The sequence below is a fragment of the Rhinolophus ferrumequinum genome, chromosome 6 (assembly GCF_004115265.2).
Source record: "Rhinolophus ferrumequinum isolate MPI-CBG mRhiFer1 chromosome 6, mRhiFer1_v1.p, whole genome shotgun sequence".
NCBI lineage: Eukaryota > Metazoa > Chordata > Mammalia > Chiroptera > Rhinolophidae > Rhinolophus > Rhinolophus ferrumequinum.
Window position 1 is genome coordinate 9,482,501 of NC_046289.1, and position 207,378 is coordinate 9,689,878.

The window sequence follows — 207,378 nt, forward strand, 5'->3', positions numbered from 1 at the left end:
GCTTTCTTTTAGCCTTCATTTTTAAATAAAAACCTTTTAGTAAAAGCGATAAAGCAGAAAAGTTGTTAATTTTAAAAATAGAAGAAATCGACTGCTTAGCCAATGTTTAGGTTTTTATAATTAGGTCATACTATTTATCACTAAAACAACAGGTACACATTGTAATGATAATATCTGCTGCACTTACAACCTGCTTTTATAGAGAACACTTATATGTTAATCAAAATAGGTAACAATTTATAAATGTTTCATTACATGAAAACAACCTTGTTTTACACTTATTCTATGTGTATCAAACATTACTAAGTTCTTAGTTAATGATATTACATTTACAGTTTTACAGTGATGTGAAGAACTGGTTAGTGTCAAGCATGCTTGCTGTTTCAAGTTTACATTTGTTTTTATTTACTCTTACAGTGAAATATGTTACAATGTAAAAAGAATGACTACATGCTTTTTATTTTCTATGTGCCTAATTTACCTCGATTTCCTTTGTCTTCTGTTACCCAATGTCCAGGGGAAAACAGTTAATAATAAAAATAATTTCAGAATAGTTATGTAATAATTCTCAGCAATAAATAATTTAAGATTTAGTGTATTTTTTTAACTTTAAAAGGGATTTAATTTACCTGTTTTGTGTGTGATGTATTTAACTTTGTAGGCTTATACTTTGCAATGGGATAATATCAACATTCCAGTTACCCTTGCCTGCCTACATCTATTATAAATACCAACAGATCTTCCATCAGACTTATATAATTCAATTACTCCTAAAAATACCACCTTTAAATGTTATATTCTTGATAAACCCAGTCACCAAAAATCTGTTTTAATCCTGTAGGATTCTATCCCACTGAAAATGCCTTTAGAATCACAATGGACATGTCAGAAATATTATTTCCCAACTTCAGCCCTAAATTAGCCTACTACCAGCAACCTTTCAAAATTACAAGATGTGGATCTTATAGGAGGGGCATAAAAAAACATTTTGCCATAGAGGAAAAAAGTAGTTATATATCACATATTAATGCTATCCTTTAAATTAAATACAGTGCTCTCATCAAACTTCCTTGGTGGGGGAAATATAGCACATTCTTTTTTTCAAATGTACATTAATGAGTATTTTTCCAAAGTTGGATAGAATTTAACAAACACTAGTCAAATCAACTTTGGAAACTCTACTTTGATATTTTTCCCTTCCTGTATATGTGGGGTTCGCAAATGATAGCAACAACTTCATACATGCAGGGAGGGAAGAATGTCAGCATTGAAACAGTAAAACTTCTCTCATATTGTTTTTAGATTTAATAAGAAGATGAGGTTGAGGAAAAAATGGCTGAAGATGAGGTATCCATGAAACCAGTTTTAAATTACCATTCATGTTTCAATGTAAGGAAATGTTTTCATTTGTGGAAAAACTTAAGAAGGGCTCATGAATAAATGTACAATGCATTGTGATTTTATGATGTTTTGTGAAGTTTATTCAGGAAAAAAAAAACTTATTTCCCCAACCAAACTGTCTAACTTGGGAATGGTAACACCATCTTCCCCATTTGAAATGCTTTCCCAGAGGTCTGTACACCCAACCAAAAAATATATTAAGAATGCCCTGCTCAGAAGAGTTTGACCCAGCAGCCAACTTTTCACCGTTCCTTTTCCCTCCTGAGATCCTCTGTATTAAGCATTTATTTCCAACATCAAGAGAAGTCAAGAAAAGAAGACCTCTGTGGGTGTGGGGAAAGATGAGAAGTGGCCCCGAAGTATTTACAACATAGAAAATCAATATATAAAATAAGTTTTCTGTAAGATTATGAATTCTGACATGTGAGTTGAATTTACACACTAAACAAAATTTACTTTATCGTGCTACGCTCTAAAGCTACTCTGTGGACCTCAAGTCAACAATATGAAGGCCTATGTATTCTTCCCAAATCATGAGTAATTACAATTCAACTAAATTATTGAACTTAAGCTAGCATCCCTTTTTAAAACATATTAAACTTTTTCTAAAGAGTTAGCAGCAAGTAGCTTTCCCCAAACCTAATGATTTTTTAAAAGACGCTATGTCACGAGTCTTATTAGGGAGACCACCTCATGGACAGTGTAGATGCTTGACCACTGCACTGTACACCTGAAACTGAAGCTGAATAATACTGTATGTCAACTATAATTTAATATATATATATATATAGTCATGAGATATGGAGCATAGCATAGGGAATAAAGTCAATGGAACTGTAATAGATACGTACGATGTCAGAGGGGCAATAGATTGGGGAGTGCAGTTATCACTTTGCGAGGGGTGAAATGTCTAATTATTGCATTGTTTTGTACACCTGCAACTAATAATAAATAAATAAATAAATAAATAAATAAATAAATAAATAACTATGTGCTAGCAGATTGAATAGCACCACAAGAGAGATCTGGGGGAAGGAATTCTAAAAGAATGTTGACATAAGAAGACTGGGAACCTTTAAATGTTCTGCCAGATAAAAGGCAAGATCCTTAAAGACCTTAGATGTTTAAAACATGGCCACAGAATGCTTCTAATATAAAATGGACAGACAGCTCTGTAGCAATGAGGGGGGATTAAACTAGATGATCTTCATAGGTGCTTCTAATACTAAAAGCAAATGAAAAAAACGAAACGCTGAAGTTGTGTGTAAACTGTGTGTCTTCCTACACTTAGGTCCCTACAAAATTAAAATGAGTACAATTCAGCACACAGATAAAATTGTACACAGGACCCTAGGTCACTGCTAGATGAAATAAATGCTCTAGAAGGGTTCCTGAAATGGATGAAATTTGAACTCAAGTCAATGCAGTTCAACAAATATTTACTGATCCACTTCTAAGGACCAAACACTGCTTTAGCCTCAAGGGCTAACAAGCTGAGTAACACATAGGACTCACCTTCCACTAACCTAGAGTTTAAGGAAACTCCGTGAACTCTAACATGAGTCTAATTATAAGCTATGTGGACATATGTGGACTATTCAATTGCTGATATAGTCAGTTATGCTAACATGTAATCTCTCCTCTCCCGTAGATTAAATTAGTTGAAGTTCAACAGCTCAGCTAATCTCTGCTTTTGTAAATATGTACAAACTCCATTGAAAGCAGTAAAAGTTACGTGCGTGGATGAATAGAGGACTGTTACTTTAAAAATGCAATTCTGACTCATATGAAGCTGCTGGAACTTCAAGTTGCATATTTTAACCAAAATAATAACAATTTTAACTTCCTTGAGAATACCCAAATAGAAAGACAGAGGGTTACTCTGTGAGAATTCATCTCTAATTCTTGTTTCCTTTCAAGAATCTTAATTCTCCAAGCAAGAAGTGCTTCTGAATGTAAAAATTATATAAAATGCAAAGGGAATCATCTCATTTGTAAGTAGGAAATCTTACTGTCAATAATCTTGGACATCAAACACCTAGACCATCTTATTTGTCTTGAACTTTCTAACGGCATAAATAAAATGAAGAAATATAACTATGATTGCTATGGATGTATACACCAATAGTGAAAGTGATCATAGCTTAGTCCAATATATAGGACAATAGCTCTAAGTTCTGTATTTTCAGTAAACAAAAGAGATGGAAGAGGTTTTTTTTAAAAGCTGAGGTAGGCAAAAAGAAGAAAGCAAATTAGGGTTAGTCCCAGAGTTGAATCTGTAAGAATTAAAGCCCTACCTGTGACATGTTACATTCCTCTGTGTTTTCTCCTTCCTCCCACTTTGTGTGTGTGTGTCCTGTCCACGGTCAACTCAGCTCTGACCTGCTATCCACAATGAACTACTGAGTGAGAGGTAGAGCTAAAACACCTGGGAATTAAAACACTGTCCATATCACCTCAGGTACAGCTCAACTTCCAAAAAGATGATAAGTCTTTGCACTAAGCACTTCCTTTTTTCCCTTACTCTCAAAGAGAGCCAAAACTACTCCATGGATTTGTAATGGATGCCTGCATTCTGAAAGGCCAAACCAAGTTGTTGAAAAAAAAAGTGTCCCTCTCCTACGATAACGAGCAGTACTAACGAGAAGCAGTATAACGTAATTGTTGAGAGCGTGTGCTGTGGATTAGGACCACCAAGGTCAAATCATTGTTCCAACACTTACTACATGTGCACCTCCAAGTAATTTATTTAACCATTCTATATTTTAGCTTCATTATCTGTAAAGTGGGGAAAATAGTACACTTATTTCATAGAATTATTATAAGGGATTAAATGAGATGACACATGTAAAGTGCTTAGAACAGTGCTTGACACATATAATTCCTATTATTATTATGTAATATTACTATGATAATGATAGCTATTGTTAGTATTACCATTAGTAGTAGCTGTTGATTTCTCCTTTTAAAATGGACTCAGCTCAATCGCATAGAAACTTCTTCCACAGCCACTTGAACAAACTACCTTAACACGTTTCACCATTAAAATTGTATCGTCCATGAACACATATTAATGACCCATTGCTCAAGAAAATGGAAACTTCACGTCTTGCAAACATGACGTCAGTAACCTAAATTTCTTAACTTTTTGGCACAATGACTAAGACCTAAGCAGTAAGCTTCAAAGTGCCAACTAGAATATCACAGTTTCTTTGGAAATGGAATTCAGAATTTGCCTCCTACTGAAAAGTGCCTCTTGATTTGATAACTTTCAGAATTTGTGATAAAGGGAAACAAGTGTTTCCCACTGGGAACCCTGACCTCAAAGACAAAAAGAGAATTCAAGAGAACAGAATCAGATGCCTTGGTGAATTAACTTATCTGGTTATTGCTATGAAAACTGAGCTCATTATTTCACTGCAATTTGAAAAGAAGGGAAATATCCTGTAACAAGGTCCTAAACTTACTATGTAAGTATAAAATATATGTATCTGAATTCCTTTAATACAGACCAAGGACACTAAAGAAGGGGTTCAGAATAGGGTTCTAAAGAAGAAAAGATATTCCAAAGAATGAGAAGAACAAAGAGACAGTGGAACTGAAGAAAACTCGGAACTGGCTTGACTGCATGACGCTTCTTTCTGCAAAGCGTGTGGTCTGCACGTGGCACAGCCTCAGACCACTAGGAACTCCAGGCCAGCAGTCATTCCAAATTGGTGTTCTTCCCCTAAAACCTGTCTTAACAAAACTTCGGTTGTTATGTACCTAAAGAAATAGGGGCAGGTCAACTCATGTTTTTCCAAAATCAGATTTGGAGCGAGATCATACTAGTGATGAAAAAGACTAAGCCTTAGAATTTAATGGAAAGTAAAGCGTTCCTCTCCCTTCTTCGATGTTATTTCCCAGACAATTGAGTCTTTTCTTGAAAGGCCCACCTTGGTCTGCTTGTTTTTCCTAATGAGAACTGTGAAGCAAAGCTCCCTCCTGTCTCTACCTTATAGTAGAAGGAGACAGTATTTGTTTTTCTTTCCTGGCCCTCCATAGAATTTCCTTATCAACTGTAAGGTATGCTGAACACTTGAAGTGTTATACAGATTAAAAATAATTGTTATTACCATATAGTATACTTCACGAAATAGTTAATACTATCGATGAACCTAAATGCTACATAATTCTGATTTTCTTTAAGGCCATAAATGCTTCCTATTCTTAATTTTAGCAATATCGGTTCTCCTTGTAATCCCACTCTATGTTACTGCCAGACATATAACTTTTATCACTGTATAAATCTCTTGAAGAGACGTCTAATTGAGGAAAGTAGGCAGTAGCTATGCAACCCATTTTTTTTGTTCACTTAGGCCTGTGATCTGATCAGCTATACACACCCAGAGAACTTGAGTCCAGACTCTTCTGGCAGAGCACTAGAAAACATAAGGACTTCAAAACTTTCAGCTCAATAACAATTTAGGTCCCAATCAATTCAGCAGTACTACCTAATAATTCTTTCAATATAGAGGATATTTTAAAGCTTACCTTAACAAGGTCTGAGAAAAGTATTTCAGGGTGTTTGCAATATCTGTTCCTGACGGTACAGGGTAAATGTTGTGGAGAACCCGGTTATGATATTCCTGTAAGTACCGGATCTTGGAAGCAACTAGATAAAAGCAAAACAAAAAAAAGAAGAATCATCTTGTAATGTGTACTAAGTATACAGTTTTGTTTTTTGTTTTTTTTTTTAATGATCAGATACAGGAATTTAATCAGTATTTTAAGAAAAATGTGTAAATTTTTACCGGAATGTCATGCTAGAAACAATTACAAAAGACCTTTAATTACTTATACTTGCATTCAGCACACAAAATTATTTTCAGTTATCTGATTTAATATCCTATTCACAAATTATCCATTCCTTTTTTTATCACTAAGAAAGGCAGTACTCCAAATCATTTTATAATCACCCCCAAGTTAGCTTATTTCATTAACAAAATAATAATAGATATAAATCTCTGCCATCAGAGAATTATATTTAATATTGCTTAACTGAAACTGAAAGAGAAAACTCAAAGGTCTTTCAACAACACTCTAAAAATCCCAAACTATAGGAGCCCACTGAATAATAGCATCAGTCAAAACCAGATTTTTAACTCCGTAAGTGATTGTAAAAGCATGTTTAATGAATGTCTGAACTGCGAGACTATCAAGAATAGATTAACTTAGTGAGTAACAGATTAAGAATACAATGATTAGGTGGTAGTAAAAATATTTTAAAAATGAATATGACATTTTTCGTCCAAGGAATTTCAGAAATGAGACTTCCTAAGCTTTTTGAGCTTGGCTGCCCAGATCTTCTCAAGATTCAGGAGGGACTAAATAGGCTTATTTACCCTCCTAGACCTACCTGGAGTCACCAGCATTGTCCACATTCCTGACCTGACCTTTGACCTGGCAGCAGTGAATGGCCCAGTTCTAGTCATTCCTCTTTGCAAATCCCAAGGGGCCATGATGATCAACGTCTCTCAGGTCTCCTCTTCCACAGAGCTCTCAACACTGTCCATTTGTCCTTTCAATCTTTAAGGCTACCAAGGGAGCCTTTTGGGTGGAATGGCTCACTGTCAGCAGTTAACAGAAGACACATCAAGTCCTGGAGAAGCAAGGCCATGCTGTTCCCAACAGCCCATGGAATTAGGCTCCTGGATGCATTCTAACTGAAATTATGGCTTAAGCAACTTAAAGAATGTCAAAATGCTTTTGATAGGCGTGGGACACAGAATCACAGAATGAGGAAATATCAGAACTGGAAGGACCTTAGAGACCTTTTCCCGGAACCATTTCATTTTAAAGATGGGGAAAATGAGGTACAAAAGGTCTTCAATGGCAGATCTAGACTAGAATTTGTAAATCCTGACTCTCATCCAGTGCTCTTTCCACTATTATGACATACTCTAGAATAAGATTCTGAAATGCAGTTATTTTGAAGATAGTGGGTGCTTACTGCATGACATCAAAGCAATTTTCAACTGTTATTAGGTTAGTCATTGATTCTAAATCCCACATATCCCATTTATCAGATTTCCCTCTTTCTCTTACTACCTACACATTTCCATGATATGGTTAGCATTTTCCCACAAAAAAATAAGTCTAGATTGCAGATAATAATACCTTGAATGTGTATAGCACATCACCTCTGAAGAAAGCAACAAGTTTATATCCATTGTCTCAATTAACCCCGTAATTGTTTGCTTGTAAATAACTTGTTTCCTGAGATAAGGTAAAAATAAGGGATACTTGAAAATGTTTCAATTACATAATCTACACAAATCCATTTTCATCTCAGCTATTCATCTTTTTCTAAATCACAATACAGGGAACCCCCACATTAATACAAAGCACCAAGTCCCAAATATTTGAGATACGTGTTAGGCCAGCATATGCTTTCTGCTCACCCAGCATCACAGTGATGCTTTGTAACTGTGACTTTTCTCAAGCTTTGATATTCAGCAGGGTTCTGTTGAGTATTTCAGGAAAACTGTTAATCATTCCACCACCTAAAAAAGGTGTGGATAGTACAGGTTGTAGACAATAAGTTCAAATGAGGAGAAAAATCATAGATCCCCCAACTCGATGCTTGCTCATAATTCAAGAGCTACAATATTATCACTATAAAACAACAGCAAGCATTCAGAAAAGTTTGTGAAATGAATGTTCTTTTTATAGTTCCTTTTGTTAAAATGCGGCCATGGCTCCTTTTAATGGGTATCCAAACATGCAAGGGGAAGCAGAGACAAGAGTCACACCGTTCTTTGAGATCTTTTAATAATTTACAAACGTCACATAGCATTGTCTTTGTTTACTTACCTGTTTATTCTTCTATACCAGCTTGTAAATTTCTTGAAGGCAGAAACTAAATCTTACTCATGTCTCTATCCCAAGCCTAACACAGTGCCTGGCACATAGTAGGCCCTCGACATATTTGTGGGATAAATGAACACATGAATTATTAGTTTAATAATAACACATCACTTGGGGGGCTTGTATATATACATATCTGTCTCCCATCCTAGATTGTTGACTCTTTTTATTCCTACTGTCAGACATCTAGTAGGTACTCAATAAATGATGAGTGAAGAGAAGGGAGTGGGGAAGAAAGAAGAACAAAGGTAGTGATGAGTAATCATAAAAGACAATTTATGGAACTGCTTGGAAAACTGTTCCAGCTTATTTTTGCATTGGTGAATGCAACATAATCTTAGCAAGTCATAGGTTTATTTAATGGCATGTTCTCAACTATTTGAGAACGGCCAGAAGGGTCCGTAACATATAGTCATTTGTAATTGTGCTGAGAATATGAATAAAGCTCATTTACATCTCAACTTTGCACAGGAGGCATGTCATTTGACTGGTTAGTAAGCCCATGTGAGCACCAAGCAGACGCATCGCAGCACAGAGTTCTTATTCTTTACTCCAACAATAATATTCCTGAATATTGCTGCAGAAACTCAGATAATTGGGCTGGATGGATATAAATAAAGTATCTCCTACCTCAAGGGACCCTGAGGCAATCATTGTTTCATCCCTCTCCTCCCACACCCATTCTTTTCCTTATACTTTAAGGAAACAGAAGCCACCTTTTATGGCCTGAATTACTATCCGGCCCCTCCCAATTCACATACTGAAGTCCTTATCTTAAAATGTGATTGTATTTAGAGATAAGGCCTTTAAAGAAGTGATTAAATTAAAATGAGGCCCTTAGAGTGGGCTCTACTCCAGTGGGACTGGTGTCCTTAGAAGAAGAGGTGATTAGGACACAGGAGGCATGCCAGGGATGCATGTGCACAGAGAAAAGGCCATGTGAGGACACACGGAGAAGGAGCCATCTGCGAGCCAAGGAGACAGGCCTCACGAGACATCAAACCAGCCCAACACCTTGATCTTGGACTTCTGGCCTCCAGGACAGTGAGAAAATTAATTTCTGTTGTTTACACCACCTACTTGGTGGGACTGTTATGGCAGCCCTAGCAGACTGACTAATACGCCATCCTAGAGAAGAAACCCTGTAAGATTGTAAATCCGAGCTCTGAAATCAAACAGGTCTGGATTAAGATTTTGGCTCTATCTCCACTTAACCCCCAGTTTCCTCATCTGTAAAATGGGTTTAATCATAACAACTTCACGGAGCTATTGTGAATAACACATCACTTACTGTGCCAATCACTTAGCATAGCACCCAGTATACACTCAGCATACGGTAGATATCAAAAGCTACCGCCATCTCCTTCTTTCCATTTTCTATTAAATAGCAATCCCACCACTAGTGCCCTGCATCCATCAGTTGTCTCTCCTACATGACGCATCTGTCCCACCCTGCTGAATTAGTTCCATAAGCATTCAAATAATGTGTGTGAAAGGGAAACAAAAAAACTCTCACTGGACTTGACATTCGCCCCCAGCTATCGGCCTCTCTCTTCAAAGCCACCGTTAGCGTTGTGTACACTCTCATCGCTCCATCACTTCCAGTTCTCTCTTCCACTCACTCCACCTGGCTCCCACCTCTGCCACTGCACTGACCCTGCTTTTTGCATCATCACCTAGAGCCTCCATGTTGCCGAGTCCAACAGGCACTGAGTCATCATTTTGCTAGACTTTTCAGCACATTCCATACAGCCAACCCCTGCCTCCGTGAAACTCCCGTTGTCTTCCCGACACCACATTCTCATCGTCTTCCTTCCACCTCCCTAATGTGTCCCTCTCAACATGCTTTGCCATCTCCCCCATTCCTTGATGTTTAAATGTTGGAATTCCTCAGGGCTCAGACCCAGACTCTCCATTTGTCTCTCACCAAATCCTCTCCACAGGCAATCCCATCCATCCACAAGGCTTTCAGCGCTATCTGTGCCAGTTACCTGAACTGTATACTGGTTCCCCAAAAATAAAACCTAGCCGTGCCATCAGCTCTAATGCACCTTTTGGAACAAAAATTAATATAAGACCTGGCATTATATTATATTGTATTACATTATCATATTATATTACATAATATAAGACTCGGTCTTATATTAAAATAATATATATAAAAACTTATGTTATATGAGACCGGGTCTTATATTAATTTTTGCTTCAAAAGACGCATTAGAGCTGATGGTCCAGCTAGGTCTTATTTTCGGGGAAACACAGTATCTCCATCCCAGATGGTTAGCTCTTCTGAGTAACAGGCCTCATCTATTCAATTTTTCCACTGGGAATCTTATGGAGATCATAAAGTAAACATGTCCAACACTGAACTTTTATCTCTGCCCTCACCCCCAAAAAAGCCTACTCCACCGTCTATGTAATCCAGCAAGTCACCCTGACAAAGTACTCTGAAACTCATGCTTGACTATTCTTGTCCCCTCACCCCCTTAATCAAATCTGTCACTGAGTCCTGTCAATGCCACCACCAAAATATACCTCCAAACTGTCGGCTGTTCTTTATCTTCTCTGTCCTTACTGGGCCCCATCATCTCCCAATCAAGTCCAAAAAGCCTCCACACTCATCTTCCTGGGTGTCTCTTGCCTCTCTCCAGTTCTTTCTCCTCAGAGCAGCCAGAGATCTTTTTGAAATATAAACAGCTTCATGCAAATCCTTCATTGACTGCCCACTGCCCTCGGAATAAAATCCAAAATCCTTAACATAATATACCACATCCCTGCCTACCTTCCGAACTCATGGCATACCACAAGAGCCAGACACACTCGCTCTTGCCCCAGTTGTTTAAACACACAAAGTTATTTGTTGCCGACAACGTTTGTATGTGCTGGTCCCTCTTCCAAATTTCATCTGGCTAACTCCTACTCACACTTCACCCTGGAGGTCTTTGCTGATTTCCCCGTCTAAATTGATTCCTGACCTCCACCCCCATTTTTCTGTGTCACAATATCCTTTTCTTCACAGTAATTAGTACAGTTTTGAATTATATACTTATTTGGGTGATTGCTGACTATCTCTCCCCAATGGACAGTAGAGTCCAAGAACTATGTATCTGCCTAGCAACTAGTGGTTGGGGGTCCTAGTAAGGATGAAAGAAAAAGAAGAAGGGTGGAGGAGAGTGGATTTTGGCAGTGGTTAAACTTTGTTTCTTTATGAAAATAGCCAAAAAAGGCAACTTTTAAAGTTGTGATGAAAAATGAAGAAAACACAAAAGGGGAGGAGGGTTCTGAGAAAGTATGCCTGGATGATTTTTATCCAGGCATACACAAGACTGATTGCTGCTACTTCACTACTCATCCTATCTCTACATCAAACCTTTGCTATGTTTTGAGAGCCACAAAAGCAAAATTCAGTCATTCATTTTAAGCATAGATATAAAAAACTTTAACAAAATTGGGATCATATAATACGTAAGTTTTAAATCATTGTTTCTTCAAATCTTAAGTATTTTGTCACTAAATATTTTAAATAACGGCTCATTCCCACTTTTAAATTTTTAATTATCTATGCTCATTACCATAAAAGTAAAAAATTCAGATAAGCACAATGAGAAAAATAAAAATCACCTAATGGCCCACTATTCAGAGACAACCATAGTCAATATTTTGGTGTATCATCCTTCTAGAAAATTTTCTATGCATAAATATACACTTATAAAAATGGGATTTTACAGTAGATAGTTTTAGAATCTACTTTCCTCACTTTCTATCGTGTTTCTCCGAAAATAAGACCGGCTCTTATATTAATTTTTGCACCAAAAGATGCATTAGGGCATATTTTCAGGGAATGTCTTATTTGTTCATCTACAACAATCTGCATTTATTCAAATACAGTCATATCATCTTCTGAAACATCGTCAAAATGTACTAAACGCGTCCGTCTGGCTGACGATCTTAACTGGGGTTTATTTTTGGGGTAAGTTTTATTTTTGGGGAAACATGGTATATCAGAAATACATTTCTACTGGACCATCATTTTAATAGCTTTATAATTTTCCTTTATGTAAATGAATCATAATTTATTTCACCAATCACCTATTTGTGAAATTTTGGGTTCTGTTTCACTATCCTATTCAGTGCTGCAAAGAATATCCTTTTAAATATGTGTACACATCTTTAGTTATTTCCTCAGAAAAAAATTTTTAATTGTGGTATTGCCAGGTCCAATGGGAAATACTCATTTTAAAGCTTTTGGTAATAACTGAGAATTTGCTTTCAGAATGACGGTATCTTTTACATACCAGTAGTATACATATGAATAATATTTATTGAATGTCCACTACTTTTTGAATGTCCACTATTTACCAGATGCTCTACATACATTATTTTTAATTCTTACAATAATTTTTCAAAGCGGTTATCATTTCCATTTAAAGTTAAATACACCATAGCTCAAAAAGAATAAGTGACTTGCCCAAAAGTACAAAGCTAGTAAATGGTAGAACATGATAGTTTAACTGGCTATAAGCCAGACTTCTCCACCAGGCCCCATTTGTTCTTTAATTATTTTCACTTGCTTAATAATATTTAATTGCATGATATAGCATGAAATATTAATACGTCACTTATTCTATTGTTTGATATTTAGATTATTTCCAATATTTCTAACACTGTAGCGAACAGAAGAAATATCAGACTAAATCTGTTTTAGTTTTTCTTTTTTTTTTAGAAAACACAAAATGAAACTTCTTTACTTCATTAGTCCCACACTTTTTTTCTTGAAAAATCAATTCCCTTTTATCATGTAAGGCCCATCTTAAGAATCATACATTCAGGAAGCCTTTGAATTGACTCCAGACTCCATCACTATCTTCCTTTTCTGACGACTCATTATCTGCCTCAAAACTTTTGTCACTTTATTATATAAATTTATCACTGATAATAAACTGTTCTGTATGATTCTAAAATAGCTTCATGTTGGGGTGGCCGGTTGCTCAGTGGTTAGAGCGTGATGCTGGTAGCACCTAAAGGTTGCCGGTTCGATCCCCGCATAGGTCACTGTGAGCTGCACCCTCCTTAAAAAAAGGAAAGAAAGAAAAGGGAAGGGAAGGGAAGGGAAGGGAAGGGAAGGGAAGGGAAGGGAAGGGAAAGAAAGAATCTAAAATAGTTTCATGTTTGCAAATCTAGTATCCTAACAACACTTAAAGATCTTTGAGGATAGAACTATCTTATTATCATTTGTAACTCCCTTAGCTCTTCTCACAATGCTAGGTACAGAGCAGATGGTCAACCTTAACACAATGGTTGAAATGAATTGAAAATGTAAATGTCAGTTGTCCTATCACCTATCGATGTTCTCTAAAAAAATTGTTTAAAATTCTAATTTCATTTACACAAATAAGTAACTTCCAGATAACATCTGTATGATGTGTGAATAACGCAGAACTCTTTTTCATGATTTATTCTCCTCCCATCTCTCATTCTACTAGAACTCCAAATTATCATTTCACTTGATATATATTCCAAAGGTTTCTATAGGTTCTTCATTATCATTTTCAGTATTTTCTCTCCTTTTTTCTTCAAATAGGCCACTCATTTCACTCTTCATGTCTTGGACCCTAACCATGCTGGGTGACGGTCGTGGAGTTATTGCAATGTCCTGCAGAGAGCTCTGGGATGCAATGTGAGTTCCCACCTAAAGCTATGTGTGACTTCAAGCAAATCTCTGAGCCTCAGGGGTTCTAGTTTGTTTTGTTTTGTTTTGTTCTTTTCTGTTTGCCAAATGAGAAATTAAAATAATACTTCCCTTGCATTTTTTGCAAAAGTTGGTAACTAATATTGTAGATTTGAATGTACATATCCTAATTCCATCTTACTTTTTATTGGTGTCTTCTTTTACATAATGTCCATGGTTGTATGGATTTGCTGTCATTGCCTCTTTATAAAGTGTTCATCTTCTCGTCAGTCTAAACTTTCATTGAGAAATGACAGACATAAATAAAGAGTACCTCAAAAATTTGGACTGCTATAATATATTCATCACATTGGTTAAAGTAAAAATTACTCCTGGTACCTTTTTCATTTCTTCTCTTGATTAGAAGATCAGTAAGGAATCAAACATCCTTCTTACTCACCCTGCATATCTGTCTTAAATCACCACTTTTGTCTCTCAAAATGTCTCTTATATCCAGTAGATTCTATTTCTCAGTCTAATTGGTTCTATCTAGAAATCCTCTCTAAAGTCTACTCTCTTCACCAATATACTTACGAGTATATCACCTTAATTCAAGCCTGCACAGTCTCTTTCATCGATTATTGCTGTAGTATCCAGACTATTCCCTTCTGACCCTTTTTTGACATGACATCCAAAGTGATCTTTCTAAAATGCAAATTTTCCTCATATCCTGCTGGTTGAAATACAAATAATAAATTTAGCATATAGAGTCCAGCATGAACGGATCCCTGCTCATCTGCCAAGTTTCATCTTCTGTCTTTTCCGTATGTACCTACCACACTTCAGCCATACTGACGCAGAAACACCACCTTCCATGGTTTTGCACATAATATTCTCTCTACGGGAATGCAATCTGTACTTCTCTCACTGGCCACCTCCCAAGAATTATTCAGCGGTAGCCACTTCTGCTGTAGATAACTGTCCCTCCCTACCACAAGCTGCTTTAGATACATCTCAGCACTTTCATAGCCCACAGAGCTTCCCTCTCTCATAGCACTTACCACTATAAACTATCATTGTTAACTCACTGTCTCCTCCACTGGGCTATCCGCTCCTTGAGATCAGAAACTGTCTCTCTTATTTTTGTATACCCAGTATTTAATAACTGTCTTGCCTCTTATCCTAAATAAATGTTTGATGAACGAACAGATGATTGAATAAATGAATGAATGCATTCACGTATCCCATGATTCTTGGTACAACAAAGCAGTTTAGAATTTATATTCCTTTCATGGGCTAGTTTTGGATATTGGATATGACACTAAAGTTCCCTCTACCTCTTCTTCCTACTACTTATAGGAAGGACAATTCGTATCACAAGAACTACTGTATCACTTTCTTCCAAAGTCTCCAGTTCCACTACGAGCCATTTTGGGGTGTGGAGTTGGGCTGGCTGAAAGCCAACTGAAGGGCCCAAGATGGATTTGTGTCTGCAAGGATGGAGAAAGAGCAAGGAAGGCCTCTTCCAAGAGTCAGAGGGGAACAGAGAGTCCCACTCTAAGTAACTAACTGCATGAGAAACCAGGCATGGCCTTAGAGTCATAGGTTGATGTGCCCCAGTCTCACCTGACCAGCTCAGAGAACAGTCAGAGCAGAGGAATGAATATCAACAGTCCTCACTCAGTCTCTGAGTCGCTGTCAACTGAGGATTAGAACTGCGTGCCTCTAGGTGAAGGAATGTGAAACACCCTTCAGAGAGGCACACCCCTAGGAAGGACACTGGGGGAAAAATTACTTTAGAAGTAAAAGTAGAAAATACATGTATAGGGCTTAGCACTGCTGAAATTACTTCCATTCCATTCAGAATGAGTTAGGCTCCCTTCCTCTGTTGGATAATGACCACAGAGAAGAACCCCCTGAGGGCAGAAGGTACCCCAGCTACCTGTACCATTTGGGAACACAACTTTTACCCCTCAGACTGTCAAAGAACTCAAGCTGAGGGAACTTTGGCTAGGGATAATGTCATAGAAACAGACCCGAATTTGGAAGCCTGTCTAATATCCACTAAGGCTAAAATTCCAGTTACTTGTATCCTTTTAGCCCACTGCACCTTGGAAGTTCTCATTAGTATAATTGCCTCTTTTCTGTTTATCCTTTATTTTCACATAGAGCTTGGGGGGCCAGGGAGGATTTATTTACTTTCTACTATAGAAATTTTAAACACATACAAGTAGAGAGAAAAGTAAAATGAAGCCCGCATACCCCATATTCAACTTTAGTAGTCACCATCTATTCCCTACCGCAATTTTTTTGATTGAGCATTTACAGCAAATGCTAGTAATCAGATTATTTCACTGACAGATACTTCAGCACAATCTGTAACTAACCTCTGACTATAAGATGTTTATAACATAATCAGAATACCGCTACCACACCCAATAAAATGAACAAATAAATCCCTTCATATCAGGAGACAAACAAGATGTATGAGGGGCTTTTTCCAAATTCCATATGCACCATTCCTCCTTCCCTTCCAGTGTCACAACTCTAATTTACCCTAACCAGACACCTAAGGAAGGCCACAAGAACACAGACCACATGGACCTGTCCCCCCTCTTTATTTCCATTTCTGCCCCTATGTTCCAGCTTCTCCAAGCCTGTCATCACTTATTTCATTATATATCTGTAATTTCCTACAGTTACTACAAGAGTCACCTCAAGTCCCTTCATCACCCCACCCCCAACGATTGGAGCTTTTTACACACACACACCGTTTTACAGGAGGAACCCAGAGTTCAAATCATACAGAAAATTAGAGTCAATTAAAACTAAAACCCAGGTGTCATTGGAATTCAGGCTCTTCTCCTTACCAGATACAAGAACTAGGGTAATGAACTTCTCTGAGCCTCAATTTCCTAACCTATAAAATGGGGATTTTAAACCATTACATGTATAACGTATTTAGCACAAGGATTGGCACATAGTAGATATAAATTGCTACTATAATTAGCAATTACATGTGAGATCCTTCTCCTTCCCCTTTCCTAGTCAAATACTTTGTCCTTTAAAATAGAATAACTTGTGGAATAAGGAAAACACAGCCGTGATCTTTCATCAGCAAAATCAAGCATAACCCCCTGCGCACGCATACACACATGCACACAATCTGCTAGTGCACTTGGTACTGAAATCCAGTTCTATATTTAGAGACTCGTCTTCTTTAGAGAATAAAAAATAAATGTAGCTAATAATAAAGATACTCAGAAATGGAGATGAAGGGAGAACAACACCACAATGCACGGGTTGGGAGTTCCAGGAGGAACCAGGGCTCTTTGCAAATCCTTGATCAAAGAATAATCCTCCTTTCAGGACGGTCATCCTCTTTAACTGAAAGGAAAATCTCATAAAAAAAAAACACAAATGAAGTGTAACAGAAAAGGATACAAATATTCAGAGAGACAAACAGTCAAATCTCCCTCAAAAGCAAAAGGATGTCACAGGTCACAAATTTCATTGTTAATTCTTCCAAATACTCACATACTTACATATATATTCTTCAGTCGGCTTTAGTTCTGGGTGGCACCCTTTACCTGGCACTTTCAACAGACAGGAGAGGTCAGCAACGAACACGCCCATTCTTTGGCAAGGGACGTCACCGCCATCCTCATCATCAATTACATTTGTATAGCCACTTACATTTTTCAAAGCACTTCCACATACATTATGCTGTTACATTTTTGAGCAATTAACTTGTGAAAAACAATATGTCAGGAGTTCTAGGGAATTTTCACATTAAGCAAAAGTTAAACAGCAAAGGTGAAGGGAAAGATATCAGTGCTTTTATTCATTCATCAGCTTTTGATGGAACACTCACTAATGTGCTAGGCACTTTGAGGTATGAATAAATCAACAGTGAAAAAGACATAAGCCTCATCTTCTGGGTCACAGTAATCACAGTAATAATTCTAGATTCTGAATGTTTACGTTGTGCCACTAAATGTAAAAATAATACTTGTGTTATTAGAATATTCCCATATTACCAATGAGAAAACCAAGGCTAAAGTTAGGTAACTTGCCCAAAAGGATCCAGGAGGGAAATAATAAAGCTACTTTCCAACATATCACCTATGAAAAGAAACAATTGAACTAGTTGTAGCCCATCGTACATTTTTAGCGCATTAACAAAAAAACACATAGATACCTAAAATCATCCAATGCTTTCATGCATGAATTAGTGAGACCTAACTAACTGCCAGCTGGAATAAGTTTTACACGGAAGCACTTCAGTTGCCAGAGATGGGGCACTTGCAATAAAGAAAAGGGGAAAAACAATTTATTCAAGTCAAAAGAGGAGATTGCTGTTCCTGTTTCTATTGAACTATTTGGTCAGAAGAGTTTATGCTAGGAACTGTGAAAGTCAGATTCATTTCATAGTGTGATGGAGAAAGTCATAAAAGCAGTAAATTTTCTTCAAATTGAGTGTTTGTTGGATATCAGTAATAATTTGAAATGGAATCTGGAGCTCTATTTTTATTTTCACGCAATCAGGTTAGGTTATAGAAGCTTGCTTTTAAAAGTTTACGGGGCAGCTTCCTCAGATCAAGGTTTTGCAATTGAAAATTAGGTAAAATGTATGAAAACAATTAAATTTACTATATGCAAAAACAAAAAGATTTTGAAATTGAAGAGGCCAAATTTTAAGTACCTCCCATCCCACCCAAAGAGTGATTCACAAGGTTGCACTTTTTTCCTGACGTGACAAGACATCTGAATACTATAGTTGAAACTGCAAGGATCAGGTGGGAAGGGGAATAGAAAAACAAGAGTATTACTGATTTGTTCAAGGAAGTATAAATCCAGACATATGGATTTAGCAGATGAAAATTAGAGAAAGTTTCAATCTTCCATTGCTAACCATACTGAGCTCCCTAAAATCATAGATTTTTGAGGAACTGAGGAGTGATTTGGTGGAAATTAAATAATTTCAGAGATATACAGAGGCTGATGACTCTGAATCATTCTTTAAGTTTCCATGTCTAAGTGAAATACTCAAATCATATTTTAATTATCAACCATCTGTCCAATCAGTGTGACTCCATTTCAAAAGAAAATGATTGCACCAAAAATAAATTATACTCCCAAAAAAGATGCAGATATCCCAGAATTGCCTAAATAAGAAGATGAATTATAAACAGCACTACCCTGAAATTTAAATGTCTGGCTACATAGACAAACTCTGGGAAATAATCTGGGATCCTACTTTCCTGTGAAAGTACAGACAGGACCGAAGTGCAAGTAGAGGTTCATAATAAACCTGGAGTTGAAATTCAGATGTGCTGTGACTGAGAACGTACTACACAATCCTCAAGAAAAATTCACTCCATCATACAAGATTTTCTCTAACTTGATCAAAACTGAATAATGTAATATAAAATTAAAACTCTTTGGAGACTCTTTTCAAGACTCTTGAAAACATAACATTTCTTTAGTATTTACTATGTACCAGGCACTACTATTCTTAACACTTTATGCCATTAACTCTTATAAGCCTAACAACAATCCTATGTAGTGGGGGCTAGTTTATTCCCCTGCCCTTCTTTTTCTATACATGAAAAAACTGAGGGAATTGTTATCAATTTTAAAAATTTGTACAGTCTACACATAAGTTGTTCTTTTACTCATTCAGCAAATATTTATTGAGGAGCAACAATGTGCCAAATACTAGTGATATAACAGTGCGTGAGACAGCTACAGCCCCTAATCTCATGATGTGTATGGTAAAGTGTCAAAGATGAACAAAAAGGACAAAAAAAAAATTTTGTTTTAAAGGTCTATGAAGCACCATACGGGGGGCTAAAATAGAGAATAAAGAAGGAGATAGGAAATACCTTCTTTACATTGGATGGTTTGAGAAGGTCTCTCATCAGAGATCATATTTAAGATATAAAGAATAAGTAGATGCTAGATGTGGAAAAATGGGGAAAAGTTTCTGGGTTAAGGCTACAAAGTGACCACAATCATCTCCATCACACACACCTGAAATGCCACCAAACTACAGTAGAAGGATCTTTTACAGATAAGAAGAAAGGAACAATAGGCAAGAAGACACACAGCAACATAATTCTAGAAGCTTGAAAGCCAACAGACAAGTAGCAATTGCCTTGGCAGACCAGAGAGTTGAAGCCCAGGCCAACAGCAAAGAAAGCTGAATGAACAATGTGCATCTCAGAATTCTCAAAAGGCATGGAATTGGCAACACCAGAAGACTCTGAACTAGAGGTGTGGAGCAGGAATGAGAGAGAGAAAAAAAAAAAATTGACTGAAAGCTGCTCAAAAAGCAATAGGATCCCTAAATTCTCTCACCTACCTCACATCCCTAAGAGAGCACCTCTCCCCAACTCAGTGGATCTGAAGTTTATTATCGAAAGAGAACATATACCAGAGGGTTTATGGAATGGAAGAAACCAAACCCAGCTGAAGACCGGGGTAACCTACCTAAACCAAGGGGATTTGGTGGGTATATGAAGTATGAATACTGAGCACAGAGCCGAGTCAACCTCTGCCTGCCTCACCCTAGCAGCCAGACACTTACCCTTTAGGCTGGAGACTGGAAGCCTCTTTTTTTCTCCTTCTTTCTGTGAACCTAACCAGTCAAAGAGGAAAGATCTGAAGGCAGAGGGTGACATTAGAGGTCTCCCAATAAATGGCCCCCAACATGCTCAGGTCAGCTCCTTAATCCCAACCGTTAAGCATGACTCTGAAAAGGATGACGATAGCAAAGGATGGCCAGCTACCTAAATGAAGCCTCTAACATGGAACGCAGATCAGAAGGAATAGAAAATCAACTTGGAGAAAAATAATAGCTTCTTTACATTGGATGATTTAGGAAGGTCTCTCATCAGAGATCATATTTAAGATATAAAGAATGAGTAGATGCTACACAGAAGAAAACCTTTTAAAAAAATCTGTTACTAATATAAGAAAGATGCGATACTCTATCCAAGAATGAATGTTGAGTTCCTTTTTTTTTTTTAATGCAGAGAACAAACCAAACAGAAAACTCCTTGCAAACTGAAAATATGATCCTAGAATTAAATAACCAATAGAAGGGCTAGAAGATACAATTGAGGAAATTTCCCTGAAAATACAGCAAAAAAAAAAAAAAGAGAGAGAGAGAGAGAGAGAGAGAGAGAGAGAATAAGAAAGAAATGATTAATCCAGAAGGTCCAACATCAGAATAAAAGGATTTCCAGAAATGGCAATAGCAAAACTAAAGGGGTTTAAATCATTAACAAAACTGTTAAGAAATTTTTAGAGTATGGCAAATTAAAAGGCCTATCACAATGAGCATATATAACAAGGCACATCATTTTGAAAGGTCAGAAACTGGTGACAAACAAAAGATTCTCTAAGCTTCTAGAGATTTTTTTAACAATTTACATCACTTAGGAAAGATCAGGAATCAGAATGGCTTTGGACTTCTCAAAAGCAACACTGGAAGCAAGGCAATGAATCCATGCCTTTAAAACCTTGGGGGTGGGGGGCAATTATTCTCAAAGTAGAAATCTATATTCAAGCAAACTACAAATCAAAAATAAAAACATTCATGAAAAATGTATTTCCCATGCATCCTTTCTCCTGGAAAAGACCTAGTACCCGGCTCACACTTCTGCATCCACCAAAATCCACCAAAATCCCCAACTGTGATGAACCCTGCTTTTCTTGAACTCACTCACTGCTGACCTTGCTCTATGACGTCCCCAGAAGGGACTCTCAAGGATACTGAATTCAAACTGTGTCCCTACTTACCTTATCTTCATGATATGAAAGATGGCATAAATTATTAATATATATACAGTTTCAAAAATAATATTAAAGGCACAGTCAAGTACCCACTCCCCAGATAAAAAGATAGAACATTTCCTGTACCTTACCTGTATCGATCTCTACTTTCCTCCCCCTCACTCACCATAAAGGTAAACACTTTTCTAACTTTTCTATGAAGTATTCCCTTGATTTTCTCTATAGTCTCATCCCCTGAGCATGTATATAGCATATAGTAATAACACACTGTATTATTTACTGAAGAGTAAGCCAAAACACAATGGTGTCAGGAAAACACAATTTTGCCACTGATTTGAAAGTTCCCATAGTTACAAGTGTTGGTCGTCTCTTAGCGGCAACAGGAAAAAAGAAAGGACTAAAGAGGCTGCTGTGACTTCATCTTGACACAGACACAGAGAGTGGACGAAGAGTCACAAGTTTAGTTCTATCAACAGCAGCCATTTATTCAGGAAATGGATCTTAAATACCAGAGAACAGGGTTTAAAAGAGAGTCAGGTTAAATATGCTAAAAGGGAAGGGTTCTGGGAAGAGGACAGTGGCAATAGCATAGTTTTTTAATCAACCCAAGCCCCTCGCCTAAAAACAGACAGATTGATGAGGATGGCAACCCCAACACTGGCTGACAATATCTACAACAAAACTAGGTGACAAGGTAGCCCTATAAACCAACTCTCAGAGGATGGTGACAAACTTCTGACAGCTACACGCCCATGTGGTAGCAGCATCCACACCAGGAAGGACATGGGGCCACTGACGGTCCTCGGGACAGGGGAGCTCCCAAATCACCCACAGGTACTCACAGAGAATTATGGCGACCAACATGAAAACAGAAGTCAAAGCGGGAGGGGGTTCCTCAGGTAATAAGATTTATGGTAAGGGAGCACACTCAAATCTGAAAACTAACAAACCAAGGCTACTTTCAGGATAAAGCCCTGTGCTCAGAAGAAACTGCTGGGAATAGAATCTCAATTGAACCCTGTAAGGATATTAGATGCAAAGGAGAAAGTCCAAATAAAAGTGGGGAAGGGAACCAAAGAAAGCCAGTCTCAGAAAGTACAAGAACGTTTTTTTCTTACTTTGTAAAACAAGAACATAGAAGAGGAGCCATAAAGTTATCCTGACCTTCTCCTCCCTCCTAAAATTACAGGAAAACTTACTTTATGTAAAAGATGAGCAACAGAAAATCCCATACAAATTTATCACAAGAGAAAGAGAATAAGAAGCAGAGACATGTGCACTATACAGATGAAAACTGTAACCTCATATTTCAAAACAAGCAAAAAGAGATTAAGAAAAGGATTGAAACTGTGTTATTAAACACACTGAAATTAGGTGACTAGAGAAAAGAGGTTATAAAAAGAAAGGTGACGGGACAACATGGATTAGAGGTTACTATGCTAAGTGAAATAAGTCAGACTGAAAAAGACAAATACCATATGATCTTGCTTATACTTATATGTGGAATTTAAAGAGAAAAAAAAAAGAACCAAACAAAACAGAAACTGACTCATGACACAGAGAACAACCTGACAGTTGCCAGAGGGGTGGGGTTTGGGGAGCTGCGTGAAAACGGTTTAGGGAATAAGAAATACAAGTTGGTAGTTACAAAATAGTCACAGGGTGTAAAGTACAGCATAGAGAATATAGTCAATAATGTAACTACAATGTATAGTGCCAGGTGGGTACTTGATTAATCAGGAGGATCACTGTATAAATTATATTAGGTTAGTGCAAAAGTAATTGCGGTTTAAAAGGTTAAAAATAATTGCAAAAACCACAATTACTTTTGCACCAATCTAATATAAATGTCTAACCACTGTGCTGTACACCTGAAACTAATATAAAATAATATTGACTGTCAACTGTAATTGAAAAAAAATGAAACAATTAAAAAAAAAAGGAAGGTGAAAGAACTCTGGAGAGAATTAGAAATAAAAAAGGAAATATTTTTAAAATGGAGTCTCAACCAGTAGAAACATCGGAATAAATAAACACAATGGATAATGCATAAGAGAAATAAAACATGGAAAGAAGGAATCCTTAAAAATTAAAAAGAAATGAAGAACAGTATGAAAGTTCCTCAAAAAAATTAAGAATAGAGTTACCACATGAGCCAGCATTCCCTCTTCTGGATATCTACCTGAAAAATTTGTAAACATTTATTCACAAAAATATATGTACCCCTATGTTCACTACAGCATTATTCATGGTGGCCAAGACATGGAAACTGCCAAAGTGTCCTTTGATAGATGATTGGATAAAGAAAATGTGGTATATATACAGTGGAATACTACTCAGCCATCAGAAGGATGAAATACCGCCATTTGCAACAACATGCATCCATCTTGAGATTATTATGCTAAGTGAAATAAATCAGATGGAAAAAGTCAAGAACCATATGATTTCACTGATATGTGGGATATAAAACTGAAAGCAACATGGGCTGGCCCTGTGGCTCAGGCGGTTGGAGCTCCGTGCTCCTAACTCTGAAGGCTGCCGGTTCGATTCCCACATGGACCAGTGGGCTCTCAACCAAAACGTTGCCGGTTCAACTCCTCGAGTTCCGCAAGGGATGGTGGGCAGCGCCCCCTGCAACTAAAATTGAACACAGCACCTTGAGCTGAGCTGCAGCTGAGCTCACAGATGGCGTGGTTGGAGCGCGTCCTCTCAACCACAAGGTTGCCGGTTCGACAACCTTCCTCGAGTCCCGCAAGGGATGGTGGGCTGCGCCTCCTGCAACTAGCAATGGCAACTGGACCTGGAGCTGAGCTGCGCCCTCCACAACTAAGACTGAAAGGACAACAACTTGACTTGGAAAAAAGTCCTGGAAGTACACTGTTCCCCAATAAAGTCCTGTTCCCCTTCCGCAATAAAAAATCTTTTTTAAAAAAAGAAAACTGAAAGCAATAAACAAACAAGACAAACAAACAAAAACTCATAGACACAGACAACAGTTTAATGGTTACCAGAGGGTAAGAGGGTTGGGGGGAGGTGGTAGATGAGGGTAAACGGGGTCAAATATATGGTGATAGAAGGAGAATTGACTTCGGGTGGTGAGCACACAATGCAATATACAGACGATGTATTATAGAATGGTACACTTGAAACCTATATAATTATATTAACTAATGTCACCCTTTTCATAAATTTAATAGAATTTATTTTCTTTAAAAACAGAAATAAAGAGGTTTCTGGCTATGATAAAATAAACCTCTACTGACAGGTCCTCCTCCACGTCTCCCACAAAACTACCGCAAGGCCTTGGACATGACGAAAAGGCAGCTGAGTGAGAGCAGAGGAGAATGGACAGGAGCAGAGAGACTCTGAGAGGGAATCCAGCTGCCAAGGAGGAGGGGAGCTCTATGAGGCAGCTCTATGAGGAAATTCCCATCTCTGAGGCATCGAGCGCGAGGCTAAGTGCAGTCCGTGTACCATGCACAGTGGTGAGGGCAGACATAGAAAAACCCACAATCTTTGTGACCTGGGGAACCAACAAAGGAAAGCTTGACAAACAGCAGATGTTGAAGCAAGTGGGGGACTCCCACAGGGGAAGGGGGACAGGCAGATTCTCAATAGCCACCTCCCTGACTGGCTGCGGAACCACACAGGTCAAAAACAGACTCAAAGCAGCCCAGCTAAAGGCAAAAGATCTGAACAAAGGAAGGAGTTACTGCACAAGCAACCGAGTTTGCAGTTCAAGCCCAGCGAAGAAAATGACCTGCTAAAATAAAGGAAACACTAGTCACCGGCGGGAAGTAATAGAACCCAAAGTCTCCACAACTTAACATATATAATGTCCAGGATACAATCCAAAAATTATCCGACATACAAAGATCCAAGAAAATGAAACACATTCTCCGAAGAAAAGAAAATCAGTCTAGTTTGATCATGAAATGAAACAGATGTTGGAACAGACAGGCATATACCACTACTACAACTATCCTCAATGAAGTAAAACAAAACATACTTTCAATACATGAAACTCTCATCAGAGAAATAAGAAGTCCCAACAGAAAAATAAAAATAATAAAAGAAGAACAAGATGGAAATTCTAGAAGTGAAAAATATGAATTTCTGCATTAAAAATTCACTGGATGGGCATGACAGAGGAAAGAGTACATGAACTTGAAAATAGATCAATAGAAGGTACTGAAGGTTGAAAAACATAGGGGAAAAAACGGTTAGGGGGAAAAAAATGTACAGAACCTCAAAGGTCTGTTACATAACATCAAACAGTAAAATTAACGATGTGTAATTGAAATACCAAAAAGAGAGGACTGAAAGAATGGGAGAGAAAATATATTTGAAGAAATAATAGCCAAGGATTTACCAAATTTGATTAAAAAAACAACAAATTTTCATACACGAAATGATAAGCAAACACCAAACAGACTAAACATCTAGCAGCCTATATGATCCTCAAACTGTTGAAAGCCTGAGATAAACAGTATATCTTAAAAGGAGCAAGAGAAAAATATACTACACACATATTACAGACATATTACAACTGATGGCTGAATTCTCCTCTAAAACCATGAAGGTCAGATGGAATAATATCTTTAAAGTACTAAAAGGGAAAAAAAACTGGCAAAGCAGAATTCTATATTCAGCAAAAATATCATTCAAGAATAAGAGCAAAGCAAAGACATTTTCAGACAAAGAAACTGAAAAAATCTGGTCACAAGCAAAGCTGTAGTACAAAAAAACAAAGGCTAAAGAAAATTTGGGGGATGAAGAGAAATTCTACCAGATAGAAACAGAGATCTTCAGAAAAGAAAGAAGAGCATCAGAAATGGCAAATCTCTTTGTAAATATAAAAGATGCTATTTTCTGTTTCTTCTTAATTTCTTTATCAACCACATAACTTTAAAATTAAAATAATAACATTATCTTTTGGGATATACAACATATGTAGATATATTACACTAATGTAACAACTATGCTATTACATAACAACTATGAAATGAAGACGGATATGGACCCATAAAGTCTGCAAGATTTCTATATTTTAATAAAATAGTATTATTAACTGTATGATAACTGTGAAAAATTAATGATGTACATTATAATTTGTAGGTCAATCTTTACTTAAAAATGCAAAAGACAATAATACCTAAGAAGCCAACCGGAAAATTTTAAAGGTTGAAAGAAAATGAATGGAAAATATATGCCACTCAAACAGTACGCAAAAGTATGCTGGAGTAGCATTATTAATATCTGATAACTAGATCTCAAAGCAAAACATATTAACAAGGATAAAGAAGACACTTCATCATGATAAAATAGATGATTCAACAGGAAAATACAACCATCATAAATGATTATGAACCCAGTAACAGCACTTCCACTTCAAAACATATGAAGCAAAAATTGACAGATTTAAAGGGAAAAATAGACAATTCCATAATTATAGTCAAAGACTGCAATATGTTTTTATCAGCAACTGATAGAAAAACTAGACAAAAATCAGCAAAGACATAGAAGATTTGAACACATCACCCAAGAGTTGCAGAATATACTTTCCTTCCAAGTGCACATGGAATGTTTACTAGTATAGACCATGTTTGGAGCCATAAAATAAGTCTCAATTAATGCCAAAAGACTGAAATCTTACAGATTATGTTCTCTGACAAAGATGGAATTGTTAGAAATCAAAGAAAATAAATAACCAAGAAAAATCCCAACTATTTGGAAATTAAACAACATACTTCTGAAGAAACTTTGGGTCAAAGAAAAATATTATAAGATAAATTACAGGATATTTTGAACTAAACAATAATGAAAATATAACCTATCAAAATTTGTGGAATGCAGCTAAAGTAGCTGCATTATGAAGAAATCTATGGCTTTAAGTGTCTATGTTAGAAAAGCAGGAAGGTCTGAAATAAATAAAATAAGGTTTCACTCTAAGAAACTAGAAAAAAAGAGCAAATTACATCCAAAGCAAAACAAAGGCAGGAAATAGTACAAATAAGTGCAGGAATCAATAAAACAGAAAAACAATACAAAAAAATAATCAAAACCAAATGCTGGTTCTTTGAGATCAATAAGATTGGTAAACCTCTAACCACAGAGGTCAAGAAAAAACAGACATAAATTGCCAGTATCAGAATTAAAGGACATAGCAACAGTTTCTACAGATATAGAAAGGATAAAAAGGAATTATTACAAACAACTTTATGTCAATAAATGGACAAATTTATCAAAAGTACAAAATGGGCAAATTCTTTGAAAGACACAAATAACAAAGCTGACCAAGAAGAAATTAAAACAAGAAAAAAATTTGAACAGCTCTATATCAATAAATTGAATTTAAAATTTTAAATCTTCCCCCCACCACACACACAAATAACCACCACCACCAGCTTCAGACCTGGCTTCAGTGCTGAATTTTATCAAAACTTAAGGAAAAACAAGTGTCAATTTTATACAACTTTTTCAGAAAAAATAAAAAAGTGAAACACTCCCAAACTCATTTTATGAGACCAATTTTACTCTGATTCCAAAACTAGACAGAGATATCAAGCAAAAAGAAAACTATAGACTGATAATAATCATGAACATAGATACAAAAATCCTTAACAAATTATTAGCAAATGAAATACAACAATATTTTAAAAGGATATGTATCATGACCAAATGTGGTTTATTTCAAGAATGAAAGGTTGATCTAATATTGTGAAAGGCTCAAAGATTTCTACCCAAAACCAAGAGGCAAGAATGTCCACTCACACGACTTTCATGGACATTGTTCTGGAGGTCTTAGCTAGTGCAATAAGGCAATAAATAGCAACAAAAGGTATAAAGATTGTAAAGATAGGTGTAAAACTTGATTCACAGACAATGTGATAGCATGTGTTGAAAACCTTAAGTAATACCCCCAAAAATCTACTAGACTAATAAGTGAACACTACAGGGGTATAGGATATAGATCGACATACAAAAATCAATTATAGTTCTCTACACTAACACCATTCAATTAGAAAATGAAATTTAGAAAACAGTTCCATTCACAAAAATACTTAGGAATACATTTAATGAGCAATGTGGCAAGATATTACAATAGGAAATTAAACATGACCTAAATAAGCGTGCGTATATATCATTCCAAGGACTGGAAAACTCAATGTTGTTAAAAGAATAGTCCTCCTCAAACTGATCTATAAGCCAAAGCCCAAGTAACCTTCTTTAAAAAAAAAAACAAAAAAGGACACATTGATTTTTAAGTTTACATGGAAAGCAAAGGACCTAAAACAGCTAACACAATTTTGAAAAAGTTGGAGGACTTATAGTACCTGATTTCAAGGCTCCCTATAAACTTACAGTAATAAAGACAGTATGTCACTGGCATAAGCATAGAAATATAAATGAATAAACAGAATGGAGTCTAGAAATACACCCGAACATATACAGTTGGTTGATTTTTAACAAAGGTACCAAGATAATTCAACAGAGTCAAGATCGCTTTTAAAACAAATGGTGCTGGACCAACTGGATATTGTATATGGAAATAATGAACCTCAAACCTTACCTCATACCACATGTAAAGACTGACTCAAAAATGTTCATATACCTAAATGTTAGCAATTAAACTATTGTATTTCTAGAAGAAAATATTGGAGAAAATCTTTGTATCCTTAGGTTAGGCAAAGATTTCTTAAACAGAATACCAAAATCACAAATGATAAAAGAAAAAATGTACTTCCTGATTTAAAAGTCTCGTTTCTCAAAAGTCATAGTTACGGAAACACAAAGGTAAACTTCAGAATGGAAGCAAAATTTTTCAAAACAAAGAGCTTGTATTCAGAATATATAAAAAGCTTTTACAACTCATTAAATAGAAGACCAAAAATTTAATAAAAAATTAATAGATTAGAACAGACATTTCCCAAAAGAAGATATACAAACAGCCAATACGCACATGAAACATGGTCAATATCACTACTTCGCAGAGAAATGCTAATTAAGACCATAATGAGATACCACTACACCCCCACTGGAATGACAAAAGTTGAAAAGACTGTCAATACCAAGTGTTGGTGAGGATGGGGGAAAGTGGAACTCGCTCCCACACTGCTGGTGGAAATGCAAAATGTTGTAGCCACTTTGAAAAACAATATGGTAATATTATTACATGAAATATTCATTTACCATACTGTCAAGCTATTCTACTCCTAAGTATTCACCTTAGAGAATTAAAAACATATGTCCCCTTGAAAACATGTATGCAAATACTTTTAGCAGCATTATTCATATGGCCAAAAACTGGAAACAAACCAAATAATATATACATACCATGGAATACTACAGAGCAATAAAAAGAACAAAATATTAATACATTCAATAACATAAATAAATCTCAAAAACCTTCATGTTAAATGAAAGAAGTCACACAGAAAAGACTACGTACTGAATGATTTCATTTATAGGAAATTCTAGAAAAGGCAATACTATAGTGACATAAAATAGCAGATCAATGTCTGCCGGGGACGGTGGCTAGAGGAAGGGGATCAAGAGCAAAGACGAGGGGGTGGCCAGTTAGCTCAGTTGGTTAGCGCGCTAATGCTAATAACTAACACCAAGGTTGCCGGTTCGATCCCCGCATAGGCCACTGTGAGCTGCACCCTCCTTAAAAAAAAAAAAAAGATCAAAGAGGTACAGGAATCTTTTTAGGGTAAGGGGGCTGTTCTTTATACCAATTAGGGTGGTGGTTACACTACTGTTTATACTTAGCAAAATTCATTCAACTATGCGGTCAAAATGGCTGAATATTATTATATATAACTATCTCCATAATAAACAAAAAACAGAACAAAAATAACATGTATTCCAATACGTAGGTACTTGGGCATATATGCACTAGGAGACATAATGACATAGATGCTTGTACTTACTTAAAATGAGTAAGTTTGGGTTTATGAGAATGATAATATTCAACTGAATAATTTCAATTTTTAACATATTTGACATTTCAATTTAAGAGCTAAACAAATATATTGCTATAATACTTATATACATGCAGAATGATCATGAATAGACTAGTTCACACATAGACTAATAAAAGTATATTGTACAGGTCACTCTTAAAAAACTCAAAAGAAATGAAGGGATTTTAAAAACATTTATTAGAAACTGATCCATCCAGACAAGCAGCAAAAAAGACCCAATATACGTAAGATACGGATTGCAAAGTATGCCAAACAATAGAACAAAATAAATCATAAAACTATAATTCCAGAATACTTTCCTGAAATTTAACAAAAAACTCTAAATTACATATTGAAAGGATACACCACAATCATTTCAGCATGGCCTACACTGAGTCATAACTACTTTAAAAGAAAACAAAAAATCATTCGGGCCACCAGGCAAAAACGCTAAGTCACTAATAAGAGAAGGAAACCAAAATTGTCACCAGACTTTTCAACAATGGTTAATGCTCTGCCCGCCATCCCCCTCCCATCCCCCGCAAAAAAAAAAAAAAGAGAAAAAAAAGTGTAATAAATTTCAGATACTCAAGGAAGGTGAATGTGAGTTCAGCAAGGTATACCTGCCTAAATTGACCTCCAAGTGCAAAGCTGCAAACAAACTATTATATGTAAACTTGCCAAAACTCAGGGTACATTGATCCTGTGTGCTCTTCAAAAAAATCTATTAGAAAGGACATTCAGGAAACCAAAGAGACTAAGAGACAGTACTATAAGAATCAGTGGTAAGCGTTCAATATAAATATACCTGTAGAACAAAGCTAAACCATGGTTATAAAGGAGAGAATATAGTAGATATAGTATAATATGATTATCAAAAATTGGGGTGGGCAAATAAGGAATGCATATGGATATGATCACCTAATAGACATTAACTGGAAATACAAAGATATTATTTTGATCAGATATTGGGATTGAAGGAGCAAGGGAGAAGAAGAGTTTACAAGCTAATATCAATATTGTTCAATGTAAGAAATCAATTAAGTCCTAAAAAATGGATTAATGGTATATAAAAGTATTAGTATAAAGTTAACCAATAAAACAAACAAGCAGATAAAACCCACTGCATAATGAAAAAGCATAGCTATAAAAGACATAAAAATAAAACAATATGATAGAACTGAGGCCAAACATATTAATCATATCAATAGATGTAAATGGGCTTAACTCACCTATTGAAAGAAAAGGATTTTCAGATTGGCTAATAAAGCAAAATCCAACACTATGCAGAATACAAGACACACCTAAAACAAAGAGATTCAAAAGAGTTAAAAATAAAAGGATGGAAAAAGATATATCAGGCAAACACAAAAAGAAAACGGGGTCATAATCTTGATATCTGACAAAGGGGAATTGTGATCAAAAAAGCATTAAAATATATAAAAAAGGACACTTAATAATGTTTAAGGCCACAATTCACAATGAAGATATTACTAATATTTATGTACCCAATAACACAGCAGTAATTTTTATTTAGCAGCAACCTACAGGAAATGCAAGGAGAAATAAGACAGAAACACACTAATAATAGGATAAGTTTAACATACCTCACAATCCAAAATCAAGCATACTAAAAATTAATAAAGGTGAAGACCTAGACAAGATAAATAAGGTAGATCTTATAGATCTAGATCAAACTCCAACCCTAAAAATAGAGATTGCAACTTTTTTTCAAGTACACATTGAACATTCACAAAAACTGACCAAATCTTAGGTCACAAGAAAACATCAGTAAGTTCCAAAGAATAAAGATAATGCAAATATCATCCTCAGATTATAATGTTATAATGTGATAAAAATAAAAATCAATAACAAAATTTAAAAAAAAAAATTTCCTTCCACATGGAAATTTACAAGTATACTTTTAAATAACTCTTGGGTCAATAGCAAAATACAAAATTTAATTGCACAACTTCTTGAAAATAGTAATAAAAGCCTGACATTTTCAAGAATCTGTAGGCTACATCTAAAGGAAGTGTGAAAAATATATTGCATGAAATGACTATATCAAAAATATTAAAATAACTAAATTAACACCCAACTCAAAAAGCTAGAAAAAGAACACCAAAATAAAATAAAGAACTCAGGAAAAGGGGGAATTAATAATAAAAGTAGAAATTAATTTAGAAACCAAAAAAAAACAGTAGAATTAATAAATAAATCCCAAAACTGGTTCCTTAGAAAAGAAATCAACAATAGACAAGTGACTAACTAACTCAATCAAGGAAAAGGAGGCAGGGGACACAAATATACAGCACTAAATACACAACATTAGATATGGCAAGGAGAAAATAAACATCAAAATAATGGAAATGTTTAAATTTCTAAAAGACTATTTTGCATAATTCTATGCAAACAAATTTGAAAATTTAGATGAACTGAGTAACTTTTTAGAGAAATAAAACTTACCAAAATTGACCCCAGTAGAAAGAGAAAGTCTAAATAGAACAAGGGTCATTGAGAAAATAGAGAAAGAAGTTAAAAGAGTTCCACTACAAAAAAGTACCAGGCCAGATGGTTTCACAAGGGACTCTAACAAACTTACAAAGATCAGATCACCTCAATGTTACTTTAATTATTCCAGAGCACAGAAAAAGAAGCAACACTTCCAGACTCATTTTATATAGTGAGTATAACATCGCTGCCAGATCTTGACTAGAATTACTCCCCACCCCATCCCGAAAAACAGACAAACAAAAAACCAATCTAACGTGAATATCAATTCAGAAATTATTAAATAAAATATGACAAAATCCAATCCAGCACACTAATTAAGTTAAGAGAAGTCATATGGTCTCCATAGATAAGGAAATGAACTTGACAAAGTTCAACACCATTTAGGTTTTGTTTTGTTTTTGTCAATAAAATAGGAATTGATGGCTACTTCATTACCCCAGCCCAAAAGAATATCTTTCTTAATAGTGAAATACTAGAAACTTTCCTACAAAATTAAAAACAAGATAAGAATACTCACTGTCTATGCTATATTTAACATTGTGTTGGAGATATCTGCCAATGCAATACGAAAAGACAAAACAATTAAAGATATAAGAATTGGATAGAAAAGAAAGGATAAAACTATTTTCTATTTTCAGATTATATAATCATACATCTTGAAAACCCAAAGAATAGCTGAAAAAACAACTACAAAAAGAAAATAATTTAGTAAAAGTTATAAAATTAACACCAAAAAATCAATAGCCTTTATGCATAAAAATAAAGACCAAAAAGAAAGGACCCCATTATGCGGAGCTACCCATATCTTTTCAGAATACAAGAAATAAATGCATGTGAACTTCCAACAATGATGCTGCAAAATGAAAATCCCCACTTAAAGCCTATTTATTGGTTAAGTAATCAGTATATAAATCTTGAACAGATGTATTATCAAAGGATCCACATCAAACATGAAGAGTCCCTGACTTCAGATGTATTACCTAAGATGTATTTTATCTAAGAAAAACAGTTAGCTGTGTGCTAAAATTGTCTACCAATTAGGAATCATAATTATTATGCTGAACATAATAATAGAAATTTCAACTGATAAGAAAGAACCAAAAACACAACGAATGTTCAGGAAAAGTATAACTTGTTATATACATACTATAAATTTTATTTAGCAAATATGTTTTAAGCACTTTTGACAAGTGTATTTTTATTCTCCTGTAAAAACATTTGAAAAGCACGCATTCTGTTGTACAGAATGCAGAACTTCAAACTGGCAAAAATGTGTAATCCTCACATTAATGAAATCCAAAAACTTAATTATACAATCCTCCTTTATAAAAGACATTTAATTCACCCTCAATCATTTTCACTTATTCAAGAAAAAGTTTTTGTGCAAACACTGCAGTAGACAATGGAGTTTGCACACTGGAGCCACTGAGATGAACAAAATACAGTCTATAGACAAAGTAAATGTGGACACCTAATATTAGAAAACTAATTGTTGCAATACAGTGTGAGCACAGGAGTGGGGCATCGAGGGGAAGACTGACAAGCAGGCAGGGCTACCAAGCTAAATATTGAACAATAAGAAGGAAAAGAGGGCCACAGAGGGAGAGAAAGCATTTCAGGCAAAAAGAACACGATACATTGGAGGACCTTAAAAAAAAAAAAAGAAACAGTGCAATGTAAGGAGTTAGGGCAGTGATTTGGCTGGATGTGCTAGAATCAACAGGGTTTGCTGATCTGTTAAATAGTAATCATAGAGAGTAGAAGTTTAAGAAGACTCCCAACTTTTTGATTTGGGTTCATGGGTAGTGCCATTCATTGAAATGAGTAATACAAAAAGAAGTACAAGTGTGGGACAGAAGACAATGAGTTTGGGTTTGAGATGCCTATAGGATGCCTGGATAGAAACAGAGACTTAGAGAAGTAGTTCAAGAGACATGTTTAAACTAGAAAATTGTATTTGGGTGTCATCCACATAGAGATAACTGTTATCATGAGATTGAATGAGGTTAAGAATCTATAGGAATGAAAAAAAAAAGTGAGAGGACTAATGACAGAACCCTGTTTATAAAGAGCAAGAAGAAAGTAGCCCTAAAAAAATTTGAGGAAGAACAGCCAGAAGAAAAAGAAGGAAAAAAGAGTTTAAAGAAGGAATGCGGCACCTAGTGTCAGTGGTACAGAGAAATCGTGTAAGACGAGAGCTAAAAATCATGTGCTCTTTTTGTTACCACAAATATGATTAGTAGTCATATTGTTAGTATATATGAATAAAACTAGAGTTTCATCTATACGAAGTTAGTGATGTTATGCAAAGATTTGTAAACAACTACAGATTGCAGTGCTGTTCAAAGGAAAAGTACTTTTCTATTGTCGTAATATTATCTTATAATGTGCATAAAATTTTTTTAAAAACATTCTATTAATTTCTCCAAGCATGGTCCTTAAATATGTATGGGAGAGGGGCAAGTTCAACTTCAAATCATATTGCACATTAGCTATACACTTAAAAGTGTTTTTGATGTAATCAAAAAGATTTTTAGTTACTGAGATAAAGATGTTGAGTAGGATAAAACACATTACAAATAGCATACATTCACATTTCTATAATTAGCTGTTTTTGAGTTTATACTCCAATTATCAGCAGGTTAATTTCCAAATTTGAAAAACACTGTGATGGATATTTATGTAACTGATTTACCAGTTGCTACACTGTCATCATAACACAAAAGGTTCATGCCTTAGGCAGTTCATGCCTTAGAAATGTCCTATTTAGGTGATTAGCCAATGCCTTCCGAAGTATACCAAGTCAAGGAACTGCCATGCAGACAGAGATCCCCTCCCACCCAGATTACTGTAGAGGAGACCTGAAGACAAGGAAAGGAGAATAAAAAACAGTCCAATAACGCATCTCCCATTTAAATAATATCATGGTTACTTTTTCTTCTGCTACATTCTGGGAGACTAGATCCAAATTTGTAATTTATAATATAGCAGCAAGCACAAGATTTTATACTTGATGATGATAATAATAGCTAACATTTAATTAACTCCTCATTATCTGTCAGGATTCTGTGCTAAGCGCTTTTTATGCATCATCTCATTTCGTCTTCACAACTACAACTATCCCCATTTTATAGATTAATGCAGTCGAGGCTTAGAGAGGCTGATTTAACTTGTCCAAGGTCACACAGATTATAAGCAGTGTCAGAATTCATACCCAGGCAGGCAGCAGTCTGATTCTAGAACCCCAACTCTGAACTTCTGCTCTCATCAAAAGCAAGCTTCTTTTGGAAAGCACACACACAAAGTACTCCAGATTGATCAATTTTAACTCTTAGAAGGCAGAGAAAGCTGGGGTGTGGGAGGGTACAGGAGAGTTGGACTCCTCTTTAGAATCCCAAATAAAAGAACTATAAATTCTTATTTTTATTATTCCAGATTCTATGTCAGCTACATAAACATTTCATTGTAATGAACTTTGTAAGAAAAAGAAGCATTTGGAGGAAAAAAAAATTAACTCTTCTGCAATCGCCTGAGAAATTGCTAAGAAGCTTTCACCTTCTGTTACGACGTTATGTACATAGCATGGGAAACAGATAGAATGTATAAAAGCAGGCTCCAAACTATATCTTAGCTAAAACTAGCCTCTCTTTCATCATTATTACTTATTTCATAAAAGAAAATACCACTACATAAAAATAAAATCATTTTTCACATATCCGTGATACATTCATTACATTTCGAAGGTAAGTCACGTAATCTGTTTGGGTTGAAATGCAAGTACTTCCTCTTGCTGATTCAACCAAACTATGTCCATTTCCTGTACCAGTGAAACCTTTACCTACATAAAGAGGCCCAGGAAGAAAATAGGAATAATACTTTCACATTATATTAAACCTAATTCTCCCCTTTCGGTCCTTAGGCAAGTGGTACTGTTCACACGCCTGAATGCAGAGGAGAAATGAACTCTCTCGTTCTCTCCCTTCTGGTGGTCTTCACATCCAATAGAAGAGAAAAATCTCATGGTCTTCCCTTCTCTTTCTCTTTCGCCTTAGCCATACTCCTACAGAGTCCAAGGATAAAACACGATCTGCATCTTCTCTTTATTAGAAAGTATTCATCCTTCTTGAACATCAACTCTGCAATCTTTTATGTGTTTACTCTCTATTTTCAGGTATATGATGTCAATCCATTCAAGTTCATGCACGTAAGAGAAAAAGAGATTCTTAACTTCCCTTCACTCTAAATAAAGACCCCTAAAAACACCCAAAGCATCCTTTTCCTCTTTGCAGCCTACTCCCATTTACCTCCTTTGCCCTCCAAAACCCTTAGGACTAAACAAAGATAGCTGCTACCACTATTCCTTATTTGATAGATGGAAACTCTGAGGCACAAAACTATTAATTGCCCAGCATCACACAGTTCATCAGAAGGGCATGCAAAACTCAAATCCACATATTCTAGCTTCAAATATGGTGTCCTTTCCACTATCTACAGATGGAAAAATCTGTTTTACAAACAATTCTAAAATCGCTACTGAACTACACACTATTTGCACTACACAGCCAAGTCCACACGCAGATTTTACTTATCTTGTCTTGGTGTTAACTGTCCTGGAAAAAGACAAGACAAAGTATCCAGTGCATCTCAAAATATAACTAGGAAGAGAAAACACAGGAAGAGGACAGTAATACCCACTGGCTTTAACCTGAAATTTCTTATGTAATATGTAACTATAAAAATCAAATGACAGGTGGTGGTTTTCTTAACAACTGTACTATAGTAAAACCTTCAAGGGTGCGATTTCCTCAGGTGGGAAGATCCACACCGATTCCAAGTATGTGGCCTTACTCAAAACATAATGCGTTCAATTTTCCCAAAAGCCTCTGTAGAAGCATATTTTATCTTTGAGGTTCAGACTTAACTTTTGGAGACAGGCAAAAAAAATTATAAAAGAACTTCCTAACTATTTAGAAGAGATGGACTATTAAGTGGGAAATAACTGTCAGTACTATACTCATCATTTACTGAGTACTGGTTCTGAGCTAGGCTCACTACTCAGCCTCTCACGTGCATTCTCTCTTTTATAATCATAAGCCCATCAGCATTATTACCCCAGGTTTACAGGTGAGGAAATAAAGTTCAGAAAAGTCAATTACCTCATCTAAGGTCAAACAGTAAATGGCAGAACTAGGATTCAAACTCAGGTGTTCCAGATTCCAAAAAACATGGTAAAGAGGTACAAACACTGGATGGTGGCTGGACATAGACAATCTCTAGTAAACCATTAATCTGGAAATTCCATGTGTCTTCAGTTCATTTAACCTATCTGGTGAATAAGTGACAGACTGCTTTTTATCATAGACAAGCTACTGCCCCCAAATAATAAGACTACAGTTTGGAGTGTCTCACAGAATGTCTTTAACAGCCATTCCAAAGAAGAATAACAAAGACTTTTAAGTGTTGACAGCATTATCAATGTAACTATGCATAACTATCTTGTTTGAAGGAAACAAGAATCAATTCGATGAATAAGTTCTGGTGTATTTGTTAAAAAATTCCAATTAGTTGCTTAATAAAAACATCTTTTATTTACAATCAGAAGTTTAAGTTCCTGAATCCCTCACGTGCACTCTGGAAAAGGCTTCACATTAAGCAACCTACCAAGCACATACTGAAGGCCTACTAATGCGCACTGCAATAAGGGACTGTACAGAGCCTACTAGAAACTTCCTCTCTTCAGGAGGATTAGCAGGTTGTTTCCAACCAAACAACCACTCAGCCATTACTGGGACAACTCAAATCCTTGTGCTATTTGTTATAGTTTGTGTGAGCTGCCCTACAAAGGAAATCGCTTTGGAAAAATAATTAGATCCTTTTCCCAGAGCCCCTTTCACTCTCTTGCAAGTCCCAACTCCTGCTTTAACCTATGCTTGAGCTTAGTTTTAGCTTTAGTGTTGGTATTCCTGAGCTGATATTTCTCACACTAGATCCTGAATTCCGCCTGGCTCCCGGGTCCACCCCCACCCTCTTCTCTCCCTGCTTGCCTCTCCAACCCGAGTGGAAACTGCAGACAAACTCCCCTATGGCTCCAGCACAGAGAACTGGGCATGCTCAGAAGGCCAGGCAGGCTTTGCTTGCACTGACAGTTCCCCGCCCCTGATTTGCCGCTGTCCCCCTTCCCCCACTCCAACAAGACATACTGAAATGTTTATCAGAAAGATACGAGGCCTCTTTTTTTCGAGAATGACCCCATTTTAATTTCATTTCGCAGGGTCTTTCAGTTTTGCGAAACCCCACAAGCCCGAGGAAGACCGCATTATTTTTCAGCACCGGGGACAGCGCCGCGTTGCAATTAACGTCCACCCTCCCCCACCTTCTCTTCAACCCCCCACCCCCCACCCGCCCCAACCTCAGCCCCCACCCCCGCACCAGCACGATGCCAAGGTCTCCCGGCAGCCGCAAACGCCGCAACTGCAATAGCTCCCAGCCGGAGGCCGGGCCGGAACGCCGGGCCGGCTGCTACTTACACTGCTCCGCTTTGGTGGACATGGTGCTGTCCAGATGGAAAGGCTTTGCCCCAAAATCTGTGTCGTGTGAGCTCCCTCGCTCCGCCAGCGATGTTGCGAGGAAAAGAACGCATACCCCCCACCCCCCACCCCCTCGCTTTCCCCCTCCCTTAGGCCCGTGTCGCTACCATTCGGACAAAACGCACATCAAATTGCAGAATTCGGTCCCGGAAGGTTAGGAAATCGCCCCCGGAGAAATGGGTGGGATTTAATAGGCGGCCAAAGGCTTCCTGTCCGTCCCCTCCTGGAGCTGCCCGCGTTGATGTGGGCGGGGAGACCGAAAGGAGAGAGCAAGCTGCGGCTCCTGGTGAAATGGGAAAATGGGCTCGACCGGGGGAGGAGTATTTCCATTCATAAGGCGCACGGAGGGGACGGGTGTTTCCCAGAGAAAAGCCTCTTAAAGTGCCGGAGTCCCCGACCATTTGGATCTCCCATTGGCGTTCTCCGGGCCTGTAAATCCTGCTCCGGGAGCAGCCCCCGGTGTCTCAACCGGGTGACCGGAGAGGGACACAGGTGCGTCCCACGCTTCGTCTCAACCTCCGGGAGGAAGCAGGGGGAGGCGGATCCGGGGCGGGCTGGAGAGAGCCGGGGCCGAAGGGCGGTGAGGATGCAGCTGAGGGCCGGGAGGAAGGAAATGCAGAAGTAGCCCTCAGCATGGCTTCCCGGCGTGCTGCGCTCGCTGCCCTCTGCCTCCCCTCTCTCATGGGCTCTCCTGCTGATGATTAGGATGGGAGGTCCCACTGCCAGGGGGCTGTGAGAAGATTTCAGAAGTTGGGGCTGCGGAAGGAGGAGATTTCCATGGATGGTGAAACTGGAAGGGCCACAGAAAAGGAAAATGCAAGATTGGAGACAGCAGGAAGCCAGGTGTGCTCCCTTGTCACCACCCAGGATGGAGACAGGCACGTTAGGAAGCCCCTCTGCTGGGAAACCAAGCAAAGTCAATAGAAAAGGGGGGCGATGGAAAAAGAGCATCCTGAATATTAAAAGGAAGACAAAGAATCATCTACAGAGCGGAGAGACAGTCTGAGCCTGGACTTAAAATCAGGAAGAAGCAGATTCAAGACTCAGTTCCACCATGTACTCATTCTAGGACCAATCTTTTAATCTGTAAAATGGGAACAATAAAACTTGCCCTGTCACCTAAAGAATCATTGGGCAGATCAAATGGTATATTATGGATTTGAAAGTCCTTTTAAAATTAAAATACTGTACGACTGCTAACCATTATGACCATTCTTCATTCAAATATATAATTTAAATACTTTGTGAAAGCTGAGAAACAATGATCAAAGCAGGTTGATCTAGCAAAACCTATAGACGCAGAACTATAAGAGGTGACCTGTTATTTTCAACGTTGACAACTGGCCATGAAATCGATGTTTTTCCACCTCAACCAAAAAAGAATAATCTTTATTTTAGGGAAAAGAATGTTCAATTGTATATGATAAACGTACAATATATTCAAAATAAATCTTTTACAATTAAGAAAAAAATACGTGAACAAATACCACGAAAAGATGTTTCTAAGTAGCCAAAAAAAGTCTACAGACAGCAAGGAAGCTGCCCATTATGACACACACAGTGGCTAAGCTTCCTGGTAGTAGCAGAATGTTAGTAATTTGTCTCTTTAGGATGTATACCCAACCGGACTATGTCACCTCGCTGCTTGACAGGTTGCTCTGGCTAATTGGACAGATCACCCTACCATTTTCATTCCCCAAAATACATCCCAAAGGGAAGTTCCATTCTTCAAAGATTAATGGTGATATGAAGAATGATGCTGAAGAGTTAATTTTTGGCAAAAATAAGTTGGGATCCTTCTGAAAGAAAATATAAATATAATATAAATTTGTGAGATGACACATCTTTTGTGTGATTAAAAGAAAAAATGATTCAGAAATTTCTGGAAGTTTTAAGGCTTTAATAAAAAAAAATAATAATTGAAAAAAAAAATTTTAAATGTGGTATCTTGGATAACCCAGAAACAAAGTAACAAAGTATGTGTTAGAAAACTATTCTCCCTTGGACTGCTTACTAATCCTGCTGTTTGTCATCAAGTAAACCACCCAGTACCCTACTGAGGGAGTATAATGTTGTTAGGGGTACAGACTCAGGAGTTAGACCTTCTGGGATTGAAGTCCAGTTCTGCCTCGGTGTGACCTTGAGCAAGTTACTCTCTGTGTCTCCATTTCTTTACCAGCAGAATACTCTTAATAACATCGCTACCTCAAATGTCATTGTTAGGATTAAATGAGTATACGTAAAGAATCTAGAACAATCCCTGGCACACTTCAAATGACACATGACAATGTAGAATAATCCCTGGCACATATGTGTTTACTGTTGTTAATTTTACTGTTCAAGCCACTCAAATGCACCCATTGCATTAAGGTTAGTTCTGACTATTTCAAAGCCTAAAATCATCCATATACTTGATACCCTAATTATCAATTTAGGCTCTTAGAGCTTCAATCTTCTAAAGAGTCCACTGGGCTAATTTACTAGCCTGGACCATATCCATTACCCATCTTCTCCATTCCAACAGATGGCCTGACTTACTACTTCAAAGAAACAAGTATGAACTTCCTTACCTTTCCTTGTCTTTGTCTCTACTTGTGTCAACCTTTCCCTTTCTTCTATTGCAGAAGTAGTACCTATCCTCACTGCAAGTGAAATGCCCTTTTCTTCTTAATATATGCCTCTAATTATAAATGCTTCCCTTAATTGTCTTCTCTCTTTCCAACATTTTAAGTCTCCATCTTTTCAATGCATTGTTCCGTTCTGCTCAAAAACAAGAACAAATGTTCCATGCTGGAAAAGCTGTACCTGCCATCACACTGAATAAGGAATCTCCATTTCCTCGCCTACTGCCTCCCTTTCCTCAGCATCACACCCATAATCAACTCCTTGCTGCAACAGGTTCTTTCAGTTAGTCACTAACAATTTCCTAATAGTCAATTATAATTATCTTATCTCTTGGTGACTAATTCCAGCATTTCAAATATCTCTCTATTCAGTTTTTAAACTCCCTCTTCCCTTAACTTCTATGCTATAACATTCTGAAAACTCTTCTCCAAACTTTTGGTGCTTCTTTTGTTTAATGAAGTATTTCCAACTAGAAATATAAAAAATAGCATAAACACTAATTTTGCCACTACTCAGTGCCATCAGATCTTAATAGTTTGTCAAATTTGCATTTGGTACTTTACTTTTAAGAAATAAAACATTTTAGATTCACTTGAAGCCCATAAAGCTTATCTAAATGTGTAGCTAATGAAACCCTCATATTTTTGTACTATTCATTTATTCATGCAGCAAATACTTACTGAGTACCTATTATGTGCCAAACACCTCGGCACTGGGAATACAGTTAAAAAAAAAAAAAAAAAGACACAAATCTGTGCCTCCATGGAGCTAATATACTACCATGTTTCCCCGAAAATAAGCCAGACCATCAGCTCCAATGCGTCTTTTGGAGCAAAAATTAATATAAGATCCGGTCTTATTTTACTATAATAAATAGGGTAAAATTGTACTATAATATAAGACCGGGTCTTATATTAATTTTTGCTCCAAAAGACGCATTGGAGCTGATGGTCTGGCTAGGTCTTATTTTTGGGGAAACACGGTAGGGGGGAAGACAAAAAATTAAATAAGTAAAATATATAGTACCTTATCCAATAACTACATAAGCAAAAAAGTACTAAAACCAAGGAAAAGAGAGAAGAAATATTGAAAGAGGTTAGAATGTTGAGTAGGGTAAAATGGTAGATAGGGTAGCTTCCTACACACTATATATATCTGTATCCAAAATGATATGTATTGTTTCACATGTTTTTTTAACTTTATATAATTAATACTCTACTATACGTATCTTTGTGAATCACACTTTTTACTCAAGATCACATTTTGACTTAATCATGTTGATACAAAAAGTACTAATTTATTTATTGTCACTACTATATAGTATTTCATTTTATAAATATCCCACAATTTATTTACCTACTGTCTTGTTGATGAACATTTCAGTTATTTGCAACTCTTTCCTATTACCGAAAAACTGCAATAATCATTCTTATATATGGGTACATGTGCAAAATTTTCTCTAAAATATTCTAAACTACAACTTCTACCAGCGACTGCCAAATTCCGTGCCAAAATGATTGTATCAACTCCCTCCAGGTTCCACTTCCAGTATGGCCAAATAAATGACTGCTGGACCAACCCTCCCAAAGATAACAACCACAAACTCTGGATAAAATTTTTTAAATATAAAAATTAAACTCTGAAGGAACTGGACACTTACCAAAAGGTAGATCCTGGAAAGGTGACAACACTTGGATGAAGTGAATATCACAACAATATGAATTTCCATTTTTTATAGCTTTTGACCTGAGGGATAGGTTCAATTGGTGCCGTCCAGGGTAACTAAAACTCCAAGAGTATACTGACGGCCTTTGTGGTCTGAATTAACAAAGCATATAGTTTAGAACCACCATATCTCCTGGAAAGGGGAGGGAGCTACTAGAAAGAGAGAGGAGCTAGAGAGGAGGAAATGAAAATTATGTGTCTCTGTCTAAATCTCTAGCTGATCCCTGAACCATACACGTGCGCGGCTATGTGCAAACAACAATCCAGCTGGGAATAAAAGAACTAAACTCAGATTTAAGCTGCCACCCAAGAGTTCATTTATAGCTTAAGTTAAATTAAATCAGTTATCTGCTAAAACAAAAAAATCAACAACTTTCAAAGGAAATTAACAAAATTCAGAGTCTTCACAGCACAATATTCACAATGTCCAGAATATAATTAAACTTAATTGACACATACAGAAATGTGACCTATTCTCAAGGAAAAAAGACAATCAACAGAAAAAAAAAACTCTAGATGATCTAGAAGTTGCAATTAGCAGACAAGGATTTTAAAGCCTAATTCTGCTCAGTGAGGTAAAATAAAATATGCTCAAAATGAGTTGAAAAAATATGAATGCCAGCAGAGAAATAGAAAGTATTTTTAAAAAGAACCAAGTGGAAATTTTAGAACATAAAAACGCAGTAATTTAAATTGAAAATGCACCGGATGAGCTTAATGGCAGAAAATAGATGAAATATTCCGTAAACTTGTTGAATATAAATCCACAGAAATTATCCAATCTGAAGAACAGAGGTTAAAACTGAAACAAAATGAAAAGAGCCTTGGGACCCGTAGGTCAGTAGCAGAAGGTCTAACATATGTGTAATATTAGTCACAGTAGGAAAAGATAGAGAGAATAGGCAGGAAAATAATTTTACTAAATAATGGCTGAAAAAATTCCAAATTTGGTGAAATAAAATTTACAGATTCAAAAAGCCCTAAAAACTTCTAAGCAGGAGAAATACATAGAAAATCGTGTCCAAGTGCATCAGATTCCAATTGCCAAAAACTAAGGACAAAAAGGAAATCTTGGAAGCAACCAGAGAAAAATGACAAATTACATACAAGAGAATTTAAATTCTATTTTCCACCGACTTCTAATCAGAAATAATGGAGATGAGAAGATAAATGAATCAAGATCTTTAAAGTGCTAAAAGGAAGAAGAAAGCTGAAAGTGCAGTATTCTATATCTAGCAAAAACATCATTCAGAATGAAGACAAAAACATTTCAGATAGAAGAAAACTAAGAGAATTTCTTCTCATAGGCTATCTTGCTATTTTCTCTTTGTTTATAGTCTTTATTAAACAAAAGTTTTAAAATGTAAATGTAGCCAAATTTTTCAATGTTTTTCTTTATAATTTATGCTTTTTATATTTCAACAAATTATTTTCCAACCCCAAGGTTATAAAGAGATTCCTACATTTCATTCTGAAAGTTTTACATTATACATTTACGTGTTTATTACACATTAATGTTTATGCATAGTGTGAGATAGGGTCTACTTTTTCCCATATAGATAAATATCACCCTAAATCATTAAATTCTTCCCCAACAATTTCTCATCCCTTGCCAACTGTGTCATAAATCAACTTTTTATATATGCATGAAGCTGTTTGCCACTTTTCTCCTTTTCTCTCACCTAACTTTAAATTTTTCTTAATCCTTTTCCCCCCTCTGCTCATTTGAAAGATATAGATTGTTTCTAATCTTTTACTGATTACTCTTACAAATTTTAACGTAAAATGCTTAACTATAAATTTTTCTAACAAACTCAAACTATTCAATATTTCTATCCTACTTGCATAACAGGATTCCCCATTTTGTTGTTGTCTCGAGTTGTGGATTGCCTTTAAAAATAAAATTTAGGGGCCGGCCCGGTGGCTCAGGCGGTTAATGCTCCATGCTCCTAACTCCGAAGGCTGCCGGTTCGATTCCCACATGGGCCAGTGGGCTCTCAACCACAAGGTTGCCGGTTCAATCCCTCCAGTCCCGCAAGGGATGGTGGGCTCCGCCCCCTGCAACTAACATTGAACACAGCACCTTAAGCTGAGCTACCGCTGAGCTCCCCAAAGGCTCAGTTGGTTGGAGCACGTCCTCTCAACCACAAGGTTGCTGGGGTTCAACTCCCACAAGCGATGGTGGGCTGAGCCCCCTGCAACCAGCAATGTCAACTGGACCTGGAGCTGAGCTGCGCCTTCCACAACTAAGATTGAAAGGACAACAACTTGACTTGGAAAAAAGTCCGGGAAGTACACACTGTTCCCCAATAAAGTCCTGTTCCCCTTCCCCAATAAAAAATCTATAAAAAATAAATAAATAAATAAAATTTACTCATTTGATCAAATTAAGTAAATTTACCAGCATATTTTGTCAGTTTCTGTGTTCACAATTATTTCTTATACCATATCTTCCCTCTGGTTTCATTTTCCTTTCTTACTGAAGTACATCCTTTATTATTTCTTTTAGAAAAGGTATGTACGTAGAGAACTCTCATATGCTGAAATGTTTCTCTATGCCCCACACTGTCATGTAGTATTTAGCTGGATAAAAGATTCTAATTCAAAATTATTTTCCCTTCAACATTTGAAGATATTACTGTATTGTTTCCTAGAATCCTTTTTGACGAGATATTTGCTGTCACTCTAATTGTCTTTTATTAAATAATCCATTTTCCCCTCTCTGGTAGCACTGAAAACATTACTTTGATCATGAATATTCTGCAGATCCACTATGGCGTGTCTACATGAAGATTTATTTTATTCTGTTTGGCATTGAGAGTGCACTTTCTACCTGAGAAGTCATGACATTTTAATTCTGGAAAGCTGCTATTTTCTGTTAAATATTTCTTTTCTACCATCTCTTCCCTTTTCTTGTTCTGTAACTTCTATTTGATGTTTCATGACCTCTAATTCTATCCATATCTCTTAACAGTTTATTCATAATTCTTATCTTTTTATCTCTCATGGTGCATTCTGATGAATTCCTCAGAATTATCCTTTAATTCTGATTCTCTATGTGTCCCATTTGGTGTATGTCCCAACTATTAATTTTTTTTATTTCAATGACGTAAATATTTCATTTTCCTATATCTAAATTATATTACTCAGATTCACCTATTCTCATTTCATGTATGCTTGATGTTTGTTGATAATTTTTCTTCTTTATGAATTTTATTCCTTCATTCAATCCTAAACATACTTGCTTTAAGATCTTTGACAGTTTGTTCCATGAAAAATAATTTTATTTATATTGAATTCACATATCATAAATTTTCTTCTGGGTCACGTTTCTTTCCATTAGGTTTGTTTGTGGAATCTTTGGGTGTGCCTTGTATAAGAGGTTTCTGTTATTTTTATTTTTTTCTCTCTCCTTTTCCTTATTGTTTAACTCTCCCTATTTAGTAACTAGTGGTTTATTTGTTTGCTTCTGCCTAACACCCTGGACAGCCAGTCTTGAACCAGATGTTATACTAGCAGATAAGATTGTTAAGTGGAAATATCATAAATCCAGTCACAAATCACTGGGCAGTTTGATTCACTCTAAATCTTAAGACTATATAGATATCTTCCTTAATCTCCAGGTTTACAATGTGCTGTAAGCTGTATGTATCCCAGTCAGGAGCCAACACTTTTCTTCAGACTCTCTTTTTCTTTATTTTAAAGGTTTTTGTTGTTGTTGTTGTTGTTTAACTTTTATTTATCATAAGTGTGTTTTTCCAGGACCCATCAGCTCTAAGTCAAGTAGTTGTTTCAATCTAGTTGTGGAGGGTGCAGCTCACAGTGGCCCATGTGGGGATCGAACCAGCAACCTTGTTATTAAGAGCACTGTGTTCTAGCCAACTGAGCTAACTGGCAGCCCCTTCCGATTGTTTTATTGAGGTGGTGTTAGAGGCTGGGGAAAGTAGGAGACTTCAAGCAATAGGTGTGGTTCTAATTTTTACCTTACAAGGAAAACTTTTACCCCCATTATCCTGCAAGAGTTAAGTCCACAATAACTTTGCCTGCTTTCAGCCTGGAGTGTAGCAGGCTGTGACATCAACCCTACTAATAAATTTGCATTTCTGTTCCATTTCTGGTGTAAATTGATATTGATCTTGTTTTGAACTCAGCCATGTTTTATTTATCATTACTATGAGTTTAGGCCCAATTTATAAACATATTACCATCTTGGGCAGGTAGTATCTGACTACTTCTCCATTTACCCCTCCTTTATCTTCTGCATTGTAATCCCCAAAATGTGAGTCTCAGTCTTGAACTAATCACCTGGGCCTGCTTCTGTGATTAAACTCTATGAATTACTCTATACATCCTTCTATTTCTGCCCGCATTTGAAAGTTTATGTAGAAAACGTGTGTGCCCTTCAAAATTTATGTGCAATATTATAATCCAGGCTCCAACTTTGGCTCTTTCCATAATGCTGCTGCTTCCCCATCCCGGATGCCTTACCTCACATTGCCTTGGCTGATAGTCCTCCAGCTTATACTCAGTCTTGTGCCCAGGAAAACATCCCACCTACTGGCTCATGCTGACCCTGTAGATAGAACCAAACCACAAGATTATTTTGGAGCACACGTAAAAAAATATCGTATGCTGCTATACGACTATATCCACGTCATGTAAAACAGACCAGCTAAGTTCTTAATAGTTACTGGGAAGATATCAGTGAAAAGTGGTAGGAGGGACTTCTGAAAATTCTTCTTCATAAAAGCAAAGAAATAGCTGGCAAAATTTGTCAGAATCAACTTTTTCTGAACTCTGGAAATTAAAGGATTGCATCAATCAGGTAGCATTTACTTTTTAAAAAACTGAATCTCAATAAGAACAGAGAGATTTGTGGCATTCTAACTTGTCCTACTCTCATATCCCCCACTCTCCTGCTCCAAGGCAACCTTGAAAACTTAACAGATTGTATTTGCAATGAAATTTAGCAGCTGGCAGCCACTGATTGGGGCAGAACCAAGTTAGGGCTTTTTCAAAGTCCCATTCCCTAAGAATTGTCATTATTTGATCTGTCCTATGGTTTCCTGGAAGATCGCACTCACAAGGTTGTCTTTATTTGACCTGATTTGGAGCTTGCCCAAGTGTAAATTCAAAAAGACTTTTCCAAAGTCATTTGTCAAAAACAATTGCAGGCAATTGCTTAACTTCACAGCTGCCTGAGGGGGTGGATAACAGTAGGGGCAAACAATAGAATAACCAAAAAGCTTAAAAGGAAAAGATAGAGAATGAGATACTGTATGGGCTTTGAAAGGCTCCAACATAGGGAAGGATTCCAGAAAACCATCTACATACTATAGAGGGCTATGCACATGCTCAGGAGAAATCTGAGAAAGCCCCAAGCTCTCACCTCTGCTTAACCTTGAGACATTGTATAGGAATCGAAGGCTGAAATAAAGTTGTCAACTGCCCATCTGAGAGTTGAAGGCATTCCCCCAACACACGTACACAATGGATCCTCAGCAAAGACTGGGAGACGTATTGATTCTTGGCAGGTAAGGAAATCTCCATCCAATAATTAGCTGTCCACCCTAATAATTAGTGGCCACGCAGACTTTAGTGGCCACACACAACAAAGAATACAGACTTTACATAATTAATTCAGAAACTCACTAAACAAACTGTAACAAAAAATTAAAACAAATGCTAGGGAAGGAGAAAAATCTGATTTCCAGAGTTACTGTGCTATATTATTTTAAATGTCCAGTTTTCAACAAAAAACTATGAGACAGGCTAAGAGACAACAAAGTATGACCCATACACAAGAAAAAAAGCAACCAATAAAAACTGGTCCTGAGAAAGCTCTTTTTGTAATTTGCCTTTAGAGAGTGTTGTGGCTAAAGGAAACCAACACTCAGTCCCTTTGACAGCTATATTTCTCACTATAAATTAATTAATTGACTTTTGGTTTTAAAATAAACACAAAAACAAATGGACTCTGTCTATAGGCAGAGCTTCCTCCCCACCAATCGTTCCCAATCATCGCACACACAGCCCCCAAAGATTTCCCTGCTTTCTCCTTTTCAGCATTCTAACACTCCTCATAAACTTTCTAAAATTCAGACTTTTCCTGTGTGGCAAAGATGTCAGAACTAGGAAAGGCAGAAGGGGAATCCATAAGAAAACAAATGCATAAAATTGGTCAGTCCTTACGTAAAAAAGACAATTTGGGGCTGTGAGACAAGAACCCTGAATTCTTTCTACATTGAATTAAAAATCAATTACATTAGACATTTTTTCTACCCTGCTTCCCTACCCACTCCCTACCATTTCCCTCAACAACTCCAACTCCCACCTCACCCCCTCCTCTCACTTAAGGAAACAGAAACTATATTTCAGATGCAAAGTAGGCGATGGTGAATGCTAGCATTGAAGGAAATTACATTCCATTATAGCTCATTCACCCCTTTATCACAATATAAGCAACCCCTCACTGGTTGAACCTTCAGAATGTGTCTTATGTAATTACTCTTACTCTCCAACTCATCTTTTCTCCAATAATTTCCCTCTTCCCCTTGCACTTGTTCTTTTTAAGCCCTCACACCTCAGTATACCTACCATATCCTCAGGAAACAACTATGTTCACCCAACTCCTTTCTTGAATCTTGCAAAATTCACTGCCTCAGCTGCAGCTGAATGTCAATGGAGTCTCTGTCAAATCAAGCCTCTAGGAATCCCACAAATGGAAAGGGAAAACTCATTATTTGTATATGCTTACATGTGAGTACATGAGAGAAAACTATAGAAAATGAGAGGAAACAAAGTATTAGTGAGAGAGAAAGATCCTGAATTTATACTGTCTCCACTAACAGAGTTGCTGCAGCTAGGATTTATCCAAACGAATCAAAACAAATATACTTAAATGCAGTGTGGTACTCTGGTTTGGATCCTAGACCAGAAAAAAACTCTAGTTAAAAAACTGATGAAATTCGAATAAAATCTGGAGTTCAGTTAATAGTAAAGTACTCATTTTCATTTGTTTTGACAAGTATCCCATGGTTATATAAGGTGCTGAAATTAGGGAAAACTGGTCGAGGCCTTGCACATCTAAAAATTATCTTTATTTTTCCCTCCCACTTGATGCTTCTTTAGCTAGGTATAGTATTCTGATCAGTTAAAAAATCATTTCCCCTATCTTTGAAAGTATTGTTTCATTGCCTTCAAAGATTGTGTTACAATAAGAAATCTGATTTTTTTTCCTGTAGACTTTTTTTCTGTCTGAAAGCTTTCCAGAAATTTCTCTTTATGCTTTGTCTTCTCAGATTTCACCATAACGTATTTAAGTGCAGGCTTTTATAATTTATTCTACTTGTACTTGATGGATTGTTCCAATGTGAAATCTTGTCTTTTTAAGCTCTGGAAAAAATTTCTTCTTTGATTCCTTTATTTCCTCACTTCCATTTTTTTCTATTCTATCTAGGATTCCTATTGGAATTAAACTCCTGAATCTACAACCATATGTCCTTTTTACTCACAATTTCTAATCTCTTGACCTTTTCTCTATGTTCTCAAAGAATTTGTTTGCTCTTGCAGCTAATTTGTGCTTTGACTGTATCACTCTGTCATTTATCCCAGATATTGAAATCATTTTAAGAATATTTTTTAACATCCAAGATCTGTTTCATAGTAAAATATGCAACATTCTTAAATCTATGAGAATGTATTTGTTTCAAAATCTTCTGTTTGCTATATTAGCTCTGATTTCTCAGTAATAGTTCTTGGATTTCTTGAATTTGGTACTTCTTTTTTCATGGTATTGATTTTCCTCAAGTATTAGGTGAAATTTGGTAGTCTGATCACTTTTTTACTTGAAAATTTCTATTCGTTTATTTTCATTGTAACCTCACTCTGATAAAGAGGACACAACATATGTCCCCAGTAGGACCTAATGGTGATTGTAGCTCTGTATCCCTTTTATAAGTAGTTGCCTGGAGAAAATCCCAGCCTCTTTAGTCCAAGTGACCACATTTACAACTTTCATCAAGAACCAATGCCAGGGGCCGGCCCGGTGGCTCAGGTGGTTAGAGCTCCATGCTCCTAACTCCGAAGGCTGCCGGTTCGATTCTGACATGGGCCAGTGGGCTCTCAACCACAAGGTTGCCAGTTCAATTCCTTGAGTCCCGCAAGGGATGGTGGGCTCCGCCCCCTGCAACTAAGATTGAACACGGCACCTTGAGCTGAGCTGCCTCCCGGATGGCTCAGTTGGTTGGAGCGCATCCTCTCAACCACAAGGTTGCCTGTTCAACTCCCACAAGGGATGGTGGGCTGCGCCCCCTGCAATTAGCAACGGCAACTGGACCTGGAGCTGAGCTGCGCCCTCCACAACTAAGACTGAAAGGACAACAACTTGAAGCTGAACGGCACCCTCCACAACTAAGATTGAAAGGACAACAACTTGACTTGGAAAACAGGCCTGGAAGTACACACTGTTCCCCAATAAAGTCCTGTTCCCCTTCCCCAATAAAATCTTAAAAAAAAAAAAAAAAAAAAAAGAACCAATGCCAGTGAATTGTATGATATGTAAATTATATCTCACTAAAGCTTTTTTTTTTTTAAGTCAGTGCCATAAACTGATAAGCAGCTAAGTATAGTTCTCAGACTCAAGATTATCCTAGACCCCTTTCCCATTCTTTGTACATGTTGAAACTGAGCCTGGAATTCCCCACATCCGAAACACCCATCTATTGTGACTACTGAGCAATGTTTTTCTCCAGATTTATTTGGAGGTGGAACATATATGCCAAGTCTACCTTCTTTATTTATTCTCCCCTCACCTACGATAAATCTATTATAGTAAACTCTAAATTACAATATGGATAAATCTCACACGTATAACATTGAGCTAAAGAAACCAGAGGTGTGTGTACGTTCTGTACTATTCCATTTATCTCAAGTTCAAACAGGCCAAAGTAATCTGTGCTGTAAGAAGTTGGGATGGGGGTTATGATTTGAGAGAGGCTAATGACTGGAAGGGGGCATGGATCTTGGTAATAGATCTTCTGGGATCTTGGTAATATTCTGTTTTTTGGTCTCAGTACTGGTTACATGACTGTGTTAACTTTGTGAAATTCATTGAGCCATATAAAAGGTGTGATAAAAAAAATATGGTGAATGTTTAAATAAAAAATGTATTACGGTAAAAAACACATTGCCATTAATCCCCCTCAAAATACTCACTTTGAGCACACTTATCCCATAGTTCTTGCCACTTTCTGAAGCAGTTCTGGAAGTCCTTTTTCGTGTCTTTAGTTACACTGTCGTGGCTGCCTCGATGTCCTGAATCATTTTGACTTTGGGAAAGAGCCAGAAGTCACATGGTGCCAGATTGGCTAAATAAGGTGGATGAGGACATCCCATAATGTTTTTATTTGACAGAAATTGCCGTACTAGAAGCGATGTGTGACAGGGAGCATTGTCATGATGAAGGATGATGACATTCATGAAAGAGGACTTCCAGAACTGCTTCAGAAAGTAGCAAAAATGATGGGATAAGTGTGTTCGAAGCAAGGAGTATTTTGAGGGGGATGAATGGCAATGTGGTTTTTTTTTTTTTTTTTTTTTTAATTTTTTTTTGGCAATGTGGTTTTTACTGTAATATTTTTTTTTTAAATTTAAACATTCACCGTATTTTTCAATCACAACTCATACAATAAACTTTCAAAAATCTCTAACATGGTCTATAAGGCCATCTGTGATTTGATTCTCACCTACACCATCATCAAGGTCTCACAACACTTTCCCTCTTACCCACAACACTAAAGGTTATGTAGCTTTCTTTAGTTCTGTAAAATGTCAAGATCTTGGCCACCTCAGGGTCTCACACATGTTCCTTCTAAAAGTTTAATTTCCTTCCCCCCTTGTTCACCTATTTATCTCTCAGGTCTCAACTTAAATATTCTAGCAAACATCAAAGACTCACCCTCCCCAACTTAAGCTAGATTCCTGATTATTCTTCATATCCTATTTATGATTCTGTATTTAAGATTATATAGTTTGTCAGACTCCCCCTCTAGACTAGGTTAAGACAATGACTTTGACTCCTCAGTATATATCCAGTACCTAGCACAATGGAACAGTAGCATACAGGAGGTACTCAAATACCAAACGAATGCACACAGGAAGAACGGATTTGAGGGGGAAAGATTTCAGGTTTGAGTATTTTTAATCTCAAGTGTCTATGCACTATCCAAGAGGAAATGCTAGGTAGACAGATCTAAGCCAGACAGACTGATTTGGGAGTAATCATGCAGGTGGTAAAAGAAGCCATCCAAAGGGATGAAAGTACAGAGAGAATTTTAAGCAAAAGGGGTAGGGAAACTAAGACTAAGAAAGAACAATCAAACTGATAGGAGATAAACAAGAAGTGTGTAAACAAGTGTGTGATATGACTTGTTACATTTCAGAAACATAGAAGTGTCCCCTTCTCCACAGAGGAAATGTTCTAAGACCTCTACCAGATGCCTGAAACCAGATAGTACTGAACCGTACATGTACTATGTTTTTCACTATATATACATACCTATGATAAAGTTTAATTTATAAATTAGGCACAGTAAGAGATTAACAACAATAAAATAGAACATTATACTGTAATAAAAAATGTGAATGTGGTCTCTCTCAAAATCATCTTATTTTACTGTACACACCCTTCTTCTTCTTGTGATGAGATGACTAAATACCTATGTGAGTTCAGTTACTTGAACACAGGCCCTACGATACCACAACAGTCAATCTAGTAACCAAGACGGTACTAAGTGACTAATGGCGGGTAGCATATACAGCGTCGATACACCAGACAAAGGGATGATTCACATCCTGGGGGGACAGTAGCAGGGCACGAGCTTTCATCACTTAGAACAGCATGCAATTTAAAACTTAAGAATTGTTTATTTCGGGGCGGCCAGATGGCTCAGTTGGTTAGTGTGTGAGCTCTTAACAACGATTGCCGGTTCAAGTCCTGCATGGGATGGTGAGTTGTGCCCCCTGCAACTGAGATTGAAAACAGCAACTAGACTTGGAGCTGAGCTGCGACTTCCATGACTAGATTGAAGGATGACTTGGAGCTGATGGACCCTGGAAAAACGCTGTTCTCCAAACAGTCCCCAACAAAAAATTAAAAAAAATTATTTCTGGAATTATCCATTTAATATTTTCAGACAGCAGAGACCGTGGTAATTGAAACCACACAAAGCAAAACTATGGATAAGTGGGACTACTGTAAATAGTACCAAATACTACAAAGAGGTAAGGACTAAAAACTTCTAGATTTAGTGACAAAGCCCCTTATAACCTTGGATAGCAGTACAGAATAAAAGCAGAGATAAATTTTCAGTTAGTTGAAAATTAAATGGGAGTAGAGAAAGTTGAGAAGACTACCAAAAACTTGGATGCTTATATTAAGAGAAGGTAGAAGGGTTTATTTTTTCATTTTCAAAAGAATGAAAGCTGAGCAGACTTAAATTATGAGATAGAATCAATAAAGAGAAATCAAAGTTAGACAATTGCTAGAGCTTTATTTATATCCCGATAGGAAAAGAAGGATGTAGGACCCAGAGCACAGATTAGCCTTAGAATTCTTTTTCCACTGAGACTGGAGGAAAAATGGGTGAGATTCAGTTACATTGGTAGACAGTGGGGAAATAATTAAGGTATATCTTTAACTTTCTATGTGAAGTAGGAGGTGAGGTAGGCTGCTAAGATTGAGAAGAAGGCTAATAGAGTAAGTAGAGATTTTAAATAGCCACTACCACGAAAAGTAAAGGAAAAGACAAAGGAATTTAAAGAAACATTGCAAGCTTGGGTTTGGAGATGATGAATTTCTAACAGCACTAACAGTGTGATTCTGTAATTCCCTTTGCAAACACTTGTCTGAGCTAAAAATCAAGAGACTAAGATTGATCCAAGGTTTGTATTTTGTAGGGCAGATACAGAAAAATAAAAGGGCAAGGAAGTTAACGGTATTGGCAATAGAACTCTTAAATAAAAAGTGGGGGGAAAAAGTGGGTAAGGTGAAAAGACTGGATAAGTCAGTCTCCTCCATCAGGAGGAGAAAGAAGTAGAAGTCTAAGTTTTGCCAAGTAAAGGTGTAGTGGGAACAATGGAGTAATAAAGCTGAGGAATGAAGCCTGATATGTATATGACATTAGATAAGTGATTTTCCCCATTGATGGGCCTACCCATGTATCATATTGCATGTATATATTTATGCATATACTCGTATGCATAAATTATAAACATCAATTTTAAATAGTACTTGATTTATAAAGTTTAATTCTTACTAATCTTAGGTTACTATTTTAAAAATTCAAAATGTCCTGCGTACATGGTAAGCCATGACATTTTTCAATATGTTGATTTGAATAAAGCAAAAAGTTAAAAATCACTGGTCTAGGTCAACCTGTTCATTTTACAGAAATGGAAAACAGACATCCAGAAATTAAGTGATTTGCCCAAATCCATCAACTTTACATAGCTACAGAACTGTAAAAATAAACGGAACTTTACAAGAAATGTTTTTCCTGTGTTGAAAAATAGCTCACTCATGATCCTTCTGAAGAAAAATATTTCTAATTATCAACTTTCTTACAAAAATCTAAGAATATTTGCCACAAATACTGCATTTATTATGCTTACAAATACTACATTCATGCTTATATATTACATATAATTTCTAAGTCCTTGCCTAAAGACTTGAATTTATAATTCTATAAATTTCTTTGCCAAAAGTTATGAAGGAAAAATTGATACGCTGAGTCAATATAAATGCTACATTTACACTGATTAAAATTATTCCAATTCTTTTACAATTTTCCTCAACACTGCACTGCAGACAGCCACTATTAGAAAAGATGAAAATTGGCAAGTGAGATCAACCCTATTTGTCCCCAGCAGTTTAACCACTCAATTGGTGTATTAAAAAAAAAAAAAAAACAAAAAAAAAAAACATAAATAGCTCAGAATATGTGCCAGGCATTGAGAATGATGACAGACAGGGAAAAAAATGATAGGAACTATCTGTATTGCCATCTACAGAGTATATATAATAGATGTTCACTAAAAATACTCATGTGAAGGAGCTATTTCAGTCTTCTGATCAAAAAGTAAATATTTTGATTTATCTAACATGCTACACCTAAAGATTAAAAAAAAAATTATCATACTTCACCCTTCCTCAAGGAATTTTAAATCTGGCTATGTAGATGAGACAGACAGGCAGTATATTTATATGCTGAGTTAACTGTGTATTAGGTACCCAATTGTATACCCAACTGGATGTTGGCCAATGAAGTACTTATCCGGAAAATGGATAGTGGAAGCTCTAATCTACCATGCTATCACTATCCAAATAGTTTATAATCTCCTCTTTCACAGTTTACGTCAGTCAATTTTATCAAAATCATTAGTTTCTAATCGTCAAATCTCATTTTTAAACTAAGAGGTGGCACTACTTCATTTATTCCACAAACTCACTTTTTAAAACTATTCACAAAACTCCAACCTCGAGGGGCAAAGGTTTCTCCACACTTAGTTCTTCACAAAAGAATATCCCGCAAATTTTTAAAATTTCAAACTAAAATTTCCCCAAATATTCCACAAACAAGAGCAAGACCTCCTAAGAATTATACTTGATGCTCATTATTTGTAGATTCCGTACTTGCAAAATCTCCTACTCACTAGAATTGATTTGCATTCCGAAAATCAACACAATGCTTTCACATCATTCAAAGACATGCATAGGGGCAAAAATTGAACTCACCAAATGGCGAGGTCAAAAAGGTGATGCTCTGCCTTCTTGCTTCAGCAATCATGCTATAAACAAGTGTCTTTTCCTATTTAGCATCACAGTTTACATTTTTGTACTTTTTGTTGGTGATTTCACTCTTTAAAATGGCCCTTACGTGGGGCAGCCGGTTGGCTCAGTTAGAGCGCAGGGCTCATAACAAGGTTGCTGGTTCGATTCCCACGTGGGCCAGTGGGCTACGCCCTTCACAACTAGATTGAAAACGACTTGACTTGGAGCTGAGCTACACCCTCCACAACCAGATTGAAAACAACTTGACTTGGAGCTGATGGGTCATGGAAAAACACACATTTCACCAGTATTCCCCAATTAAAAAAAATTTTTAAATGGCCCTCATGCATAGTGCTGAAGTGCTGTCTAGACTTCTCAAGCACAAGACGACTATGTGTCTTATGCGGAAAAGAATATAGATAAGCTTCACTCAGGCACAAGTTACAGTGCTCTTGGCCATGAGTAAAATGCTTATGAAACATGAATCAATAATATAAATTACATGTCTTTAAACAGAAACCCATATAAAACAAGATTGTGTATTGCTAAGCTGACAAAAATGTGACCAGAGGCTAACAGGAACCTAACCCTGTATTTCCCCTAGGAACAATGGTTCGGTATTCACTAATTCAGTGTTTTGTGACTTTACAGAACTTGACTACTCCAAATAACAAGAATTAACTGTACTTTTTTTTTTAAAAAAAAGATTTTATTGGGGAAGGGGAACAGGACTTTATTGGGGAACAAACAGTGTGTACTTCCAGGACTTTTTTCCAAGTCAAGCTGTTGTCCTTTCAGTCTTAGTTGTGGAGGGCGCAGCTCAGCTCTAGGTCCAGTTGCCGTTGCCAGTTGCAGGGGGCACAGCCCACCATCGCTTGTGGGAGTTGAACCGGCAACCTTGTGGTTTGAGAGGACGCGCTCCAACCGAGCTACCTGGGAGATCAGTGGCAGCTCAGCTCAAAGTGCCGTGTTCAATCTTAGTTGCAGAGGGAAGAGCCCACCATTCCTTGTGGGACTCGAAGAGTTGAACCGGCAACCTTGTGGTTGAGAGCCCACTGGCCATGTGGGAATAGAACTGGCAGCCTTCGGAGTTAGGAGCATGGAGCTCTAACTGCCTGAGCCACCGGGGCCGGCCCTGTACTTTGTTTTTGTGTTTTTGTTGTTGTTGTTGTTGTTGTTAAGGAGGGCACAACTCACAGTGGCCCATGCAGGGATCAAACCGGTAACCTTGATGTTATTAGCACCACACTCTAACCAACTGAGCTAAGCAGCCACCCCCTTCAACTGTACTTTGAATGTGACACCTTTACGCATGTAAAATTAACAACACAGGGCAAGAGTTCATTTACCAAAATGAGCTACCATTTCCCAACACATAGCATTATTCCATGAGAATACTCAATAAGAGTGCCAAATAAGTGATTCAGAAAATTAAGTGCTAAAGTTCTATGGAAGAGACTTCTATAGTTCAGTATCATTCCCCATCCAGGACAAAGGAAGACCAGTCTGTTGTCATTAGTTGGAGCCCAGAGAGGCAGGCATCAGAAGCTTACGCAGTCATCAGTCAAGAGAAAAAAATAAGTTCAAAATCAGCGGCAGGAACAGTCTTGATGAATACAAGAAACCAGAAGGTAAGTGTCAGTGTCCTGATAGGGCAGAGTTCTTTAAAGGGCATAAGAACAGGTTTGCCATCAATGAACACAGAAGGTAGATCTTAACGAATTAGTGATATTTCCATTAGCCACTGTATTTATACCTTTAAATTTTAGGAATATCACAAACCCCTTTCATGGTTTCCTTTCAAAAAATTATTTTATCCAACTGTGAAAACTAATTTTGTGTCAACTTGGATAGGCCATAGTACCCAGATATTTGGCCAAATGCTATTTTAGATGTTTTTGTGAATATTTTATAGGTGAGATTAACATTTAAATCAGTAACTTTGAGTAAAGCAGATTACCCTCCATAATGTGGATAGACCACATCCAATCAGTTGAAGGTCTTAAGAAAAATACTGACTTCCACTGAGAGTTCACGTTCTGTCAGCAGACTGACTTCAGATACAAACTTCAATTCTTTCCTTAGTTCCCATGCTTCTGGCCTACCCTGCAGATTCCGGACTTGCCAGCCTCCAAAATGGAGCCAATTCCTTAAAATCAATCTACCTATCTACCTGTCTATCTACCTACCTACCTCCCTACCGACCTATCTATCTCCTTCTCCCTCTCTCTGTGTGTATAAATACACACACACACACACAAACACTATTGCTTTAGTTTCTCTGGAGAATGCTAATACACCAATAGAAATTTTGAAATGGAAATACAAGAATATTAAAGTAATTAGAATGCAAGTCCTCCAAGCCCTAAAGAGGCAGGGATCTATTGTTGGTTTATCGACCTGGGACAATATACCTGGCACATCACAGGAATGCAGCACCTGCTGAATGAATGAATATTTAGTAAACATATATTCTCTTAACAGTAACTTCTATTTATTATTCTGTTTCAGGAACCATGCTGGGTGGCATTTTATCTTTGTTAAATGTTTTACTCCCCCAGAACATCCCTTCAAGATCAGAATTTTAAGTTCCTATTACAGAAATAAGGAAACCAAGCTCAGAGTTAAAACTATGCTGTCCATAGTCACAACATGATTGAAATAGTGTGGTAAAATTCAATCAAAGTGTATGATTCTTCAAAATGCAAAGACGACTTAGAATAATTTAGGAGCGGTACAAATAAAGTATACAGGTACTTACTAAATCCTGGAATGTAGGAATTTAAAGAGGCAAATTTAAGACAAATTAATAGTTCTCTCTCTCACAGTGTAAAGGGAAATCTGGATCTCATTACTCTAAGGTGCAGTAACAATGGAATATAAAAATAATAGGAAGAATCATTTAGCTAAACTTGTATTACCCTACTGATACACACCTAATCTTTTAACGTTATGCCACTAGATACATGCATTCACTCCCATAAAATAACACTCGATGGCACTATGGTCACTAAGTCTGACTTTGCATTGTATTTTTTACCAGTAAATTGTATCACCTTTCACGATGTTTAGAAAAATATGATCACACATAATACCAAGCATGCATAAATGCTTCCATTTTATTTAACATTTTTAAACGACGACACAACTCAGCTTTATATAATGCACAATATTAAAAAATGTGCAAAATACTTGCTATAAACATGGTTATGAAACTGAAAGCCCACAGTGGTTGTTGCATCAACCCAACTTAGCATTTTTACTCATTTAAAGAAGCCACAGCTTTTCTGAAATCTTGTTGGGCGTTAACAGCTGCTCTACATCGTCTTCCATCTAATCTCTTCTGAACTGGTTCAGATTGCTCAGCATATACCCACACGGGGTTAAGAACGTCATGAAAATCACGACGAGTCCAACAGCCACGTCCTGGAAGAGAAGAAGAGAAGCGCAGTTAATGAATATGGCTTCCTCAACCATCATTCACTGCCTAACAAAACCCGCTTTCGTTTTGAGGATCTGGCCGTCGTCCTAGAAAGCGGGACCTGTCGAATACAAAAAAGCCGAATTTCCATTTCTTGATGACCTAACTTAAATTTTTGAGTAAAAAATCATGTTTCTTCTAACGGTTCGCCAGATCCGACCTTTGAACTCTGGAACCTAGATGCCGCCCAGGTTTCCACCATCTTAGGGGAAATTGGCAATGAAGGTCTTGGCAATGAAGATGGCGTTCGAAGGTGGCACACATCCGGCGGTGCAACAACGGCCGTGCCCTCGGTCTTGGTGCCCATAAAGGGTACACACGAAGTCGGCCGAGCCCTCTCCGAGGCCCCCCCTCCGCGCACGAAAGGTGTCCGCTGCCCGCCCCTCAGGTCTAACGACGGCGCGCTCACCGTGACTGGTCCCCGGACGCCAGCGGCCTCCAACCCTCCACCAATAGCGGCCCGGCCACGGAAGCCCCCACACGAGCCGTGGCCCACGTCTTCCCCTCCTCCCCACCCGTCGGGTCACCCTCAGCCTTGGCCACGCGCTCTCGCCCGCCAAGTCCCGTCCGCACCGCCCTGAGGGCCGGGGCCCAACTCACCACAGACGACGCGAGCTGCGGACTGCGACCGTGCGCCGAGTGGGCCAGGCGGCGGCCGGAGTGGGCCACGCGGCGGCGGCGGCGAAGCAGGCAGAGAACCAGCAGACGGGGCATGACGCGTCCGGTTAGGCGCAGCGAGGCGAGACGGCCGAAACAGCACGCGCGACGTGAGGTGAGGACAGGCGAGGCGGGACTGCGCGAGCTCTCGGGCTGGGCTGGCGGCGGGTTTGCGCAGGCGCCCCGGGCCACAGGGGGCGCTCGCTCCACTCCCCCTCTCAGCCCCTCCTCTTCCGCTCAGTACCCTGCGAGGCTCTGCGCATGCCCCGCCCCTACCGCCCAGCGTCCCCGCCCTCATTCTCTCCCAGCCCTCAACCCATCTCCCTCCCCTTCCTACCGCCAACCCCCTCAAACCTATGCTCCTAGGCTCAGCTTCCTACCCCTTCCAAACTTCCCGTCCAAACCGCCCTTCCCAGCCTCCTAAACCCAAACAGAGCATTTGTTGATTTTCTGCTTGGTAAGGTGAAGAACTCAGGACCCCTACACTTAACTTCTCTTTATATTTCTTCCCTACCTATACCTCTCAATATGCCATTACTTGTCATTGCCAGAGTTTATAACATTTATACTCTGTTTTCTAATGTTAATTAAATCTCCTATACATTGTCTGTAAATTAATTCCCAACACTGAAAACCAAGAGCAAGTATCTGTAGTGTGTGAATGATATCAAAAATATTCATGGCAGGATGAAAGAGTGTTTGGACACAAGAAAGGTTGGTGCCACTAAACTTGTAGCTCTTGAAGGAAAAAAGGAATATATTGTGATTTTTAAATGTAATACTATATCTTTATCCACTCTCTAAGATGATCCAATCTTTTCACACTATTTCTTTTTTAGTCCGATCACACAACTAGCATTCTAGGATTTCCTTTGATTGCCCTGTTTCTGAAACCTGCTATCTTCCCCTGCTATCTTCCTCTTTCTGAGATTCCTATTTCATTTTGCTGTAATACTTCCTTAAGCAATTCTTTCAGGAATGGTTTGTGGGTGATAAATTTCCTCAGTCCTTGGAAGTCAAAACATCCTTATTTTGCTCCCCACTTAAAATGCTAATTTGGCTGGCTATAAAACTCTAGGCTCAACATAACTGCCCCTCAGGAGTTTGAGAGGCAGTATTCCCTTGTGTCCCGGTATTGTCTGTAACTGATAAGTGTGAAGCCAACATAATTCTCATCCTTTGATGTAGGCTCCATTGGTTTCTTTTTGGAATCTTTTAGGAGTTTGTCTTTGGACTTGGGAAGTTTCTTCAAGATATGGCTAGATATGGGTCTTTTTTTATTCATATAGATTCACACTGGGTGAGACCTTTCAATTTGAAGACTTGGATCTTTGTTTAGCTCTGGGAGATTTTATTTATTTATTTATTTTAATTGCTCCAGTCAACCAAAGGGAAACTTTTTTGAAGCCCTAGGGGTAAGGGGTTCAGGCAGGAGTCTGCCCTGCAGGTCAAGGAGGCAGTGGAGAGGCCTTATTTGACTTCTTGGGACATAGGTTGATGGTGTGGCCTCACTGTTTGTGGTAGTTGATAGTTCAGGGATACAGGTGGGCATAACACTTGTGGCAGATCATCTTGTCGCAGTTGTCCTTCTAGGCGAGCTAGCAAAGGGAGTGCTGGATGATGCCACCCCCACAGACGAAGCACCAAGTGCAGTATGAACTCTTTCTAGATATTATAATCTGTGAGAGTGCAACCATCCTCCAGCTGTTTGCCCACAAAAATCAGACACTGCTGGTCAGACGGGATGCCCTACTTGTCCTGGATTTTAGCTTTGCCATTCTCAACAGTGTCACTGGGCTCCACCTTTAGTGTGATGGTCTTAGTGGTCAGAGTCTTCACAAAGATCTGTGTCTCTGCATCTCTGCGTCTGCTGGGGAAGCTGCTCAGCCACCTGGTTGAAAAGAAAGAGCAATCTACTTCTGTTATGTATTTCCTTCTCTCTAATTCCTCTGTCCTCAATCTAAAACTCCTATTAGATGCATGTTGGCCCTTCTTGGTGGGTCATCTATGTGTTTCAACTTTTCCCTTTCTGTCTCCTTGTCCTACATTCTGGAAGATACCCTTGACTTTTCCCTCTAACCCTTCTGTTTGTTGAGTTTTTCATTTTATAATTTCATTTCTAACACTTAGTAATTATTTTGAGTTTTTTCTCAATTTTCTCTGAGAATATCATTTGAACTTTTTTTTTACAGTTCTGTTCACTGAACTGTTTCTGTTTCTTCTAGAGTGATTCTGTTTATTCCTTTGGGCCTTGCTGGTTTTGCTCAACTGTCTTATGACCCTTGGTTGTCTTCTTATGCATATGAATATGAGGAGCCAGGTGAATTACATGGATTCTTTTTTATTACCAATCTGTCTTCAGAATGAAAATGGTGATTGATGACCTATGTGAGGGGGCTGAGTAGGTCAACTGGCAGGCAGGAAGACATCCTTCCTCACCCCCATGCCAAAGTGAGTAAGGGTCTTCTACTCTAGGCTTGCCAACTACTGCCATCCCAGGAAGTAACGTAGACACAGATTTGATGTCTGATAAGAGCTTGCTTCCTGGTTCATAGATGGCTGCCTTCTCATTATATCCTCATGTGACAGAAGAGGCAAGGGAACTCTCTCTGGGGTTACTTTTATAGGGACACTAATCCCATCCATTAGGGCTCCACCCCCATGACCTAGTCACCTCCCAGAGGCCATACTTCCTAATACCATCAACATTGGGAGCTAAAATGTCAATATATGAATTTGGGAGGGACATAAACATTCAGTCCATTGCATTTAGTAAGAAAAAAGAATGCAAAATATCTCAATCGTTTTTATACTGCTTACATATTGAAGTGATATAATTTTTGATATATTTTGTTAAAAATAATCCACAATAAATAGTATTGTACCTGTTTCTTTTTAGTTCTTTTAACATAGTGACAAGAAAGTTTAAAAATATACATATGGTTCACATTATATTTCCCTTGGACAGCTGTGCTCTGGAATCTTACCTTGACCACTCAGGTCCTGCCTGCCCTCACCCCATAACGAATTGCTCTTTTTCCCCTTTTCTGCTTTATTTTCTTCATGGTCCATAAGCCCCATCAGAACTTACACAGTTTGTTTGCTAATTGTGTGTCTCCTTTGCTAGGAGGTGAGCACTGCAAGGTCAGGAATCTTACCTGACTCCATCACCCCTGACCACCCCAAAAGCATCTCATAGTAGGTACCCAACAAATATTTGTTGAATGAATGAATGCTCACACTGCTGTGCTCTCTTTTCCTTTCCCTACTAAAGACACATCTGGAGAGAGCGGAGGATTAAAAACAGAGGGATTATACCCTCTCCTACAAAGCAGAAGCTGACAAAATAGGCAAGATAGGTACTGGATTGTGAAGACAGGGAATGAATGCATGGTGACACATTTCAATATTGGTCATCTCTTTGAGGCCATGAGCTAAACCATGGGACAGCACGACTGGACAAAAGATATTAAGGTATAATTGTTCCAAGACATGTCTCTCTTTCTGTAGATCAAAGAGGACTCCAGTTTTGCCTACTCAGTTTCTTTCTCTCCCTCACCCTCCAAGATGGAGGGAAGATGGGTGTCAGAAATATTCTTTTGAACTCTTGTCATGCAGAATCAAGAGGAAATCGGGAGGCAGAGAAGGACAGGAGGCACTAGGACAGGGGCAATTTTCTGAATAGTTGAAAATAAAGGAGTGCAAAGAATTGCACTGTGTGAGGAAAGTAGAAGGAAAAATGAAGGGGAATTTTAAGAAGACTTGCTATAGTGTATGTATCCCCTTGAGGATATCTGAAAAATTGAAATAAAAAACTTAAAATTGTGAAATGTCTTTTAGGTGACATATTATATGTCTCAATTGACATTTCTGAGCCTGGACCACATGGTTGATGATTGTATATTTAAACCATTTACAGTAAATGTAAGTAATAAAAGGCAGAGGTTATCATATTAGATTTTTTAAAACTTCATCCAAGTATATATTGTCTAAAAGAAACCCACTTTAAAGATGATATAGATAGACTAAAAGGAAAAAGATGGAAAAAGATATGCCATGCAAATACTAATTACAGAGAGCTAGAGTGGAATACTGTCAGACCAAGTAAACATCAGAGCAAGGGATATTAATTAGCACAGATAAAGAGAGACATTTCATAATGATTAAGGGATCTTTCATAAGATGACATAAAATTCCTAAATGTCCATGGATTTAATAACAAAGCTTCAAAATATGTGAAGAAAAAACTGATAGAACCAAAAGGAAAAATAGGTAAATCTAAAATTATAGTTGGAGAATTCAAAATTCCTATTGTAATAATTGATAAAACAAGCAAACAGAAAATCAGTAAGGAGGGGGAGGAGGGTTGTCAAATGTGTGAGGAACATAAATGATAAATGTCTAACTATTACATTGTTTTGTACACCTGAAACTAATAAAAAAATATTTTAAAAAAATCGGTAAGGATATGGAAGACATCACAACACCATTATGTTAAAGTAATTGACATTTATAGAACACTCTATTTTAACAATACCGAAACACACCTTTTTTTAAGTGCACATGCAATATTTACCAAGGTAGAATATATTCTGTGCCATAAAAGAAGTCACAAGAATTAAAAAAGAGTGATCTCTTTCACAGTATATCCTTCAACAAAAAGAATTAAATTAGAAATCAAAATCAGAAAAATATCTTTAAAAATTCCCAAATATTTGGAAATTAAACAACACACCTTTAAGTAACCCGTGGATCAAAGAAGAAATCACAAGGGAAATTAGAAAATATTTTCAATTGAATGAAAGTTAAACCACAACACATCAAACTTTGTGGGATGCAGCTAAAGCAGTACTTAGAGGGAAGTTTTTGGCACTAGATGCATATGTTGGAAAAAGGGAAAGGTGTAACTAAGCCTTTCATCTCTAACTGTGAAATGAAAGACTGTGTTTCTTATTAAAGGCTTTCATTCTTTCCCTCTAGATAGGAGACTAGATGGAATACTGCAAAGATGTTGGACTTCACAATCTGACAAATTTAAGTTCAGTTGCTGGCTTTGTTCTTTTTTAACTGTATTATTTGGGACCACTTGCATCTTCTCTCAGCCTTAGTTTCCTCATTTGTGAAATTGCGTTAATAATACCTACAGTTCTGAAAAGCTGAGAGGATTAAATGTGTCTTTGGCATGTGGGGAAGAGGGGGGTCACACAATAGGTGTCATACTTGCCCAAAAATGAGGGCAAACTGTGGGTTAGGGCACAACAATTAGTCAAAGTAGATCTAAAGAGGAGCCATTTGGAAAAGTTGCTAACTCTGAGACACAGAATCAACTATCATGTTGGTAGAGAAACTTAAGCTGCTGAATGACCTAAATCAAGATCTATAGAGCCCAGTATTGAGATAATTTCTAACCTTGTACTTCTTTTTGTTTAGTATTTGTGTTAACATAGCATCCTAGATACTTTGCTCAATTTTCTCTGGTTATTTTTTGGTTCTAATGATGTGGACATCTGGCATAGTCTGTGAGCCTCTCTTTTTCTGAGAACCATGCCTCCCCCATCTACATGGTGGTAGTTGTTCTTGCTATTATTATTATTTAATCCTTCTAAAGCACCTAGTATTTACCTGGTACTGCTCTAAGCACTTTACAAGTATTAACTCTCTTAATCCTCCTATACCTCTATAAGGTTGGCACTGTTATTATCCCCATTTACAGATGAAAAAACTAAGGCACAGAAAAATTAAGCAAGTTGTCCATTATTAAATTAGTGGTTTACAAACTTTTTTTATCTCAGGACCCCCTTAAACATTATTGATGACTCTAAAGAGCTTTTGTTTACCTAGGTTATAACCATTAATAAAGACTGTATTAGAAATAAAAACTAAGAAATATTTAATGTTTTTATTATAACATGTTTAATATGTTATAACATAGTATAATATGTTTAATATTATGACATATAATATTTTTATGAAATGTAAATATGTATTTTTATAATAGTGAGAAGAGTAGCCTTGTTTTACATTTTAAAATCTCTTTAATGTCAGGCTTAATGAAAGACTAAGCCACCTGGAGTCTCACATCTGTTTTTGTGTTCAATCTGTTGTGATATCTCATGTCACACAGCCTCTGGAAAATTCCACTGTGCACTCTTCAGAGAATGAGTAAAAAAGTCAAATATCTTACTATTACTATGAAAATAATTTTGTTTGTTTTTAATAAAAATAATTTTGACATCGTGGGGCCCATAAAATGGTTTAGGGAACTCCCAAATCCCCAGACATAGTTTGAGCATCTCTGGGTTACGTGAGTCCTGTAAGAACTGCTTTGGTACAGCCTATCCCCATTTCTTGGCCACCATACCATGTTTCCTCGAAAATAAGACCTAGCCAGACCATCAGCTCTAATGCGTCTTTTGGAGCAAAAATTAACATGAGACCTGGTCTTATTTTACTATAATATAAGACCAGGTCTTATCTAACATAATATAAGACGGGTCTTATATTAATTTTTGCTCCAAAAGACGCATTAGAGCTGATGGTCCGGCTAGGTCTTATTTTCGGGAAAACACAGTAGAGTAATTTAAAGTTGGGCTCTTCACTCAAATATTGGGCCAAAGAGCCCTTTGCTACCAATGTTACGCTTGGGACCAGCAGGCTGGAACTCAGACTCTTTTATGCGATGGATGGTCTAACTTGGGAGCCATGTTTTTTTCCTAACTGTGGCGAAAGCCCTTCCACCACGAGTTAGTAATGAAGCCAGCCTATTGAAAGAAGCAGAGATAAATGACAGAGGGAACATCCTGACCATGTTCAAATCTGTGGTTTTCACTGTACCTGAAGCTCGAACACTTTCTTGTCCTTAAGTTCTGGGGTTCTCTTTATTTTCTTTATGATGAATCCCCTTTTGGCTGAAAAGTAATTGGAGCTGGGTTTCTATCACTTTTGGTTAAAAGAGTCTCAACCTAAAACCTATGTAATTTTATTAATCATTGTCACCCCAATAAATTAAAAAAAAAGTCTCAATGAAGACTGTATTGATTGTCTTTTTTCTCAGGCTTTTTCCCCCCCTTCTTAATTAAAAAAAAAAGGGAACAAAAAATGCTGAAGGACACTAAGAAAGAGCTCAATAAGAGACAAGCCTGACTGGACTAATCATAATCTGGAAAAGTTTAGAGTGCAGCTGATGTGTGAATTAAGCATTTCAGGTCTTCCTCTGTGACAAACCCTTAAATTTCTTTTGACAGTGTCAGTAAATCTGACTCCACATTTGGTCACAATACCATTAAGCTCCCTGCCTCCCACCCCTACCCCAGGAGGTGGCACTTTTAACTTCTCAAATTACCAGTACAAACAACCTTCTTCTCCAAGTCACAAAAGACTAGCACTGTTGATTCAAACCTGTACAATTTTCAATAAAGGGCTTAGTGGGCCCTGCATTCAATATATTCTCAGTGACCTACAATGCGGGACCTTCCTGCTGCAGTTACGTAAAAGGACATAATTAGAACTACAGCCTAGAGATCAAGTTTTTTGAGCTCTATGTATACAATGAAAAGGAAAGGCACACTCGCCCACTTACTTCTTTTTAATGTGATTTTTATAAATGTTCATGTTCTAAATACACTGGTGTTAAGGTTCTAGAAAATTATATAATGTATTAGGACTGCATTACCCCAGGCTCAAACATCTTGAATCATCTCCTCTCTAGAAACACACATTTAATTGCTGTTCAAGGACCAAAAGTCTTTGAGGAATGCAGTGCCATTCTGTGGGTCTATTTGTGGCTGTCTTTACAATTACGTGACCTCAAAGATAGAAAACTCAGATAAGCAAGCAGCAAGAGCAGAAGGGTTGCAAATGTGGGAAAAACTTTCAGAGTTATGCAACTGGTAACATCAGTAACACACTTTTGAATTGAAAGCACAGTGGTGATATAAGACCCAACAAAAGCTGCCTTCCATTATTACAAAGAATCCGAAGAAAGAATTGCCCCTATGCAGTTCAAAAGATAATCTTGGTGTTCCAAGTTCACTGTTTTGAACTTGTGCAAAATTTTTTAACTGATATTTTTATCAAAAAAATTACACTTGATTTGAACAAAACCACTACTAAAACTGAAACCCGTTTTAGTTTTCTTGCATCACTTTTTCGTTTTCAAATTTGTCATTCTTCTTCCTCTCCTGAACTACATCCAGAAATTTTTCAGTAGATTTCTGTTATCCTGGAGTGAAAAGAGATTGGCAGTCAGAGCCAAGAGATCAAAGGTCACACCTTAGCACTACCATTTCCTAACTGCAGAGGCTCAGACAAAAAGTAAGTATAACATTCTCTTCGAATACTGATTGGGAGATAAAGTGAAGATATATATATATATATATATATATATATATATATATATATATATATATATATAAAGATTACTTTGGATGCATATTACTGAAAACCTAATGATAAATCAAACTGATTGGCTCACATAATTGGAAAGGCCAGAGGTAGGACTAATTTCAGGTGAAGCTTAATTAAGCACTGATTTAAAAAAATTCTGAGATGTTCTAAATTAAATTACAGTGGCCAGAGAGTGAAAGAAAGAGACAGAACTGTGTAGTCTGTTAGCAGATGCTAACCAACTAACAAAAGACTTCTCACATTCCTGTTTGGCTTGTTGGAATTTGGGAATAATTTCCAGGTGGCTATTTCTGCAGATAATTTTAGCCAGGCACCATCTAACTCCAGGAGCCTCCACTTGTTTACACAAATGGGTTTTCCAGACTGATGTTTGAGCCACTCCACATGAGCCAACATTTCTTTATGCAGACTGTGCTGTCCCACAGCTGGCCAGGCTTCACCTCCCCCCACCCCTTCACCTATGTAAATTCTTTCAAATTACCTCTTTCTTCCCCCTCCCCCTACTTGATGTATAAAAAAACAAAAAACAAAAAATAAAAATGAAAAAAAAAAATGCTTGCAAAACTCCAGGATGAAAAACATGCTGTCTTTTCTATCTAGCCATGTTGCTGGTGGTATATACTCCATGCGCCAAGACCAGTCTTCTTTCTGGCTAGTATTTTTGGCTCAATGAAACTTTATTTATAAAAAGACTTTCAGCTGTGGAAGTTAAAAATGTTGTGTTTAACAGCATCTCTAATGAGGTCTCCAGGGACTTGGTTTTTCTTAGGGTACCAGTTAGCTATACCGTAAGGTAGGTAGCCCTCAGGTAGCAAGATGGTTGCCAAGAGCTCCTGGGCCCACATCCTTTTCAGTCATATTCAATAGAAGAGAAGGAGACTCTTTCAGCATCTTCTATACAAGGATAGATTTTCTTTTCCAGAAGTCCTAGCGAACATTTCACCACATCCTGGCTCTTGATGGGGTTACATATCCTCCCTGAACCAACCCGTAAAAGCATGGGAGTAGCATTTGCTGAAAATCTTAGTCAAATTTGGCAACCAGATATATAAAAACATGGAATCTATCCCACCCAAACCACTTGATTGGAAAAAGTGAGGAATTATGAGAAAGAAGGAAGGTAGGAAATGGATGAAGAACCAAGACAACATGTGAGAATGTGCCTGTAAGTGGGATGATGAGTAAACTGAGGTAAATTCCATCTCTAGGTTTCGTGGAGGATACATATGCTTCCAAGGATTAAGGATTGGCTGGTACGCTTGCCAAATAGATGTCTAGAATGTTCCGTAGCATCTTAAATACTTGAGATTGTATCACCATTACCCATCCTTGCTTTTCTATTGAAGGGCACCAACGTTTTGCCACCTTTAAGCAGACTTTTTGGGATATTGATTTTAAGCTGTTTCTTAAAAAACAAAAGACTCAGAAAGAATCTTTGACCACACACCCTTCCCTGCCCAAGAGTTTCAGACAGAAAAACCTGCTTCAGGAAAGAAATCTTAGGATGTTCCCTTTAGCCTAATCTAGCTTGAGTATGCTAAATAGGAGGGCTTCAGGCAGGGGCCTGTTAGCTACTACATAGCCCCTGTGTCCCATTGTTTCTGGGTTGCCTAGTGAGAATTGGCCTGCCTTGTATGTTCTGCAATCACCTGCAAATTGCCCATTCTCACTTCTGAAATCTAAGGCCCCATTCACCCCCCTTTTCTCCGTTGTCCAAAATGTCATATAAACCCAATGTTGCCTCACTGTCTTTGGAATTTTCATGTCTATGTGCATGTATTAAAATTTGATTGTCTCCTGTTAATCTGTCTCTGTTAATTTGATTATTAGCACAGTTAGAAGAACTTAGAAGGTGGGAAGAAAAGTAGTAATTTTTTTTATTCTCCACATCTAAATTAAAGCCACCTACTGATATTTTCCATTATTTTGCATTTGTCTTCATCAGCTAAATATTGCGTTAACCAAAAGAGCTGTTATATGCAAACTGAAAATTCCATTGTCCATACAACCTCTTGATAATTTATTAAAAGTTAAATAAGATCAGTACCCATTAATTACACTTTCTCATTTATTATTAACTTCCATTGCTTGACTTTGGTTCTGTTTCCTAGACACAATTTTCAAAACAATACCAAAAACGACAGCATTCTAAGTAATTCCAGGGTAACACCATTTTTCTAAAAGCCTTTGATGTGGAAATCTACCAAAGGCTTTTTGAAAAGCCAAATAAGGTCTGCCGGTTCCACTTTGTCCTTTTGTCTATCTGCACATTTGAAGAACTCTAGTAGATAAATTGGATATGATTTGCCTTCATAGAAACCACGAATGAGTGTTCTGTGATTTTTTTCCCCTACCATTTAATTCACCCTGTTTTCTTATTATACCAGTTAGCTGCACTTTTGAGATATTGAATTGGTTCAGTTTACACATCCATCTGAATTAGATTTGTCAATTCAGTTCAACACATATTTTTTAAGGCATTCAATAACATGTGTGAAGCACAGCACTAGATGCTCAGGGTAAAAAAATAAATGATGTACCCGAAACTAATAAACAAAAAATGTTTAAAACAAAAATAAATAAATAAATGAATCTTTGTCCTTGAGGAGCTTAGAATCTAAATAGGAAGACAGATTGAAAAGTAACTTAAAATAATAACAATTTTAAAAGGCTAGTGCTAAGATAGTACAGTTGACCCTTGAACAACGTGGGGGTTAGGGGCACTGACCCCCCCACATAGTCAAAAATCCACGTGTAACTTTTGACTCCCCCAAAACTTAACTGCCTTGGTATGCATTCAGGATTGGTTCCAGGACCACAGCAGATAGCAAAATCCAAGGATGCTCAAGTCCCTGATATAAAATGGTGCAGATCCATGCATACAGACAGCCCTCCACATCTATAGACTTCCAACTGTGGATCAAAAACAGTACAGGTATTTACTGAAAAAAAAATCCGCATATAGGTGGACCCTTTCAGTTCAAACGTGTTGTTCAAGTGTCAACTGTATTCGGTAATGGTGAAGAGTGTGGATTCTAGAGAACCTTTTCTGGAAATTTCAGAAAAGACCAATCCATCCCTGGTCTTTTAGTTTTTATGAGCCAATAAGTTGCCCTATCTCCCTCCTTTTTTAGAAATTTTAAGCTAGTTGGAAGTGAGTAAAATCAGTGAGTTTCTGTCACTTGCAATCCAGAGTCCTAAATTTATGTTCTGTTCTCCCTGCTCCCTCCATCAGTGAATTGTACCCCATCCACCTGGTCACTTAAGCTGAAAACCGGAGTCATTTTCTACATTAAATGTGTATTCCATTTTCTGTTACTCGACTATTCCTTCCTTTTTCTACCATGCATAACCATCCACCAAAGCCCCTACCTGGGCTCATCTTTCTGGAAATACAGTATGGAAGTGGGGTTTTCAAAATCATGAAGAAAAGGAAAATTCTATTCACTCATATGCTTTGCATATAAGATAGTGTTTCCAAGTGTTTTTCTGTATCTCCTAAAGTCTAAAACGTAAAGAGAAATGAAAATGCATGTGTCGTCCCCTATCACCTCTGCTTTTCAACATAGTGTTGGAAGTCCTTGCCAGAGCAATCAAGCAAGAGAAAGAAATAAAAGGCATCCAAATTGGGAATGAAGAAGTTAAATTGTCACTCTTTGCAGATGACATGATGCTATATATAGAAAATCCTAAAGACTCCACTAAAAAGCTATTAGAAACAATCAACGAATACAGTCAAGTTGCCGGCTACAAAATCAGCGTACAAAAGTCCATTGCATTCCTATATACTAACAATGAAATCTCAGAAAAAGAAATACAAAAAACAATTCCTTTTGCAATTGCAGCAAAAAGAATAAAATACCTAGGAATAAACAACCAAGGATGTGAAAGACCTATATGCTGAAAACTACAAGACATTTTTAAAAGAAATTGAAGAAGACACAAAGAAATGGGAGGACATTCCATGCTCATGGATTGGAAGAATCAACATAGTTAAAATGGCCATATTACCCAAAGCAATATACAGATTTAATGCAATCCTCATCAAAATCCCAAAGGCATTTTTTAAAGAAGTAGAACAAAAAATCATCAGATTTGTTTGGAACCACAAAAGACCCCGAATAGCCAAAGCAATCTTAAGAAAAAAGAACAATACTGGAGGTATCACACTCCCTGACTTCAGCTTGTACTACAGGGCTACAATAATCAAAACAGCATGGTATTGGCAGAAAAGCAGACACATAGACCAATGGAATAGAATTGAGAACCCAGAAATAAAACTACATAAATATGGACAGGTAATTTTTGACAAAGAAGCAAAAAACATACAATGGAGAAAAGACAGCCTCTTCAATAAATGGTGCTGGCAGAATTGGATAGCCACGTGCAGAAGAATGAAACTGTACTGCTATCTGTCACCATGTACCAAAATTAATTCAAAATGGATCAAAGACTTAAGCATAAGACCTGAAACAATAAACTGCATAGAAGAAAACATAGGTACTAAACTTATGGACTTTGGGTTCAAAGAGCATTTTATGAATTTGACTCCAAAGGCAAGGGAAGTAAAAGCTAAAATAAATGAATGGGACTATATCAAACTTAAAAGCTTCTGCACAGCAAAAGAAACCATCAACAAAATAAAGAGGCAACCAACTGAATGGGAGAAGATTTTTGCAAACAGTGCCTCTGATAAAGGGCTAATATCCAAAGTAAACAAGGAACTCATGCAACTCAACCACAAAAAAAACAACCCAATTGAAAAATGGGCAGAGGACCTGAAGAGACATTTCTCCAAAGAGGACATACAAATGGCAAATAGACATATGAAAAAATGCTTAACATCTCTAATCATCAGAGAAATGCAAATAAAAACCACGAGATGTCACCTCACCCCAGTCAGAATGGCTACCATCAACAAGACAAATAGTAACAAGTGTTGGAGAGGCTGTGGAGAAAAAGGAACCCTCATTCACTGTTGGTGGGAATGCAGACTGGTGCAGCCGCTATGGAAGGCAGTGTGGAAGTTCCTCAAAAAATTATGAATAGAATTACCATATGACCCAGCAATCCCTCTCCTGGGTATCTAAAATATCTGAAAACATTTATACATAAGGACACGTGTGCTCCAATGTTCATTGCAGCTTTACTTACGGTGGCCAAGACAAGGAAACAACCAAAATGTCCTTCGATAGATGAATGGATAAGGAAGTTGTGGTATATATATACAATGGAATACTATTCGGTGGTAAGAAAAGATGAAATAGGACCATTTGTGACAACATGGATGGAATGGATGGATCTTGAGAGTATAATGCTAAGCGAAATAAGTCAGACAGAAAAAGTAGAGAACCATATGATTTCACTGATATGTGGTATATAAACCAAAAACAACAAAAGAACAAGACAAACAAATGAGAAACAAATAGACACAGACAATAGTTTAGTGATTACCAGAGGGTAAGGGGGGGAGAGAGGTGGCAGATGAGGGTAAGGGGGATCAAATATATGGTGATGGAAGGAGAACTGACTCCGGGGTAGTGAACACACAATGGGATTTATAGATGATGTAATACAGAATTGTACACCTGAAATCTATGTAATTTTACTAACAATTGTCACCCCAATAAACTTGGAAAAAAAAGAAAATGCATGTGTCAAAGTACCCAGGACAGTGATTGGTACCTTGAAAGATATGAAAGATGTCCTCCACATACCTGGAGAAAAGAAACATTCTTATCACCAGAGACGGGAATCAAGGATGAGGGAAACCTATACAAATGAATCTTGTTAAACTAACCCTTATTTTTCTAATCACTTCTTCATGATTAACTGCTCTGGCCCAATGTATTGTCACATTTTTACAATTTACTGCTCTTTGTCCAACTTAGTTTGGCTCTAACTGCTTCTTTGGGTCTTCACTTTCCTAGGGGGCTCTCCCGCACATGTAAAAGTCTGTATAGCTTTCTCTTGTTTGTCTCTGTCAATTTAATTCTCAGTCCCAGCTAGAGACCCGAAGTGGGTAAAGTTTTGCCTCCCCTACACATGGATTCAACTACATTTAAAATATGAACTTCAGTTCATCAAAACACACAATAAGGAGAGTGAAAAGACAAGCCACACAGTGGGAAAAGATATCTGCAATACATAAAAGCAAGAAAAGAGTTTATATCCAGAATACATAAAGAATTCCTACAATTCAAGAAGAAAAAGACAACCAGATAGAAAATGGGAAAAAGAGCTAAGCAAATGAAGAAATTCAAATGAGACAAATTAAAAAGTGCTCAACCATATTAGTATAAAGGAAGTACACATTAGAGCTGCAATAAGATAACACAACTGACTAATCAGATTAGTAAAAATGAAGAAAAAAAAGACAATTGCATTGATATGGATTAACAGGAACTCTCTATACTGCTGGTGTGAGTAAAAATAGGAAGAACCATTTGGAGAAGCAGTTTGGCATGACCTAGAAAAGATGAAAATTGGCTTGTCCTATCACTCTTGGGTATATGTATAGAGAAACTTATGTCCACATGCCCCAGAAGATATGAACAAGAATGTTCACAGCAACATTGTTTATATGAGTCAAAAACTAATAACAACCCAAATATCCATCAATGATAGCATGGATAAAAAAAAATGTGGTATATTCATGCATTAAATGAACTTGAGCTGTACAAAACATGGATGAATCTTATAAACATGATGTTCAGCCAAAGAAGCAAGACACAAAAGTAATCATACAAGACAATTCCACTTATATTTCATCCTTTCTAAGATGCTTTTTTTTTGTTGTTGTTGTTTACATTTTTTAACAATGCTAAAATTTGTTGTCTTAAAATTGATGCTCTCTTATTGCTGGGTTGTGATTTTTTTTTTAAATTAAAGTTTATTGGGGTGACAATTGTTAGTAAAGTTACATAGATTTCAGGTGTACAATTCTATATTACATCATCTATAAATCCCATTGTATGTTCACCTCCTAGAGTCAGTTCTCCTTCCATCACCATATATTTGACCTCTTTACCCTCATCTATTACCCCCCTATTCCCTTTACCCTCTGGTAACCACTAACCTATTGTCTGTGTCGAGTTTGCGTTTCTCATTTGTTTGTCTTTTTCTTTTGTTGTTTTTGGTTTATATGCCACGTATCAGTGAAATCATATGTTTCTCTGCTTTTTCTGAATGACTTATTTCCCTTAGCATTATAATCTCAAGATCCATCCATGTTGTCACAAATGGTTGTGATTTAATTAATGGATTTTTTTTCTTAATGAGATGTCAAATCATGGCATCTTAAATTCCATAAAATACAAAAACAGGCAAAGCTAAACCTTTTAGTTCATAGCTATATAAATCCTCAACTATATAGTGTGGGGGCTAAAAAAAAACTTTTCCTCCCACCTTCTAAATTCTTCTTGCTGGGCTAATAATCAAATTAACAGAGACAGATTAACAGGAGACAATCAAATTTTAATACATGCACATGGGGAATTCACATAAACATGAAAATTACAAAGACAGTGAGGCAACACTGGGTATATATGACATTTTGGACAACGGAGAAAGGGGGTGATGGGGCCTTAGATTTCAGAAGTGAGAATGGGCAATTTGCAGGTGATTGAGGAAGAGCAGAACATACAAGGCAGGCCAATTCTCACTAGGCAACCCAGAAACAATGGGACACAGGGGCTATGTAGTAGCTAACAGGCCCCTGCCTGAAGCCCTCCTATTTAGCATACTCAAGCTTGATTAGGCTAAAGGGAACATCCTAAGAGTTCCTTCCTGAAGCAGGTTTTTCTGTCTGAATCTCTTGGGCAGGAAAGGGTGTGTGGTCAAAGATTCTTTCTGAGTCTTTTGTTTTTTAAGAAACAGCTTAAAATCAATATCCCAAAAAGGCTGCTTAAAGGTGGCAAAACGTTGGTTGCCTTCACAGATAAGATTCATTTAGGCATTTAGGGGAAATATAACAAAGGGGAATAGGAGGTGGGCATTCAGAGCCAATTCTTGCTCCAACTAGATGGGTCAGTTTCGCTTTATTTTCTCACTTTTCCACACACTTCTTGTCTACTGTCTACATCTGTGTACTCAGTTAAAGATAACCTGGCTAGCTAGGGGATCCTTTTTCAGACAAGGGAATACTACAATCTCTCCTTACAACCTCCAAACGTTCAAGGATTGGGGTAGAGGGAAACGCATGGGCTGAAACGGAAAAAACTGAATACAAATTGGAAAGGAACATCTTGTCAAGGAAATAAGGTGATGAATGAGCACAAGCAAGATAAATCGAATCTGAAGAAAGTACAGACAAAAGCAACCATTATAGTCAAAGAGATAAAGTCCTTCCATTGTAGGTTGTCAAAAAAAAAAAAATCTTCCAACCAGATATGAAATGTATAAAACAACAAAGAACCAAGAGATGGTCAAAAATAGTCAAACATTTTGAAATTGCCCTTGTTCTTTGAATCTTAGAGGTGGATTGAGAACAGAGATTAGCTGGGACTTAGAAAACTTGTTTCCCAAGGGTGGGTCGGTATTGAAAATGCAAATACTTTAAAGAGGTTTTTCCATAAATTCCCAGAGGACTAGTACATCTTGTATTGCAAAGGCCTATAGAAGAGCTGTGAACGGTTCTAGTCTTGGTTTGCCTACTTGTTAAGGCTGTGTGTGCCCCTGGGCAAACAACTTGCTACGTTGAAGTCTATCCCCTTAGTTGTAAAATGGCGATAATATCTGCTGCGACTACTTCAAAGAGTAGTTTTTGGGTTCAAATGAAGCCTGTTTTCTTTCTAAAACGGTGTTTTGAGAACTGTAAGGCGCTCCATAAATGTAAGGTGTTTTGTTATTGCATCGCTGAAATTTTTGCAACCTCCCCGACAAGGAGCATCTAGGGAAGAGGGATTTGGCTCTACCACGTTGCAACTGTGGGCTTTCATCAATCCTTGTCCCTCGTTTACGGAGGTATCTTGTTGAGAAAAACTTCTCAAGATTTTTTTAACCTACTATACAACTGGCAAGGTGGTGCCTGTAAAAGTACCACGCAGACAGTGCTTAAGATAAACTGCCAAGAGCCACTGAAACACTAAGAAAGTTAGAAAGGACTTCGCGGAAGCGCGGACTCCTGTTTAAGGTGGTTACACTGTGTGCGATCAGTTAGGATGCCGGCCGACGAATGGAAAAATGAATTGATAGAACCGGTCGTCCATAACAGTTATTACAATTACAATCTAATACATTTAATGATTTGTCATCATCTCCCGTAATAAGCAAGACGCAACAACGAACTTCAATTCCGAGCGCCACGCGCCCCACTCCGCCGCGTGGAGCGGGAATAAGGCGCACTCACTCGGCTCAGGCGGCTCCGGGTCCCGCGAACGGCTCAGCCCGGCGCGCGCGCCCACATGATCCCGAACGCTGTACGTCGGGAGCGGGCGGGGCTCGGGTCGGCTCCGCAGCGCCGCGCAGGCGCCGTAGGGCCGCGCCGAGCCGATGCTCCCTCTAGGAGTCAAAATGGCGGCGAGGGAAACCAGGAGCAGTCCCGGAGCCTGAGCCACTGACAGGAGCGGAGAGGGCAGCAGCGGCGGCGGCAGCGGCAGGAGGAGGAGGATGGCTGGGGGTGCTGGCGCCGGTGCGGACGGCGGTGCTGGTGGTGGCGGCGGCGGGGGCGACGGCCGCGGTCCCAGCGGCGGCAGCAGCAGCAGCAGCAGCGGCGGGAGGAGCCTCCGGGGTGAGTGTTCCTCGGTGTCTCTGAGGCTGTGAGCCGAGGCTGTGCCCCGCGCGGCGCGGGCCGTCCCGGCGATGAAGGGGCTGTGCTTGGGCGGTGAGGGGGCCGCGCTGGTGCTGGGCCGCCGCGGGAGGCGCCGGGCCGCCGGCGGGGAAGGGACAGTTGTCCGTCTGGGGCTGAGGCGACGGCGGCGGCAGCGGACTGGCCGGTCCCCGTGCACTCAGAGGCGGGCTGGGCTGTGCGCCGCCGTCCCGGGGGCAGCAGCGTGAGGTGTGGCGCCCGGGGCGGGAAGAGCGGTCGTAGGTGGCGGCGGTGGCGGCCCGGCGGACTCCGGGCTGTTGGCTCCGGGGGGCGGGACCCGCTGGCTCCCAGGACGCCGGGAAACCGCTTCCGAGACTCCGGCGCGTGTTTACCCGGCTGCGGGGCTGCGAGGCTACGACTGCCCCTGGGTAGACGTGAGAACGGCCGGCCAGAATTGGAGAGGGAGCAGGCCTGTACATGGCTGCTCCTGGGGGGAGAAGTTAGATTGTCCGGGTAAGTTTCTGTTTCGGGATCAAACTGGAATTGCGCTTTGACAGGTTGGAAGGGAGACAATACTGAGTGTTTGATAAAGGAGCCTGTGCTTGGAGTATTTGAATGGCTAACAGCGTGCATTTCTCAGTTTCTTACCATTTGCACAACTGTTTACTAGCTTTATCCCGAGGATGAGAACTTTCTTACGTTTTTTTTTGTTTTGTTTTGTCTTTTGGAGAAGCTCTAAGGAGTGTTGCTTCTGCTTTTAACTATTTACAATAGCACGTCTTCACATACGAGGACAGATAACAAATACTCTGGATTCGGAGTAATTTACAGAAGCAGTCTTGGTTATCTTTACCATCGCACTGTTTCCCCTGCTAAAACATCTTCCTGTAATGAGGACATGGGCATTTTTACAGAATTACTTAGTTTTTTTGTCTCTCTTTTTTTCAGTTTTTTCAACTAACAAGAGTCTTGCCTTTGAGTAGCATCCATTCCTTTTGGATTGCTGAAATAAATTACTTTCTTCCCGAAATGTGGAAGATTTAAAATTGTAAGAATCATGCATGTTAATGGCAGCTGTGGTTAAGCTTGTCCTGGAATTCTGGAGTCAGAAAAACCTTTAGTGACTTTTTTAGAGCCGGGAAATTAGGCCCAGGGAGATAAGTGACTGGCTGTGGGTTCTACAGCTGGTCAGGGATTGGAACAAAGCTAGGATCTACGCCCCATTTAGAAAGCTCTTATTACACTCCTGAACTTATTCATTGATTGCATTCTTCACACCAATACCTATCCGCGTTCAAGTTGGAAGCAGAAATGAGAGAATCTTATTCTGATTCTGACAGCTACCAGCAGTTACCATAACTAACTGATGATATTTTTTTCCTAATCTGAATTTAATAAAAAATGACTTTTCATTTAGAGTTTTCATAGGCCTGTGACTACATTTTTGCCCAATTACAGCATGGCTCATTCTTGCATGCATTCAGTAAAACCCCATAGGTCAATACTCTGTATCATGACCTAAATTACTGTATTATCTGTGCCCCAACACCAGCATTTAAACAACTTTTTTGTATCAGACTCAAATATTAGGATTTAAAACACCTGTGTAGTGTTTGCCAGGTTATGCCACTTAGTTTCTGTGCATCTTGTAGAATCACAGCAATTTTGTTTGTTGTATGCCACAGGTTAACCTTCAGAAATAACAATAATATCACATGATTCTGATTTCATAATCTAGTGAATGAAACTTACACATCCAGCATTGTACCTTGTGTTCAATTACACAGGTGATTATTGAAGATCTGCTTTGGGTTTTGCATTATACTAGGTGCTAGAGGAAAAAAGGAAGTGTAATATATAGGCTTTGCCCTCCAGAAAGATAAGATGTGTACCTCTAGGAGTATAGAAGGCAGTCTAGTACTACCAATACAAAGAATGCTGTAGGTATTCTGGTTAGAGGGAGATGAATGAGGCCTCAGGAGACTGAAGAACTTCCTGGAACACTTGGGACTTGAGCTAACCTGTGAGGGTTTAGATTTACAGAGAGATTGGAGCAGTTAACTTTGTGAGGTAAGAACAAGAGTATAATGTGGAGATTAGTTTTGGGGGAGGGAAATAGAAACAAGGATGAGCTGATGCTGTCGACTGAATTTCTTTGGGGGACCAAAAGGAAAACATTAGACAATTGGAAGGATATCTGTCTACAGAAGAGTTTGAGTACTGGATTGAGGAGATTTAGATTTTTATTCTCTGCAAGATACGCAGCGCCTTTGAAAGTTTGGAGACCAGATATTAATGTGATAAACCAGCAAGATGAACCTGTCAGTGATCTACAGATTAAGTTAGGAGGAGAAGGGAGTGGGATGAACCAGGGACTACAGTAGCTGTTGCCTTTACCTGGGTATGAAGAGATGAGATCTTAAATTAGGATAGAGTCAATAGGAAGGATGCATAGCAGGTGTTATTTTTGTTTTTATTGTGGTAAATATACATACCATAAAATTTGCCGTTTTAACCAATTTCAAGTGTACTGTTCCGTGGCATTAAATACATGCACATTGTTGTGCAACCATCACCACCATCCATCTCCAGAACCTTCTTCATCTTCCCCAACTGAAATTCTGTATGTATGAAACACTAACTCCTTATTTCCCTTCACCCATAGCCCCTGGCAGCCAGCATTCTTTCTGTCTCTGTCAATTTGACTACTCTGGGAACCTCATATAAGTGGAATCATACAGTATTTATCCTTAGGTGACTGGCTTATTTCGCTTAGCATAGTATCTTCAAGGTTCATCCATATTGCAGCATTTGCCAGAATTGCCTTCATTTTTAAAGCCAAATAATACCTCATTGTATGTGTATACCACATTTTGTTCATTCATTTGTCTGTCAATGGATAGTTGGTTTGCTTCCCCACCCCCCCCTTTTTTTTTTTTGCTATTGTGACTAATGTTGCTGTGCCATGCTGTTTGAGTACATGCTTTCGTTTCTTTTTGGTACATACCTAGAAATTTTTACATTCCCACCAGCACTGTATATTTGGGTTCCAATTTCTCCGTATCTTTTTCAGCACTTATTATTTTTGTTATTTTGATAATAGCCATCCTATTGGGTGTGAAGTGGCATTTCATTGTGGTTTTGATGTGCATTTCACTAATGATGGGTGATGTTAACATCTCAGCCTTTTGTATATCTTCTTTGGAGAAATATTTGTTTAACTTACTTGCCCACTTTTAAATGAAGTTGGTTTTTTGTTGTTGTTGGTAGGCGTTCTTTATATGTCCTGGATATCAATCCCTCATCAGATACATGATTTGCAAATATTTTCTGCCATTCTTGGCATTGCCTTTTCACTCTGTTGAGTGTCCTTTGATGCACGAAAGTTTTTAATTTTGATGATGTACAGCTTATCTAGTTTTTCTTTTGGTGCTTATGGTTTTGGTGTCATACCCAAAAAAATCATTGTCAAATCCAATATCTTGAAGTTTTCCCTCTATAAAACTCTTATAAGAAACCTCCTATGCTTTGTTAGGTCTTTGCATATGGATATCCAGTTTTCCCAAAAGCATTTGCTGATAAGACTGTCATTTTTCCATTGAATAGTCTTGTCATTTTGAAAAATCACTTGGTGTGAAGGTTTATTTCTGGACTCTCTTCTATTCCATTGGACTATAAATCTGTTTTTATGCCAATAACACACTGTTTTGATTACAGTAGCTTTATAATATTGAAATCAGGATATGTGAGATGTCCAACATTGTTCTTTTTGAAGATTGTTTTGGTTATTTGGAGTCCCTTGAGATTCCATATGAATTTGAGGATGGATTTTCTATTTCTGCAAGAAAAATGCCATTGGGATTTTTTTTTTTTTTTGATAGGGATTACATTGAACCTATAGATTGTTTGGACTCGTATTGTCATGTTAATATTGAGTCTTCCAGTGCTTGAACACGGGGTGTCTTTTCATTTATTTGTGTCTTTAATTCCTTTCTACAACGCTTTGTTGTTTTCAGTGTAAAAGTCTTTCATCTCCTAGGCTAAATGTATTCCGAAGGATTTTATTCTTCTTTATATTATTGTAAGTGGGATTGATTTTTTAATTTCCTTTTTGAATTGTTCATTGTTAGTATATATAACAACGCATTTTTGTGTGTTGGTTTTGTATCCAGCAACTTTGCTGAATCATTTATTAGTTTTAACAGGTTTTTTTGGTAGAATCTTCAGAGCTTTCTACATATGTTATCTTCAAAAGACAGTTTTACTTCTTTCCACTTTGAATGTCTACTTATTTATTTAGCCTAATTGCTTTAGCCAGGACTATATTGCTCAGGACTAGATTGATTAGAAGTGGTGAGAATGCACGTCCTTGTCTTGTTCCTGAAGACGTGTTGCAGTCTTTGACCATTGGGTATAATGTTAGCTGTAGATTTTCATGCATGACCTTTATTATGTTGAGAGAGTTTCCTTATATTCCTGGTTTGTTGAGTGTTTTAGCAGGTATGCTTTAAGGAAAAAAAAATCAGTTAGGGGTGCTGAGAGAGAAAATTCTTTCTAGCCCGATGAACGAGAAAATTCTGGTACCATTAGCAGAATAATACATTATTGCCAAATTGATGTTTTAGGCATCATTTTGTATATTTACAGTAATGTTTTGGCTGAAGAAAAATTGTACTATATTTATTCAGTGGGGATGACCGACCTTAATCAAATCATCATACAAATAACAGAGGGTGCCAAAAAAATGAATACACATTTTAAGAAAGGAAAACTATTCAAATTTTAATACTCAATATATACCGATAACAAAAAAATGAATAAAGTCACGTTTGACTTCTGCAATTACAAGAGGTGCTCAAAGTGGTTACCCGCAGCGTCCAGACACTTCTGATTACGGCAAGCACCTGCTGAGCAACGTTGACCAAAGTGTCCACTTTGTATACATTTTTTTGGCACCACAGTATATAGTACAATTTTATTCATAGCTGTATTCCCAGCATCTAGCAAAGTGCAAGCACATAGGTGCTCACTAAAGTTAATAATTGAATTAAGAAGCAAGACTAGGATTGAACCCGTAAGCTAAAAAGTATATTGTTTGTAATTTTTTGATGGAATCCAGTGTTTATTTTATTTTAAACTGTCTTCCCTATTAACCCAGTCTTGGTACAGTGGTAATAAAACAAAATCAAACTTCTCCACTCAAAAAAGAAACAGGCAGGTCACTTTTTAAAATATGAGTTATTATTTTAATAATGAAGTAACAATTTTTTCTTTTAAAGTTGATGCTAGTGGAAGTTATCAAAATTTCAAAAAGGCATAATTTATAAGAAACCTTTTAAGTGCCTGCTGACTTCAGATTTATAATGAAAATCAAACATTCAATACCAAGTTTATTTGCAAAACAAGTTCAAAAAATATTTAATCCAAACTGCAGTTGTTTGGGTTTTTTTTAATTAAAATTTTGATAGTCTGTAAATTTGGCATTGCAAATTGAGTCTTTCAAAACATCCTTACTATTTTAAATAACATAAAACTTCAAACATATAATGTACTAATTTTATAATTGACATTAAATCTACATAGTGAACATTATGTTAAGGTTAGAATAAAATAGGCATCATCTTAATCCAATACACAGAACATCCTTTAAATCACAGGGTTCAAAAAATGTCCCCTTTTCTGAGCATTGTTCAGAGTTTTTAAATAATAGTTGTGATGTAGTAGAACACTGGACTGGGAATCCAACCTCCATTCAGATTCTGGTTACTGTTTGTGATCTTAAGCAGCCATTTAACCTGGCTGAGACTTAATTTTCATCATCTGTAAAACAAAAAACATATGTATGTGTATATATATATATATATACACGAGTATATATGTATACATATATATATATGTATATATATAGCAGTGTCTGACATAGCAGCTTTGCCCCCATGTAAGTATTTTTTATTCCATTCTTCTCTTCCCTGTTACCACTTCCTTACTAGTGTGGACTATTTATTGAACAGCCCACCAACCAAGTCTCTGCCATTGGTTCTCCCACTCTGTTTTTCCCTCTGGCTATTTTTTATATTGTTACCACACTTCTGTTTCTAAAAAACGCTATTTCCTACTTTAAAAACCTGTGTTAACTTTCCATTGCTGTAGGATAATGTCCAAATTCACAAGAGTTTGTAGACTGTGTCCAGCTTTAGATTTCCCATCACTTCAGTCATACCAAGCTGTTTATTGTTTCCTGTACTTTTGTTTTTCATGTTTATCTCAGTGCTTGGAGTTCTTATTCTTTGTCATTTAGGAGCCTGAGAAGGTGATTAATTACCCACTCCAGAGTTAGATTTTTATTACTCCAAGCCAATCAGCTCAAGGCATTTCCCTGCAAACTGTTATTTGTCCCAGTCAGATTGAAGGGAAGGAGACATTCTGTTTCTAGGGGAGGGGAGTTTTCCCCTTTTGTATAGGAAGAAGAGAACACAATCCCCTGTCTTAACAAACACGTTTCCCAAATTGCCACTGGGATGATGAAACATTCCCTGAAGATGCCAGAGCAGTGAGGTAGCGTGAATTTGGGTTCGTGATAACATCATTTTAGACACATACTGTACTGGGCCTGGGGCTTTTCCCTACCAGCATTTCTCTTAGGACAGATAAATTCCTTATTATTTAAGCCAATTCTTTGGAGTTATTTGCCATCAAAAAATAGCCTGATGAATACATTGGTCTTTATTCTTCTAGATCCAGTTCAAACATTATCTTTACTGGTAGTTACACACTCACTCCCTTAGTACTTTGGACTTCTCTTCCAGCCTTCATTGCACTGTATTATAATCGCTTGCTTGTATGTCTGACTTTTCCACATAACAGTGTACTTTGAGCCAAAGTCTACAGTATGTAGCACAGTATCTGGTACATTATAGGTACTCAGTGAGTTGTTAGGATGAACTAACACGAAAAAATGCTTTGTAAACAATTTTTTAATAAACATGAGGTATGTTATTGTCCTTAGACTAGACATACAAAGTGTTCTTTGCTTACCCCTAATTATTTTCTAAAAGTGTTCACTTAGATTAAAAGTTTAACAGTCCCTTAAATTTTATGAAAAAATCTTACCTACTAAAGAGGAACCCTGGGAGGAGCAATAAATGAATGTCGTTTCAGTGCAATTTCCTCCCTCCCTCCCTTCCTTCTTTAGAGGGAGACTTGAATGCCAGAACTAACTTAAATAAAATGTCTTTTTTTCCTTATATTTTGAAATTATATTTAGGCCTGTTTTGTCGGGGATTTATTTGTGAATTGTTCTTTGGAGGAAAATCCCATAATTTGCTTCATAAGACCTAATTATTCTTGTCTTCAGACTTTCCCAAAATATTTTTTGCTTGCTTGAGACTAGACATGAGAATTTTCTGGTAAGTAAAAAATCTGTGGCAGAACTAGATGAGTTTGTAGCAAACGTTAGTAATAGCTTGTGATAGAGACATCACATTATAGCCTTAATTACTAGGTCATACCATGTTTCCCTGAAAATAAGACCTAGCTGGACCATCAGCTCTAATGCATCTTTTGGAAGAAAAATTAGTATAAGACTCGGTCTTACATAATACAAAATAACATAATATAATATAATACTGGGTCTTATATAAGACCCGGTATAATATAATATAATATGTAACACCTGGACTTATATTATGTATAAGTCTTTTGCTCCAAAGGACACATTAGAGCTGATGGTCCAGCTAGGTCTTATTTTCGGGGAAGCACGGGAGTTCTGTCACATGTTTCAACAATAAATCTGACAAAGGAGAGAAATTTCCCAACTTGGTATATACTTCACCCTTTGTTGGTTTCAGTCAGATAAATTAAACTTCAACATAGTAATTTGTAATTATTTTTAAAACAAGGAAAAGAGGACTAGAGTATACATTTAGAAATTATAATATCATGAATTGAGATTATGGTGAAAAAGAAATTTGCCACATTTGACTATGAAGAACATCCTTGTTTTGATGTCTAGTTTTTCACCTTCGGACTTTGGACAAGTTAACCTCCTTGTACCTTAGTTTACACATCTGTAAAGAGTCGTATCAGACTCCTCAGAGTTCTTGTTTGATGAGGTAATCTATGAGAACACAATACGGTGTTTAGAACAGATGCTTAGTTAAATGTTTAGAACAGATTCCTCTTTTATCTGTCAACTTTTCAAAATTAAGTAAATGCCTTTAATGCTGTTTGGATTTCAGCTTTTGAATGTTGAAGCCTATCTTTCTCTTCTATCTGTATGTGTTCTTTATGTCCTGTGGGTTTATTTATTCTCGTGTAAGAAAAAGTCAGTTAAAATAATTATACATGTATTTTTTAAAAATTAAACAACAACTTGTCATGGATTACATGGCTTTTCTATTTAGTTTCTGCTGCTTCTCTGGCTCATATCTTACTACTGCCACAACCCCTTCCCACTCTACATATAGAATTACTTTTATTTCCTCAGTGAACGAGGTTTTGTTCTCTTCTTGGACCTTCCCATAGTTTTAGAGCATTATTTTGGCATCCCAATCCCTCCCCCATTATCTTCATCAAGAAAAGGAAAAGTTCACACTTTTTAAGTTGTCAGTCTTACATCTTATCTCAGATATCACTTTCTCAACAACCTCATAAGGTAGACACTTTTATTATTATCAGACAGGCAAGCTTTACAAAACTGCCCAATATTGCACAGTTTATAAATGGCAGAGCAAGATCCAAACCCAGGCAGTTTGGCTCCAGAATTCTTCATTTCTGCTAATCTATGAGGTATGATAAAAAAATATGGTGCATGTTTACATTTTAAAAAATTTATTACGGTAAAAGACACATTGTCATTAATCCCCTTCAAAATACTCCTCCTCGCTTCGAACACACTTATCCCATCGTTCTTGCCACTTTCTGAAGCAGTTCTGAAGTCCTCTTTTATGAGTGTCTTTAATTGCGCTGTCGTGGCTGCCTCCATGTCCTGAATTGATGCAAAACGTTTACCTTTCATGGTCATTTTGACTTTCGGGAAGAACCAGAAGTCACATGGTGCCAGATCTGGTGAATAAGGTGGATGAAGACACACCGTAATGTTTTTATTTGACAGAAATTGCCGTAAAACAGAAGCGATGTGTGACACAGAGCGTTGTCATGATGGAGGATGATTTACAGCACACTTTAAAACAGACCTCACCTTCTCTCCACCATAGCTCACACCTGCTTAACTGCACAGAACAAGTTGAAACTTGTCACACACTGTTAGTAAGATTCGAAGTGCTGCTTCCTGTATTGAAGATCCCCGCCTTTCCGCTGGATGGCTCTCGGCCGCAGCACTCACTGTTTTGATCACACCTTGTATGCTTCCTCTGTATTGGAATTGCCTATTTCCCAGTTTGCCCCTAAGTACCTGAAAAGCAAAAATTGTATCTGTTCATTGTTTTATCCGCATGTGCTAATTATTAGCACATAGTAGGTGCTCAGAAAATGTTTAAATGAATGAAAATTCTCTTAATTGAAAGCAGTGTTTTGATTAATTTCTCTCAGTACCTTTCATGTGTCAATAGTCTTTTCGCGCTTATGATACAAAGCAAAATTTATATGATAAAGCTAATTGTGGTTTTAAAGTATATTGCACTACCCACCAAAGATAGTTATAACCCCATGTTTATAACCACTGTCAACTCAGTTTAGCTTTCTGTAACAATATCACTTTGCAACTTAAAAAACTGGTGCTTTTCAAATATACCGTGGTGGAGGGAGAACTGACTCTGGGTGGTGAACACAAAATGCAATATAGATTTTGTATGATACAAATGTGCACTTGAAACCTGTATAATTTTACTATATAATTTTACTAACCAAAGTCACCCCAATCAATTTAAGAAAGATTAAAAAAGAATGGGTGCTTTGTAGACCTCCTTTTCATATAGTATTGAAACAGGGCTCGTTTGGGGCCCCCACAGTAGAGGTGTTGCTGTCCCAGGCCTCCCCTTTCCTTGACCTACCTATATAGCTTAACAGTCGATCAACTCCCTGCACCTGCCTTCAACTCCGAATGTCTCCTGTCCCACCCAGTTCCCTGTTTCATAAAATTACCCTGACACTTACCGTTAACACCCTTAGGCTTATTGACCACAATCTCTATGGTCTACTATTCTTTCCAGGATACTCCCATCATTGTTCCTGGGTTGCTGACCCCACCAGAGAATCGCCTGGCCAGAGGGAAGGCTCCATTCAGACCGCTGCCCCTCTCCCCCCAACTACCATGTAGCTTCATAGCTTCTGGAGGAATACCCAAATTTTCCCTTAAATACCCGGAGCCGGTCTGAGAATGTTAAGGCAGTTTTTGGAGGTGTTAACCTGCTACCTTCTCAGACCACCGGTGTTTAAATAATAAACGCTTATTCTAAATAGCCCAACTGCTGTGTCAGTCTGTTGGTTGAACGGTGCAGGCAGAATGAGCCCGGGACTCAGTTGGCTTCTGGTTTCAGTATCCCTATGAACTGGTAAACTATAGCTCGTTTGTAACTAGTTTCTAGATGGTACCTAGGAAATTTTATAAAATAAAATTACACTAGTATATGGACTGCCTTATGGTCGGGCAAAGGTATAATGGCCACCGTAATCAGAAGGTATCTTCAGAGTGAAAGAAGCAGACATCCCCATTGAATATAACAATTTATTGTATGGTAGTTTACTTACAGGAAGATTGGGCTGGAGGGGACAGACGCCCCAGCAGTATTGCGCAAATTATTCTCTGTTAAAGACTCCTGTTACTGTACTGTTGTAAAAATATAACTCAGATACTATTGATTGACAAGACAAAGGGATAAAGAATGCAGTGGTGGGAGGGCATACCTCGTGTTAGTGGCTACTGTCACCAGTTTGATAGTTATCTCTGTTGTCATTCTGGCCATTACTAAGGAAAGTATTTATGATTACATTTTAGGGAACACAGGTAATGATTAACTAGAAGACTTTGCTATGCTGATTAAGGACAGTGAGGTTGGTCAAAGGTCACAGCATGAAAGGACCCAAAGATGGAGATGGTTTTTGTTCACATCGACATCTATGCAGTGGACTCTGATCATTTATATCTATTAACCTTTTAATGTGTGTGATTTGTGTCCGTGTATAGAATTTTTTAAAAAGACATAGTCCACATTTTAAACCCTGAGTGTATCTCAAAGGATAAATGGTATAGCTGTATCACACAGGCACAGGGGAGATAATGATTTAAGACATACACATTGTGTTGATGTTTATGGGAGAAGTTGAAATGTTGTCATATTTCAATAGACTTTTCAAATAACGCATAAAGCTGCTTCCAGCATCGTGCTGTAATCAGGGTCACTAGATAGAGAACCAACAGTGTTCCTTCTCCATGAATGTTCTCGCTTTACCTAAGACTTTGTTTCTCGGGCTTCTTGGGGTTAATCTTGCTCTCTTCTGAATCCCTTACACTCTAATACTACAGGGTTCCTCAACGTTGGCGCTGTTGATATTTCAGGCCAGATGATTCTTTTTTGTGGGAGACTGTTCTGTGCATTGGGATGTTTAGCACCATCCTGACGTTTGCCCACTAGATGCCAGCAGTACCCTTCCCCAACCCTAGTTGTGGCAACCAAAATTGTCTCCAGAGGTTGTCAGATGTCCCTAGTGGGGCAAAATCACCCCTGTTGAAAACAGCTTTACTACATCATTCCTATCCACTTACTTATTTTGCTGTAGTATCTCCTCCTTCATCACACACCTTTCCAAACTTCCACATTTCTCTTTACTACTGCCTTACTTCTTGGCACCTCTTTGCAGCCTTTCTTGAAAAAGAGTTATGAAACATCTGCTTTCTCCAAATGTCACTTCCAGTTCAGTTTCCTGTCTTGAATTTTATGAGACTGCAGTCTTCTGGTTTTCCTCTCCCTCTCTGGCTGCTCCATTTTGGTCTCCTTTATCAGCTCTACCTAGTTGGACAGAGGCATAATCTTTACTTCGTTCTTTCTTACTTTTATCAAATCAGTTCCTGCCTTTCTTGCCTCATTTCCTTATATAGTGTCTCTCTTATACCTATTAATTCTTAAGCCATTTTCTCTTTTGAAATGCCCTTAGTACCTACATTTCTCCATGTTTAAATTCTATCATCCTTCAAGAACCAGAGCAGTTGTCATCTTTCCATGAAAGCCTTTCCTGGAAGGAAAGAGGGAACCACCCTCTTTGACTTCCATGCCATGTTCATATTCTTTATCTCTGTATCCACTTGCAGCTTTGTGTTATTTGTTTACTGAAATATGCCTTGCACTAGACAGTAAGCTCACGTAGTTGGTGTTTAGATCGTTGTTGAAGAAACAATGAGGAGGTAGCAGTAGAGGGGAAAGAATTTAGTAAACACAGTGTGACCACCTGTGAGTTTGCCAAAGGTAGGAGAAAAAGAGGAAAAATGAAGAATACTTAACTGATCACAGAATTCTTTACATTCTTTTTGTGGCTTCTGTGATGTGGGCCTTTCCCGATTTCATTCACCATTTTTAAGCACCTTATTTATCCAAGGCTCATTATGAATCAGGCACTCTTCAAGGTACTTGCCCTGTTTCCCCGAAAATAAGACCTAGCCAGACAATCAGCTCTAATGCGTCTTTTGGAGGAAAAACTAATGTGTAAGATATAAGATCCGCTCTTATTTTACTATAAGGGTCTTATATTGAGTTTTGCTCCAGTAGGGCTTATTTTCAGGGGATGTCTTATTTTTTCATGTACAACAATCTACATTTATTCAATTACAGTCATGTCATCTTCTGGAACGTCGCTGTAATGTACTATATGTGTCCGTCTGGCTGAGATCTTAACTGAGGCTTATTTTCGGGGTAGGTCTTATTTATAAGGAAACACGGTAGTTACAAAAAGGACACAGTCCCAGTACTCTAGGAACTTAATGTTTTTGAGGACATGGAAATCTTAACAATTAATTGTCCTTACAGAGTGATAATACTGAAATTGAAATGTATCCAAAACTCTGGTAAGAGGAAAGGGATGGCTTTCCAGTTTGAAGCAAAGCTCATTCAGATGCCACTTCTTACATGCAGTCTATTCTGGGCACTGCCCAGGGCGATTAGTGTTTTCCATGCTTTCCTTTACTCAGTTCTCTCTGAAGTGTCAAATGACCAGCATTTCCTGTGGCTTAGTGCTTAGACTTCCGTTCATTCTTCCATGTCCTTTTCTGTAGAAAATGGATTTAGTTTCAAGGCTTCAGCTAACAACTTTCAATCTGCACTAGCTATAGCAAAACATGTTTTATTGTGAAATAATATACATACAAAGAAGCACGTTAAGTAAATTTAAGTTTAACTTCTTTTTTAACAAATTATTTTAAAGCTGACACCACCCTGGTCATGAACTAGAGCAGTGTAAGCCTTCTAGAAGCCCACCCTCGTGCCTCTTCCCAACCACAGCCACTTTCTTCATCTCTTAAAGGTAGCCACTATTCCAATGTTTATGTTAATTTCCTTGAAGATTTTTTAAAAAATAGCTGTATACCTCAATACTAACTAGGTATTTGTTCCAGAGTAACATAGTTTCATTTTGGGAGGCTGGAGGACAGAGGTAGAGGGAGGCCTTTCACGTGCCCCGTTTTGTAGCTGTGTCGGGATCCCTAAGCCCATCCCAGGTTCACTAGGACTCACAGAATTCAGTCAGACTCGTGGCTATCATTTATTTAGCACAGGATACAAAGAAAAATCAATAAACATTCAAGACTCATGAAGCGAAATCCAAAGGAAACCAGACACAAGCTTTCCAGGATGTTCAGCCAGTGGAGTCACACGGCACACTTAATTCTTCCACCATTGACTTGTGACAGCACATGTGAAATGTTCTCTTCTAGGGAAGCTCATTTGAGACTCAGCACCCAGGAGTTTTGGTAAGGGCTAGTCACATAAGCACCCACTCCTTAGCATGTACCAAACTTCCAGGCTCGCAGAAGGAAAGCAGATATTCCGCATAAACCATATTGTTCGCACGGTTTAGGCACAGTGAACCATCCTTATCCGTAAAGGGACGGTCGGAACATCCAAAATCCAAGTTCTAGAGACCAGCCAGGACCAAGCTTGCAAGCAGATTCTTTTAAAGACAGCAGTCCCACGCCTACCATGTTAACTTTGTTCTGCTTAATATCTTTTGATTTTTTTTCATTCAAAATTTAAATACATTTTAAAAACCAGTTTTCACACTGTTAGTTTCTCTCAAAATGTGCAACCCTTCACTTCATACCTTGATTGCTATCCTACCATGTTTCCCTGAAAATAAGACCAAGTCTTATATTAATTTTTGCTCCATTAGGGCTTATTTTCAGGGGATGTCTTGTTTTTTCATGTACAACAATCTACATTTATTCAAATACAGTCATGTCATCTTCTTCTGGAACATCGTCATAATGTACTAAATGCATCCGCCTGGCTGAGATCTTAACTGGGGTTATTTTCGGGGAAGCACGGTATGTTTGAAAGTGTGTTCCATGGAACACTGTACATGCCCTGTTACTGGTTTTTCTTAGAAAGGTTTCTGTGATTAAGTTTGGAAAGGTTGAGTTAAGCAGACTTAAACAGATTTCTTAGCTTCGGAACTCTGAGTCTTTTGGAGTGATGTGCATGACCAGCTTCTCACTACCTGTCCTGTCTCATTTCACATCACCTCTTCTTTTTCCCTTTTCTCCCCCTTTCTCTGCCTGAGTCATCGTGGCCTCCTTGCTTTTCCAGGGTAAACTGCATACTCTGCCTTAACTCCCCAGCAGCACCACGTAGCTATTACCTCTGTCAGTAAATAGTGACAAGTCTTATTTATGTTGGTGTATTATTTATATTTATGTATTTAAGTCAAGATCTCTTTCCTGTATGCTTTATGTATTCTTAATGTCTTTGGGCTTATTGCTATCAATAAATCAAATTACTCATTCTTTCTCATAGCAGCCCATGCTTTTCATGGCATTTACCCCAGCATATAATTGTATTTCTGTAATTATTTGTTTACGTGTCCATTTTCTCACTTGACTGTAAGCAACACGAGAACCAAGACTATTTTGTTCACAACTATAACACCCAGCACTTAGCATAGGGCATATAGTCAATACTCAAATATTTAAAGGATAATGCTACAGAATTTGGCTATGGTAAGTGGTATTTCCCAGCCTAACCAGGATTTTTTAAAAGGTTCATTTTATTTTATTTTGCAAGACTAGTGTTCTGTAGAATGTACTTTGGGAAGTACTGATACGGATTTGTGACTAGGAGTTTGTACTTATTCTGTATTCTTGATTGAACCACTTCCAAAAAACTGGAAGATGCTTTCAGGGAAAAGAATCTCAATTTGTCCTCTCTATCTGAATGCCTTTAGTTGAAAACACTCTGTGCATCCAGGGTCAAAACTGTAGCTGTCTCTCCCTCATCCCTCTCCTCTGTATCAAACTGGCTCACTAATCCCACTGCAAACAACTAAGACCAAGTCATTAGTTATTACCTCTTCCTGGAATTGTCACAAAATCAAACTTGGTGTCTGCTTCCAGTCTAATTCATCTACCACACCGACCTCAGATTGTTGATGGTAGTGTTGACATTTTAATTCTTGGCTGTTTTGTGTCTACTGTGGGATAAAGTAAATGAACAATTATGTAGGCAGCATTGAGAATAGAGTTTTGGCAGATGAGAGATCAATGAGACAAAATAAAAACCCTATAAATTTGAATGTGAATTGAAGCATTGGTATAAACTCACATATGCATGTGTAAATTGATACGTGTGTACAAACTGTCCTAGCTCTGTGTACTAAAAAGGCAGTGAAAGCCACCAGCACCCAGATTGTCGTTTTTATTTATTTTTTATTTGATTGGATTTGATGTTTTTAAGAAGGGCGCAGCTCACAGTGGCCCATGTGGGGATCTAACCAGCAACCTTGGTGTTATTAGCAACACGCTCTCACCGACTGAGCTAACCGGCCACCCAAGATTGTGGTTTTTAAATACCAGTTCCCATTGAAGTACCATATTTTGCCATGTATAGTATGATGCGCTCACATGTATAATGCGCACCCACGGTTTTGGCCCAAACTTTCAGGGGGGAAAAAATCTTTTGTTTTAATTTTTTAATTCAAGTTTTTATTTGTTTACACATAGGTACTTGTTTTTTGTATTATAAAGGAATTTTAGCATTTATTTTTTTTTTAACATTATGGTACAGGAAATTTTATGTAGCAAATTAACAAAACACAAGAACAGATACAAGATACAAGAAATTTTATGTACTGATAACAAGTTGACAATATTTATGCATCTTAGAAGGACGAGGACTGCGTCATTCCAAGTTCATCGTAAGTTCAACAAAACGGATTATCGTATTCCAGGGTATTATTTTGCATATGGATAACATTATTGATTCTAGAGTTACACTTTTAACTCATAATGAAATAATTAAAAACATTTATATAGACACCAAGTTAGTACTACCCATGTATAATGCACATCATTTTCCCTCACAAATGTGGGCAAAATATGGTAAATTAGGACTTCTTTGAAGAGATGGCTAATTCTAGGCCTAAAGCAAGAAAAATGCAAGATATGTCTGGAATAAGATGTAACCTCAAAATGCAAAGAAGCTTTCAGAGACAAGTAGCGTTGTGTCCTAAGGTCTCAGGAGCCAATTTGAATAAGCTTCCACTGTCCAAATGTGGGACAGTTTGACCCTCAGTAAGGATAACTACAAAGGATTGAAACCCATTAAATATGTTGAAATCCATGAACACTATTTTTTTAAAACTCGCTTATCATCTTTAGAGAATGATGGAAAGTTAATAGTTTTGAAAATTAGTAAATTAAAGAATAATTTATTCTGCCTGTTCACTACAAACTGTATATCAGATAACATAGATTTCAGGTGTATAATTCTGTAATAACTTTATGTCTTGAACAAAGAAAATTACAAGCGCTAAAGGAGGGGAGCGGGGAGGAACCTGTTAAAGGAATTTAAGAGATAGTCGTCCAATCACAATATATGGGCCTTATTTGGATTCTGATTCAAAAAAACTAACAAAAAAAATGAAACAATTGGGGAAATGTGAACCCTACCTGGAAAGTTCTTATTAAGGAATTATTGTTCATTATTTTAGATATGATAATGGTATTGTAGTTCTTTTCAATTCTTTCTTTTAGAGATGCACATTAGAAATATTTACAGATGAAATAATATGCTATCTGGGATTTGCTTCAAAATAATCTAGAGGGATTGGCTGGAGAGTGGATTGGGATATAGTGATAAAAAGACTTCCACAAATTGGTAATTGTTGAAATTTGGTGATGGGTGGAGATTTGTTTTACTGTTCTACTTTTGTACATATTTTTTTCTTTATTACAGAAATTACAAGCATTATCTCCTGCAAAAGAGGAAAAAACGAGTAATAGAAAGGAGTGAATATAGAGAAGCATAATCATGATTGTCTTTGCTGTTTGAATGCTGGGGGGGTTGATATTTGTGGGACATAATCCACAATCCAGGAACTTTTTATTGTTCACCAACAATTCAGAGCACTAGAGATTAATTTAATATCTGTCCCTTAATCTTTGTTGGGTGATAAAGAGAAAATTGAACAGTTTAAGACTTGAGTAACGAAAACAGCAGTGTAGTAGACAGAGAGAATCGTAAGGGAGACATGGCTCTGCTCTTCAGAAAGGTTGGTATTGGACTGAATACTTTTGAGATGCTTCCTTGTTTAAGGGAGAAAATACAGTAAATTAGGGGTCAAAATGCCTGGGGTCTAGTTTTGACTTTGCCATTTTACTATATATATTTCACTTTGGATAAGTCACTTCACTTTTCTACCTTTACTGCCTCATTTGGAGATAAAGGAACAAAGCCTGTCTGTCTACAGTGAAGACTTAATGTGAGAATAAAATGACTTAATGTGTGTAAACTATATATCTCTGTTAATACTTGCGCTGAAGTCATTAAAGGAATGTGAAAAAGGAAAGACATGTCATTGCTTGTCTGCCTGTTTTAGTGTGGGTTTTTTTTCCATTTTTAAAAAGTATGGTTAAAAATATATAACATAACATTTACCATTTTAACCAGTTTTAAGTATTTAGTTCTAATGGCTTCAAGTACATTCATATTGTTGTGCAACCGTCACCACCATCTTTCTCCAGAACTTTTTTATCTTTCCCAACTTAAAGTCTGCCCCATTGATTACTCCCGCCTCTGGCAGCCACCATTCTACTTTCTGTCTCCGTGATTCTGACTGTGGGTACCTCAGATAAATAGAATCATATGATATTTGTCTTTCTGTGACTTGCTTTTTTCACTTAGCGTAGTGTCCTCAAGATTTATCCATGTTGTAGCATGTATCAAAATTTCCTTTTTAAGGCCTAAAAATACTCCCTTGTACATACAGACCACATTTTGTTCATCCATTTATCTGTCGATGGACATTTGGTTTGCTTCTGCCTTTTGTATATTGTGAATAATGTTGCTGTGAACATATGTGTACAAGTATCTGTTCGAGTCTGAATTTTTAATTTTGGGGGGTATATAACCAGAAGTGGAATTGCTGGATTGTATGGTAATTCTGTGTTTAATTTTTTGAAGCATTAGTGTTTTGTTTTTCGGGTGTTTTTTTTTTATATAATTACTTCATTGCTTTTGTATTTTGAAACATCTCAACAGAGTCATATTTGAGGCTGTGATCCATGCGTCTTTTTTTCTAGGAAATGTATTTTTTTTCCTCTCGAGTATTAGTGCAATTTTTAAATCACTCTTCTAAGAGGCTTAGACTATACAAGGAATATGGGTTTTGAGAAACAATTTTTGGACAGAAAAGTTTAAAGAATGATTACAAACAAGTCTTTCCTTATTGAATATTTATTTTTTAAAAACTGATTTCATTCAGCAGTTTTCAACTGAGCGCCTTTCTATGTGCTGAGGATTTAGTGTTGAGTAAATGAAGTTCTGGCTGTCATGGCGCTTACATTGTAGTGTGAGACAATTAACAAGCAAACAAGTATATAATTTCAAATACTGAAAAGTGCTGTAAAGAAAAATAAGCTGAAGAAACGGGATAGAGAATAATGAGGTGGGATGGGATAGGATAAGATGTTATTTTATGGAGGATGATTAGGGAAAACCTCTCTGAGGGGATGGCATTTGAGCAAAGACCTGAATAAAATGAAAGAGTGAACCGTGTGAAAACTGTGAAAAAGTGTTCTGGGCAAAGGAAATATCAGGCCCCAAGGTAGGAACAGGAAATGCTTTTTAAAGATACAACTCGCGAGTCAAATGAAGACCTCTCTGTCTCAACTGGTACCCAGCACCCATATAAGGAAATGGATTAATTTATCTTATTAGGAGGAAAAGTAAGGGAAAACCAAAGATGGAAAATGTTAGGGAATTTTGTTTGTATGTTCTGTTAATGTGAGGTGTTATTTTCTTGGCACAGTGGACCCAAAGGGTATTTATCTTCTGTTCAAAGAAGGCAGATATGAGACAACTGCTAAAGAGAGTCTTGGTTTTAGGAAGTAATCTCTAAAAATCTTAGTTAATGACATACTTTAATGTCCAAGATACCTTACTGATACTATGTGCGTGACAATAATACAAAAACTATTGGGAGGGGCACCCCCATTCGGGACCCCCTCCCGCTCGGGAGCTGCAACCTCTTCTCCTGCCTCTAATAAACTATCCTCTTTAAAAAAAAAAAAAAAAAAAAACTATTGGGAGACACATGGACTCAGACGTGTTAAGGATTGGAGGAGAACCTGGCCGTCACCTTTGTCTTGCGGAGCGCCGTGCAGTGACGCGTTAGGCCAGAGAAATGAACCATGTCACTTCTTAGACTCTTTTATCTTTTGAAACATTGATAGGAAATTTGTAAATAACATCCTTAATCAGAAGTAGATGAATTATATTGAGAGAATGCTGTATTGTAATATACGTCTCTAGAATTAAAGTATCAGTATTGGGAAACTTATTTTTAGACTTCTGCCTTTATGTATGCTCTGTTTGCATTATTTTTTCCTTAGTATGTCCTTCTGGGAGCTTACACTCAATTATGTTTATTATTCCTGGTTCACCTATAAACTGTTCTTTGTCCTTTGTTTCTTGTTGGTTCCCAGCAGTGCTCGCCACTCAGTCCTGCAAGGTGGAGACACCTTGTCATTGTTCCCTCGTCCCCGCCGTCATCTCCTCACTAATGTGGCAGCATTCATTAGGTGTCCTGTAATCAGGACTTCCCATGGATTATCTGTTTTCATTATAATGTCCTAAACAAATGCAGAACAGTGATTTAGGAGGTGCAGACTTAACACTGCACAAACAGGACCCAGAATGCCTGTTCCAGGTTCATGTTTGGACTGTAATATCCTCTTCAGTGTTTCTGCTGCAACAGGTGGGTAACAGGACGAGCAGTGGAGTTGAGGAGGGAGATAGGAAAATTTTTTTTATTGTAGTTCCAAGAAAGGCCCCTCATAATCCCTATGAGGGTAAGAGTTTTGTCTGATTTTCTACTTCTTGTTTTACTTAAGAGGTCTTGGTGTCTCTGCAAGAGGGTCCTTCATAGCCAAACTTCTTAAAACTTGTTCATCATCAAACCTACGACTTCTTCCTTCATACAAGATACTATCTAACTGTAGACTTCACAAGAAATTTAGGAGGAGCACATCTTCATTTGACGTGCTAACAAAGATTCTGTAAGTGTCAGCAGTCCTCTGATGGGCAGAAGGGAATTCGTGGCCGTTAGTAAGGCCAGTGCCTCCTTCTATATCGCTTGCTCTTACTTTTCATTGAAAATTTAAAGTAGTGGGGTGTTTTCTCCCATATTTATTTGGACTCTGTTAGTCTCGCTGATGTGAAGAAAAACAGAATTTTAGTACAGAATTATCTCTAGCCCCCAAATCATTATAATCTTCCCATTTATAAGAATTTGAATGATTCCTGGGATCGTTCCCATGACTCTGCCCTGATGGTTCAGTGCTTTGGAATTGGATGTCTTTGTGAAGACGGTCTTGGATAAGGATACCTTTGAGTTTTTCTATTCCTGTCTCTGTTTTGTTCTTTATTTGGCTCTTCTCCGTGTGCAGTCGTGGTCTCAGGCTTACTGTCAGGTTCACTCAGCCTATTTTCTTATCTCTCCAACTCTGCCAGTGGAGCCCTCAAAAACTCATTATCAACAAATACGCTCTTGTATGTTTTTTAACATTTGCTAAGTTTGTGTCAGAAAATGTGAATTTTTTGACTTGGAATGAAGTTATGATAAGTTCCGTGTTTTTTTCTTTTAACTTCAGTTGCTTTGAATATGTTCTCTGATTTCAGCTCTATTTTTCTCTGCAAATCTTCTGTAAATGCAAACCTAGACTCAGATTTCTCATTGCCGTCTCTAAAACATCCAGAGTCACATCCAGAGTCACATACCACTAAGCCAACAAGAAAAACTGTTGTCCCTGAGTAGAGCAGTGATTTCATTTATTCACTCAAATATTGTGTGCCTGGCTCAAAGCTAATCTTTCTGTCATGAATACAAAAGTTCCAGGTGGCACCTTTACCTTCTAAGACAGTTGGTTGAGCAGGTTCTGCAAGCTATCTTGGAGGACCTCGTAATCATTTCCACCCTCTGCTGATAGGCCCTTTTTCCTAGCTGTTGGAGAAAATTTTTCTTGTTCCTTCCGTAGCTGCCTCAGTTTGGGGGGATATGGCTGCTGGAAGAGACAACAAAGGATTGGGTGTTGGGGCTGGCTGGGCCACGCCAGCAGCTCCTGCTCCAGCTGCTGTGGCCATCACTGCTCTGGCCCAGGCTTCCGAATCAGGTCACAGTTACCACGGCCAAAGGCTCAGACAGTGGGGATTAAGCAAGTTCCAGGGGCTGAGACTCAGGGTTCTGAACCTTTTCAGCCTTCTGTTCCCATTTCTCCACCCATTGCTTCAGGAGGATCTTATTCTGAGGTTTGGAGTGTGAGCTCTGAGGTTAAGGTGGCAGAGTAAGGGGTCCATTCATGTCTTCAAGTGCAGCCGTATAGGTCCTTTACTCATTACTTTCCAGGAATTGGTCCTCAGGATTTAGTGTACAGAAACTGAGTTTTTCAGGATACCTCAGCATCTCTAATATGTATTTCATCCAGGCCAGGTCAGAGTTGGCATAAGAACAGGCTCCTCATGAAACCCTTCTCTTCTGATGTGCTACTTCTGCTTTTCCAGTGTCAGTCCATATTTATTATCTTATGAAACTCTTCAGATGGCCTTGTAAAGTGGGTGTTATTATCCTCATTTTAGAGATAAAGTCAGATCCTTATTAACACTTTGCTGGGCTGTGGAAAGGCACCTCTAATAGGTCTTCCTGCAGCGAGTATAGTCTGCTTCAGTCCATTTAGTAATCTTTCTAAAACACAAATATAATGGTACTTCTGTCCTACTCTTCTATGCTTTGCTCCAGTAGTTCCCCCATTGTGTTCTGAATAAAGGCCCAACACCATCGTATGGGATTTGAGGCTTTTTGATCCAACTCCTACCCATACACCCAAACATACGTACTCTTTAGGCCTTAGACACATTATTTATCAACATTGGTGATAATAGCTAACATTTGTTCTCTCAAATATTGTGTGTCTACTTTGTGTTCTGTGGTAGATGGTAAGGATTCTAAGATAAATAAGCAGAGTGCCTACCCTTGGGAAACTTACTGCAGTTTGGTGGAAATGTAAGTAATTATGTTGTAGTATTAGTACATAATAGAGTTATAAGGTTAGGAGTTATTCCTGTTTATTCATCCTATTTCTTCTACCTTGAATGACCTTTCCTTCTTTACTCGATGCACTCCTATTAATTCTTGAAGCTCTGGCTCTAAACTAGGAAGCCAGAACAGTAGTTTTTCGTAATTTCATAAGGGCTCCTATTCAGGATGCCATCACTGCTGTATTCCCAAGGCCCGCGTGCCTGACACATGGCAAATGCTTAGAATTGGATGGATCAAGCATAAAAAAAGTGTCATCCTGCCATTAAGCAACATGTAGTCTAGCTGTAAATATTCAGAAAGGCACTTCTGCTTTCATTTCATAAGCTCTCCTTTCACTTAAGTCATTTTTTGCTTAACATGAGAAATCCTGTTAAGCGTCAAAAGTCACACTATCAGGTGTGTATTCACTTCTCATTTCTGGAATAAAACTATATTAGTCTACTCTGGAAATTTTTCCTTCAGACATTTAGGAGAGGAAAAAAATCTCAAAGATAACATTGTTCCTAAGAGCCTGAATGCCAAGCCTGGTTTTGCAGCTTACTAGCTCTGTGACCTTGGTTTAGCAACCAAGCCTTCTGTGCCTCATTTTCCTTACTTCCCAAGTCTCTCCTTATATACTGTTGGGATAATAATAGACCTACACCTCACGTTATTGAGGAAATTAAAGGAATTAATTCATGTTAACTGCTTAACATGGCTGGCTCGTACTACTGATGGGTGTTATGATAATTATTGAAATCATGTATCTGCATACGTGTGTCTTCAGATTTTTATTTCTGTGAGAATCTGATAACAAACATTTAAATTCTAGCTATAAGCTTACACATCGTATTTAAGCATTTAACTATAAGCTAAAACAATTTTGATAATTCTGGAATCTGGGTGATGGATGGAGGCTTGGGGGCTCAGTGTACTATTATTCTCTTTAGCATGTTTTTGAAATTTTTCGTGGTGTTTTTAGCATGTTTTGAAATTTCAATTTGAAATCAGAAATGTAGGGCAAACAGGCTCCTTTAGATCATGCTGAATGCTTCCTTTTGGAGCTTCACAGTGCACCTCAGCACTTGAAAGATAATAAAAGTCCTGAAGTAAAGAAACCTGTCAGGCTTTGTTTAAATTTTGGCAAGATTGGAAATGCTGGTTTAGGGGTTTTTTGAGGAGAGAGGTTGAGTTTTGTTTTTAAAAAATTCTCAGGGTTGTTAATTATGTTGCATTCAGCATGATTCCCGCCCCCCTTCATTTAGGTCTGCTCTTACAATTGAAGCTTATTTTAAGCCAGTGAGATCTGTGATCTGATTCAGATTGATCATGTAACAGAGGGCGCTACCCCAGAATGGTGAATCTAGACAAACAATTTATCAGTTTTCTAGGGCCGTTGCATCCTGTGGGCCTCTCCTAGTCCTGTAGGCCCTCTCTTCCCCTTTCCTTTCCTGTCATATCATCCAAAGATTGGATTTCTCCTTGTTTTATGACAGACAATGCTTGCCTGGAATGAAAACATCCCTGGAGGGATTAGACTGTGACTCTCATTTCCGGCATCTAAAGGCAGCAGATTAGATTAAGAAGTACATAGCATAATACTGTGCTCCATTTGGCATAGGGTTTTGGTTACCTTAAGAATGAATGAACTTGTTCCTGAGACTTTTGAGAAGTATGGCTTTAGTACTAAAACTGCACAGTTAGGGTTACCCCCAGAATTTGGAACGAGTGACACAGGGTGAACTTAAAGGTTGTACTTGATCTAGAAAAATCGCTCCCACCAAGTTTACTTTAGTGTTAAAGCTCCAGTAGGAGATATAAATGTCAACCCATATCAGTTCTTCTTGAATGGGATTCCCACTGACTAGGAGCTAAGCTACCAGGAAGAGACTCTGTCCCTAAGTCCCAAAGACACTTTTGTTTTAAGCCACCTCTCCATGATGAGACCTCAGCGGTCTCTGTGGTGCTCATTATAGTGGCAAATTGTCAAGCGTCCTTATCTCAGCCTGTGACTTCCTTAGTGCTTTGTCTGTTCTTGTGTCTCCAGTGGGGCTGATGATGTCTTGTAGCTCTGAAATGGTTTCTTTAGGTTTTCTAATTGTGCTGATCATAAAATTGAGCTTTTTAAAAAGGCGTATTTCTCATTGTTTAAATCTCAAAACACACCAACATAATAGTATTTTGTGTCCCTACAAACCTTACAAAATTATCAGGTGAAAATAAAATGTGTGTATGTGCGCCCGCATGTAATTCAGTAAAGTGAGAGTGGAAATTCTATCCATTTCGGTGGATTCTGATTTTTCTTCATCTGGAAGCAAGGGTCCATTCTTCATTTTGTTTCAGCAGCATACTTTGTGCTTTGTTAGTGAATTTGCTCTGCAGTCTTTAGAAATTAAAAATTTTAAAAATGAAACAATATGGAACTTCAAGAATGAGTAAAGGAGAAAGTGACTGACACTTTAGAAACACTTAGTAGCGCTTTTCGCCATCCACTGTTACTTCCTGAGATTAGCTCATTTTACTAATCTTCCCCCCCCCCCCCCGTCCTCATTTTAGTAAAGGCTTTTATTTTACATGTTTTTTATTCTGGATTTTTATTAGTATATTTCAAATTTGAAAAGGAATTGTCTCTGCTGTTTTTATGTTTTAAAAACAAATCTTTAGTGAGTAAGAATAGGATTTGACCTGTAAATGAGGTTACAAACTTGGCGTCCTACGACCCTCATTTCTTTTAAAGAACCACTAAAAATGCCTCATAGAACCTTGAAGCTCTTAAAAAGCTAAATTTGAAAATGAAGATTTATTAGACTTAACTGTTTTTAAGTTTGAACTGAAATTAACACAGGCAGATTTAATTCCTTTTTACAAAAATTGACAGCATTCAAAATGAATTACAAAAGAAAGGACTTTTCTACATTTCTCATATTTAAGAATAGAAAACTGAATTTACTTTAACCATCAAACTTTTAAGAAAACTGACTTTGCTGGAAGAAATAATTTTTTTGACCATTTAGTGTTCACCAAACAGTCAGTATATTAAGCTCTTTGGATTCCTTGCTGGGTAGTTCTTACATCTGGCACGTCTCTGGCTGCCTGTAGCCTTTCTGACTTCAGTAGCATGCACCAAATTAAAAAGTAGTGTGCTGTGTTAATTTCAAATAGGAAATTTGCTTGTATGAGTAAATGATATGATTGAAATTACTGCTAGTTTGCACAACATCTAATTAGTAGAAAGTTTCCCAGCCTTCTCTTGAACACTGTAGGTAGATAATTCTATGCTTAAATATTAATATTCATGTATGGTGGGAAAAGACTGAAGGAAGCACAAATGTTAACAGTGATTTTCTTAAACTTGAATTCCTACGGTTATGCTGTGTGCATAACAGATGAAAATAAATTCCAAGAATCTTGACACAGTTCTGTTTTCCAGCAGGGATTTTTGTGATTTTGTGTGTGTGTGTGTGTGTGTGTGTGTGTCTGTGTGTCTGTGTGTCTGTGTGTCTGTCTCTTTCCTATTTGTTAAAATACTTCCTCGTTCATTATGAAGCAACATTAACTGCCTTCTTGTTGGTTTCCTAACATTTCTAATATGTTTTAAATTGTGTTTTCTCTTACACCGTTATCTCTTTTAAGTCAGATAAGTTTAATATATCCAGATGTTATAAAGATTTAGAAGTATTCCTATTAACCCTGTTCTCTCTCAGGTTTTCTTCTCTGCGCGTTTGTGTATCTCCTGCTGTCAGTTCTGAAAGTTAAGGTTCCATGATATGTAATTGTTAAAATTGCCTCTTACTGGTACTGCCCTGTCCATGTGAAGTCAAAATATTAGGTAATAGACAGCAGTATTTTTTATTTCAGGGCCTTATGGGGACGATAGAAAGAAGTTTTTGTTTTTTCTTGAGTCTCATTGTATTTATAATAATTTCTCTTAAAATTGCTATGGAACAAGTAGCCTAAAGATATTTAGTATTAATTGTTCACCTTTCCTTCCCCCTCTTTCAGTAAAATGCCCAATTTCACAGATTAAAGAACAATTTAATGAGTTTTATCTAAGGCAGAAAAACAAACCAGTCATTTAATTATCTGCTTTTTTTATGTGTAGTATTGGTATCAACTTCCTAAGTTTTTGAAAATTGCATAGAAATGTTACATAATAAGTGGTGGTTGCCTTGAAGGATTTTTTAAAAATTGAAAAAAATTTTGTTAGTCTAAATACTTTTCCCTGTGATTTGAAATAACTCTATAACTATGTATTTAAGTTAGTCTAATATGTTACTTTTTGTCTAGAAAGTATATAATTAGTATATTTTATGCTTCAGAATTGCAGCTAACACTGACTCATAATTCCAGTTTATTTGTTTACATTTTCTGAAATTTTTACATGTGAATTTGACAGCATGTCATTATTTGCAAATAAAAGCAGTTTTTGGTAGCTTACTTTTCTTTTACTGTGCAATTTGAAAAAAATGAATAAAATTATTTTTGTTTCAAATCAAGAAATGGATGAAAAGAGGCTGTTGGATCCAGGGTTGAAAGTTCGTAAAGGCCTCTGGGATTATACTCTGAAGAATCAGCAGATGGAATGCCTGAGTGACTGAAGAAAATGGGTGCTAATGCATCTAACTATCCTCATTCATGTTCCCCGAGGGTAGGGGGAAATTCCCAAGCCCAGCAGACTTTTATAGGTAACTGTTTTCTTACTTCATTTTTTTTGGTGAATATAAATATAATTGTCTTTTAAGTGGTCTTTTTGGATGAAAAGAGAATTGAGCTGTGGAAAGTTACTATAGATAATAATTCTGCAGCATCCAGATCTTTTTCCCAACAAATGTAAATCTGGTTTATGATTTTTTTTTTTAATTTTTTATTGGGGAAGATTGGGGAACAGTGTGTTTCTCCAGGGCCCATCAGCTCCCAAGTCATTGTCCTTAAATCTAGTTGTGGAGGGCACAGCTCAGCTCAAAGTCCAGTTGCCACTTTCAGTCTTTAGTTGCAGGGGGCGCAGCCCACCATCCCATGTGGGAATTGAACTGGCAACCTTGTTGTTAGGAGCTCACACTTTAACCACCTGAGCCATCTGGCCACCCCTGATTTGTGATGTCCATCTTAACCGAGTTGCTATATAGCACAATTGACCTTTCCTTTGGTTATCTTGACCATAATTGCCAATTACCCTAGGAAAAGGAGCAATCTCCATTGGTGTGGAAATAGTTGAAATATATGTTTCTTGTGTCCTGGTCCATTTTTCCCCCATACAAATGCAGCCTTTGCGTAGTTAAGGGAAAAAAACATTTCACAATTATATATAAATAATATCCTTAATTTACAGATCTGCCTAACTCTCATTTCCTAAAAATCCATGATTAAGATCCATGATATCTGGTGCTTGATAGCCAGAGAACCAAAAGCATTTTTTAAAATTAAGAATAATATGCTCTGTTTGTTCTATTTCTTATTTAATATAAAATGAGTTATTTGAACTTTTTATCTTGCTTTATAAAAAGTCAGTTTTATTTCAATGGTTCAGGAATGTCTGTTTGTAACAATTTTTAACATGAAAGATATGTTAAAGTGAATGTTGAAAATGAATGTTAAAAAAACCACATTTTTATTTGTTTAATTTCCTTCTTAGGGACGTCATCCTATTCTCAGCAAGGCTATGGTTGTGAATCAAAATTATATAGTCTTGACCATGGCCATGAGAAACCACAAGACAAAAAAAAGAGAACCTCTGGCCTTGCCACCCTGAAAAAGAAGTTTATTAAGCGTCGAAAATCGAATAGGTCTGCTGATCACGCCAAGCAGATGCGAGAGCTCCTCTCCGGGTGGGATGTCAGAGATGTGAACGCGCTCGTGGAGGAATATGAGGGGACTTCGGCCTTAAAGGAGCTTTCGCTACAAGCCAGTTTGGCTCGGCCCGAAGCCCGGACCCTGCAGAAAGATATGGCCGATCTTTATGAGTACAAGTATTGTACTGATGTAGACTTAATATTTCAAGAAACTTGTTTTCCTGTTCATCGTGCCATTTTGGCGGCAAGGTGTCCTTTTTTTAAAACACTACTTTCTTCCTCACCCGAGTATGGGGCAGAGATCGTAATGGACATCAATACAGCCGGTATAGATATGCCCATGTTTTCTGCTTTGTTACACTACCTTTATACAGGAGAGTTTGGGATGGAGGACTCAAGGTTTCAAAACGTCGATATCCTCGTTCAGCTTAGTGAAGAATTTGGAACACCGAATTCCCTTGATGTAGATATGCGTGGACTTTTTGATTACATGTGTTATTATGATGTCGTCCTTAGTTTCTCTTCAGACTCTGAACTGGTGGAAGCTTTTGGTGGAAATCAGAACTGTTTAGATGAAGAGCTCAAAGCTCACAAGGCTATTATTTCAGCACGGTCCCCATTTTTTCGAAATTTATTGCAAAGGAGGATACGGACTGGTGAAGAAATCACGGACCGAACTTTGAGGACTCCCACAAGAATTATATTAGATGAGTCCATTATACCAAAAAAATATGCAAAAGTTATATTACACTGTATGTATACCGACGTGGTGGACCTCTCCGTTTTGCACTGTAGCCCCTCTGTGGGGAGTCTCAGTGAAGTTCAGGCTCTCGTCGCAGGGAAACCAAACATGACCAGGGCAGAAGAAGCCATGGAACTTTACCACATAGCATTGTTCTTGGAATTTAACATGCTTGCACAAGGTATGAAATTCTGATTTTTAATTTTTATTTGTAAAACTACATATTTTTCTTCCAGATTGAAAACACAATCAATATGTTCCATGATTTCATTGTTTGGGCTTGAAAGGGTCAGTTTGTTTTGAATGTCAGTTACGACATCTGAGACAGAATTGAGGGTTAGTATTTCACGTGGCTCTTCATTTACTATTAAAACCAAGCACTCAAAACTAATGACTAAGAGCAATAGATGAGACTCGAGGCTCTTTCTTCCCTAATGTAAGATAGGCATAGCGATATGTAATTACCCAGCTACCACCCACCTACACCCTGTCTGCACCCAAGCTTTGAACTTCAAGCCCTGTTTCCCAGGTTTCAAGGTTATTCTTGATCTAGGATTCTTTGGATAACTTACATAGATTCTCATATTTACACAGTGCCTTATTGATGCTGGAGTTTAGGATAAGAATGAAAGTTAGTAACAACAATGAAGATACTCACATTTAGAAATTTATTTGAATGAAAGAATTGGGCAGGGTTTCTGATTTAAATTTTAGTACATTCTAAATTTTTTCAAGCCCAACATGTGCATGAAGCAACAGCCCAGACCCTTGAGGGTCTGTTACTGCAAGCACAGTTAGTGCAAGACTCCTGCGCCTTCTTCACTGAATTTAAACAAAAAGTTTTAAGTTAGCACGGCACTTTTTGTGTTATTGGCAAATGAATACATGGAAGTTACATTAGAAGAATTATATATCTGTTGGTAAACATTAGAATCTTGACATTTCAGAGCTGAAAAGAGACCTGTGGGAGAGCAGAGGGAAATTGCTGTCTTGACAGAATGTATTCTTAGCTTTCTATGGCTATATATTAAAAGAAAACAACCTATCTGACATAAAATTACTTGAGAAATTTATCTAATGAGTATTTGCTAAAAGAACCTTAGAAGTTGCCAATTAGAGAATGTTAATGGTTTGGGTAAATATCTGAATTTAAAAAGGAAAGCTAAGCACATTTTCTAACTTGAAAATATTGTATATTATATGGCTAAATCAACAAACTAATAGGACTTTGAGAGAGAAAAAATAAAACAAATGCCCCAGTTAAATAACAATGTCAGTAATAAGAGGAATTACACAGAAGGCATTGATAAACATGAGTGAAAAATTTGAGATTTCTATTACATAAAGAATCTGTTAAAATCTTATTTTACAATTATCTTTTTAGTAATTGTTCTGATTTTGTTTTATTACCACAATCAAATGTCATTAAAATATTTTCTTATTAGTTTAAAATACAAATCATTATATTAGTAATAGTAGACTGTTTAGGTGTCAGATTATAGGAAAAGGTGTTATCAAAAATAACCTAGTAGCTTAACCTTTTATTCTTTTTAACCAAATTTGTCAGAAAATGCCTCTACAGAAAAATTTGAAGGTTGCAACATTACCAAAAAGGTATTATAATAATCTCTGTTTTCTCAAATTGGTTTTATTTTTGACATGTTTAAAAAATAAGAAACTAAAGTGTATTGTGTATACTTTGCTGTTTTAAAAAATGGTAAAGCATCTCTTAGTATAGTTTTGTTGTTTTAAGATTTGAATGAAAAGTAAAATTGTGAGCCAGCTCTTGGATCTTAGGTAATACTTTTTTTAGTTCATTGATATTAAGTGAGTTTAATTTTTAAAAATCATTTAGCTAGATATTGTATTTTTTTTTAAGTATGTTTAAGATACAAAACAACCCTCCTTGTATTACTTTAATCTTGGTTAGTTTTTTAAAAATTCCCTTAAATTTGGGTGTACATGGCTTTCTATTTCCTTTCGTTATTCAAAATACAGAGTTTCTAATATGCGGTCTTTTGCTTTTTGCAAAAGGCCTTATCTTTCCCACCATGCCCATGATACAGTTCATATTAAGTAAGGTTTATAATAGAGTATGACTTCAACATAATTTTTACCTTGTTTCCACGGGAAGGAGAATGCTCGTATTTGGTCACTTGGAAAGGGATTTTAAACAATAAAACTTAAGAGCTCAGGCGCTGGAACCAGACAAACTGGATTTGAATCCTTTACTATCCTGTTGTAACTTGTGTAATGCTCGTAGGTGTCTGTTTGTGTAATGAATGAGTGTCTCTCCCATGCTTTCAGCATGACACTACTTATGTACCCTTTTGGAGAGAAGTAAGAAAATAGTCAACAAAATTATTTTCTGTGTTCTGTAGTTCAGACATGCATTCCCAGTTAAGAAAGGCTGTGAGACAAGCGTGTTGGGCAACTTTAGGGCCATGTTGTTCTCATCTGTGCGTTGCCAACGCCCGGAACATAGTAGGCACTCTGTAAGAGGTTTTAATTAAGGCCTGTCACCTTGTATTCCAAATGAGTTTTCACTTTCAAAATTAAACCCCAGTTTTAAAAGGAGACAAAATTCTATCAAGAGAGTCTGGGACCTTGAGACTAGATGTGCCCTTCAAGGTGAAAAGATGATTTAATAGTTTCAAGAGCATCATAAAAAGGGGCAGTATAGGCAGACAGCAAGAGTGGTTTGGCAAGTGGATAAAAGGAAGGATTCCTGGCCTACGCTGAGAATGCATTTTATTCAGACAAGTAGGCAGTCACTATTAGGCAGGTGAATTAACAGGTTATGGGACTTCAACTTACTGACCTGGCATTTTAGGAGTAGGTTTAACTTTACTTGATTTTCTGCATAGCAGATTGAACATGTTTATTTCTGTTTCCTCCAAAGCCCTAATATTAGAATAAAGGAATAAAACAAGTATAAACTCTCAAGGACAAAAGATACCTGAGAAGAAACACAACAGTGGGAAAAAGGGATAGGTATTGACATATTTGGAAGCTGGAAAGCAAATAAAGAGCTGATTACTGGCTTAACAGAGAGGAGAAGTCTATAATAAACATCCTTTAAAGGAGGCCACTAAGAAGAGAGGCAATTCACAGGGTACTAAGTACTCGAGAAAGCAGGGATAAACATGGTGTAGAACTGAAAAGAGAGATTTGATTTCAAGTCTGAACACTGAGTGGATGGACCCTTTCCCTCACCCTGGAATTGACCTTTATATATGGTGTTAGAGAGGGATGAGGTTTTGTTTTACTCCATATAATGAGGTGGTTTTCTGAGTATCCTCCATAAACCATCCATTTCCCCCCAGCCCCACCCCTGATTTGTACCACCTTTTATTAAGTTCATATATATATGGGTTACTCCTTTTTGTTTTGTTTCAGTGGTCCATTTGTCTGTTCTTACATCAGTATCACTTGCAGCCAGATGGCAAATCCTGACCCTTCCCTTCAGTTCCCTTCTCTGTACCCCACCCCACACTAACCACACGAGATCTGAGATTTATTCTCTATAGAAATCAAACTAGAAAGCTTCCATATCTGGAAATAGCTACTAACGGGTGGGGTGGGCTAGGGTGGTAAGGCACAAGGTTGAAATCTGGAATTATGTGAAGCGCCTGCACCCTAAATGGTGAAATTACTCCCTTGCCTTCCTTTGCTCTAGTCCAACCTCGGCAGATACAAGACAATAAACTGGAGCACTAGAAATGGTGAACAGCCCAAGAGCGTATATATACCTGTACATACTGGTGTTTTGGAGTTCCATGATGAAGTTATGCTTAGGAATTACATGATAGAAAAGCCAGTTTGCCTTCCAGTTGTTCTACAAAGAAGAATACAGTAGTCCCCCCTTATTCATGGTTTCAGTTATCCATGGTCAACCGCAGTCTAAAAATATTAAGTGGAAAATTCCAAAAATAAACAATTCATAAGTTTTAAATTGTATGCCATTCTGAGTAGCGTGATGAAATCTTGAGCCTTTCTGCTGCATCCCACCCAGAACATGAATCATCCCTTTGCCCAGCGTCTCCACGCTGTATATGCTCCCCGCCCATTGGTCACTTAGTGGCCAGCTTGGTTATCAGATCACACTGTGTTTGTGTTCAAGAGACCCTCATAGTAGCCAGTGCTACATGACAATGCCTGCGTCATTCACTTCATCTCATCATGTAGGCATTGTATCATCTCACATCACAAGAAGGGTAAGTACTGTATAATAAGAGAATTTGAGAGAGAGAGAAAGGCCTCATTCACAAAACTTTCATTGCAGTATATTGTTATAATTGTTTTATATTATTAGTTATTGTTAATCTCTTACTGTGCCTAATTTATAAATTAAACTTATCACAGGGATGTATGTATAGGAAAAAACATGGTAAATAGTGTTCGGTACTATTGGCGGTTTCAGGCTTTCACTGGAGGTCTTGAAACATATCCTTTGTGGAAAGGGGGGACTACTGTAGTCAGCAGGTGTGCTTCTCAGCAGAGCTTCCAACGGCTTCCTCACTCGGAAATATGAAAACCCATGTCAGGCTCACTGGATGTTTGAGGGAAACTTCTAAATTGAGACAGAGATCAGAACAAAAAGAACAAAGTATGTACAAGAAGAAACGGAGTGAATGAAAAGAAAAAACTTCAATAGAATAAAAATACCCTCATATAAAAGAACATTTTATGAATCAAAGAAACATAAATAGGCTGCTATAAAAGTGAAAACAGGAGCTCTTGGAAATAAGGTGGCAGAAATGAAAAATATAGAAGAAATAAAGATAAAATTAAATCAGGAAAGTAAAAGAAAATAACAAAGAGACGGACAACAGTGGAGACAAATAAGGAAACTCTAGTATTCATCCAGAAGGTGTAGCATCTTAACAGATAGTGGTTTTAGAAATACATACCAGAGAAAAATGGAAGAGAAGACAGTATCTAAGGAGTAATACAAGAAATATGCCAAAACTAAAGAAATATCTATATGAAAAAGTTTCATTCCTTTCACTAAGGAACACCAGGGGAAAAGAGAAGATTCTAAAAAGTTACATAGATTAAAAAAATAGATTCCATACAAAGAAATAGGAATCATAATGGTATTAAAATTTTTCAATAGCAGCAACTGAATACTACAATACAGTGGCATAGAGCCTTCAGAAAGGTGGTAGAAAATAATTTTAAAAGTCTATACTTAGTCGAACTGTCAGTCGATTGTAAGGCTAAATAAAGGCATTTTTCAGTCATACCTCAAAAAAACTTAATCTTCCCTGAATGCCGCCTCAGGAAGATCCTGAGGATATTCCACTAAATGATCAAGTAAACCAAGAACAAAGAAGTGTGGGATCCAGAAAACAGGGTCCCACACGAGAAAGAAGAAAGGGAAATCCTACTTACTAGCTGTGCAGCAGGTCTCATGGGCCATCCCATCGAGACAGGACGAAGATCGTGAAAGCCTACCTCTGGAAGAAACCGATTATCTGAATGTTTGGACGCGAAGTGAAAAGCGACATTGAAAGAGTCTTTGGATCTTTTGGTGCCTTTATGAAGAATCAGTAGTAAATTTATAGAAAATGAAGCAAGTGGGAAAAGAGGAAACTAATATCTCCAAGAAAAAATTTAAATTACAGTTGGGAGAAAATTCTAGTACACAGCTTGGGTCAGCAGTAAGCAGTATTTAAGTAGCCATTATAATATTAATACTGAATATTGATTTAATAAAAATTATAGTACAGACAGGTACATACCAGAAGAAGGAGGTGAAGAATTGAGAGTAGTGTTAGCCTCTAGGGAGCAGGACTGGGAGTGGAAAAGAAATAGGGCAGAGGGTTTTGTTTTTAGGGTAAGCTTTTAATTACTACTATGTACAAGACTTTTAAATATGAGCACATACTGCTTTGATTACAAAGTTAATTTTTATAATAAACATGACATGAGTGCTCAGAAGAACCAGAGAGACTTAGGCTACAATCCGAAAGAACTGGAGAATTTATCATATCTATCAGGAATGTTAACTAATGAGATCATGCCTATAATTTTAGTCTATAAAGGGCTTTTTTCTCTCATTTCATCATCCTGACAACGTATGAATATGGTGGGGCTCAGAGATTAATAACTAGCCTTTTCCCAAGCTTGTAAGTGATGAAGTTGTGACTCATACCACCTCTTCTGACCCAAGCCCAGGAATCGGGGCATGGTGAGAGAGGGGAGCAATATGAGAACCAGTTTCCAGGGACGAGCCACTGTGGCCTAGTTTTAGGAACAAAACAGCAGGCCAGTGATTGAAACATCAACTCAGAGAAGTCTCAACTGGGAGCCTGACTTGTGCTGACCCACTTGGGGTGGGGCTAAGCACTTACCGGAGGGAAATGTGGGCCCAGCGTGGAGGTTTAAAAACTGAGGGCAGGGGCCTGAGTAGGTCACCACTCAGACTTGAACATGGCAGCACTTAGCCAGAGAACAGAGGGTCTTTACTGAATTGGCCATTCTTTCCTGAATAGGCGAGTGTTCCTGTATTGGTTATTTAACTTTTTCGGCTGCCCAACAAGCTGAAGGACCTCCTTCCTACTTTTAATTCCTCACTGTATAGGTCTTGATGGAAGGCGGAGCCCAATTCCTGCTATAAAAACCTGAAGGGTCAGATACTTGCTTTCTCAGCCTTCTCTGTGGTTAGGGCTTAAGCATGTGACCTAGACTCTCTGAATCTGGAACTGAAAGCAGGAACTATAGAGAATTTTTCTGTAAGGGGAGGGGCAGCAACATGTAATGGAAAGGGAGAGGGCACTGGCAGTGGTGCCAGTGAGCATGCACTGTCCAGGCACAGAGCAGGAGCTGTAGTGGCCAGGGACCCGCAGCAGCTCCCAAGGTACTCGCTGGGCTGTGTCTGTGATGTAATCCTCATTCCACACCTGCCTTTGCTCTTCTTTTTCTGAGCTTGATCTCCAGCTTTCCCAGCAACTCTGGGCTAACTATCCTTTCAAATAAATTCCTTGTCTGTTTAAACCAACTAGAGTTGTTTTCTATGGTTGCAGCTTAAAAGCCTGGTTGATAACAGTACCTATATTAAAAGGACTAGAGTATGAAATTCCAGGATAGACGACTAGATTGGAAGAGCCTCAAATGAAGGATCAGGTGTTTGATCACTGACTTTTCACAAGACCTTAGCATAAACTCTATAAACAGCTCTGAAAATGTGAGAACAGTGAGAATAGACTATTGATTTATAGTTATTTTGAGTAAAAATCTCTTTAGGAGAACTAGAGGTTTTCTCGTGAACTCTTAACACACAGTGTTGCTGTAAGAATTTGTTTTCTTGTGTTGATCCCAGACAGAAAAGCCCAGAATTCGCCCCAACCTCTACGTGCACATTTCAGTGCAGGACGTTTTACAGCAGTGCACTTCATATGGCAGGCTTTGTTTTCATCTTCATCAAAAATGTCTTTTTCAATCTTTGGAATATGAAACTTATTTAAAACTTTTGTTCTAAAATGGACTCTAATGCACTGGCCATATTTTTAGTTATAATGCATGTGATTATATTTTATTGAATTAAAAATCTAATAGAAACAACTGAAAGCAATGACCTAATTTTTTCCTTTACCAAGTTGGTCAGATTCCAAGAGTGTGTGACTTGAAACAAATGCAAAATAGCAAAGACTGTCCCCCGCTCACTAATCCAGTCCTTTGTCTTCCCATCCTTTCCATTGTTCCCATATTGACACCCTTCGTTTCGTCTCAGTTTGTTGAGCTAGCAGTTCATTTTACTTCAGTCTATAATTGTTTCCTCTTCAGCAAATTAGTCTGAGTATACTTCCTAGAAAATAATGGAGCTAAGTTAAACACAGTTATCAACAGATCACAGGAGTAAATGTAGGTTTCAGTTAAACATGTAACATTAGATGAATTAATCTCAGTTTCAGGAATGGCAGTTCAAATGACCCTCAAGCTATACATCTCTTAACGTAGTGCTTAAATTTTTTTTTTTTAAATTATGACAAGTTCTAAAGTGTAATATTTAATTGCATATTTTATCTTAGAACTTAAGTCATTTTTCATACAGACTGCAAACTCTCTACCTCTGACCCTCTGCTCATTTTGTCTTGGAATATTTTTGCTTTTAATCACTGAATGTCCAAATTCTACCCTACCCTTTAAGACCAACTCACATGCTCCGTTCCTTGTTTTGTCTTAGGCATTCCACATTAAAAATATTTTCTACTTCCTGCAAACTTTTGAAACGCTTCTTTTATTTTTCTTTCAGGTTTTTGACATCTTCTAGCTTGTTTTGGAATTACCTATGTACCTGTCTCATTTCCTCCATCAACTAGTAACAGTGTATTATTTACTCCCTAAAGACAAGATCAAAATCTTGGTCATTTTTGAATCACCCTATGAACCTAATACAGTGCTTTGCTTTTAGTAGACTCTGTTACATATTTTGAATTACCTGTAATACCTATGAAAACTGAGCAACTTTTCTAAAAAAGGGAGGGGAAATGTAATAAATGTTTAACCCTAGAAGTTGCAAATAAAATGAAAACACTGAACCTCAGTGTAGGAGATAAACATGAAGTGTTCTTTATAAAAGTAAGTTTAGATGTGGTCTAAATGGTATATATCTCTCTACCGTTAAATTCAGTTTTAAGTTGAATTTCAGATAAAATTATCAACTCTTTGTTGGTCCATTGATACGAAATATATCAATTGGATTTAAAATATTCGTGGAAGTCAATCAAAGCTATTAATCTTTTGAAGCCAAAAAGTTTAATCCAAGGGCAGTCCTTTTGTGTTAATTTATAATTTAGATTAAAAAGCTAATTATCTAAAATGTCAATGAAAATGTATTTACATTAATAAACAAATGTAATTTAGAATATTAAAGTACCTTGGAAATTCTTATTTTAAATTAAGCATTTGTTTTCTTTTTTGTCTTGCTTAATTTATTAAGGGAAAATAAAATTATAAGGAGTTGCCATTGTTTGTTTCTTGTCTAGATACGGTGGAGTGTTTCTTCACCCTTATTTGAAAACTTAAAGTGAGCGTAAATTAAGGTTATGGCTTGTTATATAACTTTGTAAACGTAAATGTTTATCAGGCACTTTGTAGCCCTAGCAAGAAGTGTTAGTTCTAAACTGTGTGCAGTTATTTAAAGTAGAGTGTGTTGAATGTCTTCTATTTATTTAAAATTATATGGCATTTAATTAGAAGCCTTTTCTCAATAAGCAAAACCTTTTCTCTGTGATACTGAAATTCTGAGGATGCCACAAGGGACGGAAATGATGAATAGAGGAAGACTTGTTCTGTTTTGTTTTATTCCTTCAGCCCAAATTATGTGTTTATTATAGTCAAGGTCTGAGAAATTGGATTTAATTTGAATGTAACAGACATTAATATAATCAGATAAAAGATAAAATGCTGTACTCATGTCCGTGTGGATATGAACACAAAACTTTCAACAACATAGCACTTCTCTGGGATAAGAAAGACCTGAGAATCTGTTACTTGAAGAGTCTATTTATCTCTAGCCACCATGAAGATAGCAGATAGCATCTCCACGGATGCTGTCCAGTGCAACATGTTCTGAACTAGAGAAAGACTTGTAAACTAATGGTATCACATTTTGTCTTGAATTATTGAGGTACCTGTTTTTTGCTACCCTTTGCATGCATCGCTGTTTATATATGACTGTCAAAGTAAAACAGAATGGTTAATTCTATCAGTTCATCAGAACTTGATGTCAGTAGGCCTAAGACAAGACACATAGTTCTTTCAAGATCGTAAAAACTATTTTTTTAAAATTTCAGTTAGCTTATATTGCTATCAAGATATAATACCAGGGAGAAGAGAATTAACAGTTGTTGAATGCCACTATGTACCTAACTTTACGACAGGCACTTCACATGTAGTGCTTCATTTTATCCTCACAACAACCCCCTGAAGCTTGGAAAATGGGTTTCCAGTTTGGGCAGAGAGGTTCAGAGATAAATAACAGTGCTCAAATTTAATGGTGTTTTATAAGTATGAATTTTGGGGTTATATCTGTGTTCCAGTCTTGGTTCTGCCACATACTAACCACATAAATTCTGTCTGGATTCCATAACCTGAGCTCGTTTCTTCTTCATAGAAATGCAAGCAGCACACTTTATGCCTGATTACAGTTGGCAGGGCCTTAATAAATGTTTTAAAAAACTGAATTGCATTAACTCCTTAGTGGAAGATTTCTAAAGATAAGAATTGAGTCATTTTCCTTGCACACCATTTGAAACCGCGCTCCAAGTTTCCAAAGTCTAAAATTACCAGATTCAGACTTTTAGCAACAGTGGTACATGTGTTTATAATTGCAGGGAACTGTCAATCTTAGATGATGGCAAAGCAGGGCCATAAAACATGGTCCACAGAGCTTTCTCCTGGTGTGGGCTATTTGGTCTAAACTCCCACTTTGATTCAATTATAGTCTCTTTTTTCTTAGAAACACTAAGAGAAATGGCCTAATTGTTGCTTTTTCCTAAAGCCCCAGCTTACTTTTATTTTTCTGACTGCCATAGTCAAATTTTGAATACTCTCCTATACCTTCCATTGGCAAGGAATACGAAACTAATACAATCAAAGATGTAAGTTATTTGACATAAGGAAAGGAGGACTAAGGAAGGGCGTTAGTGATTGAGGAGGGAAAATGACAGAAGGAGGGAAGGACCTCTGCATTGTACAAATCTGTGGGCTTTTTTAACTCAGTATTAAGATACAGAGTGGAAGTTTCTGCCTTAAAATCAAATATTGCACTTATCTCCTAAAATATCCAAAGTAGAAGGACTCAGATCAGACATAAGCATTCTGTTTACTGGTTTTGGAAGTAGCTGGAAGAAACTATGCTAAGAATTTAGATAGATTAGTAATGATATTATTTTGCTATTGCTGTGTGCAAGATACTGAGTTAAGTAAGCTCTTTTTGTGGAATACCTCACTTAATCTTTACAGTGACCTATATGATAGCTGCCATCATTCTTCTATTTTAGAGACGAGGAAACATTAAGTTGTTACTTTCCCAAGGTGACTTCTAGTGATCAAAAGATAGACTTTAAAACAAAAATTTACACTCAGTAGCTAAGTTTCCTATATACTTTGTACTTGAAAAGACTTTAGATAGTATGTTGGGTAGCATTCATAAATAAATCATCTCCAATAGCAACTTTAAATTTGAATGAATTTAATTCAAAACAGTTCATGCTCATTGTTGAAAAAAGGGAATAATAATAATAGAAACACAGCCTAAGGTATATTTTCACTTACTGCCATTCTTTTCCCAAAATCCTCATTGATGACATTGAACAGTTTGAAGAGTTTCCTTGTAAACCTTTATCTGGCGGGAATGTGTGTATTTTGCATGCATATTTTGTTCTGTTGTAAAAATAGCACCACTTTATCTATACTACTCTGTGTTGCTTTAACTTCGGAAAAATTATGTTGGTACATATAGGATAACTTTATTTTAATAACTGCATTTTTTTAAATATAAGAGATGCACTAATAGTTGGATATTCAGGTAATACAAATAATACAAAAGGCGTTTAAGAACTCTTTTCAGTCTCACTCCCCAGGGAAAAACACTGTTGACAAATAATACCTTTTTATAAATATCTCCTAAAGACTGAAACTTAGTTTGGAATGTATTTCTGGAACTGCTAAAACATTCAGTGAATATAAACTGTCCCTGCCTCCAGCTATTTTTTCATACATTTTGATGAAAAGGAGTATCAGTTTCTATTATGAATTAACATGGGCTAGCCTCACTAAATTTGTCTCCACAAAGGGGATGACTTTGGTATATTAAAAGATTCTGAGCTTTGCTTTGGTACTTTTTACTAAAACATTTCTATATATACCTCATATTAGCATTGCTATGTCTATAAAACTTCTGATAAATGCTTTGCATGTCATGTCATTTGAAGGTGAAATATCCATGCATCTGAAAATAGTGCCAGAAAATGAAAAACACAATTTGCACATTTACGTGTCGTTGTTTCTAGCCATATTCCTCTTTAACCATGATAGAGTTAGGCTTATTTCGAAGTGGATTGGTTTTAATATTACATTTCCACTGTCATTGTTCCTTCCTAATTGAAGTTCTTATTGAAGAACATTGCTGAATTTTGGCACTGACTCACTAAAATATTTCTAGAAAATACGTGGACATCATCACACTGGTTTTCTAAATGCTGATAGCAGAGCTTGTCTGTGATGAGAGGTTCAGAAATTTTTATAAGCTAAACTGTGTGATTAAATAGTTTCTTTGTTGTTCTTATGCCTCATCTTAAATTCTGAATTGATAGTTTTTGTTTATAAGTATAAACAATAAAAATATTGTGCCTGAAGTCTTCAGTGGTATGAACTGTGCTCGTAAACTACATTTTGATGTCAAGTTTTTAGAGGTACTAGGTTAAAATAGAAGTGGGTGGCTACAGTGTTGTAATTCTGATCATTGTAATAGGTCTGTACCTGAAAATAACACCTGCCTGAGTTTTCAAGCAAATAAAGGTAAAAATGGGATATTACGGGGGCACGGTGTGTGAAGGAATATAACCTGTCGATTCCAATGGCCCCTTGGTATAGAATCAGCATGGTGATCCCTATATTTATTTACCAAACACTTACTGAGCTATTTCTGTATGCCAGACCCTGAGATTACACTAATGAGTTATGGTCGTCTGGCAGTGCCGACACCAGTAGGCAGTTACAGTGTGAGTGCCCGAGTAGAGCAAAGCGCTGGATGGTGTAGGAGAGCACAGAGGAAGAAGAGGAGCCCCAGAACCTCAACATGGAGTCAGGGAAGGGGGCAGTATCAAGAACTTGCCAGAGAAGCTGAGACCTGGAGAATGAATGAATGGGAGCTAAATTAATAAAGATTGGAGGTAAAAGGGAGCATGTCAGGCAGAAGGTCCAAAGACCCGGAGATAAATGAGAGCAAGGCACTTCAGGTTGGGAGGGCATAGAGGGTGCAGAGATGAGAGGTGTGGCAAGAAATGAGGCCGCGAGGCAAGCGGGGCTGTATGAGAAAACTTGGTTTACTGTGCTGACGTGGTTGGCTTTACCTGAGCTTATTAGCAAGTCATGTGACCTGACTACATTTGCGCTTTCTGGAAGATCTCTGGCTGCAGCATGCAGACCACAAGAAATGTTCCAGAAATAATGTTTTTTAGATAATACATTCTTTAAGCAGATGAAATCTATAAATTATACATCAAAAATTACTAATTCTTTTTAAAAGTTTCCTACCATATTTATTTGTTTATTCCATAGAACTTTTTTTTTTTTTAAAGATTTTATTGGGGAAGGGGAACAGGACTTTTATTGGGGGAACAGTGTGTACTTCCAGGCCTGTTTTTCCAAGTCAAGTTGTTGTCCTTTCAATCTTAGTTGTGGAGGGTGCCGTTCAGCTTCAAGTTGTTGTCCTTTCAGTCTTAGTTGTGTCGGGCGCAGCTCAGCTCCAGGTCCAGTTGCCGTTTTCTAGTTGCAGGGGGCACAGCCCACCATCCCTTGTGGGCGTTGAACCGGCAACCTTGTGGTTGAGAGGACGCATTCCAACCAACTGAGCCATCCGGGAGCTCAGCGGCAGCTCAGCTCAAGGTGCCGTGTTCAATCTTAGTTTCAGGGGGCGGAGCCCACCATCCCTTGAGGATAGTCGAGGAATCGAACTGGCAACCTTGTGGTTGAGAGCCCATGCTCCAACCAACTGAGCCATCCGGCAGGCAGCTCAGCTCAAGGTGCTGTGTTCAATCTTAGTTGCAGGGGGCGGAGCCCACCATCCCTTGCGGGACTTGAGGAGTTGAACCGGCAACGTTTTGGTTGAGAGCCCACTGGCCCATGTGGGAATTGAACCGGCAGCCTTCGGAGTTAGGAGTATGGAGCTCCAACCGCCTGAGCCACCGGGCCGGCCCCATAGAACTTTTTGAGCACCTGCTTTTTGCCAGACACTGTGTTAAGTGCTGAACTCACATTGTCCTCTGTGGTAGTTATTATCCCCATTTTACAGATAAACTGAGGCTTGAGAATATTGTCACCTGAGATTACTCTACAAAGTGTTAAGGCCAGGATTTTGAATCTGGTCTTCCTGACTCCAGAGATTTCCTGACTTCTGCATTTGAAGGGGGAGAGAACATGATCTCTGAGAAGAAATCATCTGTGAGGTGCATTGTTTGGAAGGGAACACGTGATCATATTTTAACAGATAACCAGTAGATATCAGAAAGTTTTCTGAAAATTGTAATTATGTTTCCTTGACCCTCATCAAGGAAACTTAATTATAGTAATAGCTGCCATTTATTTACCTGTAAGTTAAATATTGTACTACCGTAAGTGTTATCTGTATATTATTTAATCCTCAAAATAACCTGGTGAGGTAAATTTTGAAGATTAGGAAACATTTTTCAGATGTGGAAATGGGAATCGGGATAGGATCTCTGGTCAGTCTGATCTAGAGGTCTATCTTGCATCTCTCTGCCAACGAGATGCCTGCACATGAGAGCTTGTGTTCACTTTCAAGGAGTTCGGGCATCCTGTAGGTTGCTGTTAGAGCCCCCTGAATTATGGTACAGCAGGGGCTTATTTATGGTGCCTGTGTGCTGAGAACTGACATCCCCATGAATCCTTTCCCTTTACACTGTGCTGTTCTCACCCCAAAAAACACTTAAGCATAAATATTTAACATGCCATATTAGAGAACATTATAAACATTAAAAAGAAACATAAATCTGTATTCAATTAAGAATATTAAGGATTCTTAAACTTAGTCTTTTTTTTTTTTATTTCATGGCTTAGAGAGAAATCTTCAGTCTTTTATCAATGGTTGTCTGTGTGCTTTAGCCACCTCTGTTTACTAGGTTAGAAGTGTTCAGCTTTCCCATTTTTGTCTGCTTTTCCCTCTCAGCTTGGCAAAAGCTTAAGACTAAAGAGGACAAGCCTTCAGTGTACATTTTCACACACAAGTGGTATGAATCTCAGTGACGGCCGCTTTCCCGTCAGAAGGGAGTAATGTTCTCAAAGTAGAGAACCTTCTCATTTCCTTTCCAATATTTGCTTGGATTTTGTGGTCAGTGATTGATTTTATACTGAGCACTGAGGAAAGAAACAACCAGCAACTTCCATAGCCTGATGTGTGTTTTTTTAATTTTTTGAAAAATTAGTACTTTCACATGGAACAGAATTCAAAAGGTAGAAAAGGGTCCTCAGTGAAGAGTATTCTGCCCTCCCGACTTTTCGTCCCCTAACCACTCAGTTCCCCTTCACAGAGGTAACCAGTGTACCTGCTTCTTGTATATCCATCCATCCAGATAATCCAGAGATTGTCTCAGAACATAGCTTTTAAAATACATGGAAAGGAAACATAGAAAGATACTTGGAATAGATCTGTAATGTTGTTAATGCCTTTTGGCATTTACTATTGCAAGGAAATCTTATAAGACTATTAAAAGGGGCAGAAACTTACCTTGTACTATCCTTAACATAATGAATGTATAAGTTTACAGTGTACAATGTAATGATTTGCTACATGTATAAATTGTGAGATGTTTACCATAATAAGGTTAGCTAACACATCCTTTACCTCACATAATTAACATTTTCTTGTTACAGTGAGAACATTACAGCTGTATCCCATAGCAACTCTCTCAAGTATACACTACAGTGTTGTTAACTATAGTCTCCATGCTGTACAGTACATCCCTGGACCTGATTCATCTTGTAACTGCAAGTTTGTGCCCTTTGATCAACATTTCCCCACCCCCGCCCCTTTTAGCCCCTGGCGATCACTATTTTACTATTAAGTATCTATGAGTTTGATGTTTTTACGTTTCGTACATATGAGATCATGCAGTATTTGTTTTTCTCTGTCTGACTTATTTCACTTAGAATAAAGCACTCAAGGTCCATCCATGTTGTCACAAATGGCAGGATTTTCCTTTAAAAAAAAAAAAAAAACCTTTTATTTTAAGTGTGCTTTTCCAGCTCCAAGTCAAGTAGTTGTTTCAATCTAATTGTGGAGGGCGCAGCTCACAGTGGCCCATGAGGGGATCGAACCAGGAACCCTGGTGTTAAATGAGCATCACGCTCTAACCAACTGAGCTAACCGGCCGCCCCAGCATTTTCTTTTTATGAATGGCTAATACTCGATTTTTTATATATAGCACATTGTTTTTATCCATTCATCTGTTGATGGCCACTGAGGTTGTTTCCATGTCTCGGCTGTTATGATTAATGCTGCGATGAACATGGGGGTGCAGATGTCTCTTCGAGATAGTGATTTCATATATACCCAGCGGTGGGATTGCTGGACCATGTGGTAGTTCTATTTTTTTAGTTTTTTGAGGAACTTCTATACTGTTTTCTTTAGTAGCTGCACCAATTTACAGCCCCACCTGTAATGCTTAAGGGTTCCCTTTTCTCCACATCCTCACCAGCATTTGTTATCTCTAGTCTTTGGGAATAGCCATGCTAACAGGTGAGATGATACCTCACTGTGGTTTTGATTTACATTTCCCTGATGGTTAGTGATGTTGAGCATCTTTTCATATGCTTATTGGCCATTTGTTTGTCAAGTCCTCTGCCCATCTTTTAAATCAGATTGTTTGTTTGCTATTGAGTTGTATGGTATTAACCCCTTATCAGGTACATGGTTTGCTAATATTTTCTCTGCGTCTGTAGGTTGCCTTTCATTTTGCTGATTCTTTTTCTGTACAAAACCTTTTTAGTATGATGTGGTCCCACTTGTTGACTTTTGCTTTTGGTGTCATATCCAACAAGTCATTGCCAAGACTGATGTCAAAAAGCTTTTTATTGATGTATTCTTCTAAGTTTTACGGTTTCAGGTCATACATTTTAAGTCCTTAATCCATTTTGAGTTAATTTTTGTGAGTGGTATAAGAGCGGGGCCCAATTTCATTCTTTTGCATGTGGATAATCAGTTTTCCCAGTACTATTTCTTTTCCCATTTAGTATTGGCTCCCTTGTCAATCAGCATTTTGTTTGTTTGTTTGTTTTTGCCAAGCTGTGATACACCTTTACCTAAAATATTAATTACAGTTCTTACCACTCTTCAGAGAACTCATTCTGAGAAAGACAGCTGAAGTAGATCAAAGGAATAAATACCAAGAGAAGACTAAAATGATTGCGATTGTCCAATATGTCTGCAAGGGCATTGCTAGGATGGCCACAAGCTTACTGGGACCCTAAGTAAACCCTCAGGTGACCCCTAATGATCCCCGTCTTCTGGTGTTCACACCCTTATGCAATCCCCTTTCCTTAAGTGTTAGTGTGACCTACAACTTCTTTCTAACCAATACAACGTAGCCAAGATGATGGGGTGTCACTTCCACGGTAACATGACACTGTATACGACTCCATCTTGATAGCAGACTTGCACCAGAGACCCTTTTCCTTCCAAGACCCTTCCCAGCCTTGAAGAAGTAAGCTACAGTGTTTTGAGATGGCCTGTTGAGAGGACCACATGGCAAGGATTGCAGGCAGCCTCTAGGAGCTGAACAGGACCCGACCCCCACCACCCCAACCCAGCCAATAATTAGCAAGAAGCTGGGCCCTTCGTCATGCGGCCACAAGGAAAATGAATTCTACCAACCACGTGAATGAGCTTGGAAGTGCGATCTTTCCCAGTCGAGATGAGAATGCAGCCCTCAGATTAGAATGCAAGCCCAACTGACACCTTGATTGTAGCCTTACGTAACCCTGGCTGAGGACCCCCGTGACCTGTGTGTGCCCAGACTCCTGACCCACAGAAAATCGAAGATGATTTGTTTGTTGTCTAAATTTGCTGAATTTGTGGTCATTTATTACACAGCAGCAGTACGTTATTTAATCTTCTGATGTTATTTTCTGATGTCAAAACAGTTTATTATCAACAATTTTGTGTGATTTAAGGTCATTAGGAGATACTAATTTAAATCCAGTTTATCACAGAGCCTTCAAGGTAGTAACAAGCCACACCTCTACAAAAGATGCAGTTCGGGAAAAATGATGGAATTACCCATCGTTCCGGCTGCTGCAACTGACTGGAGCCAGTAGTTGGTATTCTCATCATAACTGTATCATTCAGTTCAGTCAGGGAGGCGGAACAACTCTGACTTACAGGGTCAGGGAATTAGTATAGAAATTGGGCCTTACGCAATTGTGGGGGAAGTGCCGGTCTGAGAGGGAGAGGAACAGGATCAGAGACGTTACCCACAGTGAACCTGCGAAGCCAAGCACCTCGAGCCGCTGAAGTGGGGCAGTGACTGTTGGGTCTGTGGATCTGCCGGCAAGCATCTGGTGGTGGCCTGGGGCCAGTGTTGTCAGCAGGCTGCATTGGGAGATAGAGCTGGACGCCGAGCAGAGGACAGTAAGAACAAGCTACGGTAGCACGCACAGGACCTCTGTCTGTCTGTCACCACATCTAGCTATGCTGACTTTTAAAGAGTAATGGCTACTGCTGCTGCCTTCCAGATCTCACACATTTCTCTGGCCAACTTCAGCTTGGACTCATACAGGGATGGAGATTGTGGGAAAGAGTTCTAGCTTAAGCAAATTGAAACAGTGCTACTCAGCACAATCCCCCTTCTCTATCTCCCAGCCTAGATTTCTGTCACCATTTTCCAAGTATTTCAGCAGGCCTAGGTAGCCTGCCAGGTGGGGTGACCCAGACCTTCATCGCAGAGGCATTTCACTGGCTTTATCCACGGGTGCTCCAGCTGCTAGGTCTCCATTATCACTGGGATCCAAAATGAACCTTTCTGCTCCTGTTGTTTGGCCGTAGACCCAGCACCCTGGTCGGGCACCCTCGAGGCCTGCTCCCCAAGTGTTCCTGCAGCACCTGCCAGCACACAGAGCAGGTCTTGCAGTTCTTGGGTGTATTCTCTCCTCCCAGGACCACTTCTCACTCAGATTGACGATGAGTGACCAGATCCTGATGATTGGTTTGGAGCTGGTGTTGGGGCAGGAGCAGGTCTGACAAGCGTTATCTTTTCAAACACCTGCACGGTCTCCTCACAAGATGAGACTGCTGTCCTCAGGCAAGGGATTGGGGGAGCTGCTCCTCCCAAACCGGAACATTCAGGCGAATCTTGGGGTGTAACATTCCTAGCTCATCCACCCAAATAACCCCAACTCCAGATTTTATCATAGAAGATTTGCTAAGGCTTTGCATTCAAGTCTTTTTTTGTAGCTGATATCCTTGAAATTCAGTCTTGAGCCTGAGTTTTGGTAGAAGTCTGCACCACAGCTGCAGGAAATAAGGGCCTTTTTAACCACTGACCTAGACATAGTCGGACTTTGACAGAATGCTTTCACTTCAGGAGTGGCTCACCTGAACCTGTCCTTTTCTTTTTTTCAGGATTTCTAAAGCTGTGAACTAAAACGAGCCTACCTCAGGTAGTGTTCCTATTCCGCTCAGGTGCCCCCACTACTGCTGCACCTAGTGGAAGACCATAGTGGTCGTACTGCTGCACACAGGGGTATTAACTGCCCACCTGCCACCTGACCAGTGATTCTATTTCCAGAATGTCATTTGAGAATCTTGTTTTCTAGGGCCATTTCTCTTACTGTAATTGTGTGGGTGTCTCCTCCAATTCCCCCAAACCTGTTCTGAAACAAAGGCTTGCACTCAGGTAGTTTATTTGGTAAGTTATCCTACAAAAGTGAGAATGGGACCAGTGAAGCAGGAGGAGGGAAAGCAGTACAAGAATGGGCCACTGAGCTGGTGACCACTGGAGGCTCCTGGGCTTCCACCCTGCCAGGGTCCTTTGAGGAGCTCTGTGCCGTCTTCAGAACGCTCCTGGGGACTAGTAAAGAGGAGCAGCTATCCAACCAGTTCTCAGAAGTTGCAGAGGACTGGCCAGTATGACACGAAGGCAGATTGATTTGTCATCGGACCCACATGTCTGACTCATTTTCTGCTTTGGATCTGGAATTCTGGTTGCCTTTTTAAAATAGAGAGATGTCCAGGGAAGATGTGTTGATGGGTGTTTTAAAAAACGTAAACCTTTCAACAGCGTGCTCAGTATGGATTGGAATACTGAAAGGAGGGAGACAGGAGGAAACTTCACTAATTGATGTGTGAGGTACTGAGGATTTGGACAAAGGCGGTGTTAGGACTGGAAAATAAAGCTAATCAAGGAGCATTTTGAAGAATCACTAGGACACATTGATTAGTTATTGGCATAGGTTAAAGGAGGGTGAGTCGGCACAGCTGATTTAAGATTGCTAGGCTAGAAAGAGCGTAGTGTTGGTGGACACTTGGGCTTCCCAGTATTATTTAACAATCCTCAGAAATCTGATGGGATTGTTTCATCCACGATAGGAGGAAGTGATCCAACACAGGTTGAAAAGTGAGAGTCCAGAGCTAGTGATGTTAAGTGCCTGAATTCAAAGCCTCTGTGCTCTTTCTGCTACTTCTTGCTGCCCTCACTTCACTCTTGTTTCATAATTCCTTTCCTTGGGATTTAGAATCAGTCACGTACAGGTTAGTAGGAAAGACTTGAAGCAACTTTTCTCTCAAGCCTATTTGCACTTGAAAATTTTTTTCAAACTGGAGCCACTGAAGAGGCACTGCACCTGCTCTGAGGCCAGCCTTCTCCTAACCTTGTTACAGGCAGACCTCAGATGTTGCAGGGCCGTTTCCAGACCACCGCCACGAAGCAGTTACTGTAGTGTAGTGAGTGAGCTGTAATCCTTTTTTTCTGGTGGAGGTTCTTGCCTTCATTTGGTAAAGCATGCAACATCTGTGAAGCACAATAAGGCAAAAGCGCGATGAAATGAAGTGTGCCTGTATATTGTTTTATGTTGCATGGCAAGCTGTAATCTCCTTCCACAGTTCCTTTCCTTTCTTCCCCCTGGCCTGTTTCCTTCTTTCTCTTTCCACCTCAACCCCAATATGAAACTCTGAATGTGGAGGCTGCTTACACATTTCCTGATGGACATGAGCCAGTGGAAAGGTTTCCCACTGGTACTGGTGAAACAAGTATGAGGGTATACCTAAAATAACAAAGAGTATGAGTGCGTTTTCAGGACGTCTGTCAACACTGAAGCTTGTTTTAGTTTCCCAAGAACAGGAAAAGAAGGAGAAAAAGGAAAGTGATCCTATTTAACATGCAACAATTACAATCATTTGTATCACTAACTGTCAGTCAAGTTGATTTGTTTTGCTTTTTTATATGTCTGCCTTGATCATTCATGTTGTGTAGCTCAAATTTTTGAAAAGAGGCATTTTTGTCCACATTACAGATTAGAAAGAAAATATTCTGGTGAAAGAATAGAGAGGATTAAGTAAGTAGGAGGTGGATCTACAAAATGAGGTTGTCACACAAGCAGTAGAATTGTCAGAAGTTGACTTCATACTATCTGTCAAGCTCACAACAGCATCGTTGAAAATCTGCCACCTGGACATAATGCCTGGGCATCTTTGAGCCATTAAATGTCTTGGCGTTGGCTACAAATGAGTTTTTCTGTTACAAGGAAATTGTTAAAAGCGTTTGAGTTAATCCAAAAAGTTACGTGGTTTATTAATCAACTATTGCTGTGTAACACACTGGAGAATCTCAGTATATTCCTACTATGGCAGTGGCAGAGGCAAGAGGGCACCCCCCAGTTCCTAAAAGTACTTCTGAAGTCATTTGTCACATCTCAACCACTGACATTTCACTGGTCACAGCAGATCTCATGGCTAAGTCCAAAGTCTTGGGATGGGGAAATACGCTCATATACTCTGCCCATGGGAGGCCGTGGGGAGACCAGGAGGCTCCGAGTTGTGAATATGTCCGAACAGAATCTCCTGTATGTGGGTAACAGTCTGCGCTCCAGAGCTCTAGTTAAAAATAAGTAGTCGTTCGATTGTGTCAATTTGTTGTCTTTAAAGGCATAGAAGATAATGTACTATTTTGTCTGTAGTTAGGAAATGGAGTCACTGAACTCTATAGGGGAAGAAAAGAGGAAGAGAGAGTTCCTTCTGAAGGTTAGTTAGGCCCAAATGGGAGTAAACAAATTTGACCTCCATGTAGCCTGAAACTGGCAAGGAGGAAGGAATTCTAGACAGAGCAGTGCTCTTCAAAGTGTGTCCACCGTGAGGTAAGTACAGAAATCGAGAATAAGCATTGAGAAACTTTTGTAGCAATTGGACAGTGCCACAATATTCAAGCAGATTTTTACTGAATTTTACTGTGTTGGTCCATGACAGATCGGAAATTAAAAAGACAAAAAACTGTTCCTTGACCCGAGATAGTTTGAGAAGAACTAATATGATACTCTGCCCACTAGAAATGAACACCTGCATTGCACATAAGTGGACCTTCTGATTTATACAGAGTTCTTTTTCTTTTGGGATTTAAGTTATACCACTTTGTCACCAAAGAATCTGACCATCTTTGAGTGTGCTAGTAATGTTTTGGGACCTACAAGACTGGCCCAGAATACACCAAAGAAATGGCATTTTGTGAAGCCTCTGTATCTCATGGCTGGCCTCCCCTTCAAGCGTCCCTTTGACCTTGCTGCTATAATTATATTTTCATTCCCTTATCGATAACCTTGACCAAATGCAAATTGCCACTATATGAAATCCTTTACCGTAATATGAAAATATTAATTTTGATAGTATTAGAAAAATCCCTTTAAAAATACACCTAACATTCCAATTTTTTGGCTAATTGTCTTCCTTTTGCGTTTGTAAGTTAGTATCACCACGTTTGGTGTATTTATAAAGTGCTTTTCTCTTCATGAGAGAGGTGGTTTTAAATGAAGAAGTTCTGATGAGAATTGATTAGTGGAAGACCTAAGTTTAGAGGTACAAAAAAGTCGGGGATAGGTAATTTTTAGAAGGAAAGGGAAGGATATGTTTGGTTAAATATAACTTGTTTTCTTCATAGCTGTAGAACCTTGGGCAAGTTAATGTTTCTGAGTCTTAGTTTTGTCATCTGTAAAATGGGAATAAACATAGTACCACCTTCTTTGATAAAAACTGCTGGAATTAAATATTTAAGTTAAGCACAGAGCTTAAGACATAATAAATTTTAAAAATGTAAGCTATTGCTTTTAATTACCTATTAGATGTCAGGCCTTTTAGAATCAGAGATAAGATGGAGTTACCCCAAAGGAGCTGGTAGATGATTTGGATAAATATATCACAAAGATAAAATAGTATGAGAGTTTGATGCTATCATAGAGGAAACGGTACCATGGAAACTTTTAGGTAGGAGGAGCATCTGACTGAGTTTTTGGGGAGCAGGATCAAGGTTGGCTTTTGAAAAAGGCAATGTCTAAGCTGAGTCTAAAGATGTGGAGGAGTTACGGGGCATTAAGAACATTTCAGAAATGTGAACAACCTATGTCAAGGCCCAGAAGTGAGAGAGTGTGGTGGAATTTTAGGAAATTGTAAGTAATGCAGTATGACTAGTGTCGGTATAATATGAGCAGAAAGGGGGCTGGAGACGTCAGGGGCCAGGTCATCAAGAATATGTGATTTGGATTTTATCTTGAAGTCATTTGCAAGCTATTGAATAATTTGTTGCATATATAATCTACATTTTAAAAGATCATTCTGGCAATAGTATTCAGAACACATTGGAAGGGAGAAAGACAAGATGGGAAATTTTTTAGGCTATTTTAATAATGCAGGAGAAAGTATCAGATTCTTAAACAGAGGTGGTAGAGAGTCAGTGGAGGGAATGGATTTAAAATACGAATAGAATGAGCAGTATTTGATGGACGCTTGGATTATGGCCTTCTGGAGACGGAATCAATAATAGTACTCCAATTTCTGGCTTCGGTGAAAGCTAGATGAGATATCCTTCTTTAAAACGGATTAAAAAGGGTGGTACTAGATTTCCTGGAGGAATTGAATGACTTGAATTTAAGATGTGTGCAGAATATCCACGTAGAACTCTCCAATGGAAAGTTCAAGGAGTGAGTCTGGGCGGCAGGAGAGAGCTCCAGGCTGGATCTGTAGACCTGAAAGCCATAGGATGCAATGAGAATTAAGGCCAGGGAGGCGGATGACATCACCCAGGAAAGAACAGTAAAGAGTTGTGTATTCAGTGCGTGGCAAGTAGGTGCTTGCCTACTTTTGAATTAATGTTTGAATTAATGAAGGGTGTCAAGGGAATGGTCTCGTTTAAACGACATAACAATCCCGAGTTAGGAGTATAATCCAGTTTTACAAATTAAGACGTTTCAGGCTCAGGGAGGTTAAGCAATTTGCCCAAAGGGACTTTGCTGCTGCATGGTCAGAGTGGGATTTCAAGGCCAAACTGTCTGATTTCAAAGCCCATTTTTTTTCCCTACCAGGTTTTACTTCTTTGTAAACCTCAGAAGTTTAAATATGTGATGTTATCATTAATTCTCTTTTTTCATCTCTGCCAATGTCCTGGTTTAGTAGGATTGTGATACATCCTTTTAAATAACCACTTTTTCCCTAAAAGCCCCTGCTTCATTCCCGAATACATCTGTCAGATTTCCTTTTCTGTCAGATTGAGTTGATCGCACTAAACTCTAGTCCAATGCCGACTTTAGAACAGCAGACTGACAGAAGCCCCCACTGGCTACTGGGAGGGGCCTGTCCTCAGCTTGGCACTCGAGGCTCACCATAAAATAATGAGAACTTTTCCATATTTCCTACTTCTTAGCCCATATTCATGTCTTTTGGGTGTTGTTTACATGCAGATTTCATTGTGGTGGTCCTAGTGTTCCTTGTAAGGATTTCATTTTAATGTTTAAATTAATCTTTAGATTAAATTACTCTTATGTTTACTCTGTTACTGTTTTTCTAAAAATGATTTTATCTTGGTGATGGAAGCAGCTTAGATGTCATCTGACCTTCTTCCATGTCCAATATAGGCCTTCATTGTCTTCTGTCCCTAATGTGATGAGCCAGCCTTTGCTCCTACATATTTCTAGAGGGGTCTTCTGTTTTTTTGAGGACAGGAGATGAGAGCCATTCTAATTGTTAGGAATTTGGAATTCCAAGTTAGAAATATTTCTTAATATTGAGTCAAAATTCCCCTTTTAACAACCACTTGTTTCCTAGAACGTGGTCTTGGAACAATAGTCGTTTCTCCTTTGCCTCATGAAAGTCCGTCAGACATTTAAAGATAGTTATGTCTCTCCTGAGGTTCTCTTACATAAGCCAAATAATCTTACTTTCTTGCAGCTTTTCTCCTATAACAAGTCTCAAACTCTCTACTGTTCTTTTGCCCTCCTCTGAGAGTTCTGGAATTTTGCCAGTGCCCCATCTAAAACCCAGGGCCCACAACAGAACACAGCGCCCCACAGGAGAGCAGTGCAACATTATTCCTTTGATTAGGACTCTGTGTTTGTATCTTAAAAGCCTGAGATTGCTTCAGCTGTTGCAACCCTTTCACATTTTGCCTTCATTCCAATACCCAGATAGTATTTTTACTCAGGTTAAGCTAGCTCTCCCCTGTCATCTGTGCAGTGGATTTTCTTTAAATACAGAACTTCCTCATTTTCCTAGTTGTATTTCATCTTCATTTTGACCCATCATTTATGCCAATTATGATCATGTTATCCATTGTGTTGTGAACTGTTGGCCAGTTTTAGTCATCTGAAGATTTTGAAGCATGCTATCGCCATTTTCATTCAAGTTCTTGATAAATATCGCAGAAACAGACTCCTCAGTCCACCCCCAAGCTGATCAGTGCTGCTTACAAATGGTTCTGTTAGCCATTGTTCTTTCATCCATCTACCTCTCGTCTTATCTGCAAAGATCTCATTTGCACATTCAAACAAATTTTTATTTAGCACCTACCATGTGCAAGAAGGTGCTAGAGATAGAGTGAAGACAGGAGTCCCTGTCTTATGAAGCTAATAATCGAGAGACATCACAAAGTATTTTGTTAGGTGCTTTGCAGAAATCTGGTTACACAATTCTCTGTGCTATTCTCCGTATCTGCTGCCATGTCCGAAAAAGAATGAAGCACTACTTTTTGCAGACTTTGTATTGGCTACTAATGATCGTGTAGCGCCTGAAAATGGAATTCATCACCTTTCTTTTTCACCTTTCATAGTTTCAAAATAACTTCGAGCTTTGGAAATCTCTGGAGTTCACTGATGTATTTTTTGGGAGCTATATCTTCCAGAGCTCTGAGCTCATTAGAGATTAGTCTATTTAGCTGCGTTTTGGTGATAATGGCGGTGGTGGTATAAACACCTCTTCCCCTCCCCACCCCATTATCAGTGTCCTTTTTTATTTTTTAGTAAATAGTAAACTCAATTATGAAGAATTTCTGTCCAACTTTAACCATTTTCCCTTCCATAATCTTTGTCATTCAGATTTTATTTATACATTATCTTTATATTTTGAAATGATCCTTCCAAAATAAACTAGCTCACCTCAGATTTTCTTCTTTCTTTGAGTTCTTAAGGTGTCAGAGTTACTTTCCCTACGATCCTGGTCCTTTTCATTAAACTACTTATTTCTTTTTAATTCACCAGAATTAATTCCAGATGAGCGTAAAACCACCATATTTTGTCTGTATCCTGAAGGATTAAAATAATCAAAGTGCAAGTTATTTTTTTATTAGAATGATAACCCAAAAAAAATGTCCTCATAGTTCATAGAAGATAGCCCACCTGTCTTCTTTTCAAGTGTGGATTCTCTTATTAGTCAAATGTCATCCATATCCTTCCTGTAACTGGCCAATTCCCACAACTGTATCATTTCTACCTACTCCTCTTTCCCCTTTGGTCCAGTGTCTTCCACTATAGTGTCCTACTCAAATTGTTGGATTTGCACATGGATACATATTTTCTTAAACAATTGTGAGGATTCCCTGCCTTTGTCTATGGATCTGTCTCTATGGAACAGCAGATTTCCTATCAATGTCATAGTCTATTGTTACTTATTGTTACCCCATCCCACCAAGCCTTGGTGATTTCCGTGAGATTTTATTTATCTCCTTGTTCTTTTTTACTATTGCTACTTTTAAGTATAGTGTCTAACACACTGATGTTCAATAAGTAATATTTGTGATTAATCTCAAGAAGTATTTGCCTTCTCTTTTAGGCTGTGAGGATATCATTGCTGAGAGCATCTCATTAGATACCTTAATTGCCATCCTCAAGTGGAGCTCTCATCCGTATGGCTCTAAATGGGTGCACCGACAAGCTTTACATTTCCTCTGTGAGGAATTTTCCCAGGTCATGACTTCGGATGTTTTTTATGAACTCAGCAAAGACCATCTGCTTACTGCTATCCAGTCTGACTACCTACAGGTAATCATTTCTATACCTCTGAAATTCATTGTCATTCATATGTTCACCAAGAAACCCATCTGTACTCTGTTATTCTCCCATGTAGGGAGATAACCTACCCAGCTCTTCACATTGGCACAACAAGGCCTTCTAGCTCTCTGGTCCTTCATGCCCTCTGCTGCTATCATTCAACATTGTGAACCATCCCAGGTCCTAACCATCCACACCGAAGGGGCTGAGGCAGTAGGCAGGGTCAGAAGCATATCCCAACAGTGCTTTTCTTGGCTTCCATTAATAGTAGATTCACTATCTCAGTTTCTTACTTTTGGTGGAGTAGTAGCTCCTTAGAACGTAGACAGTAGCTTAAGCAACACAAAGTAAGAATAATTTCTGATCTACTCCCATGCTCATAGAAACTCAGTACACGTGTTCTGCCAAAGTATAATAACGTTTTCAATGACTTATTTTTAATCAGATGCAGTTTTTAGCAAGTTCTGTGTCCTTGACTTATATATCCATCTAATTTGGTAATTAAAACAATAGATATAAAATATTGTAAAAAAGTATTTTCAGGTAAAGTATGTTCAAGCTTAATTTTCTTTTGCATTGGTATTACGAATTTTATGCTGAGAATTGTACAGTAGTTTTAATGTTATGAAGACATAAAAACCTATTGAGCCATTTCCTGTTCCTTTATATTTGTACTAGAAAAATTACAGAATGCTTCCATCTCAGTCAGAAATGCAGTGAAGAGTTAAATAATCCATCTAGCGTCTCTACTTTTTTTTGTATATTGCTTTGATTGTAGTACAAATGTTGTCATTTGATTTATTTGAGCAAATGTTGGATTTGATTTACTTAGGATCTGTGTTTATTAACCTTGTTTTACTGTTCTGTGTGCATTGTGAGAGTTAAGATTTGTCAGTTCTCTCAGATTATTGTCTTTAGAAGCTTCCTGTTTTGTTCTTAGAAAGTAAAAACCTTGGAGAGCGGCCTAGATTTGCTCTGATACTTTAGATAAAATACAAACAAATAGGGGCACATTACCATTTTGTAGATTGTGGGTAAAGGGTCCTTGCCCAAAGAAGTTGCCAAACCTGTTTTTTCTGTTTCTGCAGGAGATACTACTTCCACTTTTCTTTATTTATCTCCATCTTGTACCCAAAAGAATTTAAGGTAGCTGTAAAGCGGCCACATAGTAAGATAAAATAAATTTAAAGTAGTGAAGAGAACAGGATAAAGAAAAAATAAAATTGGAAATAAGAATAAAAGCTTTAGTTGGAGGCAAAAGTGAGACAAAACCCAGATAATGTAGTTTTGTGTTTCCCTGAACATAAGACCTCCCCCGAATATAAGCCCCAGTTAAGATCTCAGCCAGACGGATGCATTAGTACATTATGATGGTGTTCCAGAAGATGACATGACTGTATTTGAATAAATGTAGATTGCTGTACATGAATAAATAAGACATCCCCTGATGTGACATGCCCTAATGTGTCTTTTGGAGCAAAAATTAATATAAGACCCAGTCTTTTTTTTGGGGAAATACAGTATAAGACCGGGTCTTATTTTCTGGGAAACACAGTATTTGCTGTTGATGGGCCACAGGTTAAACACAGACATTTCAAACAACCAGTGTAAAGAGTGAAATGTGATAAGTTGCATACTGTATTTACATTATGACCTAGGAAAAATCATTAATAAAATTAACTGTTTATCTCATTTCACCAAAATAAATATAAATCATTTTTTGTTATAGGCAAGTGAACAAGATATCCTTAAATATCTGATTAAATGGGGTGAGCATCAGTTGATGAAAAGAATAGCAGACCGAGGTAAGCTCAGAAAATTAGCTTGCACCGTAAGTTTTTCCTTCACATATGCATGCTGTATGTCAGTCTTGACAATAGTTGCTATTGCCTGGTGAAAATAAAATTTTTTACAATTGGCACAATCCTTTAGTGGAGAAGGGTATACTTTGTTAGAAATAAATGAACCAAAAAAAATTACATTTTTTAAATTTTAAATCACCATTTAGTTTTAATGTTATCTTCCTATGTGCTTATTTTAATATGTTGACTGATTTACAGAAGTAGTAGAATGTAACTTTTCATTTAATGATTAAAGTGTTACAGTGCACATTGTTGATGAAGATGTTCTGGAATTAAATAGTGGTGATGGAGGCACAACATTGTAAATGTTTTAAAAGCCACTGACTTGTACACTTGAAAATGGTTAAAATGGTGAGTTTTATGTTATGTGAATTTCACCTCAATAAAAAAATACATGATTACCCAAAAAAGCATATTTGCTGTTTATTGTTAAATTTTGTGGAAGGTAAAGGAGAAATAATACTTTGAATGGCCTCCAACTGGGGATACATTAGAAAAAAATGGAAGTATCATGTGGAGGTGAGCTTTCAACTTTGGAAGCTTATGCTTCTATAGCAGTCTTTTATTTATGTCTAGGGTTAGGGCTGCTCCCCCACCCACCCACCCACCTGTACTCCTTGCCTCATTGAATATTGTCTTCCTCTATATAATGAACCCAAATCAAAAGTTTTTAATTAGAAAAATGAAATACTGATTTTCCTTTCTTGTCATTTTTCAACAGGTTTATTTAGATATAATGTACATACCACAAAGTTTACCTGTTTAAAGTGTTGAAGTCAATGGTTTTTAGTATATTTATAGAGTTATTCTGCCACATTTTTAAATATATAAAAACATCAAGCTAAACTGCCTTCAAACCTTTTTACAGTGTCCTTTTAATAGACTACTGCCCACGCACTAGGGAACAAAAGCAGTCTTCCTGTGTCATTCCTTGTAATTTATTTCTGTGACCTACAAAAGTCTTTAGCAATTCTCAGATTTGATTTTTTTAAATATAATCACCACTACTGTTAATTTGGGACATTTTGGAAATGCCAGTATACAATCTGTCCCCACTTACACACAAGTTCTGTATTTGCAATTTCACTTACTTACTAAAATTTATTTGTAACCCCAAAATCAGTACTCATGGCACTTTCATGGGCATTTTAAGTTGTGTGCAGAGTGACAAAAAATTTGAGTTCCCTGATGCACATGTTCCCAGCTTAAGGTGAAACAAGGTGACACTCTGCCTTATTGTTTCTCCTCTCATATTGTAAACAAATGTCCTTTCACAGTGTTTTTCACATTCTTAGGGGTTTTGGGGGTAATCTCACTGTTTAAAATTGCCCCCAAGTGTAATACTTAGTGCTGACTAGTGTTCTGAAGCACAAAAAGGCTGTGGTGTGCCTGACAGAGAAAATGTGTGTGTTAGATAAGCTTCATCCAGGTATGAGTTATAGTGCTGTTGGCCTTGGGTTCAGTGTTGATGAATCAACAATATATATGAATAATGTGTTTTTAAACAGAAACACATGTAAAACAAAGTTATGTCTTGACTGGTTGACAAAAATGTGACCAAAGACTCACTAGAAGCTAACCCTGTGTTTCCCTTAGCAGTGATTCAGTATTTGCTAATTAATTGTTCTTGGTGACTTTATGGAACATAATTAACCCCAAAGAACAAGAATTGAGTATATATATTGCTACATGATCATTACAGGTCATAGGTTTGTTCATTGATGTAAGGTTGGTAATGTCATTTATTTTGGGCAAATAATGAGCTTCCTTGATGAAATTTCCCTTAAAACGGTGGTTTTCAGACTCAGTTAGAATGGAATGCTCTTCCACGTGAATGAGAAGGAGGCTAAGCGAACCAGGCTGTGTTTGTCACCTTCACATATAAAGGTTCTGCCCTCACCTGTTACATATTTGGGAGTTTTATGTAAGATTTCATTTGAAAACAGGACACTACTACTTTAAGAAAAAAAAATTTTTGACAAGCAATACCTTATATAGGTATGAAGCCAAATGATAGCAGGGCAAGGAAAGCAACCTTTTTTCACATACTTGCAACAGTTTTATTTCAGATGACTGCAGAAAGAGCTTAGCTTCTCAAAATCAGTCTCTTTATCTATCTGTGTATCACGATTTAAGAAATACTAGTTTGCCTGTGGACTGCCAGTTGGTCTGTAGACTGCAGAATAGCATTTATGTTTGTGAATGATAAAGATCTTATATTTTTAGCAAAAAAAAAAAAATACAGCCCCCTAGATTAAAGACGTGCTTTAAGATTTCCAAAATTTATGTAAATTTTTCCCACTTCAGTATCAGAAGCTTATGTATACTTCAAATCTTCCTTGTTCACTAATATCCAATAAAGAAAAGCTTTATTCTGTGCTGTGGATGATGGAAATATATGTTGGAGATCAAAGGGTTCACTTATATCTAGTAACATTCCCCTAGTGTGGAAATGTAGGAGACTATCATAAAACTCTTAAAGTTAAATAGAGTGTACTTTATTTTGCTGCGTTAGATACTAGGTGATTAATATCTTGTTAAATTGCTGTTAATATCTTGTTAAATTCTTATTAGGCATGTCAGGATGCCTAATAAGCATACTGATAACCTACAGTGACTAGAAATAGTGTGTGCCTTGCAGTGTCCTTATTATACTAAAAACTGGTCACAAAAGTGAGAAAGCTTAAGAAAAAGCCTTTGGTCTAACTAGATTTTAATAGATCATCATCTTGCCTTTGAGTTAGTATATGGAAAAGAATCCTTTATTCTTTAGGGCAGAACAGTCATAAAAGAATGTTATTATACTGTTGACACCATGCTTTTTTCTCTGTCCAAGAATATCTCTGTTAGGTACACTTCTTAAGACATAAAATTTATAACTGTTTTTAAAGCAAATGTGCCTAAGTATGAAGAATGGTGCTGAAAGTATACTAGAGAAGAAAGAAAGCCTTTCTCTGAAAATTTGGATTTGGTTGGGGACTTTTCAATTTCTGTCTCGTAGAGCCAAACTTGCTGAGTGGCACTGCTCATAGTGTGAACAAAAGAGGTGTGAAAAGACGAGACCTGGACATTGAAGAGCTTCGAGAGATCCTTTCTTCTCTCTTACCTTTTGTGCGAATTGACCATATCTTACCTATAAACAGTGAAATCCTAAGTGACGCAGTAAGTTTTCTCTTCATTTATCCCTTTCATGAAAAGAAAATGCACTAAAATGTATAGACTTACCTTTTTTTTCATTGTAAATAATTTCTACTACTAATAGAGTTTTGGGAAATTGTAAATTCCATGAGGTCAGAGACAGATGTTTGTTTTGTACTGTATTGTATCCCCAGTATCTGGCACATGGCATGATGGATGAGAGCTGAGTGGGTATATCAGTCTTACTTTTGCAGGAGGATAGCTTCTAAGGAGTTAATTCAGCCATTTATCAGTATAGATTTAGTATATTCTTATTAGTATATTCAGTATATTTAGTATATTCACTGTAAAAAGGAAGAATGAGTCTTATAATTGTGTTTCAGTTAAAAATTAATGGAGCTGATCGTATTACTTTTATAATTTTTTAAAGAACTTTTTAAAGCTAATAGAATTGCTCAAATTAATAGATGGGAAAAATAAATATTATAGATATTCCTCATACATTGACTTATAACTTTAATGTAATGCTGTAAACAATAGTTTCTTTCAACTGCACAGAAACATTATAGAAGTCATCTGGGAAAATAGCTGGTAAGAATCTTTTTTAAGTTCTCTAAAAAGAACATAGTTAAGGAGGGGTAACTATTCCAGAATGTAAAACATATTTTAAAACTCTAATATTTAATCTGTGAGGCTAGCATAACAAGCAAGACAAAATAGCCCAGAAAAAGATCCTAATTAATATAAGAATTAAACATAATGAATAAACTATCACAAATCTCAGTGTGGTTCTCTGCTATCTGATGAGGGGAGGAGGGAGGAAATTTGTTTAAAATTTAACCCTCATTTATTTCACTTGCACACAAAAATTAATCCCTGTTAGATTGAAGAATTAAATATTAAATTGAAACATGGAAAAACTAGAAGAAAACAGTTAAATATTTATGGACTCTCTGATGAGAAAAACGTTCAGTCTCTACTAGTAATCACACATACACCAAAGAAAGTAAAATAAAACAGTAAGTTACCATTTTTCACCTATTAAGTCAGTAATTTTTGAAATGTTATTACTGTCCCATAGCTATGGGACGTATAGCTGCTACGTTGGTAGCATTGTCATTAAATATTTGGAAATAGCCTAAATATCTAAGAATGGAAAATAAGCTAAATTATAGTACAATTCCTCAACAGAATATTTTGCTGCTCTTAACAGTGGTTATAGCAACTAATATAGCAACATGGAAAATGCTAATAATAGATATAATTTTAGAAGAATACAAAATATACTTGTATATTCTTTGTATATTTTGAATATAGTTATATTAAAATTCAGTTGAAAAAAGGAAGAAAATATAACAACATTATTAGTTGTGATAGATTAGAGTTATAAGTTTTTTCTCTATTTTCTAAATACTATCTAATGCATTTTCTAAATTCTATCTAATGCTATCTTTTATTAATTAAAAATAATTTTAACTAATGTAGCAATTAGACATTTATTGTATTTAACAAGAATAATATTGGAGAAGCAATGTTTGGTTTTGTTTAAAATCTGGGGCTCAAACCAAATTGAACCCTGAATTTGGTTTAGAAAAATATTTTAGAACTTTGGTGTAGTAGACTTAGAAAATGTCTGTCGCTGCTCTTAATTCCATGCCTAATACATAATCAGTACTCAGTAAAAGTTTGCTAATAATGACTCTTAATGGTTATGCTCTCTGTATGTGCTAAATCCTGTGCCAAGTGCTTTAACCTGCATTACTTTCATTTAATCCTCACAACCACTTTATAAGCTGTAGGTACTTGATTTATATTCTCTTAGCAGAGATGCAGAAACAACATTTAGTTAGTTGTGCAATGTCTCATTTCCAGGGCCATCTAAGAGCCCTTCAAGGGAGGCCCAGGTCAAAGGTGACATCCATGGTCACAGGCTGTGAAATGGGTGGGGGTTGTGGGCCAAGGCCACCTTCCTGTTTAGTCCCAGCCCTGACGCGCCCTACACACAGCCTGTGTCCTTGCACTGCAGATCTGGGCCCTGTAGTTCTTGTTTTGTCTTTGAGGAGAAAGGGTTGAGTGGGGGTGGAATCAGATCCTAGATGAATAAGGGAAAAAATAAAAATTGGTGTTCATTGAGTTCTGAAAGTCCAATTCATTACATTTTTGATTAATATAGCTCTTGTTTTAAAAAACATTCCTCTATTTAGAGAAAAATGGGAAATTGTACTACTTTTTTATTGCCGAATCCTTTAAATATTATTAAACATTTGAAATATTTTAAAATTGCACATATATGCCTAAATTTTTATACAAATGGTAAAGTTTGAACATTCTGATTTACAGGTATAATTGTTTTTATTATCTTAGTAATATTGTAGTACTACACAAACTTCTAGTTTATGTAAAAAATAATTTTTTTTCAAGATGAAAAGAGGCTTGATTAGTACTCCTCCATCAGATATGCTTCCTACATCGGAAGGTGGAAAGTCAAACGCCTGGTTACGGCAAAAAAATGCTGGAATATATGTTCGTCCTCGACTGTTCTCTCCCTATGTGGAGGAAGCAAAGGTAATGAACACCATTTTAAGATTTTAGACTATTTTATTATAAACTGGGCACCAAAATATTGTGACATTGTGTAAATATTTGGAAATAATCTAAATATCCAATAATGGGGAAAGTGAAAAATAAATTATAGTTTGACTACTCAACAGAATAGTTTTTTGAAATGTTTAATTATCAAGCATGCTTTTATAATTTAGGTCATGTTATATTGCATTTTACATTTTTATTATCTTAGTTGCCTTATAAAATGTCAACTTGAAAAAAAGGTTTCATTTTATTGAAATAGCTGTCAGTATTTTGTGACCTTCAAGATGGGGAAAATGTTCTGAAAGAAGATTACAAACACTTTGTCATCCTTCATAAACTAAAGAAATGCCGCGATTTCTTTAACATGTCTCTAATGGCTGACTGTTGGAAATTGTGTTTAGTTTTAGAATAAGTATACAAACTAAGACAAAATTTCAGAACTATTAAGTAACTAGTTGGCATTATGTATATTATAACGCTCCAAGAAAGTATGGTAGTGTAAAAATGAAATACTGTAATTTTTATTAGATGTATTCAGCCATAAGAACTTTTGGGTGGCCTTTTGAGGAACTGACAGTCTTTGAAAGTCAGAAATCACCATTAAGCTTTATGAAATAAATTAACAGGCAAACAATGTGTGTTTGGGTATAGAATTAAGTTACCTTAAAATTCTCCTCATTTTTGTTGTCAGAGTTCCTAGTTTAAGATATATAAAAGGATTTGTGAGAAGTTTATTTTATTGAGTAGGTTGATAATCTCCCTTTTTATTGAGTAATTGACATTTTAAATAGTTCTAAAACATAGGGGGGAAAGCAGAATGGTTGTATCTGGCCTTTCTGAAATAAGTTCAGTACTTAAAGTCACTGAAGCCGCCAAGAGGCCTTTACAAAAGGTGTCGTCTGGTGGTAAAAGGTCTGTGACACGCTAGACCTGCCCTCCATACTGCTGTCTCACAAAGTTAAGCTAATCAGTAGTCCTCCTGGAACGTTCCTCTTTTTCAGACAGCTGTACCTGTACGTAAGTAGTTAATTGCCCCCAGTAAATGTGGAAAATGTTTATATGTTAGGTCATTTTGACCATTCTGCGATTTGGTGAAACTGATTTTAACAACGGATTTATTTATAGGTCTGTTGAATTAATACCAGTATTAATATTTTGTCTTTTGAGCATTTCTGTTTTGATTTGATATTCAGCCCATGTATACAGTGTTTTCTTAATTTATGGTAACTTTATATATAATTTACTTCCAATTAATTTTATATCCCCCTTCAAATTTAAAATACTTTAATTGAAAGGAAACTCTTCAGAAGATGATTATTTATTTTCAAAGATATTCCAAAAAGATCCTTTAAAAATTAAAGAGGTAGGGATACTTTCTCCTTGAACCACTAATTGTAAACTTCATACACTGGAAACAGTAAAGTAATTCCCTTTTTATGTGCTGAGGGTAGTAATCTTTCTCCAAATGTGATTTAACAGAGATAAAGGGCTAATTCTGTTAATACTGAATTGTTCTTTCAGTCAGTACTAGATGAGATGATGGTGGAACAAACAGATCTGGTGCGTTTGCGAATGGTTAGAATGTCCAACGTGCCAGACACACTTTACATGGTCAGTAATGCCGTACCGCAGTGCTGTCACATGATCAGCCATCAGCAGATCAGCAGTAACCAGTCAAGCCCTCCTTCGGTGGTGGCCAATGAAATACCGGGTAAGGCACTAACCTTGTTTTAGGCATTTTTATTAAATAACTGATCTTTTTTGTAGTCCCTTTATATATGCTAATTCTCTGCACGTTCCAATACCCATTATGCATCGTTCTCAAAGAATAAACACTTATAAGCTACGTTTTTTGTTTTGTATTTCCTTTTACAGTAACAAGTTTATATAGTTTTTCAGTTTAGCCCAGGGTTTCTCACCCTTGCCCCTATTGACATTTAGAGATGGGTAATTCTTTGTTGTGGGGCGTCCTGTCACTGTTGGGTGTTCAGCAGCCTCCCTGGCCTGGACTCGCTAGATGCCTTTAGCATGCACACACATGCGCCCCTTTGCAACAGCATTTGGGGAACATTTTTATGTTTCTTTTTGCATTGCCAGATATACACTGTGGGGCAAAATCACCTCCTGTTGAGAACCACTGGTTGAGAGGAATTCAGATTTTTCATCACTGTAGGGTATTTAATCATGTTATAAGACGCTTTGGGAAGAATATTATAAACCAAAATGTGATCACTGTTGGTTTCCTAGAGATCCAGTTTCCCCATATCTGCTCTGTGAATTTTACTATAATGTAGCCTTATGTCTTACAACTCTGAGGAAAGTGGCCATGGATAGAGGTGTAACTCGTGTCCAAAGACTTCTGAACATCAGTTAATGTTAACTTTATCCAAAGGGCTCTTATGTCAGTTTCTAAGGTAAGAAAATCAACAGGGATCTGGGGCTCAGAAATTTATAGCTCTTGCTAGTTACCATTGCAAGTTTAAAAAAAAAAAGGAAAAAAAATCAGCAAATTATAGCATTATTGGAAATAGCACCATTCATTTTCTGCTTAGAAATGTTTCAAGTAAGGATAAATAAAAGACATAATGACAACTTTTAATTGAACACATACATTTTGTTCTGGGACTAATGTCTGATCAGTTATTGCCACAGATTTGTCCACTACATTTTCGTTTACAGTATACATTGGATAACAATATCAAGAAAGATATTTCTGTAGCTCCTTTGTGCAGATTTTGAAGCTTTGGTAATTAGCACAGTTTTTATCAGCTTGAGTTAATACTATGGATAGCAGCATAATTTAATCTTCCACCATCCCTGGTGCCTAGTCAGGGCTCAGAAATTATTTGAATAAAAGAGTGAATGTATTTTAAAGACTTACGAAATATCCTGAGATTCAGAAGAGAACATATGCAAGTAAAGTTTTATTTACGCTGTAAACTAATAATACAGCTCAGGAGCTGTTTGGTATTACCCAGAGCCTTTTGGGCACAGTAAAATTTTAAAACCTTAAAAAATAATTAGAAACGTATACATTACTAAGTTTCTAGGAAATTAAAATATTATCAAAAATTTATAAGAAGATTCTGATGTGGAACACACGCTTTTTTTTTTTTTCCCCTTGTGCTCAGTGGGTGGTCTTTTGTGTAGCTCAGGTATTTTGCCTACAGACTGTTTCTCTTCTTGCAGTTCCTCGGCTCCTCATTTTGAAAGACATGGTCAGACGTCTGCAGGAGCTCCGACACACTGAGCAGGTGCAGAGGGCCTATGCGCTTAACTGTGGGGAAGGCGCCACAGTCAGCTATGAAATTCAGATTCGGGTGCTGAGAGAGTTTGGTCTCGCAGATGCTGCTGCAGAGCTCTTGCAGGTGGGGAACGGTGTGAAGCTCTTTAAATTAGAGAGCCATGGTTGTTTTTCAGGCAATATTTTAGATATCCCAGGAGCCCTCATAGCATGCGTCTTTTTCTTAAAACGTGCTCTTCCGCTGCCTCCAGTGCATGGGAGATCCTTGAGAGGCCGTGTGGTAGAGTGGGTGTGGCACAGGCTCTGGGGTGAGAACTGGGCTTACATCCTGGCTCTGCTGCTTACCAGTTAGTTACGTAACCACTCTGAGCATCAGTTTCCTTACGTGTCCGATGGATTGTGAAGATAAGAGGCGCTATATGTAAAGCAACTATGTCTCTTATATGTAATAAACATTAAGTGGTGACTCCTAAAAGTTCATGGTGTGTATGTCCAATCACTGAAAGAGGAAGTAGAAAATTCTGACTCTCCATTACTCTCTCTCCCTGGTTTGGTCACTAATTTCTGGTTTGGGCCACTACCATACTTACAGATCTTCCAGTTGCCCCACGTTTTCCTCCCTCCTCCCCCTTAGTACAAGAAATGTTTTACATGATGGTTCAAACCCTATAACAAGGAATCAAGAAAGTAGTGCTGTTTTTTGTGTGTTTTTTTTTGTATCCAAAATGTGTTTATTGGGATGATTCCCCACTCATCTTGACTCAGGGTGCTTTTAGTGCTGCTTCCTTCTGAAGGAGCGCCCTTCTGTAAGCCTTGATTTTCCTCCTGTAGGCTGACAGAGGACCATGGAGCAGCCAACACACAAAACTACTGTTTGTGCATGGCTGAAGACCGTGGTGATTTTATAGCATCCTGGGCATTTCACGTCCATGAAGTAGGAATTGGGGCTCTGCACCAGGCGCTTCTTCTTGTGTTTCCTCTTCTCCTCTTCTGGAGAGGGATGAAGGAGATCCTTAGCGAGAGGCATGTTCTCGTGGGGAGATCGTCACTGCCGGAAAGTGTGCTGTTTTTTTTTTAACCAGCAGGAAAAAACTCATTTCTAGTAATTATTAGGTACAAAAGCATCCATTGATTTTGCAGTGAAGAAGGAATTTATAAAGTACAGTAGCCCCACCCCATCTATGTTCCAAGACCCCCAGTGGATGCCTGAAACTATGGATAGTACGGAACCTTACACATACTATGTTTTTCCCCACACATACATGCCTATGATAAAGTTTAATTTATAAATTAGGCACAGTAAGAGATTAATAACAATAACAAATAGTAAACTAAAACAATTATAATATACAGTACTGTAATACAAGTTATGTGAATGTGGTCTCTCAGAATATTTTATTGTACATACAGCACAGAGACAATGGACAAAGGTATGATTCACGTCCCAGGAAGGACAGAGAGGGATGACGTGACATTTCATCATGCTGCTCAGAATGGCTCACAATTTAAAACTTATAAATTGTTTATTTCTGGAGTTTTCCATGTAGTATTTTTGGACCTTGGTTGACCACGGGTAAATGAAACCACGGAAAGCGAAACTATAGACAAGGGGGTCTACTGTAGTCTGCTTATGGCTACTAAGTCAGAGCCTAAAATAAAATGTAATTTCATCTGGTCGAGAGATTGAATTTTCTGGCCACTGACTCCAGACCCTGTTAGGCTGAGTCTTCAAAGGGAGGCGTGGTGCGTGGTTCTTTGGCAAGGCGGCAGGCCATTCGTGTGTCATTTCTTGATTATATTAATTTTTGCTCCAAAAGACACATTAGAGCTGATCATCTGGCTAGGTCTTATTTTTGGAGAAACAACGGTTTTATATTTCAAATATTCCCTTATAATGTTTATGAAAATGTTAATCAAACTTATTCCTATATAATAGGCAAGGAGTAGTATTTTACAGTTTTATTCAGAGTGAGTGTGTACAGACATTTTGTCAGAAAGTTCTAGGAGGATTTTCACTTGTATGCCTTTTCTTCATTTGGTGTTTAATTGTAATTTTATTTTCTTAGCAAAGATATATTTGAACTAGGTTTTATTTCCTGTTTTTACATTACCACATAATCCTGCAAGAGATTACTGACCTGCTCGCTGGAATGTTCAGTTAAGCAGCTCTTTTTGTATGGTAGGTTGCAGTCTATTCTTTGGTGATATTATTAAGGTAATTTTTTTCTTGGAGACTTCCGGCCTAGAAAAATGTTATGCCTTTTATTCTTGTTTTCTTAGGTCCTCACTTAACTCTTTCAGCCTGTAGATTTTCATCTAGGAAATCTGTTAATGTCTTTTTTTTTTTTTTTTAATCTTTCTTAGAATCCTCACAAGTTCTTTCCTGATGAACGTTTTGGGGATGAAAGTCCGCTCTTGACAATGAGACAGTCTGGGAGATGTCGGGTTAACAGCACCCCCACTGCAGAAACCATGTTTACAGATCTGGACTCCTTTGTGGCCTTCCACCCTCCCCTGCCCCCTCCACCACCCCCGTACCACCCCCCAGCTACCCCTATCCACAATCAACTCAAAGCCGGCTGGAAACAAAGACCGCCCACTCAGCATCCTTCACGTTCGTTTTCTTATCCCTGTAATCATTCGCTGTTTCACTCCAGAACGGCTCCTAAAGCCGGCCCCCCTCCAGTCTATTTGCCGGGCGTTAAAGCAGGAGCACCTGATTGTACCAACACCACAGGACTGGGGAGACAGACGGTGGCCGCCGCCGCCGCCGCCGCCTCGGCTACAATAGCATCTGAGAAACAAGTGGTAAGCTAGCCAGCATTCAGTAACTTACCTAAAATAGGAAGTCTGCACTATTAGAAGTCCCAAGAGCCCTAGTGGAACTCAGCAGTGCCCAGAAGTGTTACTAACAAGCTGAAAGCTTAGACTTGAGGGGTATGGAAAAGAGTGTCCGGGAGTGAAAAAGGACAGAGAAGAGAAACCAGAGGTGTATATGGAAGGAGTAGTCGAGAGCCTGCCTTATCTTTATGTTCCTTTTGCAGTTGTTGGGAAGGGTGGGTTTACTGGGCAACACACATGGCTATTCCCACCATCCTAGCTCTGTTCCAGCACGTGTCTGGCATCTGTCCCTGACTTCTACAGAATTACTGTCCTGCCGAATGCTTTGATGAGGCAGGAGGAGTCCCGTCAGGAGCAGGGGCACAAGGCTCCCCATTCAGAAAACTAGTCCTCACGCCTGCTCTGTGTCTGGCAAGCCTTGGTCAGAGCACTTGCTCAGGAGCCAAAGTACTAGCACCAGCAGCTCGTAAATTAAGTGCGAGTTCTTCGCTTGATTTTTGCACTGCTTTAGAGGTTGAATTTCTGTTTTACCTAATACATTTGGGGGAAACAAAATCGTGATTTGTGAGTCTTCCTGCTCAGTCACCCACTGTCAGTAGCATTCAATATAGAGAGAAACAAAAGATACATATATTAGTTCAGGGAATCTTCATAAAATGGAACTTTTTGGCATCTAGGGACAATGTACAACTTAGTCAAATTGTGATGCTTTCTCACCTCACACCCTTCTCCCCATTCCCTCTGCTGTGTCCCCCTCCCCACCCAAAAGAAGAAACAACAAAAGTTGATAGTGTTTGATAAACCAAATTTCCTACAATTATAAAAGTTCTGCTAGTTTACATTTTAAATAAAACTCCCCTTAAAGGTAATTTATTTGTATGTTCATTGCAGTCTTCATTATATTATAATAATGAAAAATTAGAAACAACCTTAATGTCCAATAGTGGGAGAATGGTAAAGTAAGTTACAGCTCATTGATACAGTGGAATATTACGCAGTAATTTAAATAGTAATCTCAGAGACAATTTAGTGACAATTATATATGCACAAAACTTTGTGAAAATTCATATATGTGCAAAGAAAAAGAAAAAAACTGAAAATAATAACAAATGGTTATCCCAGTAGGGAAGGTTAGGGGTTCATTTTTGTTTTATTTTTTACCTTCATAGTTGTGTCTTTCTCCTGCTTAAACAAGCATGTATTAGTTTTATAATGAGGAAACAAAATCAGTGGACATCATTTTTACGAAGAGGGAGTCATAGGCCCTTCTCGTCTAACCCTCCTCCTTTTGTTGCTGTTTGCAGTGTACACAGCCTGTGCTAAATGACCTAATGCCAGATATCGCCATGGGTGTGTCCACACTGTCACTCAAGGACAGGCGGCTTCCAGAACTCGCTGCAGACACAGAATTAAGCCAATCAGTGTCTGAAGGAGGGCCAGGGCCTCCCCAGCATCTGTCGTGTATTCCACAGAGGCACACACACACGTCTCGGAAGAAACACACACTAGAACAGAAAACAGATGCCCGAGAAAATCAGCAGGAATACCCAGGCTTCTACGACTTCTCAAACGCTGCCTGCAGACCCTCTACTCCTGCCCCTGGCAGACGCACCCCTTCCCCTTCGCAAGGCGGATTTTTTGGTCCCGATTTGTATAGCCACAATAAGGCATCACCGAGTGGCTTAAAGTCAGCCTACCTGCCTAGCCAGACGTCTCCTAAAAAGCAGGAAGAAGCTAGGAAAGAATATCCACTTTCCCCTGACGGGCAGCCGCACAGACAGAAGAACGAGCCGATACAGCTGGATGTCGTTGAGCAGCCTCCCCAGCGGTCAGAATGCCCTCTGGCAGCCCCAGAAAATCCTGGCACTGGTCCGGCCCACATCAGGGGACGGACAGCAGTAGAAACTGACTTGACTTTTGGGCTGATTCCTAACAGACCTTCACATTCTGCATGTAGCTCAGAAGCTCCAGAAGAGAGATCCAATAGAAGACTAGCAGACAGCGAGTCCCTGGGCCCCGGAGCTCAGCGAAATACGGATTTGGAAAGGGAAGATTCGATAAGCAGAGGAAGGAGGTCACCTAGCAAACCAGACTTCCTCTACAAAAAGTCTGCTCTCTGAGCTCAGCCTCCAAGTCTTCTGTGCCTGAGATGTGAAACATCCCATTTTTGATGTAACCCAACAACTTAGAAACCAGTTGATTGATGCCAGCTGATAACTCAGTTTCACATGGTTTTATTCTGGTTTTGTATATACACATTTATTAGACGTGGCATGCTAAGAGGGTTATTTTGAATGCTGCATCTGTCTGTTTTGTGTTTGAACAGTTCTGTGCGGAAGCATTTTTAAGAACAAGCAAGCTGGCACTTTTTTTTCTCCTTACAAATGATGGATTTTTTTTGCACTTGTACATTTATTTTATCTATTGATTTTATATCAGTATGTTAAACTTTATTGCCACATTTAAAGGACTGTATTTTCATACTTTTTGCATTTTACCGTTCATCTACCAATTTCCATGTGCATTGGATTGCACATTAAGATGTATTTTCTTATGATATAGTTCTGTGTTTATTTTTTAATTATAGAAATTCCAAAGAACAGCACATCAAAATGCTCCTCTCTTTTCAATAATTGTTTTGGTTCAGAAATCTTCCTGCTCAATCTCTATAAGTCTGTTGTCATTCTTTTTTAATAAGTCTTGGGAGCTGGTCTTCATTCCTCCAGCGGAGTCCAATCAGGATCCTGAAGTTTGCTGGTTCAGTAAAGAACAGGAAGGAGAAAAGCCTTTTGTGCCCAGGCTGACAACTGTTGCTGTCTTCACAGAGTGGACGCTCTCAGAATCACCGCAAATTCTGGTGGTGTGGGTTAGAGGAAAAGAGATGAGCTTCTAAAGAGATCGGATTTCTTGCAATCATAGCCGGGGACATCAGGAAGGAACTTAGAGGCAGCACTCTGGGTCTCCTGGTTCTGAGCGTTGACTCCCGCTGAGATGGGGAGAGGACTGCTGCTGCCTTCAGTTGTCTTGCTCTCTGTGGGGAAAAAACAAAAACAAAAAAACAAAAGGGCTTCAGTCTTACGGATGTCATTTGGTGTTTGTAAGCGTGTTTTCTTTTAAATGTTTTTTAAAGTGTGTCTGAATTTCGGTGTCCTATAAAGTCGTTGTATAATGCATAATGCTTTGTCACCAAAAAAGAGAAACCATTCTTTTTCAGTGAAACACTACATGTCCTACTTGAACTCCACTGGGAACGCTGGTTTGGGATTTTACTGAACCACTGAGCACATGGGATTTTTTAAGATCCTCTCCCTTGGAAGGGCAATGTGTGAGCTAAGGACTGTTTTTTTCTTACTCTGCAATGTAAATATATTAGTATTTGAGTTTTTAAATCACTTCAACATTATTTGAGCATTCACTTTGTATTTTTACAGACACATACACACAGCCGTAGCACTTAGAAGAAAAGAGACTTTCTGCATCTTCCCTCATGTGAAGGATGCTTGGGGAGCCTCTCTTCCATGTATGTATGTATATATAAAACTGAGTCACTCACACTCTAAAGCTATGCAGGGCTAGGGAGCCTTTACAAGCTACCATAGAAATGAATTACATGCACTTTTCAGTCTATAGGTTTCTATTGGGTGTCCACAACTCTGATTTCTCCCGAAATTGTAGTTTCTCTTACAGTCTTTTCCTACTTTACCCTGTGGATATACACTCAGGAATAATCTGACATTTTAAAAACTCCTAGCAGTAGATAGTCTCGATCGTCTCCAAGGGGGGACCCACGTCAGTGTATCTGCACATGGGCACGCGCTGCCGCTGGTTCTGCTGCCAGACGAGTCCGCGCTGCGGAGGCTGCGCACGCAGCTCCCGGTCTCCCAGAGCTCACTGATCTGCTGTAAGGTCGGCGCCGCATCGCCTCCCAGGCTCCCTTTTTTAAAAATAGAAACACGTAAGACTCCGTTCTCATTTTTAGGAGGTTTGACTCTTTATAATAGCTGGTGGTGTCTTTTGAAGCCAATCTCAGTCTCTCAGAAGCAAAAACTGTTAATTCCATCAGATTCCTTAATGTGTGTTTATACCTGTTGACATGAATTATTTTGATACAGTTTTAAATTTCTATTCTGAATTCAGACTGTAATGTGCTGGTACTGCAAATAAGAGTGCGTAGAGATAATTTGGGTGGAGCGGGAACTTTCTCATCTCTGACCTGTTTTGTTTTTTACAAACGTTAGACAAGAGCTATTGATGCCACACATTCATTTTTTCTGAAAATTTCCTAAATATTCTTTCATGACCCCAAAGTGTAAGTATAAAAATAAGTGGCCACTGTTCATAGTTTTATTTAATTTGTGAAGTTTGCTTTGAATTATTTAGTAGCTTACCTGGCTAAACTGTGTGTATAGAGAGAAACTTGCTTTAACCTATGGGACTGTGGACCCATGTGACTTTCAGAAGGTAAACATGTGGCTTTTGTGTGTGTTAAGGTAGGTGTTAGCGGACTTTCAATGTGTCTTGTGAAGTATGGTTAATAGGGTAGGTTGAATAGCTCTGTGCCTCTGGCTTTTGAACCCATCTATTCAATCGTTTTCAATGCTTACTGAGCATTAAAATCTTTTAATGATGTTCTAAGATCTATGTGAAGTCTGAGTAAGATTGCTCTCAGAAAAAACAAATGTATGATATACAATTTAGGCCACAGGACCTGACATTTCACTTGGTTTAGAAATTCCATGAGAACCACATCTCAGAATGCCAGCTCGTGTCTCGGGCCCCCAGACAATCAGGCCGTCAGACAATCGCCACCTTTGGTGCCCGCCTTGTTGAGGTTAGAGAACTAACTACCTTTTAGGTCCTGAATCAGAAAGAGAAGGTCCACGTTTCCTCAAGATGCTGGTTTTCTTATAGTTTTCTTTTACTTTTGTGATTTTGATCAATCATTTAAGTTCCAAGTTACCTGTGACTCCTAAGGGAAAAAGGTAGCAGCACGCAAAGGCAAAAATTCCTGAAAAATGCTTTGAATTTCCCACATACCACACCCTTTCTCACATGCCCCTTTAGCTTTTCTAGCACGTGCCCCTAGACCTAAGCCCGCCCGACGTTTTGATAACCAATTAGATTTTAAGGATTTTTAATGACTTCCTTTTGTTTGAGTCTTTTTGTAGAACTCACTGAAACTTCACCGAATTCTTGTTTTTGCTTCCTCAAAAACTTGATTACAATTGCTATCCTTTATTGGGTTTTCTTTTGAGTAGTTGTTCAAGTTTTAGCAATGGGCAATACTTGTTTGTTTGAATTGAGAGGAACAGCATATGCGGCGACAGCGGTGGGGTTCAAAGCTGACCTCAAGGTGAAGGATTAACATTTCTTAGTAACTACTCAGCAAAGTATTTGTTTTCATAATGTTCAATCCACCTTTTAGGAGAAAACGTGTTTCGTGAAACACTTGTAAGATACTTGTTTTGCAATTCTAAGGCATTCATGTTTTTATCTTAGGACTGAACTCAAAGGGAAATGTTTATTAGACTTTTAGAAAACTATTTAGTTGACTTTCAACTTTCTGTTGAAAGTTACTATTAAAGCAGCAGTGATGGGTGCTATTCCCTGTTCTGCAATGGTTTACTTCGTCTACTAAGTAATTACTTTGAAACCTCATTACAGACAACCTTACTAAAAGAGTTACCATCACACGCTAAAAGGTATTTTACTATTTTCCATTAACACTGTTGTATGAACAATGTTTTATGAATGTTCAGTTGTCTTTTTGTCTGATAAATTGCAATAGCTGTTATGTAATTGTTGTATTAAGTCTTGATTTTTTTCCTCTATAAAATCCTCAGACTGTGTGTCAGTCTTCCATATTCTGAATATTATAATTCTGTGGCTGTTTCTATAGAAAGATGACTGGCAAGTGTGTGTCTTGAAAATAACCTCTGGTGTTTGTGTGTTTACGTGGGTTCTGTCTAAGAGACAAGATGAGCTCTGGAAGCTTCGGGTACCTGCTCGAGACTGTATCTGGGTTCCTTGGGCAGGTGGTCTGGAATCCTGCTCTTAGACGGGGCGGCTGAAAGGTTCCTGAACGCCACACGCTGTGGGCCTACAGCACTGCGTTTCTTGTGGTTGTGCTGTTAAACTGGTCTAAAGTCAAGTGCCTTCAGTGCTAAAGGCTCAGAAATTTTTCTTAAACTGATTCCATGTCCTATGCAAGTGTTTTCTATAACCTGCATAACCAGTACTTTGTAAAACTTGTTTACGCTTCAATTGTACATAATGTTTTTTAAAGAAATATATAGTATTTTTATTTAGGTACCTCCAAACTTGAATTGGTCTGTGTGAAGCATTATAAAACGATACATTTCTCTTTTGAGTATCATTACAGTTGTACAAAGGTTTTCACTGGTTCTATTTTTCTACTGTTACCGATAAGCATGTAACACTGACTCTCCTACATATAGTTGGCATTTCAAATAAATGGCTTGTCTAGAACCTGTGGAGTGGATAGTCTGTTTTCGCAGAGTAGCCTGCAGTCCTCAATTGCAGACGCGATTGTACCCTCTAGGTTAGAATGGGGAGGTTTTCACCATGAACTTACCCTCTGTTTCTAAGGTTTCAGTTATTCAGAGGCTTTTTTAATTTTGGTTTTCTTGGAAACACATTTTTGTCTGAATCAAGGTCATTGTATGTTGCTTTTTTTCATTGAGGAATTTCTGAGAGATTTCATTTTACAAGTTTCAGCAACACACTACCTGCTCTGGGATCTCCAGAGAAGGCTCGACATTCGGCCCATGAGGCCCCAGTACCTGGAGTGTGCTCAGTCAGAGACCTAGATGTACCCCGAGATTCACGGGCCTCCAGGTGTCGAAGACCTGGCTTAGATTCTGAGCTTTTACTCTTTAAACTTCTGACTTGTGAACATTTGTCAAATTGAAAGAGGAATGAAGTCATGATCTAGAGCCTAGGTTTCTGAAAAAACATGCAAAATAGAAAGGTCTCTAACTTCCATTTTTAATTACTATAAAATAGCTATTTTATTTTAATAATTTCACTACCAGGTTCCACCCTAGCATTTCACCCTTCATGCCTCTCTAAGGCAATTCTGTCTTTATATTTTGTAACCATCTTAAGCTTAACTGTGGAGTTTCAACATAAAACCGAAGGTTTCTGTGAGTGAGCTTCTTAATCTAAGAAAAATTGAGTAAGTCCATTTTCATGTCTCTACTTGTGGATTACCCCTGGAAAAGTGAGTTCAGGCCGGCTTTCCCACTTGATGCCTAATTTCTCCTCAGCACATTAAGGAGTATTTGAGTCCACCCTTCCCAGAGTCTGCGAATATGGAGCAGCAGACAAAGCAGACAGGATACCTATTCTCAGAAACTTGAAACTATAGGTGGAAATGACTTTTGTCCTAGAAACAGAATGGTACAGAGCAGTAGGAGGTAATGGCTAAGGGGAAGGCTGGCTTGACCTGACCCAGGAATGAATGGGAGAAATACGCTGGTTTCCGTGCTAAGCACTTTGTATTTCTTCAGTCAATGAATTAGGTACTACATGTATTTTCTTTAACCCGTGAATGACATACTATTTTTAGTGGCATTTTACAAATGAGAAAACAAGCTCAGAAATATCGAGTAACTTGTCTAAGGTCACACAGCTAATAAGTTAGCAGAGCCTGGGCTCAAACCCAGGCAATCTTGGCTCCAGAGCTCAGGTTCTCAACCACAGTGTTGTACTACGCACCAGAAAGTATGGTGGCCCAGGCAGGGGACACAAATGTGCGGGGGCTAGAGGTAGGTACAAGCGTGGCATTCATTTGTTCAGCAAACATTGATTCATCAAATAAGCAACTTCTACCTTCCAGCCCCTGCTAGGTCCTGAGGTGACAGTAATGAACAAGACAGTCACCGTTCCACCCATAACAAGCTCAGCGTCAAGGAAGAAAAGACATCGAATAATTCCAGAGGTAAGACTGGGGGTCTAACTGGTCCCAGGACTGGGAGGAGTTCCGTGTGAAAAGGACCTTCAAAGTGCAGGTGATGGAAGTAAGGACCACTGGGCAAGGCAAAGAGGGCTCTGGGGCGGCTGAGCTGGGTTCGTGTTTCTGGGAAGGTTTAGAAAAGCCTCCCTGGACTGGCTTACGTGCTGGAAGGGTCCAATTCTGTCATGTATGTCTAAGCTCATTTACCAAAACAAATCCAAGAAGAGAGTCAACGTCCCTCTTACTCTGGGGCAAAATATGACATCCTGTGATTGAGGCAAAAGCCATCAGCATCTTCCATCATTTCTGCCCCAGAGAGTCTTAATTGCTCACAAGTGCCCCACTTGAGTGAGGCCAGGTTGGTAGAATAAAACAACAGGGCCTGGGACCAGGCGGGCGAGCATTTAATCCCCAGAGTCACCGCAGACTAGCTGTGGGACCGCAGCTTCTTGGAGCCTCCGTTTCCATATCTGTAAAATGGGGATGGACAGTAACATTCTGAGGGTCATTGAGGATGGATAAAATGAGGTCATGTACAGAAGATTGCAGCTTGTGGCTGTGCTTAGCAAACCACTGGTTTCATGGGTGGTTTGTGTGTTTAAGTAACGGTGGAGCACCCGTCACGTGGCAGGTATTGGGCCAGCGTCCAGCACTTTCATAATGAGCTGGAAAGAGTCCCCGACCTCACAGAATTTATGGTTTATTGGGGAGGACAGATATTTAAGCAAATAAACTCACAGATATTAATGTATGCTATTACAAAGTGAAATAGTGATTTGAGTATTAGCCACCCACAATGTCTTAGGTCTTTCCATCCATCATTAAGAGGTCACTGAGCGGGGAGGGGATGCCAGTCAGGAAAAAGCAGGAGAGCCTCAGGCAGCAGCGTTTGGCCAATGGACAAAGAAGAGAACCTGGGGAATGAAATCAGTGACTTGACTGCAGCTTGTGAATAAACTAGAGGAGGTTCCCAGTCATTCTAAAGCAACTCCTGTTTTCCCCGGTTGCGCCCCATTTTATTTATGCTCCAAATCTGCTAACCAAGGTGAGCTTTCTGATGGAGCTGAGACACCCCTCCCCCCACAGGGGGGGTGCTGTGACTGACATTGTCAGCCCACCACTTGGGTCCCTCAGCTGGCATCTTACAATGCAAGCTGTCTGAGCTGCACCTGGATCAAGAGAGACTGCAACAACAGGCAGAGCACAGGTTACTGTTCTTCCCGGGGAGAGGGCGCCCCGGATACAGGGCCTACCTTGTTCCACAAACACAGCTGCTGGTGGAATGATACGAAATAAATGGGTTGACTGTTGTGATGGTTAATTTCATGTGTCAGGTTGACGGGGCCATGGGGTACCCAGCTATTTGGCTAAACATTCTGGGTCTGTCTAGGAGAGTGTTTCTGGGTGAGATTTACATTTGAATTGGACTGAATAGAGAAGTTCACCCTCCCAGTGTGGTGGGCCTTGTCCAGTCAGTTGAGGGCCTGAACAAAAAGGCTGAGGAAGGGCGCGTTCTCTCTGCCGTCTGAGCTGGGACATTGGTCCTCTCCTGCTCTAGGACTGAGACTATCATCAGCTTCTCTGGTTCTCGGCGCCTTTTGGCTTTTGGCTTGTACTGGCTGTGCACCACTGTCTTCCCTGGGTCTCCAGCTTGCAGATAGCAGACCGTGGGACTTCTCAGCCTCCATAATCACGTGAGTCGGTTCCTTGTTTCATATTCATATATCCTATTGGTTCTGTTTCTCTGGAGAACGCTGATACAGTTGTGGAACTTGCCAATTTGGCTCATGGAACTACAAGTCAGCTGCATCTAGGAGCCGTGAGGCCTGAGGCAGAGGCTCGAGAGGGAAGCCAGGACTGGGAAGTGGAGGAGGAAAGCAGCGCCAGCCGTCGACCCCAGGCAGGAGGAAAGATGGCTGAGGAGAAACCCAGTGGGAGTCTCCAGGTGGGGAGAGGCAAGGCCCAGCTGCTGAGCAAGTGCCAGAGAGCCCCAGGAGCAGCCCCTACGCCTCCAGAGGAGTCACAGGGAGACCAGAGCAGAGCTTTGGATGGGAGCCCAATGAAGTCCATAGGAAGTGTTGGCTTTTTCCAGAGGAAAGGACACCAAAACTGAAAGACTAGGGGATGAGTGCCGTGGGGACGGGGGGAGGGGTGAGCACTCTGTCACTAGAAGTTTTCGGAAGCAGAAGCTAGAGAATCGTAGATGTTTCAGGAAAGTGTTGGCTGCACAAGCTTCAGGCGAGGCTTAATCCGGTGGCTCCATGCTGGAATCACCAAAGACCTGGTTTCTTTCCCTCCTCTTTGCCACTGTTGGCTTCCTCCTAGGCCTGGCTCCCCTGCCCACAACATTTATGCCCACAGCTGGGAGAGGTGTGTGGCCAGTGCCCTCAAATCACCTGGCATGGAAGTGGAGGGGCAGAGAGCTAACTAAAAATGGGGGCACTGTCGGGGCCGGCCCGGTGTCTCAGGCGGTTAGAGCTCCATGCTCCTAACTCCTAAGGCTGCCGGTTCGATTCCCACATGGGCCAGTGGGCTCTCAACCAAAACGTTGCGGTTCAACTCCTCGAGTTCCGCAAGGGATGATGGGCAGCGCCCTCTGCAACTAAGATTGAACACCGCACCTTGAGCTGAGCTGCCTCCCGGATAGCTCAGTTGGTTGGAGTGTGGGCTCTCAACCACAAGGTTGCCAGTTCAATTCCTCAAGTCCCACAAGGGATGGTGGGCAGCGCCCCCTGCAACTAAGATTGAACACCGCACCTTGAGCTGAGCTGCAGCTGAGCTCCCGGATGGCTCAGTTGGTTGGAGCGCGTCCTCTCAACCACAAGGTTGCCGGTTCGACTCCCACAGGAGATGGTGGGCTGCGCCCCCTGCAACTAGCAACGGCAACTGGACCTGGAGCTGAGCTGCGCCCGACACAACTAAGACTGAAAGGACAACTTGAAGCTGAACGGCACCCTCCACAACTAAGATTGAAAGGACAACAACTTGACTTGGAAAAAAGTCCTGGAAGTACACACTGTTCCCCAATGAAGTCCTGTTCCCCTTCCCCAATAAAATCTTTAAAAAAAAAATGGGGGCACTGTCACCACGAGCAAGGGGCATGGAAGCCAAATGGCCAAGATCAGCACACCTCCCGTGAGGGAGGGACTTCTGCCCTGAGAGGAGGTGAGGCTGGGTGATGTCTCAGGTCCCTTCCAACTGAGGGAGTCTGGTTTACATGTGGAACACACATCTAGCTAATGCCCAGCGGTTCAGAGTGACAGGTGCCAAATGTGGGGCCCCTCAGACCAAGGCTTGCATCTAGACCAGAGGCAGCCTCACTGGCTCCTGGGAGCTCTGCTGGGTTGGTGTCGTGAACTTCCCACGTTCCCTGGAACACACCCGTCTTCCACGGGGAGCTGAACCAAGCCACTGCCAAGATCCGCGATCACTTGGATTGCTCTGTTTCTTCTGCTCCGCTGGGTCCTTTAGGAGTGCTGGGAGAGCTGCAGTTCTTTTGGCATTGGTGACGACATTGTGAGTTTTGAGGTATACGAGCAGCTCCAGGGCTGCAGAGAGCACTTCACTCACCTGAGCTTAACAAATTGAATAATTTCCAAGGAAGCAAGAGCTGATGAGAGGCCAAAGATGGGGCTCTGCATAGGCTTTTGGGTTTGTTTTCACATTTACTAGTGAAATAATGGCCCGCATGTAGGGGGAGCTCACCTGTTCCTTAGACTGTGGGCTCCCAGCCCTCTCCTGCACACAGCAGGGCCTGAACAAACTGATTGTTCACAACCCAAGTCCATTTCTTTGTTCTGTTGTTCATCTAGGTCCCAACAAAGATTATGGAACCTCCCTCCCAGGAGGTGTTGTAAAGCCAGGGGAGTGAGGGAGCTCTGCTGGCATGACCTCCGATCCGGCCACATCTGTAACAGCAGGAGAAATGAACCAGTCCCCCAGGGCAGGTACAGCTGCCGGAGTATACTCACCCTCATTTTCTTATAACCTGCAAAGGGAGGCTGTGTACATTTTAAATAGACTAAATAATCTGAAAAGCCACTATTCTGAATTGCTTTTATTTAATTTTACAGAAACCTGATTGGAGTTTAGTATGTAATTATAAGTCCAGTAACAAGTCTACAAAAATGCACATACAATGCCAGAATTCCTTAAAAGCAACTAATATCATATTCTTTTGCATAAAACATGCATTAATATGAACTGCCATATGTTAGCCAAAGTCAGTCTCTACAAGAAGAGATGGCCCAATACAGTCAGTAAGAAACCCAGTTGTGAACAACAGGTAAAAAAAGAGGTTTTCTGGTTAATGGAAAAGAAGGAATAGTGCCTTTCATACAACAAGCCCTTCAGTACTCGGTGACTTGTACTATTGTGCTGTAATGCATCACCTGACACGTGGCCTGACCTGTCACAAGGAAGGAACTTTCTGCTATTCAAACATTTGAGAAGACCAACTTGCAGACCACAGCGGTACACTACTAGTACAGCCTTGTGGAGCGGGGGTAAAAATCCCAACTTGGAAGAGTTCCCAAGCTGGGGACTGGAAACAGTCTCAGAATCTCAGAGATGCCAAGCTTTCCCATCTAGCCTGTTTACCCTTTTTCTACAAGGCCAGCTCAGGGCACACAAGCATCTCCTGTGGCCATGAGACCTTCCAGCTCCACACATCACTCACTCTTTACGAGGGTCTGTCTGCATTGGGAGGCGTGATGCAGAAAACGTGGGACCATTTCTTTGAGGCCTGGACTTCCTGCAGACTGAGTTCATCTCACCCAGCAATCAGTGGGCACTCGTGTAAGTGACTGCTCAACACACAAAGGAATATTAGTATACACTTGTGGCCCCAATGCCTCAAATGCTTGTAGTCACGTATCTCAGTGTGTCATCTATCGTCATTACAGACCTCATTCCTCCAGAGGGAGATAGCAACTGAGGGCTCTGTTTATCAAAAGGTGTTTTCCACGTAGACTGAGGGACTTTAAAGAGAGTTCTAACCAACTGAAAGGACTTCCCCTCAAATACGGGGTTTTATACAACATTCCATGGAGTTCTTCAAAAGATCTCAGTCATTAGGGAACCAGCTGTGGGCATTACCGCTTATATACATAAAGCTCATTGGCGCAGCCTCGGGCCTTGTTTGGAATCTCTTCACACAAGTCTGCCTCCCCGACAACTGCTGCCCTGCTCACCACGAGTAAGCCAAGTCTGTATCTTTTTTTCTCCAGAACAATTTAAGGGGAAAAAAATAATTTATTGGGGTTCTAGTAACATTTTCCTAACAGAACAATATCAAAATAGGTCTGTTTTTAATATATGCTTATGAATATCCCTGATAATATAAAGAAACCCAGAGGACTGTAAACCACTGAGATCTCACAGGGAAGTGTCCGGTCTATTTTCTAGGCAGCAGAAGAGGGACTAAGTAGACTGGCACATTCTCTCCAGGAAGCCCTGTGAGCACCACAGTTCTGAAATACTAATATTCTAGTGCCAGCAGAATTGTGAGTGAAATTTTCACTTTAAATTGGTTAGTAAAATTCCTAACAAAGGTTCGCTTCCTCAAACATCGGTCCCGGTGACTCCAGAGGTTCGGCCCAAGGGAAAACGAGTTCCGAGATCCCTTGTATACCACGACCGAACCTCAGAAAGCAGGGATTTGGGAGAAGGTGACCAGGCTTGAGGAAGCTTTGACCCAAGGCACCACGGTCCCTGGGCTGAGGGGACCTATAGCGGGTCAAGCTGACAGGAAGAGAGCTTCCGTGATGCCCCGAAAGCAGGTCCTGGAAGACAACAGCTCTGTGGCAGAGCAGACACCTTCGGGACTTAAAGAGCAAATCATTAGAAAAGAAACTACTTCCTCAAAACCAAACCGAACTTCTTAAAACGTATAAGCAGATAACCCTGGATAGACTAGGGGCGGGATCGGGCTGATTCTGTGGAATGAGTTGCTTTTAGCTGAGTCAGAAGAATGCTGGTTGTGAAATCAGCACAAATATTGTGGCTGCTGTAGTTAAGGAGACTGAAGGAAGCTGGAGGTCGGAAGAGGGGCCTCTCCACAGAGAGGACGGGAAGAGGACCAAATGTGAAATACGCCTCCTTTATTCCTGGAACAGGAGGTGGCATTTTCATTGGCCTGGGTGAGAAGGCGCCGTACTCCACTCTAGCTGCAATAATACTGCATCCCATCCACTCTTCTTCTCTTTCGTGACTGAAATTCTTCAAAGAACTGCTGGATGTCCTCTCTCTTAACAACCTAGTGATGAAAAGCAAAGATTAGGAAAGGGAACTACATTACAGAATAGCGGTAACCGGTCGTTAACACAAGTCAAACAATACTGCTGAGAATTATTTTAATGTATAATTAATTATACTAGCTCCATGTTACAGAGAGCTCATCCAGGCTCAGACACTGGCCTGTTCAGGGTCACACCGCTAGGCAGAAAAGCATATGGTGCCAAGCGTAGGGTCCACCAGCTCCCTTGGTTTCCTCATGCAAAATGAGATAAAAGCAGCACTTTTTATGCTTTTGAAGAGATGAAATAAAATGCCTATGGAACACTGCCTGGCACATAATAAGTTCTCAATAAATAGAAGCGAAAAGGAAAGTGAAAGAGCAGCATAAAAACAGAGAAGCCTAGGGGTCTCCTAGACCCCTGCTCTCTCTCATCACCACAGTTGACTTGGGAATGTCCTCAGCTCTGCATAAGCACCCACAAAATACAGTGTTTTGTTTTGAGATTTGGGCTTTCTTCTTTACTGAAAAAAAGAAACCAAAAAACATTCCCCTCTTTGAGAGTCCAAAATTAAAGATATTTTTATATAAACAGGAAATTGGCAAAAACTATATAGAAGTACAGTGGTACCTTGGTTTTTGAATGTCTCCGCTGACGAACATTTGTTTACAAACACTGTAAATTTTATGGATTTATGGTATCATTAGATAGTAAAATTCATGCTAAATTTGCAGTTTTAGGGGTTGATTTTAAAGGTCTGGAACGGATTAATCTATTTTGCATTACTTTCTATGGGGAAACCATGCCTGGTTTTCGACCATTTCAGAACTCGAATGGTCTTCCGGAATGATTCCATTCGAAAACCGAGGTACCACTGTACTACTCTTAGTAAATGGATATCCATTTTATGCAATAAAAATGAGAAATTGATCTTCTATTTTTTGGGGAAAGGACTGGAGCATCATACAAAGGTGTTTATGATATAAGCAAAATAAAATATTAAAAAGAAGAAAATAAGACAAGGGGAGCATATGGCTAAAAGTAAACTTGGACAGCCTAGAAGGAGTCCTTGTTCAGCCAAAGACTGAGTCTTGCCAGTTGATCTAATCTAAAGCTAATGGCCATCACAAGAGACAGGTTTGTTAATTTACTTTTTAATTATAAAGGTAACACGTGCTTATTGTTACGAAGAAATGAAGGTAGGGCAGCGAGAAGGAGGGAAAGAGAGAAAAAGGAAGTAGTGAATGCATGTGAGAAAGAGGTAAAGAGAAGTAAGGAAGAGGAAAATTACTGGTGTATAAAATGAAAACCTTCCTCTCTCACTCCCCATGGTTAAATGCTGCTAACATATACAAATGGCAGTGCTTACTTGAAGAACTTTCTTGGGGTAAGATACTTATTAATCCTCTAAATAAAAGAATATTTTCTCAGTACTCTACCACAGACCAGTAGCTGATACGCCAGTTTCATAAGCACCAAGAGGAAAATTGCTGGTCAACCAGTGAGGAACTAGAACCCCTAACAGATTCAAGATCTAGATGGCTAACGTACTCCAAGACAGCTGCAGCTCAAAGCGCTGATGTACGGGGCTAAATGACTTGGAAATTTACACTTATAAGATGCTTGGAAGTTCCAATATGAAGGATCTTTCCTGACCTTGGGTCACAAATATGAAACACTGAAAAGCAATAAAAGACAAACATTTCTCCTGCAAGGATACTGTGGGAAGAGACCTAAAAGCACACAAATTACAGCATGTAATTTTAGTTTCTAGACGTCCTCAAATGGTCACAGCCAACATGCAGAGTAGAAATGTTAGAGGATAATAAATACTTGGGCTCAATAATAAATCATCTGATCGGTTTATCTCTGAAAATTTAGTTTCTAAGTGTTTTTTTAATAGTCGGACACAAACATTAAATAGAGGCGGTCCATCATCTAAGAATGTCTAGAACTTGCTAGCATTATCTTCTGTGGACAAATACAACCACAGCAGATTAAGTCTTATGGCAACTGAAGGTGTGTGTGTGTGTGTGTGTGTGTGTGTGTGTGTGTGTGTGTGTGTGTGTGTGTGTGTGTGTGTGTGTGTTTGATAAAGATCTAGTTAGTAATGTCATGGAACAAATAATGTAAAAATCGTATTTTCTGTCCTTTTAAATCATCACGTCAGATTACAAAATTCTCTCTTATGAAGATTCATATAAAGTGGCTTTAGTCCCCAGCTGTAGGCAGCTGCCTAGGTTGCCTTGTACCTAGGCAAGAGTTACACTGCTGGGAGAACAGCAGCAGAGAGCTGGTTGGCATTCTGGGCCTGGTTCACGCCATCTCTGTTGTTAACTATACCAGGATGCCAGCATAGTTGGAAAAAAAAAAAAAAGTGGCTTTAGTGATAACAAAGATGCATCCTGTGTTTCCCCGAAAATAAGACCTAGCCGGACAATCAGCTCTAATGCGTCTTTTGGAGCAAAAATTAATACAAGACCTGGTCTTATTTTACTATAAGACTGGTTCTTATCTAATATAAGACCGGGTCTTACATTAATTTATGCTCCAAAAGACGCATTAGAGCTGATTGGCTGGCTAGGTCTTATTTTCGGGGAAACGGTATGTTACAGAAAAATGTGAAGACTTTGAATATAACTCTCAAATGTGAGTCTACATTAACCAGAGGATAGCCTCTGCAATAGAAATAAGAATAACTCTAGTATGAGAATGCTGGGAAACAGGAAGACATTCATACTGACAGTGAAAACCATTCCTTAAAAGATGCAAAAGCCCTTTAAGAGAAGGCTCTTCACTTCTGACTTCACAATTCATTTTGTAGAAAGGCAGCACTGTGACCCTGTCCAGAAATCCAGGCCACTGCAAGTTCTTCTCACATTTATGAGAAAGGAGCAAATGGTCTGAAGTAGGCTGGCAGAGACTTCTCCCAAGAAAGCTAGTCTCACAGCACTTCCTGGGTATCCGGCAGACCCATGTCTAGCTAGATTTGTATGTCTGGCTACAACAGAGCAAAACATTTACTGTCCACAAGGAGAAACTTAGACCATGAAAAGAAAAGTTAAATTTTGTTTTATGTCTGCCTTCGCAAGATAGAATTTTATTTTTTTTCAATTAGTGTTCTATCATGAACATTCTTCTGTATTGTAATATGTTTAGTATTTATCATGAATAGTTTTTATTCCTCAATTACAGTTGACATTCAATATAATTTTATACTAGTTTCAGGTGTACAGCATAGTGATTAGACATTTATATAATTTACAAAGTGATCTCCCGATTAGTACCCACCTGGCACTATCCATAGTTATTTCAATATTATTAACTATATTCCTTATGTTGCACTTTACATCCCTGACAGAGAAGTATTTTAGAAAGAAATTCATCACAAAAGTATGAATAGTAAAGGGTTACGAAGTATTTGTAAATTCTTCGGAAGATTATTTTAAAACATTATATAAACTGTAGAGTCAGTGTCCCCCCTTTAAGGTATATAGATTTTCTTGCTAGCAAGAGAACTGTTATAGCCCCCAATTATAAAATTCTTTTATCCTAAACTATAGAATGCAGAATCCCCAAAATGGGGCCTGGCTATAATTTTTTCCTGCCTGGTCAGTTTTCCTTCCTCCTCCAAGGATCCCTGCCTGAAGGTCAGGATCCATAGAATGGGTATGGCGATCCAATGGCTTCCCCTAAGCGACATGGACTCCCTCCAGATCCTGTGTGACTGACTGCTCCGTCCCTCTGGCCCAGGGTTGGGAAGGACTCCAGTGAGGCTAGTCCGTTGGTGTTTTACCACCTCTTACTGACTTCCCTTAGCTCTGCCTGCACTAAACTTTCAAGGATCCAGTTTAAGATGCACAGTCATTTCTCCCATCAAAGAAAATAAACAGTTTATTTAAAACATACAGGACTATGATTAAAATTCTTTAACTCAACATACCGTGCCTTCATCAGCAAATCTCTTGAGATAGTCTTTAAGTTCAGTCTTCAAGTCGTTATATTCTAAATCAAAAAATCAACAAAAAGGACTTACACCAATTGCTTTTAGAAAAAAAAATTTGCTTTTACCACAGACATTTGAGTATATTACTAGTTTAAATTCTTCTTTAAGTGAAACTGCATAGAAATTTGTTCCCAACTCCTCCCAAATTCCTTCATTTTGATATCTGGAACACTTTTTCGTTAAAAATAAAAAAAAAATTAAAAAAAAACCTCAAAAGCCAGAGATATCCTCACTATCAAAAAGATAAGCTAAGAATTTTTTAAAAGGGTTTCCTATCTCTCTGGAATTCTAATATTTGAAATAACCTCGGACTTGTCAAACTAAGTTTTAAGTCATACACTCACTCAACAGAGTGTATCGTGTATGAGGCACGTTGAGGGCTACAACAACGATTTAGATGCAGCCTCCATCCTCAGAAAGCTTTTAGTCTAATAAAGGCAAAAGGAAATTATCCAGTAGTTACAAATAAAAGATAGAAATGATTGATGCCATAAAAGGGGTGCAACGGTGGTGGCTTCCCCATAGAAACTGGATGGGATGGAAACACTGAAACAAGCTGGGCCTGCTGGGGGAAAAACATGTCTAAGCCTGCAATTAAGGGTTTGGGAATATTTTCTCCTCTAGTGGTTTCCTGTGAACCACTGAAACAACCTCAAGAACTGTCAAAAAGGTGAAATGCTTTGCTCAAAAAGAGGACATATAACACTCAATGAAAATTATTTTTCACTGGGTGAAAAATGAAATTGATGCTCTAATATTCTTCACTCACACATCTATGCTTAATCAAAATAGCACATGTGGTTTCTCGAGCATGTAATTACCCTGGCACGTAACCCTGACTCAGTGGGAATAGCAACTAAAAATCCAGCAACATTACAACTAAGCAAGTGTAGTTGAGGTCTACTATACAATTCCAAATTTAAACTTTCTTTGTATTAAAACAATAGGTATTAGTCATCCTCCTCATACACATACATTTTTTTCAATTGTGAAGGTAAATTTATGAACTTCATGAATTTTCCCACTCAAAAGTACTTGCCACAAATAAGTTCCACTTGCTGGACTCTGTTCATGCTGCTCAGAGTGTCCATTAAAGGATCTGTCTTGTCGGCTGCCTGGTCCACCTTGCCCTTGTTTTCATAAGCCAGAACCGTGTCATACTCATCTGTCAGGAACAGGACATCTAGGTCGCCATACATTTTCTTGAAAAAATAAAACCAGTTTCCCCATTAGAACTGTGTGTCATTCTCAGAAAGTCAGCCTCATGAGAATCACTCGAAGTGTATTTAATGTTTTTTAGACTAACTGCCAGACAAACCTGAGCCTTTTAGCACTGAGTTGCTTGAGTGATTTATTCTTTTTTGCCCAAATCTCTCTTAGAAATCTCCCAACTTCCTAGTAGATGTTGTATGGCCTAAGAGCTCTTTACTTAAAAACCACTGACTTACTATAACTTTGAGGCAAATTGTGTTTCCAAGCAATTCTATGATATAAAAAAGCTAAGAACTGCTTTTTCCCACTAAAATGAAGATAAGTAAATAAAAAGTAATGCATAAATTCTTCATTTCTTCCATAAGCATTCAGATTACAAATACTATTTCATAAATTTGCTTAATATAAAATTTTTTTAAGTTCTCTACACTCCTAACATCAATTTCATAAATATATTTTTCAGATGTTCTTATTTTAGGCATAAGTTTACAAAACATACTAACATTGATCAGGTACTTACCATACAGTCTTTGCAGGTACATAACTTGCTACGCCAGTTCAGGGGCCAATAGGTGGCAGTGTCTTTCTTTATAAAATGCTTAGCTTTAAACTCCCGAAGTTTGCAGTCAGACTGTGATCCTGTGTTGAGACTTTGATTCGTACACACTGTCTGAAATAAAATTAAGTTTTGAAGTGTTTTTTAAACTATCATAGTTTAGATTTTGTAAAAGGATTTCTTTACGCAAAGGATACAATGCTATAGAGCTTACAGAATTAATTTTGCTTAAGCTTTCTTTTATGGCTCCTACTTCATATGTTACCTGGAGATGAGATTCAGAACTAGAGCTGGTACATGGTTCATTGGTCTGCTCTGCTTTAACTTCCTCGTCAGCATCCTTTCCAGGTTCTGGAATGTCCTCTTTGAGCACACCATCCTGATGATCTCCATTTTCAGATTTGATCACTTCCTGCTCACCTGTTCCATCGACATTCAGTGCCAAGCCATCATCCTCGGCAGGTACTTTGGTTACTGTGGATTCAAGGGAAAAAAAACAAAAAAACCCACATACACACCTATCCACAGACGTATTGGACAACAAAATCACTTTGCCTGATTAAAAAATATTTCAGAATCTGGAAAAGGAGAGAGTCAACCTTAATCTCTGGAATAATGAGAAAGAAAATAATCAGTACTTTTTTAGGTTATGTCTGCCTAATCCAACGAGTTGAAATAATTAAACAGTTTATTTAAAAATATCAATCGCTACTTCAGCACTTTATATGCAAAGGAGAAAGAAAAATACCCCAGATGTTAGAGAGAGATGGGATACCTCAAGAAGAGGTAGAAGGAAGAACTGAACTGCAAACACAGGTAGCAGGGTCGTTTTGAAAAAACAACCAGCTTAACTTTACGAGAGGAAGAATGGGTATAGAGGCCGAAATACTGTGAAGGAGAGAAGAGAAATCAGGAGCTCATGGCATGATGGCATTTCAGTTTAATAGGAGATGAAGCCATCTATTGACAGGGAAGGACATGAAGGGACAGCGGAATCCAATTAAGAAAACCCAATGAATGAGAAATATATACAGGTCCAGTGGAAAGAGAGAGAAAGAACTGGGAAGAGTATGAACAGAAAGAGAGCACCAAGTTTAAGAACTCTGAGCTAAAACAAAAGTGTAGGATGAGATCTTAGGTGTGGCTATGCTGCTCGTGGTTGGTACGGTGAAGTGTCCCCTAAAGGTGAGAAAGGGAAGAAATTTTGAGGCTAGAGCAGCATAGTATGAGTAACTGCCACTTAAAAAAATTCAGAAACCCATATAGCATTACCAAAAAATTGAAATATTTAATGCCCCAAGACCATTCATTGCTGATTAGTTGTTTGGGATCAATTTCTTAGTGTATAATAAAAACACCAGATAACATACTGTACCACCCACCACTCCCTCCCCAACAAACAGCAGTCTTACATTTTAAAAAACAACGTATTTGGGTTCTATTTATCTTTCAAAGTCCCTTCAAAAACTGCCTCCTTCACTTTTCCTAATTACAGTCTCATCCATACTCTGCATCATGCCATTTACAAGTACACATTTTTTCTTGGTAGTCTCCTAATCAATCTGTAAGTACCTTGTGGAGAAAGAACGTATCCTACAGTTTTTTCTGTACCTCAGAATCCAATTAAAAATAGTTGGTAAAAATTCTGGACTGAACACAAAAATTTCACAAGCACAAGTTTGTGAGATACCAACTCCACAGAGACACCTACCTGCCAGTTGTGCAGCGTAAGCCCATAGGAAAGAGCAGCGTTTCATACAGGCCTGGCACACCATCTCCTGGAAATCCCCACTCTCGGGGGGAATGGCACCAAGATGCTGTGAGTACAGAAAACAGGATTTTTCTTGTGATCTCCAGCTTGTCCAAAATGCTTGTTATTTTATAAACAAATAATTGCAATAATACACTGATCATATCTTTACAGTATATTTTTAGAAGAGTAACTATAATGTAAAATATAACACAACTTAAAAAGCAAAGATCTTCTCTCCTTTTGTAAAGACAATGGCTTTACAAGGTAAAGGCTTTCCTTACCCTTCCATGGAACCAGTCTTCACAGACTACACACTGGATCATCTCATCCGGAATCTAACATGGAAAAGCAGTCTGTATGTTAATAATTACACAGAATCCTGGCACACAGTAGAATTAGATATTAAGTGATTGTCTTCCCAATCTGTGAGAGTGCTATCCACGGGGCTATCCCAGGGGAAAAGGAAAAAGCAGATCAAGGGGCCAAAGAAAAGTTCATTCTATATGAACTGGTGCTACAGAGATAAGCACTTGCAAGCAGCTGTCAAAGCTCTGTCACATCAGTTATTTAGTATCTAATTCTCACAGAACTTTACAAATAAGTAACATATTCTCATTTTATACATAAACCCAGGCCCAAGAAGGTATTACGAATTGATCAATATAGAATGTGACTACTGGGACTTTTTATCACACCATGCTGCCAAGTAACTGAAAGTAAATGCTGCAATCTCTTGATAATATGAACAGCAACAACTTCCCTAATTTTAATAAATTAAATAATTAAATTCTGGCCTAGGAAAATTATAACAAAGGGCATAGACTATTTTTAGAATGATTTTCCTTTTATTCCCAACTTTCATTGTTTACTGATTAACATTCCAATGTTATTCTGTCCTTTCCTTATAATGGGTGTATGCACGTGTATGTGGCAGTTTTATTCTTCTGCCTTGATCAATTTCCTAATTTTCTGTCTTTTGATTCAACAGTGTTAATAACAATTTACCCCAGACCTTAAAATATCCAGTTTTAAGGTTTTATCTGTTAACTCAAAGATATCTTCAATTTTCTCCTCTAAATAATTTGGTTCAATAATTACAGTTCCAAGACAACAAGAAAGCAAGGAAGACAGCAGAAGGCTAATTTCTCTAAATCCAAAAACTCCTTCAGATTAGTAAATACATAAGCAAAACCCAACCCAATTAAAACGTGGGCCTCCCCCTGCAACTAAGATTGAACACGGCACCTTGAGCTGAGCTGCCTCCCGGAGGGCTCAGTTGGTTGGAGAGCGGGCTCTCAACCACAAGGTTGCCGGTTCGATTCCCACATAGGCCAGTGGGCTCTCAACCACAAGGTTGCCGGTTCAACTCCCGCAAGGGATGGTGGGCCGCGCCCCCTGCAACTAGCAACGGCAACTGGACCTGGAGCTGAGCTGTGCCCTCCACAACTAGGACTGAAAAGACAACAACTTGAAGCTGAAGAGCACTCTCCACAAATAAGATTGAAAGGATAACAAATTGAAGCTGAACAGCACCCTCCACAACTAAGATTGACAACTAAGACAACAACTTGACTTGGAAAAAAGTTCTGGAGGTACACACTGTTCCCCAATAAAGTCCTGTTCCCCTTCCCCAATAAAATCTTAAAAAAAAAATTAAAAAGTGGGCCACAGATGTGAAAGGACAATTCAAAGAGATGGCTATTAAAAATGTCCAATAAGTTCATGAAAAGATGCATAACCTTACCCATGATCAAGGAAAGGAAAATTTTAAAAGATACTGTTCTTCGTCTATCAGAATGGCAAAATTTGAAAAGACTGGAAATATATAGGGATGACAAGAATGTTGGGGGGAAACCGGTATCATACACTGTTAAAGGCTGAACCCTTTTGCAGACATGATCACAATTTTAAATACAAATATCCTTTGACCTGTCAATTCTAACTCTAGGTATCCATTCTACGTAACTCCTTGCAGTTTCCTCAGTTATACTACTGTATAAAGATGTTCACTGCAGCTTTCTTTATAATACTGAAAAAAATAGATGATGCCATTCTGCTATAGAACAACATTTAGGTACTAACTTATGGCATGTCAAATTATGGAATACTCTGCTGCGATTAGCATGAGGTAGATTTATATTGTTTAACATGGAAGATATGTATGATATACTGATAAGAGAGAAAAGCAAGTTGCAGAAGTGAATGTTTAGAATTTTCACTTCTGTTACAAGAAAAGGAAACTACAAACTAAAACATACATTCACTCATTTATATGTGCACAGAAAAAGGTCTAAAATATAGATACACCAAAAATGTTAACACTGGTTATATCTGGGAGGAAGAAGGAACAGGAGTGAGGAAGAACTCTTTTTAAATTTTTTGTATACTTCTAATTGAAATTTTTAACAGGATCCAATTTGTACATCCCATTTCTTTTCTTCCAGGGAGGCAAAAAGTTAAATACCATTTTTTGAATAATGTTTGGGGGAGTGGAGCAGTCAGGCAGAGGGAGAGGAAGGAGTAAGGTCCTAATCTTGGGAAAATCCTGCCCAGTATTTCATTCTTATGATGCAAGAATGAAAAGAATAGTTGGGATCTATACCATTTATAGATCCAGCCTAGATTCATCAAGAGGGATAAATATAGAAACATTTCACAATCCCCAAATCCCCCCTGAACAGATATAGAGGCCCAAATATGACAAGAGGCTGAAGAGTTAGAGATGACACAGTCCCAGGTGTTAACCACCAATTCTCTTACCTCATCTTCAGGATCAGGATAAGGTCTCTTGCAAATGCAGTACAATCCAAAAAAGTTGTCATTGTATTTATTGCCAGAATTTATCTTTGCTTTGTCCTGAAAGGTATTAATTTCAATACATAATATGATCTAACTTTATAATTTCATGCATCAGAAATTCCTATATTCAATAAATTTCTGCATTCTGTATCTTTCCCCCAGAAGCTGGTCTTTAACTTTCAAAGTACAAAGAAAAAGAATTCACTCCCATTAAAGGGATACTTTTCCCAAGATACAGGGGAAAAAAAGATAAATTATTTTTTTGTACCTTCTTTGAAGAAATTGGGGAAAAATGAATACACCTATTTAATAAAATAGTGATAAGTTAATCATAAGTATTAATTATAAACTATGTTAACTGACATTGGCCTAGAATTTCAAAGTACTTCTTAATGCCCAGCTGTAATAGCCAAAGCCTCCAGGTTACTAAGAGGTATTAATAAAATAAAAAGCAGTCATCAAGAAAACTGTCTAAAAATAACTTTCAAAGGAGAGAAAAGCAAGACAGTTTTAGCAATTATGATTGAACAATATAAAATCCCTGCCTTTCTCTTCCATTCCTGTTATTTCACTAAAGATATTGTATGGCAGTTTTTATTAGCCAAAAAGCAGTGAAAAACTCCTGTGTGCATCTGGCCTACATTCATTATTACCCAGTTTTATTTATTCAATTTTTAATCATACCCTTGCTCTTTTAAAACCCTTAGAGCATGAACACAACCAACATAATTCAACCTAAATTACTTCAAAGAACATTTCCCCAAAACCTTTCATATTTATTTGAATGTATACTGTAGGCTCTGAATAGGTTCGTTTTCTAACATGGTAAAAAATTCTAATATTAATATTAGAAGTCTAATATTAATTTGCCCCTTTGCAAAGAATAAGCATAAGAATTTCTCTTTTGGAAAATATTTGGTTTGTATCCACTTTGTCAAATATCGATTTCAGCTACTTTTGATGCATTTAGTTACAGTGCTTACTTACAGGAAATAATTTGCATTCCAAATTTTTAAACTTGCTGTTTCCACAATCACAACGAAAATTTCTGAAACAAAAGAGGAAGAGCCAATTTTAATTTTTCTTTTAAATCTAATGACTTCTTTAAGTTCATATCATAGCCTCTTCCCTCTCAACTCATTTCTAGGATGTAAAAAAGGTGGCCCTGGTTGTGGTACAATCCAAAAAGGTTGGATACATGCTGCTCATGTATCAATTCAGAATTTCTTCAAGCACATAACAATAAAAGATTTAATAATTCTGGAAATTAACATGCATAGAGATAAATATCTGTATCACATCCACAGGCACACATAAGTTAATGGCAGAGAAAGATTCAAGTTTGTACCATAATTATATTTTAAAAGTCCCCTGGGGAAAACTCTTGTCTCGAATTACATAAACCAATTATAATAAATTTTACCAGTACACAGCTACTTTGAATGGAAAAGCAAGATTAAGAAATAAAGTGCAGCTGGGACAGAATCTAAACATTTAAAAAATATTCAGCACCAATTCCTGTCTTTACCTTTTTGTGTACAGCTCAAATAGTTTATGACTTCCATGACATTCATAACTGCAAGCTAGGCAAATTCCTGCTGGTTCTTCTCCCTCTGGGGTGCAGGTACTACAGGCATATAGTGCTTGTCTCTTTACTGAGCCCTAAAAGACAGCCCCAAAATAGAAAAAGATAGAAAATAAATTAATGAAGTGTCGCATAGTTACCTAATAACCATACTGTGATCTGAGAAATAATTGAAATCATATTACCTGTGGTCAAGATCTTATAAAAACCACTAAAACTAATAAAAAAGCTTACACAAGAGTACCAAAGCACTATTGCATGTTTCATATCATCATATGTGTACTATACTAGTGCTTGTTTTCAAACAATTTTTTTCTTAGTGATAGGTAATTTAATCTTTTCAGTCAGCTGTGAATAAGCTTGTCTCCTTAATCATTTTAACGCATGAAAATGTAGGAGAATGTGTTAGGTTTATGTTAAGTAATATCACACTTTAATTCTGGAAAAAAATGCTTGTGATTCCACAAAAGAGAAAATCAATGCATTAATCAGTTCATTTTTTAAGAGATGCATGTTGAAGTATTTAGAGTTGTATTATCATGATATCTGGAACTTATTTTCAAATGGTTCAGCAAAGGACAAAGGACAAAAGTAAATTATAAAAAAGAGGAAAAAGATAAATGTGCTGAAGTGTTTAAAAAATGAGGATATGGAAGAGGTACACATGTGTTCATAATAGTCTTTCAATTTGTTGGTAGATTTAAAATGTTTCAAAATAAAAAGCTGAAAGAAAAACAGGGAAAACTTTTAGAAATCTTGATAATGGTTATCTTCCTCTCGAAAGGAGGGAGTTTCAGGGAGTCAATGGGAAGTTGGGGGATGCCAGTGATGTTCTATTTCTTTATCTGGGTGGCAGGTCCCCCTGGTTTGTCTTCAACCCTACATATAATCTAGGCAATTTGTCACATATTCCACTACAGCCAACATCTGGGACTATCCCTGGATATCAGGTGTATTAAAAAAAGTCTAACCACTTTGCAGTGTAAACTGGTAAACAATGACAACTGGCATTATGATCTCAGTCCACACCACATAAAGACCCCAAGACTCTCTCCTCCTTCCGCAGTGTTCCACTCCACCGCTCTGGAAAACAATCTTCTCATTCCTACCAATTTTCATCTCTCATAGTTTTCTTCTACCCACCTCAATCCACTTTTGTACCTCGAAATACAGGATGAGTCACCCAACGCTATATCACACCCCCTCAAATCCTTCATCATAACGTCTTCCAAAAGCCAAATTTCCTCTTCATGTAGATCTCTCTCTCCTCCCTTCCTTCGCCAGTGCCGGTGCTGCTCTAGTTCCCGTCTAACCCCATGGGGAGCAGACTGCGTAACGACACGATACCTGCTTCTTTTCGCTAAAAAAAACCTACCAGCTAGCGCTGGTCAAACTAAATTGCAGAGGAACTAGCTGTCAAGGAGTCCAGCCCACACGGGGAGATTTTCAAATTCAGGGCTTTCTCCTTTAACTCTGCTTTGACCCTCCCATTCGGTTCCCAATAAATAGGTTGGGAAAAGTAAAGACAAAGATGTCTGGATTTGAGAGGTCACGGGGACGGTTCCGTGAAAAGCAGCCAGGGCACACCGAGAGGAGACGGGAGAGGAAGGAAAGCAGCTGCTCCAAGGCCAAAGCCTGGAGAATCCTGAGCGGCCGAACGAAGATCGAGGAGGAGGGGGCCCTGTTGGACCCAAGCTGAGGAAGGGGGCCAAGACGCTGGGGGTAGTGGGGCAGCTGGGCCTGGGATGGGGAAGCCTACGCCGAACCGCGGCCTCAGACCACCACTGGGAAGCCGGCCGCGGCAGGCGGGAATAAGTCCAAGTCCGGTCGGGAAGAGCAGGTTCCGCGGGAGCCCAGGGGAGGCGAGGCCCCCGCCGCGCACCCACCTGCGAGTAGGAGCACTTCTCCGAGTCGCTGCCGCCCAGTACGGCGCACGCCTCATTCTCCAGCTCCTCGTCCTCCTCAAGTACGTCGACCAGCGACACCACGGGCTCCAGCTCCGACTGCCGGCCAGCGGGCCCTTCAGCTCCGGCCATCCTCAACTGTCACCCGGACCCCAGCTCTGCTCCGGCGGAGGCGGGAAAAGCGGCCGCGAGAGGCGTAGCCGGAGGAGGCAGATCCTGAGAGCCAGGAACCAATCCCAAAGAAAGGCAGTGAAGGAAGAGGGAGGAGCGACTTCCGACGAACGGAAGTCACTCCTCTCCCTTCTCCCGCCTGCGCCCCGCGCGGGCTGCTTTCCGCTTCCGGTGGTACTTCCCTGTAGCGCGTCTGGAAGCGCAGTGGTTGCCATGGAGCTGTTGGGCGAGTACGTCGGGCCGGACGGACAACGGCAGCAGCTGGAGGTGCCCTGTGAGTCGCCGGGCGACGCCGACCCTTTTCAGAGTCTGTTGTCCGGCGTAGCCCAGATGAGGGAGCTGGTGGCTGAGCATTTCGGCCCCCTGGTACAGCGGGAAGCTCAGGACCGGGTGGCGGCGGCTCCGGACGAGGCCTTGGACGGTGAGTTTTGAGACGGTGCGGGAACAACAGGGCGGAGGGGCAGGGGAGCCCAGGAAACATCTGTTCGTGGAGCCCGTGTTGTGTAGCAGACTTGAAGAAAGTGCGCCTCGGAGGACAGAGAATTCCACCTAAACATTATTGGTACCTTCCGCCATGTCTGAGCTGAATATGGGCTAATTTACCTGGGCTGCTTCTTCCTAAGCGTTTTCATGACTCTGTCTCTTTTCATTTATATTACAAGAACTTGCTGAACGCTTACTATTCTGTGCCAGGCACTGGGCTGAGCTCTGGAGAAAGAATGAGGTGGATGTGAGTTGGTTACTTTCCTTGTGGAATTCAGACTGGTGAGGTGTTAGACAGGCAAACGCTCTTATTAAAAAGAGTGGAAGTGTGACCCCAGGGCCCTCTGTAACTATTGTACACCGAGAAACCCAGGAAGGCTTCCGAGAGGGCATGGCTTTTGAGCTGGGTGTTGAAGGATGAAAAGGAGTTTTACCAGGTGTGAAATGACAAATACGTGTGGAAGACTGCCGTCTATCGCAGAATAGGAGCAGGTTCTGAGGATTGGGACAGATGTCAGTTGAACAAGTCTTAACTCCCAGGCACTACTTTCCCATATCCCAGTTTTGTAGGTGCAGTTTGAAAGTAGAAACGTGAAGTTGAACTGCGTTCGTATTTTTTAAATCTTGTCTTGAATGCAAAAATAGGTAGGTACATTTTGACTGCCCTGAGCTGAACAACCTGAGAACTAAATATTGGAGTCAGGACTTAACTCCTCTGTAGAGGAGCTTAAACCGTACTTTCCTTTTCTTTCTTTTCTATCTCATTTACATCTTGATAGATCCAGGTAATGTGAAGGAGACAAGTCGTAAAGTTACACTGAGTTCAGACAATAGATTGTTTCTGTGAATAAGGTAGTTGGGTATTGTCACGTGTATTGAAAGTGAAGTCCTGTTTCTTGGTTCCAAAAGTACCTCTCTAATCTGTTGAAAATGTTGTCATTGGCATAAAGACAAGAGTATATAGCTGGAGCCATTTTAAAAAAAAAAGTCTGTCATTATTTACTGCAAAAATAACTGTTACCTGTTCTATTAATGGTGCGTCAGCAATATCTTTGTATAGGTGGACATGTTTTTGTATTTGCTTGATGAAATCTCCATAAAGCTTAGGTTTGAATGACCTTTGTTAAAAGTGGTAGAGATAAAATGGTGAATTTTATGTTATATCTCAACAAATAATATACAAAATAAAAAGTATAAGTACTAAACTGGTAGAAGTCAACGCTAAAAATATAAATAATCCAATTACCAAATGTACAAAGGATTTGAATAGACAGGTCTCCAAGTAAATATGCAGGGCCAATAAGCACATGAAAAGATGTTCAACATCATTGGCCATTGGGGAAATAGAAACCAAACCACGACGAGATACCACTACATGCCTAGGATGGCTGTCATCAAAAAGAACAATAACAAGTGTTGACAAAGATGTGAAGAAATGGAGCCCTCATACATTGCTGGTGAAAATGTAAAATGACTACCTTCTTTGGAGAGGAGTTTGGCAGTTCCTCAAAAAGTTGAACATAAAGTTACTGTCTGACCCAGCAATTCCATGTCTAGGGATTCCTAGTTCTTCCTAGAGAATTGGAAACATGTTCACACAAAAACTTATACACTAATGTTCATAACAGCATTATTCATAATAGCTAAAAAGTGGAAACAATACAAATGCCCTTCAGCTGATGAGTGGATAAACAAAATGTGGAATAACCACCCAGTGGAATATTGTTCAGCAGTAAAAAAGAATAAAGCACTGATAAATGCTACAATATGAATGAACCTTGCAAACATGCTAAGTGAAAGAAGCCAGATGCAAAAGACCACATGTTGTGTGATTAATTTATATGAAATGTCCAGAAGAGACAAATCTATAGAGATAGAAAGTAGGTTAGTGTTACCAAGGATTGAGGGGACTAGGAAGTGACTGCTAAGGGGTATGGGATTTCTTTCTGGGATGATGAAACTCTTCTGGAATTAGGTAGTGGTGATGATTGCACAACCTGTGGATATACTAAAAATCAGTAAGCTGTATACTTTAAAAGAGTGAATTTTATGGTTGTATGAATTTTGTCTTCAAAAAAAGTAGTAGACAGGAAAGGTTTAAACACTAAAATTACTGAAATATTTTTAACGATGCATATTTCAAATCTGGAATGTGGTCTTATTACTCCTAAAGTGAAACGATCTTATTATCAACCATTTTAACTATTTTTTCAACCATTGAACATATTGTCATACAACAAATATTTATTTTAAAAGGTGATGATGATGATGATGATGCAGAAGATGAAAATAACACTGATAACAGAACTAACTCAGAAGGACCATCTGCAAAACGGCCAAAACCACCATCTTAAGAGCTTTTATGAAATTTTAAAGACTGCTGCCATATCTTAGTTATCACACACTGACATTTAATGAAGACTTGTGCTGCCTCAACTTGGAAAAGCATTTGTTTTGTTCCCTGGGACAGTTTTGTTAAAGAAAAATTTCTTCTGTTTCCAGCCGAGAAAGATGTACTCTTTAGAAATGAATCTGTTTTCTTGAGTGAGAAATTTTAGACCATGGAAATAATAGAGAACACTTCATAATGTATAAAATCCTTTAAGTTGGCAACTGAATTTTAATTGTTTTCCACTTTGAAAACAACCATTGAATTAATTTGTGTGCTGTCTACATCTTTTGGCTTTCACGTCTGTTGTAAAAAGTACATGTCATGGTCCACGGGCAGTAACATTTCAAAGAACTGATGTGAGCAAGTGGTGAAAATTGGGTATTAAAAACAAGAATGGCAGTTCTGTGCATAAGTAGGAGGAAATGGGAATAGAGAAAAATACTGAAGAGAAAGAGAGCCCTTGAGAGAAACCCAAGGAAACCTTGAATCCACACTCACACCCAATATACAGACATCGAGAGATGATAGTACTCAGCGAATATATATTTCACTTTACCTTAAGAGAGCCAAATGGTGTGTGCTTTTTGCTGTGGTATGTTATATATATGAACACAAATAAAAGTCTTTAAACAATCTGTGTTGACTATAACTTAGATATTTCCTCCCATCCTATAGCCGTATGATTTTGCTTAACAAAGGACTATTTTAAATTCTTTAAGTATATATATGTGTATATCCATACCAGCGGTGCCAAAAAAATGTATATAAGTGGACACTGTGGTCAGCATTGCTCAAGCAGTAGTTCACCATAATCAGAAGTGTCTGGACGCTGATGGTAACCACTTTGAGCACCTCTTGTCATTGCAGAAGTCAAACGTGACTTGTATTCATCTTTTGTTATCGGTGTATATCGAGTATTATAATTTTAATACAGTTTTCCTTTCTTAAAATGTGTACACAATTTTTTGGAAACATATGTCTATATCTATAAATAGATATAGATATATAAAATTTGTGTGTGTGTGTTCCTTTTCTGCTTGTCAGTGGGACTAAGGCATTTTTTATTTACTGTGCATGTTTCCTATTTCATTTAGATAGCTAAAATGCAGAGAAATCAAGTAGCATGTACCTAATGAAATACAAATAGTCATAGATTTTTAGATTTGGAAGTAACCTTATATGTTATATAATATATTTCAGATATAAAGTGAATCTTAGAATATGTGTTTACCCTAAGTTACAGAGCTAACCATTGGCAGAGCTGGGTTATATACATAGCCTTTAAAAGATTGCTGTAGTACTTTCCCAGTTATACATTCTGAAATCTATACCTTACACGGTACATACTTTTAAGGAAACTGAATTTACATACCTTTTCTTATCCTTAAAGTATTATTTTACTTGGAACATCAGCCTTCCAATAAGTACTTGTATATAAACAAAACAACACCAACTAGAAAAAGTCTTATACAGATGCTCCTTGACTTATGATGGGGTTTGCATCCCAATAACCCCATTGTAAGTTAAAACTGTAAGTTGAAAATGCGTTTAATACACTTAACCTACCAAGCAGCATAGCTTCGCCTCGCCCACCTTAAACATGCTCGGAAGACTTACATTAGCCTACAGTTGGGCCAAATCACTGCCGCTGCCCGCATCACGAGAAAGTAACTACTGCATACTGGTAGTCCAGGAAAAGACCAAAATTCAAAGTATGCTTTCTACTGAAAGTGTATGGCTTTCACACCATCATAAAGTAAAAAAAGATTGTTAAGTGGAACCATCATAATTTGGAGAATGTCTAAACGCTCAGAAATTGTTTAGTTTCTGATTATCTCTAATATTGGGACTACAACTCAGTTACTGATTTATAATCTTTTATCTTTACATAATCCTTAAAAAAAACTGTAGTTAAGAAAAAGTCCATATTTTTAAATTAATAGCTGAACTTTGCTCTTGAACATTTTGTTTCCTTCTTTGTTGAGTAGATATGTTTATAAGGAAGAAACCAAGATATGTGTGCTTGTGGTCCAGTGTTTTGTGGTCAGGTATAGGTTTGATTGATCTTTTCCTTAAGTTGAATACTGATTCTAATTCTCTTACAGTCTTCATAAGTAAGCCACGTATTTGAAGGACCAGTATAGAAGAAATGCCTTGCCTGGTTTTCTACTCTTTACCTTGTAAGTGTAGAAGTATTAGCCTCAGGCAAGCAGAACGGTTACTCTCTGAGACATCTCCAATAAGTGCTTTTGTGTCACATTGAAAAATACTTAATAGAGTTCTGCGGCCAAGGACAAGAATTTTTGCTCCTTTATAATAGGTTACTTGGCTATATTATTAGTTAGGGAATTTGAATATTTTTTTAAAAAATCACCTGAGAAGAAAAATTGACTTTGAAAACAAACAGGGAAAAAGAGTATGGGAGGAACCCAGTTCTCCCCACCCCTCCCCACCTCGCACCCCCCAGTTTGGAGATGTTCACACTCAGAGGATTTACGCTTCTGGAACCAGCTTGCCTTTCAAATCCTGGGCCATGTCACCTCCTTGGCCTGTCTAGCTCTTCTCATCGTTTAGGAAAACACGCCTCTAGTAGACCTTTCCTGGCTTTCTCGACAACGTTAGGCCCTTGTGCTGTGTGTCTCTGGTGCTCTGCACGTCCACCCTCGTAGTATGAAATGTACTAGGTGGGAATGATTGCTTCAGCTACTCAGATTTTTTAAAAGCTTTTATTGAGAAGGCCTGTATTTTTAAAGGAAATAAAGCTTATGTTTCTTCCAAATGAGAGAATCAGTTGGAGACGTCTGTGGCCCTCAGTTTATTATGTAGTATTTTTATCCAGTTCCTGTTTAGCTTATTAAAGATACAGCTATTTCTCAGTTCAATGTGTACAAGTATAGAATGTCATTTCTTTTTTGGCAATAAGATTCACACATAAGACATCCTGAAAACCTAAGCTTGTTAACTCAATTGTCAGCCACTGTGTGGCGATAAAATGTTGACAAGAAATTCCTGTTTGAACTGATTGTGGTTGGTAGTTGAGTACTGCCGAGTTCAAAACTGTATTACCACAATGCAGCTAGTGATGGTTGCAAATAAAATTAACATGTTTTGGGGCAGTTAATTACATTAGCATCATTTTGTGATTATTTCTTGGACACCTAAGTATATAGTAAAGAGTAGAGTGTAGAATGCTACTATTGGAGACTATTGACTAGATGTGCATAGGATAGATTGTAAGTAGAGGGAGTGAAAGGGAGCTTTTTCATTGTATACTCTTTTTGCATTTTTATAAATCATATGTACTTTGCCATAAAAAAAATGAAATCTTGCCATCTGCAACAACATGGATGGGCCTACATGGCTTTATGCTAAGTGAAATAAGAAAGAAAAAGACAAATACCGTGTGATCTCACTTATATGTGGAATTTAAAAAACAAAATAAACAAAACAGAAGCAAATTCATAGATACAGGGAACATTTTGATGGTTGCCAAATGGGAACGGGGTTAGGGGGATGGATGAAAAAGGGGAAGGGATTAAGAGGTACGTACTGGTAGTTACAAAATAGTCATGGGAATGTAAAGTATAACATAAGGAATATGGTCAATAATATTGTAATAACTGTATGGTGCCAGATGGGTACTGGATTTATCAGGGGGATCACTTCATAAGTTATATAAATATGTAATCACTATGTTATACACCTGAAACTAATATAATATTGTATGTCAACTAATTAAAAAATAAAAAATTATTTAAAAGATGAATAAACTAAAAATCATGTAACATTTTTATATGCTAATACAGAAAGTTATTGTGAAACTTTCAAACAATTTTTACTTTTAAAAAGTCATGCTTTAGATTTAGTAAGGGCAGATAAGCCATATTATCAGTTTAAAACATTGTCGTGTAAGTAATTCAGGACAAAAATGAACCAATCCACACTTTTAAAAAAAAAATCCACATTTCTCATTTGACTGCTACTTTGTCAGAACAGGGAATAGAAAGAATGCTACTTCTAAAGAGGTTAGAAAAGCTGGGCTAAATATGAGGTAGAGTACCATAAAAAAAAAAAGGTAGGAGTAGGAGGTGTTTCTAAAACTGATGTGCCTGGCCTGAACCTTGAAAAAAATGCTCTCTAGCCAGTGAATTATTCTCAAAGTATAAAATGAATTTCAGTGTTGCTATGACGATTCCAGTCTCAGGTGACCTTTGGGATCAGAATTACTCTATTTAAAGACATGACCCAGGAAACAGTGAATGCTAGACAGTAAGCTTCTATTTAAATCTTTTAAAAAGTAGCCGCTCCCATTGGGTACAGTTTTAAATGGAAATTTACTCTGGTGCCAAAAATTCTGCTGGGGATAGAAGTAGCTTATAGAAACATTACTAGTTTAAATGAGTGCTTTATGGGGCCAACGTATTGCCTTGAACATCAAAGTACTGAAATTGTGTGCTGTAGCTCTAAGAGGTTGTTTTGACACTTGGTGTATGTGTTAGGTGGTTTAGAAAACTGTTACTTTCATGATTGTAACTTGAGAATTTCTCAAGACTCTCACCAGCACTTAAAATATACCACTTGTTTGTGAGTGTGGTATATGTTTTTCTCTGCATCGATAAGAAAAATCCCGAGACAACCAACATCACAAGAACTGTTAGCAAAAATAAATTGAGGCTCATTTGAAATCTTGGCCTTGAAAATAATATATCACTACGTGCTGAAACCTGAAAGAGCTTAATAACCAAACTTCCTTGGCACATGTGACAGATTATGCTACGCACTTGGTAGTAAATGTTAACTTTAAGCTTTATTCTCTGGAGAGTGAACTAGATTGTTTTGCAGGCTAGTGAGAGAGGTGTTCCGTGACACTGAGACTGCTTCATGCGGTAAATAATTACTGAGCACCGACCAGGTCCCGGGCACTTCTGAGCAAGGGCATTCAGCAGTGAACAGACAAAACCCCTGCCTCGTGGAGGGAGTTTAGATTCTGACAAATTATATAACATGTCAAGTGGTAAGTGCTGTGGAGAAAAACAGGGAAGGAGGATGCTGACTTTTCAGTAGGTTTGTCAGAGGCAGCCTTACTAAGCTGACAATTGAGCGAAGGTCTGAAGGTGATGGAGCGGGCCAGGGCTAAGCATCCAGGCAGGGGTGCCCTGAGTGCAGAGGCCCGGAAACAGGTTTTTCTGGTGTGTTCTAGAATCAACAAGAAAACCAGTGTGGCTGGAGTGGAGTCAGAGGCTGAGAGAGTAGTAGAAAATGAAGCAAAGGTCAAGGGCTACCTATTTATGACTCTGTGTGCCATGTTAAGGACTTTGGCTTTGCTTCTGAGAAGGGAGGCTGTAAGAGGAGTTCTGAGAGGCGTAGCATTTGAAAAAGACCCCCCGCCAGTTGTTAGGTAGTCGTCCTGTCGGGGCATGAGATTGTTGGTGAGTGGTAAGATCAGCAGCGTGGCTTTGGACATCTTAGTAAATATCAAGTTGGCCATTCACACCTGGAGCTCAGGAAAGAGATGGAAGGTAGTGATACAAGTTTGAGCGTTTAAAGCCACGAGCTTGGATGAGATGACCAAGAGAGTAAGTAGAGAAAAGAGAACTGAAGCATGCCAACATTAATTGGAAAGATCCCCGAGGAGAAACCAACAGAGGAGAAAGGAGAAGCTGATGAGGAAGAGGAAAACCAGGAGAGTATCTAAAACCGGGCTAATACAAGGTAGCTACTAGACACCTGTGGCTATTTAAATTATAATTCAAATTTTAAATTCTGTTCCTCAGTCACTTTAGCCACGTCTCAAGGCTTAGTTCATGTGGCTAGTCACTGCTGATTTGGACAGCACAGATGTATAACACTTCCATATTCACTAAAGTCCTACTGGGCAGTACTGATCCTGAAGGCGACTGAAGAAAGTACACATCTCAAGGAGAGGGAGTGTGTCAAAAACTGCTAATAAACAATCTGAGGACTGAGAGACTTGACTAGTGGATTTAGTTATTTGTAAGTAACCAGAGACCTCTTGACAAGAGAGCCTATTTGGTAGAATGAAGCAAAAAAACTGATAAAATTGTATTCAGGATGAACTGCAGGAACAGGAATCAGAAAATATAGATACCTCATTACCAAACGTAGGCTCCAGCTGGCAGCTGTCTGCCGTCTACTCAGTGTGGTCCGCTGCTCAGGGGCCTGCCAGGCCCGCCCGGGCTCCCAGTGCTGTGTGCCCAGATCCATTCTAAGCTACTACAGGCGCAGCTCAGGACCACGGATGTCACCTCAGCCTCACGTCCTGCTTCCTCCTGCTATGGACTGGGTCTGTCACACCTGGAGAGCTTCAAGAAGCAGGAATGAAACTGTCCTGTCCCTCACCTTGGGACTGACCACCTCAGCCTGTCCTGATCACTCTGTGCATTCCTGCCTGGCCTCCCCTGGATCATGGCCTTCAGGTACAGCGACCTCTTCAGGAATCGTGACCTCTCGATTTCTCCACGGTGACACCCATATATCAGTTTATAATCAGTGGGGCCTCTCACCTTCTAACAATAAACTCTATTTAAACCTTGAAAACATAAGAAACATAGACACCTCTTTAAATATTGGCAATCAGCCAGCTGGATTGAACTTACCACACAATGTTTGTTGAAGCTGTTCCCAAGACAAACAGCTCTCCTGACAGTTGTCTTTGTGGTGCATAAAACCCCATGGCCGTGATTCTCAACCCTGATACAATCATCTGAAGATCTCTGAAAATAGGATTGCCTGCGCTACACCCCCAGGGATTGATATAATTGGTTGGGAAAGGACACTAGTATTGTTCACGTGAGGAGTTTTGCTGTTTATTTCTTTGGGTGATTCTAATATACAGGCACAGTTAAAGACCTACTCGCCTTAGACCAAAACAAAAATGCTAATGCATGCTGATTCCCAGTCATGGTCCAGAGTTACCCGGAACTTCACAAGTATGTTGAATCTATAGTGATGGCACATATTTGATGCAAAAATGAGTCACGTGTTATTGTGGTAAGCTTTTCTGCCAATGTTTTGGAGACTGAGCATGTTAAGCCCATGGAGAAGGAAACCAACACTAGATAATCTTAATAAAGACTTTAACAATACCCGTGGTGAACAAACAGACCAGTTTGACTATTTTATGGATGCAGATAATGTAAGTGCTCTTGGGGGCACTTTATCTAATGATTCCATTTCCCCAAAGAAAAGCTTTTTGTTAATTATGAAGCTTTGAAATTATATAATCTTTGAAATAGAATCAATTCTAAACTTAGGGAATCCCATTTTTCTTTAAAACTGGTAATGTCTTTAAAACCAGTAAATTTATGTGGTAACTAACACTCCATGAATTAGATGTTTGTTTCCACAATTCATTTATTTATTCCCTATCCTGGCACTTTTTAAAAACAAAAGTTTCTGGCATGTTTCTGTGAAAAACATCGTACAGATATTACTTCATTTCAGGTGTAGTTGCAAATAAATGACTCATTATACCACTGTGGGATATAACTCTGTTTTTCTCATAGCTGGAAGAAAATTATTGACTAGTTATGGATCCTAGGATGCTTGTCCGTTCCCTGAAATCTCTGAAGCACTTCCTATATTTGCCATTATCTCACTATCTCACTCCTGGAATCACTGCTTTGTGTATTGTGATGTGAATATAAAATAAATGATCCATAATACACGTCAATTTCAACTTCCTCCTCAATCTAATAGAGCGAGGAGATAAATTTTACCTTTCCCTCTTTACAAAAAGAATACTTTGAGCTATTAAATAGCCATAGACAACAAAACAGCAATAATCCAACTTGGATAATTACTTCCTAAATAATCAAAAAACAGATTAACTCTGCAATCTGAAACTTAATAGTTACATTTGGAAATACTGCATTACTCTTACTGTAATTATTTTACTATTTCTACTCCCAAGGCAATATGATCTTGAAAAATAGAGACGGACTGAGTATTTACTTACCAAATCTCAAAATATTAGAATTTGAAGTATAAGAGATAAAGTCTACTTCAATAAAAAGGAATTACTATTTTACAAGACAAGTGACAAATTCACAAACCTTGCATTACATCAGACATTTACAAAACAAAAAATAATTGAAATAATTTTCTTAAATCATTTCCAAACTATTACTGCCTCAAGACTAATCAAATAAAACAAGACACTGCTTGATGATTTTCCTCAAATTATCTTCACTGTTTGAGAAGCAGTATAGTGGAATGATAGAACTGGAGATCTCAAGCCAGACATTCTCGGTTCAAGTCCCGGCTCCTCCATTTACTTGCTGTGTGACATGGGCAAGTTATTCCTATTTCTGGTTTCCACATGTTCCTCTTCTGTAAAAATGGCACTACTACCAGTACATACCTGCTCATAGGGCTGTTGTGAAGACTGTAAACCAGAAAAGAGTGCCTGCAGCATGCATACTACAATGTTCCTGGATTTATGATGAGGTTACATCTCAAACCCATCGTTAAGTCGAAAATATCCTAAGTTGAAAATGCCTTTTATACGCCTAACCTACTGAACCTCGGAGCTTAAACTAGCCTGTGTGAAATGTACTCAGCACACTTTCAGCAGCCTACACTGGAGCCAAATCATCTCACCACCCCCGCCCAGCCTCACAAGAGAATCATAGTGCGTATCGCTAGCCCGGCAAAAGATCAAAATTCAAAATTCACAGTATGGTTTCTACTGAATGCACATTGCTTTCGCACCATCATAAAGTCAAAAACTCCTGTCAAACCATGGTTAAGTTGGGGATGGTCTGTACTTAGTAAGTACTCAAAAAATGCAAGTGATGTGGTTATCTGACACTCAAAGAAACAGGTATTTCAAACTGCCACTTACTTGAAGATTTGGTGTACGATAGCAGACTAAGTATCATTTCAGGAACTAGACCTTTGGAGGTACTAAAGGAAAGAAATGAAGACTAATTAGAGGTCTGACCTTGCTGCTTTTGAGTTACAGGTCACCACCTGCGTTATCTTTCAAATAAAGCTGTGGAATGTGCAGCCTTCCATTCTGGTCACATCATACTTAAAGGTTGAGGTTTCTAGAAAACCTTTAGATTTTCAGTAGCTCATACAAATTGAGCAAAACCCTCCTCAGTAATGCCACTTACATTCTTTGGTATGGCTAGGCAGATAGTACCCAGTGCTAAAACCTCCTATCATTTGTGAGAAGCACTGCAGCTCCGTGGTCAGGACCAAAGGTATCAGATGCCTGGGTATAACTGGCTGTGCCACCTACCAGCTATGTGACCTTTGGCAAGTTACTTCTCCACCTCAGTGTCCTTATCTGTAAAATCTTGATAATTGTTACAGGGTTTTTGGATTGAGTTAATTCATACAAAGCTGTTAGAACAGGGCCCAACAGAGTAAGCACCAAAAAAATGTTACGGTTATTATTAAAATCTATCAATGTGAAACATTTCCCTGGTATTAATGACATAACTGTATAAAAATATGTCTAATGTCACCCAGAAAAAAAAAATTCCAAAATCTAATATTTCCCTTTTTTTAGTTATTTGTACTGGTCCCAGACATGAGGTAGTAAGTACAAATGGAAAGAGGAAGTACAAGGATCACATCTTCATGCGACAAACCTATCGCCTGAAGACCAGCTCTGAGGCTGGAAAAGGAAATCAGGAGGTGGACATGACAGCATCTTTTAGAGCACTCACATCTGACAAGGACGGCACTAAATATTTCCATCCAACACCTTGTTTCCATCTTCTATGTGTGTGAGATTTCTCAACTTGCAACCATTTATCCTCTTCCCAAGTTTTTTTTTTTAAACCAGTAGCATTAATAATGCTAGTGAATTAATAATGCCAGTAGCATTACCAAAAAGAGGAACAAATTCTGCCTATCGAGACAGCCATCACGTCAGTAATTTTTTACCAATTTCTCACAAGCTGATAACAAGCAAGCATAACTAGTTGGCTTACGACAGGATGAATTGGTGTTTTAGTTTAAAGAATTTTAAAGCAAGCCAAGTAATTGTATAAAATTTAAACTTTATGACCATGTTTGGACCTTTTTACATTAAACACAATGGAAATGTTCATATTCATTTTTTTTCCCCAAAGGAAAAATTTCTGAACCATCACTATGTTGCACAGTAGAATAAAAATAAGAGTTCAGGTACTTAATTCAAGTTTCTAAAGAATGCAAATAACAGACACGATTTTACTTCCAAAATCTGAAGTCATCAACATGATTTTGTTGCACTGTATCTCAGGCTTTACCTAAAATTCATTATTATTCAGATAAAGACAGCCCCCTAGTCACATCTTTTAAAAAGCCTCTGCCCCACCACAACTTCCTGAGATCTGTGAAGAAACTGCAGTCTTGTGATCAGGTTCCATATAGTACTGGCAGTTTTGTAATCATAAGGAAAAACGGTGACTGACTTTTATGTGTCAATCAGTTGTAGTCTGCTGATCTGATTAGAAGCCTTGACAAATGCCTGGTGGCGATTGCAAATAACTGCCAAGCATATGGGGATAATACAGTAGCCCACCGTTTTGGGGTCAGCTCTTGTACAAGAATAAAGGAACAAAAACATCTGTAAATAAGGTATCAGAAAAATAACTGTCCAAAACCAAAATGGCAGGGAGAGTAACCGAGCTTTCAAGGAGTGTGTCCATGTGGTTCCTTCAAGGGGCTCCTCGGGGTGCTGTTGAATGTGTTCCAAGGCCAGCCTATTGTAAGTCTCATTGATTTCAAAAACATAGTAGAATGCTGCTGCACTTGTCAACAGATACAATCCCACTCCAATCCATCCCATCCGCTGACGGAAGTTCATCATTCTCCATGCTCTGTGCCTTCAATTTTTAAAAAAGAGAAAACAGTTAGTGTCTAGTAATGCTGTCACGGCATCTATTCCAAGTGTACTTGCTTTATTTCCATTGAGTTCTAAAGTACTCCACTAACGCATTTACGGTTTAAAATAAATTAAAATTACATTTATTAAGAACTGTGAATGACTTACGGGGTTTTTTCATGTAATAATTATGAGGAAGTACAAAAAGGTTCGGTATACATTTTCTGCTTTTACGTGAATCCCCCAGAATAAATCACTATATCTGACTTAAATAGGTCCAGTACACCTTCCATTAAGAAATTGGAATTAAACTAGTTTCCTACGGAACATTTCACTTTTACAATTCAGGTACTTTCTGACTTAATACTATTGCTTCAGACGTGAACACTTGGTTCTACAAACAAACCAATGTCGGGGTTCCCAAGTCAAGACAGTAACTCTTAAACACTTACAATGGTCCCGAGAATCTTCCTGTTCCCACGGCAAGCGTTAAAGAGTCACTCAGTTCTGAATAATCGGGTGGCTTTGGCATTTCACAAAAAGCTACCATAAAAAGAAATCCCCGGGGTCACCAGCTGGGAGGTGAACGCGACCAGCCTGGAGCACAAGCTAATTGTGATTAAGCACAGCGTGACTGCGGCCGGTCACGCGGCGGCCCGGCCCCCGTCGCTGCTGCCGGAGCCCCCAGCCTGTGTCACCCGGCCCGGCCGGGAGGCTCCCCAGCCGGCCCCGCCCCCTGTCGAGCTGCAGCGCCCGCCGGCCGCGACCGGGGCTGCACAAGTGGCGCCAGGCCCGGGCCTCTTCGCCTTGCAGCGCCGGGAGCCCAGTGCCGGGCAGTGGCCACCGGCCGATCCTGCAGCGCTGGGCAGGCCCCGGATCTCACCTTCCTATCCGGGTTGGCCCGCCCGCTCGCCGTCCCGGATGCTGCCACCGTCGGGGCTTCCGGCTCCACCCGGAAGCGCGCACGCCCCGCCCCGAAAGCTCCGGCTCCCCGGTGATGTCAGGGTGCCTCAGCCCGCGGCACCGCCTTCCTGAGCACGCCCCGCGCGGCTCCAGTCGGGACGTGGGAGGAGGCTGCGGCGGCGCCGGGGGCGGTGCGTCCCTTCAGGTGGGCGGCTGTCCTGGCCGCGCCGGTTCTGCCCTTCTGGGCCTGGCACCGCGTGCCCAGCTCGCGACTCTAATCGCCCCATGGCTCCTCGCCACGGAGAGCTCCGCAGCGACGGGGCGGTTCTCCACTCCGGCCGCGCCTCTCAAGTGCCCATCCCAGTGGAGCAGAGGCCGCCCTCCGGCTCCCCAGGCCTGGCCTCCCAAGAAGCATCAGGAGCCGGCCGTGGCGCCTCGGCCGCCGGCGAAGGACGCAGGCAGGGAGTGCTAGAGGACGGCGGGCCGCCCGACGCGGAGGAGGGGAAGACGGCTGCTTGGCGCAGTAGGGCCGCCGGGGTGCCGCCCGCCAGTGGGGGTGCGCGGGGCTTCCCACGCCCTGGGTCTTTGACACCTTCCACTGACCTGACTGCTTTGTCCTCACAGGCCGCCGGAACTCGGGACGCTGGCAGGACGTATGTGGGGTACTTCGGAGGAATACTGTGAATTGCGGTGGCATCAGTGCCCCCAACAAATCGGAACGTAAATCAATTGTTTGGGGCACCATGACGCTTAGGCTCTTAGAAGACTGGTGTAGGGGGATGGATATGAACCCTCGGAAAGCACTGTTGGTGCCGGCATCCCCCAGACCTGTAATGTGACAGAAATGTAGGGGGCTCTGCGCGCTGGTTTAGCCCCCTTGGGCGAGTACAGGTTGCCCGGGAGGATGTTCCGGAGGGACGAGAACAGGAAGGTAGCCCTAATAGGACTCACCGAGGAGACTCCTTATGCTCTGGTCCCTAAGGAGACACCTGGATAAGGGGGTGTCTGGAGAGTGATCTGTAAGCCTCCTGACCCAGATAATGAATTTTTAAGCAGATTAGCTGAATTCTTAGAGGGAAAGGGCCTGACATTAGGGGAGTTGACCAGAGCTCTTGAGTATGGAAACGACCCTTTTGACCTAGACCAGGACGTGATCCTGGAAATACGGGCCCCCACGTTAGCACAGGCATTAGATGAGGCTCTTCAGCCGGCCCTGCAGTACCTAAAACACAAAAAGCTGAGCGTATTCTCAGGCAGTGATCCTCCAGGACCAGAGGAAGAAGAATTGGATTCCTGGTTGTTTCATACTACTCAAATGATGAAGGCATGGCAGGAGTCAGATGCTGAGAAAAGAAGGTGATTGCTAGAGAGCCTTAAAGGCCAAGCATATGATATTATTCGTGTCCTCAAGATAAACAATCCTTTAGTCATGGTCCCTGAATGCCTGCAGGCTCTTGAGCAAGTCCTCGGGGTTACTGATAATCCCAGGGAGTTGCAAGTCAAATATCTGACCACTTACCTGAAGGATGAAGAAAAACTGTCTGCTCACGTGCTAAGGTTGGAGCCTTTATTACGGAAACTGGTGGAGAGAGGAGCAGTTGAGAGAGAAGTTGTGAATCAGGCCCGCCTGGACCAAATCCTTGCTGGAACAGTCCACAGAACACTGCGCACGAGGCTTGCTCTGCCAGAGGAGGCCCAGCCCCTGGCTTATTGGAATTACTGACACTGCTAAGGGATGAAGAAACAGCTGAGGAAGAGGAGGAGGTGCTTCTCCAGGCAGGATTAGAGAGGCATTTCACCTGACTCTTAGGAAACCAGGAAGGGATATCTGACAGCAGAGCATGGAGGTAGAACAACCCATATACTCCAGTGATAGGCATTAACCAATCCCTACCTTGTGCTGCCAAGTAACTCCTTTATGTACTGTTCACAGTATAAATCCATTGTCATTTCTGTGCCTCTTTAGTGTCTCCTAAATGTGTCATTGACTAGGAAGGCTGTATAGTTCTGCACTGGTATTTATATATTTAAATTCACCCCTGTGAATTTTTTCATCATACAAAATTGCACAAAAGGTCTATTACTGTCTATATGTAGTGCTCTGACAGGAGAACAAGGGTCAGGTGCATATGCTGACCAGATCGCGTGGCGACGTCAGATTGTGTGTAACAGGTGCCAGTGTAGTGTGTCAGATGTGATAATGTGTCATGGTTTGTAGGTGTGCATTGCCCTTCATTTATCGTGCAGGTTGTGAGCAGTGGTTAAGATACTATTTTCTGTTTGTACCAGATTTTTATTGATTCTGTTCAATCGAACCAAGAGGAAGAGTTAAATGGTAAGGTTGTTTGCAGCTGCCATCTCTCACCCCAGATTCCTGATGTGTCATCAAAACGTCTAGTTTGGAGTATCATTTTAATAGGTGTTATAAGATTATAGGCATGAACTTATAAAATAAAGGAATGCTAATAAAATGACCTCTTTTATCTGTTTCGTTTTTATCAAATGTCCAAAGAGACTGCATTTGAACAAAGAGTTCCACAAGCATGAATCTGAAAATCACTGAATTTACACAATCTTAACCCTTTGGACACTTGCCTCGTGGTGCCCAATGGGTGGGAAGTAGTTTTCTAAGTGAGATTACTGGAGGCACCTACTGAAGCACACAGAATGAAACAGAGCACAAATTAGTGCACGTAGTAGATCAGTGTGTTGATGCACCCGTGCATTGATTTGGAGGGTGAAAGGGAAGAACTGAACGTGGCATACCTCTCTGCGTGGCAGACTGGACCAGACATTTTTCCATGTACTTTCTCAACCTTCTTAAAAGTGCTGCACAGGAATGGGCACAGAAAAGTTAAGAAAAACTTGCCCAACGTGAAACAACTCATTTCAGAATTCTACAAATAAATTAATGAATAAAATGTGGGAGAAGAGTCAAATCTTCCTTGCAGAAAAATTTCAAATCATTTATGTGGATACCACCTCGTTTAGGAAGCGGAGTTTATTCCCTCCCCCACCCTTAAGTGTGAGCTGAATATAGGAAAAATATGGAAAGGAAAAATCGTAACTTCAGTGAAGAAACCTGGCAAGGACTAGTTTGGCGAGGTGGTCGAGGTTCGCCTCAGTGATCAGTAATGTGGACAGCATGTAACCCCGCTGCGAGGTGGTGACAAGGGCACTTCCCTCTGTGGTCTTCCTCGGAACCTGGAACCCAGTCTAATCATGAGAATAACACCTGGCAAACCCAAGTTGAGGGACGTTCTACAAAATACCTGACCGACACTCCTTAAAACTGTCAAGATCATGGAAAACAAGAAAAGACGGAGCTATCACAGACCAGAGGAGCCTAAGGAGACACTAAATGTAATGTATTCTGGAAGTCATTTTGGAACAGATAAAGGACCTCAGTGGAAAAGTGGAGTCTGAATATAGTCTGGACTTTAGTTAATAGTAATATATCAGTATTGGTTTCTTGGAGGTGACAAATGTACCATGGTAATGTAAGATGTTAATGGGGGAAACAAGGTACAAGAATCATAGTACAGGAACTCTACTATCTCTGTAACTTCTGTAAGTCTATAACTTTTCTAAAATAATCACGGAATACATACTTGGATACTTACATACATACATACACAAACAAACAAGTGATCTGGGGTGCCAGCCAGTGAAATAAGGGACTAGGGAGTGAGTAACTGGAGGTCCCCCGCTTCCTAAAAATAGTTATTCATCTAAACACCACTAGGTGGCGGTGAGCACCCAGGTTAGGCCTCTGCCGGGCCAAAGAAGGAAGAGGATTCTTTCTTACTTAAGTGGCTTCATACCTGCCCCCCCACCTCTCCAAAGAGTGGAAAATTTCTCAAGCTTTTATGTGGAAAAGTATTTAAGTACTCACTCAGTGTGGGACAGTGACTTCCTCGCTAGGTCCGTGACACTTCTGAACTCTTCAAATTAGCTCCTCAGAGAGGCCTGGCCTTGGCAAATAGACTGATCTGTCTATATTAGAATATTCTTAACGATTCCACTTCACTCCCAGCCAGAGCATTTCATAACATTGGAAACTAGGTAATTTCAGAAATCAACTTCTGAAAGTCTCTTATTTCAAAGAGAATGACATTTAGGTCAAAAGTACTCTAGCCATCCTGGGTTTCCCACACTCTCCTGCCTGTTACCAGCTAGCCTAATACGTGGATTACCATATAAACTGGACCAGTTTATTAAATAATTTGATTCAGCGTAAAATAGCATTTTAAGGCTCTTAGTTACCGCCCTGAGAGGTGGATTGGGTGTCAGAAAGCTGGGTTCTAAATAGACTATTGCAGATGAGGCAAGTGAGGCTCAGAGAAGGTGAGTGGCTTCTCAAAGACACACAGCTAATTATTAACAGAGCGAAACTTGAACCCAAATCTCAGCCTGCCTCTGGCTTGCTCTATGACCTGAAGTAAGAGCACTTAATTCCTCTTGGACTTCAGTTTACTTAACTTCAAAATCTATGGTCCCTTTCAGCTCTAAAACTATGTGACTCAAATTTATTTTTTTTTGACCTATATTTTTGACCAAATTTATTTATTTGACCTATATTTATTTCAATATCCTTAATTTAAAAACTGACTCTAAGTTCTTAACATGCCTAATATTTGTCACTTAACATGTGTTCCCAAATATTATAAGGATATCTTGTAATGAGTGTGCTTTCTAATTCCCTAACTAGTTTCTGTTCCCTGTGATATCAAGGGGTATTATATGCCCATGTAAGCCCAACATGGTGTTTCACACTTGAGAGGTAATAAATATGTCTTAACTAATTAGTAATCCTCTGATGTGCCTTAGTACCTATAATAATAATAATCATGGCTGTCATTTGTTAAGCTCTTCCTATGTGCCAGGCAGGTTGCTAAAGGCTTTACATACTCATATATTACCTCATTTAAGTTTGACTACAATCTTTGTGGTTATATTACTATCCCTAATTTCAAGTAAGGAAACAGATCTTTGGATAGATAAAGTGGTTTGCCCAGAGTCACCCAGCTAGAAGATACCAAGATGTATCTGGTTCAACAGCCAGTAATTTAAACCGTGCGAGGCAGCTTCCAACAGTATCTTGGCTCTGAACCAAACTAGCACCACTTCAAGAGTGGGTATGAATATGTGAATATATTAATAATCATCAGTGAACCAGTTTCTGACCATATAACCTAAAACCCTATCTATCACCACTCCCCGCTGTCTCCCTCCAAAAATAATTAATAATACAAGCCAGGTTATGCTGCCATGGAGACAACACTGATAGCCCTCACCCAGCAACCATTAGCCCTCTTCCACCTTTGTATCTGACGTCAGATTTGTTCACCCATTTTATAGAACTGTGAATTTCAGGGGAAAACCAGCCTTCCCCTAGCCGCTGCAGGAAGTGGGGGTGGTAACTCTTGATTAGTTGAAGATGATTCAGTACCCTTTGCCAAACTGCTTGTTTGAGACATGGGCAAATTATGCAATTCAGTCCAGTGAAACATGAACAGCTATTTTTTATCTTTATTTATGTGAGCGCAGCTCTCTGCCAGAATGCCTCGATTCAGATTCCAGCCCCACTATTTTCTCACTCAGTGGCTTCAGGCAAGTTTATGAACGCTTCCTGGGCTTCAGGTTCTGCATCTGAAAATGGAGATAATAATGGCACTTCCTCATAGGGTCACTGTGAAGATCCAATGAATGAATAATGTGAAGTGCTGAGAACTACCTGCTACCTAATAAGTACTCAACAAATAGCTATTGTACTTGTTCTCTGCACAAGATTGCTGCACAGATTACCCAAACCCTAGTGACTGAAAACAAAGTCGTTATTTTTCAGTTTCTGTGCATCAAGAATCTGGGAGTGACTTCACTAGCAGTTCTGGCCCTCGGATAGACTGCAGCAGAGGTGTCGGCCAGGACTGTGGCCATCTCTTGGGAGATCTTCTGACCTCACCCACAGGGGCTTCTCCACGTGACACGCAGCTGATTCCCACTGGAGGCAAGCAAGCCAAGAGGGAGTGAGAGAACACCCCATACAGAAGCTACAGGTTTTTCATCATCTTATCTCAAAAGTGACATCCCATTACTTCTGTCGTATTCTAGTCATTAGAAGCAAGTCAATAAATCCAGCCTATACTCAAAGGAAAGAGATTACACAAGGAATTCCAGGAGGCAGACTCACTGGGGACCATCTGAGAGGCCTGCGCATGACAGCTGTTACTGTTTTTTTTACATATACAGAGAACGAGTCTATAGCTTCATTACTTCTTTTTTTTTTCCCCTTTATTCAATGAGCATTTATTGATAGCCACATGTAACAGACACTGGGAATAATTCATTACTTCTTTATGTTTTACCTTTAAGTGGTCAAATTCCTCTATTAGATCCAGGTTAGAAGAAAAAAAAAGTCCTCCATTGTATTCCTGATCACTAATTTAACTTTTATATGTATCAGAGTGATAAACACAGGCTGTTCTTTGTCCATTCTACAGACTGCCATGGGCCCTTGTAGGTTTTACAACCAACATATGTTCATTCGGCTTCTTAGAATACAGGCGTAATTACCTCCTCAGGGTCCCTCTGCTCCAAGCAGTAAATGCCCATCTGCTTCTCACTTTCCAGTTCCCTCTGATCTCACCTCCCTCCCCTTTGAGTGCCCTTTAAGGAGAAGCAGTAACCCACAGGCCCGACCCAACCACCTTCCTAGGAGTGGGAAGAAGACTTACCTTGTCTTCTTCTAGCTTCTAGCTTCAACCAGCTTCTGGCTTCTCAGAAACTATGCCTTCATTATGCAACGAAAGCTTTTAAAATGTGCATTTCTTTTATCTAATGTGTGCCATTTATAGAAATACATCCTAAGAAACTAAGTATATTCACAAACAATGCGTTCCCCATGCAGTGCTTTTTATCATTGTGGAAAAAAGGGAAACTATAGAAATGCCTAATAATAAGTGATAGGTTGAGTAAATTTTGCCATGCCCAAAGGGCTATAAACTTTGTAGCCATTAAAACAAAATTGTACTGGGTGGAACCTATCTATGCAATCGCTGTTTTTGTAAGCCCAAACTGGTTGCATTTTGATAATCTCAGATCCTTCAACCTAATGGAAGGATATTTTTGGTATACAAATAAGTTTACAACCTACTATTGAGTGAAAAATGCAGAGTACAACAATATTTCTGGAACAATTTCGTTTTTGTGTTGACAAATATCCATAGATACATTTGTAAATAAAAACGTCTGGGAAAGCATACACCAAATGTTAACAGTAGTTATCTTTGGGTGATAAAATATGGGCAATTTTATCTTTTTTTTTTTTAAAGTTGTTTCTGCTTTTCTCCAGTGAATACTTCCTATTGGTATAATGTTTACAGATTCTTAAATAAATAAAATAAAACCATAAGAGATAAATTCCAAGAGGCAAACCCTAATCTCTTATTTTTTCATTAGTAATTTATAATTCGTTAAAGCAAAGCAGGGCAGCGTCTCCTCAGAGAATAGATGTCCCAGTCCGAGCCAGTGGGGGGAGGTTCAGGGTAGACCTGGAGAGTGGCCCAGCCTGGGACGATCAAAGGACAGGCTTTTTCTCTGAGTGACTGCCACTTGAGTTGAGTCGAGACCAGAGCAACTGAAGAAATGAGCACACTCCTCAGCGTGTCTGATTAAACACTTGCTTTTCTCTCCAGCGCCCATTCTACCTTCTTCCAGCAAGACCCCACTTCTGATTGGGGGATTCTCTCCCCCAGAGCTTAGCCATAGTTTGGGGTGGATTGATAACCTAGACCTAAACTAATCGGTGGGTCACAAGGTGGACATGAGACCAGATCAAAGCTGCTGAAGCATGAACTCCATTTCCTCAGTTCCCTCTTCATCCTTTCTATTGAATTTTAAATTCGGTTATAGCTTTACTTTCTGAGCTTTCATTTGCAGTGTGTGATTATTCCATTTTTATTAGTTTTCTATTCTTGGCTGTGTTACTGTTAGTACCTAGTAGCTATTACTACCTAACTAATTACCGTAAAACCTAGTGGCTTAATACAGTAATAGTCATTTATGATTATCTCTCACGGTTTCTTTGGGTCAGGAATTCAGACAGGGCTTCGTGGGGACGTCTTGCCATTGCATGCTATCTTAGGCTTCGGCAAGAAGACTAAGTTAAGGCAGGGGGGCCAGAATCATCGGAGGCCTCGTCACTCACTTGTGTGACCATTAGTGCTGGGTTCAGCTCAGGGCCTAGCCGTCTGAATGGGATTGGTCTGCCAGGCCTTCCCATGTGGTCTGGGCTTCCTTGTAACATAGTGGTTGGGTTCCCAGGGCAAACGTGCCAAGAGTCAGGTGGAAACTGAATGCTTTTTTTGCCCTAGCTCCAGAAGTCACATTTCTGCTGTCCTCACTGGTTACTGGTTGGATAGTTACAGCCCCTCCCCCGCCCAGACTTAAGGAAAACGCAGCTCCTACTGCAGTCCCACTGTGAGAAGAGCATTCAGACTGGGACGGACATGTAATTGGGAAACGCAGTCTGTCTCAATGGCTCATTACCCTTTACTACCACTCTCAGGATATTGATTTCAGGGGTTTTTTGGCTGTCTGCCTGACTTTTCGTTTATTAGTGTAGTTTTCTACTGTTGCCTACCTGTTGCTGTTTCCTCCAGTCAGATCCATCCCTTGGGTAAGGCCACTGTACTGGCTGGCTGAGCCCCTCACTTGGGCGGAAGCCATGGGCGCTACATCTTATGATGTTCATGTCCTATCTATGGGTAGCCCCACATCCAAGTCTCTTTTTTCTGTTTGTTTTGTTCTCTCGTATTGGAAACTTTTCGCAAATGAGTCTGAGAAGATGTGTGGTGGATTCTCAAATGTGTGAGGCTACTTGGTTCTCAATTCTCATCTTAAAGTGGACCACTAAATGGATGATGGCACACGCTGTTTTCACAGGTGGAGCTGGTGGACTCACCACAGAATGGCAGGACAGCAGGTCAGCTGTTTGAAGGGGGACCCCCACATGTCAGTAGCTGAAGGTCTTCTCTCTCAAACTGTTCCGTTTCTCCAGGGAATGATCCTTTAATTTCCTGCCCCCGAGGCATGAGCCTGACTACTGACATTCCAGGAGCCAGATGAGAAGAGCCCCTGGGTGCATCTGTTTGGGGTGCAGACTCTCCTTCCTTGTCTGGTTTCCAGTCAGGAGTCTCAGGTGCACCCCACACTGTGTCTGGCATCCCTGAATCAGGAGCGTCTCTGGTTCAAGTTCAACTTGTTCAGAGACTAAACTTCCCATCTCCTTCCAAGGGGTGCAGCTCAGGGTAGAAGGGGCTCTGGGTGTCTTACAGCTCCTTATATCTGACTTAGTCAAACTCTCTGTACGTTCCCTATGGCTGCAATAACAAATTGCCACCAACTTGCTGGGTTAAAATAGTAGAAATGTATTCTCTCACGAGTCTGGAGGCCTGAAGTCCAAAATCAGTTTCAGTGGTCCCAAATCAAAGTGTGGCAGGGCTACACTCCCTCCAGAGGCTCTAAGGGAGCATCCATTTCTCACCTCCTCGGCTTTGGTGGCTGCCGGCATTCCTTGGCTTGTGGTCACCTCAGTCCAATCTTTAAGCCACCATATTTAACTCTCTCTCCGCCCCAACTTCACATGGCTTTCTCCTCCATGTCTGTGTCAAATCCTCTTACAGGGATACTTGTGATTACATTTAGGACCCACCTGGATAATCCAGGATACTCTCTCCATCTCAAAATCCTTAATGTAGTTACATCTGCAAAATCCCCTTTTCCCAAGTAAGGTGACAGTCACAGTTTCCAGGGCTTAGGACCTGGTATCTCTGGGGGCCAATATTCAACTTATTACAGCCTCTCTTTTCAGTCCCACGTCCTGACCACACTGCTTCTGTCCTGAGTGTCTTTAATACCTTTTGGAAGTTCTGTGAGGGGTGAAAATCTGCTTTCAGTTGATAGCCCCCACTTCAGGAACTAGGTAAGTACTATTCCTTCAAAACTTTTCCATATTCCAAAAATGTACTGACATCTTGCGATAGTGTGAGTGTTTGCTCCCCCCACTCCAAAGAAAATCTAACCTCCAAAGGTGATGGTAGGAGGAGGTGCGGCCCGTGGGAGGCCGTTAGGTCATAAGTGTGGAGTCCCCATGAATGGGATTGGTGCCCTTGTAAAAGGGACTCCAGTGAGATCCCTAGCCCCTTCCTCCGTGAGGATACAAGAAGTCTGCGACCCAGAAGAGGGCCCTCGCCCAACTACGCTGGCACCCTGATCTTGGACTCCCAGCCTCCAGGACCATGGGAAATATATTTCCGTTGTTTATAAGCCACCCAGTCCGTAGCATTTTGCTACACTGCCCAAACAGACTAAGATGCATCTCCCTCCTGCAGCCGTAGGCTTACATTTGTTTTAGTCCTTGACTGTCATTTTGGATGAGTTTCAGATGGAAAGAGAAATAAACGTGTGTAATATACAGTGTTTAACCGAATGTCTCTCCACTGGTTTTAGATATTTTTACAAATAGCTTTATTGCTTCTTCTGTTTGTTACAATATCATATGCTTGTTTTTGAAATAGTCTCAGACTAAGGGCAAGCAGGCAGGTTACTGGAAATCACACTGCTTACCTAAAAGCAGTGGTCAAAATGCAAGTCTACCGTTACAATATTTTTTAAAGTACATCCCAAACGTTATGGCATTTGGTCTCTACATACTTCAGTACGTAACTAAAATATAGCCCTGTTCTTATAATGCTAATACCACAGCTGACAAAATTGTCTATAATGACTTGGGATCATAGAACACCCAGTTCATATTCGAATTTCCCTGATTATCTCAAAAATATCTTCTTACAATTGATTGATGGGAATCAGGATCCAAACAAGGACAGCCTGACCCTTGGTTGTTATACCTCAGAAGTGTCTTAATTAAAGTGGCCCCGCTCCCTTTTCTCCACGTCAGTGCCTTGTTGCATCTCCAATTTTAAAAAGGCACGTAAGAAACATATTTCTGTTCCCCACATTGTTCCATAGCTTTGAGAGCGTCTAACAAGAGTGCGCTATTTGTTGATAGAAAGATGTGTGGACATGACTTGGAATCAGCTTGGGTCTTGCTCAGATATCAACTCCAGCTCTACACATTTTGTCTCTACAACAGCCCCTGAACTCTGAAGTTCAGTCTTTTGGAGAAAGCATCTGCTTTTCACCCAAGGGTCTTGAGTAGCTCTATCCAGGCAAAATGTCTTGGATCAGATGGGATCCAAGAGAAGGCAGAAACCCAAAATACCAAACTCCTTCTGCAGGGTCTTTAGTGCCCAGGGGACACCCCTACTACGTTTCCGGAAGTTCATGTACAAACTGCTTTTAAAGAAGAAACATTCAAGAATCCTCCCCTTTAATTGTTTCAAAATATTGCTGACACGTATGCGAAAAGGAAATTTATCTTTTTTGTTGGGGGTAAAGGAAAGAGGTGACTTCCATACCTCCTTCCTATATTTGAGGATTTGCCCGCTATATTAGTTTCCTAGGGCGGCTGTAACAAAGGACCACAAACTGGGTGGCTTAAAACAACAGAAATGGGTTCCCTCCAGTTCTGGAGTCTCAGAGTGCTAAATGGAGATGTCAGCAGGGCCATGCTCTCTCTGAAGACTCTAGGGAAAGATCAGTTCCAGGCCTCTCTTCCAGCTCCCGGTGTTGCCGGCAATCCTAGGCGTTCCTTGGCTTGTAGATGTCTCATTCCAACCTCTGCCGCCATCTTCACATGGCCTTCTCTGCTGTGTGTGTCTCGTTCTTCTCTTCTTAGAAAGATACTGGCCATTGGATTAGGGGCCTCCCACACACACCAGTATGACTATATTCTAACCAGTTACATCTGCAAAGTCTCCATTCCAAATAAGGTCGCATCCTGAGGTCCCGGGGGGACATGAATTCAACCCAGTGCACCCACCCTGAGTCTGGTTGGGATACAGAAGATACGGAGCCCGCCTACTTCTATAGGAAATGAAAACTCGTGATATGCACGTTCCTAGTCTCTCTGTCCATTGCTACACAGGTATGGGACCTGGTCTTGGCCCCTGAGACACCCTGCATAGGATTTTTAATCTGGAGGTTTTTAATAAAGAAACGGGAGGAGAGAGTCCTCTAGCTGGTCACATGTGTTTGTCAGCTTCTGCTGTGATAACCAACAGCCCAAATCACAGTGGCTTCCAACAGCACATTTGTGTTTCTCACTCAGCTCTGTGGATGGGTTGTTGGTGGACTGCGGCTTGGCTGGTTTCTACTGGGTCCCCACAGGTTGGGCTCCAGGCTGTAGGTTGGGTTCAGATGTGCTCCATGTTTCATTCCAGAGCTCAGGCTGGAGGACAAGCAGGCCCTGGAGTGTGCTCTTCTCATGTAAGATGGCAGGAGTGTAAGAGTGGGGCAGAAGCTCTGCTCAGAAAGGGCACACGGTCACGTTGCCCATATTCCATAGGTCAGTGCAGGTTACATGGCCAAGCCCAGCGTCAGTGGGGCAGGGAGGCGTGGGTGGGGGAGGGGAGAAGGAATCCTTCCTGGAAAATAATGGAATCTACCACACCATGTCCTTTCAGGTCTGGTTCTGAGCTGTGATTCTGCTGTGGTTCTGCTCCAATTTCTGATCTTGGCTCTCAAGCCAGTTCTGTGAGATGCCCAAGAGCATTTGGTAAATTCTTTTTCAGCTTCAATGGGCCAGACTTGGCTTCTGTACCTTGTAACTAAGAGTCCTGAATGAGATGCAGGGTTTTAACTCCTCTCTGGCCTTAAACGTGGCTTGGTGGTCACTGGCCTAGTGTCTCAGTGGTAAACCCTCCCAACTACCTGCTCTGGGGCTGGCACTCTGAAAATCACATTCTAGACTCCTTGGCTAGCTGGCTTTCTGATGGGCCCAGCCTATCTACAGAAAGACCAGCAGGGAGGAAGAGAGAAGGGACATCTTTCCTGTGGCTTGACGTTCCTGTCCATGTTGCCTTGGCAACAGCAGTCAGTCCCAGCCTCCAGATTCCTTCAACACCTTTGGACCTGCTCCGTGTGTCCTCTCACAAGTGCCGGCTGCGGCTGGGCAGTGCCCCCTCCGCAGGGGTGTTTTCCCGATGGGTTGATTGGTGGCTGGGTCGCCTCCAACCAGTGCCCCAGGTTGGGGGCCTGCAGCTTGAGTATGTGCTTTATGCCAGCTAAGTACAGCTGTGAGGCCTCCTCCTATCCCTGCTGCTGGGTGGCCAGGCGTGCCCTTTGGGCTCTTAGTGGTTCTGGGCCATTTCCAGGAGGCATCTACACACTGTGCAGTCACAGCAGGACAGAACACGGTCTTGTGGCATCGCTGGGTGTTGTCCCTGCTGGGCAGGGACAGAGGCGTCTGTATTTAGTCCCCCAGCAGAAGCTGGGGAGAATCCAGTATAGCCTGGGCTCTCGGTCTCTCCACACAAAAACTCCACTCTCTTCTTTTTCCTGGTAGACCCTGGTGGGCCAATAAAACTAGACACTAAATCATTACCCATTGAAAACTGGTTTCCCTTGCCCTGAAGGCTGGAAGGACTCATTCTTCTTCTGCTACTGGAAAAGGAAGGGAGATAATTGGGCATATTTGCATGGGGGTGTGTGCACCCTTGCGAGATTGTGCTGAATCCTTCCAAGGCAGGGAGGGAAGAAAAGGGAGAAAAACAAACCTTTTAAATTTCCATATTTAAAAAGCTCATATGCTGCCTCAGTTATTAAACGAAAATAAACTTAAAAATAAAAAACAAGTCACGAACTTCAATTTAACCACATTTAAATCAATGTGATAGATGATGTTTCACTGGAATTGAATTACTGTGACTCACTGGTATGTGGTTTAATGAGGGAAAGATGTATTTTCAACTTGATTTTTTTTTTTTTTTTTGGATAATGGATCATTATTTGAGTCACTGACATTATCGTTATTTTTTTTGTTTTGAATAATAAGCTCCTTTTAAAGTACTTACCCATGTTTTAATGAGCCAATTAATTTAATCATGCATCCCCAAAATATA

At 38.9% G+C, this 207,378-nt stretch overlaps 7 protein-coding genes and 1 pseudogene across 27 annotated transcripts in view; 3 read left to right on the forward strand and 5 right to left on the reverse strand.

The window, feature by feature from the left end:
- Positions 1-40,108, reverse strand: part of UNC79 (unc-79 homolog, NALCN channel complex subunit) — a 240,447-nt gene extending 200,339 nt beyond the window's left edge. For 12 of the 16 annotated variants that reach the window (XM_033108855.1, XM_033108868.1, XM_033108861.1 and 9 more), the window contains exons 1-2: positions 6,800-7,148; positions 5,935-6,055 (exon numbers count right to left, since the gene is read on the reverse strand). In XM_033108855.1, the coding sequence (XP_032964746.1) occupies positions 5,935-6,055; positions 6,800-6,902 (224 nt within the window). In that variant the 5' untranslated portion in view covers positions 6,903-7,148. Of the gene's footprint in view, positions 1-481; positions 496-5,934; positions 6,056-6,799; positions 7,149-39,794; positions 39,918-39,979 lie in introns of those variants that run through there. The other 4 variants (XM_033108860.1, XM_033108866.1, XM_033108857.1 and 1 more) reach the window with 4 other exon arrangements.
- A 21,155-nt stretch (positions 40,109-61,263) lies between these two features.
- LOC117022832 (wiskott-Aldrich syndrome protein homolog 1-like) lies at positions 61,264-80,806 on the reverse strand. The gene is made up of 3 exons (XM_033107007.1): positions 80,572-80,806; positions 79,929-80,525; positions 61,264-61,461 (listed from the first exon to the last, which is right to left on the reverse strand). Exons 1-3 carry the CDS (start codon positions 80,804-80,806, stop codon positions 61,295-61,297), a joined length of 999 nt encoding a protein of 332 aa, XP_032962898.1. The 3' UTR covers positions 61,264-61,294.
- Positions 63,622-65,195, reverse strand: LOC117024023 (ubiquitin-like; annotated as a pseudogene).
- On the forward strand, positions 80,024-157,016 carry BTBD7 (BTB domain containing 7). 4 transcript variants are annotated; one of them, XM_033107861.1, is made up of 11 exons: positions 80,073-80,309; positions 107,556-107,743; positions 108,691-109,770; positions 136,636-136,844; positions 138,583-138,658; positions 141,717-141,877; positions 144,275-144,418; positions 145,964-146,153; positions 147,632-147,810; positions 150,051-150,494; positions 151,832-157,016. In XM_033107861.1, exons 2-11 carry the CDS (start codon positions 107,662-107,664, stop codon positions 152,645-152,647), a joined length of 3,381 nt encoding a protein of 1,126 aa, XP_032963752.1. In that variant the 5' UTR covers positions 80,073-80,309; positions 107,556-107,661; the 3' UTR covers positions 152,648-157,016. The 4 variants fall into 4 exon arrangements, with proteins under 4 accessions (XP_032963755.1, XP_032963752.1, XP_032963754.1 ...); XM_033107862.1 differs by lacking the exon at positions 80,073-80,309 and adding an exon at positions 80,788-80,840; XM_033107863.1 differs by lacking the exons at positions 150,051-150,494; positions 151,832-157,016 and adding an exon at positions 148,518-148,721.
- Positions 157,017-162,547: 5,531 nt separating this feature from the next.
- Positions 162,548-178,907, reverse strand: UBR7 (ubiquitin protein ligase E3 component n-recognin 7). The gene is made up of 11 exons (XM_033107866.1): positions 178,539-178,907; positions 176,596-176,729; positions 176,055-176,115; positions 175,029-175,124; positions 172,550-172,603; positions 172,227-172,332; positions 170,781-170,989; positions 170,480-170,629; positions 169,787-169,949; positions 168,685-168,746; positions 162,548-164,761 (listed from the first exon to the last, which is right to left on the reverse strand). Exons 1-11 carry the CDS (start codon positions 178,686-178,688, stop codon positions 164,669-164,671), a joined length of 1,278 nt encoding a protein of 425 aa, XP_032963757.1. The 5' UTR covers positions 178,689-178,907; the 3' UTR covers positions 162,548-164,668.
- Positions 178,834-200,538, forward strand: GON7 (GON7 subunit of KEOPS complex). Of its 2 annotated transcripts, none has more exons than XM_033107871.1 (2): positions 178,834-179,148; positions 199,200-200,538. In XM_033107871.1, exons 1-2 carry the CDS (start codon positions 178,941-178,943, stop codon positions 199,382-199,384), a joined length of 393 nt encoding a protein of 130 aa, XP_032963762.1. In that variant the 5' UTR covers positions 178,834-178,940; the 3' UTR covers positions 199,385-200,538. The 2 variants fall into 2 exon arrangements, with proteins under 2 accessions (XP_032963762.1, XP_032963760.1); XM_033107869.1 differs by lacking the exon at positions 199,200-200,538 and adding an exon at positions 181,467-182,237 and having other exon boundaries at positions 178,876-179,148.
- Positions 191,620-193,432, reverse strand: LYSET (lysosomal enzyme trafficking factor). Of its 2 annotated transcripts, none has more exons than XM_033107868.1 (2): positions 193,332-193,432; positions 191,620-192,449 (listed from the first exon to the last, which is right to left on the reverse strand). In XM_033107868.1, the coding sequence occupies exon 2, from the start codon at positions 192,431-192,433 to the stop codon at positions 192,038-192,040; it is 396 nt and encodes a 131-aa protein (XP_032963759.1). In that variant the 5' UTR covers positions 192,434-192,449; positions 193,332-193,432; the 3' UTR covers positions 191,620-192,037. The 2 variants fall into 2 exon arrangements, with proteins under 2 accessions (XP_032963759.1, XP_032963758.1); XM_033107867.1 differs by lacking the exon at positions 193,332-193,432 and adding an exon at positions 192,901-193,325 and having other exon boundaries at positions 191,630-192,449.
- On the forward strand, positions 193,430-195,173 carry MOAP1 (modulator of apoptosis 1). The gene is given in 4 exon segments (XM_033107865.1): positions 193,430-193,809; positions 193,976-194,158; positions 194,161-195,039; positions 195,042-195,173. Coding segments are annotated over 4 exon segments (1,539 nt in total). The 5' UTR covers positions 193,430-193,445; the 3' UTR covers positions 195,155-195,173.
- Positions 200,539-207,378: the final 6,840 nt, after the last annotated feature.

Excerpts from the sequence above, each read along its gene's own strand:
- UBR7 (XM_033107866.1), bottom strand. The coding sequence starts at position 178,688 with ATGGCCGGAGCTGAAGGGCCCGCTGGCCGGCAGTCGGAGCTGGAGCCC. Across the intron at positions 170,630-170,780 it reads GTTCTGAATCTCATCTCCAG|ACAGTGTGTACGAATCAAAG; the intron begins GTAACATATGAA and ends ATTTTATTTCAG. Across the intron at positions 164,762-168,684 it reads GATTTGCTGATGAAGGCACG|GTTGTTAAGAGAGAGGACAT; the intron begins GTATGTTGAGTT and ends TTTCATCACTAG.
- GON7 (XM_033107871.1), top strand. The coding sequence starts at position 178,941 with ATGGAGCTGTTGGGCGAGTACGTCGGGCCGGACGGACAACGGCAGCAG. Across the intron at positions 179,149-199,199 it reads TCCGGACGAGGCCTTGGACG|TTTCTGTGCATCAAGAATCT; the intron begins GTGAGTTTTGAG and ends GTTATTTTTCAG.
- LYSET (XM_033107867.1), bottom strand. The coding sequence starts at position 192,998 with ATGGTAGCTTTTTGTGAAATGCCAAAGCCACCCGATTATTCAGAACTG. Across the intron at positions 192,450-192,900 it reads GGAAGATTCTCGGGACCATT|GCACAGAGCATGGAGAATGA; the intron begins GTAAGTGTTTAA and ends TAAAAATTGAAG.
- LOC117022832 (XM_033107007.1), bottom strand. The coding sequence starts at position 80,806 with ATGTACAGGCCTGCTCCCTCTCCAATTCTGGCCGGCCGTTCTCACGTC. Across the intron at positions 80,526-80,571 it reads CCCCGGGCGCCACACCTCAC|TGCACGGGGACCGGCCAGTC; the intron begins GCTGCTGCCCCC and ends CCCGCCTCTGAG. Across the intron at positions 61,462-79,928 it reads CCCGGAGCCGCCTGAGCCGA|GACGTGGCTGTTGGACTCGT; the intron begins GTGAGTGCGCCT and ends CTTCTCTTCCAG.
- BTBD7 (XM_033107861.1), top strand. The coding sequence starts at position 107,662 with ATGGGTGCTAATGCATCTAACTATCCTCATTCATGTTCCCCGAGGGTA. Across the intron at positions 107,744-108,690 it reads AGCCCAGCAGACTTTTATAG|GGACGTCATCCTATTCTCAG; the intron begins GTAACTGTTTTC and ends TTTCCTTCTTAG. Across the intron at positions 150,495-151,831 it reads TAGCATCTGAGAAACAAGTG|TGTACACAGCCTGTGCTAAA; the intron begins GTAAGCTAGCCA and ends TGCTGTTTGCAG.